Source organism: Dendrobates tinctorius, unplaced genomic scaffold (assembly GCF_039654945.1).
Source record: "Dendrobates tinctorius isolate UK_male_01 unplaced genomic scaffold, ASM3965494v1 ptg000409l, whole genome shotgun sequence".
In the NCBI taxonomy this organism is placed as follows: domain Eukaryota; kingdom Metazoa; phylum Chordata; class Amphibia; order Anura; family Dendrobatidae; genus Dendrobates; species Dendrobates tinctorius.
Window position 1 is genome coordinate 434,150 of NW_027362073.1, and position 267,127 is coordinate 701,276.

Below are 267,127 nucleotides of genomic sequence, written 5' to 3' on the forward strand. Positions count from 1 at the left end.
TTCGCTGCCCACTTCCCTACATCTATCATCATCAAATACAACATCTTCTCTATTACAACTGCCCTGGGACAAAGCTCTGCCTGTGGAGAGCTGTACCAACTCTGCTGCATTACCATCTGTCACAGAGGACCTGCACTGCAGCACTCGTCACCTCTGACCAGAAACCACAGGTGGCGTCACAAACACTTTATCACAAACTTTATTATAAACTTTATCATCCCTTGTAAAAATTCCCCTTTTATTGGATGCCCAGGGCTACAGACTGGGTCCCTACTGCCGTGACACTGCCCCTTTACGGCCCGGTGTGAGTTGCCCCACTGCCCTGGCGAGCGATCCATATTCACCTTCTGGCGTTTTCACCATTTTTCATCATCAGTCCCGCTGCACCATCTTGTGAGCACAACTTCTGACTGGCCAGAAGTAAGAAGCTGCAACAAAAAACATACTGATAGGGAATTTAGATTGTGAGCCCCATCAGGGACAGTGATGAAAATATGTGCAAACTGTAAAGCGCTGCGGAATATGTTAGCGCTTTACAGATTATTATTATTATTAACAAAAAGCTCTCAATCCAAGTCTATTAGAGCCAGAACAAGGCCTGAACACAGTTCTTATAGACTTCATCTGGTCATGGTGTTGCGGTATTTGTTCCTTGTATGTAGTATTATTCTGTCAACACGTTGTGGTAATATGTGGTCTGGACATGGTGTGGCCTCACTTCTCCCTTGTATGTGGTAGTATTCAATCACTATGTGGTGGTAACATGTGGACTGGTCACGGTGTAGTGGTATTTTTCCCCTGTATGTGATATTATTTGGCCAGTATATGGTGGTAATTTGTGGTCTGGTCAAGGTATGGCTGTATTTTTTCCTTGTATGTGGTATTCAGTCACTCTGTAGTAGTAATATGTGCTCTGGTCATGCTGTGGAGGTATTTGTTCCTTTTATGTGGAATTATTGGTCTTGGTATAGGGGATTGTGTTGTGTATGGCGGTCACTTGTATTCTCTGATATCAATAAGGGGAATATTCTTAATTTCCAATACAGATTAAATACTTTTTTTTGGTTAGCATTATAAATCAGTATTTGTAAGCCAAAAACAGGAGTGGGTGATAAATACAGAAGTGGTGACGTGTTTCTATTATACTTTTCCTCTGATTGTTCCACTCCTGGTTTTGGCCAAAACAAAAGCTGCTGGCTATGTATGTGATCTGGGATTACAGGGAACTGTAAATGTGTGATTGGTGAGGATGTGGTGCAGAAATTGAGTTTTTCCAAGAGCTGGTGGTGGGACTGGGGAAGGTTCAAGGGGTGGAGGCGGAGCTGGGTGGAGGCTGGGCGGAGTCTCAAGGGAGCCCAAAAATTTTGGCAGTATGGGCCCTGAAATTCCTAGTGGCAGCCCTGGATAGGAGCACTTGGAGCAGTGAACCATAAGTTAGAAGAATGGCTTCAACAGATCCCAGGAGCAGCATCTGAGCTCTCTGTCCATATTCTACAACAGGGCTGCATTATACTATATGAGGGCTGCGTTATATTCTATGAAGTGGCTACATTATATTCTATGATGGGGCTGCATTCTAATATATGAGGGGGCTACTTTGTGTTCTATGAGGGGGCTACCCCAACCCCTGCTACATAATTAAGACGTGTACTACCTTATATTATAGCCTGATATTAGCGAGTTTTTCCTCACAATTGGTCGTCTTGTATTTATTACTATGCAGCTACATAGTGGGCCCCAAGAATCATTTTCTCTGGTGGGCCCAAGGTGCTCCAGTCCGACACTGCCTGCGCCTCTCCCCCAAAACTCTGCCCACTCTTCAAAAAAGCTGGTGCTGGCCAAGATTTTTGTACGTATGGAAAAAATCAAAGTCTATCAAAACTGAAAAATCGGTACTATGTGTAATGTTTTATGTTCCGAAAAAGGATAATAAAATGTAAATTTTATTAATTGCAAAAAAAAATATTTGCACAAAGTGCACCAACTTTCTAACCTTTCCTTAAGTAAAATGCCCATGTTCTTTTATCAGAGCTGTAATCTTGTGTAACCGTCTGCCCAGATATCATTAACTCCTTCATTTTCTGTACTAGTTCTGCACTGCGGGAACTGTATTTGTGCCAGCCGCAGTACGGCGCTGCCATTTTCTGGACACTGCGCAACATCGTGCGGAGATCAAGTTCCGATGGCTGCGTTCCCTAACAGCAGACCATCCCAGCACGTCACCCCGGGGGGCTGCACCACCCCCAGCATCGGCGATCGCTGCAATTGGCTGGTTAATTCTGACCAGAAAATCACAGCAATGTGACAATAAAGTTAATAAAAAAAACCCATGTGACATGCTGTGACCAATCACAGCAGTCACAATGGGTGGGGTTATCGCCACATCACCTCACCTGATTAACCCCTATGGCGCTGATTGGCTAGAAACTATTGTTCACCCAATCAGCGCCAAAGGAGTTAATCTAAAATAGGGATCACTACCCTGCACGCCATCTTTACCTTAGATTTGGCACGCAGAGCAGTTCTCCAGCCCCTCTGTGTCACCTGAGAGAAAGTTTCATTGGTGGTCAGTGTGATCTCCCCGGCGATTTCCTGCTTCTGTGCTGCGATCTGCCTGCTGTGTGACTCATCTGTGATCACAGCAGTAGCACCTACCCCACCCCTTTCCCAGTCCCCCATCCCTGTTCCAGTAAACCCCCCCTCCCCTCCCAATTGAATTTTTAGAGCACTTTCTTGCACTCTTTTTCGTGTTCGCGGCGTTCTGCGCAGAGCATTTGTGCTCTTCCTATGTCCGCATTGCTCTGAGCAGTATCACTGCTGATCAGAGACTACACCACAGGACTTTTTCTTTCTTTAGCTAGTTAGCATAGCGGACGTCGCAGTCTAAGCGACAGCCAATTTTTTTTTGTAACAAAATAATAATAGTAGTTAGTACAGTGTAGTTTTAGACAGAATAGCGTAGCCGGTGTCACAGTGTAACTGACGACCGATTGGTTTTTTAGAAAAAAAAATAATAGTAGTTAGTAAAGTCTAGTTTTAGACGTAGTGTAGTTGGCGTCACAGTGTTAGTGACGACCAGTCTTGTTTTAGAGAAAAAAAATAGTACAGCGTAGTTTAGTTGTAGTGAGGTAGCATGTTAGTATAGCCGGCACCACAGCGTTTGTGACGACCGATCATCTTATAGAAGAAAAAAAAAATGTACAGAGTAGTTCTAGGTAGGGAGGTTGCGCTTTTTTTTTTTTTTGCATAAAAAAATCTGCTATCACCGGGTAATTTCTAGTCCATTAGGGGAGCGTAATGTTAGTGGCGTGCGCTTTTCTTTTGTAAAAAAAATTATTAGTTGCGTCTGCTAAGTTTTAGCGATTGCATTAGGGTAGTGTACGTCGCACTGTTGGTGGCATTCGCTTTTCTTTTGTAAAAAAGAATTAGTTGCATCATCTAAGTTTTAGCGACTGCATTAGGGGAGCGCACATCACATTGTTGGTTGTGTTCTTTTTTTCTTTTGCAAAAAAAGAAAAAGAATTAGTTGCATAGCGTAAATTTATACTTTTTTCATACAAACTTATTTTTTTACATCTGATTTTTCTTTTACATTTCCTCCTACTTTTTTTTTCTCTCTGTTTTGTTATAATAAATAGTATCCTATACACAAGCCCCACACATTAAACATGTAAAAGCACCACTTACATACACATCCTCGGGGTTTCTAAAAATAAAAAAATGGCCCATTCGTCAAGAAGGCGTTATTCACCAGAGGAGGCTTACGGCATCCTTGCATCCGACACGGATTCAGCCAGTGAGGAAGATTCCACATTCCTCTATTTCTCCTCTTCATCTACAGTACTTAGGAAGGACCCTCAGCAAGGCACCCTAGGACCCAGGCAACTGCAGCAATTGATTCCATATGGATTGCACCCCCCCTGAAAACTATCAGCCCGTCATTCCGGATTTCAGCAGCAGCTCAGAAATCCAGTTTGACACCACTGGCTTCACTGAAATTGACTTCTTCAAATTCTTTTTCACTGATGAAATAACAATTTTTCACCCAAAATTCCACATCATCATTCACCAGATGGACCCCCATAAATACAGCAGAGATGCTGCATGTGGGCATAATCCAAAAGCCAAAGCTTCGGCAATACTGGAGTACTGATATTCTCTACAGTAAACCGGTATTCCACGTGGTCATGACAAGGACACAATTTGAAGGGTTCCAAAAATGTTTGCATTATAGTAATAATGCGCATTGTCCTCCCCGAGATGATCCAAACTTTGATTGTCTATATAAAATTTGGCCAGTGGTTGACCATTTCAGCAGAAAATTTGCTGAGGCGTACATACCCCAGAGGGACATCGCTATTGAAGAATCTCTGGTTCACTTCAAAGGGAGGCTAAAATTCCGACAATACCTGCCCAGTAAGAGGTCCATGTACGGAATAAATCTGTACAAACTGTGCGAGAGTACCTCAAGGTATACCCACAGATTTAGTGTCTTTGAGGGGAAAGACACCCAGGTTAACCCCCCTGAAGGCCCACCCATCCTGCGAGGGGTGAATGGGAAAATTGTGTGGGAATTGCTGCACCCACTACTGGATAAGGGTTATCCCCTCTACATTGATAACTTTTACACCAGCATCCCGCTCTTCAAGACACTCTCGGCCTGAGGTACAGCTGCATGTGGCACCGTGCAAAAAAAATCAGCGAGGCCTCTCTAAGCCGCTAATAAGGCAAACATTGAGAAAAGGTTAAAGCAGAGTCCAATGCAATGACAACATGCTGGTGGTCAAGGACAAAACGGATGTCCTTATCCTGACCACCATACACCATGACAACAGATCCATTGTCACTGTTCGCGGGATCGCAACACACCTCCCAAAGCCAGATTGTGTCTTGGATTACAATCGGTACATGTAGATCTCTAATATGAGGTCCACCAACCATAGAGTGTCATGCGAAAAGCCTAAATATGGTACAAAAAATTGGCTGTGCACATTGTACAGGTGGCACTGTTCAATGCTTTGTGTTGTACCGATCTGCAGGCAATATGGGGACCTTCCTTAAGTTTCAGGAAGAAGTCATCAAGGCCCTAATGCTTGGCCGTAAGAGAGGTGAGAGTCCCAGTACTTATGAATCTGATAGTGTTTGTATTGACCCAGGTCAACATTTCCCAGAACAGGTTCCACAAACAGCGAGGACAACACAATCACAAAAGCGGTGCAAAGTATGCACCAAGAGGGGGATCCGAAAGGACACAACTTAATATTGTGAAAGCTGCCCTGAGAAACCTGGCCTTTGCATTAAAGATTGTTACAAATCGTACCACCCGTCCACAAATTAATAAAATTAGTTTATACCCTGTTGACACAACAAACTTATATAATCTGATGTACCGCACACATCTTACACATAACACCATATTATAAATTCATACACCAGTAAAACTAAAAGCATTATAATCAATACTGTAAAACTATGCCTCTGGATAAATTCCTTCAGGGCTGTAGTTTCCAAAATGGGGTTACTTATGGAGGATTTCCACTGTTTAAGCACATCAGGGGCTGTGTAAATGCAATATGACATCCACAGACCATTCCATCAAAGTCTGCAATCCAAAATGTCACCCATTCCATTCCGAGCCCTGCAAAAAGTGTTTTTTCCCAACATATGGGGTGATACATACTCGGCAGCAACATTTTCTGTCTATTTTCTCCTATTACCCTTTGGGAAAATAAAAAAAATGTGGCTAAAAGACCATTTTTGTAAAAAAAGTGTTTTTATGTTTTTTTCATGACTGAACGTTATAAATTTTCTGTGAGGCACTTGGAGGTTCAAGGTGCTCAACACATATCTAAATAAATTCCGTGGGAAGTCTAGCTTCCAAAATGGGGTCACGTGTGGGAGATTTCCACTGTTTAGGCACATCAGGGGCTCTGCAAACGCAACATGACGTCCGCAAGTCATTCCATCAAAGTCTGCAATCCAAAACATCATTCCTTCCATTCTGAGCCCTGCTGTGTGCCCAAACAGTGGTTTTATTCAGAGTGGTATACCTGTCAGAAACCTCATCTATCTGTGGGCTCCAAATTGTGTCATTTGAGGCCTCCATTCAACTAGTTTTGCTGTCTGTAACCCGAGTTCTATACACTATTTTGCGTTAAAATAAACAAATAAAGGCCACATATTAAACAATGTGGTATCTCTGTCAGATGCCACATCTATCTGTGGGCTACAAATTGTGGCATTTGAGTCCTCCATTCAACTGTTTGTTAAGCACCCGTTACACACTGCGATATCGCTAGCAATATCGCTGTAAAGTCACCGATTTTGTGACGTTGCAAGTGATACTTACCTCCGACTGGCTCCCCCGCTGGTTATCGCTGATCACGCGAGAAGCTGCTGGACCATTCCTCATCAGTCACTTCCTGCGGAGCTTCCTGCTGTGACGACGAGCGACGCGTGGAGCCGGGCGGGAGGACGCAGGATCGCCACGTCTGACAGGTAAGTAGCGACCCCCGTCCCCAGCGATGTCGCTGGTGAGATCTGCCTGTGTGGCAGCTCACTAGCGACCACCTAGCGATGCACCAGCGATCCTGACTGCGTCATATCGCTGGTCAGGATCGCTGGTGCATCGCTAGGTGTAACGGTACCCTTACCCTAGTTCTATACACTAATTTGCGTTAAAAAACAAAAAATACAGGCCACATATTGAACAGTGTGGTATCTCCGCTAGATGCCTCATCTATCTGTGGGCTCCAAATTGTTGCATTTGAGACCTCCATTCAACTGTTTTGGCTGTCTGTTACCCTATTTCCATACACTATTTTGCATTAAAAAACAAAAAATACAGGCCACATATTAACCAGCGTGGTATCTCCGTAAGAGATGCCTCATCTATCAGTGGCCTACAAATTGTGGCATTTGAGGCCTCTATTCAACTTTTATTTTGCTGTCACTGACCTGAGTTCTATACACTATTTTGCATTAAAAAAAACAAACAATAGAGGGCACATATTGAACAGTGTGGTATCCCCTGTCAGATGCCTCATCTATTTGTGGGCTACAAATTGTGGCATTTGAGACCTCCATTCAACTGTTTTGGCTGTCCGTTACCCTAGTTCTATACTCTATTTTGCGTAAAAAAAAAAAATTACAGGCCACATATTGAACAGTGTGGTATCTCTGTCAGACGCCTCATCTATATGTGGGCTACAAATTGTGACATTTGAGGCCTCCATTCAACTCTTTTTGCTGTCTGTGACCCAAGTTTTATACCTTATTTTGCTTTAAAATAAAAAATACAGGCCCCATATTGTACAGTGTGATATCTCCATCTGACTACTCATCTATCTGACGGCTACAAATTGTGACATTTGAGACTTCCATTCAACTGTCTTGGCTGTGTTTCCCTAGTTCTATACACTATTTTGCATTAAAAAACAAAAATTTAAAACCTGTGAGAATCATGTGGGAATAGTGGATGAGGGCAGGTATATCTCGCCCAGATTCCTTTCCTATGTGGCCTAGTCTGGTCAGTATCGCACCTGCTTACTAATGGATAATGGGAGGTGGATATAAAAGGATGCAAGGTGGTTGTGTGAGTGTCTCAGCCTGGGAACACAGAGAGCCTGTCTGTGTGAGAGACACACACGTGAGTGAAAGCAGTGCCCACTGCAACTGTGGTTTGGCTGGACGGGAGAAGCCCGCCAGTTGGTAGTTAGGTTGTCCATTGTTTAGTTAGTGCCGGACAGGCAAGGATTTGTTTTATGTTTTATTTCCTTTTGCATTGCTTTCACCGTTAATAAACCTGACCCAGGGTCAGTTATACACGAATCCCAGCTCTGCGCCTGAGTTTCATGCTGAATACACGTGACCTTTGACCCCAGCAAAGGCGATCCCGGAGTGTTTTATCACATTGTGGTGGAGAACGCGGGCATCACGTTGCAAGCATGAGCATGGAGGATGTGGTGAAAGCGCTGGTACAGTCCACCGCCGTCCAGCAAGAAGCTAATCGGGTGATGATGGCCCAGCTGAAGGAGTTGGTGGACATGACAGCTACCGATCGTTCACTTCTCCAGCAGGTGGCGCAGCGCCTGGCAAGCCTACAGGAGGTTAACCTGGAAGCCGAGTCGAGAGTGATTCACGTGAGTCGGTACTGGCAGAAGATGACGACCGAAGATGACGTCGAGGCATACCTGACCACGTTTGAACGGACGGCGGTGCGAGAAAAATGGCCGAAGGCACGATGGGCCGGCCTGATTGCCCCGTTTCTTTCCGGTGAGGCCCAAAAGGCTTATTATGACTTAGAGCCTGAAGCCGCGCAGGACTTTGACAAATTGAAAGCCGAGATCTTGGCCCGGCTGGGAGTGACGACCGCTGTCCGTGCACAGAGAGTGCATCAATGGACTTATCAGCCGGATAAACCACCGCGGTCCCAGATGTTCGACCTGATCCACGTGACGAAGAAGTGGCTACAACCCGAGGTGCTGACAGCGCCAGAGATAATCCAGAGAGTCGTCATGGACAAGTACCTGAGAGCTCTACCGCCAGCCCTGAGGAAGTGGGTAAGCCATGGAAATCCTACGACGGCAGATCAACTGGTGGATCTGGTTGAACGTTACTCCGTGGCGGAAGGACTCCGAGACGACACTACCCCACCTCGTTCTTCATCATCTCCACGTGGAATCGGTAAGACTGTTCCAGGGAGTAGGGGAGATGGAAAAATCCCTAAGACAGTGGGGGAGGAAAACGGGACTGCCCGCACTGCGAGGCCGAGAGTAACGAACTATGGTCTAAGCAAGGGGCCCGTTAGGTGTTTCCGCTGCCAAGAGATAGGACATATTGCTGCGAACTGTCCGGTCACTACTGAACCCATGCAGTGCGACGTCACAGACTCTAAAAACCGCATGTCTATGGTTGCACGGGTAGTGAGTGTGAATGCCGGTCAAAAGGATGTGGAAAAACACTTGTGTGATTTAACTGTTGATGGCAAAAATGTGGTAGCATTGTTAGACTCGGGAAGTGTGGTGACTCTGGTGAAGGCCAGTCTGGTGTCAGCCCCGACTGGACCATCAGACAAATTTTCTGTAACGTGTGTGCATGGAGACACCTGTTCGTACCTCACCACGGTCATATGCATTACTACTTCCTATGGGTCTGTGCAACATAAAGTGGGACTCGTCCCGGCGTTATTGCATGATGTTATCCTGGGCCGGGATTTTCCCCACTTCTGGCAATTGTGGGAGAATCAGTTGATGCCCTCGGGTAATAGTGTACATGATTCTTCTCCCAGGGAGCGTGTGGGTCCCGAACCCCTGGAAGAGGTCTCCCCGGAAGACTCGGGGGAAGAGTCTGTGGGAAATGACCTGCAGTTCCCGTTTTCAGTCATGGCGGGTGATAATGAGGAGACCGGGGAAGAGGAGGAGGCCGACAGCCGTCCACCTCCCCGTTTGCCGGATTTAGAAGTTCAGAAAGATGACTTCCAAAGCGAGCAAATAAAGGATCCTACCCTTTCTCAGGCTAGGACAAATGTAAAAGTGATAAATGGGGTACCCGTAGAACCTGGCTCTAGGCTGGCATATCCTTACATGGTTCTGGAGAATGATTTACTCTATCAGATAGAGAAAAAGGGGGAAGATATGGTGCAACTATTAGTCGTGCCAAAACCCTACCGGCGGCAGGTGCTGGACCTGGCCCACGGACATGTGATGGGAGGTCACCTGGGAGTCCAAAAAACCACCGAAAGGATATTACACTGTTTTGTTTGGCCAGGCATGCATCACGATATTCGTGTATATTGCGAGTCTTGTCCTGACTGCCAAGCCTCTGCACCTAAGCCCCGGTTCTGTAGCCCTTTGGTACCCCAGTCTTCCACGGGATTCTCGCCTTTCGAGTTATTGTACGCCCGACGTCCTCGCGGACTGTTAGACGTTGCAAAAGAAACCTGGGAGGGTCAGGTCACTCCGTTTAAAACAGTGATAGATCACGTCACACAAATGCAGGACCGTATTGCGGCTGTTATGCCTATCGTCAAAGAACACATGATACAGGCTCAAGGAGCCCAAAAAAGAATCTATGATAGGGGCGCCAAGATCCGTACGTTTGCACCCGGAGATAGGGTGTTGATCCTGGTCCCCACGGTGGACAGTAAGTTCCTGGCAAAGTGGCAGGGCCCCTTTGAGATCAAGGAAAGAGTTGGAGAAGTAAACTACAAAGTATACCAGGCAGGTAAACGGAAACCTGAACAGATTTATCATGTAAATCTGATAAAGCCCTGGAAGGATCGGTCTGCCTTGTCAGCGGAGCTGGCCCGTCCTGTCTGCTCGCATACCGTACCGGAGGTACGGGTTGCAGAGACTCTCTCGGAGCGGCAAAAGACGGAGGTCAGGCAGTTTCTACTTCACAACCAAAAGTTTTTCTCAGAAAAACCCGGGCAGACTATGCTAATGAAACATGACATCGTAACGGAACCTGGTGTCACAGTTCACGTAAAGCCCTACCGAATCCCGGAAGCGCGCCGTGAAGCAGTTTCCCGGGAAGTGAAGGCAATGTTAGAGTTAGGAGTCATTGAGGAATCGCACAGTGCGTGGTCCAGCCCGATTGTGCTAATTCCTAAACCGGACGGCACCATCCGGTTCTGCAATGACTTCAGGAAACTGAATGCGGTCTCAAAATTTGATGCCTATCCTATGCCCCGGGTCGACGAGTTAATAGATCGGTTAGGAAAAGCCCGGTATATTACGACCCTAGATCTAACAAAGGGGTATTGGCAGATCCCTCTGGCTGAGGCTGCCAGAGAAAAGACGGCATTTGCTACGCCGGAAGGTTTATTTCAGTATGTGTATATGCCATTTGGACTGCACGGGGCACCGGCGACCTTCCAGAAACTGATGGATCGAGTCTTGAGGCCACATAGGCAGTACGCTTCGGCCTATTTGGATGACATTGTCATTTACAGCTTGGACTGGGAGACTCATCTCCAAAAAGTACAAGCTGTGATTGACGACCTGTGGGAGGCAGGTCTAACCGCGAACCCCAAGAAATGTCACATCGGGCTAGAAGAAGCCCGGTATTTGGGGTATGTAATTGGGAGGGGTGTTGTTAAACCCCAGGTTGATAAGATTCAGGCGGTTCAGGACTGGCCACAACCTGTCAACAAGAAGCAGGTGCAAGCCTTCCTGGGGATCGCCGGTTATTATCGCCGGTTCATACCCAATTTTGCAGCCATCGCTACACCCCTGACGAATCTTACAAAAGGGAAAGACTCCGTCATGATTAAATGGAGTTTAGCGGCTGAAGAAGCCTTCCATAGCCTAAAACGGGCACTTTGCTCTCAGCCCGTACTGGTGACTCCGGACTTCCGCAGTGAGTTTGTGGTACAAACGGATGCCTCTGATACCGGTATCGGGGCTGTACTCTCACAAGTGAGGGACGGAGTGGAACACCCAGTCCTCTATCTCAGCAGGAAGCTGAATAAACACGAGCAAAGGTATGCAGTCGTAGAAAAAGAGTGCCTCGCCATTAAGTGGGCTCTAGAGGCCCTCAAATATTACCTGGTGGGCCGAAAGTTCAGGCTGATCACTGACCATGCCCCTCTCAAGTGGATGCACTTGAACAAGGAACGGAATAGCCGGGTGACCCGGTGGTTCCTTGCCCTGCAGGCCTACACTTTTACGGTGGAGCACCGCCCAGGGGTACAGATGGGAAATGCAGATGCCCTGTCCCGAGTGCACTGTTTGGCGGGTGTCATTGCTCGACCGGAGTGGTCTGAGCAGAAGGGGGGGATATGTGAGAATCATGTGGGAATAGTGGATGAGGGCAGGTATATCTCGCCCAGATTCCTTTCCTATGTGGCCTAGTCTGGTCAGTATCGCACCTGCTTACTAATGGATAATGGGAGGTGGATATAAAAGGATGCAAGGTGGTTGTGTGAGTGTCTCAGCCTGGGAACACAGAGAGCCTGTCTGTGTGAGAGACACACACGTGAGTGAAAGCAGTGCCCACTGCAACTGTGGTTTGGCTGGACGGGAGAAGCCCGCCAGTTGGTAGTTAGGTTGTCCATTGTTTAGTTAGTGCCGGACAGGCAAGGATTTGTTTTATGTTTTATTTCCTTTTGCATTGCTTTCACCGTTAATAAACCTGACCCAGGGTCAGTTATACACGAATCCAAGCTCTGCGCCTGAGTTTCATGCTGAATGCATGTGACCTTTGACCCCAGCAAAGGCAACGGAGTGTTTTATCACACACCTAATACAGCCACAGTACTCTGCTGCCATCTAGCGACTACCCAAAGTAACTGCATAACAAATTCAGTATTGTAGTTGTTCTAGCCATAAGTATTTCAAACAAATTTTACTTTTAAACGCATAGCCTACTACTGATGTGAACTTTATACCTGCTACTTCCAGAGGTCAACGCTACGCAGTGATTGTAGCATTTTTATAACCGCGCCTGCCCATACGGGCTTGGATAGATAACGGATAAAGCCCCCCTATCTATTGGGGCTCACCTTCCGTATGGTGGTTGACATCGGCCCTAACTGGGACATATTGGTGCCTATTTGCTATTTAATCCTATCTACTGTTATGTAAGTTGTTTCAGCTAAACCCCAGCTGTGGTATCCCCTTCTGTTACATGCTTATCTTGTGATTATACACCCTTTGTCATCACCCATGGATAAATTTGTGAACCCTACTAGCTCTATATCTGTGAAAACCAGAGCTCAGGTTACTAAATCTCATCCTAAAACATCGAACTCTAATTCCACCATGTCCGGTGAATCTCTGCAAGCCATCGCCACTTCTATCATGACGAAACTCATGCCGGTGATTGACGCCAGACTTCAGTCTTTCCAATCCTCACTGGAAACAATCACATCCCAGCTAACTGACCACACTAATAAAATCTCAGCGGCAGTGCAGCGGATTTCCGATTTGGAGGATACTGTACAATCTTATGCTGCTCACAGGTAAAGGACAGAGATCATGCAATAGAGCAGCTCCAGAAAAAACTTGATGACTTGGAGAATCGGAGTCGTCTAAATAATCTCTGGATCATTGGCGTCCCTGAGTCAGTGAAAGACCTTCATAACTTCACTTCCTACTGGCTCCCACAGGCACTCAATTTGCCGGACCTGCCTAGCTCCATGGTAGTGGAGCTCGCACACAGGACTGGACCTGAACGTTCCCATCCTAAAGCTCGCCCATGCCCTGCTATTTTCAAGCTGCTCAATTACCAGGAAAAAATACAACTGCTTCGGGCATTTAGAGCTGCTTCCTAGCTAAAATATGAAGGTCACTCCCTTCTTATATTTCAGGACTTTTCCGCTTTGGTTGTGGCCAAGCGCTGGGCTTTTTCACCAGTCTGTATACCCTGCACGCCTTCCGGTAGTGCTTCAAGGAAAACCAGTATATTTTGATGATCCTGATACAGCCATGGGGGAAATGGAGCGTTCCTCCCGGGCACCTTCTCCTGTTACTTAACTTTGATTTCTGGTCAAATGTTTTATTATCCTTGAATACTGGGACTTGGGTGGTGATGTGATCTTATTCTACTAATGTGCACAATGTTTGTTGTTATTTGGTAAAATTCCTTCCTAGGGGTTGCTATTAGCCGGGATAATTTAACATGATGATTAGTATTCTGGTTTACATGTTATTTTTCAGTTTGTTTGGGGATTGGGGTTGGGGGGTGGGATTTACTTCCTCAGGCACACTCTGTACTCTATCTGTGAGGGCTGGCGGAATGCACCAAATAATCAAATGATAGTAAGGTGCGTTCACAGCCCGGGGTCCACCGTGCAGAGGTGGTAAACTGCTGCTTAGTAATGGCGGATGTATATAGCGGTATACAAAAAGTCACACGCGGGTTAACATCACCCGGGGTCAACAGGAGCAGACTCTGTTACGTCACAGAGCCGCAGTACCGCGGAACATAAATTCTGGAGCCTGTTAAAACACACAGCACTTGGCAAGAGAGCGCTCAGTATATGGTCACAGAACTCAGCCCCAAGGACACGAGGTCTGAGTCCCTCTAGACAAACTGAGCGTGAAGCAATGGCCGGGGGACCACCACAATGCAGGGAGACTACGGTACACAAGATGAGGTGCAAGCAACAAAAGGTTAATATATTTACAGGCACGGAATGCAGTGTTAGGAAAGTGTAAACAGGGGTATGCAAAGACATAAAACAATTTACAAAAGTGATATTCTCTAGCTGGGCCGTACAAATGGCACCAACTATTACAGATCAGTGTATTTTACAAAAGGCAAAACAATACAATAAAGTACAGTATGCTGCTACTCTAACTATAATATATCTGGCCGCTGCTACTCCGGCCACACGGCTCTGTCTATTGCAGCCTATCCTAAGCCCTAAACATGTGCGCACATGGGGTTAACACTCACAGTAGTTGGTATCTCAGGCCATTCCCGGGGACCCCTGAAGCTTTGCAAGATGGTGCGCACTTATTCCTGGAAGCTCTGTTTTCCTTGTGTGCAAGTTCAATGATGCTCCTAGGAACGATGGATTCTTCCTCTGGGTTCCTTTCTTGTCCTTTCTTCGTGGCTTCTCACAAGACAGGAAAGACACCTTTTCATCCCCAGAATAGATTACAAAGTCACACTTGCAGACTAAATGTTCTTTTCCTCACAGCTCACACAGGCACACCAGCTTCCTGCAGAAATCTCAGGTCACTTCTACACACAGAAAACCAGCCCCTCCCCTCTGCAGTCTGGCAGATGAAACTAAACAGCCTTTACAGCAGGGAAGTGCAGAATGTCCCACTGGGGCAGCTTGTCTCTACTGTCCATAGCACTGCAACCCCCTTACATGCCTCCCTACTTAAAGATGGTCGTCCTCAACCATCACAGCATCAAGGTCGCAGTGGAATAGAGACACTTGCAATGCGGAACAGCACCTATAGGGGAGAAAACACAAGTGGAGAAACAGACAGAGAACACTGTTCTATGTATCGCGCTGGTGGAACCCCTGCAGTAGACCTCTGGGATCTCCAGATGTCTTTACTATCCTCCAGAGGAATACTTCCTGTACCTGTTCCTGTACCACGTGCCACGCCAGAGAGGCAACGGGAGATTAGGGAGGTTAATAAGTGGCTCAGGAATTGGTGTAGGAAGGAGGGGTTTGGGTTCCTGCAGAACTGGGCCGACTTCTCAGTTGGCTACAGGTTCTACGCTAGGGACGGGCTGCACCTCAATGGGGAGGGTGCAGCTGTGCTGGGGGAGAAAATGGCTAGAAGGTTGGAGGAGTGTTTAAACTAGGGACGGGGGGGGAGGGTATTCCTTTTATAGGAGGGGAAGACAGTGCAGATAGAGACCTGGGCACAAATAATGACATTGGGGGTGGAGGTGGCATGGGGGGTGGGGTTAGAACAGTTAATAATTTAAGAAAGAATAGAGGTACAGAGAGATACATAAAGTGCATGTATACTAATGCCAGAAGTCTCGCCAACAAAATGGAGAAATTGGAGTTAATGTTGTTGGAACATAATTATGACATGGTGGGGATATCTGAGACATGGCTGGATGAGAGCCATGACTGGGATGTTAATTTACAGGGCTATAGTCTGTTCAGAAATGACCGTACAAATAAGCGAGGGGGAGGCGTGTGTTTATATGTAAAATCATCCTTAAAACCCATCCTTCGTGATAATATATATGAATCTAATGAAAATGTAGAGTCCCTGTGGGTAGAGATAAGGGGAGGGGGGAAAAATAATAAATTACTGATAGGGGTTTGTTATAAATCTCCAAAAATAATGGAAGCTACAGAGAATATCCTCATTAAGCAAATAGATGAAGCAGCGACTCAAGGAGAAGTCATTATTATGGGGGACTTCAACTACCCTGAAATACATTGGGGAACCGAAACCTGCAGTTCCAGCAAGGGTAATAGGTTTCTGACAACGATGAGAGACAATTACCTTTCACAACTAGTTCAGGACCCAACAAGAGGGGGGGCACTGCTAGACCTAATATTAACCAACAGGCCAGACCGCATATCAAATGTAAGGGTTGAAGGTCACTTGGGTAATAGTGATCACAAATTAATAAGTTTTCATGTATCCTTTAATAAGATGTGTAGTAGAGGGGTTACAAGGACACTAAACTTCAGGAAGGCAAATTTCCAACGGATGAGAGATGATCTTGGTGCAATTAACTGGGACGATATCCTGAGACATAAAAATACACAAAGAAAATGGGAGACGTTTATTAGCATCCTGAATAGGACCTGTGCACAATATATACCGTATGGGAATAAACATGCGAGAAATAGGAGGAAACCACTATGGCTAAATAGAGCTGTAAGGGGCGCAATAAGAGATAAAAATAAAGCATTTAGAGAATTAAAGCAAGTAGGTAGTGATGAGGCATTAAATAAATACAGAAGATTAAATAAATTCTGTAAAAAGCAAATCAAGACAGCAAAGATTGAGACAGAGAGACTCATTGCCAGAGAAAGTAAAAATAATCCCAAAATATTCTTTTACTACATAAATAGTAAGAAGCTAAAAAATGATAGTGTTGGTCACCTTAAAAATAGTCTGGGTGAAATGGTGGATGAGGATGAGGAAAAAGCCAATATGCTAAATGACTTTTTTCAACAGTATTTACACAAGAAAATCCCATGACGGATAACATGATCAGGGATAAAAATTCTCCATTAAATGTCACCTGCTTAACCCAGCAGGAAGTACGGCGGCGTCTACAAATCACTAAAATTGACAAATCCCCGGGCCCGGATGGGATACACCCCCGAGTACTGCAGGAATTAAGCACAGTCATAGATAGACCACTATTTTTAATCTTTAAAGATTCCATAATAACAGGGTCTGTACCACAGGACTGGCGTATAGCAAATGTGGTGCCAATATTCAAAAAGGGGACAAAAACTGAACTTGGAAATTATAGACCAGTAAGTTTAACCTCAACTGTGGGTAAAATCCTGGAGGGTTTTCTAAGAGATACTATACTGGAGAATCTGGAGAAGAATAACCTTATGACCCAATATCAACATAGGTTTACAAGAGACCGTTCCTGTCAGACTAATCTGATAAGCTTTTATGAAGAGGTAAGTTCCGGACTGGACCAAGGGAATGCAGTGGACGTGGTGTACATGGACTTTTCAAAAGCTTTTGATACGGTGCCACACAAAAGGTTGATACATAAAATGAGAACAATGGGGATAGGGGAAAATATGTGTAGGTGGGTTAAGAGCTGGCTCAGGGATAGGAAACAAAGGGTGGTTATTAATGGAGCACACTCGGACTGGGTCACGGTTAGCAGTGGGGTACCACAGGGGTCAGTTTTGGGCCCGCTTCTTTTTAACATATTTATTAATGACCTTGTAGGGGGCATAGAGAGTAGAATTTCAATATTTGCAGATGACACTAAACTCTGCAGGGTAATTAATACAGAGGAGGACAATTTTATATTACAGGAGGATTTATGTAAACTAGAAGCTTGGGCTGATAAATGGCAAATGAGCTTTAATGGGGATAAATGTAAGGTCATGCACTTGGGTAGAACAAACAAGTTGTATAATTATGTGCTTAATTGTAAAACACTGGGCAAAACAGTCACTGAAAAAGACCTGGGTGTATGGGTGGACGACAAACTCACATTTAGTGGCCAGAGTCAAGCAGCTGCTGCAAAGGCAAATAAAATAATGGGATGCATTAAAAGAGGCATAGATTCTCATGAGGAGAACATAATTTTACCTCTATATAAGTCACTAGTGCGACCACACTTAGAATACTGTGTACAGTTCTGGTCTCCGGTGTATAAGAAAGACATAGCTGAACTGGAGCGGGTGCAGAGAAGAGCGACCAAGGTTATTAGGGAACTAGGGGGTCTGCAATACCAAGACAGGCTATTACACTTGGGGTTATTTAGTTTGGAGAATCGAAGGCTTAGGGGTGATCTTATTACAATGTATAAATATATGTGGGGACAATACAAAGACCTTTCTAATGATCTTTTTACTCTTAGACCTGTGACGGGGACAAGGGGGCATCCTCTACGTCTGGAGGAAAGAAGGTTTAAGCATACTCACAGACGCGGATTCTTTACTGTAAGAGCAGTGAGACTATGGAACTCTCTGCCATATGATGTTGTAATGAGTGATTCACTACTAAAATTTAAGAAGGGACTGGATGCCTTTCTTGAAAAGTATAATATTACAGGGTATATACACTAGTCTCCTTAATATTGCGTTGATCCAGGGAGCTAGTCTGATTGCCGTATGTGGAGTCGGGAAGGAATTTTTTTCCCCAATGTGAAGCTTACTGTTGCCACATGGGTTTTTTTTGCCTTCCTCTGGATCAACATGTTAGGGCAAGTTAGGATAGGATATGGGTTGAACTAGATGGACTTAAAGTCTCCCTTCAACCTTAATAACTATGTTACTATGTTACTATGTTACTTGCCGCAGGAGTTGTAGTAGGCTCTTGTCTGGACTCATCGTCACGTGGCGGCAGTGGTACCTCCAGAAGATTACCATCTCTGTCCAGCTGAGGGCCCCCCACGGTGTCAGAGCAGATCCACCATTCATCATTTATTTCATCAGCAGGCAAGGCAGGTTCAGGAGGTGGAGCATCACCCTCAAGCGGCACTGGTACAGGACAGGCCTCGGACCTGCACTTTGTAAACCAGACCATCAGCAAACACTCGCCAGATGACTTTGTAAGGCAGCGCTTCCCATCTCTCGCTTAGTTTACCCTTGGGGCATTTCTCTCTAACTAATACTCGGTCCCCGGGCCAGAGCGGTATCTCTTGAATCGGTTTACGGCCCGTATGTTCATTCTCCTGTACCTGCTGACCCACCAACCGCCGTATTGTTTGCAGTCGTTTCCAATGTTCTTTCACCCATGAAGTGACATTTTGCTCTATCAGCTCCTCTGGCTGTTCCAACTTCAATTCAATGATCTCTCGTCCAGCTCTTTCAAACAGCAGCAGATAGGGGGTGTAAACCGTGGTGGAATGGAGCCGATTCTTGTAGGTCAAGACCAACTCTGGCAGGAAATCTGGCCAGCATGCCTTCTTGTCCTCTTCCAATGTCCTCAGCATTTGAAGATTTGAAGTAAGGTCCGGTTGAAGCGTTCACATGCTCCTTTGCCTTGAGGATGGTTAGGGGTGGTCCGGGACCGCTCGATGCCATACAAACGGTACAGTTCTTCCATCAACTTGCCTTGGATACATGCACCTTGGTCAGAGTGGATGCTCTTTGGGCACCCATACACTCGGATGAAGTCTTGACAGATGGCCCGTGCCGCCGACTTGGCAGTCTGATCTCTAGTTGGGGTGACTACCGCGAACTTGGAGAAATAGTCGGTCATCATCAAACAGTACTGTTGCCCCCGGGCTGAGTGTCCCACGAGGAGATAGTCGATCATCAGGACTTCTAGTGTCTCCTTAGTATGTATGGTCTGGATGGGTGCCCTTTGCTCAGTACTCATAATGAGGTTGCATACTTGACATTGCCGGCAAACCGGGGGCAGTACACTTGCCGCTGTAATCACTGGTAGGTCTTTGTGGATCCGAAGTGGGCTTTGAATTTGTGGGCATCTTTAGCCACTTCTTGGGCCATTCCTCCTGGGATGACCACCTGCCACCTTACTTCAGTATCTTTCGGCTGCTGCCTCTTGTGATATAGCACTAATTCTCGCACCTCCAGCCTATCCCACTGGTGTAAGACACTCTTCATCTAAGCGTCCAGCCTCTCTCTTGTTTGTCTGGCTTCTGCTTCTGCGCTACCCAGCATTTCATCTGTCTCAGCCCTCCATCTTCAACTTGAACATTTCCCCACTTTTCATTGGTTCTCCCCAGAGATCGGAGTAGTGTGCAGGCCTCCCTACTTGACTGGACCGCAACCACTGGGGTCTTGAACTTACGGAAGTCTGGGGTTTCTTCTTCTTCGAGTTGTTCATTGAGATCCCCCCACTGGAGTTTCCACGTCACTCGTGACAGGCCATCGGTAGAGTTGAGCGAAACCGATCGGCCAGATTCATAAGTCGCCGACTTATGCCAAAGTCAGGTTTCGCCGACCGAAACCCGACCATAGCATGAAGTCGACCATGCGGTCGGCAAAACGAGCGCCAAAGTTGGATTTCCCAGAATGCTTGCAGGTGCCTTTTTTTCAGCCAATGAGCAAGGACGTACACTGTGGGCAACGAGATGACATGTGCAGCATCCACCACCATCGTAGAGAAGGGCATTGCAGTGATTGGCTTGCTTAAGGGGCGTCATGGTGTCTATAAAAGCCCTGACCGCCTACTTTCATTTTACTTCTGCCAAATTTAACAGTAGGGAGAGGTTGCTGTTTATCAGTAGGGAGAGAGAGAGTTAGGACTGATAGCAATTGTGCTGTACAGTTAGTGTGCAGTGACATGGGAGGATTTTCTTGTGTGCAGCAGTGCTGGTTATTAGGCTGCCTGATAGCTGTATTGCTGTGTGTACACTGCTGTGCAGACTGCTTTTTACACAGCACTAATACTTTTATTCTTTTTTTCTGCACAGTTACCGACATTTCATTTTTTCCCAAACCATCTAGTATAGTGCTGTACGCTCTTCACACACTACCGTGTACTGGCTGGTATCACGGACAAATACATGCTGACTATCTGTGTGTGACTCCAGAAATAAATACGGAGATTTAAATTTTCCCCTACACCATATACAACTGTATGCTCCTCATACAGTACCGTATATCTGCTGTTTGTATTACAGTCAAATACATACTGAGTGAGCGTTTGTGTGTGACTCAGGAAATATATACGGAGATTTAAATTTTTCCCTACACTGTATACAGCTGTACGCTTCTGATACAGTATCCTATATCTGCTGTTTGTATTACAGTGAAATCCATACTGAGGAAACGTCTGTGTGTGACTCCGTAAATAAATACGGAGATTTAAATTTTCCCCTACACCGTATACAGCTTTATGCTCATCATACAGTACCGTATATCTGCTGTTTGTATTACGGTCAAATCCATACTGAGTGAGAGTCTCTGTGTGACTCTGGAAATAAATATGGAGATTTAAATTTTCCCCTAAACCGTATACATTGTACGCTCCTCATATAGTACCATATATCTGGTGGTATTTTTGGTACATTTTCCCAAACATGATGAAGTTTGGTGGAAGAGGCCACGGACGTGCGCAGGGGGGACTAGCTGGTACTGATGGTGGTGGTGGTGGTGCATCTGCTGGTAGTGCTGAAAGCACAACAGCACCTAAGGCAGAAGGTGTTGAGCCTGCGTCATCATCTGGCTTCAGAAGGCCTGGAAGGCTCCCTTTTCTGGAAGTAGGTAAAACAGCTTTGAAAGCCAGAGCATTAGGAACAGGTTTTGGCTTACATTGCCGAAACAGCCTCCAGCTTTATCGCCTCCTCTACTGAAGTTTCAAAAACTGCAAGCACTGAGTCATCAGTGCAGGCTCCTGGTCAGGAACAACACCTTTCCTTGAGTCCTTCACCCCCACCAAAAGTGAAAGATGCGGCAGGCAACACTTCAGATTACTCCCTGGAGCTCTTTTCACATACCATGCCTAAGGGCCCCGTCACACATAGCGACTCACCAGCGATCCCGACAACGATATCAACGTGTAAGGATCGCTGGTAAGTCGCTACATGAACGCTAGTGACCTGTCAAACAGACAGCTTCACCAGTGATCAGTACCAGCGACGCCGACCGTGCGGCATCACTGTGTACTTTAATTACCAGCGCGCTGATACAGGGAGCTGGTAACTAAGGTACACATCGGGTTTCTAAGAGGCGTGCGTCACTTAGAAACCCGATGTGTACCTTGGTTACTAGCTCACTGCATCAGCACGCTGGTAACTAAGGTACACATCGGGTTTCTAAGCACTGCCCGATGCTTAGAAACCCTGCGTTTACCTTAGTTACCAGCTGATCGCTGGTCTCCCGCCTGTCACACGCAGCGATGCGTGCTGGCCAGCGGGAGACCAGCGATCAAAAAAAGTCCAGGGCTTTCCAACAACGATCAGCGATACCGGCAGGGAGGCCGGTCGCTGATAGGTGTTACACACAGTGATCTTGCTGTGAGATCGCTGTTGCGTCACAAAACTTGTGACTCAACAGCGATCTCGCTAGCGAGATCGCTATGTGTGACGGGGGCATAAGTTATCAAGTGAAATCCTGAATTCCCCAGTCCAAGATGAATATGACATGGAGTGCACTGATGCACAGCCAGTGCTACAGTATATGATTCTGCTGGTACATTCACCCAGATCACTGCATTGGCCTCTACTGAGCCAGATTCTGACCCAGATAAACTCATACTATACCACCATACACGGTGACACAGAGGAAGGTGCAGATGAAATTGAAGAGGAGGTGATGGATGACTCGGTTGTTGACCCGGATTGGCATCCATTGGGGGAAGAGGGTGCCGCTGGCAATAAGTCAGCAGAGGAGGAGGATCTGCAGCAGGCATCGACATCGCAGCTGCGGTTATCTGGCAGGCCCGTAGCTGTCCAAAAACGTGTTAAAAAACAAGAGTTGCAGGACAGCTTGGTCAGATGGTCAAATTAGCACAGCGTGCAAGCCCTGAAAATTTTTCCCATAGTAGGAAGAGTGCAGTGTGGCACTTTTTTGACCAAAATCCTATTGATGAGGCAAAGGTTATCTGTAAGAAGTGCGGAAGGACCTTTAGCCGAGGGAAAAATCTCTGAAATTTGAATACCAGTTGCATGCTTAGACATGTAAACACTATGCACTTGCAAGCGTGGATGGACTACAAAACCTCATGTAGCACAAGTGCACCTGCTCCAACTGAAGGTAGCCAGCAATGCTACATCATTTCGCCCACTGTAAGCTCACCGGTTAGCACACCACCAGCAAGAAATGTTGAGGTGTCGTCGCAAGGCCAAAGCAGTCAGGGAATCACAATGTTTTTCCAACAAAAGACTGCATCTAGGCCATCACCACCACTACCAACCCCCTCTCAGTCCACCATGTCCACCGCTAGTTCCACCATATGCAGCTCTCAAGTCCAGCTCACCCTAGCAGAGACTCTGAGTAGGACAAGAAAGTACTCATCCGCGTACACTGGCTTTGAACGCCTACATTGCCAAGCTGATCTCATTAGAGATGATGCCCTTCCGTTTGATTGAAAGCGCAGCATTCCGAGAGCTCATGGCCTACGGTGTCCGACGCTATGACCTACCCAGTCGGCACTTCTTTTCTCGAAAAGCCATCCCTGCCCTCCACCTGCATGTGAAAGACCGCATTGTCCATGCACTCAAACAATCAGTGAGTGGAAAGGTGCACCTCACAACAGATGCATGGGCCAGTAGGCATGGCCAGGGTCGTTACGTGTCCATCAATGTGCACTGGGTGAATGTGGTGGATGCAGGGTCCACAGGGGACAGCGGTGGTGGGACAATGCTGCCTAGCCCACGATATAGGCAACAGTTGGCTGTAGGCGTTCGACCCTCCGCCTCCTCCTCCTCCAGAAGCGAAAGCTCGTTGACAGAGCGCAGCCGCACGAGCACTCCATCCGCAGCTGCCAGTGTTGCACATGAGGTGTCCTACTGTCGAACAGCTAGTGGTAAGCGTCAGGAGGCTGTTTTAAAGATGATGTCTTTAGGCGACAACAGACACACCGCTGAGGTACTGTCTGACTGCTTGCAGCGAGAAACTGAGTCATGGCTGGGCAGTCTACATCTTGAGCCAGGCAAGGTAATCAGTGATAACAGACGTAATTTTTTGGCGGCCATAGCCCTGGCAAAACTCAGACACATACCTTGCCTGGCTCACACCTTGAACCTGGTGGTGCAGTGCTTCCTAAATAATTATCCTGAGTTACCAGCTCTGCTCCATAAGGTACGAAGGCTGTGCTCGCACATCCGTCGCTCGCCTGTAGACTCCAGTCGTATGCAGAGGCTGCAGCGATCGCTCAACGTCCCCAAGCACCGCCTAATCATAGACGTTGCAACAAGGTGGAACTCCACCATGCACATGGTTGAGAGGCTGTGTGAACAGAGGCAGGCTGTAATGCATTTGTGGGAGGATACACGGGCAGGCAGTTTGAGGGAAGACATGGAGTTGTCGGGTGTGCAGTGGTCAAAGCTGAAAGACCTCTTTAAAGTCCTTCAGTGTTTTGAGGAATGCACATGGCTGGTAAGCGCAGATGACGCCATCATAAGCATGAGCATCCCACTTATGCGTCTGCTCATGCAAACGTTGACACACATTAAGGATCAGGCGTCTGCAGCAGAGGAGGAGGAGGAGGGAAGCCTTGATGACAGTCAGGCATTGTCTGCTCAGGGAACTGTCCTGGATGAGCTGGAGGAAGAAGAGGAAGAGGAGGAGGATGAGGGGAATGATTATTTTGGAGAGGAGGATGCTTCTCAGGGGGCAAAAGAAAATGTTGGCTTGCCAAGATCAGGTACAGGGTTTGTGCGCGACTGGAGGGATGTGGATTTGGCAGAAAGTGCTCCTCCACCCACCACTGGCAGTGCATCATTGACACCTGGAACATTGGCCCACATGTGTGATTATCTCTTGCGGATCCTAAAAAAGGACCCCCGCATTGCCAAAATTATGAAGGATGACGACTACTGGTTGGCCAGCATCCTCGATCCATGCTATAAAGGCAAATTACAGAACATCATGCCACAGGAGAACCTAGAGCTAATATTGGCGAACAAACAAGCAACTCTGGTAAACCGTTTGTTAGAGGCATTCCCAGCACACAGCAGCGGTGCAGGTTCCACCACGAGCCGTACTGGGCAACATGGAAGATATGTTCATGGTGCACACAGCTGAAGTAGCATTGGAGACAGGGGTTTCATGGCCATGTTGTGGACTGATTTCTCGAGTACCGCTCACATGACTGGTAATACTGAATCGATTGCAACAGACAGGAGACAGCAGTTGTCAACTATGGTTCAAAATTACCTCTCCTCCCCTATCGATGTTCTCCCTCACAGTTCATTCCCCTTTGACTACTGGGCATGTAAACTGGACACCTGGCCTGAATTGGCACAATATGCCTTACAGGAGATCGCTTGCCCTGCTGGTAGTGTACTATCAGAAAGAGTCTTCAGTGCTGCTGAATCAATCCTGATTATTAAAATGAACCATGCCTGGGTTTCAAAGGATTTTGTACCACCTTCCCCTGATGACAAATAGGTTGCCAGCAAAATGGCTCGCTTTGTCCTCCTCTTTCTCCAATTCCTCCATTTGCAGCTGCTGAACGTCCAGCCTACACCTCAACATATGCCAGTTTTTCCACCTCCCTAACTGGGCTGTACCCCCCCCACAACTTTAGCCAAATAACCCCCAGTTTTCAATGCGTTACTATTATTATAAAGTAAATTAAGGTTGACAAGCTTAAGTAATAAGAATTGATGTTGTTGCCATTGAAATGGGCACTGTAGGTCTGTTTACTGTCCTCCACTCACTGCCGACTTTTATTCCCCATTGACTTGCATTGGAGTCGGGTTTTGGTCGGAACTCTGACTTTTGCCGATAGTCAGCTGATTTCGCTCGACTTTTGGTAAAGTCGGGTGGTCCGAAACCCGACTCGACCCTCCCGGAGGCATAGTTGCTCATGTATAGCCATCGGCAATTGCATTTTCAGTAGCAGAGCGATAACGGATGGTAAAGTCAAACTTGGCCAGGAGAGCCACCCACCGTTGTTCTAAGGCCCCCAAATTAGCATTCTCAGGGTGGGCCAGGTGATTATTGTCCATTCGAACTTGTATCTTGGTCCCTGCCAGGAAGCCCGCAAACTTCTCTGTCATGGCCTACACGAGGGCCAGGAGCTCTAACCAGAAAGAGCTGTAATTATGGGGGTTTCTTTCACTGTCTCGCAGGGACCTACTGGCATACCCAATGACTCTCTCATGTCAATCCTGTATTTGGGAAAGTACTGCACCGAGTCCATGAAGGCTACCGTCTGTGTACAAAAGGAACGGTTGATCGAAATCTGCATAGGCCAAAATCGGGGCTGAAGTAAGACCATTCTTTATAGCCTGGAAGGCCTCATCTCGCTTATGGTCCCAGGGGATGCATTGGGTCCTCGGCACTCCGGCGGTCCCCCTCAGCAGTTCATTCAGAGGACCCACCACCTTTGCAAAATCTTTGACAAACCGTCGGTAGTACCCAGCGAGTCCAAGGAAGACCTGGAGTTCCCGCACGGTTCGAGGAACTCGCCACTTCTGGATAGCAGCCACTTTTTCTGGTGAAGGCAGAACTCCATCTTGTGATACTATGTGGCCCAGGTACTCGATCTCTCTCATGAAGAGGTGGCACTTCTTTGGCTTCACCTTCAGGTTATGAGCCCGCAGTCTTCTGAGTAACCTGTCCAAGCCGGGCAAGATGGTCTTCCAACGAGGCAGCGAACACAATGATGTCATCCAGGTAGATCAGGGTAGCCTCAAAGTTTAAGTCTCCCTGACACTTTTCCATCAGCCGTTGAAACGTGCCTGGAGCATTGGAGAGCCCGAAGGGCATCCGGTTAAACTCGAACAATCCCATAGGGAGGATGAAGGCAGTTTTTTCCTTGTCTTTCTCGGCCACAGCCACTTGCCAGTATCTGCTTGCTAGGTCCAAGGTGGAGAAGTACTTGGCTTTCCTCAACGCTGTCAAGGATTCCTCGATGCGGGGTAACAGATATGAGTCTCGCACAGTGCAGGCATTGAGTTTCCTGTAATCTACACAGAACCGGATGGTCCCATCCTTCTTTTTGACGAGCACCACCGGTGCTGCCCAAGTGCTCTGACTACTTTGCACTACTCCTGAATCCAGCATCTGCCTCAGTAATGTCTTCACCTCTTGGTACATCTTGAGTGGGATTTGCCGGTATCGTTCTCGAATTGGGTGAGTGTCCCCGGTCAGTATCTCGTATGTGATCGCTTCGGTACAGCCAAAATCTTTGGCGTGACGGGTGAATGTGGCCTGATTTTCCCACAGCATAGCTTCTATCGCCCACACACGCTCAGGGCCAATTGTCTTCACATCCACTTCCATGTAGTCAAGGATGATTTACCCATTCCACTCCGGGGATGGCTTCTCTTCGGGCCCTGCAGTGACTGCCAGGGTCCACCCTGCACCTTCAATCGGCAATAAAGACATCTCTTTCTGACTCACCACTTCGCCTTTGTGTAGGTACACCCGAGCCAGATCTGTCCCCCGTGGCAAGGTGACTTCCCCGGGGCCCACGTTCAAAGCTCTTATGGGGACGTGTCCTCGCTGGACCACAGCTATCGTACGAGCTATCATGACTTCTTGGTCCGCTGCTCCGCCTACCACAGGCTGAACTATCACCTCCAGACCATCAAGGTTGCGATGAGTCCCCACTGGAAGGTGTAATATACTTTCTCGCTCGGGAGGCAGGATTACAGACTCCTTCCCAGGGGCCCTGATGACCCCTACCACCTGATAAGATGACACACTTCTGCGTCCCACAGATGCGGATCAATCGCTGAGGGGCTTCTTGAGTTAGCTTGTGTGTGGCAGCCTTCTTCCAATAACTTGGTCTCCATTTGGTGAACATTATCTGATCAAATTCTCGTAGGATATTCATTCCCAGTACTACAGGCATATCTTCTTGATGGGCTCAGGGACTAGCAGGATCCCTTTCTTTCCTACTTCTTGCCCACTGATTCGAATATTCATCCGCAGAACCCCTGTGACCGGGAGCGGCTGTTGATTGGCAGCAAACAACCGGATCAATGTCTCCTTCTCTGGCTTAGCCAGGGCCTGAAAATGCTGTTTGAAATATGATTCTGGCATTGTTGTCACTTGTGAACCGGTATCTAGCAAGCAATCCACTGGAACGCCCTCAAATTCAGCACACAGGATGGGACTCCCAGCAATCAGGTGTTCATTATGATAAGAAGCGGCCTCTCTTCTTGCTTCCCTCACAGAGTTCCGCGTTACTGCGGGGGTTGGTAGTTTAACGGCGGCTGTTGCTGGCTTTGAGCATAATTCCGACAGTCCCTGGCAAGGTGCCCTTGTCCTCCACATTCCCAGCATTGGATGCCTCCTCTTCACCGAGGGGCACCCCGAGCCTGTCTTCATGCCTCTGATGCCTGGCGGGGGGAGCTTGCACCCACTGACCCCTTAAAGGTCGGGCCGAAAGATGGTTATATGAGTGCGTTGAGACAGACTGTTGTTCTCCCATTCTTTGCTCCATTTGAGTTAGTTTGTCTTGCATACTGACAAGAGACTGCTACAAGTCGTGCACTCCCTGGACCAGCGCCTTCTGATGATTTGGGTCTCCTCTGGTATTGGCACCCTGGACACGCATCACACCAGATGCGTAACTGTTTTCCTTGCTTCGGGCCACTGCTTCTGCCAGGACTTGACAGAATAAAAGAGTCGGATTTACACAGACCCGTTCTGACAGTGCTCTCCTCAAGGATGTGTTGGGCAGTCCCAGAACGAATTGTTCCCGGAGTATCCGGTCTTTGGAGCCCATGCCACCGAGCCCATCCGTCTCTTTCCTTTGCACCTCTGCCAACACTCGCATACTGAGAGACTGAGAGATCCCTTCTTCTTCCTGCTGCAGTCTAAAGAAAAATTTGGCACGGAGGTGTCCCGCGCTAGCAGTCTCGCCGTAGATCTCTTCCAGGAATTTCACTAGCTCTTTCAGGGTACTATGGGTGAGTTCCGGCTGTAGACAGACGTTTTTACGGGCCCCTCCCTCCAAGGCAGTCAAAGCAATGTCCACCTCAAGATCTGTGCTGATGTTATAAATCTTCAGGGTGCTTTGAAGCCGGGACACCCAATCAGACAGGGGCATATTATTGCCATCAAATTTTGGAAGCACACTAAATATGGTGCCCATAGGGAGTGTCCTTGCAGGGGTTCCACCAATGCCCACAGCATCCCCACTAATACTAGCATTCTCTCCGTTGCCGCCTTCTGCCTGCATCTTGGTGATAGTCACCCTGCCCGCAGCGCCACTTGAAGCGATGGCTGGGGGATCACCACAATGCAGGGAGACTACGGTACATAAGATGAGGTGCAAGCAACAAAGGGTTAATTTATTTACTGGCAAGGAATGCAGTTAGGAAAGTGTAAACAGGGGTATGTAATGACATAAAACAATTTACAAAAGTGATATTCCTTAGCTGGGCCGTACAAATGGCACGGAGCACCAACTATTACAGATCAGTGTATTTTGCAAAAGGCAAAACACTTCAATAAAGTACAGTATGCTGCTACTCTAACTATAATATATCTGGCCGCTGCTACTCCGGCCGCATGGCTACCGTGCTCTGTCTATTGCAGCCTATCCTAAGCCCTAAACATATGCACACATGGGGTTAACACTCACAGTAGTTGGTATCTTAGTCCATTCCTGGGGTCCCCTGAAGCTCTGCAAGATGGTGCGCACTTCTTCCTGGAAGCTCTGTTTTCCTTGTGTGCAAGTTCAATGATGCTCTTAGGAACGATGGATTCCTCCTCTGGGTTCCTTTCTTGTCCTTTCTTCGTGGCTTCTCATGGCAAGACAGGAAAGACACCTTTTAATCCCCAGAATAGTTTGCAAAGTCACACTTGCAGACTAAATGTTCTTTTCCTCACAGCTCACGCAGGCACACCTGCTTTCTGTAGAAATCTCAGGTCACTTCTACACACAGAAAAGCAACCCCTCCTGTTATGACTGGGTCACCGAGGAGGAAAAAACCTAAACATGCTAAGCCCAGAAGAACCAGAGAGGTTGGTAACTATGCAGATTACAGATCCCTGATCCTAACCACACAACTAGCAGCAGCCGTGGAGCGTACCTACGATGAACCTAGACGCCTTGTCACGGCTGGAGGACTAAATAAGCCTAAAGCAAGAAAAGGGGAAAGCTAACTGCCCCAGAGCAGACCCCAAAGGAATAGACAGCCCCCACACATGTAATGATGGTGAAACAAGATGAAAACACAAACACAGGCAGGAAAATAGGATGAACAAACTAACTAGAAAGGAGAGGAAAGGAAAGACACTGTCTGCAATCTGCCCAAAACCCAACAAAATAATGTCCAACACTTCTGATAACAAAATTAACCCTGAAGTCACTAGACGTCTCCCACTATATCAGCACTCAGAAATATTCTGGGACAGAGCAAAAAGAGGCCAATCTAATAAGGGACAAAAAGCAAATTGGCAAATACAGATAAATAAGAGTGGAAATTCAGTATAGCCCCAGCCGGGGTTGGCTGACACACAAAAAACTGAATAGAACAACAAAGTCAAGTGTGAACATTAGCAAAGAAACTTAGCTTTAGATGACTGGAACAGAGCTGAGAACCAAGACCTGACAAGCAGAAGGAATCACCAGCACCAGAGTAGGGCGTCGGCTGTCTTAAATCCAATCTGAGATTCCTGAGGTCCAATCTGCATCCTCATTATCAGGTGGCAGATCTCTACTGAATAAATCAGCCTCACTACCTCCTGTTACCACCAGAGGGAGCCTGGAAGGAGAACTCACAACTGGTAAACCAGAAAATTAACTCACAACACCCTCCCCTCTGTAGTCTGGCAGATGAAACCAAACAGCCTTTATGGCAGGGAAGCGCAGACTGTCCCACTGCTCTAACCAAGGGGCTTCTATCTCTACTGTCCATAGCACTGCCACCCCCTTACAAGCGCGCGGCGTTGCACCTGCGGGCGCCATAAATGAACGCTGACTACCGAGGAGTGCAGACTATGAGCACTGTGGCGTACAGACAAAGCCACCGGTGGATGCTGATGCCAGTCTCTGACTCTGCCTCTACCTGGACCTCAGCCTGGGTGCTAGCAGGCTAGGCTACACAACACATGCGTACCAAGGGTAGAGGTTTCATAATGAGTCATTCACCAGAGACATTCATACATGCATACAACACTCACTCCACATGGTCTAATCTTTTTCTATATTAGCGCACGGCCATGCGGTCGTGCGATCCTTTTATAGACGCAGCCTTCCGGGACCTTCCAGATGGCCCAATCTGAGCTGCAATAGGACCTGTGCATGTAACCTCCAACCTCCAATGAGAGGTCGCCCCACGGGCATGCTCAGTAGGAGAAAAGGAGGACTTAGTCCCAGGAGCATCTGCTCGCCGCTGACTCATGCATGGTACAATAGCTGAGCCAGGAGTAGCAACCAGACACCTAACATTAGCCTGGGCAAGACACTGGCACTGACGTCTCTGCTGAGTAGGAACCTCTGTGGCCGTAGAGGAATGGGAGACCGCAGAGGACATAGCTTGAGATTCCCCCTGTGCAGTGGGAGAAGTGTAAGGGGGAGAAGTACAGGAAGAGCCGAGGGAGAGTTGCCTCCTCTGCTCCGTGCCTTGAATGATTGAGCAGGGCAGCAAGTTCCCCGTGGGACACAAAAGCAGCCTGTTCAGCAGCCAGGAACCTGAAGGGAGGAGAGCTGAGAGCGGGAAAAGCGCGTGGACTTTCCTCAGAGGAGCGCAGACATCAGATAGGGGAGGATGCTGACACAGACCGGGAGAGGGAGAGATCTCCGGTACAACCACCAGAGTCAGAGAAACCGCGGACAAAGACTGCAGACCATGAGTACGTGAAGCTGGGTACTGCAGTGTCAGGAAGGTTGCGCACTCACCCCTGTGATAAGACGCTTCCCTGCAAAGAGACTGCGCTCTGTGCTAAGACTTTTTCCTGCAAAGAGCCTGCATTCTGTGCTGAGACTTTTCCTTGCAAAGAGACTGCACCCAGTGACAGAGCTGTGACCTGCTTAGAGAGACTGAACCACGTACGAAGTTCCGATTAAACCTTGCGTTAATGCAGAGCCCCTGATTCCGGTGGTAAAGCACCGCTGCGGAGTTGGAAAGAAGTACCTGGAGCATAGGGGATATTGTGTGTTATACTGTGGATCTGCTGGACATTGGAGAAGGAACTGTCCTTCTTGCCCTTCTTCAGTGAAGCCATCAGGAAAACGACTGAGTCTGGGTAACAATCGAGGAGGTTGCCCAGACTCCCAGGTACCCTTTTCCTCACTTACTAAAATTCTGCTTCCGGTGGAACTGGAACTTACAGGCGGTCCAGTTGTGACCACCGCCTTTGTTGACTGTGGTTCTTCTACTAATCTGATCGATGCCAAAGTTGTGACTTTTCATAAGTTAGGGACAGTCAGGTTAAAAGATCCTGTTAAAATCGTGGCAATTGATTCTTCTCCTATCACCCAGGAGGGAATTTATTTCATGACTGATACCTTTTCTCTGAAAGTGGGTTCCACTCACATGGAAAAATTAAGGTGTTTTGTTATAAATAATCTGCTGGCTGGACTGGTACTGGGTATGCCTTGGCTTCAACGTCACAATCCTACTATTGACTGGGTCATGGGGGAGATCATTCAGTGGGGTTGCATGGCTAACGGTCTATGTTGTAACTTGACAACTCTTGTCACCCCAGTAAAATCTGTGTCAGTGTCGTCTGTCGATCTGGAAGGTATTCCGGCGTACCTGAAAGATTTTGAAGACATATTTTCTGAAAGTGAGGCTGAGGCGCTACCACCACATAGACCCTTTGATTGTGCCATTAATCTGGTCCCTGGAGCCAAGTTACCCAAGGCTCGCCTGTTCAATTTGTCCGGGCCCGAACGTCTAGCCATGAAGGAGTACATTACCGAGAGTCTCCGCAAAGGGCATATTAGGCCTTCTGTTTCACCTGTGGCAGCGGGCTTCTTTTTTGCTAAGAAAAAAGATGGTGGTTTGCGGCCGTGCCTCGACTTTCGGGAATTAAACAAATTTACTGTGAAAAATACATACCCTCTCCCCCTAATTCCTGATCTATGTAACCAACTCACCGGGGCCAAGTGGTTCTCTAAACTGGATTAACGTGGGGCGTATAACCTTATAAGAGTCCGGAAAGGGGACGAATGGAAAACAGCATTCCTGACGACTGAAGGGCTGTTCGAAAACTTGGTTATGCCCTTTAGTCTCACCAATGCTCCTGCTGTTTTTCAGAATTTTATTAATGCAATTTTCTCTGATTTAATTGGTCGTTTTGTGGTTATCTATTTGGATAACATTCTGGTGTACTCGGTGGACAGTCAATCTCACTTGCACCATTTGCGGATGGTTCTCGTGAGACTGAGGGAGAATCATTTGTATGCCAAGTTGGAAAAATGCTCATTTTTCATGCAAGAAGTATCCTTTCTGGGGTTGATTGTGTCAGGGGAGGGGTTCTGCATGGATCCTAAGAAGGTCCAGGCTGTTACGGAGTGGGTGCAGCCTCATGACTTGAAAGGGTTGCAGCGATTTTTGGGCTTTGCCAACTTTTATAGGAAATTTATTAAGGGCTTCTCGCAGGTGGTAAAGCCTCTAATGGACCTCACTCTCAAGGGAGCTGATGTAAAAAATTGGTCTGTAGCTGCAAAAAATTCTTTCATGACATTAAAAAAGAAGTGCTTTTCTGCAGCCCCATGTCGGCAATAGAGAGTTGTTGGCGGTAAAATTGGCTTTTGAAGAATGGAGGCATTTCCTGGACGGGGCTGTTCATCCCATTACAGTCATCACTGATCACAAAAATTTGGCCTATATCGAGTCTGCCAAGAGATTGACCCCCAGACAGGCTCGATGGGCGCTTTTTTTTTCTTGATTTCAGTTTACCATCACATTCCGCCCGGGATCTAAAAACATCAAGGCTGATGCCTTATCCTGAAGTTTTGATTCGGTGTCCCCTCCAGAACCTCCCTCCTCCATTCTTCAGCCAGGAGTAGTGGTGGCCGAAATCTCATCTGAGTTACAGAGAGGGATTTTGGGGGCCCAGGCTCTGGCTCCTGGTGGTAAACCCCCTGGTAAATTGTTTGTACCGGAACGTTTCCGTCTCAGACTTATGCAGGAATTTCACGATTCTATGTTGAGTGCTCATCCTCGGATTGCCGCTACCCGGGGGGCAATTGCGAGGGATTTCTGGTGGCCCTCTATGGTAACAGATATTAAAAAGTTTGTGACTGCTTGTGGGTTGTGCGCTCATTCTAAAAGTTCTCAGGTCCGGCCGGGCGGGGAATTGGTGCCTTTGCCAATTCCGGATAGACCATGGACACATTTGTCCATGGATTTTATCACAAATCTTCCTCCTTCCAGTGGCAACTCAGTGATATGGGTGGTGGTGGATAGGTTTTCAAAACAAGCTCACTTTTACCTCTCCCCGCGTTACCATCTGCTGAAACCCTGGCCCGCTTATTTATGCAGCATATAATTAGGTTGCATGGAGTGCCTATGAATGTGGTGTCAGACAGAGGGGTACAGTTTGTAGCCAGGTTCTGGAGGGCTTTTTGCAAAAACTGGGGATTTCATTGTCCTTCTCCTCTGCCTACCACCCAGAGTCTAATGGACAGACGGAGCGCACGGACCAATCGTTGGAGCAGATTCTGAGATGCTTGGCCTCTTCCAGGCAGGAGGACTGGTGTGAGGTATTGCCCATGGCAGAGTTTGCATTCAACGGTCGTGTGAGTCAATCTACTGGGAAGTCTCCCTTTCAGGTCAACTATGGGTTTAACCCACATTTTGGAGAGTTTTCCCGCATGGATTCAGGTTGCCATGGCGCTGATGATGTGACACAACATCTTAGAATTCTTTGGAGGGAGTTTCAGAGGAATATTTCCAAGGCCCAGGAAAACTATAAGCGGTTTGCTGACAGGAGGAGGGAGCCAGGTCCAGCATTTGCAGTAGGGGAGAATTTGTGGCTATCCACCCGCAATATCAAGCTTAAGATACCATCTATAAAGCTGGGCCCCAAGTTTATTGGCCCATACAAAGTTGTGGAGGTTGTTAACCCAGTAGCCTACCGACTGCAGCTGCCCACCTCCTTTAAAATTTCTGATGTCTTCCACAGGTCCCTGTTAAAGCCTGTGGGGACGGTGAGAGAGGATCCCTCATCAAATGCTCCGCCAGTGCTGGTAGAGGGGCAGCTGGAGTATGAAGTCGGGCGCATTGTTGACTCCCGGTGGGTGCGTCGGAGACTCCAGTATTTGATACACTGGAAGGGGTACTCTCTGGAGGATCGGTCATGGGTTCCAGCCATTTCAGTGCATGCCGATCGTCTGGTGCGGGCTTTCCACGCCAGATACCCAGACAAGCCTGGGGGTCCAGTGGCCCCTCATTAAGAGGGTGGTACTGTCATGGGGTTCTTGCCCTGCACTCACAGGGTTAAGTGTTCGTGGCCTCTTTCTGGATCTGGGAGGGGTATTTATACTCACTCTTTACCAGGGTTCTCTGTCAGCTATACTGTTGTTCTGGTGTGTCTGACCCCTGGTGTGCGTGTATTCTGCGTTGCTTGTTTGCTTCCCGTGTATGACCCGGCCTGTTCCCTCACTCTGTACTCCGCTCTCGCTTTGGTACTATTGTCTTCTCCGGTTCTGACCTCCTGGCTTGGCTATCGTTACTCCGTTACAGTTTGTCCCTATTGTACCGTCTATTGCCCGTTCTGGTTTTCTGACCTATTGCTACGTCCTGACTATCCATTCTGTCTAACCCTTTGGTACTGTATTGCTATCTTGTGCTTTGACCCTGGCTTCATCTGGTTTCTGTCTCTGTCTATGCCCCTTGGTAACATTGTCCTGTAGTTACCTTTCTAGGAGTTTCCCTGCAGCTCCTAGATCTGTGGAGCTTAGGCTGTCACGTCACCGCTTCCTTCTGCCATGCCACCACTCCCTGTGCCCCGTCAGACTCACCAGATTGCAGCTTCCCGGCGCGTCCCCGTCTGTTCCCTTGCTCTGATGACAGCGCTTGCTTCCTCCCGGGCACGCGCTCCCCGCAGCTCTCTCCATGCACGAGCACTTCCTCCTCTCTGAGCCGGTCACTCTTCCTGGTCCTCTCTATGGTCAGAAGGACCCTGACCGAGGAGCTCCTCCCCATGCTCCCATATCAGGCCGTCGCTCCCTAGTGACGCTGCCTGATCGTCACTTGCCTTCCCTTGTGATTCTGGCCCCTCTTGCTGGCGTTCGCCGCCGCTACCTCCACGTCTCGTCCCCTGGCTTGCTCTCTCACATTTGTTACCTGTTCTCTTCTATGTTCCAGTGTTCCTGCCTTGCCAGCCCACAGCTCCAGTCTCCTGTGCTCCCGTCGCTCTACCCTGGTCCAGTCTCCTGGTTCCTGCCGCTCTACCCTGGTCCAGTCTTCTGGGTTCCTGCCGCTCTACCCTGGTCCAGTCTCCTGTGTTCCTGCCGCTCTACCCTGGTCCAGTCTCCTGTGTTCCTGCCGCTCTACCCTGGTCCAGTCTCCTGTGTTCCTGCCGTTCTACCCAGTCCAGTCTCTTGTGTTCCTGCCGTTCTACCCCGGTCCAGTCTTCTGTGCTTCTGCCCTAGGTACCAGCTGCCGCGGTAATAGTTTCCCCTGGGCCTGTCCCTAACACTCCCTGGTCCACCTGGTCCGCTCGCCCAGGGGAGGTTCGTTGCCGTGGTCCAGTGGGTTCACCTTCAGGGTTCCTAACAGTACGATCAGGCCATGAATCCCGCTGGCGCCTCAGCAGCCACCCAGAAGGAACTGGCAACTCGACGAGACAACCAGGCCCGCATTATGACTTTCTTAAAGTCAATGGAATCCCAGTTATTGGCACTACAGCCCTCTGATACCGGTAGTGCCTCTCAGCTGGCCAGTCTCCAGCAGGAACTGGTCCAGCAACGCGATACTCAAGGCCATATTTTAAATTATATGGCCTCGGTGGACAATTAACTCCTCTCTCTCCAGTCTGCCGCGGCTGCCCCCGTTCAGGCACCGCTTCCACACCCACCGCCCTGCTTAGCTAAGCCTCCGCGGTATGGCGGAGACCCCCGATTGTGCAGGGGGTTCCTTAACCAGTGCCAATTGCACTTTGAGTTGCTACCTCAGCAATATCCCACGGATCGTGCCAAGGTGGCTTTTATGGTATCCCCTCTGGGAGCGAGACGATCCGGTGGTTCCTTAGCTTTCCACGTTCCTCGAGACCTTTCCCAAGGTCTTTGACGAATCGGGACGACTGGCATCAACTACGGAGTCCCTCTTTAACCTCCGCCAGGGTACTCTCTCGGTGGGCCAATATGCCATTAAGTTTCGCACCCTGGCCTCTGAGCTCGGGTGGAATAACGAGGCTTTGGTGGGAGCATTTTGGCGGGCCTTGTCTGCTCGTATCAAGGACGAGCTGGAGGGTCGGGATACTCCCACGTCCCTGGAGGATCTCATTTCCCTGGCGACTCGCATTGACCTACGATTCCAGGAGCGCTCCCGCGAGTCTGCCAGGGAGAGAAGACTTCCTCGTGTTTCTCTAGCAACCCGCAGCCCCTCCGGTCCGCGATTCGGCTCTACCTCCGCTGTCCCGGCGTCGGAACCTATGCAGGTAGTTCGCCTCAAACCGGCAGAGCAGCGCCGCCAGGAGAGGTTCGACAAGGGACTCTGTCTGTACTGCGGCAGTTCCTCCCATCTTCTGCGCTCCTGTCCAGTGAGGCCGGGAAATGCCTCCGCCTAGGACAGGTAAGAGAGGCCTCCCTAGGTGTTAGTGATACCTCTCCCCCCTTGACCCTTTCTGTCCTATTGAATCTTGGTTCCTCCCGCGTCTCTGAGCTGGCCTATATTGATTCAGGGGCTGCCGGGAATTTCATCAAGCTCGAGGCGGTCAAAAAGTTGCGGATACCTGTCAGATCCTTGGAGTCTCCTCAGCAGTTAGCTTCTGTCGAAGGCGCTCCCCTGCAGGAGGTCGTTACCCTGATCACCGAAGAGGTGGAATTACAAGTCGGAGCCCTACATCAGGAGAAGATAGCCTTCTTGGTATTGCCCTCGCTATCCCACACGCTCCTCTTAGGTCTTCCATGGTTAAGGACCCATGAGCCCGTCCTCGATTGGCGATCTGGGGACATTCTTCGTTGGGGTCAGTCGTGCCACTCTTCGTGTCTTCTTCCCGTTCAGCCAATCAAGTCGTCTAGGATTCCAGCGGCGCCTATTGGTCCTTCGCGGACGTTTTCAACAAAAAGGAGGCAGAGTGCCTGCCCCCACATCGTCGTTATGACTGCCCCATCGATCTCGTGCCAGGTTCTATACCACCCCGGGGCCGAATTTATCCCTTGAATCCTCTCGAATCTCGAGCCATGTCTGAGTACGTCCAGGAAAATCTGGCTAGAGGCTTTATCCGGAAGTCTTCCTCACCAGCAGGCGCGGGCTTCTTTTTCGCGAAGAAGAAGGATGGGGCTCTTCGCCCGTGCATCGACTACCGGAGCCTCAATGATATCACTATCAAGAACAAGTACCCGCTTCCCCTTATTCCTGAGCTGTTCCATCGATTGCGGGGGGCACGAATTTTCACCAAACTGGATCTCCGTGGGGCCTACAATCTCATCCGCATTCGCCCTGGTGAGGAATGGAAGATCGCGTTCAACACCAGGGATGGCCACTACGAGTATTTGGTCATGCCCTTCGGCTTGTGCAATGCTCCCGCAGTGTTCCAGGAATTCGTGAATGATATTTTCCGAGATCTCCTGTACTTTTGTGTGGTAGTGTATCTGGACGACATTCTTGTCTTTTCCTCGGATTTGGCTACCCATAGGAAGAGTGTTCGTCTAGTTCTCTCACGCCTGAGGGAGAATCGCTTGTATGCGAAACTGGAGAAATGCTCCTTTGAACAAACCTCTCTTCCATTCCTGGGGTACATTGTTTCTGATTCAGGCTTAAGCATGGATCCAGAGAAAGTGTCAGCCGTGCTCAACTGGCCGCAACCTCATGGAGTCAAGGCAATTCAACGATTCCTGGGTTTTGCCAATTACTACCGGCAAATCATCCCTCATTTTTCGTCCTTGACCGCACCCATCTCCTCTCTGATTCGTAAGGGGACCAACCCGCATGTTTGGACCTCAGAGGCCGAAGAATCCTTCCTTGCCCTGAAGCCTTTGCTTCTGCTCCAGTTCTTCACCGCCCGGAGACTAACAAACCTTTTATTTTGGAGGTGGATGCTTCTGCCATCGGGGTCGGAGCCGTACTCTCCCAGAGATCCCCATCCGGGCAACTGGTCACCTGCGGCTTCTTCTCAAAGACGTTCTCCTCTCCGGAATGCAATTATTCCATTGGTGACAGGGAGCTTTTGGCCATCAAGATGGCGTTGCAGGAATAGCGGTACCTTTTGGAAGGAGCTATGCATCCTTTTAAGATCTACACGGACCATAAGAACTTGGCTTACATCCGATCGGCACAGAGACTAAATCCACGACAAGCAAGATGGTCTTTGTTTTTCGCTCGGTTCGATTTTGAATTGCACTTTTGCCCGGGTAGTAAGAACCTCAAGGCTGATGCGTTGTCCAGATCCTTTCTTGCGACCGATGCCGAGGAAGACCCTACGCACATCCTGGATCCCTCCAAGATGATCACAGTGGCACCCCTCTGGTTGTCTACCCTACCACTGGGTAAGACCTTCGTCCCAGTGACCAACCGGAAACGAGTCCTGCATTGAGGTCATGCTTCCAAGATTGCAGGCCATGTTGGGTTGAAAAAGATCCTTCGTCTGGTCTCACGCTACTATTGGTGGCCTACTCTTCCCCAAGATGTTCGTGGCTTTTTAGCCTTGTATCCATCCTGTGCCAAAAACAAGGTTCCCAGGCAATTACCTTCTGGACTCTTGCACCCGCTTCCAGTTCCTTCGGCCCCCTGGCAGTACATTGCTATGGACTTTATCACTGACCTACCTCGCTCTTCTGGATGTACTGTCATTTTGGTCGTTGTGGATAGATTCTCCAAGATGGCCCATTTCATCCCCCTGTCTGGACTCACTTCGGCTCCTGAATTGGAGAAGATTTTTATCCACCATATTTTTCGTCTCCATGGCTTCCCTCAACGTATTGTTTCTGATAGAGGAGTCCAGTTCACCTCCTGATTTTGGAAAGCGCTCTGCAAGTTTATGAACATCACGCTGGATTTGTCCTCCGCTTATCACCCTCAGACCAACGGTCAAGCAGAGCGTACTAATCAAATTTTGGTTAATTACCTCCGTCACTTCTCCAACGCTCACCAGAACGACTGGTCTGACTTGCTTCCATGGGCCGAATTTGCATATAACAACCATGCCAACAAATCTTCTGCCAAGTCTCCCTTCTTTATCGTCTACGGGCTACATCCAGGCATGCCTCTACCAGTTCCTCCTGTCTCTGGTGTGCCGGCCGGTGATCTTCTGTCTGGGGAGTTCTCCAGGATCTGGCAGGAGACCAAAACCGCTCTCGAACAAGCGCAGGTTCAGATGAAGAGACACACAGACAAAAGGCGCTTGGACCCACCTCTCTATCATCCTGGCGACAGAGTGTGGTTATCCTCCAAGTTAATTCGCCTTAGGATTCCTTCGCACAAATTGGGTCCCCGGTATGTTGGACCCTTCGAGGTCTTGTCTCGCATCAACGACGTCTCTTACAAGTTAAAGCTCCCTGCCTCGCTTCGCATCCCCAATTTGTTTCATGTTTCTCTTCTGAAACCTGTGGTACTCAACCAATTCTATGCCACTACCACCCGCACCCCCCAGCTTGTTTCCGCCGATGATGTCTTTGAGGTTAAAGACATTCTCGCCATGAAAAGGCTAAGGGGAAAGACCTTGTTTCTGGTCGATTGGAAAGGTTTTGGCCCTGAGGAGAGATCCTGGGAGCCTCGGGAGAACATTCAAGCTCCCCGGATTTTGACAAGATTTCTCTCCAGCCTTGGGAGGGGGGCGCGTAAGGAGGGGGGTACTGTCACGTCACCGCTTCCTTCTGCCATGCCACCGCTCCCTGTGCCCCATCAGACTCACCAGATTGCAGCTTCCAGGCGTGTCCCCGTCTGTTCTCCTGCTCTGACGACAGCGCTTGCTTCCTCCCGGGCGTGCGCTCCCCGCAGCTCTCTCCATGCACGAGCACTTCCTCCTCTCTGAGCCATTCACTCTTCCTGGTCCTCTCTATGGTCAGGAGGACCCTGACTCGGGAGCTCCTCCCCATGCTCCCATATCAGGCCGTCGCTCCCTAGTGACACTGCCTGATCGTCACTTACCTTCCCTTGTGATTCTGGCCCCTCTTGCTGGCGTTCGCCGCCGCTACCTCCACATCTCGTCCCCTGGCTTGCTCTCTCACATTTGTTACCTGTTCTCTTCTATGTTCCAGTGTTCCTGCCTTGCCAGCCCACAGCTCCAGTCTCCTGTGCTCCCGTCGCTCTACCCTGGTCCAGTCTCCTGGTTCCTGCCGCTCTACCCTGGTCCAGTCTCCTGGGTTCCTGCCGCTCTACCCCGGTCCAGTCTCCTGTGTTCCTGCCGCTCTACCCCGGTCCAGTCTCCTGTGTTCCTGCCGCTCTACCCCGGTCCAGTCTCCTGTGTTCCTGCCATTCTACCCTGGTCCAGTCTCTTGTGTTCCTGTCGTTCTACCCCGGTCCAGTTTTCTGTGCTTCTGCCCTAGGTACCAGCTGCCGCGGTAATAGTTTCCCCTGGGCCTGTCCCTAACACTCCCTGTATAGGGGGTGGTCCACCTGGTCCGCTCACCCAGGGGAGGTTCTTTGCTGTGGTCCAGTGGGTTCACCTTCAGGGTTCCTAACATAGGCCACGCCCCCAGCAGTCATGTGCTTCAGGTCCTGATACACTGAAGCACGCATCGTCCCCGCTGCTGCCCCGCTCCACAGGTATCTTTGAGCACTGTCTTTGTACTCAGGATACTCAGGACACCCGCACTGGCTCAGTGAGCAAGTGCAGTGCGGGGCTCCTGACAGCCCCGTGGTGTCCCCAGCGGAGCCGACCATCCCCACGGCCTCCGTTAAACTAGGTGGCTCCGAGCATGAGGGACACCGCCCAGAGCGTGAAGAGCAGAGGAGGAGTGAAAAGAGTCCCACCAGCCTTGTTTCCACGTGTCCCCTGGTCTGGGCCGAAATCAATGGAAGAGCTGTGCAGTGCCTGATAGACACCGGATCGCAAGTGACCACCATGCCCGAAAAATTATTTTGCAGACACTTCACGGAGGCGCTGCGGCCTGAATGGGGCCCAGTCATCAAGCTTACGGCGACCAATCACTTACCCATCTTGGTCGCAGTTGTGGTATGGCTGAACATAGAAGTCTGTGGTAAAGATGTGGGGAGAAAAGGAGTAGTGTTGGTAGATGGAGAAGCCACTAAGGATCATACCGTAACCCTGGGTGTTATGAATGAGTCACCGTAGGAGGCAAAAACAGAAATGCTAGCTAAGTCCAGAAAACCAGAGAAGTTGGCAGCTATCGGATTGCAGACCCCTGAACCTATCAACAACAACTAGCAGTCGCCGTGGGGGGTTCCTACGATGCCCTAGACCCCTCGATCACAGCCGGAGAACTGCCTAGCCTAAAGACAGAAAGGGAAATCTAAACTGCCCCAGAGCAGACCCCAAAGCAATAGGCAGCCCCCAACATATAATGACGGTGAAGCAAGAAGAAAAAACACTAACACAGATAGAAAGATAGACTGAGCAAATGATGGGGCCCAAGCTAACTAGACAGGACAGGATAGGAAAGCAGCTGTCTGCAATCCGCGAAAAAACCCTATGAAAATAAGAGCCAACAGACTGACAGGGAAAAAGGCCCTGAAGACGATAGGCTTCAAAAAGACTATGTCAGTACTCAGGTATTTTCTGAAGACAGAGCAACCGACAAAAAAGGAATTCAGCTCACCCCAGCAGGGAATGGCAGAATCCAGAAAAGCAAGGCAAACTAAAACCAAAACACAAATGCAAAAAGGCAAAGCAGAAAACTTAGCTTTTGAGGAGCAGGAATCAGACTGGTCTCCTAGAATTCCACAGAGAAATCACCAGCGGGGAGGAAGGGCGTCAGCTGCCTTATATCCAGTCAGAGATCCCCGTTGCCCAGTCATCCTCTCCCAGCTCAGGTGCTTGGTAATCAGACTCACTACCTTCCTTCACCAGAAGAGGGAGTTCATCAGACCTCAATGGTGAAGGGGAAAATGAACTCATAACACCTGGGCATGAATGTGCTTAAAGACCTCGGGAGTATTCTTCTCAATGAGTCCCCAGACCAATTCCTATGACAATGGAGTGACCAGACCCCACAAAAGAGGGTCTTTCAATAGCTGATACGGACAGCCCAGGTCCGTGAAATATGCAGCAGCGGGAAAAAACTAGGCAAGATCATCACCCCCTCTTCTTTGAATCGAGTGTTGCCCCCTGGACAGACCGTGCTTCCCCTGTCTGTCCAAGTGGGTAACCCTATAGAGGGAGTGGAGGTACAAGAGCAACCCAGCCAAGCTGATCAATTGCCGTCAGGGATATTGGTCGCACGGACCTTGGCCACTGTGCGGGATGGCACCGTTCTCGTGCGCTGCGTGAATCTGGGAGAGACTGACATGACTCTGTCCCCCAGGGGTGAAGTGGCCCACATTCTAGGCGTACCGAACCAGCTGTTCCCTCCGAAACAGTACAGCTGACTGCAAAGCCAGAAGACCCATGGCTGGTTGGCTGGTGACTGTAAAGGCAGAGACCACCCCAGATCCCAGGTTGCTGCAAGAAGGCCAACGGATTCTAGAGCACATGCGGGCGGAACACTCAGAACTGCCTTCTCATCAAGTTCCTCGGGTGGAAGCCTTGTTAGGCCAGGAGGTGTTCGCAAAAGATGAAGATGATTTTGGGTGTACGACGGTCATCACCCACGAGATACCCACTGGGGATATGGCACTAATACAGGAGCGGTATCGCCAGATACCCTCACAAATGGAGGTAAGGATAAGGAGGTAAAGGGAATGCTGTCACAGATGTTGAAGGGAGTGATCCGTGAGAGCCAGAGCCCGTGGGCTGCCCCCATCGTCTTAGTGTGAAAGAAACATGGAACCTTACGCTTCTGTGTAGATTACCGCCGGCTCAACGTCTGTACCGTGCGAGACTCGTATCCACTGCCATGGATAGAAGAGTCCCTGTCAGCACTGGGAAATGCCCGGTATTTTTCCACACTAGACCCTGGCCAGTGTATACTGGCATGTACCCATGTCTGAACAAGATTGGGCCCAGACAGCTTTCATTCTTCCGATGGGATTATATGAATTTGACTGCATGCCCTTCAGGTTAGCCAACGCCCCGGGAACGTTTCAGTGTCTCATGGAGAGATGTCGGGGAGACATGAACTTTGAAGCCACTATGATTTATCTAGACGATATCATCATCTTTGCTCCCACCATTGAAGAACATCTTCAAAGACTGGAGCAAGTTCTGAGTCGGCTACAAAAGTACGGGTTGAAGGTGAAACCCCAGAAGTGCCATTTCTTCCGGACTCAGATTTACTATCTGGGGCATGTTGTCTCTGCTGAAGGAGTAAGGCCCTCTCAGGAGAAAATCGCTGCGGTGCAGGAGTGGCCGACCCACAAAAACCGTGAAGGATGTGCGAGCATTCCTGGGACTCACAGGATACTTCCGGCGCTTTGTAAAAGACTTTTACCCGCATCGCAAATCCCCTCCTGGAATTATTGAAAGGAGTACCCTCATGTGCGAAGAACAGGAACATACACTGGGGAGAGCACCAGGAGAAAGCATTTCAGGCCCTGAAGAAAGCCCTGACAGAGGTCGCTGTGTTGGTCTATGCTGACTTTACACAGCCGTTTTATCTTACATACCGATGGAAGTTTACAAGGACTTGGGGCAGTACTTTCGCAGATGCAGGATGGAAAGGATCGTGTCATTGCATACGCCAGTCACTCCTTACATGACTCGGAAAGAAATCCGGAAAATTACAGCTCATTCAAGCTGGAGTTGTTGGCGCTGGTGTGGGCAATGACTGAGAAGTTTGCAGAGTATCTGGCCAGCTCGAAAGTTCCCGTGCGTTCGGATGACAATCCGTTGGCTAACCTCGAAACAGCAAAGCTAGGGGCCCTAGAGCAACGTTGGGTAGCACGAATAGCAAAATTTCAGTACAGGATCTCCTACAGGAGGGGAGTGGAGAATACTCATGCTGATGCCCTTTCTCGAGTAAACTACCTTAAGCTAGCGCCCAGTCGGGATGAAGAGTTGGAGGCTGTAGAAGTTCCAGAGTTTGGAGGGACTGCCAGGATGATGGCAGCGATGCGGGAAACAGTTCAAGAAAGAACACAGGAGAGTTTGTTGGAGCAACCCCGTAATGAGTGGGTCCGAATGCAGCAGGAAGACCGAGAGATAGCTCAGCTGAGGCGGTGGCTCGTATCCGGACAAGTGCCTAGCCAGAGTGAGAGGATATGTCCCCTGAGATGTTACAGATGCTGCGTCAGTCGGAACGGCTACAGTTGCGGGATGGTATCCTGTACAGGAAAGTGTACCTACAACCTGAACTTAATTTCATTTGGCAGACGATCATCCTCTCGTCCTTGGTAGAACAGGTGGCTAAGGAGGCGCATGAGAAAGGAGCACACTTCGAGCAAGAAAAAACATTCCAGTGGCTGCAACGTTTATTCTACCACCCCCACTTGAGGAACATCGTGGAGAGAGTATGCCAGCAGTGCCGGAATTGTGAACTAGTCAAGTCGCCGAAACAGAGAGCTCCCACAGAGACAGTGAGATCCTCTGGCCCCATAGAACAATTGGCCATAAACTACTTGACTATTGGACCAGCGCATCAGGGCTACGAGCATTAACTAGTGGTGATCAACCACTTTTCCAAATTTGCCGTAGTCACGCCCACTCGGGACCAGACTGCTGAGTCTGCGGCCTATGCCATCTGCAACACTTCATCCAGATGTACGGGTGTCCCAAGGGAATCCATTCTGATCAAGGGGCCTGCTTCCTTGGGAAGGTGATGGAAGAGTTGCATCAGCTGTACAAAATTGATAAGTCCCGGACCACACCTTACCATCCACAGGGGAATGGGGCTTGTGAGAGATTTAACCGCACCCTGATTCAGATGCTGAGTACACTGGAAGAGGCGCAGAAAGCGTGCTGGACTGAGTCTGTCCCCGAATTGGTGTGGGCATACAACAACTGTAAACACAGTACCACAGGATTCACGCCCTATTCACTATTCTTCTGCCGGCCCGGGAAGGGACTGACAGAATTGGCACTGGAGCCTGAGGAAGACTACCTGCGGACGGGGTGTACTCCTGGGTTCGAGAACATCGTCGTCGGCTGCGGACCATTCAATGGCTGGTGCAAAACTGACTCCGTGAATTGAAGCACCCTCAGGTCACTCCTCAAGAAGGGACAGCCCTACGACCGAGTCTTAGTAAGGGAGAAGCGCCCTCAAAAGTTGGAGTTCTGGTGGGAGAGTAGGCCGTACAGGGTGAAGGGACAGCTCGGTGGAAGGGGTCCTGTCTATGAGATTCAACCAGAAACAGGTGAAGAGCTTCCCATCCGTACAATGCATCGGAATATGCTGCATCCCTGCTTGTCTCGGGACGCTCGAGTGGTACCATCTGCCCCGGTGCCCCCGGCAGCTGAAACAGTGATCGCTGCTGATGACGAAGATGAGGGAGACTCTCAACCCCTTCTGGGGAACCCGGAAACAGGGCTGGTACCTGAAGCTACAGAAGTAACATAGGAGACCTCGACTTCCACTTCCAAAAGCAGCCTGTTCAGCAGCCAGGAACAGGAAGGGAGGTGTCACGTCGCTTTCAGACACAGGGACTGCTGTTCCTGCTTCGGTCACTGGGAGGCACAGGACTGTCACGTTGCCGTCAGACTCGGGGACAGCTGTTGCTGCCTCGGCCACTAGGAGGCGCCGTGGTTTGCCCGTGGGTGGTGGTGACAGAGAAGGGGCCCCTGCGCAGGCATCTGGTGGGTGCAGGCTCCGCTCCTCTATCAGTCATGAAGGGGTTGGTACATCACCATCTGGCCTGGTCCTGAGGGTGGTCCAAATTACGTCATCACACTGTGAGCCTGTGAGGGATAGCCTGATCCCTCAAATACCTTGGGGCCTGTCTTGGTTTCCCCAGTGTGCTAATGTGTTATTTGCTATTGCTGACTCTGACCTTAGCCTGGATTTTAACTCTGATACTGCATGCTGATTTTGTACCTCTGTTGCCCTCCTGGTTTAAGACTCTGACCTTGGCCTGGATTTTAACTCTGATACTGTCTGCCAATTTTGTACCTCTGCCACCCGCCTGGTTTAGACCTGGACTCCTGACTACTCCTTCGGTTCCGTTAATTTATCCCTTTCTGGCAACCGTCCTGCTCTAGTCCACTGCTCTTATACAGACAGCTACCTCCTGGGCTCTGCTGTAATTCCAGATCCCTGTATAGGGGTAAAGGGTCTCGGGGTACTGTCTCAATTGCAGTCCAGACTCGCACCAGACGGTCATCACAGGAGGAGAGCTGAGAGCGGTAAAAGCGTGCGGGTTTTCCTCAGAGCAGCGCAGACATCAGACAGGGGAGGATGCTGACACAGACCGGGAGAGGGAGAGATCTCTGGTACAACCACCAGAGTCAGAGAGACCGCAGACAAAGACTGCAGACCGTGAGTATGTGAAGCTGGGTACTGCAGTATCAGGAAGGTTGCACACTCACCCCTGTGATAAGACACTTCCCTGCAAAGAGACTGCGCTGTTGTGAATTCACTTTCTGGCCAACCTCTGGTTGCCAGTGAAGGTAGTGGAGCTGGTTGTATTGACAGAGGAGTTGCGAGTTCTGTTTCCGGGCTCCCTCTGGTAGTTACAGGAGGTAATGGAGCTGATCTAATTAACAGAGGCCTGCCACCTGATAATGAGGAGGACGATTGGACATCTGGAGATTTTGACTGGATTTAAGACAGCTGACTCCCTCTATCCCTGCTGGTGATTTTTCCTGCCTTCTGAAGTCTTAATTTCCAGTTCAGTCCCTGCATGCTCAAGCTAAGTGTTCTTTGCTATTGTTCACATTTGATTTGGTTTTGTCTATTCAGTTTTGTGCGGTCAGCCAGCCCCGGCTGGGGCTGTGCTGAATTTCCATCCCTATGTTACTGCTTGTGCAAGTTTATTTTTGTCCCTTATTAGATTGGCCTCTTTTTGCTCTGCTTTCAGAATATGCCAGAGTGCTGATATAGTGGGCGAAGTCTAGTGATTTCAGTGTTTTTTCTATCAGACGTGTTGGACATTTTTGGCAGGGTTTTTTGCGTGATTGCAGACAGAGTCTTTCCTTCCCTGTCCTGTCTAGTTAGTGTGGACCCCATCATTTGCTCAGCCTATTTTCCTACCTGTGTTTGTGCTTTCATCTTGTCTCACAGACAATATATGTTTGGGGGCTATCTATTCCTTTGGGGTCTGCTCTAGGGCAGATTTCCCCTTTCTTGCTTTAGGCTTATTTAGTTCTTTGCCTTTTTTCGGGTTGAGTCGGGTTTCATGAAACCCGACTTTCGCAAAAGTCGGTTGAACGAAATCGGCCGACTATAGGGAAAAGTCAGGGTCCTACTGAAACACGAAACCCAATGCAAGTCCATGTGGAAGCAAAGTGGGCAGGGAGTGGAGGACAGTAAACACACCTACAGTGCCATTTCAATGCCAAAAACATCAATTCTTATTACTGAAGCTTGTCAACCTTAATTTACTTCCTAATAATAGTTACGCATTGAAAACTGGGGGTTATTTGGCTAAAGTTGTGGGGGGGTTGGGCTGGCTCCAGGTTTTCGTGTGCCCTGGGCCAAAGAGTGTCAGTGCGCCCCTTTAACACATACTGTGATGGGGTATACGACAGAGCAAGAAGGGACAACAGGCCGAGGGACGATCCAACGAGATTTATTAAGGCAGGGAGCATACAACATCAAATATCCATAATGTCCTTGGAGTCCATGAGAAGTCCACAATAAGTCCACACAATGGAAACAAATCCGGGCACCTCACGATAGTCCTTGTGCCAGATGCGATAACAATAATCCTTGCAATAGTCCACAGGATTCCACACAATCCCACGGACGTCACCAGCTGGCCTCAACTCAGTTCGTGACTCCTTCCACCTCCGCACTCAAATCCCAACAGATCTTAAAACAAGAATGTATTGTCAGGGCTCCTAGGATCAGCCCATGTGAAGGGGGTAGGGGTCACACCTACTATTCAATGGTTTGGTCCATCAGAAGATTCTAGAAATGTAAGGGCTCCACTTAAGGGCATGTCACACTAAGAGATATCGCTAGCAATATCGCTATAACTAGTGACGTTATAGCGATATTGCTAGCGATATCTCTGTGTCTGATACTTACCTACGACCGGCTCCCCCGCTGGTTATCACTGATCGCGCGAGAACGTTCAGGACTGTTTCTCGTTGTCAGCTTCCTTCAGCGCTTCCTGCTGTGAGGACGAGCGACGCGTGGAGCCGGGCGGGAGGACGCAGGACCGCCTGGTGTGACAGGTAAGTAGCGATCCCCGTCCCCAGCGATGTCGCTAGTGAGATCTGCCTATGTGGCAGCTCACTAGCGACCACGTAGCGATGTACCAGCGATCCTGACCGCATCATATCGCTGGTGGGGATCGCTGGTACATCGCTAAGTGTGACAGTACCTTAAGTCTACAGGATGTGTATTGTAGGTTATCTTCTGCTTAGGAAAACAATAGCCAAAGTTCCACTTAGCTGTTGACACAAGCATAAATTAGATTATGGTCCAGGTACACACAAGAAATTGCAAAGTATTGGGGGAAGGAGACATGGTTAATTTACAGCAAATACAACCAGAGAAAAGTTAAATGACATATTATACAAAATACAGGACAGGGCAAAACTACAAATCATGACAATCCCTTCCCCTCCCAATTTGTGTGCATACTAGGGACCTCTACAGGTCTCTTGTTAAGTACACACAGGCATGGCTGACCAGACTCAGGGCTCCTCCTGCCTGGACAGTCCATCTGCATTTTGGTGTTGGCTGCCTCTTCTATACTGTATTACCATATTATAGGGTTGCAGAGCCAGGCTCCATCGTAGTAAGCGTCCATTGTCTCCAGAGACTCGGTTCAGCCAGGTGAGGGGATTGTGATCAGTAATGACAGTGAATTCTCGTCCATACAGATACAGCCTTAGTTTCCTAAGTGCCCACACATTCATTCTTTTTCAACAGTTGCATAGGCCACTTCTCGGTCCAGCAGTTTCCTGCTAGGGTAGGCAATGGGGTGTTCGTCCGCAGCTGCATTCACCTGGCTGAGGACAGCTCCCAGTCCATAAGCAGAGGCGTCCGTCTGCACAATGAATCTCCTCTTGTAATCTGGAGCAGCCAGAACAGGGTAGCAGACCAGGGCGTCCTTCAGCCGGTTAAAAGCCTCATCACAGGCTGGAGTCTAGATCACCAGCCAGGGCATCGTTTTCTTGGTCAGAGGCTTGGCCACAGTGCTGAAATGAGAAACAAATTTTCGGTAATAACTGGCAGTGCCCAAAAAAGCCATAACTTGTTTCTTAGTTTGGGGTACAGGCCAGTCTCTAATAGCCTGGATTTTGGCAGGTTCAGGACGGAGCTTCCCTCCTCCTACTCTATGCCCTAGGTACTGGACTTCACCCATCCCCATTTGGCATTTATCGGGTCGAATGGTTAGGCCGGCTGCAAGAAATCAGGTCAAGAATAATGGCTACTTGATTCAGATGTTCCTCCCACGTCTGGCTGAAGATGGCGATATCATCCAAGTAGGCACAAGCAAAGTGACCACATCCCCGGAGGATCTGGTCCACCATTCTCTGAAAGGTTGCCGGGCATTCTTCATTCCAAAAGGCATGCTTAGAAATTCATACAGACCAAAGGGGGTTATAAAAGCCGGCCGTTCTCTCCCTTCCTCCGTGAGAGGGATTTGCCAGTATCCCTTACTGAGATCCAAGGTAGTGACATATCGGGACCCAGCCAGTCGGTCTAGAAGTTCGTCAATATGGGGCATTGGTTAAGGATCGCTGACGGTATGGTCGTTTAGTCGTCGATAGTCCACACAAAGCCGAGTACTCCCATCCTTCTTGGATACTAACACCACAGGAGAGGCCCAAGGGCTATGGGAGACCTGGATTACCCCAAGCTGTAACATCTCCTCCAGTTCGTGCTGCATGGTGTTTCGAACAGATTCAGGTACCCGGTAAGGAGCCTGTTGTATGGGACGGATACCCTGAGTGTCCACATGATGTTGGGTGACGGTGGTTCAACCTGGTTGGGATGAGAAAGCAGGAATCCAGGTGATCGCCCAGAGGAACCTGTTCCACAGTGGATGGGGCTCTCGCTGCTTCCACGAGATCAGGTAGGGAGTCCTCATCCTCTTGACCGTCTTCTGAAGCTAGCCGACAGCTTGCTATCATTGGAAGGTTCCGGTCATGGTACTCCTTAATCATATTCACATGGACAGTCTTTTGTCTTAGCCCCTGATCATCTAAAGCAAGAAGATAATTGGTATCATTTAGTTTTCTGAAAACCCGGAAGGGACCCTCCCATGTTGTCTGCAGTTTATTCTGCCGATGGGGAACAATCATTAAGACCTGTTGTCCTTCCACAAACTCCCGATAGCGTGCTTTACGGTCATACCATGTCTTCTGTCTGGTTTGAGCCAAACACACATGACTCTGGGCTAAACTAGCGAGTTGAGCCAGGGTTTCTCGCAGCTTTAGGACATAAGGGACAACAGGGGCTCCTGTATCTTCAACTTGTCCCTCCCAATATTCTTTTAGCAGGGTTAAGGGTCCTCGGACCTTTCATCCATAGAGTAGTTCAAAGGGGGAAAACCCGGTGGACTCCTGGGGAACTTCCCGATAGGCAAACAAGAGATGGGGTAGGTACTTCTGCCAGTTTGAATCTCTGTCAGTGAAGGCCCTCAGCATATTCTTCAGAGTGCCATTGAATCGTTCACAAAGTCCATTTGTTTGGGGATGATACGGGTAGTTCGGATCGCTCGTACTCCACAGGTGCGCCACAGACACTGGAACAGCTCTGACATGAACTGGGAGCCTTGGTCTGACAAGATCTCACTGGGGAATCCTACTCTGGTGAAAATGGTAACCAGGGCCTCGGCCACCTTGGCTGCAGAAATACTTGACAAGGCCACAGCTTCTGGATATCGGGTGGCATAGTCCACAACAGTGAGAATGTACTGCTTTCCAGATTTACTTGGTTTAGCCAGAGGTCCAATGATATCGACAGCTACTCTTTGAAAGGGTTCTTCTATTATAGGGAGCGGTTGCAGGGGTGCCTTTGGGTGATCTCCGGGTCGCCCTCTACGCTGACATATGTCGCAAGTTCGGCAGAAATGCGCTACGGCTTGGGAAATCCCAGGCCAATAGAAAGATTGAGTCAATCGTCTCAGTGCGGGTTTTGCCTTGATGGCCAGCAGTAGGGATGTCATGAGCAAGGTGTAATAGGGGAATTCTGTATTTCTGAGGAACAATCAGCTGTTTGCTATAAGTCCAGGGCTTATCTAGGGAGTCAGCATTGGTAACCCGATACAGAAGTTCATTTTCTCTGATAATTCTTTCCCCGTTCTCCCCCAACTGCCCTATCTCAGCTCGAGCTCTAAAACTAGCTAGGGTGGGGTCAGTATCTACCTCTTGTCTAAACTGAACTTTATCCCAAGTAACACTCACATTGTCCCCACAAGAAGAATCACCCACCGGCTGTGACGGCAGTTCTGGTGGCCTCATTTCCATGGATGGGTTGTACACGTCCACATTTGCTGCTCTCTTTGCCCGACTTCTGGTTACCGCACCGACAAAGTGGCAATGAAGATTTCCCACATCATTTCCTAGAAGAACGTCTGCAGGGAGGCCACTCATCACACCGACCACGCATTGTTTTGCCCCAAAACCATAATCCAGGGTCACACTCACTCTTGGAATATATCTCTGGGTACCTCCAGCCAATTCAATGGCAATTCCTGGTCCCTTTTGAATTGCTTCTGGTTGAATTACTCGGGGATCGGCTATGGTGAGAAAAGCCCCAGTGTCACGGAAGCCAACAACTTTTTGGCCATCCAGCACGACCTCCTGTAGATGTTTGTGCTGAAGATCAGAAGAACAGGTGGCTGGGGCTCGCACCCCCATAGACTCCGGGTAGGGGAGCCAGGATATCAGAGTCACTTGGCAAGTCATCAGGGACTGAATCCAGCTCTTCTCCTGGTGAGGGTGTCTGTAGATAATGAACAGGCAAAGGCGGTCTGTAGCTGTCCTGCCTCCGAACACCTGGACATTGGAATGGCAGATGCCCAGGCTGCCCACATCTATAACATCTACACTCTGGGATTCTTCCTCCACGTCGTAGTCCCGAAGGTGGAGCAGGAGTAATGTGAGGCACAGTCACACGAAGGTCACCATGAGTTGATGGTCTAGTGGGATGGTGAATATTGGAGGCCGATGGACCAGGGGCCGCCAGCGTTGGGGGGCTGGTAGTTTTTTTCTCACTGAGTAGTAGTTTTTTCCACTGAGGCTTGATGGTGAGAGCCTCATCAGCTAGAGCTGCAGCTTCCTCCACAGTGGCTGGTCTCCTTTAACGCACCCATTCCCGGATCTCAGAGGGGCACTTGAAGTAAAACTGCTCTTTTAGGATGACTTGGAGGAAGGTCTCCCAAGTTAAGGCCTCCTCTCCCTCCAGCCAGCGATGACATATTTGTTTGAGTCTGTGGGCATACATCTTGAAGGACACTTCCTCATCACAGGCTAAAGTACGGAACTGGGTCCTGTAAGTGTCTTGGGTCACAGCATAATGTTCTAGAATAGTATGTTTAATCTCCGCATACTCACAGTTCCACCGAGGGTCCATAGCTCTATAGGCTGCGGCAGCTCTACCCTCTAAGAGCCCCACCAGATGTCGGACTCGCTCCCTTTCCGGGACTTCCATTAATCGATACTGATGCTCAAAGTCCTGGAAGAAGTCCTCAATGTCACCTGAAGCCTCATTAAACAGCTTGAAGTCTTTGCGGGACACTCTGGGGAGTTCCCTCATGGTGGGTGCTGGGGTTACAGTCTGTCTGGAGCTTCTAGTTGCTTCCACAGAGAGCTGCCTCTCCAGCAATGCCCTCTCTTGAGCTCTATGAATGGCCTCCCTCTTATCTTCTATGGTAGCCTCTTCTCCCAGCAATGCCAACTCCTCCTCGTACCACACAACCCACTGACTTTTTTGGGTATTTACCTCCGGCTGCAGTCTTTCCTCCATTTGCTGTGTGGATCCTTCCTCAGTGTCATCTTGCTGGCGAACTCCTTCCAAAGCCTCAATCAGCTGCTCCTTGGAGAGTCCCTTGTAGCTGACTCCCAGTTCACGGGCCTTTATTTGTAGGTTCACCGCAGTCCAGTTCTTGTACTCTGCGGTGCTGGTTCCAGATGTTGATGGGCCGTTGTCCTCCATTCCTTCTGCTCTGATCCCACTGCTGCCAACCAGTTTGTGACAGGGTATACAACAGAGCAAGATGGGACAACAGGCCGAGGGACGATCCAACGAGATTTATTAAGGCAGGGAGCATACAACATCAAATATCCATAATGTCCTTGGAGTCCATGAGAAGTCCACAATAAGTCCACACAATGGAAACAAACCCGGGCACCTCACGATAGTCCTTGTGCCAGACGCGATAACAATAATCCTTGCAATAGTCCACAGGATTCCACACAATCCCACTCAAATCACAACTGATCTTAAAACAAGAATGTATTGTCAGGGCTCCTAGGATCAGCCCATCTGAAGGGGGGTAGGGGTCACACCTACTATTCAATGGTTTGGTCCATCAGAAGATTCTAGAAATGTAAGGGCTCCACTTAGTCTACAGGATGTGTATTGTAGGTTATCTTCTGCTTAGGAAAACAATAGCCAAAGTTCCACTTAGCTGTTGACACAAGCCTAAATTAGATTATGGTCCAGGTACATCACAAGACATTGCAAAGTATTGGGGGAAGGAGACATGGTTAATTTACAGCAAATACAACCAGAGAAAAGTTAAATGACATATTATACAAAATACAGGACAGGGCAAAACTACAAATCATGACACATACCACAACTCATGATGCTCCGATACGCCACAGAAATATAGGTATAGTACAATGACAAATACTTCACTGCTTACATGACATGACTGACCTATTTTAAATTGTACAATAGCGCAAAAACAGGACAGTATATTACTCCATACAGTGCTATGGCCACCACATTGTGCACCATACAGAATAATGATCCCCATATATTTCTCCATACCGAATAATTAGTCAGATATAATGTTCCATACAGTATATGATGAGCTCCACATAAATCTACAGCATATGATGGTCCCCATGGACAATGCTCCAGTGTGTTATGGGCCCAAGTAATGCTCCATATATAATGGGCCCCATTTGTAATGCTCCAGTGTATAATGGGCCCCTTAGATGCTGCTCCAGTGTCTGATCTGCCCCATTTACATTGCTCAGTACATGATGGGCCTCATGGATGATGCTCCAGTGTATGGTGGGCTCTAATAATGCGCCATATATAATGGGCCCCATTTGTAATGCTCCAGTGTATAATGGGCCCCTTAGATGCTGCTCCAGTGTCTGATCTGCCCCATTTACGTTGCTCCAGTACATGATGGGCCTCATGGATGATGCTCCAGTGTATGATGGGCTCTAATAATGCTCCATATATAATGGGCCCCATTTGTAATGCTCCAGTGTATAATGGGCCCCTTAGATGCTGCTCCAGTGTCTGATCTGCCCCATTTGCAATGATCCAGTACATGATGGACCTCATGGATGATGCTCCAGTGTATGATGGGCTCTAATAATGCTCCATATATAATGGGCCCATTTGTAATGCTGGGTGGTGGTAGATAGGTTTTCTATACAGGCCCATTTCATTCCCTTGGCAGCATTACCCTCAGCAGAAACATTGTCAAGGTTGTTTGTGCAGCATGTGGTCCGATTGCATGGGGTACCCCTGAATGTTGTGTCTGACAGCGATGTGCAGTTTGTGACCAAATTTTGAAGGGCGTTCTGTATGAAATTGGGCATCTCACTCTCCTTCTCGTCGGCATATCACCCGGAGAGTAATGGTCAGACAGAACGCACCAATCAATCAATTCTCAGGTGTCTGACCTCCGCCAGACAGGAGGATTGGTGTGATGCGTTACCGTTGGCAGAATTTGCTTTTAACAATCGGGTGAGTCAGTCCACCAACATGTCCCCATTCCTGATTAACTATGGGTTTAATCCGCATTTTGGGGAGTTTTCACGGGTGGATTCTGGTTGTCCAGGGGCAGAAGGGTCCGTTCAACGGTTAAAAAACCTATGGGCTGAAGTCCGGCGTAATATCTTTCGGGCCCAGGGGAGATACAAATATTTTGCTGATAAAAAGAGAACTTCGGGAGACATGTTTCAGCTGGGAGAGAAGGTCTGACTCTCCACACGTAACATCAACTTAAAGGTACCATCAGCTAAGTTGGGACCAAACTTCATTGGTCCATACAAGATTATGGAGATGGTCAACCCAGTGGCATATAGGTTGCGTCTCCCCGCCTCTTTAAAAATATCCAATGTGTTCCATAAATCTCTGTTGAAACCTGCAGGGTCTGTCAAAGAGGACTCTGAATCTGTTGTTCCTCCAGTGCTGGTGGAGGGTCAATTGGAGTATGAGGTCGGACATATTGTGGACTCTCTGCGGGTGCGCCGCTCTTTGCAGTACCTGGTCCACTGATAGGGATATGGACCAGAGGAGCGCTCATGGGTCCCTGCTCGCTCTGTACATGCAGATCGACTGGTTCGGGCTTTTCATGCCAAGTACCCGGGGAAGCCTGGGGGTCCAGAGGCCCCCCGTTGAGAGGGAGGTACTGTCATGATCCCAGTGCAGGTTTTTGAGCTGCACGTCAGGGGTTAATGTCTGGAGCTCAGTGCAGGTTTTGACCTGCACACAAGGGGTTAATGATGGTGGCCTCTTTCTGGTTCTGGGAGAGCTTCTTAAACCCCTGGGAAGCTTCAATCACTGCCAGTTATACTTCTGCCTTTGGCCTAGTGTGCTGACCCCTGTGTGCCTGTGCCTGTTTGTTGTTATAGCTTGTTTATATGGTTCTGACCCGGTTCTGTTTCCCGTTGTGAGTTTGCCTGTTGATTCTGTACTGCGTTATTATCTCTGTGTATGACTCATTGCCTGTGACCTGACTACTCTCTGCTTGCCCCCTTTGGTACCTTGCAGCTATCTCTGTGTTTGACTCATTGGCTATGTTCTGACTATCCTCCCTGTCTATGCCTCTTGGTAACTTTGTCTCGCAGTTACCCTGCTAGGAGTTCTCTTGCAGCTCCTAGCTCTCTGGAGTTTAGGCCACTCCCCCAGCAGTCACGTGCTTCCGGTCCTGTGGCTCTGAAGTACGCATCTACCCGGCTGCTGCCCGCTCCACAGGTATCGTTGACCACAGTTCGCTTTACTCAGGACACGCGCACTGGCTCAGTGAGCAAGTTCAGTGCGGTGTTCCTGACAAATATTTCCAGAATCCGTCCCTTCCTCATCCCTCAATCTACTAAAACTCTTGTACATGCCTTTTGTTTACACGTTTGACCTGGCTTCTGAGTTTGGGCTCCCTCTGGTGGTTACTGCTGGTAATGGAGCTGGTTTAGCTGACAGAAGTCAATCACCTGAGCAGGATGATTGGAGGTCAGGTGTTACAGACTGGGGAGATTTAAGTGAACAACCTTCCCTCAGCTCTTGCCCGCGATTTGGTTTGCTTCCTGAGCATATTTTGAAGTCTGCTTGTCTCCTGCTCCATTCTGCATCTTTCAGATAAGTTGTCTTCTTAAATCTTTTTTTGCATTGGATCCATTATTGTTTGTCTCTGATTTTTGCTTAGCTGGTGTGAGTTCAGCCTGGTTCCCTGATGGGACCTGTGCTGGACTTTGTTCCATATGCCACAGCGTATGTTAGTCTTTTTAGTAACCAGTTCACACCAGAGTTCTGATTTAGAGGGGGGAAAGGTCATGTAGCCTCAGTATTTTTGCATATCACACGTGTTGGATTTTTCTTAGGGTTTTTTGCGTGATTGTAGACAGTATCCTTTCCTGTCCTATCTAGACAGTTTGGGCCCTATCATTTGCTTACTCTATTCTCTGCCTGTGTTTTGTGCTTCATCTTGTCTCACCGGCAATATATGTTCAGGGGCTATCTATTCCTTTGGGGTTCTATGGGGCAGTTTAGCTTTCTCATTTCTCTCTTAAGGCTTAGTTAATTCTGTGGCTGTGCCGAGGCGTCTAGGGCATCGTAGGTATGTCCCATGGCTAATTGTGTTGTCAGTTTAGGTGTCTGCAATCCACTAAGCTACCAACCTCTCTGGTTCCCTAGTCTATTCCCCCATTTTCCTCCTCGGTTACCTAATCATAACACATACCCTCATTATCTCTCACCTTGACTACTGCAACACTCTCCTCTGTGGCCTCCCTGCTAACTTTCTTGCACCACTCCAGTCTGTCCTCAACTCTGCTGCCCGACTAATCCACCTCTCTCCTCGCTACTCCCCTGTCTCTCCCCTCTGCAAATCCCTCCACTGGCTCCCAATTCACCAACGAATCCAGTTCAAACAACTAACACTGACCTACAAAGCCTATATCTCTGAACTAATCTCCCAATATCTTCCCTCATGTAATCTTCGATCCTCCCAAGATCTCCTACTCACCTTCACACTTATTCGCTCCTCACACAACCGCCTCCAAAATTTCTCCCGAATATCTCCTATCCTCTGGAATTCTATGCCTCAACACATCCGATTATCCAGCACCCTCGGATCCTTCAAATGGAACCTGAAAACCTATCTTTTCAGGAAAGCTTACAGCCTGCAATAACCATTCTGCCGCCTCACCACCTCCCGAGCCGCCGCCTCAAAACTACCAGAGTTGCTGCACCCCCGACCTTCTGTCTCTTCCCCACTATCCCATAGAATAATTTTGCAAGGACAGGGTCCTCTCCCCTCTGTACCAGTCTGTCATTGTAAATTTGTTTACTGTTAACAATATCTATAACTTTGTATGTAACCCCCCTTCTCATGTAAAGCACCATGGAATTTATGGCGCTATATAAATAAATAATAATAATAATTTTACACTGACCTTACAATCCTTGGAGAGATGAGTTGTGGATGAGCAGCACTTGTAGCAGATACCGTTCTCTTTCAGGAAACTTCTGCGATCTGGCATAAATTTTCTCCTGAAAGCTCTGCATTTCAGGAGAGGATGAGGCTTCTGATGAAGCGGGCACTGCTTGTCAGGTTCTTGCACCATTGTCTCTGATTGGGAGCAGCCAGCAGACCTGTAATTGGAACTTGGAGAAGAAACATAAGTCTTGTGCACTGCCACAGACGTTCTGCGTGTATTTGCAGCTGGTGGCGGTGCAGCATATGACATTGCAAAGTCAAAGCTGGGATCATTTCTGGTTGTCGCTTGGTCGTGTATAAAGTCTACAAAAACGGAGAAGGGAGGGAATGAAACACTGTGTTTGTATTTGTACATGGAACCATGTGTGAGCCACCTCTCCTGTAGATTGTAGGGCAACTTTAGGACTATAGGGTTAACACCTTTGGCTGTGTCAAGGAATGTAAGCCCTTGCAGGTCACCTTCACCTTTGGCAACTAGGACTTCCTTTAGCAGGTCACTTAGTTCTCTAAGTTTCTCGAGACCTTTCTTAGATATTTTAGGAAAGTCATTGATTCTTTTGAACAAGGCTCTCTGTATTACCTCTGATGAGCCGTAACACTCATCCAGCCTCTTCCAGATCTCTTTGAGGCCAATTTGAGAGTGGTTTATATTAATGTCTCTGATCCTTACTGCGTGTTTGACTGACTCTTTTCCTAGGTATTTGACTAAGAGGTCAGTTGTGAGTTCATTTTCCCCTTCATTACTGAGGCCCGAGGAACTCCCTCTTCTGGTAAAGAAAGGTAGTGAGCCTGATTGTCAAACACCTGAGGCTGATGATTGTGACTGGCTGAGTGGAGTTACGGACTGGATATAATGCTGCCGACGCCCTTCTGCCCTGCGGGTGATTTCTCTGTGGGATCCTTGGAGACCAGTCTGAATTCCTGCTCCTCCAAAGCTAAGTTTGCTGCTCGGCCTTTTGCTTTTGTGCTTTGACTTTGTTTTTGCTTTGTTTTTCTGGATTTCTGCCATTCCCTGCTGGGGTGTGCTGAATTCATTTAGCTCTGTCTTCTGAAAATACCTGAGTGCTGATTCAGTTTTTGAAGCCTAGCTGCTTCAGGGCCTTTTTCATATCAGCTGGTTGGCTTATGTCTTTGATAGGGTTTTGGCAGATTGCAGACAGCAGCCTTCCTGTCCTTTCCTATCTAGGTAGTTTTGGGGACCCGTCTTTGCTCAGTCTATCTTTCTGTCTGTGTTAGTATTTTCATCTTGCTTCACCGTCATTATATGTTGGGGGCTGCCTATTGCTTTGGGGTCTGCTCTGGGGCAGTTTAGATTTCCCCTTTCTTTCTTTAGGCCTATGTATTTCTCCGGCTGTGATCGAGGGGTCTAGGGCATCGTAGGAACCCCCCACGGCTACTGCTAGTTGTGTTGATAGGTTCAGGGGTCTGCAATCTGATAGTTGCCAACTTCTCTGGTTTTCTGGACTTAGCTTGTATTTCTGCTTTTGCCTCCTACGGTGACTCATTCATAACAGAATCACCAGCCATACCGCAGATTCTAGGGTACTCAATAGCAGGAAAGAATTGTAAAAAAAAAAAAAAAAAGTGTGTATATTTTTTCCTCTATCTCTGAGGCCGTAGGGGGAATTTTTTTTTTTTTTTTTTCTCTCAATGGAGATAAAGCAATTGTCTGATCGTGTGGAGCAGCTCGCTGCGGAAGTGCGGGGAATTTCCGCCTACCTTGCTCATTCACATGCTGCTGAACCAAAGATTCCTACACCTGATGTATTTTTTGGGGATCGGTCTAAATTTTTGAATTTCAAAAATAATTGTAAATTATTTTTTGCCTTGAAGCCTAACTCGTCAGGGAGCTCCGCGCAGCAGGTTAAAATTGTCATCTCTTTGCTGCGTGGCGATCCCCAGGATTGGGCGTTTTCTTTGAAACCAGATGATCCTATTCTGACTAATGTGAATGCATTTTTTCAGGCCTTGGGGTTGTTGTATGACGAACCTAATGCCATTGATCAGGCTGAAAAGACCCTGCTGGCATTGAGCCAGGGTCGTGATTCTGCAGAATTGTACTGTCAAAAATTCCGAAAGTGGGCAGTACTTACTACCTGGAATGATAATGCCTTGGCTGCTCTCTTTCGGAAGGGGTTGTCAGAAGCCGTAAAAGATACTATGGTGGGATTTCCTGTTCCCTCTGGTCTTGACGATTCTATGTCATTAGCCATTCAGGTTGATCGGCGTTTGCGCGAACGCAAAGCTGCACGAGAGGTGTTGCCACCTGTTGAACAAATGTCTGAACCTATGCAATGTGATAGAGTTTTTTCCAGAGAGCAGCGTCAGGAGTTCAGAAGGCGTAATAAGTTGTGTTTTTTCTGTGGAGATGCCTCGCATATTATTTCTGTCTGTCCCAAACGAGAGAAACGCTTTGCACACACGTTTTCTGTTGGGGGTGTTCAACCTAAGTTTCTTCTGGCTATTACTCTGATCTGCTCCCTGTCCACATTTTCCGCCAAGGCGTTTGTGGATTCGGGAGCAGCCCTAAACCTAATGGACTTGGATTTTGCTAAACGTTGTGGATTTCCGATGACACCTCTGCAGACGCCTATCCCTTTGAGGGGAATTGATGCTACTCCTTTGGCTAAAAATAAACCCCAGTTTTGGACCCAGGTGGTAATGCGGGTCGCCCCAGACCATCAAGAAAATTGCAGATTTCTGGTGTTGCATAATCTGCATGATACTGTTGTTCTGGGGTTTCCCTGGTTACAGATTCATAATCCAGTTTTGGATTGGAAATCTGTGTCTGTGGTGAGTTGGGGTTGTCGGTGTGCCTTTAGTGAGGCTCCGATGTTTTCCACCTCTCCTCAGTCGCATGATGTTCCTGATTATTTGGCGGACTTTTATGATGTATTTAGTGAGAATGAGTCTGCGTCTCTGCCTCCTCATAGGAGTTATGACTGTGCAATTGAACTGAGCCCGGGGTTTAAATTTCCCAAGGGTTGGCTCTTCAATTTATCTGTACCCGAGCACGAGGCTATGCGATCCTATATTAAGGAGGCGTTGGAGAAGGGTCATATTAGACCATCCTCGTCGCCCTTGGGTGCCGGTTTTTTTTTTGTAGCCAAAAAGGATGGATCATTAAGACCTTGTATTGATTATCGTGCCCTCAACAAAATTACTGTTAAACATCAGTATCCGTTACCCCTGATTTCTGATCTATTCTCCAGAGTTAAAGGTGCTTGCTGGTTTACCAAGCTTGACCTCAGGGGGGCGTATAATCTTATTCACATTAAGCATGGGGATGAATGGAAGACGGCGTTTAATACTCCGGAGGGACATTTTGAGTACCTGGTGATGCCTTTTGGGCTCACTAATGCCCCTTCTGTCTTCCAGTGCTTCATGAACGATATTTTCCGAGATTTTGTCGATAAATTTTTGATTATCTATCTGGATGATATTTTGATCTTCTCCAAGGATTGGGATTCTCATGTGGAACATATTCGGACTGTGTTCCAGATCTTGAGGGAGAATTCCCTGTATGTCAAGGGATCTAAATGCCTTTTTGGAGTACAGAGGATTTCTTTTTTGGGATTTATTTTGTCCCCGTCAACTATTGAAATGGACCCGGCCAAGGTACAGGCCATTCACGATTGGGTTCAGCCCACTTCTTTGAAGGCCCTCCAGAAGTTTTTGGGTTTTGCTAATTTTTATCGGAAATTTATATCAAAATTTTCTAGTATTGCCAAGCCATTGACTGATTTGACTAAAAAGGGTGCTGATGTGTGAAATTGGTCTCCGGAGGCTGTTTCTTCCTTTCAGGAGTTGAAGCGAAGATTCACCTACGCCCCGGTTTTGCGGCAACCTGATGTCTCACTTCCATTCCAGGTAGAGGTGGATGCTTCTGAGATTGGTGCAGGAGCTGTTTTGTCCCAAAAGGATCCTGTAACATCTAAAATGAATCCCTGTGCTTTCTTTTCCCGAAAGTTCTCTCCATCTGAACGTAACTATGATGTGGGGAATAGGGAACTGTTGGCCATGAAATGGGCATTTGAGGAGTGGAGACATTGGTTGGAGGGAGCTAAGCATCAAGTCGTGGTCCTCACTGACCACAAGAATTTGATTTACCTAGAGTCGGCTAAGCGCTTGAACCCTAGACAGGCTAGGTGGGCCTTGTTTTTTACACGTTTTGATTTTGTGGTTTCTTTTCTTCCTGGAACAAAGAATGTCAAGGCAGATGCCCTCTCTAGGAGCTTCCTTGCTGATTCTCCTGTGGTGACCAAGCCTGCTACCATCTTAGGCGAAGGGGTAGTTCTTTCTGCCATCTCGCCCGATTTGAGACGTGCTCTGGAAGAGTTCCAGGAGGACAAACCTGAGCATTGTCCCAGTGGAAAGTTGTATGTTCCTGACCAGTGGAAGAAGAGAGTGATGTCTGAAGTTCATTGCTCTGCTTTGGCTGGTCATCCAGGTATTTTGGGTACTAGAGATCTGGTGAGTCGGTTTTTTTGGTGGCCCTCCTTGTCTCGTGATGTCAGGAATTTTGTGCAGTCCTGTCGGACGTGCTCCCGGTCTAAATCGTGTTCTCGCTCTAGTGGGTTGATGATGCCTTTGCCTGTCCCCAAGAGGCCATGGACCCATATTTCAATGGATTTCATCTCTGATATGCCTGTCTCTCAGAGGATGACTGTTATTTGGGTGATTTGTGATAGGTTCTCTAAGATGGTTCATCTTGTACCACTCCCTAAGTTGCCGTCTTCCTCTGAGTTGGTGCCCCTGTTTTTCCAACAGGTGGTTCGTTTGCACGGGATTCCTGAGAACATTGTATCTGACAGAGGAGTGAAGTTTGTGTCTAGATTTTGGAGAACTTTCTGTTCCAGGCTGGGAATTCAGTTGTTCTTCTCCTCTGCTTTTCACCCTCAGACCAATGGGCAGACAAAGAAAACAAACCAGACCTTGGAGTCATATTTGAGATGTTTTATTTCTGCTGATCAGGATGATTGGGTTTCATTTTTGCCCTTGGCCAAATTTGCTTTGAATAATAGAGCTAGTTCTGCCACTTTGATGTCACCTTTTTTTTGTAACTTTGGGTTTCATCCTCGATTTTCTTCAGGGCAGGTGGAGCCCTCTGCCTGCCCAGGTGTTGACACTGTGGTGGAGAGAATGCACCAGATCTGGGACCAAGTGGTGGATAAGTTGTCTCTCTCCCAGGAGAAGGCCCAGCGGTTTTCCAACCGACATAGGACCATTGGTCCCCAGTTTAAGGTTGGTGATATGGTGTGGTTATCATCAAAAAATATTGCTATGAAGGTGGCTTCTCCAAAGTTTAAGCCTAGATTTATTGGACCTTACAAGATTGTGGAGATTATTAATCCGGTCTCTTTTCATTTGGCTCTTCCTGTCACATTTAAAATCCATAATGTGTTCCATAAATCTTTGTTGAAGAGGTTTGTTGAACCTGTTGTTCCGGGGGTGGCACCTCCAGACCCTGTATTGGTTGAAGGTAACATGGAGTATGAGGTAGAGAAAGTACTGGATTCCCATCTGGCTAGACGGAGACTCCAGTATTTGGTTAAGTGGAAGGGTTATGGTCAGGAGGATAATTCCTGGGTCTCCGCCTCTGATATTCATGCCAAACGATTGGTGCGTGCCTTTCATCGGGCTCACCCTGATCGCCCTGGTGGCATAGTTGAGGGTTCGGTGACCCCTCCTCAAGGGGGAGGTACTGTTGTGAGTTCATTTTCCCCTTCATTACTGAGGCCCGTGGAACTCCCTCTTCTGGTAAAGAAAGGTAGTGAGCCTGATTGTCAAACACCTGAGGCTGATGATTGTGACTGGCTGAGTGGAGTTACGGACTGGATATAATGCTGCCGACGCCCTTCTGCCCTGCGGGTGATTTCTCTGTGGGATCCTTGGAGACCAGTCTGAATTCCTGCTCCTCCAAAGTTTGCTGCTCGGCCTTTTGCTTTTGTGCTTTGACTTTGTTTTTCTGGATTTCTGCCATTCCCTGCTGGGGTGTGCTGAATTCATTTAGCTCTGTCTTCTGAAAATACCTGAGTGCTGATTCAGTTTTTGAAGCCTAGCTGCTTCAGGGCCTTTTTCATATCAGCTGGTTGGCTTATGTCTTTGATAGGGTTTTGGCAGATTGCAGACAGCAGCCTTCCTGTCCTTTCCTATCTAGGTAGTCTTGGGGCCCCATCTTTGCTCAGTCTATCTTTCTGTCTGTGTTAGTATTTTCATCTTGCTTCACCGTCATTATATGTTGGGGGCTGCCTATTGCTTTGGGGTCTGCTCTGGGGCAGTTTAGATTTCCCCTTTCTTTCTTTAGGCCTATGTATTTCTCCGGCTGTGATCGAGGGGTCTAGGGCATCGTAGGAACCCCCCACGGCTACTGCTAGTTGTGTTGATAGGTTCAGGGGTCTGCAATCTGATAGTTGCCAACTTCTCTGGTTTTCTGGACTTAGCTTGTATTTCTGCTTTTGCCTCCTACGGTGACTCATTCATAACAGAGGTCTATCTCTTCCCTGTGTTGTAGCCCCAAGTCTCTAGTGACATTTTGGAAGGAAGCTTTCCAAGCTCTGTAACCTTCAGCGTGGTCAGTGAATTTCATGAGTCCCTTGGCAACCAGATCACGTCGTGTGAAGAACTTAGCAAATTCTGTTGTGAATCGGTTGTCAGCAGAGTATACTGGTGATGGGTCACCCTGATAGTGATGTGAGGTGCGTTCATACCTGTTAGTATCCTCAGGGTGGCGCCAGCTGGTGTCATATTGCTTTGGTCTGACGTGCGGTGTGTCAGCTAGGTGATTCATGTTGGTTACCTGGTGAGGGGCGGTAGTCATTAGCAGATTTGTTTTTCTCCATGTTTTCCTGGAGCTGAGCCTCATGATGACTCTTACTCACTGTGTCGTGTTCTTGGTTATAGTTTGGATCAGGAAGTTCATTAACATACTGAGATGTGCGTTGTGGCGAATCTTGCAGTGGCAACTTCAGACTTGACGTACTGCTTCAGCTATGCGGCTCAGGGTTGTGCGTGGCTTCTAGCGATTCTGCTTCAGCTAGGGCTGCGGCAGCTTCTCTTTTTACTGCTAGGATCTCTAAGGCGGCATCCAATCGTGCCTTCTCTAACTGCGTCTTTCTCTCTTGCTCATCTCTCTCTAAGCATGACTTCTCTATCTCTATGCGTGACTTCTCTCTCTCTATACAAGACTTTCTCTCTTGGTCTTCTAAGCGTGCTTCCTCTAATTTAAGTTCCATCTCTTCTACAGCAAAGCTTGCTCGCATTTTGGCGGCTTCAGCATTTGCGCAGGCAATGGCGACCGCTTGCTCGCATTTTGGCGGCTTCAGCATTTGCGCAGGCAATGGCGACCGCGCTGCTAATGGATACAGTCTTTGAGGAGATGGAAGTAACAGATTTTGTCCTGTGTGATTTGAGAGACATGGTGTCTTGGGGGGATGCTTGGCTGTGCAGAGATTGCTGTCACTGTATTATGTCTCTGTGTAGCTGGTGACTTAAATCTCACTAGGTGGATGGCTGCAGTTTCACTAGTTCCTGCAAGCTGGATGGAAGGCTGTCTTTTCCCTGAGTTCCACTAGCTGGATGGCCGCTGTTTCACTGGCCCCTGCAGGATGGAAGACTCTTCTCTCTGAATTCCCAGTAGCTGGATAGCCGCCGTTTCACTGTTCTGTCCTCACTAGATGAAGCTGAATTCATGTAGCTTATACAGGCAGCTAAACCGCTATACCGAGGTCCAATAAGGAGACTGTAGGTTGAATCTGTGCTTTATTGAACGTGATGGTATATTGGCACGGTGAAACTACAAACAAAAACATATATATATACAATCAATACTGGGTTAATCAGGGATTCATCTAATATATAAAGCTCAAAGTGTGTATGTGTGTGTATGTTTGTATGTCCGGGATAGGCATCCGCACCGTCGCAGCTACAGCCACAAAATTTGGCACAGTCACACGTCTGGACCCCGAGAGCGTCCTAAGCTATGTTGTGAGGCGAAATTTTAACCCCGCGCGTTCGAATTCACCAAACAATTTTGCCCCTATCTACATACTGGGGAAAAAGTGTGTGCGCATCAAGACCCGCCCCTCATTGTGATGTCATAATGCCCTTATTTGCATACTGGGGAAGCAGTGTGTGCGCGCCAAGCCCCGCCCCTCATTATGATTTCACAATGGTTATCATGGCGACGCTGATGTCATCATAGGTTGCAAGCCCTCATTATGATGTCATAATGGTTGACTATGGGATGGAGGATGTATGACGGGTATATGGGCACCGGACTATGGGATGGAGGATATGTATGATGGGTATATGGGAACGGGACTATGGGATGGAGGATGTGTGATGGGTATATGGGAACGGCACTATGGGATGAATGATATGTATATGGGCACGGGACTATGGGATGGAGGATATGTATGATGGGCATATGGGCACGGGCCTATGGGATTGTGGATATGTATGATGGGTATATGGGCACGGGACTATGGGATGGAGGATAATTATAATTTTCTATAACTAACCACAGTTAGTTACTATGCCCGGGCTGCGCCGGGCTCTTCAGCTATCTAATACATAAAGCACAAGTGTGTGTATGTATGTATGTTTCTATGTGTGTATGTCCGGGATTGGCATCCGCACCGTTGCAGCTACAGCCACAAAATTTGTCACAGTCACACGTCTGGACCCCGAGAGTGTCCTAAGCTATGTTGTGAGGTGAAATTTTAACCCCGCGCGTTCCAATTCACCAAACAATTTTGCCCCTATCTACAAAATGGGGAAAAAGTGTGTGTGTGTATCAAGCCCCGCCCCTCATTATGATGTCATAATGGTTGTCATGGCGACACTGATGTCATCATAGGTTGCAAGCCCCGCCGCTCATTATGATGTCATAATGGTTGACTATGGGATGGAGGATGTGTGACAGGTATATGGGCACTGGACTATGGGATGGAGGATATGTATGATGGGTATATGGGCACGGGACTATGGGATGGAGGATATGTATGATGGGTATATGGGCACTCGACTATGGGATGGAGGATATGTATGATGGGTATATGGGGACGGGCCTATGGGATGGTGGATATGTATGATGGGTATATGGGCACGGGACTATGGGATGGAGGATAATTATAATTTGTTATAACTAACCACATTTAGTTACTATGCCCAGGCAGCGCCGGGCTCTTCAGCTAGTATATACATAATACATCATCTGCACTAATATCTAACCAGGGGAGAACCAACTAACCAGGCTAATATGAGACAGGAATTAGATGTGGGATGCATAAATACATACCAGCGATGCTATCACAAGGGGAGAAGAGAAATAAGATTCTTCCTGAATGCAGGCAGAAGGAAAATGGAGAACCAGAAGGAAATGGGGGCTGAACTAACCATAATACTTTGCAAGGGCTACCAGGATGCTGTCATGGAATGCCTAGGTTACTTTAGTCAAAAACCCCGGGACCCCTGTGATGTCCCTCAGACTATGGGAACCCCGTCTGTCCCTCTACCCAGGGTTTACACTGAAGGTGTGCCTGCCTGAGCCTCCACCCTGTCCCTGTCTCCTGTCCAGCCCTAAGCTGAACCCACCACCCTCCACCCAGTGAGGGGACCAGACACCAGACCCCACAAATACGTATGGACAGGGGTAAAAGAAACGCCACACAGTTAATACACAAGGGAATACAATAATGTGCAAGGGCAACCAAATATATATATATAACAGATTGGAGAAAGAATCACTGAGGGATATACTGCACCAGATATCAGACGCTCCAACACCACCACTGCTGACCGGTATTGCTAGCACTAGGCTAAAGCTATAGTCGGCGACGCCCATAGTCAGGACGAACTATTTAAAGACCAAGGGCGTGGCCCAGCCCTAAGCCAGCATGACAACCTGGTTAACCCTATCCCGACTGGAACAGAATACCCAACAGGGTATTACCGCTGTCTGCCGGACACCCTGGTGTGAACAGTGTCCGACATGACAGTACCCCGCCTTCTACGAGGGACCTCCGGAACCTCACCATGTCGAGGACCTGGCTTGTCCGGATGGCGACGATGGAACATAGTAACCAGTCGATCAGCATGAATGTCAGAGGCCAGCACCCATGTCCTCTCCTCAGGACCATAGCCACGCCAGTGGACCAGGTACTGTAGAGTGCGACGCACAACCCTAGAGTCCACCACTTTGGACACCTCAAATTCCAACGCGCCATCCACCAAGACGGGAGGTGGTGGCCCGGGAGAACCATCCACCAAACCCACGACCTTCTTTAGCAATGCTTTGTGAAATACATTATGAATCTTATACACAGCCGGCAACTCCAAACGAAATGCCACGGGGTTGATCACTGCTGAGATTCTAAATGGGCCAATGAACCTGGGACCCAAATTAAGTGATGGTATCTTGAGCTTAATGTTCCTAGTAGATAACCACACCCAATCACCCACACACAGGTCCGGACCTGGCACACGTCTGCAGTCAGCCACCTGTTTGTACCTGGAACCCACCTTCAACAAGCGCTGCTTGACTCTCCTCCAAACAGACGACAATTGAGCTCCCAACTGGTCCTCCTCAGGGACGCCAACTGAGCACCCCTGACGCAAGGTGCAAAATTGAGGATGTTGACCATACACACAAAAAAAAGGAGATTCCCCAGACGATTCCTGGCAATGGTTGTTTATAGCGAATTCTGCCAGAGGAAGAAACGCTGACCACTCTTCCTGATTGTCGGAAATAAAGCAGCGCAAGTATTGCTCCAGGTTTTGGTTCATCCGCTCAGTCTGTCCATTCAACAGAGGGTGGAAAGCCGATGGATGAGAATTTGATTCCAAGGCGAGAACAAAAAGCTCTCCAAAACTTTGCCACAAACTGCGTACCTCGATCAGACACAATGTCAGATGGGACACCATGAAGTCTGACCACCTTGCGAATAAATATCTGAGCAAGAGTCTTAGCATTGGGCAAAGACGGTAAAGCAACAAAATGTGACATTTTGGAGAACCTATCAACAATTACCAAAACGACCGAGTTCCCTGCCGAGGCGGGCAAGTCAGTAATAAAATCCATGGAAATCTCAGTCCATGGCTTACTGGGCACCCCGAGAGGCTGCAAGCTACCAGCGGGACGGGAACGAGGAGTCTTGGCCCGTGCGCACGTGGTACAGGCAGCCACATATGAGGCCACATCCTGCCGGATTTTAGGCCACCAAAAACGACGCGATACCAGTTCCAGAGTGCTCTTAACCCCTGGATGACCTGCCAGTACCGTGTCGTGATGTTCGCCCAACACTCTAAAGCGTAGATGTAGCGGCACAAAAGATTTATTAGCAGGCAACCCCGGCGGTACCACCTCCTGAGCCTCCGCAATCTCTGCCTCAATCTCTGTCGTGATGGCAGATACCACCACACCCTCTTGGAGAATAGGCACCGGCTCTTCACATAACTCTCCACCAGGAAAACACCTGGATAAAGCGTCTGCCTTAACATTCTTCGACCCAGGGCGATAGGTAACAATGAAGTTGAACCGGGTGAAGAATAATGCCCAGCAAGCCTGTCTGGAGGACAGGCGCTTAGCAGATTCTAAATAAAGCAAATTCTTATGGTCGGTTATCACAGTAATCTGATGAACAGCCCCCTCCAAGAAGTGTCGCCACTCCTCAAATGCCAATTTGATGGCCAATAGTTCCCTGTTGCCAATATCATAATTACGCTCCGCAGGCGACAGCTTCTTGGAGAAGAAGGCACACGGATGCAACTTGGCCCAAGAAGGGCCCTGAGACAGTACAGCCCCCACTCCAACCTCCGACGCATCCACCTCCACGACAAACGGTAAGGAGACATCGGGCTGCACCAGAATGGGCGCTGAGGCAAAACTATTCTTGAGGAATTCAAACGCCTGTACCGCAGGCTCAGACCAGTCAGAAAAGTCGGTACCCTTCTTAGTCATGTCAGTCAGTGGTTTGGCAATCAGAGAAGTTCTTAATAAATTTCCTATAGTCTTTGGAGAAGCCAAGAAATCGCTGAAGCGCCTTAAGATTATCAGGTCGATCCCAATGTAGAACCGCCTGCACCTTTGCGGTGTCCATCTTAAAACCGGAGGCGGAGATTATATAACCCAAGAACGGTAGCTCCTGTACGAAAAACACACATTTTTCAAGCTTGACATAGAGCCTGTTCTCTCTGAGCAACTGTAGAACCTGTCTAACATGCTCTATATGTGTATCATGGTCACGAGAGAAAATGAGGATGTCGTCAAGATAAATTATAACGAACCTCCCCAACAACTGAGAGAAGACATCATTAATGAAGTGTTGAAAGACCGCCGGTGCCATAGTCAACCGAAACGGCATTACCAAACTCTCAAAGTGACCCTCAGGGGTATTGAACGCTGTCTTCCACTCATCCCCCTGACGGACTCTTATAAGATTGTACGCCCCCCTGAGGTCCAGTTTGGAGAACCACCTGGCACCAACCACTTGGTTGAATAAATCGGGTATAAGTGGCATAGGGTAAGGATCACGGACCGTAATCTGGTTGAGTTCTCTGAAATCCAGACACGGGCGTAAACCGCCATCCTTCTTTTTAACAACGAAGAAGCCAGCAGCCAGAGGAGAAGAGGAAGGTCTAATATGACCCTTGCTCAGGCTATCCGCAATGTATTTCTTGAGAGCTAGCCTCTCGGGACCTGAGATATTAAACATTCTAGCTTTAGGTAACTTGGCCCCTGGTTTCAACCTAATAGCACAGTCATAGGGGCGATGCGGTGGTAGTTCCGAACAACCCTTCTCAGAAAATACATCCGCATAATCCAGCAACGGCTCCGGGATACTGGGAGTCAAAGCGGAAATACATGTAGCCAGGCACCTCTCCTGACACTCCCTGCTCCACTGAATTATGTCCTGGGTCTTCCAATCAATAACAGGATTATGCATTGATAACCATGGAAAGCCCAGAACCATCTGAGCCGGTAAGTTACTAAGCACCTTACAAGTTACCCGCTCTGAGTGTAATACTCCGATGTGGAGTTGTATATCCAACACACACTCTGTGATCTCCCCTTGAGACAACGGGGAAGCATTGATGGTAACCACCCGGATGGGGTTCGACAATTTCTCCACCGGAAATCCCGCTGTATGCGCGAACTTCTCATCAATGAGATTGGCAGCTGAGCCACTATCAATAAATACTGTAATAGAGAGCATTTGCCCCCCAAGTACCACCCTAGCAGGGAGCATACACTGGGAAACCATGACGGAGGATACACAAAGGCTCAGACTAGACTCCTCCAAACCCTCTGAGCCTATCAGTTTTCCGCCGGCGCGCCCTTCTTAGGTACCAGGGGGCAAGCATTAATAAAAAGTCCTCCTTTGCCACAAAAAAAACAGAGCCCCTGCCTTCTGTGCCAAGGACGTTTAGGCTTGTTACTCGGTGACTGTGCTATACCAGCGATCTGCATGTGTTCCACGGATTCACCCGCGGCAACCTCACCGACCACTCCCCCACCTCCCGGAGGCAACGAAACCAGCGCCCCCTGACGGAGACGTCGGTCTATGCGTACTACAAGTGCCATCGCAGCCTCCAGAGAGGCGGGAGTCTCGTACATTAGGAGAGTCTGTTTAACCCTTCCAGAAACCCCATGCAAAAATTGACTTCTAAGCGCAGGGTCATTCCACTGCGTGTCCACCGCCCAGCGCCGGAATTCCGTGCAGTAATCCTCAGCTGGTCGATCACCTTGTAGCAGTGAGCGTATCTTAGACTCTGCTAAGTTTAATCTATCCGGATCGTCATAGATCAAACCCAGAGCAGAGAAAAAAAAAATCTACAGATTCAAATGCCGGTGAGTCTGAAGGGAGTGAAAAGGCCCAGGCCTGTGGGTCACCACTCAGCAAAGAAATCACCAAGCCCACGCGTTGAGCCTCATTACCTGAGGAATGAGGACGCATACGGAAATACAATTTGCATGATTCACGAAACACCGTGAACTTACCACGATCACCAGCAAATCGTTCAGGAAGGGGAAACTTGGGCTCAGCTGCCCTGGCTGCAGCCTCAGCAGGTACTGCAGGAGCTGACAGGCCTTGTTGCTGGACCGCCCCCCTGAGTTCAGTGACCTGTATGGATAGAGCCTCCAGCTGCTTTGTTAGGGAAAGTATAGGATCCATAGTAAGTAACCCCTATATTCCCTATCTATACCTTTTTTTTTTTTTTTTTTTTCTCTCTCTCACTTTATTACTTGGGCCGACTATAATGTCATGGAATGCCTAGGTTACTTTAGGCAAAAACCCCGGGACCCCTGTGATGTCCCTCAGACTAGGGGAACCCTGTCTGTCCCTCTACCCAGGGTTTACACTGAAGGTGTGCCTGCCTGAGCCTCCACCCTGTCCCTGTCTCCTGTCCAGCCCTAAGCTGAACCCACCACCCTCCACCCAGTGAGGGGACCAGACACCAGACCCCACAAATACGTATGGACAGGGGTAAAAGAAACACCACACAGTTAATACACAAGGGAATACAATAATGTGCAACGGCAACCAAATATATATATAACAGATTGGAGAAAGAACCACTGAGGGATATACTGCACCAGATATCAGACGCTCCAATACCACCACTGCTGACCGGTATTGCTAGCACTAGGCTAAAGCTATAGTCGGCGACGCCCATAGTCAGGACGAACTATTTAAAGACCAAGGGCGTGGCCCAGCCCTAAGCCAGCATGACAACCTGGTTAACCCTATCCCGACTGGAACAGAATACCCAACAGGGTATTACCGCTGTCTGCCGGACACCCTGGTGTGAACAGTATCCGACATGACAGATGCATTGCAACCTTACCAGAATGCACTGCAGCGGAGGGAAAAGTAAGCAAAGTGAAAGTAAAATAACACTGTGGTTATGACTCTGATCACTAGATGGAGCCAAAAAACACTGTAAACATTAACAAGCAGATAATCAGGATTATGAATCAGATGCCGGAGACAGAACAGAGATTCTCATGCCCTAAAGGCGAGTCTGGAGGGGGGATCTGCATGTGGTGCTCCGATTAGGTGTTCATAATACAGACTGATCTGACCGCTAGTTTGCATAATGAATGAATAGACAAAGACCACTTCTGCAGGCAGGTGCCATCCGTGGCACCTGCTCTGCAGCATTATCGCATGTTTAGTGTGGCAATAATACATTTTCTTGATTGTTATCCAGCCAAGGGAAAACTAAAAAACAATTTGAAAATGGTGCCCACCGCGCCTGCACAGTAGCAGCTATCGTTGTCTTTAGCTGTGATCTGATAGCTGCTACTGCACAAGCGCCGACAGCCCCTGCACAGTCGCAGCTATTGTATCACAGCTATAAACACTTATTTTCAAATTTTTTTTTTTTTCCTTAGCTGGATAACAATCAAGAAAATGTATTATTGCCACACTAAACATAAGATTATGTGCAGGCGCTGTCGGCACCATCTTGGAGGAAGATTTTTTTTTCTTTCCTGTAAGATGGCGCCGACAGCGCTTGTGCAGTAGCAGCTATCGGATCACAGCTAAAGACAACGATAGCTGCTACTGTGCAGGCGCGGTGGGCACCATTTTCAAATTGTTTTTATCTTTTCCCTTAGCTGGATAACAATCAAGAAAATGTATTATTGCCACATTAAACATGCGATAATGCTGCAGAGCAGGTGCCATGGATGGCACCTGCCTACAGGAGTGTTTTTTGTCTCTTTCTTTAGTATGTTAGGTATTCATTATGCAAACTAGCGGTCAGATCAGTGACCTGTCAGCAGTCTGCATTATGAATACCTAATCGGAGCACCACATGCAGATCCCCCCTCCAGACCCACCTTAAGGCGTGAGAATCTCATGAACACAAAACTGAAAATAAAGATTAAACTACGACCACAAGACATATTTCATCAACCAAGGTATCATTGCAGTCAGTATAATGGCGCCAACCTGACAGTGTCTGTAGGTTACTGTGCACAATCCTGCTGACAGGTTTCATTTAAAGTGTCTAGGGGAGCATGAATGCCAAATACGGCTCTGTGAGGAGCAGTGGTCTTTTATACATAGGATTGTGGTGGATGGGCAGTAAAAGGTTGCCTTGTTTGGTCAACCTTATTTTTGAAATGTGCGGCAATGTCTTCTTCAGAGAAGAGGGAGGTTGGAGTGGGCAATGGAGAGTGGAGGAGGGAGTTAAGTGCTGCTTGGAGTTCAGGGATAATACAAGGGTTGTGAAATAGCCCTGTTTAGCAGGGGTGAGGGACGTTTTGAATGTAAACGTTGCTGTTTTGAATGCAATGATGTCTTCTTGAAAGTGAGTCTTCTTCCAACACCCCTCCGCAAATGTGAGCGCTTGCTGAATAATGTCCGATACAGCCCTCGTGACGAAATAATGTCAAAATAATATATATAAAAAAAAGCTTCTACTTACCTAAGCCTGGTTCCTGGTGATCGTGACATCCAACGTTCCTCGTGTGCAGTTTCCAACAGAGCACAGACCAGAAAAAGCCTTCGTTCTTCTGATGGAGTTCCCGGTGGAAGATGGGGCTGATCCAAGCTCGTCTCCGCCCAGGCGATGTACACAGCTATTGTATTCACATCTAATACTGTAGATGCAAATACTTTTGATTACGGGCAGGGAGCGACGGCAGGGGTGCAACATAGTCATTCAGCAATGTCATGGAGGCAAGATATAATGCCCTAATCTGGGCCTACCTATCCTCCCAGCCCTTGCAGAACATATGATAATTGGGGCACAAAATAGAGCAGCATGCATCAGATAACACGAGCTAGCTCAGGTCTCAATGCTGAAAATGTTTATAAGGCCACGTTCACTCATCAATATGTGGAAGCCAACACCAGGAGTGAGTGAGAAAAGCTGAAGTAAGGACGTGTTTCTATGTGAACGTGGCCTCATGCTCAGAGTATTCCACATCCCTATTTTCTGAACATGGCCTCATGCTCACAGTATTCCATATCCCGATTGTGTGAACGTGGCCTCATGCTCACAGTATTCCACATCCCGATTGTGTGAACGTGGCCTCATGCTCACAGTGTTCCACATCCCGATTGTGTGAACATGGCCTCATGCTCACAGTGTTCCACATCCCGATTGTGTGAACGTGGCCTCATGCTCAGTGTTGCACATCCTGATTGTGTGAACGTGGCCTCATGCTCACAGTGTTCCACATCCCGATTGTGTGAACATGGCCTCATGCTCACAGTGTTTCACATCCTGATTGTGTGAACGTGGCCTCATGCTCACAGTGTTTCACATCCTGATTGTGTGAACGTGGCCTCATGCTCACAGTATTCCACATCCCGATTGTGTGAAAGTGGCCTCATGCTCACAGTATTCCACATCCTGATTGTGTAAACGTGGCCTCATGCTCACAGTGTTTCACATCCTGATTGTGTGAACGTGGCCTCATGCTCACAGTGTTTCACATCCTGATTGTGTGAACGTGGCCTCATGCTCACAGTATTCCACATCCTGATTGTGTGAACTTGGCCTCATGCTCACAGTGTTCCACATCCTGATTGTGTGAACGTGGGCTCATGCTCACAGTGTTCCACATCCTGATTGTATGAACGTGGCCTCATGCTCATGGTGTTCCACATCCTGATTGTGTGAACGTGGCCTCATGCTCAGTGTTCTACATCCTGATTGTGTGAACTTGGCCTCATGCTCACAGTATTGCACATCCTGATAGTGTGAACGTGGCCTCAGGCTCAGTGTTTCACATCCTGATTGTGTGAACGTGGCCTCATGCTCAGTATTCCACATCTCGATTGTGTGAGCATGGCCTCATGCTCACAGTATTCAACATCTTGATTGTGTGAACATGGCCTCAGGCTCAGTGTTTCACATCCTGATTGTGTGAACGTGGCCTCATGCTCAGTATTCCACATCTCGATTGTGTGAGCGTGGCCTCATGCTCACAGTATTCCACATCTTGATTGTGTGAACGTGGCCTCAGGCTCAGTGTTTCACATCCTGATTGTGTGAACGTGGCCTCATGCTCAGTATTCCACATCTCGATTGTGTGAGCGTGGCCTCATGCTCACAGTATTCCACATCCCGATTGTGTGAATGTGGCCTCATGCTTAGTGTTTCACATCCTGATTGTGAGAACGTGGCCTCATGCCCACAGTATTGCACATCCTGATTGTGTGAACATGGCCTCATGCTCACAGTATTCCACATCCCGATTGTGTTAACGTGGCCTCAATGCTCAGTATTCCACATCTCGATTGTGTGAGCGTGGCCTCATGCTCACAGTATTCCACATCTTGATTGTGTGAACGTGGCCTCAGGCTCAGTGTTTCACATCCTGATTGTGTGAACGTGGCCTCATGCTCAGTATTCCACATCTCGATTGTGTGAGCGTGGCCTCATGCTCACAGTATTCCACATCTTGATTGTGTGAACGTGGCCTCAGGCTCAGTGTTTCACATCCTGATTGTGTGAACGTGGCCTCATGCTCAGTATTCCACATCTCGATTGTGTGAGCGTGGCCTCATGCTCACAGTATTCCACATCTTGATTGTGTGAACGTGGCCTCAGGCTCAGTGTTTCACATCCTGATTGTGTGAACGTGGCCTCATGCTCAGTATTCCACATCTCGATTGTGTGAGCGTGGCCTCATGCTCACAGTATTCCACATCCCGATTGTGTGAATGTGGCCTTATGCTTAGTGTTTCACATCCTGATTGTGAGAACGTGGCCTCATGCCCACAGTATTGCACATCCTGATTGTGTGAACATGGCCTCATGCTCACAGTATTCCACATCCCGATTGTGTTAACGTGGCCTCAATGCTCAGTATTCCACATCCTAATTGTGTGGCCTCAATGCTCAGTGTGTTCCACATCCTGATTGTGTGAACGTGGCCTCATGCACAGTGTTTCACATCCTGTTTGTGTGAACGTGGCCTCATGCCCACAGTATTGCACATCCTGATTGTGTGAACATGGCCTCATGCTCACAGTATTCCACATCCCGATTGTGTTAACGTGGCCTCAATGCTCAGTATTCCACATCCTGATTGTGTGGCCTCAATGCTCAGTGTGTTCCACATCCTGATTGTGTGAACGTGGCCTCATGCTCAGTGTTTCACATCCTGTTTGTGTGAACGTGGCCTCATGCCCACAGTATTGCACATCCTGATTGTGTGAACATGGCCTCATGCTCACAGTATTCCACATCCCGATTGTGTTAACGTGGCCTCAATGCTCAGTATTCCACATCCTGATTGTGTGGCCTCAATGCTCAGTGTGTTCCACATCCTGATTGTGTGAACGTGGCCTCACTATTCTACTGTCACAATGACAGGTGACCCTGGGCGCACAGCATTCTGGGACAATAGTTCGCGAGCGAAGCGCTGCGCGACCGTATGGAGAGATGAACGTATCCGTCATCCGGGACACCCAATCCTGGAAACCGGGCATCTGTTACGTGTGGCGCTATGTCCTTACGGGAACTGTAGTTTATTAGCGCAAAAGAAGAACGTTCTTCGCACTTCCGAAAACTACATCTCCCGTGCTGCTCTTGTCCTCTTGTCCTATTTGGGCGTGGCTGCGTTCGCATTCACAGCCGTTTTCTGTGAGCGTAGGTGTGCTGTAATTCTCAGTCGCCTTGCAGGAGGCGGAGTGAGAGAGAGATTAGCTAGCTCTGGGAGGCGAGCTCGGCGCCAGGACGGAAGGTGCGTTGTTGTCACTAGTGCGGGAGGAAAGCACCGCGGCGGACGCGGCCTACTCCAGCTTGGTTTCTGGTGGGCGGCTGATGTGTAGGAATGTGGTGGGAGACACATGATCAAGCTATGTTGGTTGCTCGGGCTTGTGCTTTGCAGGCTTCGGCGTCCCGTCTCTTGGTGTTCCACCGTTCGGAGCCGTGACTGCGCTTGTTCTTGGCTCTTCGCCCAGACACACATCCGGCAACAACTTGTTCCCCTGCCCGTGGCAGATGCAGCATGTTACCAACGTGCTGCTACCTGAAGCGGGCACACGGAGACCCCGGAGCTGGGCCACAAGAACACTTTTTGTTTTCTTAAGACCTCTGTTTTCTGCAGTTGCACATGTGTCTGCCTCCATGCAGCACAGACTTGTGTCAATGTGTATCTAGTGCCATTTCTGCTTTATATGTCAGGCCAGTCCAGAGGACCCCCCCCCCCCTTCCCTGGCAGCAGAAGCAGTGTTACACCTGCTCTCTGAATGGAGGAATCCTTCCTCAAAGCCATTATTAGGGTCCGTGCATACGCTGCGGATCCGCTGCAGATTGGCTAATGATTTACAGTACAATGTTATTCAATGGGAAAAACCGCTGTGCCCATGCTGTGGAAAATTCCATGTGGAAACACTGCTTCTCCCCCCCCCCCCCCCAGAGCATGTCATCTTTTTGTGCGGATTTCGCAGCGTTTTTACACCCATTCCATTGCAGGAATCTGCAGGTGTCGAAACGCAGGCAAAATCTGCACAAAATCCGCCGGTAAAATGCAGTCATTTTCACCTGCAGATTCTGCCCAGAAAATTCTACACCGGAATCCGCAGCGTGTGCATATACCCTAAGGGTATGTCTCCAGGTTCCATACATGCCGTGCTTTGGACCCAGCTCCGGCTTATGTACACACGGTGATTCTGCATGTGTTAAGTGAAACACCGCATCGTATCCATAGACTGTGTTATTTATCTTGCAGAGACTCAGCGTGTCCACAAGATAAACAGACATGCTGCTGTGGCTAGAAAGACACGCCGCATGTCCGGATATGCGGGGCCGCCGGATGTGGCCCTGCACACATAGTGGAGATGGGATTTCATAAAATCCCCTCCTCTATGCTGTAACATCTGGACGCTGTGGCTGTACACAGCGTTCAATCCGCAGCAAATCCTGACTGTGGAAACATACCATGACAGCAGCAGATGGGGTATAGCGGGGGTGGGCAATTAATTTTGCCATTGGGCCGCATTAATAATTGGGATGGTGTCAGAGGGCCAGACTAATATAATTAACTCAGTTGTATCCAATACTATATATGTATATAGTATAAGAGGAAAAAAATAGGCAGCACTCAAATTAAATGTGAAAAAAGTGGATACTTTACTGATCCTCAGATGGCAACGTTTCAACGGTGACCCGTGTTTGGCAAGATTTAATATATAGTATACATATGCTATCTTTTCTTAAACAGTATGTTAAACAATGCAAAGATTTACAGTAAATTTGTGGGATATTACAAAGCTTGTCCTGACGGCTGCATCCCTGCCTGTGTGGAGCTTTGTAAAAAATCCTTGCTGCCTTTGCAGTTTTGATAGCAAGTCTTCAGATGCCCGTGCCCGCTCTGCCTCTGTCAAGTTCTTGTATGTCTCCGCATGTTTAGTCTCGTAATGGCGACTCAAATTGTAATCTTTAAACACAGCTATGTGCTCTCCACAAACTAAGCACACAGCTTTACCTTTTGGATTCAGCAAATAAATAATTAGAAGTTCATTCTTTGTTAGATTGCTGCAGAATGCAGAGTTTTTTTCTATTAGCCGACATAGTTAAGGGCTATAACAGCTAACCTTGCCTAATTCTTCCAATGGGAGTCCCTGCCCAAGTTTCAGAAGAACGTGGCTGCTGCAGGAGACAGGGGAGAAAGCAAGTGGTATCTGTGTACCCCTCCTGTACTGCTCACAGGGGCTTTATTAGTCGCTTACCACTCTACCCAGAGTCCCAGACCCTGGCCTAACGTGAACACCCAGTCCATACCCAGTCTAAAGTAATTGATGCTAGTCTTACGTTGCACCACAGTGTCACTCGTCTGCTTGCAGCAGTATGGATCACACCACGCCTCCATGCCCGCACGTTTTAGCACAGAGTTGGAGGCGTGGTGTGATGTATACTGCTGCAAGCAGACGCCACCAACTGCATCTACGCAGTCCTTTGTCAGACCACGCCCCCCTCCAGCCTTGACCAGTCAGTGCCGCAGGTCTGGTGTGTGGTCGGTGCGCTGGAGGCAATGTTTCTGCGCCGCTCACAGGAGGTCGGGGTCCGCTCCGCTCACCGCCGCGTCTGCTGGGACTCCTCTGCTTCCTGCTTTCCTCATGAATGATTCTTGAGGAAAGCAGGAACCGGAGAAGTCCCTGACCCCTCCGCGGGCTGGTAACAGGCAGTGGGCGGGTCGGATGCGGCCCCGGGGCCGCCCCTTGCCCAGGTCTGGGGTATAGTGTCTGTGGTATCAGTAGTACGACCGATCTGCCTGTTCCTGATGCTTTACTTGAGAAATTACAATCGTGATGGAACTGTGAACTGAGCCTTCAATGGGTTTTCAGCAGGGCTGTGGAGTTGGTATAAAATGCACCAAATCCTTTAATATATAAGGTGTGTGTGTGTATGTTTGGGATTGGCCTCTGCACCATTGTAGCTACAGCCACAAAATTTTGCACAGTCACACGTCTGGACCCCAAGAGCGTCATAGGCTATGTTGTGAGGTGAAATTTTAACCCCGCGCGTTCCAATTCACCAAACAATTTTATCATTGGTATCATCCTTCTGTAAAGCTGGAAATAACTCAATTTATTACCGTGCCAACACAGACCACCCTCTGACACAGAATGCCCAGTATCACACAGGATAGGATTAGATACACAGCTCAGCAGACAGTCACACAGGAGAGGATTAGACACATGGCTCAGTAGACAGTATCACACAGGAGAGGATTAGTTACACTGCTGAGCAGATTTGTTTTTTTGATTTTAAACGCCTCCAGTTTTCAGTTCAATTGCTATTTGCAATGTCTATTAACAATGCTCAGGGACAGTCCTTGAAAGTAGTAGGGATCGATTTGCAGTCTCCATGCTTTTTCTCATGGTCAACTTTACGTGGTCTGTTCAAGAGTTGGAACTGCCAAAATCTGTTCTTTGCACCGAATGGAAAAAACTAAAATGTTTATCAAAAGGCTCTTGAATGAGTTGAAAATAAAATACTATCAATACTTGGGTAATCGTTTAGTTAATTTGTGTTGCAAATCTGTATTGTTGAATATATGATGTGAAATGTTTTTATGTGCAATATAATCCTATAAAGAGAGCACGGCACTCAGGAATAGTTTGGTTGTTGGTGCTCAAGTCGGGTATCCAACCCATCAATCAAAAATGACATATCTTGGCGCTCAATATGTGAAATATTCAGACACTTTTATTTTGTGCATCCAGACAGAAAGGTTTAAACGTTTTCGGTCCAGCATAGGACCTTCATCAGAAAAATCTCGTTGACTGAAATATACATACAAAAAAAACCAGAAACAAGGCGTTAATTGCTGTCCGCATCATCACAGAAATACATACTAACAAAAGACATGACAAAAATATATGTTCCAACTTCATCAAAAATTCAAAGGAGAGAGAGATGGCTAGTAGAGGTACTATCCAAGGGTGCTTTGCTGAGTCAGGCGATGGTAACTCCAAAAGTGCTGTGCTGGTCGTTAAGGAAGAGGGATCCTGTAAGTGAGTATTGTTGAGCATAGAAGGAATTACAACAGATAATAACTTGTAATAGTATGCTGCGCCCTTGTGCTTTGAAGGATACAGGTATAGCGATATCTCATACATGTGCTATCTAGTGCTTCCAAGATGGCTAGGAATAGAAGTCACACCAATACCTGAAATAAATAAATCCTTGCAATAGTAGCCAAAAGAAGGACAAAGTAGAGAGTCTAAAAGCAAAATGGAGGTTCTAATTAAATGCAATAGATGTGACACAATGTATATGGCAGTCATATAGCAGCACAGAACCATGTGTGGTCATATAGACTGAAAAAAAGGTCTAAGATGGAATACCTGGATGGCCAGTGGAAATGTTAAATGGCTGGCGTCTGGAAAGTGTATGTGGACTGAGCCGTCCAAAATTAGAACAGGCAGCTGCAAAATAAATGGCCTATCAACCAGTGAAATATAAGAGGTAGACAAGGAATAGGTTGAAGGAAGATAAATATACCTGTACAGCGTAGGGCTTCAGAAAAGGGACCTCTAGGGTCACTAAAATAAGGAGTGAAGACAGCGCTGATAGCAGTGGGTATACAACCTCTAGAATTGAATTGCGCTCTGGTGAAGCCCTGGTCTGTGGTCTGGCTGCCCTGTGTGGAAGACGCTGTGAGGAGTGAGCACTTCCGGGTTTAAGTGCAGACCTGGACTGCATCACTGCGGTCACATGACCGGAGAGAAATGATCTTACACAGTAGGGCAGGGGAGAAAAATTAACACCAGCTGTGCTGTTGAGTAAGCTGCACAGGATGGGAGAAAAAAAAAAAAAAAACACCTTATGTTGTGGGCTGAACAATAGGGCCAGGGGGAGTGTCTGAATATTTCACATATTGAGTGCCAAGATTTTTGTCATTTTTCATTTATGTGCAATATAATCATTATAATTTGTTATAACTAACCACAGTTGGTTACTATGCCCAGGCAACGCTGGGCTCTTCAGCTAGTATATAATAAATTGGCTCCGTAGCTCAATGCAGAATGTGCTGTAAAGTTTTTCATAAGAATTTGTGAAAGTTATGAAATGTCCTATAAATGTCTGTTCTATTCCTGATCTAAGAATCTCTGTTTTTAGTTGAGATGAATCTGTGCTGCACTTTCTGTGCGTGCTTGGTAGTAATGCTTCTCCTGTGCTGTGTGGTTGGAGATTGATGAGTTGAAGGTTTGGCTTACTGGTTCCACAGCCCTGCTTTTGAGCATAAAGGTCTGTAGTCATTCTGTATGAATAAAATTGCAAACTTTTTTTTTTAATATACCTCTGCTGTACGCCAGGTGTAAACATTGAGCAGTATAGCTGCTGCTGACAGATACTGTAGGTCTCTCATTTAGGCTGGGTTCACACGTAGCGGAACTATCGCAGAAATTACTGCGAGAATTCCAAATTCCATTCCGCGGGAAAATCGCATTTTAAATTCCCGAGATTTTCCCGCGGAAAAATTAACTTTTTACAAGCGTTATTAGCTTGCAGAATTGCTAGCTTTTTCCAAGCGATCTGTAGCATCGCTTGGAGAACTGATTGACAGGTTGGTCACACTCGTCAAACATAGTGTGACCAACTTTTTACTATTGAGGCTGCCTATGCGGCATCAATAGTAAAGATAGGATGTAAAAAATAATTTAAAAAAAATAAATTAAAAAATATTATTCTCGCCTTCCGATGTCCTGCACAGCCTTCCCGCCTCTCTCCACGCTCCCGGTCCCAGTAATCCTTTGCGACAATTACCGCGATGACGTCAGTTCTCGCGGGATCGTGACGTCTCGTAGTCATTCGCAATGACCGCGAGAACGGACGTCATCGCTCGCAAAGGATTACTGGGACCGGGAGCGTGGAGAGAGGCGGGAAGGCTGTGCGGGACGTCGGAAGGTGAGAATAACAATATTTTTTTAATTTTAAATTCTATTTTTTACAGGGATATGGTACCCAAAGCCTGGAGGACAGTTTCTTCTCCGGACCGTGGGTACCATCCACAAATGTTCTGCTTACTTTTCGCATGGTGTGCACAGCCACATGCGGAAAGTAAGCAGGACAATGCATTCCTATGGGTGCGGGATCGCCTCGATTCCGCTAAATTAATGAGCATGCTGTGTTTTTTTTACCGCAAAGCGGCGATTCCGCCGCGGTAAAAACCGCAGCATTAGCACAGCATTGCGGAATCCCATAGGGATGCATGGGATGCTTATTTTTCGTGGTTAAAACCGCCGCGGAAACGCGAAAAAACCGACGTGTGAACTCAGCCTTAGACTAGGAGACGATCTGCAGTACCCAGCAGAGGCCATTGTTTACGTCTGGCTGCTTATGGAGCTAAATGCTGATCAGTGCGGTTCCTGGGTCTTGGTGCCTGACCCATCTAATATTGATGTCTTATCCTATTGACTGCTAATGAGTATCTTGTGGGTAGATACATTGGTGGCTGGATAGTGCTATATTGGTGAAGGCCTTCTTTATAGTCCATGAATACTAATAAATTAGCTGCAGCGGTCACATGCTATAAACAGGAAGTTTCTGCTACAGCATTCGCTCCCTGCAGATGCATGAGACAGACTAGGATCAGCAGTGGATAAATAAAGCTTAGGCCGGTTTCACACGTCAATGGCTCCGGTACGTGTAGTAAGTTTCCTCAAGTACAGGAGACACTGACACACGTAGACACATTAAAATGAATGTGCCTCTGCACATGTCAGAGTGTTTTCAAGGACACGGTACTTGTGAAAACCACGGAGACATGAGTGTTTGTGGGAGCACATGGTCCGCCAAAGTGCTGAACACGTGCACATGGAGAACATTCACACTGTCCTCTGTGTCCACGGACGGCCGCCGGGGAGGAAGCGCTACTGTAAGCGCTGTTCCCCGGCGGCTGGTGCTGACCGCGGCTGTGATTCTTTTCTCCTGCTCTGACGGCAACAGCGAGCAGGAGAGAAGAATGAATCAAAACCCGACGTGGGGACCCTCTCTGTTTATGAACCAACCAGACAAAACTTACTGCTGGGGGCTGCAGCCCTCATCTGTCAGCTTCATCAAGGTTGGTCAAGAATAGAGTGCCGCCCCCCCCCCCCCCCATTCTTATTTAAGTAAATTAAAGAATGGTATTTCCCCTATTTTTGACAACCAACCTGATTAAAGCTCACAGCTGAGGGCTGATATTCTCAGGTTGATAAGGGGCCATTGATCTTTGCCCCCCCCCCCCTCCCCAGCATAAAAACAGGAGCCCCAGCTGCCCAGAAAAGGAGCATCTATTAGATGCACCTACTCTGGAGCTTTGCCTGTTTCTTCCCACTGCCCTGTAGTGGTGGCAAGTGGGGTAATAAGGGGTTAATTCCACCTTTCTATTGTAAGGTGACATTAAGCCTGGCTTAGTAATGGAGAGATGTCAATGAGACACCTATCTTTTACTAATCCTAGAGTTATTCAAGGGTTAAATAAACACAATAAGAATAAAGTATTTTAAAGAAAAAATATAACATACATTGTTTAAATCTTTATTATACTCCTAATTCCAAAAAATCATTGTACTTCTGTAAAAGTATATAATAAACCATCAATATACATTACCTGTCAGGCGATCAGTTACGTCCCATGGCATAATCCATCTGGGGGGCTGGGGTTAATCAGTTTACAGCCAGAGTGCTGCTAATACAGCACTAATGGAAGCAGCCGGCGGTGACGTCACAGAGCCTGTGCGTGCTGCTTCCATACATTCCCCAGTAGTTTAAAGTCGAAGCGGCTGTATTAGCAGCGCTCGGCCTTTACACTGATTAGCCCCCCGAGGTGGATAACGCCGTGGGACGTGACTGAGCGCCGGACCGTATTTTTCGCTTTGTAAGATGCACTTTTTTCCCCCCAAATTTGGGGGGGAAAATAGGGGTGCATCTTACAATGCAAACATACGTTTTTTGGGCTGCCGCTGCGGGTGTCCGTTACTTGCCGTCACCGCACTAGGTCCTCCGGGTGCTGCTGCTGCCGCCGCCGCGCTGTGTCCCCCGGTGCCTGCCGCCGCCACCGGGCTCTGTCCCGTGCTGCGTGGGGGGCTCTGCCGTTCCATCCATGCCTGCGCGGTGGCTTGCTTCCTGGAAAATGGCCGCCGCGCAGATGGAGATCTCGGCACTGAAATCTCGGGAGATGAGATTTCGGCGCCGAGATCTCATCTCCCGAGATTTCGGCGCCGAGATCTCATCTCCCGAGATTTCGGCGCCGAGATCTCATCTCCCGAGATTTCGGCGCCGAGATCTCATCTCCCGAGATTTCGGCGCCGAGATCTCATCTCCCGAGATTTCGGCGCCGAGATCTCATCTCCCGAGATTTCGGCGCCGAGATCTCATCTCCCGAGATTTCGGCGCCGAGATCTCATCTCCCGAGATTTCGGCGCCGAGATCTCCATCTGCGCTTGCGCGGCGGCCATTTTCCAGGAACCAAGCCACCGCGCAGGCATGGATGGAACGGCAGAGCCCCCCCCACGCAGCACGGGACAGAGCCCGGTGGCGGCGGCGGACACCGGGGGACACAGCGCGGCGGCAGCAGCAGCACCCGAGGGACCCAGCGCGGTGGCGACAGCACCCCGGGGACACAGTGGGCGACAGCAACCCGGTGTGACGTCTGCCTGCGGTCTGGACTGCAGCCAGACAGCACCCCGAGAAACACTGAGACCCTTTACCCCTATACAGGGATCTGGATTTATAGCAGAGCCCAGGAGGCGCTGTCTGAATAGGAGCAATGACCAGAGCAGGACGGTCGCCAGAAAGGTGTTCCAATACAGGACACAGAGGCAATGATATCCGAGACTAAACCAGTCAGGCAGAAATGGTATAAAAACAGTAGACAGTAGCAGAGTCAGATTCCAGGTCGAAGCCAGAGTCATAAACCGGGAGGGCAGCAGAGGTACAGAATCGTTAGGCAAAAGCAGAGTCAGAATCCAGGCCAAAGTAAGAGTCATAAACCAGGAGGGCAGCAGAGGTACAAAGTCGTTAGGCAGAAGCAGAGTCAGAATCCAGGCCGAAGTCAGTGTCATAAACCAGGAGAGTCGCAGAGGTACAGAATCGTTAGGCAGAAGCAAAGTCAGAAGTCCAGGCAAAAGTCAGAGTCAGTAAAACAGCAATTCACACAGTAACACGCAGGGGAACCAAGAATATATCCGGCGGCCTGCAAGAGCAGTTCCAAGGTATTTGAGGGATCAGGTCATCCCTTACAGGCCCGTGGCCTGATGATGTCATCCGGACCGCCCCCAGGACCAGGCTGGATGGTAATGCACCAGCCCCTTCATGACTGACCGAGGAGCGAAGCCTGCGTCCAGCGGACGCCTGCGCAGGAGCCTCATGACTATCGCCGCCACCACTCGGGGTTGAAGCACAACGCCTCCCAGAGACCAAGGCCGAGACTGCAGGCCACGGGTCAGACGGTGATAGGACAGTCCGGCGCCTCCTAGTGGTCGAGGCCGGAACAGCAGGCCCTGAGTCTGACGGTGATGTGATAGTCCGGCGCCTCCTACTGGCCGAGGCCGGGACAGCAGGCCCTGAGTCTGGCGGTGATGTGATAGTCCGGCGCCTCCTACTGGCCGAGGCCGGGACAGCAGGCCCTGAGTCTGGCGGTGATGTGATAGTCCGGCGCCTCCTACTAGCCGAGGCCGGGACAGCAGGCCCTGAGTCTGGCGGTGCCGTGACACCCGGGGACAGACCGGTAAGCAATAAGACGCCTGGATTATAAGAAGCACCACCATTTTATTAAACGTTTTTTCCTATTTTTGTCCTCAAAATTTGGGGTGCGTCTTATAATCCAGAGCGTCTTATAAAGCGATAAATACTCTTGTTTTGTCTTACACTTTTTTTTTTAAAAAGGAGGACGATGGCGTCGTTTTGGATTTAGGAGTATAATAAAGCTTTAACCCCTTAAGCCCCAAGGGTGGTTTGCACGTTAATGACCAGGCTAATTTTTACAATTCTGACCACTGTCCCTTTATGAGGTAATAACTCTGAAACGCTTCCATGGATCCCGGTGATTCTGACATTCTTTTCTCGTGACATATTGTACTCCATGTTAGTGGTAAAATTTCATTCAAATAACTTGCGTTTATTTGTGAAAAAAAAACGGAAATTTGGCGAAAATTTCGCAATTTTCCTACTTTGAATTTTTATGCCCTTAAATCACAGATACGGCACACAAAAAACTTGATAAGTAACATTTCCCACATGTTTACTTTACATCACCACAATTTTGAAACCAAAATTTTTTTTTGTTAGGAAGTTATAAAGGTTAAAAATTGACCAGCGATTTCTCATTTTTGCAACACCATTTTATTTTTACGGACCACATCACATTTGAAGCCACTTTGAGGGGTCTATAGTGATAGAAAATACCCAAAAGTGACACCATTCTAAAAACTGCACCCCTTAAGGTGCTCAAAACCACATTCAAGAAGTTTATTAACCCTTTAGGTGCATCACAGGAATTTTTTGAATATTTAAAAAAAAATGAACATTTAACTTTTTTTCACTAAAAAAATACTTCAGGTTCAATTTTTTTTATTTTACCAAGGGTAACAGGAGAAATTGGACTGCAAAGATTATTGTGCAATTTGTCCTGAGTACACTGATACCTGATATGTGGGGGGGAACCACTGTTTCGGCGCATGGCAGACCTCAGCAGGGAAGGAGCGCCGTTTGACTTTTTCAATGCAAAATTGGCTGGAATTCAGATCGGACGCCATGTCGCGTTTGGAGAGCCCCTGATGTACCTAAACAGTGGAAACCCCCAAGTGACCCCATTTTGGAAACTAGACCCCCCCAAGGAACTTATCTAGATATGTGGTGAGAACTTTGAACCCACAAGGGCTTCACAGAAGTTTATAACGTACAGCGGTACAATTAAAAAATCATATTTTTTCCACAAAAATGATCTTTTCACCCTCAATTCTTATTTTTCCATGGGTAACAGGACCCTAAAAGATATTGTGCAATTTGTCCTGAGTGCGCTGATACCCCACATGTGGGGATAAACCACTATTTGGGCGCATGGCAGAGCTCGGAAGGGAAGCAGCGCCATTTGATGTTTTTGGCTGGAATTGAGATCGGACACCATGTTGCGATGGGAAAACCCCTGATGTACAAAACAGTGGAAACCCCCAACAAATGACACCATTTTGGAAACTAGACCCCCCCAAGGAACTTATCTAGATGTGTGGTGAGCACTATGAACCCCCCCAGTGCTTCACAGAAGTTTATAACGCCCGGGCGTGAAAATAAAAAAATCATTTTTTTTCCACAAAAATGATATTTTTGCCCCCAATTTTTTATTTTCCTAAGGGTAACAGGAGAAATTGGACCCCAAAAGTTGTTTTGCAATTTGTCCTGAGTATGCTGATACCCTATATGTGGGGGTAAAACACTGTTTGGGCGCATGGCAGAGCTTGGAAGGGAAGGAGCACCATTTGACTTTTTCAACGCAGAATTGGCTGGAATTGAGATCAGACGCCGTGTTGCATTTGGAGAGCCCCTGATGTGCCCAAACAGTGGATACCCCCCAATTATAACGCCAACCCTAACCCCAACACACCCCTAGCCCTAACCCTAATGGGAAAATGGAAATAAATACATTTTCTTTTAGTTTTATTATTTTTCCCTAACTAAGGGGGTGATAACGGGGGGTTTGATTTACTGTTTATGGCGGTTTTTATGTTTGGCGGCTGTCGCACGCTAAAAGACGCTTTTTATTGTAAAAATAGTTTTTGCATCACCACATATTGAGAGCTATAATTTGTCTGTATTTTGACCCACCGAGTCATGTGAGGTCTTATTCTTTTGCGGGATGAGTTGACGTTTTTATTGATACCATTTTCGGGCACGTGACATTTTTTTGATCGGTTTTTACTCCGATTTTTGGGACGCAGAATGAACAAAAACCAGCGTTTCATGAATTTCTTTTGGGGGGGTGCGTTTACACCGTTCCGCGTGTGGTAAAATTGATAAAGCGGTTTTATTCTTCGGGTCGGTACGGTTACAGCGATACCTCATCTAGGTAGTTTTTTTATGTTTTGTCGGTTTTTTGCAATGAAAACAATTTTATATAAAAAATAATTACTTTTGCATCGCTTTATTCTGCGAGCTATAACATTTTTTTATTTTTTTGCGGATGATGCTGTATGGCGGCTCGTTTTTTGCGGGACAAGATGACGTTTTCAGCGGTACCATGGATATTTATATGCGTCTTTTTGATTGCGCGTTATTGCACTTTTTGTTCGGTGGTATGATAATAAATCATTATTTTTTGCTTCGTTTTATATTTTTATTTTTTAAGGGGTTTGCTAAAGGGGTTAACTAATGGGACAGTTTTATAGGGCGGGTCGCTACGGACGCGGCGATACCAAACATGTGTACTTTTTTTTTTTTTTTTTTTCAAATGAATTTATTGGGGAATATTTTTTTTTTTCTTTACTAATTTATTTAGCAAATTTTTTTTTTTTTTTTAATTATTTTTACACTTTATTTTTTTTTTTCTTTATTACATAGTCCCAGGTCCTGTGACAGATCGCTGATCTTTCACATCATAGATCACTGTGACAGATCAGCAATCTGTCACAGTCAGTTCTGCAGACTTCCTCATGCCTGCGCTTTGCAGGCAATAAGGAAGTCAGCTCCCTACAGGCCCCCGTCGCCATCTTGGATCCGGGGGCCTGTAGGGAAGGAGTCCCACGCAGCAGCGCTGCATATTGCGCTGCCGTGGGGGGCTCAGGGAAGCACTTAGGGAGCCCCCTCCCTGCCGATGCTTCCCTTTAACCCCTGGTACACCGCGATCGTGTTTGATCGCGGTGTACAAGGGGTTAACGTGTAGGCGGCGGTCCGTGACCGCCCCTGACACATTGTGGCGGGTGTCAGCTGTGATAATCGGCTGACACCCGGCTGCGATCAGCGGCGCTCACCACGTGGGCGCCGCTGATCGCATTAGACGTACTATCCCGTCCTTGGGAATTAAGTCCCAGGGCACATGGACAGGATAGTATGTCTAATGGCAGAAAGGGGTTAAACAATGTGTGTAGTGTATTCTTTCATTAAAAGTCTTTGTTATTGTGGGTGTGTTTATTTAACCCTTACTAAAGGATTAGTAAGGGAGAAGTGTCTTATTGACACCTCTCCATTACTAATCTGGGCTTAATGTCATCTTACAATAGTGATCCCACTTGCCACAGCTACAGGGCAGGGGGAAGAACCTGACAAAGCTCCAGAATAGGCGCATCTAATAGATGTCTCTTTTCTGGGCAGCTGAGGGCTGCTCTTTTTTTAGGCTGGGGGGGCAAGATCAGTGGCTCCCTGCCAGCCTGAAAATAGCAGCCCCCAGCTGTTTGTTTTGCTGGGTTGGTTCACATGGGGTTTTTTGCCTTCCTCTGGATCAACATGTTAGGGCAGGTTGGGATAGGATATGGGTTGAACTAGATGGACTTAAAGTCTCCCTTCAACCTTAATAACTATGTTACTATGTATGTTACAAACTGAGGGGGACCCCACGTCGGGTTTTCATTCATTATTCTCTCCTGCTTGCTGTTGCCGACAGAGCAGGAGAGATGAATGACAGCCGCGTTCAACACCAGCTGCCGGTGAACAGCGCTTACTGTAGCGCGTCTTCTCCCACGGCCGTCTGTTTGGTCCTGATGTGGCACACGGTTGCCACACGGTGGTACTACGTATCCACACGGACAGCTCCTGTACTGTTTTTTCCAGGACGTCCTTCCTGACAGCACCAGGGAGGATGTCCCTCGCCTCCTTGCAGGGACAGGAAGAGCACACAAGAGGTTAAAAACAGTCTCCACCTACATTCCCTCAGTGTTTCTTCCTGTCCCTGCACGGAGGGACGCACAACATGATTCATCTTACTGGAGGGGTGTAGGGGAACGGGCGGCCCAGCCAAACCTTCCTCCTTTGAAGCGACCTCGGCACTGAAACCCTCCTGGGTGGGGGTCCCTCAGCTGCAGAGACCAGGAGAGGGACGAGCCCCCTGGGTAGAGCTGCCTCCTCCCGCAGCAGAGGCTCTCGGGTCTGACGCCGGCAGCAGCGCGGGGACCGGAAGTCGCGTGGAGGGAGACTGCGGCGCACTTCCGGTGATGTCAGAGCGCCGGAAATACAGACCGCCGGCGGGCACTCTGAAGGAGCAGAGCGCGGCAACAGCGAGACAGGCAGAGGCTCACAGCACAGAATGGAGAACCAGGGCAGAGTCGACCCGGATGGGTTAAGTGCGCTCAGTGCTAACCGACCGACCGAGACCCTGAGTGCCAGATCAGAGCCTGACTGTCCCTCTCTTGCACTATGCAGGAAAAGGCACAACCGACAGCGCCCACTCCCACGACCAAGCAGATGGAGAAAGGCCCAGGGAAGCCCAATAAGTGTCCCATATGCAGGGTTAAGCTCCCCAGCAAGCACAAGAAGTTGTTGTGCGACACCTGTACAGCCAAAGTAATGAAGGGCGAACAGCCGTCTCTCCTATCGGAGATGAGATCGCTGATTCGAAAGGAGGTCCAGGCTTCCATGGCCACCCTTTCCCAGCCACAACCAGCCAGTCCAGGCCCCAGTGCCAAGCGAACCAGACAGGAGACGGAGCCTAGCTCAGCGGAAGGTTCCTACTCCTCGGAGTCGGATCAGGAAGAAGGTGAGGTGTGCGCTAATGAATTGGAGTATGGGAAAAGATACCTCTTTTCCTCGGACGATACGGACAACCTGATACAGGCGGTCAGAGACACAATACAGATTAAGGAGGTCAAGAAACCTCAGTCCAGCAGACAGGACATGATGTTCGGGGGCCTTAGGGTGCAGAGGAAATTAGTATTCCATGTGCGAGCTATGGTCCTGGAGGAATGGGAGGAAGCGGAAAAGCGTCTCGTGATGTACTGGGACTTTAAAAGACTTCTCCCCTTCGACGCCAAGGACATTAAAGAGTGGGAGGAAGTTCCCAAAATTGATGTCCCTGTAGCAGAAGTGGCCAAGAAAACGGTGATCCTTTTCGAGGACGCTTCTAGCCTGAAGGATCCCATGGATAGGAAGGTGGATAACCTACTAAGGCGGGCCTGGGAAACGTCAGCAGCCTTAATTAAAACAAACGTAGCAGCTACTTTGGTAGCAAGATCTATGTTTTTATGGTTGGGGCAGTTAGAGGAACACTTGACTAATAAAACCCCAAGGGAGGAAACTATAGATTCACTCCCGATCATGAAGTCAGCCACAGCTTTCCTAGCCGATGCATCGGCAGAATGTATTAGATTTTCTGCCCAGAATGACTCTTTGTCAAATTCGGCTCACAGAGCCATTTGGTTAAAGACCTGGACAGGTGACGGAGCCTCTAAAAACAAGCTCTTTGCCCTTCCCTTCTCCGGGTTAAAAGTCTTTGGCCCAGCATTAGACGATATATTAGAAAAAGCATCCGATTATAAAGAAGGGGTTCCCAGAGGAAAAGAAACCTAGGGACCAGCCCTTTTGTAGACGCCCGGGGGATATAGAAGACAGCAGTACTATAGATACCAGGGGAGCTCTCAGAGGGGTTCCTATGGTAGCACCCACTCTAGAGTTGGAAGATCTAGAGCCCCCCCCTTCTCGATCTCTTACTAGATCCAGAAGAACATGACGACTATACCCACATAGGGGGTCGACTCAGAGAATTCAGTTCCCAGTGGTCTCAGTGGGTACTGAGAACAATATCAGAGGGTTACCAAATAGAATTTTCATCCCCTCCCCCCGAAAGGTCCATTTCTCCCTGCAGAATAAGACGACTCCCAGATGTGGGTCGACGTGACAGACCTGGCAAACTCCGGCGTGATAATTCCGGTTCTTTGGGCAGAAATTGGGGCGAGCCACTATTCTTCCCTATTTGCCAATGCGAAACCATCCGGGGAATCCCGTACCATTATAAACCTGAAACCCTTAAATTCCTGGGTCACTTACAGAAGATTTCGAATGGAGTCAATCAGATCCACAGTCCATCTGATAGACAAGAATTCCCTGATGTGTACCCTGGATCTGAGAAGTGCCTACTATCAGGTACCAATTCACCCAATGTCACAGATTCCTGAGGTTTGCAGTAAGACTTCAGAATCGGACCTGCCACTTTCAATTCCAGTGTCTTCTGTTTGGTCTGGCTTCGAGTCTTTACGAAGCTAATCGCGGAGGTGGTAGCGTTCCTAAGAAATCCGGTAATAATCATCATTCCATATCTGGATGACTTCCTCCTGGTGGTGAAATCAACAGAGGAACTGCGGCGGCACAAGGAGAAGACAATAGAGGTTCTCGAGTTCCTGGGCTTGATCATAAAGAAAAATCGGACCTGGTCCCAGGGAAAAAAAGGAAAATTTTTTTTGAGTACTACTGGACTCCAGAAGCAGAACTTCCTTCTTACCGCCAGAAAAACAGACGAAGATACGAGACAGCATGAAGGAGCTTCAAAAAGGCTGCGTTTCCATCAGAGTAGCAATGCGTGCTCTGGGCCTCATGACATCCTGCATCCCTTGTGTCCGATGGGCACATTTCCATTCAAGAACCCCTCAAAAAGAAGTACTTGCCGCCTGGGATCGTCACCAGGCCTCCCTAGACAGGAAGATATCCTTGTCTCCAGCAGTAAGAAGATCCTTTGTGTGGTGGATGCAGCAAGAAACCCTAAGGAAAGGTGTCCCCTGGATCACCTCCCCATGCGTCGTAATTACTACAGATGCCAGCAAATGGGGCTGGGGGGCACATTTAGGCTGTGCCCACGTAGCGTTTAAAGCCAAACACTGAAAACCGGACTCCTTCCCAGAAATTGCGCGTTTTTTTCCTGCGCAATTTTACCGCGATTATGTTCGCGATTTTGCTGCGATTTTTCGCGTGTGATATTCAAGCACTTTCCAAGCGATTTGAAGCATCGCTTGGAAAGTGACAGATTATTCACACTCGTCAAACATAGTGTTTGACAAGTGTGACCAGGTTTTTACTATTGAGGCCGCCTATGCGGCATCAATAGTAAAAGAGAGAATGTAAAAAAAAAAGAAATCGAGGTATATTTACCTTCCGACGTCCTGCGCTGCCATCCCGGGTCTCAGCGTTCCCAGTAATGCCTTGCGAGACCTGTGATGACGTTGGTCTCGCGTTGCTATAGCGATCTCACGAGACCGCTAGAGTCAAGCAAGACTACGTCATCACAGGACCTTGCCGCAAGGCATTATTGGGAACGCTGTGGCCCGGGAAGGCAGCGCGGGACGTCGGAAAGTAAATATACCTCTTTTTTTTTTTTTTTTTCTTCAGGGGTATGGTACCCAGGGCCTGGAGGACAGTCTCCTCTCCTCCACACAGTTGGTACCAACCGCACATGAGACGCTTAACTTCGCGCATGTTGGGCATAGCCACATGCGGGAAATAAGCGATTCTCATGCATTCCTATGGGTGCGGAATCGCGGCAATTCTTTGCGATTCTGCACAAAAGAATGAGCATACTGCGTTTTTTTTTTTTTCCCCCCGCGATGTGATTCCGCCACGGAAAACAGCGCAGCATTAGCACAGCATGTGCGGAATGCATGGGGTGCGTTCTGTACAAGATTTTTAAACGTTTTCGCGCCAAAAATCGCATCAAAAACGCTTAAAAATCGCATCGTGGGCGCACAGCCTAAGAAGGCAGAATTCTTCTAGGGGAATGGCCGCCAAACATGCCGTCCACCATTGTTTCTTATGTTTAGAGACTCTATAGCGACGGGGTCTGTTCCACAGGACTGGCGCTTATCAAATGTGCTACCAATATTCAAAAAGGGCTCTAAAAGTGAACCTGGAAATTATAGGTCAGTAAGTCTAACCTCTATTGTTGGTAAAATATGTGAAGGGTTTCTGAGGGATGTTCTGGATTATCTTAATGAGAATAACTGCTTAACGCCATATCAGCATAGGTTTATGAGGAATCGCTCCTGTCAAACCAATCTAATCTCTTTTTATGAAGAGGTAAGCTATAGACTGGACCAAGGTGAGTCATTGGATGTGGTATATCTTGATTTTTCCAAAGCGTTTGATACCGTGCCACACAAGAGGTTGGTACACAAAATGAGAATGCTGGGTCTAGGGGAAAATGTGTGTAAATGGGTAAGTAACTGGCTTAGTGATAGAAAGCAGAGGGTGGTTATAAATGGTATATTCTCTAACTGGGTCGCTGTGACCAGTGGGGTACCGCAGGGGTCAGTTTTGGGACCTATTCAACATATTTATTATCGATCTGGTAGAAGGTTTGCACAGTAAAATATCGATATTTGCAGATGTAAAGCAGTCAATACAAGAGAAGATAGTTTTCTGCTACAGATGGATCTGGATAAGTTGGGAACGTGGGCCGAAAGGTGGCAGATGCAGTTTAACAATGATAAATGTAAGGTTATACACATGGGAAGACGGAATCAATATCACCATTACACACTGAACGGTAAATCACTGGGTAAATCTGACATGGAGAAGGACTTGGGGATCCTAGTTAATGATAAACTTACCTGGAGCAGCCAGTGCCAAGCCGTGGCTGCCAAGGCAAACAGGATCATGGGGTGCATTAAGGTCTGGATACACATGATGAGAGCATTATATTGCCTATTGTACAAATCTCTGGTTAGACCGCACATGGAGTACTGTGTACAGTTTTGGGCACCGGTGCTTGGGAAGGATATAATGGAACTAGAGCGGGTACAAAGGAGGGCAACAAAATTAATAAAGGGGATGGGGGAACTACAATACCCAGAGATTAGCAAAATTAAGATTTAGTCTAGAAAAAAGACTGAGGGGCGATCTAATAACCATGTATAAGTATATAAGGGGACAATACAAATATCTCTCCAAGGATCTGTTGATACCAAGGAAGGTGACAGTCACAAGGGGGCGTTCTCTGCGTCTGGAGGAGAAAAGGTTTTTCCACCAACATAGAAGAGGATTCTTTAGGCTGTGAGCACATGCTGTGGATTCTGCTGTGGTTCCGCAGCGGATTTAGCTGCGGTGTACAGTACCATTCAAATGAATGGAAAAAAAACCCGCTGTGTAGACGGTGCAGGTTTTTCCACGTGGTTTTCTTGCGGTTTTGAAACCGCTGAAAGAATTGATATGTCAATTCTTTCTGCGGAATCCGTGGCGGTTTCCCATCTCCACCAATGTGGAGATGGTGAAACCGCAGGGCTAATCCGCAGGTCTTTTGACCTGCGGATTTATCTGCGTATTTTGCAAAATCCGCACGGATGAATCTGCATCGAATTCCGCAGCGTGTGCACACAGCCTTAGGCTGTGTGCACACGCTGCGGATTTTGCTGCGGTTCTGGCCGCTTCCGACCCGCAGCAGTTTTTGCTGCGGTGTACAGTACCATGATTCCCTATGGGAATCAAAAACCGCAATGCAGATGGTGCGGAATTTTCCACGCGGATTATCTGCGGTTTTCAATCCGCAGAAAGAAATGACATGTCAATTCTTTCTGCGGATTCCCCTGCGGTTTGCCATCTCCTCCATTGAGGAGATGAAAAACCGCAGGGCAATCCGCAGGTAAAACCGCAGGTATTTTGACCTGCGGTTTCACCTGCGGATTTTACAAAATCCGCGCGGATGAATCCGCACCTAATCCGCAGCGTGTGCACACAGCCTTACAGTTAGGGCAGAGAGAATCTGGAATTCCCTGCCTGAGGAGGTGGTGATGGCGAACTCAGTCGAAGGGTTCAAGAGAGGCCTGGATGTCTTCCTGGAGCATAACAATATTGTATCTTACAGTTATTGTTAGGTCCTTTAGAAGGATGTAGATCTGGGGATTTATTCTGACAGAAATTTATAGGCTGAACTGGATGGACTAATGTCTTTTTTTTCGGCCTTACTAGCCATGTTGCTATGTTACTATGTTTATTTATTTTTTTGGGTCCTCGTATTTTAATAGCCAGTAAAAGCTATGCAGACAGCTGCAGGCTGATATTAATAGCCTGGGAAGATCCATGGGTATTACCGCCTTCCCAGGCTACAAATATTGGCCCCCGGCTGTCTGCTTTCCCCCTCTAGCGCAGAAAATTGCGCGGGAGCCCACGCCATTTTTTTTTCCTTAATTTATATAGCTATATAGATACCTATGGCTAAATCTATAGATAGATAACACATCTTTTGCTTACAAAACCGAATAAAAAGCGCACATGCGTTTTCTGCCAAAAGCAGCAGATATTGTGCGTGACAACATCCACGGCAGAATCCGCAACTTTTGCACACAACCTAAGAATCACCAGGATCCATGGAAACGTTCCAGAGTTATGACCTCATAAATGGACAGTGGTCAGAATTGTAGTGATTGGCCTGGTCATTAACGTGCAAACCACCCTTGGGGGTGAAGGGGTAAAAAGCATACTGGCTGTACTAAAAAAGATATAAAAGCACTGTGTGAAAGCACAGCGCCCATTGAATCTAAAATGGCAGAATATGCCAGCTCTCCTAATACGTCAACTCTGCTCTGGAAGATGAAGTTTCCCTTCTGAAAGCTAAAGTATATGACCTGGAAGACAGGTCCAGGTGCAATAATGTGAGATTGAGGGGCAGTCCTGAGTCAATAAAAGATGTAGACTTAGAAAAGTGTTAAAATGATCTTTTAACCCCTTTACCCCCCCCCCCCCCAAGGGTGGTTTGCATATTAATGACCAGGCCAGTTTTTATAATTCTAACCACTGTCCCTTTGTGAGGTAATAACTCTGGAACGCTTCCATAGATCCCGGTGATTCTGACATTATATATTTTTTTTTTTTTTTTTCTCGTGTCATATTGCACTTCTTGATAGTGGTAAAATTTCTTTGATATTACTTGCGTTTATTAGAAAACAATGGAAATTTGGCAAAAATGTTGAAATTCGCATTTTTGCAATGAATTTTCATGCCCTTAAATCAGATATGGCACACAAAAAACTTAAGTAACATTTACCACATGTCTACTTTAAATGAGCACAGTTTTGGAATTATTATTATTATTTTTTTTTTTTTTTTTTTTTTTTTTTTTTTAGGAAGTTATAAGGGTTAAAATAACCAGCGATTAATTATTTTTACTACTTTTTTTTTTTTTTTTCGTCATCACATTTGAAGTCACTTTGAGTCTATATGATAGAAAATACCCAAAAGTTAGACCATTCTAAGAACTGCACCCCTCAAGATGTTCAAAACCACATTCAAGAAGTTAATTAACCCTTCAGGTGCTTCACAGGAATTTTTGGAATGTTTAAAAAAAATAAAAAACATTCCTAACTCTTTGCACAAAAAAATTACTTCAGGTCCAAATTTTTTTTTTAATATACCAAGGGTAACAGGAGAAATTGGACACCAAAAGTTGTTGTGCAATTTGTCCTAAGTAGGCTGATACCCCATTTGTGGGAGAAAACTACCATATGGGCACACGTGGGTGCTCATATCGGGGCTCTGAAACGAAGTAGTGACGTTTTGGAATGTAGACATTGATGGAATGGTCTGCGGGTGTCATGTCGCGTTTGGAGTGTCCCTGATATGCCTAAACAGTGGAACCCCCCCAATGAACTTATCTAGATGTGTGGTTAGAGCTCTGAACCCCTAAGTGCTTCACAGAAGTTTATTACTTAGAGCTATAAAAATCATATATTTTTTTCACAAAAATAATATTTTTGCCCCCAATTTCTTTTCCCAAGGGTAACAGGAGAAATTAAACCCCAAAAGTTGTGCAATTTGTCCTGAGTCTTCTGATACCCCATATGTGGGGGTAAACCACGGTTTGGGTGCATGGCAGAGCTTGGAAGGGAAGGAGCACCATTTGACTTCTTCAACTCAGAATTGGCTGGAATCGAGATCAGACGCCTTGACGCATTTGGAGCGCCCCTGATGTGCCTAAACAGTGGAAACCCCCCGATTCTAACTCCAACCCTAACCCCAACACACCCCTAGCCCTAACACACCCCTAGCCCTAATGGGAAAATGGAAGTAAACACATTTTTTAATTTTTTTTTGTTTTTAAGGGGTTAACTAAAAAGGTTAACTAGTGGGATAGTTTTTTTATAGGGCGGGTTGTTCGACGTGGCGATACTGAATGTGTACTCTCAATTTTCTTTACATAAAATGAATTTATTGGGGAATATTTTTTCTTTTTTTACATTTTTTTTACTTTTTTTTTTTTTTTTTTTTTTTACATTACTGTAAAGTCAGATCCCTGCGCAATGCTTCCCTATGCCCCATATCACTGCGATCATGTTTGATCGCAGTGTGCCAGGGGTTAATGTCAGGGCTGTTGAGTCGGTATAAAATGGACTGGGTCCGACTCCTAAATTATATAATAAATTGGGTACAGTAGTTCAATGCGGTATGTGCTGAATATTTTTTCTTAGGAATTTTCCGGAAAGTTATGAAATGTCCTATAAATGGCTGTTCTATTCCTGATCTAAGGCTACATTCACACACAGCGTTTTTGCTCTGTTTTTTGAGGATACGTTTTTCAGGTGCAAAAGCAGATCAGCTTTTTGAAAAACCGCATCACCTGAAATGTTTTTGAGCTCATAATGTTTTCAATAGCAAAAGCAGATTAGAAAAACGCTACACAAACTGACATGCTCATTCAGCCCAAAAACGGATCCCCACAAAACGATGTCTGAATGTCAAATCTTGAAACACATTGACTTTGCTGGGATGCCCAGAGTCGCTGCAATTTACTGCAAAAAACGGATCCGCAAAAACGTGCTGTGTGAATCATGGCCGTAGCCAGCGAGGGGCAGGGGGGGCAGCTGCCCGCCCCCCCCCCCCCTAGAAGCAGGGGCACGCACCTATCAAAGCTCGCTTGTATGCTATAGTGCTCCCATCCTGCACCAGCTCCAGACTGCAGGGGGCAATCTCCCCTTCTCTGTTCTGTCTTCTGCCATCTTCACCAGCGAGAGGAGGGGGTGCCTGCCCTGCACAGGATCCGATTCCTGGGCCTCGAGCTGGATAAAGTTGTCCCCACGCTGCAGCTGGCAATAAGAGAGTCTGCAAGAGGGACATGCTGGAAATCTGATTGGAAAGTGAAGATATTGGTTATTGCCGCCAGAACCCCTAAAATTGATTCCATCTTGAAGAGACGTGCTGGGAAAGGGGCAATTGTTGATAAAGCCACTCGGTGGGGCAGCACTTATTTTAAAGGGGTTGTCCAGGCTTTTCTCATAATTTCAGTGCATATCTGGGCTGCAGAATGCTGACAATAAGTAATTTACCTTCTGTGGCCAGTTTGCAGGGTTTCCAAGATATCACTCTCTTGCTTCTAAGAAAAACGTCCGGGGGGGGGGGTGTTCTGGCATTGAAATGAGAACTGGTCGTTTCCTCCTACTCTACTAAATACATGCCCTCTATAGCAACAAACCCACCATCCATAGCAACTGGACCTCCCCGACCACATGAACAAGACTATCCCTCCTCACAGTAACAAATCCTCCCCCTCTAGCAGCCTCAGTGCAGAGAGCAGAACCACCCAGCTGCTCCTCCCCCAGACACATGCTGAACAGTGATCTATGGAAAGTGAAACTATTGAGGAGGAAACAACCAGTTCTCATTTCAATGCCAGAACACCCCCCCCCCCCCCCCCCCCCCCCGGACGTTTTTCTTAGAAGCAAGAGAGAAAACCCTGCAAACTGGCCACAGAAGGTAAATTACTTATTGTCAACATTCTGCAGCCCAGATATGCACTGAGATTATGTGAAAAACCCGGACAACCCCTTTAATGATTGAGCAATTGCTTGAACTAAGACCGTTTCTTATAGATATGGCGAACCCTCAGGTAACCCTAAATGAAGGTCAATGGACACACGTGGCTGAATTGAAGGAATTGCTTAATCACCCATTTACCGTGACTAAAAAATTACAAGCTGAGGATTTAACTCCTGGCATTTTCATAAGGGAGTGGAAGAACTTGCTATTTTGCCTGTCCCAAAGAGGAAGTTTTATCGCAGATGGCATTTCTGCTTCAATGAAATGGAGAGAGTCAGTTATTGGAAAATAAAATTTTTCTGGCAGCTGTTTATGTGGACCCAAGTCATTGTATACTGCTTGATGATCAACAGCTTACTAAAGGAAAAGAACAAGAACCTCTGACTGCAGGAGAACTGCCAGGTGCAAGAAGACTTGGGTCCTGACAGTGCTACTGCTGCCATATCTTCATCCTCATCAGATCAGTTTGACTTTGACAAGTATTTGGATGACTTTGAGCAGGCAAAGCTTTGCCGCAAGGAGAAAGATTTCACTCCGTCTCCTATAGCAAGCAAGTTGACCATATTTCACCAAAATGTTTCACTTGCTCTCAAAGAAATAGAAAAATTCAACCGTTCATCAAAACTGACTGTGCACGAGGCAATTCCTTTATACCCGGAAATTGTTAGAGATGTTGCCATGTGGTTACGGCTTTGCCTCCAACCCAAGTTAGTGTAGAGAGGTTGTTCTCTAGCCTTAAAATTATTAGTTCAGATGTGAGGTCATCTATGAAGGATCATCTGCTGGAGGCAATTCTATTTCTTAGAACAAATTCATAGACTGCACAAATGTTATTTAGTATGTTTTTTTTTTTTTTTTTTGAGAACTGTTTTACTGCTTAAATAGTTCATTACATAGTGGTGTGTAATCGATATTACACTTAAAATTTACTAGTGTTTTTTTTGTGTTCGAAAGTTGTATTCCAATAAATATATATGTTCTATCTAAATATCTTGATTATTGTATCATAAAATTGATTAAATGACGTTCACATTGTACTACTATACATTTTTCACTTAAGCAATATATGTGGGAGTCGGTGTAAGGGAACTTGATGAGTCTGAGTCGCAGGTTTGACTGGCCGACTCCACAGCCCTGGTTAATGTGGCGGGAGTGGTCTGTGACTGCTCCTGGCACATAGTGCGGGGTGTCAGCTGTGATAATCAGCTGACACCCAGCCGCGATTACCTGCGCTCCCCTCGTGAGCGCGGCTGATCGCTGATGACTAGTGTTGAGCATTCCGATACCGCAAGTATCGGGTATCGGCCGATACTTGCTGTATCGGAATTCCGATACCGACTTCCGATATTTTTTCAATATCGGAATTCGGCATCGGAATCGGAATTCAAAGTTGATTGACAGACTGACGTCATCATGATGCGCGCTGTGTGCGCATCATGATGCGCCGTCATTTCGGGCCTGCCGGGGGTCTCTGCCGGCCTGCCGGGGGTCTCTGCCGGCCTGCCGGGGGGCTGTGTGGACTGCCCGGGGTCTGTACCGGCCTGCCGGGGGGCTGTGCCGGCCTGCCGGTGGTCTGTGCACCCTGTGGGGGTCTGTACCGGCCTGCCGGGGGGCTGTGCCGGCCTGCCGGTGGTCTGTGCACCCTGTGGGGGTCTGTGCCGGCCTGCCGGGGGGCTGTGCTGATGTCCGGGGGTCTGTGCAAGCATCGTCCGATGGGACTACAAGTCCCATCGGGCGATGCCTGCTACCATGACAGTGATTGACACATTAGCCAATGATGGGACAGTAGTAGTCCCATCATCCGGCTAATGTGTTAAATGTTAAAAAAAAAAAAAAAAAAAAAATACTACATGCTACATACATGCTACATACATGCTACATGCATGCTACATGCATGCTACATGCATGCCACATGCATGCCACATGCATGCCACATGCATGCCACATGCATGCCACATGCATGCCACATGCATGCCACATGCATGCCACATGCATGCTACATGCATGCTACATACATACATATATACTACATACATGCTACATACATGCTACATACATGCTACATACATGCTACATACATGCTACATACATGCTACATACATGCTACATACATGCTACATACATGCTACATATATGCTACATACATACATATATACTACATATATACTACATACATGCATGCTACATGCATGCTACATGCATGCTACATGCATGCTACATGCATGCTACATGCATGCCACATGCATGCCACATGCATGCTACATGCATGCTACATGCATGCTACATACATACATATATGCTACATATATGCTACATACATGCTACATACATGCTACATACATGCTACATACATGCTACATACATGCTACATACATGCTACATACATGCTACATATATGCTACATATATGCTACATACATACATATATACTACATATATACTACATACATGCATGCTACATGCATGCTACATGCATGCTACATGCATGCTACATGCATGCTACATGCATGCTACATGCATGCTACATGCATGCTACATGCATGCTACATGCATGCTACATGCATGCTACATGCATGCTACATGCATGCTACATACATGCTACATACATGCTACATACATGCTACATACATGCTACATATATACTACATACATGCATGCTACATGCATGCTACATGCATGCTACATGCATGCTACATGCATGCTACATGCATGCTACATACATGCTACATACATGCTACATGCATGCTACATGCATGCTACATATATGCTACATACATATATACTACATATATACTACATACATACTACATACATGCATGCTACATGCATGCCACATACATACTACATGCTACATGCATGCTACATGCATGCTACATGCATGCTACATGCATGCTACATGCATGCTACATGCATGCTACATGCATGCTACATGCATGCCACATACATACTACATACATACTACATACATACATACTACATGCTACATACATACTACATATATACTACATGCATGCTACATACATACTACATGCTACATACATACCACATACATACTACATACATGCTACATATATACTACATGCATGCTACATACATACTACATGCTACATACATACTACATACATACTACATGCTACATACATACCACATATATACTACATACAATACATTCATACAATACATTCATACAATACATACATAGACATACAGTACATATAACATAGAGTAACATACTTACCAATACTTGTCACATTGTTCCCCGAAGCCATTGTCGTCTACGGAATAAATATTAACATAACAAACCACAAAAATACTCACCCACGATCCGAAGCAGTCCACGAGTGTGTCCCACGACGATCTTGGGTAGAGAACTGCAGCATCAGATGATGCTGCCGTTCTCTACTGGCTGCAGGAATCCAATGACGGAAGGTAGGTATCCTTCCGCACTGTATTCCTCCGCCACTTAAAAAAAAAAAAAGTCCCTAGTCTCACTTTATGCCATTGCTGCGTGGGAAATTCCCACACAGCAATGGCATAAAGTGAGACTAGGGACTTTTTTTTTTTTTAAGTGGCGGAGGAATACAGTGCGGAAGGATACCTACCTTCCGTCATTGGATTCCTGCAGCCCGTAGAGAACGGCAGCAACAGCTGATGCTGCAGTTCTCTACCCAAGATCGTCGTGGGACACACTCGTGGACTGCTTCGGATCGTGGGTGAGTATTTTTGTGGTTTGTTATGTTAATATTTATTCCGGAAAAGACAATGGCTTCGGGGAACAATGTGACAAGTATTGGTAAGTATGTTACTCTATGTTATATGTACTGTATGTCTATGTATGTATTGTATGAATGTATTGTATATATGTGGTATGTATGTAGTATGTATGTAGTATGTATGTAGCATGCATGTAGCATGCAGTATGTATGTAGCATGCATGTAGTATATATGTAGTATGTATGTGGTATGTATGTAGTATGTATGTAGCATGCATGTAGTATATATGTAGCATGCATGTAGTATATATGTAGTATGTATGTAGCATGTAGTATGTATGTAGCATGTATGTAGCATGTATGTAGCATGCATGTAGCATGTAGTATGTATGTAGCATGTAGTATGTATGTAGTATGTATGTAGTATGTATGTAGTATGTATGTAGCATGTAGTATGTATGTAGTATGTATGTAGCATGTAGTATGTATGTAGCATGTAGTATGTATGTAGCATGTAGTATGTATGTAGCATGTAGTATGTATGTAGCATGTAGTATGTATGTAGCATGTAGTATGTATGTAGCATGTAGTATGTATGTAGCATGTAGTATGTATGTAGCATGTAGTATGTATGTAGCATGTAGTATGTATGTAGCATGTAGTATGCATGTAGCATGTAGTATGCATGTAGTATGCATGTAGCATGTAGTATGCATGTAGCATGTAGTATGCATGTAGCATGTAGTATGCATGTAGCATGTAGCATGCATGTAGCATGCATGTAGCATGTAGCATGCATGTAGCATGTAGCATGCATGTAGCATGCAGCATGCATGTAGCATGCATGTAGTATGTATGTAGTATGTATATGGTATGTATGTAGCATGTAGTATGTATGTAGCATGCATGTAGCATGTAGTATGTATGTAGCATGCATGTAGTATATATGTAGTATGTAGCATGCATGTAGTATATATGTAGTATGTAGCATGTAGCATGCATGTAGTATGTATGTAGTATATATGTAGCATGCATGTAGCATGTATGTAGTATGTAGTATGAATGTAGCATGTATGTAGTATGCATGTTGTATGTATGTAGCATGTAATTTTTTTTTTTTTTTTTTTACATTTAACACATTAGCCGGATGATGGGACTACTACTGTCCCATCATTGGCTAATGTGTCAATCACTGTCATGGTAGCAGGCATCGCCCGATGGGACTTGTAGTCCCATCGGACGATGCCTGCACAGCCCCCCGGCAGGCCGGCACAGCCCCCCGGCAGGCCGGCACAGCCCCCCGGCAGGCCGGCACAGCCCCCCGGCAGGCCGGCACAGACCACCGGAGCCTGCACAGCCCCCCTGGCAGGCCGGCACAGCCCCCCGAAAGGCCCGTACAGACCCCAGAGAGGCTGTTTTTCTTATTCCGATACCGGAAGTCCCATAGACTTGAATGGGACTTCCGGTATCGGAATCGGCGATACCGATACTTTTTTTAAAGATCGGCCGATACCATCCGATACGATACTTTGAAGTATCGGACGGTATCGCTCAACTCTACTGATGACATAATATCCCGTCCATGGGCGTTAAGGCCCAGGGCACATGGACGGTATAGTACTTCAAATGTCGGGAAGGGGTTATGCGCCAAACTGGTCAGGTTTGCGGTGCTCCATTTGTCTTGCATGGCCAGAGTACAATCTTATTTAAAATGATCTTTCTGCCAAAGATTTTACTTTTTTCCCCTTGAGAATATGTAGATCCTCAATTCAAAAACTCCAGTCTCACAGGGAAATTCATTTGGGCAAAAAGGAAGGCCAGAGTTGCTTAAAACTGTTTCACAGTTATAAGCAGGAGGGGCTGCAAACTTCTATTGTTCTAGCATACCATAAGTGACATACATTAGTAACATAGTTTTGAAGGCTGAAGGAAGACCTTATATCCATCTAGTTCAGCCTATTTTTAGTGCAGCTGTTCTACATTGTTGAGCCTGGGTAAGGCAAAAAACCCAGAGTAGAAGCTAATTTTCTCCATAGGGAAAAAAATTCCTTAACCTAAGCTGGATCAACCATCTACCTATAATATGTTATTCGTAACCTTCTATACTGTTACTCACAAGATAAGCATCCATTCCTTTCTTAAATTCATTCAGTGAGTTGGCCATCACCACTTCCTCAGGAAGAGAATTCCAGAGCCTCACTGCTCTTACCGTGAAGAAGCCTCTTATATGCTGGTGCAGAAATTGTCTTTCCTCCAAACGAAGAGAATGCCCCTTTGTTCTTGTCACAGTCCTTGGTACAAACAGTTCATTGGAGAGATCTCTGTATTGCCCTCTGATATACTTGTACATATATATTAAGTCTCCCATAAGTCTTCTCTTTTCTAGAGTAAATAGACCTCATTTTGATAACCTTTCTGGGTATTGTAGTGAACCAACTCCATTTATCATTTTAGTAGCCCGCCTTTGAACCCTTTCAAGTTCAGTAATATCATTCTTGATAACCGGCGTCCAAAATTGCACACAATACTCCAAGTGTGGTCTGACGAGTGACTTGTACAGAGGGAGAGTTATGTTTTCATCTCGTGTCCCCAGACCTCTTCTAATGCATCCCATGACCCTATTTGCTTTGGTGGCAGCTGCCTTACACTGGGCGCTCCAATTTAGCTTCTTATTGACTAAGATGCCCAAGTCTTTTTCCATGTCTGATTTCCCCAGCAGTTTCCCATTTAGTAAGTAATTGTAGCATCTGTTTCTCCTTCCCATGTGCATAACCTTACACTTATCTGTGTTACACCTCATTTGCCATTTTTCAGCCCAATTCTCCAATTTACTCAAATTTGTCTGTAGTTGCAAACTGTCCTCCTTTGTGTTAACTACCTTACATAGTTTTGTATCATCTGCAAATACTGATATTTTACTGTGTAAGCCATCCACTAGATCATTAAATATATTAAATAGTAGGGGGGCCCAATACAGAACCTTGTGGTACCCCTCTAGTAACCCTGGCCCAATCTGAGTATGCACCATTAATAACCACTCTTTGTTTTCTATCACTAAGGCCTCTTTCACACTTCAGTTTTTTGCATCAGTCATAATTCTCCAAAAAGGGGGAGGGGAGAGAGAGAGAGAGAGAGAGAATATTTTTTCTTTTGTCCGGCACCCAGAAAGAATTTCGGGTTAAAACAGTGTCTGGAGGATCCGCCAGAGAAAAAAACGTTGCAAGCTCCGTTTTGAAATCTTTGAGGATGGTGACGGACAGCAACTTTTGGCGGATCCGCAAAAAAACCGGATGCAACGGACGGCAATCCGTCACAATCCGCCAATAATGGAAGTCAATGGGGAAAAAAAAACGGATCCTCAAAAAAAAATTGCAGCTCCGTTTTTTTCAAAACCTGGCGGATTGTGACTGATTGTAAAAAACTGAAGTGTGAAAGAGGCCTAAGCCAGCTACCTACCCATCTACACACATTTTCCCCTTGCCCAAGCTTTCTCATCTTACTTGCCAATCTTTTATGTGGGACAGTGTCAAATGCTTTAGAGAAGTCGAGATAAATGACATCTAATGATTCTCCTTGGTCCATTTTGAGAGCTTACATCCTCATAGAAGCTGATCAGATTAGTTTGACAGGAGCGATCCTTCATAATTCCATGTTGATATGGAGTTAAACATTTATTAACATTGAGATATTCCATAATGGTATCCCTTAGAAACCCTTCAAAAATTTAACCCACAACAGATGTTAAGCTTACCGGCCTATAGTTTTCAGGTTCCCTTTTACACCCCTTTTTGAATATTGGTACCACATTTGCTTGCCACCAATCAAAAGGAACAGACCCTGTTTCTATAGAGTCTTTATATATAAGGAATAGAGGCCTGTCTATCACATTAGATAACTCCCTTAATACCCGAGGGTGAATGCCATGAGGGCCTGGTGATTTGTCAATTTTATTTTGTTTAATTTTTTTTTTTTTTTAAATTCTTTATTTTCAAGTTTAAACCACACCGTAAGACAGAACACCGTTTTACAAATACAGATGGTTAATTATTGCTTAGACGTCGGTCCAAGGTGTTGAAAAAATAAAAAAAAAAGGGGGGTGAAATGAAGGGGGGGGGAAGGGAAAAGTGGGTGGGGAAAAAAGGAAGAAGGGAAGGGAAAAGAGGGATACATAATATCTAACAATAACATCAACCCAAAGCAGTCGTCGGCATCGACACTAGCAATAAATGAGTGTGTTATGAAAATAGAGTAGGTGAACAGTTCTATAAGTAACCTTGGAACCAGCTACCCCAAAATAAAGGCCATCAGGTCTAAATAAGACTCATGTATTATCCGATCTCTCACTTCGAGAATTATCCCCCAGATATCTAGTCCACGGGGCCCAGGTCAACATATAAGATTTGTGATTGAAGATCTCCCAGCTAGACAGCTCCTCCAGACGAGAAATCTGATTTATCTTACCATGCCACTCCTCCAATGTGGGGGGGGCGACATCTTTCCAATGTACAGCTATCAGTTGTTTTGCAGCACTTGGCATCAATGGGAGTAGGCCATGTTTTTTTGGTAAGAAATTCTTTGATGGGCACGAAAGAAGAACCTCCGTAGCCCTGAGATTGGTCTTTATTAAGTGCAATTTCTTGAGAACTAGCTCGACACTGACTCAATTTGGGACAATCCCAGAATATGTGTGTATGATGTCCTCCAGAGTTGAGGCATCTCCAACAAGCATCATATCAGCAAGACCCCTCTGAAAGAGCTTCGCGGGAGTCCAATGCCACCTGGTCAATATTTTATAAGAATTTTCTTGCAATAGAACACACATGGAGAATCCCCGTGCACTAGATAGCATTCTAGATACTTGTTTCTCTGTGAACGTAGTATTAAGTTCCATTTCCCAGGAGTAAATAAATGAGGGCTTAAAATGTATTCCCGGAGAGATCAGATGTGAGTAAATACGAGACAAGATTTTTAGCCGTGGAAGCGAGAGTTTGATCATGATATCTAACCAGGACCAGTTCGATTTGGTCAGGAATTTCTTCCTAAATTGCAGTAGCGTACGTCGAATGTGCTGGCACTGAAGAAAATTAGTTGGTTGACTCATTGCATTTAATGGCCAAACTCCTCCCTGTAATATTTTATTACCGTAAAAGCTATTCAATGTATCTCTAGGGAGGGTAGACCATAGATTATAAGGATCCTGAAAATCAAAATCCAATAAAAACGGTATTGAGCTAATCGGCGTTAATGTCGAAGGAAAAGTGTCTTCCTGTAAATCCCCCAACATCGATCTTTTGATACGTTATGTAGTGGAAGTTATCTCGTCCAGTCTAAGAGTAGCCGGTGGTTTAGCCCTAGTCCAGAGATGAGGCAAACCCCTCGGGCCCAGTAAAGCCAGGTCGACACAAGCTCCCTCCCCACCCTCAGTGCAAGACACCACCTTTAACCATCTGCCAAGGTGGATAGCTTTATAATATAATAGAGGGTCTGGAACTCCCAATCCACCAGAGGCGACTGGGTAAGTAAGAAGCCTATAAGGCAACCTAGCCGGTTTAGATTTCCAGATAAATTTTCCTATTAGTGACTTTAATGACCCGAAAAAGGTCAGGGGTATCTGAATCAGTACCATGTTCATGGCATACAAAATGATAGGCATGATATATGCCTTAAACACATTGATGCGACCCAACCAAGATAAAGTGGGTAGGTTATATTTATGCATCAGATTGGTAACTTTCTTCAATAAGGGCATGAAATTACTTTGAAATAAGTTAGTTGGGTCCCTAGTTATGAATATTCCTAAATATTTAATAGAGCCATTTGCCCAAGAGAAGGGAGTCTGCGTACGTAGAATGGAAAGATGGGAATGAGGGAGAGTGATATTTAACGCTTCCGATTTGGCTAGGTTAATTTTAAAATTGGAAAGGAAGCCAAACTGTTGAAAAATTCGGAGGATGATCGGGAATGCCTGAGATGGGTTGGATATGAGGAAAAGCAAATCATCTGCGAAAGCTAGCATTTTAAATGTCACCGGGCCCACCGACAACCCCTCTATGCGTTGTTCTTGTCTAATGCTTTGTATCAAAGTTTCTATAACTAAAATGAACAGAGATGGGGACAGAGGGCATCCATGCCTAGTCCCATTGTGAATCTCCAAACTTTTTGATAGGGTGCCATTTATCCTAACCCTGGCCGTCGGTTGGGAGTAGAGAGAGAGGACTGCTGATATATATTGAGGAGGGAAGCCGAATTTAATAAACACCTGCTCCATGAATCTCCAGCACACTCTGTCAAAAGCCTTCTCGGCATCCGTTGACAAGAGTACCAAGGGGACCTGCCGGGTTTTGGCAAACATTATAGACTGTATGACCCTAGTGGAGTTATCTTTCCCTTCCCTACCCCTCACAAAGCCCGCCTGATCCGCATGAATCAATTCGGGTAAAAAGTTGCTTATTCTACCCGCTAGTATTTTAGCCCACAGTTTTATGTCCGCATTAAGTAATGAGATTGGTCTATAGCTGGCGCACAAGTTGGGGTCCTTACCTTCCTTCGGAAGAACCGTAGTATATGCCTCCAGTGATTGCTTAGGGGGAAGCTGGCCTTTCAAATAGGAATTAAACAAGGTCACCAATTGAGGTAAGAAAGATTTTAGAAACTTTTTATAATATATAATGGGGAGACCATCCGGGCCTGGGGCCTTTCCATTTGGAATGGTGGAAAGAGTATCAAAAATTTCTTTAGGGGTAACCGGGGCAGTTAGCAAAGTTTGGCCTTCCGGGGTTATTTTAGGTAAAACTAGTGGAGTCAGGAACTCTCATTTTTTTTTCTATAGCTTTTATTGGATCTTGCATACTATCTGGTATACTTAGATTATATAAGCTGTCATAAAAGGATCTAAACTCCTCAGCAATGTCAGCGGTCTTGAAAATTGAGGAGCCATCCACAGTTTTGAGTTGCCTAATAAACGTCCTTTCCTGCTGTTTTTTAAGCAATGAAGACATAAGTTTACTGCTTTTATTGCCATGGAGATAGAACCTCTGTTTACATCTCATATAGGTTTTGGCCGATTGGATATTTAAAAGATTTTTTAGCGAATTTCTTAGGTCTGTCAGTTCAGTTAGTATCTTAATTACTTGAAATCTCTTATGCAATCTTTCCAAGGAATTAATTTGGTGTAAAATAGACACAACCTGTTTTGTCCTTTCTTTTTTGAGATGGGAACTCAAAGCTATAAATTCTCCCCTCATTACCGCTTTATGTGATTCCCACACCACAGGTATGGGTGGGCAGAGTGCAAATTTGTCTGAAAAAAGAATTCAAGAGTGTCGGTCAACTTCGTAATGTGGGAATCTGAATCTAATAATGTCTCATTAAGCGACCATGACCTGGCTGGTCGCGGAAGGGTTTCTATGCCTATGTCGAGAAAAATAGGAGCATGGTCCGATAGTGAGATAGCGTCTATGGTCGCATTTTTGACTAATGAGAGGTTGGTTGTATCAATATATAGTCAATTCTATGATAGCTACCACACGGATGGGAATAAAAGGTGTAGTCTCTACCCGAAGGAGAGAATGTCCTCCAGGGGTCTATCAAGTGTAATTCTTGGAAAGAAAGGTGTAGTTTTCTCAGTGCCTTTTGAGGAAGGGTCGACTTGCCCGTGGAAGTATCCAAAGATGGATTAAGTGGTACATTAAAATCTCCCCCCATCAGCAATAAACCCTCAGTAAATAGTTTTAAGGTATTCATTGTCCTGCACAGCCATCCAATCTGATTCTTGTTTGGGGCATATAAGTTACATAGGGTAACTTTGGTATTGGCAATAAGGCCCTTCAATATAATATACCTTCCTTCGGAATCTGAAAGGCAATCGTGTAAGACAAAAGGAACATTTTTTTAATAGCAATACTCACTCCTCTAGATGCCGACCCACCTGTACTATGATACCAGGTCGGGTAACGAGATCTGGACATGTCTGGTACTCTCCCCGCTTTAAAATGTGTCTCCTGTAGGAAGATCACACTAGCCTTTTTTGCATGCAGAAGGTTCAATACCTGATTTCTCTTGCACGGGGAGCGAAGCCCCTTTACATTATACGAAGCCACTACTATAGTGGCAAAATTTTCCTTGTCACCCATAGTAAATTAGATATAGCAAAAGAAAAAATAAATGATAGTGTCCCATGCCGACAGACCACAAAAAATACAAAATGCAAGGTAAAATAACAGTAACCAATAGATAACAATAACCAGCTACCTGCCAGCGGCAGGAGCAGGGGGTCCAACATGCCCCCCATGACAGAGCAGGGAATCACATCCCCAACACACGAGTAGCACATGTTAGCTTATACGGCAGTTAAATGAAAGCATCAACACCCAGGCAGGTGCCGATCAAGGCAAACTAATGCGATCCAAAACATTGCAAAGTTAAACCAAAACTACTGGGTCCAAATGCAAGAAAATACGACTAGACCGAATGAAACAAAAATCAGGGGGGCATCTCTTTTCTTGCCCCAGATTTCCCTCGCTTAGGGGGCATGCGTCTCTTCACTGAGGCCCAATCCCCCTGACCTCCTGTATAAGCGTTGATAGGAGGAGGTGTGCGAAGATCCATATCCAAAGGTAACCATGAGGGAATATCAATAGAAGCAATGTCAAGTGTCCCATATTTTGCTTAAATCTTCGGGACTTCTCACTGTGTTACTTGTTTGCCATCCCCATTTACCGATATTCCAAACGGAAACAGCCATTTATAGAGAATTTTACGCAAGCGTAGTATTTCCAATAAGGGTCTCAGGATTCTTCTCTTTGCAAGGGTCGACGGCACAATGTCCTGGTAGAGTTGGATAGCAGATCCTTCGTAGGCGAGATTTTTAACCCCTTCACGACCCATGACGCCTACGTAGGCGTCATGAAAAGTCGTGCCCAAACGACCTATGACGCCTACGTAGGCGTCATGCTATAAATAGCCCCCCTGCGGGTCGGGTGACCGGGGTCACTGAAAGGTCACCCAACCCGCACACAAAGGACACTCTACAGTTAATCCCTGGGGGTGTGGCTTAGCCCCCACGTGCCTACGATCGCTCTGATTGGCTGTTAAAAGTGAAACAGCCAATCGGAGCGATTTGTAATATTTCACCAATGAAATTTGGTGAAATATTACAATCCAGCCATGGCCGATGCTGCAATAGCATCGGACATGGCTGGACACTGACCCCCGACCCCCCCACACACCGACTGGCGGGGCCGATCGGCCCCCGCCACCGATGGACGGCGGCGATCGTTCGCCGCCGTCATCATCTGCTCCCCCTCCCCTGTCTATCGCTCCCTCCCACCTTCCGATGCCCCCAGGACCTCCGATCGTGCTCCCGGTGTCCCGCCGTGGCTCCCGGCGTCCGGATCATGGGCGCCGCCATCTTGCAAAATGGCGGGCGCAGTGCGCCTGCCATTGTCCAAGATGGCGGCGCCCATGCATTTGCCGGTTGCCCGTTCATTTTTCATTTTGATCACTGTGATACACTCTCACAGTGATCAAAATGAAAAAAATGTAAATACACCCCCCTCTTATCACCCCCATAGCCAGGTGCAAATAATAAAATAAAAAAAATATTTTTTTTTCCATTTAGGGTTCGAATTAGGGTTAGGGTTGGAATTAGGGTTAGGGTTGGAATAAGGGTTACAGATAGGGTTAGGGTTAGAAATAGGGTTAGGGCTAGAATTAGGGTTAGGGTTGGAATTAGGGTTAAAATTAGGGTTAGGGTTAAAATTAGGGTTAAAATTAGGGTTAAAATTAGGGTTAGGGCTGGAATTAGGGTTAGGGCTGGAATTAGGGTTAGGGCTGGAATTAGGGTTAGGGCTGGAATTAGGGTTAGGGCTGGAATTAGGGTTAGGGCTGGAATTAGGGTTAGGGCTGGAATTAGGGTTAGGGCTGGAATTAGGGTTAGGGCTGGAATTAGGGTTAGGGCTGGAATTAGGGTTAGGGCTGGAATTAGGGTTAGGGCTGGAATTAGGGTTAGGGCTGGAATTAGGGTTAGGGCTGGAATTAGGGTTAGGGCTGGAATTAGGGTTAGGGCTGGAATTAGGGTTAGGGCTGGAATTAGGGTTGGGTGGGTTGGGATTAGGGTTGGGTGGGTTGGGATTAGGGTTGGGTGGGTTGGGATTAGGGTTGGGTGGGTTGGGATTAGGGTTAGGCTTGTAGTTAGGGTTAGAGTTGGGATTAGGGTTAGGGGTGTGTTGGCGTTAGGGCTGTGGTTAGGGTTATTATTAGGGTGGGATTTTGGTTAGGGGTGTGTTGGAGTTAGGGTTGGAGTTAGAATTGAGGGGTTTCCACTGTTTAGGCACATCACGGGGTCTCCGAGCGCGACATGGCGCCACGATTTATTCCAGCCAATTTTGCGTTCAAAATGTCAAACAGCACTCTCTCTATTCCGAGCCCCGACGTGTGCCCAAACAGTGGTTTACCCACACATATGGGGTATCAGCGTACTCAGGAAAAATTGCACAACAACTTTGGGAGTCTAATTTCTCCTGTTACCCTTGGGAAAATAAAAAATTGGGGGCTAAAAAAATGATTTTTGTGAAAAAAAAATGTTTTTTTTTTTTCACGGCTCTGAGTTATAAACTTCGGGGAAGCACTTGGGGGTTCAAAGTGCTCATCAAACATCTAGATAAGTTCCTTGGGGGGTCTAGTTTCCAAAATGGGGTCACTTGTGGGGGGTTTCCACTGTTTAGGCACATCAGGGGCTCTGCAAACGTAACATGACGCCCGCAGATCATTCCATCAAGTCGGTATTTCAAAACGTCACTACTTCCCTTCCGAGCCCCGATGTGTGCCCAAACAGTGGTCCCCCCACATATGGGGTACCAGCGTACTCAGGACAAACTGTACAACAACTTTTGGGGTCGAATTTATCCTGTTAACCTTGTGAAAATAAAAAATTGCGGGCTAAAAAATCATTTTTTGAGGAAAAAGATTTTTTTATTTTCACGGTTCTGCGTTATAAACTTCTGTGAAGCACTTGGGGGTTCAAAGTTCTCACCACACATCTAGATAAGTTCCTTGGGGGTCTAGTTTCCAAAATGGGATCACTTGTGGGGGGGTTTCCACTGTTTAGGCACATCAGGGGCTCTGCAAACGTAACATGACGCCCGCAGACGATTCCATCAAGTCGGTATTTCAAAACATCACTACTTCCCTTCTGAGCCCCGACGTGTGCCCAAACAGTGGTCCCTCCCCACATATTGGGTACCAGCGTACTCAGGACAAACTGGACAACAACTTTTGGGGGTCCAATTTCTCCTGTTACTATTGTGAAAATAAAAAATAGCGGGCTAAAAAAATCATTTTTTGAGGAAAAAAAATATTTTTATTTTCACAGCTCTGCGTTATACACTTCTGTAAAGCACCTGGGGGTTTAAAGTGCTCACTATGCATCTAGATAACTTCCTTAGGGGGTCTAGTTTCCAAAATGGGGTGATATGTGGGGGAGCTCCAAAGTGTAGGCAGACAGGGCCTCTCCAAACACGACATGGTGTCCGCTAACGATTGGAGCTAATTTTCCATTCAGAAAGTCAAATGGCGCTCCTTCCCTTCTGAGCCCTGCCGTGCGCCCAAACAGTGGTTCCCTCCCACATATGGGGTGCCACCGTACTCAGGACAAACTGAACAGCAACTTTAGGGGACCAATTTATCCTGTTACCCTTATGAAAATAAAAAATAGCGGGCTAAAAAATCATTTTTGAGGAAAAAAAATGATTTTTTATTTTCATGGCTCTGCGTTTATAAACTTCTGTGAAGCACTTGGGGGTTCAAAGTGCTCACTACACATCTAGATAAGCTCCTTGGAGGGTCTAGTTTCCAAAATGGGGTCACTTGTGGGGGGTTTCTACTGTTTAGGCACATCAGGGGCTCTGCAAACGCAACATGATGCCCGCAGAACATCCCATCAGTCTGCATTCCAAAATTGCGCTCCTTCCCTTCTGAGCTCTCCCATGCGCCCAAACAGTGGTTTCCCCTGACATATGTGGTATCGGTGTACTCAGGACAAATTACACAACAACTTTTGTGGTCCAATTTCTCCTGTTAGCCTTGTGAAAATAAAAAATAGCGGGCTAAAAAATCATTTTTGAGGAAAAAAAATTATTTTTTTATTTTCACTTTTCTGCGTCATAAACTTCTGTGAAGCACTTGTGGGTTCAAAGTCCTCACCACACATCTAGAAAAGTTCCTTGGGTGGTCTAGTTTCCAAAATGGGGTCACTTGTGGGGGAGCTCTAATGTTTAGGCACACAGGGGCTCTCCAAACACGACATGGTGTCCACTAACGATTGGAGCTAATTTTCCATTCAAAAAGTCAAATGGTGCTCCTTCCCTTCGGGACCCTGCCGTGTGCCCAAACAGTGGTTTATGACCACATATGAGGTATCTGTGCACTCAGGAGAAATTGCCCAACAAATTTTAGGATCCATTTTATCCCACTGCCCATGTGAAAATGAAAAAACTGAGGCTAAAAGAAAATTTTTGTGAAAAGTCTTTTTTTTTTTTTTTATGGATCAATTTGTGAAGCACCTGGCGGTTCAAAGTGCTCACTATGCATCTAAATAAGTTCCTTGGAGAGTCTAGTTTCCAAAATGGGGTCACTTGTGGGAGAGCTCCAATGTTTAGGCGCACAGGGACTCTCCAAACGCGACATGGCAACCGCTAAATATTCCAGCATATTTTACATTCAAAAAGTCAAATGACGCTCCTTCCCTTCTGAGCCCTGCCGTGCGCCCAAACAGTGGTTTATGACCACATATGAGGTATCGGTGTACTCAGGAGAAATTGCCCAACAAATTTTAGGATCCATTTTATCCTGTTGCCCATGTGAAAATGAAAAAATTGATGCTAAAAGAAATTTTTTATTGGAAAAATTAAAATGTTCATTTTTTCCTTCCACATTGCTTTAGTAGCTGTGAAGCACCTGAAGGGTTAATAATCTTCTTGAATATAGTTTTGAGTAGCTTGAGGGGTGCAGTTTTTAGAATGGTGTCACTTTGGGGTGTTTTCTGCCATATAGACCCCTCAAAGTGACTTCAAATGTGAGGTGGTCCCTAAAAAAATGGTTTTGTAAATTTTGTTGTAAAAATGAGAAATCGCTGGTCAACTTTTAACCCTTATAACTTCCCAACAAAAAAAAATTTTGTTTCCAAAATTGTGCTGATGTAAAGTAGACATGTGGGAAATGTTATTTATTAACTATTTTGTGTCACATAACTCTCTGGTTTAACGGAATAAAAATTAAAAATGTGAAAATTGCGAAATTTTCAAAATTTGCGCCAAATTTCCGTTTTTTTCACAAATAAATGAAAACATTATTGACCTATGTTTACCACTAACATGAAGACAAATATGTCACGAAAAAACAATTTCAGAATCGCTAGGATCCGTTGAAGCGTTCCTGAGTTATTACCTCATAAAGGGACACTGGTCAATATTGCCAAAAATGGCCAGGTCATTAAGGTCAAAATAGGCTGGGTCATGAAGGGGTTAACATCCCTTGAAGCAGACAAAATAACATTGGTATCCACATAACTCAACAAGCCACAGATCACATCCCTCGGGGGTTCAGAGGGCTTAGGCTTGTGTCTGAGCGATCTATGGACCCTCTCAATTACAATTTGGTCGCATTTTTCTTGCGGGATTAGGAGAGCAAAGATTTCTTTTGTGGATTTTTCCAGTATTTCTGCAGAGACACTTTCAGGCAATCCTTTAATCCTTATATTTTTTTCTGCGACTTCTATTCTCTTGATCTTCCAAGGCCAGAAGAGAGTTATTAAGCTGTGCTCTGTGGTAGTCCAAATGGTCCCTCATGGCATTAGAGTGGCTAATGAGAGAGGACTGAGATGATTCAAGGGACTCCACTCTGTTACCAATATGTGACAGATCTGCTCTCATACCAGATATCTCTGTAACCCAAGGTTTTAATGCTTGGGTCAGAAGTTTTTTAAATACTGATCTAGAGAACTTCCCAGAGTCTGAGTGGGTAATGTCGCTGCCTGAGACATCTTCACTTGAGTCCGAGTCCTCGACCCGTTCCTCTACCTCAGCATTTGTATGTAGCTTTTTTGGTGTGGGCCTAGTCGACCCAGGTTTATTTTTCAAAAATTTCTCCATTTCGCTTTGCCTGCCTTGATGTACACTAGTATCCAGCAGTCTTGCACGCTCTTTATTAGATTTGACCATAATGTTGAATTAAAACGTGCATTTAAATCACTCCTCGTGCATTCAGGGAAAGTCTATTAATGCATGTTCATAGGTGAAGATACCCTCCTGCGTCTTAAGAGGTGGAGCGCTGGCATTAGTAAATAAGGCCCTGATATGGTGCCCTATATATAGAGATTTTCACTGCTGTGGTATGGGATCAGGCCTGTCTTAGCGTCTCTGGAAAGGGGGAGCAGTACCCCCCAAACCCCCAGTCACTATATACAGCAGGAGCGCCAGTCCCAGTCACCAGGAGCACCCAGCACTGCGGCCACCCTCTGATCACCAGCCAGGCTCCTGCGACCAGCTCACCTCCCTCTCCTCCGGTAAGCAGACCTTCTCCTTCCTTTCTGTAACGGTCAGCGGTCTCTTCTCCAGCCTAGGTCGCGGCCCTCCACCCCCTCCAACGGCTCTCCGCAGTCTTCTGACCCACGCAGCTCGGGAAGAAGCAGGAAGACGCAACCAAGATGGCTCCTGTCCACCTCCGGCGCCAAGGCCCGTTCCCCGCCACCGCGCTCCTCTCAGAGAGCCGCGGTTCCCTCCACGCAGTCCTCCACCACTCTCTCCTGGTCCAGCTCTCTCCGGGGGGCACACAGACACCCCGGTTGGGGTCAGACTAGGGCTCACTTCGCGGCTGGCGGCGGGAGCAACAGCACAACACGTCCTCCCCACAAGCGATCCAGACCACGCCCCCGGTGATTTGTCAATTTTAATCTTACTAAGGCGGTTCTGCACTTCTTCCTGGGTTAGGCAGGTGATACTTAATGGGGAGTTTACATTATCACTCTGCATTTTCCCTGGCAAATCCTTTTCCTGTGTGAACACTGTTGAGAAAAAAGTATTTAAAACATGCTTTTCCCACATCTCTCTGATTTCACCCTCATTGTTCTTTAAAATTGATGGTGTCAGCCCTTTAATCTTTTTACTGTTTATATAATTAAAGAATAGTTTGGGGTTTGTTTTACTTTCCTTAGCAATGAGTGTCTCAGTTTCCACTTTTGCTAAATGTACTTGTTTTTTACACATTTTATTTTTTTCTCTAACTCTTTAATGCTTCATTACCTTCTTGTTTTAGCTTCTTAAATGCCTTGTTCTTGTTATTTATTAGGTTGCCATTTTGGAGGGTAATAAGGAATTGGTGGTCTCAAATCTACCCACAGATTGCTTCAAATTGAAAACTGCTTTGCATGGCAGGGATCTACTAAGAGGTCCTTGGAGTTACTATCCCCTACTCACTCAATTTGCTCCGGTTCTCCCAAGTATGTCATTATTTTCTCTCTGGAGGAATTGCGTGAAGACCATAGATAGAAGACCAGGGGAAGAGTCTTGAGGAGATCATTTGCATATTTCCAGTGCCTTCTGGGATAAGTGAAGAGTTTTGGCTCATCTTTCATCGTTTTTAAGAAATCCTCAATATGGAAGAGGCCAGGAGCCATTTGGTGAGCTGCATTTCTTGCTACATGTTCAGACTTACCAGTGTAAAAGCCAAACTTCACATGCCACAAATGCAAGCTTGTGTCCCTGTTGGAGGAAAAGTTGCAAAATCTCGAAGAGAGGTTAGCTACGTTGAAGATCATTAAGGAAGGTGAAGAGTTCTTAGACAGAGCAGAATTATCTTTTCATGTTACAGAAAGAAGAAATTCGAAGTGCACCTGAAGAAACAGAGGAATGGAGACATGTGACCCAGAGAAGCAGGAGGATCAGGAGGCAGTCAGCACCCATACTTCTCAGGAACCAGTACCAGGCTCTCATGCAGGAAAACTAAGAAATACATCAGGATAAGACTTTGCCCACAAACAGCAACCTTGTACACCTTCAGAGTCCTCCTGGATGGAGAGAGAAAAATGTTGTGAAGAAGAAACGGAGAGTGATGGTCATGGGGGATTCCCTGTTGAGAGGAACAGAGGCCGCTATCTGTAGACCGGTTATAACTTTAATAGAAATGTGCTGTCTTCCAGGTGCAAAAATTAAACATGTCTGACAGGATATCAGGACTCTTCAGACCTACAGATGACTACCCATTCCTGCTACTACATGTGGGGACAAATGACACCGCAAGAAATGACCTGGAAACCATCTGCAGAGACTTTGAAGACTTAAGCAAGAAAGTGAAAGAACTGGGAGCACAGGTGGTCTTCTCTTCCATCCTCCCAGTGGATGGCCATGGAACAAGGAGGTGGAATAAGATTCTGCAGGTGAACAACTGGCTACGTCGATGGTGCCGTCAGCAAGGATTTGGATTTCTGGATCATGGAGTGTATTACCTAAACGATGGACTACTTGCTAGAGGTGGGGTGCACCTTACGAAGACTGGAAAACATATATTTGGAAGCCGCCTTGCTACGCTTGTAAGGAGAGCTTTAAACTAGAACATGGGGAGGGAAGCAAAAGACCAGAAAAAGCCATACACCTGACAAATGCTATTGAGAACTCTGCTATTAGAAGTGGAAAGGAAGAACAAAGAGAAAAGAATCTAAATAATAAAAATATTGGAGAAAGAGAAACCAATCACAAACTAAAATGTTTCTATACTAATGCACAAAGCATGGGCAACAAACAAGGAGAATTGGTACTACTAACACAGGAAAACATATATGATGTCATTGGAATCACTGAAACTTGGTGGGACAAGACTAGAAGGATACAACTTATTTGCTAGAAACAGACTTGATAAACAAGGAGGGGGTGTCGCATTGTATGTTAGAAACGCGTATATCTGCACAGAGACTGAAGCTTCAGAGACTGGGAGTTCTGTGGAAACTGGGTAAGAACACAAGGACAGAACAATGGAAAGGACACCATTGTAGGCATTTACTACAGGCCGCCTGTGCAAGCTGAAGATATGGATGAACTCTTTATGCATCAAATGGCCAAGTTCTCCAAAAAATATGACACAGTTGTCATGGGAGATTTCAACTATCCTGACATTTGTTGGGAATCTCTCTCAGGCAAAACTAACAGGTCAAGGAAATTCTTATCCTCTCTTGCTGACAACTTTATCTTCCAAAAGGTAGGGGAGAAAACAAGGGGAACTGCTACCTTGGTTCTAATCCTTATAAACAGGGAGGAAATGGTTGAGGAGGTAAAAGTGGCTGGGACCCTAGGAGGTAGCGACCATGCTATTTTAGAATTTTGGATAACTAGAGGAGGAAGACCTGTGAAGACTCAGACGTCAAGGTTTGATTTCAGAAAGGCAGATTTTAAGGGATTCAGAAAGCGAATTGGAGGGATCCAAGGATGGGAAATCTTGAAAAATGAAATTCTCAAAGCACAGTTGTTAACAATTCCGAAAAGAGGGAAGAATAGGAAGCATTTAAGGAAACCAGGATGGATGAACACAGAACTTAAGCACATGCTAAAAAGGAAGAAAAAAATGTTTATAAAATGGAAAGAGGGAGGCATATCTAAAGAAGAATATAATGCTGTCTGCAGAACCTGCAGGGCACAAATCAGATTAGCTAAAGCTGAAAATGAATTGAGGCTTGCAAGAGATGTCAAAAGCAATAATAAAGGATTTTGGGGATATGTCAAAAGTAAAAGAAAAGTAAAAGATGCTATAGGATTTTTACAGGATGAAAATGATGAAATGGTAAGACAGGATGTTGAGAAGGCCGAACTTTTAAATTCCTATTTTGCATCTGTTTTCTCTCAGAAAGGAAATGTAACATCAACTGTTCTTCACTGTCCTATTAAGGGAATAGAAGAATCCATGATATCTATAAACAGAAAGATAGTGAGGAAACATTTAGCCTAACCTAAATGAATTCAAGTCTCCAGGTCCAGATGAATTACACCCCAGAGTACTGAAGGAGATGGCAGAAGAAATTTTTGAACCCCTCTCCATAATCTTTGAAAATTCTTGGAGAACAGGAGAAGTCCCAGAAGACTGGAGAAGAGCAAATGTTGTTCCTATCTTCAAAAAGGGGAAAGTGGTGGACCCAGGCAACTATAGGCCGGTGAGTCTGACTTCTATACCAGGAAAGATCTTTCAACAAATTATTAAACAACATGTATGTCAGTACCTGGATAAGAATGAAGTGATTAAACAGAGTCAGCATGGGTTTGTAACTAATAAGTCATGTCAGACTAACTTAATTTCCTTCTATGATGGTATCACTGATTGGGTGGATCAAGGAAATGCTGTAGATATAGTATATCTTGACTTCAGCAAAGCATTTGACAAAGTATCTCATACAATCCTTATTGAAAAAATGACTAGGTATGGAATGGACAAGGCAACTGTTAGGTGGATTCATAACTGGCTTAGTGATCCGACGCAAAACCCAAAGAGAGGTCGTAAATGGCTGCACATCCAGTTGGAAGAATGTCTCAAGTGGGGTACCACAGGGCTCTGTCCTGGGCCCTGTATTGTTCAACATCTTTATCAATGATTTAGATGAAGGAATTCAGGGTAAACTGATTAAGTTTGCTGATGACACAAAGCTAGGAGGGATAGCTAATACTATAGAAGAGAGAGCGGATTCAAAAAGATATAAATATACTGGAGCAGTGGGCAAGCAACTAAGAGAATGGTTTTTAACAGGGAAAAATGCAAAGTACTACATCTGGGCAATAAAAATGAAAAGGCATATACAGAATGGGAGGAATAGGGCTAAGCAACAGCACATGTGAAAGACTTGGGTATACTAATAAATCACAGACTGAAAATGAGTCAACAGTGTGATGCAGCAGCAAAAAAGGCAATTCTAGGATGTATTAACAGAAGCATACAGTCTAGATCACGTGAAGTCATTATAATATTTATTATTTCTACTCCTCTTTGGTCAGACCTCATCTGGAATATTGTGTGCAGTTTTGGGCACCATATTTTAAAAAAGACGTCAACAAACTAGAGCAAGTTCAGAAAAGAGCGACCAGAATGGTGACCGGTCTGCAAACCCTGTCTTATGAGGAAAGGTTGCAGGATTTGGGAATGTTTAGTTTGCAAAAGAGAAGACTGAGAGGAGACTTAATAGCTGTCTACAAATATCTAAAGGGCTGTCACATTGTAGAAGGATCAACTTTATTCTCATTTGTTCAAGGAAAGACTAGAAGCAATGGGATGAAACTGAATGGGAGGAGACTCAGATTAGATATTAGAAAAAACTTTTTGACAGAGTGATCAATGAGTGGAACAGGCTGCAACGAGAGGTGGTGAGTTCTCCTTCAATGGAAGTCTTCAAACAGAGGCTGGACAGACATCTGACTGGGATGATTTAGCCAATCCTTCTTTGAGCAGGGGGTTGGACCAGATGGCCCAGGAGGTCCCTTCCAACTCTACGATTCTACGATATTCCTCCCTTTACGGCTATCTCCATTAGAGTTTGGAGGCTCATGTTCCATTTCTCAATCTTTGCAGATGGGTGGACCTGGGTCTCTCCTAACTAGCAGATATTTTCTAAAACAAAAGCCTTACGTCTTTAGAGTCCTCTAAAAAAAAAAAAAAAAAAAAATGTAACTTAAAATTATGTAAATTAACTATCAATACCTCCAGATCAGTAATTTCCTTGGTCCTCTTCATATGTTTGCTGGGAGGCCGGGCTGGTCCCTCTTTGGGAGATGACTTGACAGATCCGACAAGTTCTCTAAAGGCCTCTCCGTTATTTATAAAATTTTTAATTGCAATCATGCAGAGCAGTAGCCGTATATGGGAGATAGGAACAGGGTTTTTGGCCTCTTTTTTTTGGCTTTGCAGTGGCAAGAGGCTAATAACTGGTTGCTTAAATTGATGTGCTGCATAAATCACTTAGAGCAATTGAAAGATTCATATGAGATGGTACTTGACTCCTGATTGGCACATGGGGCTCAAAATATATCTCCCTTATGCTAGAAAAAGTGTGGTTCTGCAGGCTCAATGGCACATAATTGGTGGTTCTGTTCTTTAGTCCGGAGCTTTTGGGATCGCGTTTTCGAGCTAGTATCTGAAGTGACCAAGGTTAAAATTCTGCCTACCCCTGCTTTAGCAGTTCATAATAGTGGCATTGAGATAATCCCCTTGGATTGAAAGAGTAGTGGCTCATATTCTCGCTGCGGCGAAGCAGCGTATTGCAGCTGGGTGGAAGTCGCCCTCTTCTCCATCCTTAGTCTTTTGTGTGACAAAACAAATATCCATTTCCACCATGAATACTATCTTGCCTCCGACAGCTTCTCCAGATCCATAATCAATAAATCATGGAGTTTGTGGACCCATTATAATTATGCCACTCCTTTCCCAATTGGCTAATGAGCTCTTTCCCTTTTTTTTGGAGGGTTCTGTAAGCTTTTGGAAAGTTTTCCATTATCTGTACTTAAGGTTATAAGACTAATTTTCTGCTGTGAGTCAGCAGCTAAAACCATCTTTCCCGTCCTTACCCTTTAACGCTTTCTTTTTTTTGGGGGGGGGGGGGGGGGAACCGATCCAGTCTTTAAGTGATTTTAAGGGCCCTGTATATTGGAAAACCCCAAAAGTGATACCATTTTAAAAACGGCACCTCTCGACATATTGAAAACTGCTGTCAGATAACTTATTAAACCTTCAGGTAATTTTCAGGATTGAATGCAAAGTGACATGACAGGAATGAAAGTATATTTTTACCACCTAAATGCCAGTAACTTCTGAACAGGCTGCTATAGCTGGCAGACTCTAAAGGCCCCTTTACATTTAGCGATGCACCAGCGATCCCGACCACGATACGACCTGGTCAGGATCGCTAGTGCATTGCTAAATGGTCGCTAGTGAGCTGCCAAACAGGCAGATCTCACCAGCGACATAGCAGCGGTCGCTCTTACCTTTCAGACGCGGCGAGAGTGTCCGTCTTCCGCCTGCGTCCATGGCTCGCTCGTCGGCGCCAGCAGAAGCCGACGACGAGAAATGGACCAGGCCGATCTCGCGCAATCAGCGATAACCTGCGGGGGAGTCGGTCGGAGGTGAGTATCACATGTAGCGATATCGCTGCTGCATCACAAAATCGGTGACGCTTTAGCGATATCGCTAGCGATATCTCTGTGTAAAGGGCCCTTAAGGCTGCTATTTGGCCATGAATTGCCGTAGCAAGCATGAGGAACATACTAGCATGATCTTGGGGTGGGAGCTTCCACAGTCTGTTAATTATTTATAGGATGTAGTCTCTATTGACAGCAGTACTTAAGGGGATAAACTAGATATGGATGGTGCCAGCACTGATCATGGCTGATACTTCAAGTTACCAGCTATAGTGTTCAGTCGACTGCTGATCGATTTTTCTCCTGTTTGGAGATGCTATTTTATCTCAGGTCAGTAAAAAGACGTATTGGCTGTCATTAAGGTATTAAACCTGGTGACACTTAGCCTTTAAAGTAAATTTCACAGCTCATACTTCCAGTGTGTATCTGGTGCTGGCTGTATGATCTCGTCCTGTTAAGTTTGACTCTGAAATGCTGCTGTATTTCAGAGAAAAAAATACTTTAAAAGTTGTCAGGTGGGTCCCAAGTGAATTCTCCTTGCCTGATGACAGTGACTATGCTCATGTAGGCAGACCTGTCACTCTAGAGCAGTTGGTGGGGGAAGCCACCATGGACGTGGTGGCTTTTAAAGTGTTTTACCAGGACGTCCCTCCTGACCGCACCCTGGACGTCCTTCTCCTCCTTACAGGGACAGGAAAGCACATGAGAGGTTAAAAGGTCCCACCCTGCTCCACTTCACTCAGTGTTATTCCTGTCCCTGCATGGAGGGACGCATGAGAGGCAGAGCAGCTTACTGGAGGGATCAGGGGGACTGGGCCAATATTCTTCCCCCTGTCAAGTGGCCCAGAGCTGAAACTCTCCGGTGTGGAGTCCTCTGCCCCAAAGATCAGTGAGTGGATGGGCTCCTGGGTTGAGCCGCTCCTCCCAGAGGGAGACTTTCGATTTGGATGCCAGATGGCGGGCCTTGCTTCCGGAAGCGGTGGCGGGGAGATGACGTCGCTCTTCCGGTGATGTTAGAGGCGCCGGATATTGACGTGCGTTACAAGCCATGGAACGCGGAGACAGGCAGCAGACCGGCTTCCTTGGTCTCGCGGGGAAAGGACGTCACACTTCTGGCGATATCACGGGCGCCGGACTAAGTCAGTGGTGTGCGTTCCAGGAGTGGAACGCGGGGAAAAGTGCGTGACAGGCCGCAGATGGATTCCTAGATCCTGCAGCAGACAGAAGGGTCAGCGCTATGGAGGCAGACATCACGGAGGATGGAGGGGTTAGTGCTCTATGCGCAGAGCACCCTCACCACTGCCAGCCCTGCAGTGCTCATTTAGTCCTCTTTACCCATCCCGTGCCAGAGTACTTAGCCTGACTAATCCCCATCTTGTACCAGTCAGGATAAGGGAACCCAGCTGCACCACTCTCCATGGCCAAAAAGTCCAGCAAAGCTTCCGCAAAGTCCAACAGATGCCCTGTATGTCACGTGAAGCTTGCTGACACCTACGGCAGAACACTCTGCCAGCCCTGCACAGGGTCATAAGGGAAGAACGGCCATCTCTCCTCTCTGAACTGATATCTCTGATATGGGAGGAAGTTCAAGCCTCTATATCCAATCTCTCACGTTGGCAACCCCCTCAGTCCAGGTCCGTGCCAGAAGAGGCCTAGGTGGGAGATTGAGCAAAGGGAGATGGAACAGAGCTCATACGAGGAGTCCGATTCGCTGGGCTCAGACTTGGAGAAAGAGGGCAAACTTTCATTAGAAAGCCAGGAAAGAGGCAGGAAGTATATTCCAGGCAAGGACACTGATGAGCTAGTACAGGCCGTAAGAAATAAGATGCAGATGGAGGAGGTCCCCAAGCCGCAGTCCAGACAGGATCTAATCTTTGGCCTTTCATCACAAAGGCAGATGGTATTTCCTATAAGTGAACATATTAGTGCCATGGTACTAGAAGAATGGAAGGATGCGGAGCATCGGCTAGTACTGTCCCGGGACTTTAAAAGTCGCCTACCCTATGATCCAGAGGATGTCAGGGTGTGGGAGGAGATACCCAAGATTGACGTCCCAGTGGTCAAGGTTGCCAAAAAGACTTCCATCCCATTCGAGGACTCATTAAGCCTGCAAGATCCGATGGACAGAGGCGGACATTCTCCTGAAACAGGCTTGGGAATCATCCGCGGCCCTAATCAGGACAAACATAGCGGCTACCTCGGTGGACAGGACTATATTCCTATGGATGGGTCAATTGGAAGTACACCTGTCCAATAAGACTCCTAGGGCAGATATCCTTTCCTCCCTTCCCCTTATGAAATCTGCCACAGCTTTTATGGCCGTCACATTAGGCGAATCTGTAAGGTTTGCCGCCAGAAACAGCACTCTGTCTAATGCAACCCGTAGAGCTGTCTGGCTGAAATCTTGGTCAGGGGATAATGCCTTTAAGACCAAGCTGTGCTCCATCCCCCTTTCAGGGCTTAGTGTTTGGGCCAGCGTTGGATAACATCCTTGAGCTGGCGTCTGACAAGAGTTCCCGGAGGATAGGCCTAGCAGGACCCAGTCCTTTCGGAGAGGGTTTTCCACCCAGAGACCATCTGACTACAGAGGTCAGGGAAGGTCTAGTAGAGGAGCTTACAGGAGATACTATAGCCAGAGTGGAAATAGCAGGGGCTCCCTATTTGGATCGGGCTCTAAGTCCAAGAGACAATGACACCATTTGTATCGGTGGGAGGCTCCGACACTTTGCGAGAGACTTGTGCCAGATTACCCAAAACCAGTGGGTCCTCAGAACCATAGCATAAAGATTTAACATAGAGCTCACCTCTCCCCGTCACCAAAGATACATCTCTCATACCATAGTGACAGCAGACGCCGCCATGTTGACAGATCTGGAGGATGTGGTCAGCTCGGCGGTCATAGTCCCGGTTCCCCCAGCAGAAGTGGGCAGGGGTCACTACTCCCTGTTCTCCATTATAAAACCGTCAGAGGCCCACACAATAATCTAAAACCCATAAACTCCTGGGTGAGGTACAAGAGGTTCAGGATGGAGTCGATGCGGTCAGCAGTCCATCTTATAGACAATGATTCAGTGATGTGCACTTTCGACCAGAAGAGTGCCTATTACCAGGTCCATCCAGCATCCCAGGAGCTGTTGAGACTCGCAGTAGAGTTGCCAAACCGAACCTGCCATTTCCAGTTCCAGTGCCTCCCCCTTCGGTCTGGCCTTGGCTCCTCGAATTTTCACAAAGCTGGTATCAGAGGTAAAGGCCTACCAAAGGGGCCAAGGAATCATGATCATACCATACCTGGACTACTTTCTCATGGTAGTAAGATCGGCAGAAGTGCTGGCCCAGCACAGAGACCGGAAATCTGAGTGATGGAATTTCTTGGCTGGGCCATAAACCAGCAGAAGTCAGACCTAATACCAGAATCCAGGAAGGTCTTCCTAGGGGTACTTCTAGACTCCAGTCGCAGAATATCCTTCTTGCCAAAAGAGAAGCAGGAGACGTACCGGGCAGAGTCGGAGAACTACTGAAGCATCTCTCCACCATAAGGTCAGCTTTGAAGGTACTGGGCCTGATGATGGCTTGCATCCCCTGCATCAGGTGGGCACAGTTCCACGCAGGACCCTTACAGAGAGAAATCCTGTCAATATGGGACCCTCGTCAGGCCTCACTAGACAGAACGATGCGTCTATCTCCGGTTGTAAGAAGGTCGCTTCTCTGGTGGACTCAGCTCAAGAACCTGCAGGTGGGTGTACTATGGATCACTTCTCACGTGGTAGTCACCATGTACGCCAGTACTTGGGGATGGGGAGCCCACCTAAAGGGATAATTCTTCAAGGCAGATGGCTGGAGGACATCAGCGGCAGATCCTCCAATTACAGAGCTGTACGCAGTATGGGAGGCCCTAAGACGAAACCGGACAAGGCTGAAGAACCAACACGTCAATAGTCAGAAAATGTAACAACGGTCTCGTTCCTGAGGCATCAGGGAGGTCCCAGACATCGGGCACTACAAGACCTGGCAGGAAGAATATTCTTCTTGGCAGAGAACACGGTTGCCTCCATAACTGTAGTACACCTCAAAGGTTCCCAGAACTGTGTAGGTGACTACCTGAGCAGACAGAGGATCTGCCCAACCAAGTGGAAGCTGAACCAGGAGATATTCCAGTACCTGTCTTCGCAACCAGAAAGAACTCAAAGGTACCCAGGTTCTACTCTGAGAATCCTTTGGACGTACCAGAAGGGGTCGATGCTCTGAGTCAGAGATGGCATGAACCCCTCATGCGCCTTTCCACTGTTGGCACTCATCCCAGCCGTTCTCTGGAAGATCTAGGAAGATTGGGCAAAGGTGATCGTGATCGTCACATACTGGCCGAAGAGAAGCTGGTTCCCTCTGCTAGGGACCATGGCGGTAAAAAATCCAGTCAAGCTTCCCCTGAGATTATCCACCAGGGTCCAGTCTACCTTTCAGCCTGGATCCTGAAAGGGACATCTTGAAGTCTAAGGGCTTGTCGGATCAGGTCTTAGCTACTATCCAGGCCAGCAGGAAGCTGGTTACATCAGCAGTTTTTCTCAAAATCTGGAAGAGGTTCTGCCTGGAAGGTGGCAGGTCTGACTTCGTAGCAGGTGTCGCTGACATCCCAGGATCCTAGACTTCCTTCAAGCAGGGTTCAATAACGGCATTCATACCCAAGGTAGCCTTCGGCCAGGACCAAAATCAAGGGATCATGTTACCTTCCTTTTGTGAGAACCCTTCAAATGAATGAGCGGGCCCTCCACTCTCTGGATGTTAGACGTGCAGTTATAGACTACTTAGAGGCCACTCGTAGCTGGCATATAGACCCTAACTTGTTGATCCTTTTGGGGGGGGGGAAACAAAGGGAAAGGAGCCTCTAAAGCATCCATCACAAGATGGATTACCACGGTAATTTCCAACACCTACCAAGCTCAAGGCGTTTGCCCTCCAGAAGGTCTAAAGGCCCACTCTACCAGGGCTGTATCAGCTTCTTGGGCTGAGAGAGCAGGCGCCTCGGTAGAGCAGATCTGCAGGGTCGCAACCTGGGCCAGGGTAGACACGTTTTGTAGATGCTACAAACTAGACGTACTATTTGGCCAGCAGACCGCTTTCGGTAGAAAGGTTCTCCAAGCAGTAATCCCACCCTGAGGATTCTCCATGGTGCTGTCAGGAGGGACGTTCTGGAAAATAGGTATTGGATCTACCAATAATTGTTTCCAGGAGTCCATCCTGACAGCATGGTTAGTTCCCCCTCCCCCCTAGTCATGATGTCATTTGCTGTAATATGATATCGTCAATAAAAATGTTGTTTGCATTATCCATGATGTGGTACTTGTTAAAACACTGTGGGAAGTGGGATCTTTTAACCTCTCATCTCATGTGCTTTCCTGTCCCTGTAAGGAGGAGGAGGACGTCCAGGGTGCTGTCAGGATGGACTCCTGGAAACCTAATTAACGGTAGGTCGAATACCTATTTTCTCAGAAATACTACAGAATTTCATAGTCAAACACGCATGGCTGAGATCTTGCAGTCGTTATCTGATACATGCAAAGGCGGTCACTGTTAACTTGGGCCCCCCTACTTTTATGGTGACAAAGCTATCTGGATCTCCTTTATGTATATTGCTGTCCCTTATTATATAGTGCCCTCTTATGTACAGCACCATCCCTTACATATCGGATTATAAAGAGCCCTGTCTGTATTACATGCTGTCCTGTCTTGTTAGACATATAATGCAGTGATGGCTGATGGAGCATGGGAAAGTTGCTTTTCTAATGGAGATGCTGATAGACTGGTCGTCTGGTCATCCGCTGATCTATCAGCAGTCATTTTATATCTAACAAGAGAAAGGACTATGTAATAAAAGAAACAAATTACAAGAATACACTATGTAAGAGACAGCACTGTACATAACAGAAGAGGAAGCTATATAATAAGGGACGGCACAATATATAACTAGAAAATGGTATGTAATAACTGTGTATATGTATATATATTAGCTGAAGAGCCCAGTGTTGCCTTGGCATAGTAACCAACTGTGGTTAGTTATAACAAATTATAATGATTATATTGCACATAAAAACATTTCACATCATATATTCAACACTACAGATTTGCAACACAAATTAAACGATTACCCAAGTATTGATAGTATTTTATTTTCAACTCATTCAAGAGCCTTTTGATAAACAACATTTTTGGTTTTTCCTTTCGGTGCAAAGATGAACAGATTTTTGGCAGTTCCAACTCTTGAACAGACCACGTAAAGTTGACCATGAGAAAAGCATGGAGACCGCAAATCGATCCCTACTACTTTCAAGGACTGTCCCTGAGCATTGTTAATAGACATTGCAAATAGCAGTTGAACTGGAAACTGGAGGCGTGGTGACTTTTGTGTTTTGACTTTTATGTGGCAAGGTTGGTGTATGTGCTGAGGGTGGTGTGTGTTGAAGCACGTGGTAGTGTGGCGCATTTTGTGAGTTAATATCCCCGTGTGTGGTGAGTATCCCATGTCAGGGCCCCACCTTAGCAACTGTACGGTATATACTCTTTGGTGCCATCGCTCTCATTCTTTAAGTCCCCCTTGTTCACATCTGGCAGCTGTCAATTTGCCTCGAACACTTTTCCTTTCACTTTTTCCCCATTAAGTAGATAGGGGCAAAATTGTTTGGTGAATTGGAACGTGCAGGGTTAAAATTTCACCTCACAACATAGCCTATGATGCTCTCGGGGTCCAGACGTGTGACTGTGCAAAATTTTGTGGCTGTAGCTGCGACAGTGCAGATGCCAATCCCGGACATACACACATTGAGCTTTATATACTGTGTGTGTATATGTGTGTATGTGTATATATATATATATATTATATACAGTTGGGTCCATATATATTTGGACAGACAACATTTTTCTAATTTTGTTTCTAGACATTACCACAATTTTAAACAAAACAATTCAGATGCAGTTGAAGTTCATACTTTCAGCTTTCATTTGAGGGTATCCACATTAAAATTGGACAGAGGGTTTAGGAGTTTCAGCTCCTTAACATGTGCCACCCTGTTTTTAAAGGGACCAAAAGTAATTGGACAGATTAAGTAATTGTAAATATGTTCATTTCTAGTACTTGGTTGACAACCCTTAGTTGGCAATGACTGCCTGAAGTCTTGAACTCATGGACATCACCAGACGCTGTTTCCTCCTTTTTGTTGCTCTGCCAGGCCTTCACTGCGGTGGTTTTCAGTTGCTTTTTGTTTGTGGGCCTTTCTGTCTGAAGTTTAGCCTTTAACAAGTGAAATTCATGCTCAATTGGGTTGAGATCAGGTGACTGACTTGGCCATTCAAGAATATTCCACTTCTTTGCTTTAATAAGCTCCTTGGTTGCTTTGGCTTTATGTTTTGGGTCATTGTCCATCTGTAGTATGAAACGACGACCAATCAGTTTGGCTGGATCTGAGCACACAGTATGACTCTGAATACCTCAGAATTCATTCGGCTGCTTCGTCCTGTGTCACATTGTCAATAAACACTAGTGACCCAGTGCCACTGGTAGCCATGCATGCCCAAGCCATCACACTGCCTCCTCCGTGTTTTGCAGATGATGTGGTATGCTTTGGATCATGAGCTGTACCACGCCTTCGCCATACTTTTCTCTTTCCATCATTCTGGTAGAGGTTGATCTTGGTTTCATCTGTCCAAAGAATGTTCTTCCAGAACTGTGCTGGATTTTTTACATGTTTTTTTTAGCAAAGTCCAGTCTAGCCTTTTGATTCTTGATGCTTATGAGTGGCTTGCACCGTGCAGTGAACCCTCTGTATTTACTTTCTTGCAGTCTTCTCTTTATGGTAGATTTGGATATTGATACGCCTACCTCCTGGAGACTGTTCACTTGATTGGCTGTTGTGAAGGGGTTTCTCTTCACCATGGAGATTATTCTGCGATCATCCACCACTGTTGTCTTCCGTGGGATCCCAGGTCTTTTTGCATTGATGACTTCACCAGTGCTTTCTTTCTCAGGATGTACCAAACTGTAGATTTTGCCACTCCTAATGTTGTAGCAATCTGTCGGATGTTTTTTTTTCTGTTTTCGCAACTTAAGGTTGGCTTGTTTCACCTGCATGGAGAGCTCCTTTGACCGCATGTTTCCTTCACAGCAAAACCTTCCAAATGCAAGCACCAAACCTCAAATCAACTCCAGGCCTTTTATCTGCTTAATTGAGAATGACATAACGAAGGGATTGCCCCCACCTGTCCATGAAATATCCCTGGAGTCAATTGTCCAATTACTTTTTTGGTCGCTTTAAAAACAGGGTGGCGTATGTTAAGGAGCTGAAACTCCTAAACCCTTCATCCAATTTTAATGTGGATACCCTTAAATGAAAGCTGAATGTGTGTGTGTGTGTATGTGTATATATATATATATATATATATATATATATATATACACACACACACTAAGGATGGTGTTATACATAAGTGAGTACACTATGTACTAAGGGACTGTGCTGTACATAAGCGATACCGTCTTCCTCCACCCCCCCTGTTACGAAGTCCATTATAAATCCCGCACTCCCCTTATTGCCCTCTTCACCACCCCCGTCATTGCCCTCTTTACCACCCTGCATGTTGCTCTGCAGCGCTACGCACACCACACCTCTCACCTCTGCATGCTCTCTCGCAGCTGCAGCATCACTGTTGCCAGCAGCGTCCTCTCTGAATGATGACGTCATCCAGCTGCGCTGCTGTGAGACAGGAAGCGCAGGCAGGACGTATCGCTGCAGCTCCTCTCCGCTGCCACTTTCTCATGTAGGCAGCAGAGCTGCAGGGTTCGCTCCTTTCCTGCCACACATGAGGGCAATCTGGCCAGGGGCCCCCCGGAGCCTCAGGTCTGGATAAAAAGGCCAGATTGCCCTCATTATCTGTCCTGCAGGGGCCCACCCACCTCCAGAACCTGGTGAAGCCGCATCGGCTGAACATGCGTTTATGTTCGCCCCTAGATACATGCTTCCCACAGATTTGGCAGCATGTACCATTGACAAGTTTTCTTTAACCCCTTTCTGACATCTGACATACTATCCCGTCCATGGGACCCAGGCCCCTATGCCCATGGACGGGATAGTACGTCATAGCGATCAGTGGCGCTCACAGGGTGAGCATCGCTGATCGCGGCCGGGTGTCAGCTGATTATCGCAGCTGACACGCGGCACTGTGTGTCAGGGGAGGTCATGGACCGCCCCCGACACGTTAACCCCTGGCACACTGCGATCAAACACGTTCGCAGTGTATCGGGGGTTTAGGGAAGCATCGGACGGGAGGGGGCTCCCTCTGTGCTTCCCAGCGATCTGTGATGTGACAGAGCAGCGTTCTGTCACATGACAGTTATGTCCCCCCTGGGACAGTATAATAAAGTTTAAAAAAAAAAAGTGTAAAAATTTATAAAAAAAAATTGCTAAATTAAAAAAAAAAAAAATTCCCTAATTTTTTTTTGAAAATTTAAAAAAAAAAAAAAAAAAGCAACAAAACAATAAAAGTAAACATTTAGTATCGCGGCGTCCGTAACAACCCCCGCCCTATAAAACTGTCCCATTAGTTAACCCCTTTAGCGAACCCCTTAAAAAATAAAAATAAAAAAAGCAAAAAATGCTTATCATACCGCCGAACAAACAGTGCAATAACGCGTGATCAAAAAGACGGATATAAATAACCATGGTACCGCTGAAAACTTCTTGTCCCGCAAAAACGAGCCGCCATACAGCGTCATCAGTGAAAAAATTAGTTATAGCTTGCAGAATAAAGCAATTCAAAAAATTTTTTTTACATAAAATTGTTTTTATTGCATAAAAGCGCCAAAACATAAAGACATAAATGAGGTATCGCTCTAATCGTACTGACCCGAAGAATAAAACCACCTTATCAATTTTACCACACGCGGAACGGTGTAAACGCACCCCCCCCCCCAAAAGAAATTCTTGAAATGCTTTTTTTTGTTAATTCTGCGTCCCAAAAATCGGAATAAAAAGTGATCAAAAAATGTCACGTTCCCGAAAATGGTACCAATAAAAACGTCAATTCGTCCCGCAAAAAATAAGCCCTCACATGACTCGGTGGATCAAAATATGGAAAAATTTGTAGCTCTCAAATTGTGGTGATGCAAAAACTTTTTACAATAAAAAGCGTCTTTTAGCGTATGACAGCTGCCAAACATAAAAACCCACCATAAGTAGTAAATCAAACCCCCCCTTTATTACTCCCTTAGTTAGGGGAAAAATAATAAAATTAAAGTTTTTATTTCCATTTTCCTGTTAGGGCTGAGATTAGGGTTAGAGGTGTGTTGGGGTTAGGGTTGGAGTTAGAATTGGGGGGGTTTCCACTGTTTGGGCACATCAGGTGCTCTCCAAATGCAACATGGCGTCTGATCTCATTTCCAGCCAATTCTGCATTGAAAAAGTCAAATGGTGCGCCTTCCCTTCCAAGCTCTGCCCAAACAGTGTTTTACCGCCATATATGGGGTATCAGCCTACTCCGGACAAATTGGAAAACAACTTTTGGGGTCCAATTTCTCTTGTTACCCTTAGAAAAACCAAAAAATGGGGGCAAAATATTATTTTTGTGGAAAAAGATATTTATTTTCACGCCTGGGCCTTATAAACTTCTTCTGTGAAGCACTTGGGGGTTCAAAGTGCTCACTACACATCTAGATAAGTTCCTTGGGGGGGTCTAGTTTCCAAAATGGTGTCATTTGTGGGGGGTTTCCACTGTTTAGGTACATCAGGGGGTCTCCAAAGGCAACATGACACCTGCAGACCATTCAATCAAAGTCTGCATTCCAAAACGTCACTACTTCCCTTCCGAGCCCCGACGTGTACCCATACAGTAGTTTTCTCCCACATATGAGGTATCAGCGTACTCAGGACAAATTGGTCAACAACTTTTGGGGCCCAATTTCTCCTGTTGCCTTTGGGAAAATAAAAAAAAAAATTGGACTAAAATCATGTTTGTGGAAAAAAAATATTTTTTATTTTCACGCCCAGGCATTACAAACTTCTGTGAAGCCCTTGGGGGTTCAAAGTGCTCACCACACATCTAGATAAGTTCCTTGGGGGGTCTAGTTTCCAAAATGGTGTCACTTGTGGGGGGTTTCCACTGTTTAGGCACATCAGGGGCTTTCCAAATGCGGCATGGCGTCCAGTCCGAATTCCAGCCAAAAAAGTCAAATGACGCTGCTTCCCTTTCGAGCTCTGCCATGCGCCCAAATAGTAGTTTACCCCCACTCAGGACAAATTGCACAATAACTTTTAGGGTCCTGATACCCTTGGGAAAATAAAAATTGGGGGTGAAAAGAATTTTTGTGGAAAAAATGATTTTTATTAAATTGTACGGCTGTAGGTTATAAACTTCTGTGAAGCCCTTGTGCGTTCAAAGTTCTCACCACACATCTAGATAAGTTCTTTGGGGAGGTCTAGTTTCCAAAATGGGGTCACTTGTGGGGGGTTTAAACTGCTTAGGCACATCAGGGGCTCTCCAAACGTGACATGGTGTCCGATCTGAATTCCAGCCAATTTTGCATTGAAAAAGTCAAACGGCGCTCCTTCCATTCTGAGCTCTGCCATCCGCCGAAACAGTGTTTCCCCCCACATATCTGGTATCCGCTTACTCGGGAGAAATTGCACAATAACTTTTGCAGTCCAATTTCTCCTGTTACCCTTGGTAAAATGAAAAAAATTGGTCCGGAAGTAATTTTTTTGTGAAAAGTTAAATGTTAATTTTTTTTTATTTTTTTTAAACATTCACAAAATTCCTGTTAAGCACATGAAGGGTTAATAAACTTCTTGAATGTGGTTTTGAGCACCTTGAGGGTTGCAGATTTTAGAATGGTGTCACTTTTGAGTATTTTCTATCATATAGACCCCTCAAAATGACTTCAAATGTGATGTGGTCCATAAAAATAAAATGGTGTTGCAAAAATGAGAAATCGTTGGTCAAATTTTAAGGGTATGTGCACACGCTACGGATTCCGCTGCGTTTCCGCAGCGGTTTTGGCCGCTGCGGACCCGCAGCAGTTTTAGCTGCGGTGTACAGTACCATTCAAATGAATGGTAAAAAAAAAAGCGCTGTGTAGACGTTGCGGAAAAATCCGTGCGGATTTGCTGCGGTTTTGAAACCGCAGAAAGAAGTGACATGTCAATTCTTTCTGCGGAATCCGCAGCGGGTTCCTCATCTCCACCATTGTGGAGATGGTGAATCCGCAGGACCAAACCGCAGGCAAAACTGCAGATAATCCGCAGGTCTTTTGACCTGCGGTTTTTGCAAAATCCGCGCGGATTCCGCAGCGTCTGCACACACCCTAACCCTTATAACATCCTAACAAAAAAAAATTTTTGTTCCAAAATTATGCTGATGTAAAGTAGACGTAGGAAATGTTACTTAAGTTTTTTTTTTGTGTGCCATATTTCTGATTTAAGGGCATAAAAATTTCAAAGTTGAAAAACTGTGAAATTTTCGCCAAATTTTACTTTTTTTCACAAATAAACGCAAGTTATTTGAATGAAATTTTACCACTAACATGAAGTACAATATGTCACGAGAAAACAATGTCAGAATCACCGGGATCCATGGGAAGCGTTCCAGAGTTATTACCTCATAAAGGGACAGTCGTCAGAATTGTAAAAATTGGCCCGGTCATGAATGTGCAAACCACCCTTGGGGGTAAAGGGGTTAACCCTTTCACTATTATTTGACTTTCATGTAATCAAATGTAGTGTCCCTGCTTTTAATGTGAACTTGCCTCGCACACCTAGCCCACTTCTTTATCTGTTCTTAATGGCTGATTTTCTTAGCCATCAAGTGCCTCTAACAGCCGCCGGCGTGCTGATGCTCCACCTGCTGCTAACTGGTTAAATCCCGCTGTTAATCACAAACAGCAGGATTTTACGCCGGCCGGAAGTGCGTCATCTATCTCGGGATGGGGTGTCATGACAGCCAGGGGGCTGCAGAAGACAGCTGTCTGTCATTGCGATACTTATAGGAACAATGCTATTCAGTTGTGTGAAAGTCTTTACCCCTTTCTGATTTTCTATTCTTTTGCATGTTTGTCAATGAAATGTTTCAGATCCCCAAACAAATTTAAATATTAGTCAAAGCATAATTACACACAAAATACAGTTTTTAAATGAAGGTCTTTTATTAAGGGAAAATTGTCTTCTATCAGTCTGGAAAAGATTATAAAGCCATTTCTAAAGCTTTGGGACTCCAGCTAACCACAGTGAAGTTAATTATCCACAAATGTCAAAAACATGGAACAGTGGTGAGCCTTCCCAGGACTGGCCAACCAAAATTACCCCAAGAGTGCAGCTACCACTCATCCAAAGGGTCACAAAACACAAGATCAAAAGAACTGCAGGCCTCACTTGCCTCAGGCTATGTGCGCGCATTAAGTATTTGATGCATTTTTTCCGCGCATAAATGGTCCAAGAATGCAATTAAATACTTATGCAAGCTTATTCAATAACAATCCTGAAGTGTTTTGCACACAAGTAAATTTCTGCGCGTATTTGCAATGCATTTTTTATCTGCAGCATATCAATTCCTTTTGTGTTTGAAGCATTGAATGCGCAGAATTAAAATGCATGCATAACACAGCGTATTTTGCCACAGCGTTTTTGCTGCCGAGAGATGCAGAAACCTTGCAGAAATTTCTGCAAGCAGATACACAATGTGCACACACAGCCTTGCGGTCAATGTTTGTGACTCCACCAAATGTGGTGGTCTGGGGCTGTTTACCTGCTTCAGGAATTGGAAGATTTGATGTCTGAAATGGAACCCTGAATTCTGCTGTCTACCACACAATCCTGAAGGAGAATGTCCAGCCATCTGTTTGTGACCTCAAGCTGAAGCACACATGGGTTATGCAGCAGAAAACACACCAGCAAGTCCACCTCTGAATTGCTTTAGAAAAACAAAATTAAGTCTTTGAAGTGCCCTGATCAAAGTGATGACCTCAATCCGATTGAGATAATGTGTCAAAAAAGATGATTCATGCTCGGAAACCCTCCAATATGGCTGATTTACAACAATTTTGCAAAGATAAGTGGGCCAAAATTGCTCCAGTTTTGCAAAAGACTCAGTTATCACAAACAATTTCAGTTATTGCTATGGGTGGCCCAAACAGCTATTAGGTTTAGGGGGCAATCCCTTTTTCACTCAAGGACTTGTAGGTTTGGATTTCTTTCCTTTAAATCCCCTTAGTGACAGAGCCAATTTTCAGCTTAATGACCAGGCTAACTTTTACAATTCTGAGCACTGTCACTTAATGAGGTTATAACTCTTGAACACTTTAACCCCTTCACCCCCAAGGGTGGTTTGCACTTTCATGACTGGACCAATTTTTACAATTCTGACCACTGTCCCTTTGAGGTAATAACTCTGAAATGCTTCCATGGATCCCGGTGATTCTGACACTGTTTTCTCGTGACATATTGTACTTCATGTTAGTGGTGAAATTCCATTCAAATAACTTGCGTTTATTTGTGAAAAAAAGTAAATTTGGTGAAAATTTCTGTTTTTCTAACTTTGAATTTTTATGCCCTTAAATCACAGAGATGCGGCACACAAAAAACTTGATAAGTAACATTTCCCACATGTTTACTTTACATCAGCACAATTTTGGAACCAAAATTTTTTTTTTTGTTAGGAAGTTATAAGGGTTAAAAATTGACCAGCGATTTCTCATTTTTGCAACACCATTTTATTTTTTCTGACCACATCACATTTGAAGCCACTTTGAGGGGTCTATAGGATAGAAAATACCCAAAAGTGACACCATTCTAAAAACTGCACCCCTTAAGGTGCTCAAAACCACATTCAAGAAGTTTATTAACCCTTTAGGTGCGTCACAGGAATTTTTTTGAATATTTTAAAAAATGAACATTTAACTTTTTTTCACTAAAAAAAAAACTTCAGGTTAAATTTTTTTTTTTTTACCAAGGGTAACATGAGAAATTGGACTGCAAAAGTTATTGTGCAATTTGTCCTGAGTACACTGATACCTGATATGTGGGGGGGAACCACTGTTTCGGCGCATGGCAGAGCTCAGAAGGGAAGGAGCGCAGTTTGACTTTCTCAATGCAAAATTGGCTGGAATTCAGATCGGATGCCATGTCACGTTTGGAGAGCCCCTGATGTACCTAAACAGTGGAAACCCCCCCACAAGTGACCCCATTTTGGAAGCTAGACCCCCCCCCCCCCAAGGAACTTGTCTAGATATGTGGTGAGAACTTTGAACCCACAAGGGCTTCACAGAAGTTTATAACGTGTAGCGGTACAATTAAAACATATTTTTTTCCACAAAAATGATCTTTTAACCCTCAATTCTTACTTTTCCAAGAGTAACAGGACCCTAAAAGTTGTTGTGCAATTTGTCCTGAGTACGGTGATACCCCACATGTGGGGGTATACCACTATTTGGGCGCATGGCAGAGCTCGGAAGGGAAGCAGCGCCATTTGACGTTTTTGGCTGGAATTGAGATCGGACACCATGTCGCGTTTGGAAAGCCCCTGATGTACCAAAACAGTCGATACCCCCCACAAATGACACCATTTTGGAAACTAGACCCCCCCCCCCCAAGGAACTTATCTAGATGTGTGGTGAGTACTTTGACCCCTCCAGTGCGTCACAGAAGTTTATAATTCCCAGGCATGAAAATAAAAAAATCGTATTTTTTCCACAAACAAGATCAATTAGTCCCCAATTTTTTTTATTTTCCCAAGGGTAACAGGAGAAATTGGGCCCCAAAAGTTGTTGTCCAATTTGTCTTGAGTACACTGATACCCCATATGTGGGAGAAAACTATTGTATGGGCACACGTCGGGGCTCGGAAGGGAAGTAGTGATGTTTTGGAATGCAGACTTAGATGGAATGGTCTGCGGGTGTCATGTGCGTTTGGAGAGCCCCTGATGTACCTAAACTATTGAAACTCCCCACAAGTGACCCCATTTTGGACACTAGACCCCCCACGGAACTTATCTAGATGTGTAGTGAGCAATTTAAACCCCCAAGTGCTACACAGAAGTTTATAACGCCTGGGCGTGAAAATAAAAAATCATTTTTTTCCACAAATATTTCTGCCCACAATTTATTTTCCTAACGGTAACAGGAGAAATTGGACCCCAAAAGTTGTCTTGCAATTTGTCCTGAGTAGGCTGATACCCTACATGTGGGGGTAAAACACTGGGCGCATGGCAGAGCTTGGAAGGGAAGGAGCACCATTTGACTTTTTCAACTCCGAATTGGCTGGAATTGAGCTCAGACGCCGTGTTGCATTTGGAGAGCACCCGATGTGCCCAAACAGTGGAAACCCTCAATTCTAACGCCAACACACCCCTAGCCCTAGCCCTAACCCTAATGGGAAAATGGACATAAATTTTATTTTTTCCCTTACTAAGGGGGTGATAATGGGGGTTTTGATTTACTATTTATGGCGGGTTTTTATGTTTGGCAGCTGTCATACGCTAAAAGACGCTTTTTATTGCAAAAATAGTTTTTGCATCACCACATATTGAGAGCTATAGTTATTCTGTATTTTGACCCACCGAGTCATGTGAGGTCTTATTTTTTGCGTGACGGTTTGACGTTTTTATTGGTACCATTTTCGGGCACGTGACATTTTTTGATCGCTTTTTATTCTGATTTTTGGGACGCAGAATGAACAAAAACCAGCGTTTCATGAATTTCTTTTGGGGGGGGGGGTGCGTTTACACCGTTCCGCGTGCGGTAAAATTGAAAAAGCGGTTTTATTCTTCGGGTCAGTACGGTTACAGCGATACCTCATTTTAGGTCGTTTTTTTATATTTTGTCGGTTCTATGCAATGAAAGCTATTTTATATAAATATGTTTGCATCGCTTTATTCTTCGAGCTATAACTTTTATATTTTTTTCGCTGATGATGCTGTGTGGCGGCTCGTTTTTTGCGGGACAAGATGACGTTTTCAGGGTACCATGGATATTTATGTGTCTTTTTGATCGTGCGTTATTGCACTTTTTGTTTGGCGGTATGATAATAAATCATTATTTTTTTTGCTTCGTTTTTTATTGTTTTTGTTTAAGGGGTTCACTAAAGGGGTTAACTAATGGGACAGTTCTATAGGGCAGGTCGTTATGGACACGGCGATACCTAATGTGTACTTTTTATTGTGTTTTTGGTTTGTTTTTTGTTTCCAAAAAAATGGATTTATTGGGGGAATTTTTTTTCTTTTTCTAATTGGCGATTTTTAAAAAAAATTATTTTAACACTTTTTTTTTTTTCTTTATTACATTGTCCCAGGTGGGACATCACTGTCTGTGACAGATCAGCGATCTGTCACAGGCACTGCTGCAGACTTCCTCATGCCTGCGCTTTGTAGGCACTGAGGAAGCCGGCTCCCTGCAGGCCCCCGTCGCCATCTTGGATTCGGGGTCTGCAGAGAAGGAGCCCCCCGCAGCAGCGCTGCACATTGCAGACATACTATCCCGTCCATGGGCATAGGGGCCCGGGTCCCATGGACGGGATAGTACGTCTGATGTCAGGAAGGGGTTAACGGATCCCGCTGAGCTTGAGATTTTTTTTTTGACATATTGTACTTCATGTTAGTGGTAAAATTTCTTCTATATAAGAAATAGAAACCAGGAGGGCACCACTCAATATCAATTGGGGATACGCCTGTAATCGGTAAAGAACTGAAAATTGGTAGAAAATGCTACTGATCATGCAAAGACAGGGATCACCACATCAAATACAAATTTTATTGATTGCAGAAAGACAACACCATATAAAAACAATTAAGTCATAAAATGACACATGTAAAGCACACTAGGCCCATAATAGAGCCAACAAGACCCACCCTATACCATGAGAGCTAATGAGTGGGCTCAAACATATTACACCGTAACCATGCAGTCATATCCCTGTAATATCAGAGAAATATGTCACCAAGCAAATCCTGATGGTAAATCCAAATGTCTGAATGAAGACCAATATTGGCACAAAAGTAACAAATGAGCCATATAAGATAAACGACCATTGGATGCCTACAGGAAAAGCCTGGGAAGGATTAAACAAGTTTTACAACAGCATGACTAACATGATAAACGCTCATGCCACGGGAGAGCCACACACATGATCAAATATAAGGTGCAACCAATAGTGCAGGAAAAATACAACAACCTGTGAACTGGAAAATAGCCATTATAAAGCCAATGAGGCTGAAAAGGTAAAAATCACAGAGATTGTATCCTGCCAGTGTTACCACAAGATGGTAGCGCTCACATGGGGGGAGCTTGTGGAGTGCCCGATGCGTGTCGCCACCGCAAGGTGGCTTCGTCAGGGGCTGGAGAGTCAATCTAACATGTCATATAAATATGTTCATTCATCAAGAGTAATAAGTTGCAGCTGCGGCAGTATACCTGTTTAAGCTGCGTTAAAGATGGAGGTGCAGTCACGCCGAGGATAGAGGTGTGATCTGCAGCTCGCAGTCATTACCTGGTTAAGGGTGTATGACTTATCGAAACTCCTACTGCGCGGACGCAAGAGGTAGTACCACAATACAAAGAAATTAACCTTGCAATAATGTCCCGACAGGGAGACCGGGAGCTGCGGACACACCAAAGATGGAGGTGTGGACAAAAGCTCATGATCGCTTCCTGTTTATCACTGTGTGACATATAAAACCTACTGCACAGGCGCCAAGGAGTCATTGCCCCAATAGCAATAAGGAAGCGCTGCAATACTGCACGGCATATCAAGTCACAAATGCGCAGGCGTAGAACCGGCGATTTCCACAATACTAAAACAAAGCATTTTCAGAAATCATATGTTAAGTATATAATTGCAAATGCGCAAGCCAGACTATGAAAATCACTAAGTGCCCAATACCCAGTGCGCAATCGCAGATGAAACTATCACTCTAATAACAAGGGCAACAACTAATGCCCAGCTATCATGACATGATCATTCATATAGATGGCGCAATCAAAACAAATAACACTGTTAGATGAAATTTACATGCTGAAGTGATCATAAATATTCAATGCTTCAAATTTAATGAAAGAACATATTGAATAAATGTTCCATATACATTTAGGGAGGCTCAAAATAGAGCCTAGGACATAATATGCCATCATGTCACTCTTAGTGCTTTTTTATGTACAGCCATGCAACGACAAAAGAAGCGGCATATAGTGCTGGCGAGAACAGTAGTATGCATAATGGTGGTGAACAAATCACAAAAATAACAGATGTTAACAACACCTTGGTAAATTGCCAGACAGGCATAAAAAAAGGTAATCCCGCCCTAAATTCATGTCAGATAGGTGTTGCACAATAGTGACACATTCAATAACCCAGGCTATCACAATATGTAATTGGATTCACCACCTGATTCTAAAGAAAGTATAGGGTGAAAATTACATAGCTAGTTTATTTACGGTTGCTGTACAAAGCGGAGTCCAACTGGGTGGTCGAATAAGGACCCCTGTTGGTAGTAATATACAGTACTCAAAAATGGTTGCGCCCACACTGAAAATCATCTGAGGGATAAACCACACAAGTGTAACTCCACAAACTCCACCCCACTTTCTTCTATATGACTTGAGTTTATTTATGAAAAAAATAGAAATATGGCAAATTTTTAAAATTTTGCAATTTTCAAACTTTTAAATTTTATGCCCTTAAATCAGAGATGCAAAACTATAAGCCGCGGAGACACCATCACATGTTTCTCAACGCAAGCAATGACTAGCCAGGTCTTTCACCGGGAAGGAACAACCAAGGGAAGGGCAGTCTCCAATGACGGAAACCACCTATGCCAAAACATGGTATCCATCCACAGACAGCTGTTTCGGGGTATTGCCCCTCATCAGTGTGGAGTAGGAAACTGGCTAGTAGGAGCAATGCCTAGTGGAAGACTATGAAAAATGAGGATGATTGACCTCATGGAGATCAACATCCGACACTGCGGACACCATCACATGTTTCTCAACGCAAGCAATGACTAGCCAGGTCTTTCACCGGGAAGGAACAACCAAGGGAAGGGCAGTCTCCAATGAAGGAAACCACCTATGCCAAAACATGGTATCCATCCACAGACAGCTCTCCATGAGGTCAATCATTCTCATTTTTCATAGTCTTCCACTAGGCATTGCTCCTACTAGCCAGTTTCCTACTCCACACTGATGAGGGGCAATACCCCGAAACAGCTGTCTGTGGATGGATACCATGTTTTGGCATAGGTGGTTTCCTTCATTGGAGACTGCCCTTCCCTTGGTTGTTCCTTCCCGGTGAAAGACCTGGCTAGTCATTGCTTGCGTTGAGAAACATGTGATGGTGTCTCCGCGGCTTATATATTTGCATGTTTTACATATTTCCCATAAGGGATGGGGGCAGTGCTCTAGAATCACTGCGTTGAGAAACACGTGATGGTGTCTCCGCAGTGTCGGATGTTGATCTCCGTGAGGTCAATCATCTCTGATTTAAGAAAAATGAGGATGTCACACAAAATACTTAATAAATAACATTTCCCACATGTCTACTTTACATCAGTACAATTTTGGAAACCATTTTTTTGTTAGGGAGTTATAAGGGATAAAAGTTGACCAGCAATTTCTCATTTTTACAACAAAATTTACAAAACCATCTGTTTTAGGGACCACCTCACATTTGAAGTTACTTTGAGGGGTCAATATGACAAAATACCCAAGAGACACCATTCTAATGCTAGGTTCACATTTGCGGTTGAGTCTGCAGCATATCGTCCGTAAACTCATGCAAAATCGTACAGTATGTAAACGCATAAAAACAGCGTATTTTAGCCGCATCGTCTAACTCAAGACGGCAAAAAAACGCTGCATTTGTACGCGTTTGCATGCGTTTACGTTCATGTGCATGCTTCCCATATGGAAATTTTTCCAGGAGATTTTCTGTAACACAAGCCATGCCCAATGTGCGTGTCTCTTGGGATTTCGGTATATAGACCCTTATAGAGCTGAAATCGCGGATTTTGATCCTGTATCCTGCTTCAAGATGGATATTCGCAAGGATAGTTTCTATTTTAAATTGGATTTGGATATCAAATTGTTTCTTGCCTTTGCTTGTGAGCAAGAAAGGAAAAGAGACTGAGAAGATGGCGTCAGCGCTTTTGGCAACACCCCATTCTTGAAGTGCAAGAGAGCTGTGGAGCCTACCACTCCTCATTATTCAGTGAGCTCCGTGAAAACCCGGATAAATATTTTGATTATACGAGGATGTCTGAAGAGCTTCTGGGATTTGCTGGGTCGTGTACAAGGAGCCATCACAGCAGGCAGGACACCCAGCTCTGTAGAGCTATTCCAGCTGAGGAACGTCTGCTGGTGACACTAAGGTGCGTAATATTTAAAACTAAACGTCTGTCATAATTATTATTCTGCAATGTCCTTATCTTTTTTTTTTTTTTTTTTCATAGCCCCTGTTGTAAATATTATCCATAATATTTTTTTTCTTTCTCTGTTTGGCAGATTCCTTGCCATCGGAGAGAGCCTATCATCGCTCCATTTCCAGTTCCAGATGGCTTTTCCACCCTTTCTGGGATAGTTTCAGGCACCTAACGGTCTTTGTAGGCCGTTCATCAAGAATTTATCCCCTTTCCCACCATGGAATTATGGCATGAAAATGCAGAAAAATTCTGGGATTTGTGTAATTTCCCCAACTGTTTGGGAGCAGTGGATGGGAAACATATTAAGATTACTAAACCGACTCGAAGTGGATCCGAGTACTTTAATTATAAAAAATATTTTTCTGTAGTGCTGATGGCCATTGCTGCTGCAGACTGTAGATTTATTGCCGTGAACATTGGTTCTTTTGGCCGTGGAAGTGACTCCCAGACATGGGCCAGCGGTTGTATGGGATAAATTTTTGTTTCCCCTTGCCACGACCTCTTCCCCAACACTCAAGGACCTTCAATGCCATTTGTTGTGGTTGATGAGGCCTTTCAGATGTGTGGAAACCTACTCAAGCCATACTCCAGTCGGGACTTAAACCAAACAAAAAGGATTTTTAATTACCGACTGACCAGGGCACGAACAACTGTTGCATGTGCCTTTTGGTATTCTTGTCTCTAAATGGCGCATTTTAGGGACAGCAATTAATCTCAAAATTGAGACGGTCGATGAGTTGGTCAAGGCGTTCTCCACAACTACATAATGACCAAAGAGTGACCAACCTTCGAACTTAAAGAATCTGTTCGTAACCCGTTGCCCAAATGAGGGATACATTCGCGGACTACTTTGTTTCTCAGATTGGACGTGTGGCATGGCAAGGTGCAATGGTTTAGAAAAACGTTGAAATGTTATGGCATTTTCATTTTAACAAGTAGTTTAAATGTTTTATGTAAATAAAATTTTAGTACAACACCTGTTTACTTTATGTCCCCATGCTTTACACTTTGCCTGTTTGTCAGTGCTATGGTTGGTAACTTCTCATGAGCGCCATCGTCTCTTCAGTCTGCATTAATCTATAGTCCAATAGATTAATGCACACTGAAGAGATGGAGGAAATCCACCTCATCTTTACTCACCTGCCCTTGTACAGTATCAGAACTACTGCACTCAGGATGCACAAAACAGAGCATCCTCAGTGCAATAGTACTGACACCTGGGCAGGTGAGTATTGCAGACCCCTGACCCTTAATGTTTACTTTTTTTTTTATTTTTTTATTTTTTTCGGGGGGTGGGGGTGGATTTTCAGTCGTCTTTGTTCTTTTGCCACCTCATAGATCCATGACAGACACAATAAAGAAAAGTAAGAGAAGATTGTGTTTCATGGAGCTATGAGGTGTTTGTGTGTACGGCGACTTGTGTATTGACGGCGCATGGTGTATGTTGCCGGCGGCGAAAGAGACAAAGAGCAAGTAGTGATAGGGGGCAAAGATAACAATTTACAAAAAAAAATATTTTTTACTTACAGAGGGGGAAATCTTACAGACCAGGGGGGTGTGGAGATGGGAGGATTGGCTCGGGGTGGACGCTGAAGGGGTTCCAGGGGAAGGGGATGTGTGGGATCTTGGAGATCAAGGACCGATGTTGACACATTAGGAGTGGAAACATTGGCGGGAGAGACACATTAGAAGGGAGTGACAAATTGGATTTAACAGACACATTAGGAGGTGAGGGTGGTGGAGGGAGCACAACTGTCCTTTCCTGCCTTTGTTCCCTTTTCCTCCTTTTTTTATACTTCCCATGTGTTTGCTGGCTACTTCTCCTTGGAAGGGTGGGAGTGGTGGGTTCAGAAGGCGTGGTGGCGGTGGACGAACGTGCAGGCCACTGATTCTGCGTGCTGGTGGATGGCCGTGAAGGAGCAGGAACCTGTGTGCTGGTGGCAGTGGACTGCTGTGCAGGTGCATTTCTGTGTGATGGTGGCAGTGGGAATCCATGCAGGTGTAAGGGGGTGACTAGGCGTGTCACGTGCCTCCCCACTGTGAACGCTGTATATACGTATTACCCTATGTCAATGTTTACCTGTATTTAGATAGGGACAGTTAGCAGCATAGGTAGGCCTAATATGTAGTGTACAATGGAGGTATGTAGTGCTCGGGACACTAGGGGGCACTCTAGAATACAATTCGGAGATGGCAATAGGTCAAGGTACAGAACCAATAGGGTGGTTAAGGAATGAAGTTCAGGAAGTGAAAGGGAACAAGTGCAGTTGGGAATGGTGTAAGAGGTTTGGGAAGAAGTGTGTTTCGGTTAGGACTGAAGAAGAAAGGCATCTGGGACGAACCTTTTCATAGTGTATCGGGTGACCTCCTGCAACGTTCAGGGACCTACAGTTCATACAGTAGTTGCAAGCAGCAACTGGATATTCGCTCAGGATAAGGAATATGAACGGGGAGCACTTGGAGGCAGCTAGCCGGAGGATTCAGGAAGCTTCGGGCTTGGACACCAGGATGCTGAAGCAGAAGGGACATAACAGGGAGAGCATAGATGAGATGCTAATAGACTGTAACTATTCTGAAGAAGCCTGAAATTAGTCAAGTTTAATTGAAAAAGAACCTGGACTCTGAGCCTGTTTGTGTGTGTGTGCGCGCATCCAAAGAACTGAGGTACTGCAGTGTGAAGATCCCTGACCGGCAGGTGGGTGCAGCACCGCGCACACACAGCACATGGGAACAAGGACATGCTGATTTTTTAGTAACGGAGCATCCAGGGTGTGGAAGAGTTAAAGCCCCTCATTACAGCTGTCACCCGGCCGCCCGTTACACGTGAGCAGGACTCTGCGTGATAGTGGCGGTGGGAATCCATGCAGGAGCAGGACTCTGCGTGATGGTGGCAGTGGGAATCCGTGCAGGAGCAGAACTCTGCGTGATGGTGGAGGTGGGAATCCGTGCAGGAGCAGGACTCTGCGTGCTGGTGGGAATCCGTGCAGGAGCAGAACTCTGCATGGTGGTGGTGCTGTAGTGGAGTGTGGCAGGACTGGGCATGGTGGTGGCCATAGAGGGGTATGCAGCAGAACTCGGTAGCGATGTTAACTGGTGGCACAGTTAGAAAGGTTATATGTGCCTGTGAGTATAACAGTCTGCTGCATAGCTTGCACGTAAGCAGCATTGCAGGCCTTCATCACATTTAGCTGAAGTTCAGGTGTAAGGTTTTCCGCCATGCCCCGTTCTATGGCCGTAAAAAAAATGAGCTGGTCTCTAGATGTCAGATTCCAGACGGTCAAGGCGCTGGTGGACAGACTGGAAAAGGGTCAATATGATTTAAACCACTATCCAGTCTATCTACCATTATCTTAGGCCATCCTGGAAAACCGAGCTCAAGTGTATAAACTCGGGCATGAGTTTCCTATCTGAGGCCTTTTTCCGCTGTTAGGAAGACCAAACATAAAGAGGCGGAGGAGGCCTGGGACAAGGGAAGACCTGCAGGACCAGCCGCCTGTACTCCAGCCTGTGACGCTGGCCTACTTGCCGCATCGCTGGTGAATGGCTGGGACTGCTCCGAGGCTGTTCGCTGAAGGACCGCTCCAGAGGATGACCCAGGTTTGAGGGTGCTGCTCCATGTTCTGTGAAAAGAAAAGAAAAACATTACTACCACAAAAAACTATTGTACAAGCGCCAACTCCTGTGAACTAGAAAAATTCAGTTTAGGGAACACAACACAATGGGATACAACACAAAAAATACGTTCTTTGTGCAAGGACAGACCTCAGGAAAGCCAGCATTTGGTGGTATTTATATTTACGGATCCTTGCTGCATCACCACCACTGCGAACCTGGTTCTCCTGACTGAGGTCCTTGTTGAAGCGAACCTTCATTGAAAGCCAAAGGGTTCTGACTTAACTGTGAAGAGGGATAAAAAAGGGTTAAACAATGCACTGTAGGCCATGATCACACAACCATGCGATAAACTCCGTATGCGTTTATAGGCGGCAAACTGCCGCCACCAAAATTGCAACATCTTGCGTTGGCCGCACAAGCCGAACGCATGCGTTGTCAAACGTGTCCGAATGCATATGAACGCATAAAACGTTAAAGATAGGAAAACGCGACGCATGCGGATGTATACGGCCGAAACGCTGCGGACAAAACCGCAAATGTGAATCCAGCCTAAAAACTGCAACCCTCAAGGTGCTCAAAACCACATTCAAGTTTATTAACCCTTTACGTGCTTCACAGGAACTGAAGTAATGTGGAAGGAAAAAAATAACTATTTTACTTCATTTACACTTAGTTTTCCCAAGTGTAAAAAGAGAAAATGAACCACAAAATTTGTGCAATTTCTCCTGAATACGCCGATACCCCATATGTGAAGGTAAACCACTGTTTGGGCGCACGACAGGGCTTGGAAGGGAAGGATTGCCGTTTGACTTTTTTTTTTTTTTTTTTTTTTTTTTTTTTTTATTCATTTATTAAACATCAGAGTACAAAGAATGTACAACATACACAATGGCTTATGATAACAGCCATTATACATAGCACACATGTTTCCGTCCATAGTAAAATATAATTCAAAGAAATTGCATACTCTTATAGGTAAACAAGGTAATATGTACATTTCTTTCCAAGCATATGTAAAGGATAATTGTTTATGTATTTCCCCACATGTATATCAATCCAATTTCACAAACCTTGTCATATCATGCAACAGTAGGAACTAACTAAAACTCCTAAACTACAACTACCACTACGTCAACTAATACCCACTATTTCCGCAGCCTAGTTTCCTGTATCATATTGTGTTGCATGTGATGTCTCAGTCTTGCAAATTGAGGGGAGAGGAATTCCACCTCTCCCAGATCTTTTCAAATTTACCCGGGCATCCCCTGTTTTGTTATAACGTGCGCTCGTATGGAACAATTGAATTCACCAAGTTGATCCAAAATCTAAGGGAAGGACCTCAGTGCCAGCACCTTCCGTGCCATAAACAGTGTCTCGCGCAAGAAGACCCCAGCATAGCGATCCCATATCTCCTCCTCCCACACCCCAAACAAGCAGACCAATGGCTCTAGAGGGACAGGGGTCTGCACCAGGGATGTCAGTACTGTAGTCACCTCTTTCCAGTAGTGTAGGATAGTTGGACATTGCCACACCATATGAATAAAATCCGTATCTGGCGAGTGACATCGCATACATTCTGATGATTGAAGCAGACCCATCCTAAAGAGTCGCACCGGAGTCGAATATGATTGATTTATTATATATAATTGTATCATTTTGTTATTAATAGATGGCGATTACTCCAATCGGAGACTCCAGAATCTCCTCCCACTTCTCTCCTTGCGTATTAGGGATGAGTCGTTCCCACTTCATCTTAATAGAGCTTATGGCCGATTCTGCCCCTACTGACAGCATGTATGTGTACAAAGAGGATATGAGACCCTGGGGACCCTGCGAATTAATGATTCCTATCAGAGGTAAAGATGAAATAGTACGGTCCACACCCCTATCCCTCATATGTGATTGAAGAGCCGATCTCGGCTGCAGATAGCGATAAAATTGAGATCTTGGAATATCTTGTGTGACCTGTAATAGTTCAAAAAAACTTTAAGGTCCCCTGGTCATACAAGTCTCCCACTGAAGAAACGCCACGCTGAGTCCAAAAAACGGCGGATGGGTGATTCAGTAGCTCCGGAAAATAGTTATTACTCCACAGGGGCATTTCAGCTATAACATCTTTAAACCCTATTACCTTCTTAATTTGTCTCCATATTAATCGTGCCAGCAGGAGCAGGGGTAACAGACGTGGAACATTAGTTTTTTCCAACTCAAGGAAACCTAACGGGCAATCCGCTTGTGCAGCGTGTGAAGCAGGTGGCTTTCAGAATTAGGGAGGCAATTACCCGGCATCCAATTATTTAAAGCTTTAGCCTGCTCAGCTAAGTACTATAGGAAAAAAATCTGGCAACGCTGCCCCACCTCCCTTCTTTGGTCTTTGTAAAGTGGACAATTTAAGTTTGGGCCTAGTTTTCCCCCAAATAAAGAACGTGACCAAAGAATTAAGATTGACAAAAAAGGACTTGGACACCGCTACCGCACTGTGCTGAAGCGAATAGCTAAATTTAGGGAGTAATATCATTTTAATCAGATTAATACGTCCAGCCACAGATAATGGGAGCCTACTCCAGGACGCAAATTTAGCTTTAACTAGTTCCAACAACGGGTGGACATTAAGTTGTAGATCAAGCGTACAATCATGGCCAAAAGTTTTGAGAATGACACAAATATTAATTTTTACATAGTCTACTGCTTCATTTTTTCTAATGGCAATTTGCATATACTCCAGAATGTTATCAAGAGTGATCAGCTTAACAGCAATTGCTTGCAAAGTCAATATTTGCCTAGAAAATGAACTTTATCCCGCAAAACACATTTCAACATCATTGCAGCCCTGCCTTAAAAGGACCAGCTAACATCGTTTCAGTGATTGCTCCATTAACACAGATGTGGGTGTTGATGAGGACAGGGCTGGAGATCAATCTGTCATGATTAAGTAAGAATGACACCACTGGACACTTTAAAAGGAGGCTGGTGCTTGGCATCATTGTTTCTCTTCTGTTAACCATGGTTATCTCTAAAGAAACACATGCAGTCATCATTGCACTGCACAAAAATGGCCTAACAGGGAAGAGTATCGCAGCTAGAAAGATTGCACTTCAGTCAACAATCTATCGCATCATCAAGAACTTCAAGGAGAGAGGTTCCCTTGTTGCCAAAAAGGCTCCAGGGCACCCAAGAAAGACCAGCAAGCGCCAGGACCGTCTCTTAAAAGTGTTTCAGCTGCGGATCGGGCTACCAGCAGTGCAGAGCTTGCTCAGGAATGGCAGCAGGCAGGTGTGAGTGCATCTGCACGCACTGTGAGGTGGAGACTCTTGGAGCAAGGCCTGGTCTCAAGGAGGGCAGCAAAGAAGCCACTTCTCTCCAGGAAAAACATCATGGACAGACTGATATTTTGCAAGAGGTACAGGGAGTGGACTGCTGAGGACTGGGGTAAAGTCATTTTCTCTGATGAATCCCCTTTTCGATTGTTTGGGACATCTGGAAAACGGCTTATTCGGAGAAGACCAGGTGAGCGCTACCACCAGTCTTGTCTCATGCCAACTGTCAATCATCCTGAAACCATTCATGTGTGGGGTTGCTTCTCAGCCAAGGGAATGGGCTCTCTCTCAGTCTTGCCTAAAAACACAGCCATGACTAAAAAGAATGGTACCAGAATGTCCTCCAAGAGCAACTTCTCCCAACTGTCCAAGAGCAGTTTGGAGATTAACAATGCCTTTTTCAACATGATGGAGCACCTTGCCATAAAGCAAAGGTGATAACTAAATGGCTCAGGGAACAAAACATAGAGATTTTGGGACCATGGCCTGGAAACTCCCCAGATCTTAATCCCATTGAGAACTTGTGGTCAATCATCAAGAGACGGGTGGCCAAACAAAAACCTTCAAATTCAGACAAAATAAAAGCATTGATTTTGCAAGAATGGACTGCTATCAGTCAGGATTTGATCCAGAAGATTGAGAGCATGCCAGGGAGAATTGCTGAGGTCCTGAAGAAGGGTCAACACTGCAAATATTGACTTGCTGCATTAACTCATTCTAACTGTCAATATAACCTTTTGCTGCTCATAATATGATTGCAATTATATTTCTGTATGTGATAAAAACATCTGACAAACACACATAAAAATCAGAGGCCAGCAGATCATGTGAAAATATAATATTTGTGTCATTCTCAAAACTTTTGGCCATGACTGTACTATTGTTAGAGATGTGGATACCCAAATATTTAAAACTAGATACAATAGACAGTGAGGAGAGAGCCTCCAGCTGGGTCATGGGGAAAGGGGTAGCAGGACAGATTTTTCCCAATTTATATGTAAACCTGAATATTTACTGAATCTATAAGGGATATCACCTGTGGCAAAGTTTCCTCCACATCATTCAAGAATATCACCATGTCATCGGCATATAGGCCTATGGTATCTACCCGACCTGCTATATCTATTCCTCGGATATTAGGGAAGGACCTTATGCGTATTGCTAATGCCTCAAGCGCAAGGGCGAGGAGGGCCGGGGAAAGAGGGCAACCCTGATGGGTTCCCCTATGCAACGTGAAAGACTCAGATATAGAATTATTTATTATAATACGGGCCTTAGGTTTCATATATAATATTTTGATCCATGTTATAAATCTACTGCCAAAGCCTTACCTCTGCAAACATGCGGAGGGGAAAGGCCATTCAAGAGAGTCAAAAGCCTTGGCAGCATCTAACTATGCCAATGCCCATTTGTTATCTGGCTCACGGGAGCTATATTGGACTATTGACTGGACTCTTCTGATGTTAATGGAAGTGCTTTTACCAGGCATAAAACCCGTTTGATCTGGATGTATGAGATTCAGTATAATTGAATTCAGTCCGGTAGCTAGAATCTTGGTGAAAATTTTATAGTCCACATTTACTAGCGAAATGGGACGATAGGATCCACATTCTAAAGGGACCTTCCCCCTCCTTCCGAAGCACTATATTAGCCCCATAAAAGGACTCAGGCATAGAATTCCCTTCCCATATTCCCCGAAATATCTTCACCAAAAGTGGCGTCAATATATCCCGATACTTCCTATATAGTTCAATAGGGAACCCATCGGATCCAGGGGCCTTCCCAGAGGCCATATCTTCTATAGCATTATCTATCTCCTCTGCGGTGAACACAGTGTCCATAAGGGCCCGTTGCTCAATCCAATGCGGGGAATGATATATCTGACAAATAGTCTAGACATCCCAAAGTGTCAGTCACTTTTAGATTCATATAGTGACCTGTAGTAGTCCTGAAAACAACCAAGAATCTCCTCGGTCGAAGACACCAGTGTACCTTCCACCCTACGAATCTGTAATATTGTATTAGAGGTGTTATGTTGGCGCACCAGATAGGCCAAGAATTTGCGCGTCTGGTTCCCCAATTCAAAATAGGATTGTCGGGGGGGGGGGGGGGGGTGGTGAAGAATTTGCGCTTAGATTTAGTATCCACATGTTGAGTATATAGCCTTTGGGCAGCCAGCCACTCAGTCCTGTTCCCGCTAGTTTGGTTAGATACATATGTTGCCTCTGCGTCTTTCAGTCGTTGCTCCACCTCGTCATCCTTTCTTGCAGTTACCCACTTAATATAAGAGATTGTGGAGGACAAACAGCCCCTCAGGTATGCCTTAAGGGCATCCGAAAATTAATTAATATCTTGAGGTTCCGGGTGGGACGCGATGAAGCAATTCAACTGATCAATCGTTCTGTCAGGAGACCCTATTAATTTTAACCAGAAAGGATTCAACTTTCAAGCTATCCCACTGTTTACTTGCCCATATTTGAGTTTAAGAATGACCGGACTATGGTCTGAGATCCCCCTACTGCCATGCTCTATATCAGCCACCCTCATTGCCAGACCGCTAGAACCAGATATATAGTCTATGCGTGATAGAGCGCGTTTAGTGGATGAGTGGCAAGTGTATTCCCTTAACTCAGGGTGACGCACCCTCCGCAAATCCAACCACCCGCCACCCCCCATAAATGATAAGAGTTGTCGGTGGAGAGGACCCCCCCAGTCGCTTCATCATCCAACCTCAATTTATCAAGGCGGTTGTTCATGACCATATTAAAGTCTCCCATACAAATAACATCTGCGTCTGGGTAGTTAAGGGCAAAACTCATTGCCTTCTGCAGAATGGATATATGAGCCGGGGGAGGATTATAAATACATAAGACCACATTTCCTGGTGTTTATCAATGCATGGACAAAAATAAAACGACCCTCAGAATCCCTCCGAGTCTCCCTCGCTTCCCATCTAACCTCTTTATGTACTTACAGCGATACCCCTCTCGAGTAGCTGGTATGGAATGTATGGGCAGACCATTGTACCCAGGGATTCTGCATGCACCGCGCTGTATCTCTAGTCAGGTGCGTCTCCACCAAGGCCACAATGTGAGGATGGTACTGTCTGACCTGTGAGAAGACCTTGATCTTTTTACGAGGAGTTTTTATTCCCCTCACGTTCCATATGTCATACATATTAACTCCGACCCCATATTTTACTCCACTGAACATGGTGCATAGTATTTCCCAGGCAAAATCTAAGGACATCACCTAGAGACTAAAATTGTTGTCGACTGCGATTTATAACCTAAAAAAATACCAAAAACCACTATGGAAAAAGTGAATAAACAGCAAACAACGTGGGAGCAGAGTTCTGTACTCCCATCACGGAACAAACAAGGGGATACCATCACTGAGCCCAGTGTCCGGTATTGTTGATAACCTGGATGTCTTCAAGGAAAGCTCCAATCCGCCGATTAATAGAAAAATACCAACTAGCATAGATGAGTTAGGATTCTTTTTCAGCAGACCCTCCATGGGATCGCAGCCACTCCGCCGCCTCCGCTGGATCCATAAAAAACAAAGTAGAACCCCCGTAGACCACCCGGAGCCGGGCTGGGTAAATCGAGTACACCACATTTCTCTCCTGCAGATGTCTTTTGACCTCTGTGAACTGTGCCTGCTGCTTCTGGAGTTCCCTTGAAAAATCTGTAAAAATCGAGATCGTAGCATTGTCAAACTTGATAGGACTCCTCTGCTGCGCCAGACGTAGAGCCACGTCTCTATCCCTGCAGTTGAGGAGGCACGCCAGAAAGGGTCTAGGTGGGGCTCAAGGAGGAAGAGGCCTAGTAGGGACTCTGTGAGCCCTTTCCACCGCGAAGATCGTGGAGAACTCATCGCCCAAAGTGGTTTTAAGTCATTCTTCCAGGAACTGCTCCGGGTGCTGTCTCTCCGATCGCTCTGGCAGGCCGATATTTCAGATATTGTTCCGACGCATCCTATTTTCCAGGTCATCTGCTTTCTGCCTCCACGTGTTCATGGAGCCCGCCACTTTTGTTAGTTTAGCTTCCATGGGTGTTATGGTGTCCTCTACCTGGAATACCCGCGTCTCCACTTCCGTAATGTGGCCCTTCATGGCTTGCATAGCTTGTCGGAGGCGTCCCACCTCGGTGTATACATCCTCTATTTTCCCAGACAGAGATGTCCTGGTTAGGGTGATGGCCTGCATAAGTTGTTCAGACGCCTGCTTAAGGGTTAATTCCTCCTGCTCACTCTCCTCCCCACCCTCAGACGGGCGGCTTTTACGCTGAGCTTGTGAGGAATTATTTTTATTAGATCTTGAGCCCTCAGCATGGTCTAATCTGGCATATTCCTTTAGCCTTTCGGCCGCTGTTCCAGATCCCTTGGAGCGGCTCATTATAGCACAATAGGGCACAGCTGGGCACTAGAAACAGTGCACTCAAGGCCCCCCTGAGTCAGGGCTACAGATGGGTATAATGATCAAATGGTGGCTGCAGGATCTCAGTAGCAGCGCAGACCCGCAGCGTCACTCAGGAAGGCAGTGTCCAGCTCCAGGCGGCAGACAAGGGCCACTATAGCCCAGGGAGAGACCCACAGGGATAACAGCCAGAAAAGAGATCAAGGTCCCTATATTGATGGTGCTGGCAGGGCAGGCAATATGACAGAGGGGAATGCGGGGCCCAATCTTCTAGGGCACACATCGCCTGCTCCCCTCAATCAGTCTAAATGTGCTCTCACCGTCCTGCTGCTCCTCCAGCGCTGCAGCGAGGGAGCCCGGTGACGCGTCTCTTACAGGCTGAGCGCGCTGTGCAGGCCCCGCCGGCCGCCCGGATCTCTGCAGCCGTGGGCTCTTAAAAATCCAGCCCTGCTCTCCCGTGGGGGTCCAGGAGTGCCCCCATGTCCGGAGGGGTCAGAGGACGGGCAAACACGCTGCAGGGGTAAGGGTCTGCCGGTTGGATGTATACAGGATGGCTGGAGCTCCCGAGAAACATGTCCTCACTGGCCGCTACATAGCCACGCCCCCTGCCATTTGACGTTTTGAACGCAAAATTGACAGGAATCAATGGTGTTGTCATGTCGCGTTTGGTACCCCCTGATGTGCCTAAACGGTGCAAAACCCACAATTCTAACTCCATCCCTAACCATAACCTTAGCCACAAACCTGATCCCAACCCTAACCATAACCCTAACCACACCCCTATCCCTAATCCTAGCCCTAACTTTAGCCCAACTCACTTTAGCCTAACTCTAACCCTAATGGAAAAATGAAAATCTATTTAGTCCATTATTTTTCCTTAACTAAGGGGGTTAGAAAGGGGGGAGGTTATTTACCAATTTGTTAATCACTGATAGGGTCTATCACAGTGACTAAAATGAACAAATAGTAAAAATCTTCCTATTGTTGCCAGGTTCCAGCCGGCAGATGTCAGCGGGCGCACTGCGCATGCATCCGCCATTTTCTTATGGGAAGATGAAATTAAATGACAACTTTGGACTTTTTTTTTTTTTTTTTTACTGGTCGCAGTTATACGGTTAATAACGGCGATCTCGACCCTGGGATCGGTGAAAACCGACCCAGTCATGCGCTCTGTTGTCTCAGCTACCCCTGGCAGCTGAGACCCCTGAGAAATTCTGTCTCTGGGGGGTGCTATACACTTTTTCCACAGCGCCGTGAATTCTCGGCGCTGTGGCTTGAATACCCTTAGCCATCGCCGTTAAAAGGTGTATTGGTGGTCGATAAGGGCTTAATAATAAAGACCTTCATTTAAAAACTTAATTTTGTGTTTACTTCTGTTATCTTTGGCTAACTATTGTTTGGTGGTCTGAAACATTTTAATGTGACAAATATGCATAATGGGAAATCAGGAAGTGGGCAAATACTTTTTCACACAACTATACATGGTCATACAGCACGGCAGTCAGATGATTTCAGTTTCAAGTCTCCTAAGGGGACTATTGTAAACAGTAAACCTTTTTCTTTATAGAACAAGTTCAAGTTATCCCCTTTTGCCCCATTAAAAATAAACCAATACACACATTTGTTATCACTAAGATCGGACACTTCTGAACTATCAGAATATAAAATAAGTTAATCTGATCAATAAACAGCGTAACAATAAAGAAGAAAAACAAATGTCAGATTTGCGTGTTTTTTTTTTTTTTTTGGCTACTGCAACATTGCAATAAAAGGTGATCAAAACATCTTATCTAACCCAAATGGTATAAATAAAAGCATCAGCTCAGGCTGCAAAATATTAGTACCAACATCCCAAAATGGAAATGCTATGGATCTTGGGAAGTGTTGACAAACAACTTTTATTTTTTTACATTTTTTTAACACTAAAATAAATTAACTGCTTGTTTGCCTACTTGTATTGACTTGGAGAATCATACTGACAATTCAGTTTTTCCAGATTGTGAACATGAAAAGTAAAAAAAAATTGTGGAATTGCATCTTTTTTGCAATTTTTCACTGCAGAATTTCAGTTCGCTATATGATAAAATGAATGGTGTCGTTGAAAAGTACAACTCCCTCAAGAAAACAATACCTCATACAGCTATATGGTCAGAAAAATAAGATATGACTCTTGGCAGAAGGGGAGCAAAAAACAAATTGTCGGGTAGTTAAGGGGTTAACTAAACAAGTTGCAGAAATGTTAAATCATGAAAACAAGCAATGGAGCTGGGGAGCAAACAGTGCTAATTAGAGTTTATTTGTATACTTGTATCCTGAAGATGGTTTGATCTCGAAACTCGTAGGTTTTATACCGCAAACTAAAATGGTTTTATCAATATTGACCCCTCAAATCCATTTGTGGGACATCATCAGCAGTGCAGGAAAAGCCACATAGCTCCCTACTATCATGAAAACCAACATTTACTCTTGTATACACTACCGTTCAAAAGTTTAGGGTCACTTAGAAATTTCCTTATTTTTGAAAGAAAAACATTTTTTTTTTTTTTCCAATGAAGCTAACATTAAATGGTTCAGAAATACACTCTATACATTGCTAATGTGGTCAATGACTATTCTAGCTGCAAATGTGTGGTTTGTAATGCAATATCTTAGGTGTATAGAGGCCCGTTTCCAACAACCATCACTCCAGTGTTCTTATGGTACTTAGTGATTGCTAACTTTGTAAGAAGGCTAATGGATGGTTAGAATACCCTTGAAAACCCTTATGCAAGTATGTTAGAACAGCTGAAAACAGTTTGGGTGATTAGAGAAGCTATAAACCTGACCTAACTTTCAGCTAGTTGAGAATATAAAGCATTACGTTTGTTGGTTCCATTAAACCAGGGGTGGGGAACCTCAGGCCCCAGGGCCATTTACGGCCCTCAATGACCTTTTATCAGGCTCCCGAGCAGATTCTCAGGGAGGGAGCTCTATTTTGATTGCCACAATCTCATTAATTTCTTCTTGCTCTGTTAGCACACACACGCAGTGTTAACTACTGAACATTGAAGGGCATGCAATGAAAGATTAAATCATGAAACCAGTGTCAGTCAGGATGTACTTTGTGGGCAGAGTTTGTACGGCCCCCGAAGGATGGTATAAATATCCAAATGGCCCTTGGCAGAAAAAAGATTCCCCACCCTGATTAAACTCTCAAAATGGCCAGAAGAAAAGCACTTTCATGTGAAACTCGACAGTCTATTCTTGTTCTTAGAAATGAAGGCTATTCCATGCGAGAAATTGCCAAAAAACTGAAGATTTCCTACAATGGTGTGTAGTACTCCCTTCAGAAGAGAGCACAAACAGGATCTAACCAGAGTAGAAAGAGAAGTGGGAGGCCCCGCTGCACAACTGAGCAACAAGACAAGTACATTAGAGTCTGTAGTTTGAGAAATCGACACCTCACAGGTCCTCAACTGGCAGCTTCATTAAATAGTACAAGCAAAACGCCAGTGTCAACGTCTACAGTGAAGAGGCAACTCCAGGATGCTGGCCTTCAGAGCTGAGTGGCAAAGAAAAAGCCATATCTGAGACTGGGTAATAAAAGGAAAAGATTAATATGGGCAAAAGAACACAGGCATTGGACAGAGGAAGACTGGAAAAAAGTGTTTATGGACAGACGAATCCAAGTTTGAGGTGTTTGGATCACACAGAAGAACGTTTGTGAGACGCAGGGAAACTGAAAAGATGGTGGAAGAGTGCCTGACTCCATCTGTCAACCATGGTGGAGGTAATGTGATGGTCTAGGGTTGCTTTGGTGCTGGTAAAGTAGGAGATTTGTACAAGGTAAAAGGGATTTTGAATAAGGAAGGCGTAGCCATGCCATACCCTGTGGACAGCGCTTGATTGAAGCCAGTTTCATCCTACAACAGGATAATGATCCAAAGCACACCTCCAAATTATGCAAGAACTATTTTGGGAAGAAGCAGGCAGCTGGTATTCTATCTGTAATGGAGTGGCCAGTGCAGTCACCAGATCACAACCCCATTGAGCTGTTGTGGGAGCAGCTTGACCGTATGGTACGCAAAAAGTGCCCATCAAGCCAAACAAATTTATGGGAGGGGCTTCTGGAAGCATGGGGTGAAATTTCTCCAGATTACCTCAGCAAATTAACTGCTAGAATGCCAATGGTCTGCAATGCTGTAATTGCTGCAAGGGAGTATTCTTGGACCAAAGCAAAGTTTGAAGGAGAAAATTTCAAATAAAATTCTTTTTTTCGAACCTTGTGAATGTCTGGACTAGATTTTTAAATTAATTTGGCAACTCATTTAATAAAAGTATGAGTTTTCATGGAAAGCACAATTGTCTGGGTGACCCTAAAGTTTTGAACGGTAGTGTGTATATCCTGCGTTCCATTCCAGTGACTATGTTGCCTGGGTTCCAGACGGTCTTTATTCCGTTTTCTTACAATGATGACGTGTCAATGGCTGACTAAGGCCTCTTTCACACTTCAGTTTTTTACAATCAGTCACAATCCGCCAGGATTTGAAAAAAACGGATCTGCAATTTTTTTTTTGAGGATCCGTTTTTTTTCCCCATTGACTTGCATTATTGGCGGATTGTGACGGATTGCCGTCCGTTGCATCCGTTTTTTTTGCGGATCCGCCAAAAGTTGCTGTCCGTCACCTTCCTCAAAGATTTCAAAATGGAGCTTGCAACGTTTTTTTCTCTGGCGGATCCTCCAGACACTGTTTTAACCCGAAATTCTTTCTGGGTGCCGGACAAAAAAAATCTTTCTCTCTTTCTCGGCTGCGATTCCTTTAAAAATCTTCATTTGTCGGATCCGTCAAAAAAACGGACGGGTGGCATCCGTTGTCATCAGTTCTACAACGGTCCCGCCATCCGTCCTTTTGGCGGATTATAACTGATGCAAAAAACTGAAGTGTGAAAGAGGCCTTACTGGAATTGCTGCTGAGGTGTATGATTGGCTGCAGACCTGATCTTTATGTGCAGCACATCATCGCTGCAGGTAAGGCTACTTTCACACTAGCGTCGTGCGACGGCCATCACCCTGCGTCGGGGCGACGTACTGTCGCACGTTGTGCACAACGGGGGCAGCAGATGCAGTTTTTCCAACGCATCCGCTGCCCCATTGTAATGTCTGGGGAGGAGGGGGTGGAGTTTCGGCCGCGCATGCGCGGTCGAAAGTGACTGAGACGACGCACAAAAAACGTTACATGTAACGTTTTTGTGTGCGTCGCGGCGGCCAAAACACGACGCATCCTTCGCACGACGGATGCGATGTGTGCTCATACGTCGCAATGCGTCGCTAACACAAGTCTATGGAGAAAAAACGCATCCTGCGGGCAACTTTGCAGGATGCGTTTTTTCTCCAAAACGACGCATTGCGACGTACGTCGGCCGACGCTAGTGTGAAAGTACCCTAAATGGAGTGTGTAGGACCATCAGATCATGAGCGCTAGTGATTTAATAGGTAATAGTATCCATACATATTGTAGATAACTTAATTTTGAACTACATGTTGAATTTAGGGCTCAGCAAAACAATGTAATTTATAGGAGCCAAGAAAATATAGTATATCCAGGTTCTCTTTTCCAGTCTGCAAAGGAACATAAATTTATATTTGACAATCACTTCGAAGATGTTATCCCATATGCTTTATTTTAATCCTCTGTGGGGAAAAAACTCAATTGGTTGTTGCATTTACTTTTTTTTTTTTTTTCTTAGCCGGGGGACCCAAAAAATGGTCCCTTTCTAGGCTATTAAGATCTGCCCTCACTCACTGGCTTTCCCCCTCTGGCGGAGAAAATTGCACGGGAGCCCACACAATTTTTTTTTTTTTTTTTTTTTTCCCCGAATATTGCCTTAAATTTAACCCCTAGAGTTTCCAAAGAAACGGATGAAAAAGCTGATGCGACAGTTCTGTTTTTTCACTGGATCCAGCGCATCAATTTTTCACAATCTGCGACGGACCTGTCGAGCCGACGGATTGTGACTGACGTAAAAAAAAAACTGAGGTGTGAAAGTAGCCTTGGTGTAATTGTAGCACAGCAGGTCAAAGTTAAAAATAAAGACTTTGACTGGATGAAACTCATGAATCATGCTCATCATTTTGTTGAATTTTTCTTTATGCCAGTCAGTGCATGCCACAAGACAAGTGACTTTTAAAGAAAACCTGTCCCCTGTTTTGGCCGCCATAAGATACAACCACCACCTTTCAGGGATTAGGTACAGCATTCTATAATGCTGTAGATAAACCCCTGCTCCGACCTGAAAAATAAGTTTTATTATGTTCACCCAAGGGGTTCGTCTGGTCTGATGGGTGTCTCAGGTCTGGGTCTAGCGCCTCCCATATTTTTGCGATGCCGCCCTCCTGCTTGCTTCATCCCTCCCCCAGCATTGTGTTCTTGCACAGGCATACTTCTCTGCCCAGTTGAGGGCAGAGGAAAGTAGTGCACGGCACAGGCTCCTGGACTGGTCAGAGACCCAGAGCCTGCGCACTGCAGGGCAGAGAAGTACGCCTGCATAGGAGCGCAATGCTGGAGAGCGATGCAAAAGCAGGAGGAGTGGCATCGCAGCAAGAAGATGGGTGTCCCCGGACCTGTGACACCCATCGGAGCGGACCGCCCCCCCCAGTTGAGTATAAAAAACTTAGGCATTTTTTTTTCACATTTGCGTATCTGTGCGCAGTGTTTGATACACACAGATCCGCATGCGTACATATCTTTAATGTGGTGTGTGCAGGAATATGCGTTTGCTTGCGGATGTGTTCAGTACACGTGCGTCGTTTCACAGTGTGCGGCGAAAGCAACATGCATTTTTTGAGGCGTCAATTATGCGCAGCCATACGCATGCGGATGAAGTGTGTCGAAACAATGCATTACTGTCTATGGGAATGCATTAGTACGCAAGGACATGCGTACGCATCCGTTCAATACGTACATCTGTACAAGGGTCTAAATACAGAATTTCCATGAGACGCGCCCATTGGACGTGGCTTGTGTCAAGGAAATTCTGGAATAGCATTGTCCTATCGAACGCATGCGCATAAATAACTCATTTTTTGGCATCATGCGTAAGCTGATGTGGATAATAACGCTGCGCTAGCATGCGTTTTGGCATGTTTGCACATGCAGATACGCTGCGCACATATAACCAAATGTGAACGTAGCCTTATTTTTCTTCTCTTGTAGGTCGAATAGGGGATTATCTACAGCTTTATAGAATGCTGTAGATAAGCCCTGAAATGCGGTGGCCGCATCTTATGGCGTCCAAAACAGGTGACAGGTTCCCTTTAAACAAGCCCTCATGTTGAATCGGCCTAAAATGTATAGGTGAAATTGTGTGAAAAAAATAATTTTTTTTTCTGTCCCATAGTTATTCAAGACATGGATGTGCCTGGTGTTAGAAGCTAGCCTGAAGGATTGTGTAGACTGGTGGTGGAGGGCAGAAGATACCTGTGGATCATTGTGATACCCTTCACACGGGCCTCTTGCCTGTGGGCTGTGTAACTTCCTTGTCTATAGACACAAGATTTGTGAAGGGACATGAAACCTTGAAGTGTCTGAAAGCTTTTTGCTATGTCCTCCAGTATGACTGTTCTTAATCAGTTACAGAAGGGAGAGGATTGTAGTGTAACAGGAAGCAACCTAAATAAAAGCTTTTTCTTTACACAAGTCTCTCGGCGAAAGGTGGTTTTACCATAGATTCAAGTTGCTCTGCTCCCTTAGTTAACTTTTTTGTTTTTGCTTCTTATCTGGATTACTACATAGACTCGATGTGATTAAGGTTTCCAAGGCTATATCCCTGTAATCTCTAATATCCTCATCCATAAATGCATGCCTCCAGTGCTATAAATTGTAGTGGTGAATGCATATTGGAAACCATGTGATGTGTGGAGAGGAGAATGTACTAGGCCCTTTGAAGTTAAGCTGTCTATTTTGCCACTCATATGACTGCCAATGGAAAAAGACATTGTAAGCAAAATATAAGGAACTGCCTGTGGAGTTCTCTACACTCAGTCTCAGTTGGGCTGCTTTCCTCCTTAACCATATGCCTATGCTAACTGGTTGACAAGCATCTGAAAACCCATATAGTGGATAGGAATTTAGAGGGACCTTCTGGCATAAAGGCCCTGGCAACTAATCAGCAAAATGGTGATCAGAAAATTGGAAATAAGCTAAGTTTGACTCTATGCTGAGTGTTTGGTTCCTTGTCTGGAATAACGTTATTTTGTTGGATTGCCTTCATCGCCCGCCAGGATTTTATACATTCATATTTGCAGACACAGCTCTCCAATTGATGACTCCAGGAGGTGGGCCTTTTGAAGGAGTGTGGTTATAGTGAAAATAACACTCACTGAACATCCCCCATGGAGTCTCCTGGCAAGAAGAAAACTGTCGTAACGCGAAAATGGGAAGTTTTTCCCGGGAGGAACAAGTTCTTCTGCAATGGTAGGATTATGATGGCCAGGCAAACTGGAGTCTTCTACCTCACCCTGATCTTGATCCTGGTCACCAGTGGGCTCTTCTTTGCTTTTGAGTAAGTTCTTTTTATTTCACTGAAATGTTTTCCTTGTCTGATTTTTCCCCTTATCACTTAACACATAATGTTCTACAATATTGAGCAGAGCTGCACAGGTAAGAGAGAGCTTTGTGAACTAAAGCATCCAGTTATGGGTAACATTAGGGAGTGATTTTGAGGCCCAATGATTTAACCACCACTTTTACTGAATGATCATTATTAGGGCCCTGTTCTTATGTGGGAAGACACTTTTGTTTTCTGTAGGTGTCTGCACCAAAATATTTAATATTAATCTCTGCTTTTTGGTGCAGATTCAGCTTGTTTTTTTCTTTTTTTTTTTTTTCCCCTCAAATGCATTTGTAATGTAAAAATGATGTGACAGTTAACACATTTTTTTTTCTGTCTCTAGAAATCACTTAAGTAAAAGTGGGCACGAGTTTTCATGAAGTTAAAAATGCAAATAGCCTAAGAGAGAGGACTTGAACTCCAGTGCCAACTATTGGAAGTAAAGGGGGAGACAGGGCGCTTCCAATGCGTAGGTCTGTATGGAAAGTAGATGAGTGCACAGCAAGTGTTAGGCTCACCTGATAGGGTTGTGAGAGTCACAACACCTATAATCGCATAAAACAGCTGCAGCAGTCTGCACGAGGTCCAAGGACTTGGTACAAAGAGAAGGCTGGTAGTGCAATAAGAGACTGCGCTGCTGTGGTAGAATTCAAGGTATCTTTATTGCCAATGCGTTTCCTGAGCCAGTCCCAGCTCACTTCATCAGGGCATGTTCTGATGAAGTGAGCTGGGACTGGCTCAGGAAACGCGTTGGCAATAAAGATATCTTGAATTCTACCACAGCAGCGCAGTCTCTTATTGCACTACCAGCCTTCTCTTTGAACTATTGGAAGTAGAAATTCTTAAAGTCAATATCGATCCTTTTAAAGGGAACCTGTCACCAGGTTTGGCCGATAAGAGTTAAGGCCATCACCTTTCAGGGCTTAATTACAGCATTGTATAATGCTATAGTTAATTCCCCAATCGTACATACAAGAGAAGAAAAATAACTTTTCCCATTATACTCACCTGAGGGGCGGTCCAGTCCGATGGGTCCCATCTTCTTGCGATGCCACCCTCCTGCTTGCTTTGACTTCTCCTGCGCAAGCGTACTTATCTGCCCTGTAGAACTTTGCTCTGCATGCCACAGGGCAGTTAAGTGCACCTGCGAAGGAGCGCGATGCTGGGGACCCATGAAGCAAGGAGGAGGGCGGCATCAAAAGAAAGGAGGTACTAGAACGCCCCGCAGGTGAGTATAATAAAACTTATCGGACCTGCAAGAGAAGAAAAATAAGTTTTATTATACTCTCCTGCGGGGCATTCCAGTGCCTCCTATCTTCTTTCGATGCCGCCCTCCTGCTTGCTTCATGGGTCCCCAGCATCGCGCTCCTTCGCAGGTGTACTTATCTGCCCTGTTGAGTGCAGAGCAAAGTAGTGCAGTGGGCAGGTGGCGCTGGGAAAGGTCAGAGAGACCTAGCGCCTGCGCACTGCAGTACTTTGCTCTGCACTCAACAGGGCTGATAAGTACACCTGCGAAGGAGCGCGATGCTGGGAATCCATGAAGCAAGCAGGAGATTGGCAAGAAGATTGGACCCATTGGACTGGACCGCCCCGCAGGTGAGTATAATAAAACTTTTCTTCTCTTTCAGGTCCGATCAGGGGCTTTCAGTGGGTACGGAAAGTCTTCAAACCCCTTTTACATTTTTCACTCTTTTGAATTTATCAAATGGCTGCAATGAACCAGTTCATTTTTTTTCTCATTACTGTACACTCTGCACCCCATCTTGACAGAAAAAAAAACAAATGTAGAAATTTTTTCAAATTTTATTAAAAAAAATAAACTGAAATCACATGGTCATAAGTATTCAGACCCTTTGCTCAGACACTCATATTTAAATCGTATGCTGTCCATTTCCTTTTCATCCTCCTTAAGATGGTTCTACTCCTTTATTGGAGTTCAGTTGTGTTTAAATAAACTGATAGGATTTGATTTTTAAAGGCACACACCTGTCTATATAAGACCTCACAGTGGATTTCAGACCAATAGAGAATCATGAGGTCAAATGAATTGGCCAAGGAGCTGAGAGACAGAATTGTGGAAAGCCACAGATCTGGCCAAGGTTACAAAAAATCTGCATTACTCAAGGTTCCTAAGAGCACAGTGGCCTCCATAATCCTTAAATGAAAGACGTTTGGGACCACCAGAAGTCTTCCTAGACTTGGTCGTCCAGCCAAACTGGGCAGTTGTGGGAAAAGACGCTTGGTCAGCGAGGTTAAGAACCCCAAGATCACTCTGGCTGAGTTCCACAGATGCAGAAGGTAGATGGGAGAAAGTTCCACAAAGTCAACTATCACTGTAGCCTTCCACCAGTCCGGCCTTTTATGGCAGAGTGGCCCGACGGAAGCCTCTACTCAGTGAGAAATAAGATTCTCTGGTCTGATGAGATGAAGATGGAATTTTTTGGTGATTCTAAGCAGTATGTTTGGAGAAAACAAGGCACTGATCATCACCTGCCCAATACAGTCCCAACAGTGAAACATGGTGTAGACAGCATCATGCTATGGGGGTGTTTATCAGCTGCAGGGACAGGATGAGTTGTTGCAATTGAAGGACCACATGAATACGGCCAAGTACCGAGAGATCCTGCTCTTTACCTCAGACTTGGCTGAAGGTTCACCTTCCAACAAGTCAATGACCCTAAGCACACAGCTACAATAACAAAGGAATGGCTTCAGAATTGTGACCGTTCTTGACTGGCTCAGCCAGAGCCCTGACCTAAACCCAATTGAGCATCTCTGGAGAGACCTGAAAATGGCTGTCCACAAACGTTCACCATCCATCCTGACGGAATTGGAGAGGATCTTCAAGGAAGAATGGCTGAGGATCCCCAAATCCAGGAATGAAAAACTTGTTGCATCATTCCCAAGAAGACTCATGGCTGTACTAGCTCAAAAGGGTGCTTCTAGTCAACACTGAGCAAAGGGTCTGAATACTTATGACCATGTGATATTTCAGTTTTTCTGTTGTAATAAATTTGCAAAAATTTCTACATTTGTTTTTTTTCAGTCACGATGGGTTGCAGAGTGTGCATTAATGAGAAAAATAAATGACCTTTTTTTATTTTACCAAATGGCTACAATGAAGCAAAGGGAAAAATTTTAAATGGGTCTGAATACTTTCCCTACCTACTGTATCTACAGCATTATACAATGCTGTAAGTAAGCCCTGAAAGGCGGTGGCTGTAACTCATATCGGCCAAACCTGGTGACAGGTTCGCTTTAACACCTTCACCCCAAAGCCTGACCAGACCAATTTTTTTTTTTTTTTTCCTTTTTGACGTGTCACTTTGAGGCAGTAATTATGGAATGCTTCAACGGATCCAATTTCTGAGACTTTCCTGAGGTATAGATCTAGATAAATGTGTGTCCTATAGATTTTTTTTTTTTTTTTTTTTCTGTTATGAAGTTAGTCAAGTTATCCAGCGATTTTTCTCATTTACAATAAAATTTTACAGAACGATTTTTTTATTACTGACCACATCACATTTGACGTAACTGAGGGGCCAACATGACAGAAAACCCCCAAAAGTGACACCATTCTCAAAACTGCTCAAAACTGCATTCAAGTTTATTTAACCCTTCAGGGGCTTCATGGAATGTGGAAGGAAAAATTAATTAACTTTTGCAAAAGTTTTACTTTAGACCCAATTTTTTTTATTTTCGGAAGGTCAACAGGAATAAAGGGACCCCAAAATTTGTTAATGGAATTTCTTCTGAGCATGTAGATACCCCATATGTGGGAGCAAACCACTGTTTGGGCACATGGCAGTGCTCGGAAGGGAAGATATACTGGAATAATTGGCGGATGCCATGTCGCATTTGGAGAGACGCTGTTGTGCCTAAACAGTGGAAACCCCCACAAGTGACCCCATTCTAGTAATTGGACTCTTTAGGAAACATCGCTAGATGTGTGGTGAGCATCTTAACCCCCTCCTCCTGCCCCAATTTTATTTTCACAAGGGTATTATAAGCAAATAGACATCCAAAAAATGTGTTAAATTTCTCCTGAGTATGCTAATAACCAATATGTGGTAGAAAACTAATTTTGAGGCGCAATGCTAATCGCGTAAGATATGAAGCGCCATATTAGAGTAAAGATTTTGCTGAACTGGTTTGAGGGTCAAATTTCACATGGGTAGAGCCTTTGAGGTACCAAAAATCAGCCCCCCCACCTCTATAAGAGACCCTATTTCCAGTTCACCACTTGACAGCACCATGGAGGACGTCCTTCTTATTCACATTGGGACAGGAAACAAGGAGAGGTTACATGGACCCTCCCCTTACCACCAAGTTTCTCCTGTCCCATGGAAGATGGGAACGACGAGAGGAGCTCCTATCCCTGACCATACCAGGCAGATGGGCTAGGATTGGGGCGCCCAGCCTTTCCCTTCCTGCCGCCAAGTGATCTGCGGATGACACCCCCCTCAGGGTCCCTCAGGGTAGTGCTGCTCCTGAGGATTGAGCCGCTTCCCCCTGCCTGGAGGCTCTTGGCTCAGGATGCTCTGCCTCCAGGCTTCCTCCCTGTGGTGGCAGGCATTCCAGCGGGGCACTCCCGGCCACATCCTCCAGGTGCTTCTGGGTCACGGTCGGCATCCGTACGCCGCTTCTATCATGTAGCAGCCCCAGGGCGGTCTTCCAGCTGCCTCCTCCCCGCAGTCGCAGGCGGCGTGCGTTCCAGCAGGCCTAATGCACTCTTCCGGTGGCGTCCCCCCTGTACTTCCAGGTCGTGGCCGGCATCAGCACACAGCGGCACCAGCCTTGCCTTTACAGACCGGCCAGAGGATTTCCGGGTCAGCGTTCCAGGAGGCCGGCTCTTCAGGAGGGTATTGTATAAATAGGGTCATTTGCGTTGTGCAGCCTGCCCTACTGTCATACAGGGACTGTTTCTGTTAGTTAGAATGGAGGATCGCACTAGATCGGAGGTTGGATCAGAGGTTGGCTCAGAGCAAAGCCAGGGGCACGTGAGTAAGCTTCTAAAAGCATTACCACACTTAACCCCTTCCCTACACTTATAAACACATAGCGGTACTCTGTGTACTTTAGGGGGTGAAACCTACTGTGACAGCTGCTAAAAAGGATAGCAAGAAATCGGGGAAGAATAAGCAATGCCCCATCTGTACGGCCAAGCTGCCCAAGACCTGGCAGAAGCACCTCTGTGAGGCCTGTACGGCGAAAATTGTCAGAGCGGAACAAGCCTAGTTAATGGCCATCACAAGGTCCATCATAAGGCAGGAGGTCCAGGCTTCTATTTCGGGCCTGAGATCTGCAGACCACACAGTCGGAACCTCAGGTTTCTCGGAAGAGACAGAGGGAATCTGACATATCCTCAGAAGACTATGTATCAGATGGTTCTGACCAGGAAGAGGGGGAAGCGGTACCTCTTTTCATCCGAGGACACAGATGAACAACTCTGAGCAGTGCGTGATACGATGCAAGTGGAGGAAACCCCGAAAACTTGCTCTATTCAGGAAGAGATGTTTGGCAGTCTATGTTCTCAGATGAGTAGAGTGTTCCCGGTTAATGCCCACATCCGCTCTATGATCCTGGAGGAATGGAAGACACCGAAAAGAGACTAGTGATCCCGAGAGATTTCAGACTGCATATACCTTTTGATGCCAAAGATGTCAAGACCTGGGAGGATGTTCCCAAAATAGACGTTCCCATGGCCAAGGTGGCGAAAAGGACTTTAAGTTCGTTTGAGGACTCCTCCAGCCTGAAGGAGCCTATGGATCGAAAAGCTGATGAACTTCTGAAGAGAACCTGGGAGATTTCAGCAGCCATATTACGGGCACACATGGCTGCCACATCAGTGGCCTGCTCTATGCACCTATGGGTGGAAGACTTGGAAGAGCATTTAAGAGCCTAGATTCCCAGAGACACTATTCTTAAATGCCTGCTTCTCCTAAAGCTAGTGACTGGTTTCATGTCTGACTCATCGGCTGAGTCAGTACGATTCGCAGCCAGGAACGGGTCATTATCCAACGCAGCTAAAAGGGCTATTTGGCTAAAGACCTAGTCTGGGGACACCCAATCTAAGAATAAGCTTTGTGCTATCCCCTTCTCAGGGGGTAAAGTGTTTGGGCCCATTCTAGATGACATTCTACAAAAAGCCTCAGATAAAAAAGGGTTCCCGGAAGAAAGGCCAAAGTACCAGCCCTTTCATAGGACTGCGGCCTAGTCAGAAGTCAGACTACAAGGGAAAGGGGAAGACAGATGGCGTTACCCCAAAGGAGGGAGATGTAGAGATTCCATCTTTTCAGGCTGTCTCCCGTAGAAAATGACGCCTGTTATGAATGAGTCACCGAGGAGGAAAAAACAAAAAGCAAGCTAAGCCCAGAAAACCGGAGAGGTGGGTAACTAGCGGATTGCAGACCCCTGATCCTATGCACACAACTAGCAGTAGCCATGGAGCGTGCCTACGGTGGTCCTAGACGCCTCGTCACAGCCGGAGAACTAAATAAGCCTAAAGAAAGAAAATCTAAACTGCCCCAGAGCAGACCCCAAAGCAATAGACAGCCCCCAACATGTATTGTCGGTGAAACAAGATGAAAACAAAACAGATAGAAAGACAGGCTGAGCATACGATGGGGCCCTCACTAACTAGAAAGGACAGGAAAGAAAAGCTCCTGTCTGCAATCACGCAAAAAACCCTGCCAAAAAATGTCCAACACGTCTGATAGAAAAAGGCCCTGAAGTCCCTAGACTTCAATTCCCTATATCCGCACTCAGGTATATTCTGAAGACAGAGCAAAAGAGATCCGCTGATCAGAGACAAAATGGGGATTCAGCCCAGTCCCAGCCAGGGCTGGCTGAACACAAAAACGAAGTAAACCAGACAAAAACTCATATGAACAATAGCAGAGAAAACTTAGCTTTAAGAAGGCAGGAACCAAACTGGAAACCAGAAGCCACAGTCAGGAGAAATCACCAGCAAGAAACTAGGGAGTCGGCTGCCTTAAATCCAATCAAACTCCTGATGTCCAATCGCAGTCCTCTTCCTCAGGTGGCCGGTCTCTGCCATTTAGATCAGCTTTATTACCTCCCTTCACCAACAGAGGGAGTCCAGATAGAGAACTCACTACTCTGTCAGCACAGCCAGCTCCATAACCCTCACCAGAAGCCAGAGGCAAACCCGAAAATGAGCTAACAGACGCCATCAGAATGTGGGGTTGGCTAAGTGGGTTCCTGGGAGTATAGGAAAAAGTAGCTCAGAATCCATGGGTATTGCAGGGTTACAAGATAGAGTTCTCCCTTCTACCTCCAGAAAGGTTCTTGATAACCAACCACTGCCTTCCCTTAACCTCCTTAATGTGGTCGGACATTCAGGACCTCCTGAGAATTGGGGCTATAGTCCTGGTTCCTGCTCAGGAGAGGGGCAGAGGCCATTGCTCAAGCCTCTTCCGTGTGTGTGTGTGTGTGTGTGTGTGTGTGTGTGTGTTTTAAAAAAAAAAAAAAAAAACCTTCAGGAGAAACCCGGACAATAATAAATCTCAAGCCTCTAAACAAATACATCCGGTACAAGAGATTCAAGATGGGAGTCCATAAGGTCCATGATACCCCTAATAGACAGGGATATGGTGATGTGCACTTTGGATATGAATAGTGCATACTATCACGTCCCGATTCACAAGTCCTACCAGAAATATCTGAGGTTTGCCCTGAGAGTTCCGGTAAAGGTCCGTCACTTCCAGTTTTGGTGCCTTCCCTTCGGCCTTGCCTCAGCCCCCAGGGTGTTTACCAAACTAATGGAAGAAGTGGTCGCCTATCTGAGAAATCACAACATCACAATTATACCTTATTTAGATGACTGCTTAATAGAGGCCAATTCCAAAGTAGAGCTCCAATTGTCAGACGTCAATCTCCACGCTGCAGAATCTAGGATGGGTAATAAACTGGGAGAAGTCAAACTTGGTCCCAGAGCAGAGGACAAGATTTTTGGAGGTCTTGCTAGACTCCCACCCATTTAAGAACATCCTTTTTACCAGAAGACAGAGGGGGATAGTAGAAAGGATTCACCACTTCACAAAAAAAGCTGCTCTATCAGGGAAGCAATGAAGATTCTGGATCTGGTGACATCTTTCATCCTCCGTGTGAGATGGAGTCAGTTCCACTCTCAGGAACTGCAGAGGGCGGTCCTCTCAACATGGGACAGAAGCCAGTTCTCACTAGATAAAGGAATGCCCCTATCCCCGCTGGTGAATTCCCTGCGTTGGACTGTCCTGGGAAACATTCAGGTTGGCGTTCTGTGGATTCTCTCACCGTGTGTCATAATCGCCACTGATGCAAGTTGACTAGGCTGGGGCGGTCACGTGGAAGGGAGATACTTCCAAGGAGATTGGAACCCAGCGATAAGAGCCGTCATCAAACTTCAGAGAATTATATGCAGTATCAAAGTGCTTCTCCAAGTTCGGTCCCTGGTCAAAGACAAGCACGTAAAGATCTTATCGGACAACAGAATGGCGGTAGCATTTCTGCCACGCCAGGGAGGTCCAAGACATCCGGCGCTTCAGCGGTTGGCAAAGCGGATCTTCACATGAGCAGAAAACCCATCCTAGCCATCTCGACAGGACACCTAGAGGTAGCCAACAACCAGGTTGCAGATTTTCTGCCACCTAGGGAGGTCCAAGGCATCCTGCACTTCAGCGGCTGGCAAAGCGGATCTTCACATGAGCAGAAAACCCATCCTATCCATCTCGACAGGACACCTAGAGGCAGCCAACAACCAGGTGGCAGATTTTGAGCAGGAAGTTCCCGCCACAGAATGGATATGGAACTATGAGTTCAGCAGATTGTGCCAACGCTCGGGAAAACCATACTTGGATCTGTTCGCTACCAGAGACAATACAAAAGTCGGGACATTTTTCACCCTAGCTCCTCTGGATGAGTCAGCAGGGCTCGATGTTCTATCCCAGTCATGGGAAGAGGGCCTCATACGCATTCCCACCTCTCTCCCTCTGATCCCGAGAATCCTCAGGAAGATACATGACGAAAGGGCAATGGTTATCTTAGTAGTGACCTTCTGGCCAAAGAGGTCCTAGTTTCCTCTGCTGAGAATGATGTCGAGAGAAGACCCCATCCTACTGCCAGTGAGGGAAGATCTGCTCCACCAGGACCCAGTCCTCCATCCCAAACCGCGAGCTCTCCAACATGCAGCCTGGATCCTGAACGGGTGTTCCTGAGGTCCAGAGATCTATCCGATGAGGTGATCTCCATGCTTCAAGCAAATAGGAAACCAGTGACCTTCGCCATTTATATCAAGATTTGGAAACTATTCTGCAGTTATTGTGGGGAAGCGTCAATAGATAGGGCCCATCCAAACATCCCTAAAATTCTTGACTTCCTACAGGCGGGATTTAAAAAAGGCCTTAGACCCAGTACCCTGAGAGTGCAGAGATCTGCCCTTAGTGTATTCTTTGACTCGGCTTTGTTCTTACACTCCTGGATAGCTAGGTTCTCTAAAGCTGTACAGAGGCTGAAGTCTTTGATACGGAGATCGGTGCCACCATGGGTCTTTAATCTGGTCCTTAATACTCTGTATAAGCGCCCATATGAGCTATCAGAGGACATGGAGATCAAAAGGCTTTCTCTGAAAACTGCATTCTTAGTGGCTATTACATCGGCAAAGGGGCTAGTGGAACTGCAAGCCCTATCCATCCAGGACCCGTACCTGCAAGTGTTTGAAGATAGTTTCGTTTTGAGTCTCGACCCAGCTTTCCTCCCTAAAGTTGTTTCAAACTGAAATATAAATCAGGAAGTTGTTGTTCCCTCATTCTACCAGCACTCTACAAACCCGAAAGAGATCCTATCATAACCTAGATGTTAAGACTGTTCTCAAATACCTAAAAGCAACAGGGGGTTGGAGGCAGGACAGAAATGTGTTTGTACAGTACGGGGGTCCAAACAGGCAGGAAGGCAGCAAAATCCACAATTGCCCGGTGGATTAGATCCACGATAAGTCTAGCCTATGAAGCTCAAGGGAGATCTCTTCTGGATGTTCTCAAAGCCCATTCTTCATGAGCTATGGCCACCTCATGGTAAGAAAGGGGGGTTGGGGGCGTCAGCAGACCAAATCTGCAGAGCCGCAACTTGGTCTAACCTTAGCACCTTTTCTAAGCTTTATAAATTGGACAGTCTCAGGGCAATTATCCTTCGGTAGGAAGGTTCCTCACGCAGTAGTCCTGCCCTAGACTGTCATTCTTGGGTACTTCTCCATGGTGCTGAACTGGAAAATGGTAATTAGACCTACCGGTAATCGTATTTCCAGGAATCCATCCTGACAGCACTACTAGTTCCCTCCCTACTGCAAATATTTTATAATAATGTGATGTAACGTTTATATAAGATTGTTTTAATAAAATTTCTTTTGCATCCATCCAGATATGGTACTTTGAGAAAACACTGAAGGGTGGTAAGGGGAGGGTTCTTTTAACCTCTCGCTTCCTGTCCCAGTGAGGATAAGGATGTCCTCCATGGTGCGGTCAGGATGGATTCCCCGAAATACAATTACCGGTAGGTCTAATTACCGTTTTTACAAACTACACCTCTCAATTAAATTTGGGGTGCGGTGATCATACTGACACCATGGGTGTGTCACAATTTATACCATTGGGCAGTGAAGAGAAATTTACATTTTAACCACCAAACTTTTGTTTGGGTAGAAAATGGCACCAAAATTTGTGCCATAATTTCTGCTGAATGTTGAAATGCCTCATTTTCCCAGACTCCATATACAGAGCCCCTAAGTGCTAGAAAAACAGAATCCCCCAAGTGACTCCATTTTGGAAATTTTACCCCTTAGGGACTTTAGCTATAGGTATAGTGGCTATTTTGACTCCATAGGTATTTTCCAGAAACAGACAGCAGGGGATGTTGCTGAGTGAAAATTGCAAACTGACGTAGTGCCCACCTCATGCTTCTGGAGACATACTATGGAAATGCCAAACGTGGACGCTAAATGTGGTTTAGACACAATGGGGCTCAGAAGGTGGGGGGGCCCATTTGGGTTTGGGAGCACAGCTTGCTGATTTCTTGTGGGGACGGGGATCTTTTTCAATTTTCCAAGAACCTTTGTACTACCAGTAACATGGAAGCCCTTTATATTTTCAATGACAGATGATGGACCTGAGTGGTGACTTGCTTTTTTTGTGGATTGAGTTGATTCTTTTATTGGAAAAACTTTAACGTAACGTTTGGGATCACATTTATCCGGCGCTCTGTGCTAAAGCAATTACGTCATGGGTTTACATATAAATCTCCATATGACATGCTTCAGATGAAACCGCCCCCTCAGCTAGCCCAGGGATCCATTCACAATGAGGCAGCAAAGTTGGTCTGCACTCCGTCTGGCCTCTGTTAAACAGTCTCCTTTTCAGAAGTGCACAAAACTGAACAATGGCACTTTTGTGCACTCCTAATAAAAATACTAACACTGCTGGATCACAGGCCAGACGGCATCCAGTGTATCCATCTGCCTTATTATAGGGAATCTTCCATCAGGTGTTCTGTCTGAATCATGTATTTTCGGAGATTTACATGGAAATGCCAGAGTAAGCACTCGGCGTAGAGTGCAGGATAAATGTAGGCCGAGCCTTTGGGAGGCAGAATGAACAAATCAACAGCAGTTGAATAATTTTAATATCTACTATATAATCGTCTAATTCTGTCTGTAACGGAAATCCTGCGTCGCTGATTGGTTGCGCCCTTCCGGGAGCGACCAATCAGAGAGACAGAATTAGACGATTATATAGTAGCTGCCCGTCATCTGAGGCTTGGCGGATTCAAATCTTGCGCGGCACCGCTCATTGGCTCAGCTGGCGGGGGATTACATACTTGCATACCTGACCGGGAGGAGTGTTGCCGCGGCGCTTTTCTCACCGGTGACCGGGGCAGGAGTGCGGTGTCGGAATCGCGCAAGTGCATAGCGCTATCGGCGCCATTTTACTGAAGACACATTTGCAGTGTGCCTTCAGCAATAAGGCGCCGGACAGCGCGGTATGGGCATGCCCGTACTTCGGCGTCACACTCTTGCCCCGGCTGACCGTGACAGCGCTGGAGCACAGGGAAGAAAGGTGAGTCTAAATGTTGTTGTTTTTTTTTTTTTTTTTTTTTTTTTTTTTTTTTGTATCTGTGCAGTTTAATAGGGGTGAGAGGTAGCATGCATACCAGGATATATATATATATATATTATATTATATTATATATTATATGATATATTATATGATATATTATATATTATATTATATGATATATTATATATTATATTATATGATATATTATATATTATATTATATGATATATTATATATTATATTATATTATATTATTTTTTTTCACTCTGTTTCTCATTCGGTAGAAGTGACCAACAACAGACTTTGTTCTTCAGGTTGGTGCGATTTACAGCAATACCAGATTTACATAGTTTTGGAACTTAAACTAAATATAATCTATTTTATTGAGAATTGTTTTTGCATCGCTTTATTCTGAGCTATAACTTGTAAGCCATGCAATGCTCCTCTGGAAAATTAAATACGCAAATTAGATTACTGATGCTTCCACTAGGTAGCTCTAAAGTTCAAGTCCTCTTAGGCTGGTTTCACATTAGTGTTTTTTAGCGCAGCGCGTCCATGCGCCCCTATGTTTAACATGGGGCGCATGGTCTAGTGTTTGCATGTGTTTGTATACGTTTTTTTGTAGTGTGCGCCTAGGCGCCCCGGATGCAACCTGTTGCATTTTTGGTCCGTCCAACCTGTCAAAACGCTTGCGCACGGAATGCGCCAAAACAATCACATTACAGTCTATGGGAACGCAGGTGTGCGCATGGACATGCGCACGCCTGCGTTTAAAATCTAATGCGTTTTAAGAGTTAACATGGCTACAATAATATAGGGTGGGTTGTTATGGACGCGGCAATACTAAATGTGTACTTTTATTATTTATTTATTTTTTTTCCAGAAGATGAATTTTAGGGAATGTTTTTTTTTAAAATTTATATAGGGATTTTTTTATAAATAATTTTTACACGTATTTTTTTTTTTTCTCTTCTTTACTTTTTTATTGTCCCAGTGGGGGACATCACTATATAGTGTCAGATCGCTGATCTGACAGTGTGCTCAGCACTCTGTCAGATCAGCGGTCTGACAGGCGCTGCTGCAGGCTTTCTCATAGCCAGCTCTCAGCAGGCACTGATAAAGACGCCTCCCATGCAGGGAAGGAGAGCCTCCGAGCAGCGCAGCACATCGCGCTGCTCGGGGGGTCTCAGGGAAGCACGCAGGGAGCCCCCCCTCCCTGAGTGCTCTCCTATGCCCCCGGTACACTGCTATCATGTTTGATCACAGTGTGCCAGGGGTTAATGTGCCAGGGGTGGTCCGTGACTGCCCCTGGCACATAGTGCCCGGGTGTCAGCAGTGATAATCAGCTGACACCCGGCCGTGATCAGCGGCGCTCCCCCAGGGGGCGCCGCTGATCGCAATGACTTACTATCACGTCCCCGGTCATACGGGCCCGGGTATCGTGAACGTTATAGTACGTGAAATGTCAGGAGCTAAGAGTATGTGCACATGTTTGCGGATTGCTGTGCGGAATTTTCTGCGTAGAATCTGTAACTTTTGGCAGAATCCGCAGGTCAAAATCCACGTTTTTTTTTTAATGCGGATTTCGTGCGGATTTGGCCTGCGTTTTTACACCTGCAGATTCCTTTAATGGAATGGGTGTAAAACACTGGAATCTGCACAAAGAATTGACATGCTGCGGAAAATTAACCACTGCGTTTCCATGCGGTTGTTTCCGCAGCATGTGCACAGCGTTTTTTTTTTTTTTTTTTTTTCCATTGAATAACTTTGTATTGTAAATCATTAGCCAATCTGCAGCGGATCCGCAGCAGCAAATTCCCTGTGACTCCGCAGGAAATCTGTGTGCACATACCCTAATAAGTGGTGCCACATGATCGCTCAACACTGGAAGAGCTGCTGGCGCTCGAACTAACGAGATGTTACAAGGGCACGCTGGAAGGTGAGTAGGATGTCTTCTAGAAGCCAGCGGCTGCAGCTGTCGCTGTGCGGCGCTATAAGAGAAATGAATATTCATTTTGTCTCTAGCAGCGGCACAGGCTTTAGCCACAGCCGCTGGCTACTGCCTCTATGAACCGCTGCTCCGCCACTCCCTCTTCATCAGGCATTGACCAATACAAATTCTGAAGAATCACATATTTATGCACAACACAGCACAGAAAAAATGCAATAGATAAGACATGTGATGTGAAGCAGAGCTATCATTATGGGGGAGTGATCGACAGTTATGGCCATAAATATTGGGCCAGTTCATAGATAAGGAGTGAACGTTTTATTGTCCTCTGATTGGGGTCTGATGTGTTGTGATGCCCCCACAAGGTCTTAGGAGCAAATTCCTTAATTGATGTACAAAGACATAAATCCACGCAAAATATTTATTCCTTCATTGAGTGTGTCAAAGGTCGTCATGAGCTTGTACTCCCAGACTTTTCTGTGTCTCTGAGATGAGAAGTTACCTTTCAATACCAGTAATTTCATGTCCATGGTGCTGTGATCAGGCATTAAAAAATATTCTGCCACAAGTAGATCCATACTTTTTTCTCATTGTGGGACGATGAGAATTTATCCTTATTCTGTTTTTGCCCTGTCTCCCCCACATACAGACACCAGTTGGACATTTGGTACACATAATTAAATACACCACATTAGATGTGATGCAGCTTAACCCCTTCATGACCCAGCCTATTTTGACCTTAATGACCTGGCCATTTTTTGCAATTCTGACCAGTGTCCCTTTATGAGGTAATAACTCAGGAACACTTCAACGCATCTAGCGATTCTGAGATTGTTTTTTCGTGACATATTGGGCTTCATGTTAGTGGTAAATTTAGGTTGATAACTTTTCCATTTTTTTTTTTCACAAATAAACACAAATTTGGTGAACATTTTGAATATTTCGCAATTTTCAAATTTTGAATTTTTATTCTGTTAAACCAAAGAGATATGTTACACAAACCAGTTAATAAATAACATTTCCCACATGTCGACTTTACATCAGCACAACTTTGGAAACAAAACTTTGTTTTGTTAGGAAGTTATAGGGGTTAAAAGTTGACCAGCGACTTCTCATTTTTACAACGAAATTTACAAAACCATTTTTTTTTTTTTTTAGGGACCACCTCACATTTGAAGTCACTGAGTGGTCTATATGTCAGAAAATACCCAAAAGTGACACCATTCTAAAAACTGCACCCCACAAGCTACTCAAAACAACATTCAAGAAGATTAATAACCCTTCAGGTGCTTCACAGAAACTAAAGCAACATGGAAGGAAAAAATGGACTTTTTAACTCTTCCAACAAAAATTTTCTTTTCGCATCAATTTTTTTATTTTCACATGGGTAACAGGATAAAGTGGATTCTAAAATTTGCTGGCCAATTTCTCCTGAGTACAACGATACCTCATATGTGGTCATAAACCACTGTTTTACGACAGGGCTCAGAAGGGAAGGAGCGCCATTTGACTTTGAATGGAAAATATGCTGGAATATTTAGTGGTTGCCATGTCAGGTTTGAGGAGTCCCTGTGTGCCTAAACATTGGAGCTCCCCCACAAGTGACCCCATTTTGGAAACTAGACCCTTCAAGGAACTTATCTAGATGCATAGTGAGCACTTTAACCCCCCCAGGTGCTTCACAAACTGATCCGTAAAAAAAAGTACTTTTTTCACAAAAATTTTTCTTTTAGCCTCAGTTGTTTTCATTTTCACATAAGCCACAGGGTAAAATGGATCCTAAAATTTGTTGGGCAATTTCTCCTGAGTACACGGATACCTCATATGTGGTCATAAACCACTGTTTGGGTGCACGGCAGGGCTCAGAAGGGAAGGAGCACCATTTGACTTTTTGAATGGAAAATATGTTGGAATATTTAGCGGTTGTCATGTCACGTTTGGAGAGTCCCTGTGTGCCTAAACATTGGAGCTCCCCCACAAGTGACCCCATTTTGGAAACTAGACCCTCCAAGGATCTTATCTAGATGTGTGGTGAGCACTTTGAACCCCAAAGTGCTTCACAGAAGATTAGAGCACAGACCAGAGAAAATAAAAAAATCATTTTTTTCCACAAAAATTATTTTTTTCCACAAAAATTATTTTTTAGCTAGCTAATTTTTATTTTCTCAAGGGAAACAGGATAAATTGGACTCCAAAAGTTGTTGTCCAGTTTGTCCTGAGTACGCTGGTACCCCATATGTGGGGCTGAACCACTGTTTGGGCACATGTCGAGGCTCGGAAGGGAAGTAGTGACATTTTGAAATGCCAACTTGATGGAATGGTCTGCGGGCGACATGTTGTGTTTGCAGAGCCTCTGATGTGCCTAAACAGTAGAAGCCCCCCACAAGTGACCTCATTTTGGAAACTAGACCGCTCAAGGAACTTATCTAGATGTGTGGTGAGCACTTTGAACCCCCAAGTGCTTCACAGAATTTTATAACGCCCAGGCGTGAAAATAAAAAAACATTTTTTTCCCAAAAAAATAATTTTTTAGCCCCCAATTTATTTTCCCAAGGGTAAAAGAAGAAACCCCCAATGTTTGCAATTTTTCCTGAGTATGCTGATACCCCTTATGTGGGGGTAAACCACTGTTTGGGCTCACGTCGGGGCTCGGAATGGAGGGAACACTGTTTGACTTTTTGAACGCAAAATTGGCTGGAATAAATGGTGGCGCCATGTCGCTTTTAGAGACCCCCCTGCCCAAACAGTGGAACCCCCTCAATTCTAGCTCCAATCCTAACCCCAACACACCCCTAACCCTAATCACAACCCTAATCATAACCCTAACCACAACCTTAACCCCAACACACCCCTAATCCCAACTCTAACCCTAACCACAAACCTCACCCTAATTCCAACCCTAACCCTAGTTACAACCCCAACCCTAACCCTAATTCCAGCCCTAACCCTAGCCCTAACCCTAAATGGAAAAATAAAAATATTTTCTTTTATTTTATTATATGTGCCTGGTGATAAGGGGGGTGGTGATTTACTTTTATTTTGATCACTGTGAGTTTATCACAGTCATCAAAATGAATGAATCTGCCGGCCGGCATATTCCAGCACTATGCATGCGCCCGCCATTTTCTAAGATGGCGGCGCCCATGCAGGAGTGACGGCGGGACACTGGGAGCCAGAGTGTGACATAGCAGGTACCGGGGAGGGTGAGGGGGGGGGATCGGACTGCGGGGGGGGAACGAAGGGGAGGGGGCAGATCGTGACACCAACGTCCGATCGCTGCCGTCAGTCCGTGGTGGGGGCCTATCGCCCCAGCCAGTGTGTGGGGGGGGGGGGCGTCAGGTTAGGGTCTCCAGCCATGTCCGATGCTGCTGCAGCATCGGTCATGGTTGGATTGTAATATTTCATCAAATTTAATTGATGAAATATTACTATCGCTCTGATTTGGCTGCTTCACATTTAACAGCCAATCAGAACGAACATAGCCACGTGGGGGCTAAGCCACGCCCCCTGTGGTGAAGCACATCTTCATGTGTGTGCGGGTCGGGTGACCTTTCAGTGACCCCGGTCACCCGACACGCAGGAGGGTGATATATACTGTGACGCCTACGTAGGCGTCATGGGTCGTTTAGGCACGGCTTTTCATGACGCCTACGTAGGAGTCATGGGTCGGGAAGGGGATAACCCTGATGTTAATTGGGGATCTTTATCTTGTCCGGTGGTCATTATAAATGGACAAGTTTTTGTTTTTTCTGGTTGCAAGGAAAGGTTCCTGCAGCTGTTGGGGAGGACAGGGAGCTTCTGACAATGATTCTTCTTAGATTTGCGGGCTGCCTAAAACACAGTAGTAGTGGGTCTGGAAAAATGGATTGTAATCGGGCATTTTTTTGTAGTAAAGGTTGTAATTTCCGTGCATAAATGATTCTTCAGAATTTGTATTTCTCTAATGAAGAGACCTGAGTAGGCTCGAGTTAGCCATTAAAAGTTATCAACCACTGAGGACTCTCTATTCTGAATATCTACTGGCAAACACTGTACAGAGATATACGGTACATCTTTCCTGTATCAAAATGAGAGATCCATGTTTTTCTTGCATTAATAAGATGTTCAGGACTATGGGCTAGACACTTCAGATCAGCCTCCAAATTTTATTTTAACTAAAAGGGAGCATTATTAGTGTGGTGTGTAATGGCCGCCCTCCTGATCTTACTGCAGAGCTGTGTGATTATAACTGACACATCTGCACGATTCTCTCATCTTATCTCTGGCAGACAGGGCTGCAATACAGCAGAGCTGAGAGATGCTGCGAGTATTTTTGTAAGACAAAGTTCAGTTCTGCGCTCTGGAGGCAGTTTCTCATGTAGATCAGTGTCTTGCCCATAAATCTTAACAGCTCATTAAACTTTAGGAAAAACATGGATTTGTCTAGAATAAGATATCTGTATCCGATCAGATAGTTATTGCTTTATTCTGCTTTCTATGAACTGCATGCCTATATAGACAGGTGAGGTATAGGTATAGTGGAAAGGGGCGATTATTTGTAGTTTTTTCCTACGATATCTACTCATATTGTAGAATTGTAGGTGTGCTTTGTACACTTTATACTTGTTTGTTTTTTTGTTTAATTCCTTGCAACTTATTTAGTGCTGTTGATCCATTGTCTCACTAATCAGACTTCAGGCGAATGTGGATACTCAGCGCAGACATATTGTAACAATTTCTATTATTATTTACAACGGTGTGGTGTGTTGTCCTGTCGTGCGGCGGGTATCCATAAAGGAACACTAGCGCCCCCAAATACACATTTTTTGCATTTTCTCGTTTTACACCACTTTTTGGGTGGCAGCAGTGCAGCGACATATATTTTGTAACCATGAGTGATGTATGGTTAGATAGAAAAAGACTAAATAATATCACTAAATTTTTTCATTTAGCCCCCAGACATAACTCTAGATCTAATGAAGATGTCAGTGGGGTGATTGAATCACTAAGAAGTTTAGAACAACATTTATTGAAAGAAATGCGTGATTTGTGGTAAGTAGCAACTCTGGAACGCTACCTATCCTATAATTGCATCCCAAAAGGTCTCACAGTATATAAAGCATTATCTGGAGATATTGGAGACCCAAATACTATAATAGAATGGGATGCAATGTTTAGAGAGTTTTCTAAAAGGGCTGTCTCCTTTATAATGGAAAAAAGAAGAAAACAGATAATAGAAACTAGGGGTCATATAACTGAGTTATTCACTAAAATAATACCATATCAGATGCATCCTGAAATTATTCAATTATCCACAAATATACGAAAAAGGCTCAATTTAAAGGAAAAGGAAATTATGGAAAGGAAAGAAAAAATTTGGGCGAGATGCAATATCGATTCACAGAATGGAGGGTCCACACCCTGTATAATCAAACAGAACACTCTCTATAAATTTAGAGAATGGAAGTTCCCAGTTTAAAGTAGTAGATATGGTAGAAGGGAGTCCGACTCCATTTGTTGCTTTGGAACTGGAATTTTCTGTATATCCGGGTTCTGACTGACAATCATACTAACAATCTTTCTATGGATTTGGGTTATAATAATCAAACAGATTGCCCAGAATGTAATAAGATAGGAATGTAGTAATACTACTTTATCCACTACTCCAATTTTAACTCAAAATAGATTTCAACCATTGGATGATCTAGAAAATCTTCCTTCTACCAGTGGGATAAGGAAAAACAACTGTCATGGTCACGTGTGTCTGGACGCAGATGATACCGCAAGGCGGACCCATAACACACGTGACCCTGGATACAGCGCCTCCAGTGGCTAATTTAAATAATATGTGCAGATGGATACACCGCCTCCACCTGGCGAATTTAGGTATTACACGTTAATATAAATTCTGGAAACTCTGCCTCCAGTACGGCGAATTTAAATAATAAGGGGGACCTGGGAAACATTAACAATGGTGGGCCCTGCGATAGGGAATAGGGAAGTGGAGACCTCCTGAGCTCCCCTGAGCCAGTGTCCCTGCACTCCTTACTTTCCCTATACAGGCTCCGCACCTGTCGCCGCACGTGAACCTTAAACCCTTGCTCGCCCTGACCCTAAACCCTCACTAGGGAATTGGGCGGTGCGGAGACTAATCCCACCACTGCACTAATAACACACATGAGGGAAAGAGACAATACAGGGGGACACCACTTAGCTTTATGCTCTGTGCTTATGCTCCTGCAACAGAGCCCTCCACCTGCGTGCGTCTTCTCCTCCACCCGGATCCATCACCATAACAGGATCCTTCACCATAGTGCAGCCTTGGAGCAGAGTCCACCACCAGTTGCTGCTGCTTAGTAACAGTCCCAAGGATGAGTTCAGCTTCTGCCACGAAGTCAAGCATGCTTGAGTCCAGCTCAGCAGCCAAGTCCCACATGGTGAGTGCCACTCTCCATAGTAGCCACTCCACCAGTCCATGCAGACACTTCCCGCTGACACCATCACTGCGACCCCACCACGCCATGCCAGCCCTTCGTCCAGACACCATAGCTGACACACGTCCCCCATGGCTAAGCTGCGCAGGACTCCTCCTCAGCTCCGTCCTTCCACCAGGCTCTCACAAACTCAGAATCAATGAATGAATCAATATCACCAGCAGTGATTACACACCCTGAGACTCATTTATAGAGCCCCACACCTGAATAATAATTATGTGCGCATTAAACCTAAGGTGCGATACCACTAACCACCACCGGGGACAGTAAAGTCACTTTGGCAACTTGCCAAAAGGAAAAAAAAGTTCACTCTGTGCTTTTAAAACTGTCAGATCACTTCAGATCATGACAGTACCCCCTCCTTAATGAGGGGCCTCTGGACCCTCAAGACCACTCCTCATTAGGGAAACACCTACAGCGGGGACGCCCAGATCCTGAGTTCACCCCACCACTACCTGAATTCAGGTTTATGACAAACACACCGCTGGTATTGGCAATAAAGTTCATTTTGGAGGCACCACTCATCTCCACAGCACCGACCTGGGGAACGAGTTTACGTATGTGTATGTTTGTTTGTTATGAGCTGATCAGGCTCCACAACACACTTCCACAAGATGTTTTTTGGTGGCACCCATACACGCTCGTTCACACACAGGTCCGGACCTGAACGTTTATTGCACACATTCGTTCGTCATATATTTGGTAAACTCCTTCTGGACATGACAACAGAGGAGTCCCCCTGCTGTCACCACACTCACTCTCCCGCCATTCACCAAGGGACACCACCCTCCAACCCTTTCACCATGAGGTGTGCGCCTCCCAGGGTTGGTTAATGGCGAGAGTTGCGATTTGTCCCTACTCCACCGCAGCGCAACGGCTGCACACACCTGGAGGAGAAGGGGACAGGAATATGGAGGAAATATACACTCGCTGGTCGCCTCCACACGACCAGGAGGGGCGACTTCTTCGATGGTATTTGAAGATTTGGCTTGAGCCCCGCGGACTATCACACCAGTCTGCTCACTACAGGGACGTACCGTTTCACCTCAGGGAACCCCAGACAGCACCATGGGGATCACCAACTCCACCCACCTGTCTGGTTACGTCCACCTGTATGAACAAGTCCCGCTCCCCAGCAGCGACTCAAGGGGCTTTTGCCAAAGCCGCCATTTTGATTTCCTGGTTACCTGAGCAGAAGCCCCAGACCCTGATAACTGCTGCTGCAGCGGCTATAACACCTTCCCGCTCCCCACTCACCTCAGTGAGGCCCGGCAGCAATTACTCAGCGGTCTCCACATGGCCAAAGCTCGCCAGAGAAAAAAAAAATGTAGGGCTGGTGATAATGTCACGGTCAACGTGTGTCTGGACGCAGATGTTATCGCAAGGTGGACCCATAACACACGTGACCCTGGATACACCGCCTCCAGTGGGGCGAATTTAAATAATAAACACGTGCAGCTGGATACACCGCCTGCAACTGGCGAATTTCAATAATACACGTATATATAATAGTCTGGAAACCCCGCCTCCAGTAAGGCGAATTTAAATAATAAAGGGGAACCTGGGTAACACTAACAAAGGTGGGCCCTGCGATGGGGAATAGGGAAGTGGAGACCTCCTGAGCTCCCCTGAGCCAGTGTCCCTGCACTCCTTACGTTCCCTATACAGGCTCCGCACCTGTCGCCGCACGTGAACCTTAAACCCTTGCTCGCCCTGACCCTAAACCCTCATTAGGGAATTGGGCGGTGCGGAGACTAATCCCACCACTGCACTAATAACACACATGAGGGAAAGAGACAATACAGGGGGACACCACTTAGCTTTATGCTCTGTGCTTATGCTCCTGCAACAAAGCCCTCCACCTGCGTGCGTCTTCTCCTCCACCCGGATCCATCACCATAACAGGATCCTTCACCATAGTGCAGCCTTGGAGCAGAGTCCACCACCAGTTGCTGCTGTTTAGTAACAGTCCCAAGGATGAGTTCAGCTTCTGCCACGAAGTCAAGCATGCTTGAGTCCAGCTCAGCAGCCAAGTCCCACATGGTGAGTGCCACTCTCCATAGTAGCCACTCCACCAGTCCATGCAGACACTACCCGCTGACACCATCACTGCGACCCCACCACGCCATGCCAGCCCTTCGTCCAGACACCATAGCTGACACACGTCCCCCCTGGCTAAGCTGCACAGGACTCCTCCTCAGCTCCATCCTTCCACCAGGCTCTCACAAACTCAGAATCAATGAATGAATCAATATCACCAGCAGTGATTACACACCCTGAGACTCATTTATAGAGCCCCACACCTGATTAATAATTTTGTGCGCATTAAACCTAAGGTGCGATACCACTAACCACCACCGGGGACAGTAAAGTCACTTTGGCAACTTGCCAAAAGGAAAACAAGTTCACTCTGTGCTTTTAAAACTGTCAGATCACTTCAGATCATGACAACAACAATTATGGTAGACAAACTAGGCAAACAAGGAGACAATCAATAAATGCCCCTATAAGAAATATTGATAGCCCCCCCCAAAGAGCAGAGACAAAAATCTAAAGAACAAGACGAGCTCCCTTTTTTCACTTGGCTCAAAAAAAGCATGCAGGAGGGGCTGTAGGGGGGGGGGGGCAATTCGCCAAAAAAGAACAGTTTCCAGAAAAGAAATAATTGATGACTAACAAAAGATTTTAATCTCAGTAAATATGAATTAAATAAGAATGAAATTAGCTTACTGAACAAAGGATTGAAATATGCTCCTGCCGCAAAATTTGATACATTTCAGGCTTTTATTGGCATCAAATTATTTGAGACGTCTTGCTGTCAGAAAACATTTCATTAAAAATGAGAAACCTATTATTGTGAACCATAAATCTCCTGATTCAATGATTAGTCCATATTATCACACAACTTTACGTACTAAATCTAACTTTATCCCTCAGAACGAATATTCAGAATCCTTTGAAGCCTTCCAGAAAAATGTCATTAATGACATTAGGAAGGTTAGTAACAAAAGATGTACTAATTTTAGATACAATTTGAGTTTCAATGAACGGAAAGCTCTGAAGGAATTACAAGATAATAAAGATTTAGTTATTCGTCGTGCTGACAAGGGGGGGCCGTATATTAGTTTTAAATTCTTTGGACTACAAAAAAGAATGTCTGCGTCTATTGAATGATAGACAGACATATAAAAAATTAGAGACCGACCCGTCCGATAATTATGGAAAGGAGATGAAGATTCTCATCAAAAAGGGGTTCGACTTGGGAATTTTAAACAAACAGGAATTTGATTTCATTGATACCCCATATCCACCATGTTTTTATTATTTACCAAAAATACATAAGAATCCAAATAACCCTCCGGGGAGACCAATTATTTCTGGGATTCAATGTTTGACGGCAAATATGTAGACTGTCATCTACAAGGAGTGGTTACACTATTACCCTCTTATTTAAAAGATGTCAAGCAAATTTTACAGGTTTTAAATAAGATACAGTGGCAGGAACTCTTTATTATGGGAACACTGGATATAACTTCGCTTTATACAGTTATCCAACATAAAAAAGGTCAAGAAGCAGCCACATTTTTTAAATAGGTTCACTACGTTACCTCAAGATCAAATTTAGTTTATATCTGAATGGGATTTTTTTAACGCACAACTACTTCCAATGTGAGGCGGACTACTACTCCCAGAAATGGGGACTGCCATGGGAACCAGGTTCGCACCCAGTTATGCTAATCTCTACGTTGGTAGAGCAAACCATCTACGTTGGTGGGGTACTGCGTGCGAACCTGGTCCTATGGCGCCGCTTCATAGATCATGTATTTTTTTATATGGTCTGCTGGTTCAGAATCTGTTATGGAATTTTTAATGTATATTAATAAAAATGATTTATTTTTTTAAATTTTACGGGAACCACTAGTACAGAATCTATTAATTATCTAGATTTAAAATTTTTTATTGACAATGGATCTATTCATACATGTACATACCATAAACCTACGGATTGTAATAATTATATTTCCCTAGACAGTTGCCATTTACCACATTGGCTTATTAATGTCCCTAAAAGTCAATTTATTAGGGCCCACAGGAACTGTTCTAGGGATCAGGACTACCAAACTGAAACAGAGCTTTTAACTATGAAATTTAAAAATAGGGGTTATGATGAAGGATTCCTGATTGAGGAAAGAAGCAAAATATTATAAAGATCAAGAGACCCTAATTTGGGATAAAAATGAAAAAAATGATCAAAATGTTGACTTACTGAATAATAACCAGAGGGATCTCTCTATTATAACCCAATATAATTCTAATACACATATTCTCCGTAATATTGTAAGGAAATATTGGGGAATATTAAGAGGATAAAGTAATTAGTGAGTTATTACCTATGTACCCAAAATTTATTTATAGGAAGGCAAAAAAATTTGGGGTACCTTGTAGCGCCATCTATACCTAATCAGCACAATACGAGATTAACAAATGTGGGCTTCCTCAATGAACTGGGTTTTTATCCATGTCGTAAATGTAAAACTTGTAAAACCCTAAAGACAATAAAACAATATACGGTGTCAAATGTCAATATAGAAATTACCAGCCGTGATCATATTTCATGCAATACAGCAGGTGTGATCTATGCACTTAAATGTCCATGCGGAAAACTGTATGTGGGGAGAACAAAACGCCCACTCAATGTACGCATAAATGAACATCTGAGAAATATACGACGTAAGTTTATTGGTCATCCATTGTGAAAACATTATTTGGAGTATCATGGAGGATCTGTTTCTGGCACCACAATAACTGATTTACAAAGGTTTAAGAAGGATTGGATGAGAGGAGATTTTATTAAGAAAATGTCCTGTGCTGAAAGCCAATGGATTTTTAATTTGGACTCTAATCCCAAGGGGACTTAATTCAGTAGTTGAGCTTTTTGCTTTCAATTAGAAATAAGGTAGTGCTTAAGAGGTTAATACAGATAGCCTTGAACCGCAGGCTTAAATAGATGACCACTCCTAATACGGACCATCCCTGATGAAGGAAGCTGTGTACTTCCGAAACCGGTAGGAAGGAACTGGGCCGTAGTATTCACTAGATCCCTCCACGTGACTTTTCACGTCACGAAGGTCCTGCAGCTACCTAACAGCTGACGGCACAATGCTATGTACTGTACTGTGCTGTGAAGAACGCTGGTGCACCGTGGGAACAGTGAGCAATTCAAGAGACTATCACCGGCCAGGACAGTTCTCTATTTAACAATTACTGGAAGTGACATACCTTGTTCTACTTATTAGCAACTTTATTTTACGTGCGGGAAGGTCCGTTTTATACTGATCTTCTAAGTAATGGAACAACGACTGCTGAACCTGGAAGATGTGATTGCAGCCTCTCCTTTGCTCTGTGAACTTAGTTCCATGATAGACACATTCAAGGTATAATGGAAAGGGGCGATTATTTGTAGTTTTTTTCCTACGATATCTACTCATATTGTAGAATTGTACAGCTTTGTACAGCAGTGTACAGCTTTGTACACTGTATACTTGTTTATTTTTTGTTTAATTCCTTGCAACTTATTTAGTACTGTGTTGATCCATTGTCTCACTAATAGTCAGACTTCAGGCGAGTGTGGATACTCAGCGCAGACATATTGTAACAATTATGATAAATTCTGTTTAAAACATCTTGAACATGATGATAAAACTGGTAACGCCTATGAGTCTTTAATCCATTGATGGGTAATGTAGAATTTAACCTATTATACATTATGGTACCATTAGTTTGAATACTTGTATGTAGTAATTAACGTTACAAAAATTTTTACATAACTAGCTGAAGAGCCCTGCACTGCCCGGGCATAGTAACGAACTGTGTTTAGTTATAACAAATTATAATTATCCTCCATCCTATATTCCCGTGCCCATATACCCATCATACACATCCTCCATCCCATAGTCCCTTGCCCATATACCCATCATACATATTCTTCATCCCATAGTCCCATGCCCATTTACCCATCATACATATCTTCCATCCCATAGTCCAGTTCCCATATACCCATCATACATATTCGCCATCCCATAGTCAACCATTATGACATTATAATAAGCGGCGGGGCTTGCAACCTATGAATCATCGTCGTCATGGCAACCATTGACGACATAATGATGGGCGGGGCTTGATACGCACACACTTTTTCCCCAGTATGTAGATAGGGGCAAAATTGTTTGGTGAATTGGAACGCGTGGGGTTAAAATTTCGCCTCACAACGTAGCCTATGACGCTCTCGGGGTCCAGACGTGACTGCCAAATTTTATGGCTGTAGCTGCGACGGTGCGGATGCCTATCCTGGACACACCACACACACACTCATATATGTACAGTTGTACACACACACCCACATTGAGCTTTATATAGTAGACTAGCTGAAGAGCGCGGTGCTGCCCGGGCATAGTAACTAACTGTGGTTAGTTATAGCAAATTATAATTTTTACCCTTCGCCACGACAGCACCACTTGGAGAGAGGGATCCGCCCATAGGAACAGGAAACCTACAGAGATAAGAGGGCGGTCCGCCTCTCCTCAGTTGGTTTCCTGTTCCTATCGGAACCGCAGGATTCTCCTACAGACTCTTACCTGGGCCAGGGAACCGCCTGTGCAGTCTCTGTGGGAACGGCAGGGGTTCCAGATGCAGCGACGAGGGAGTGCTGTGAATCGGCTCCCTCCTCGGCTGGGCTGCAGCAGCACGGGCAGAAAACGCTGGTACCGGGTGAGGCCGACCGGGGTTCCCCTGCAGATTTACACACACCGGGATTCGGGGATGATCCATCCCGGTCTGTGTGGGAGCGCGAACCAGAGGGGGAGTGGTATCCTCCAGCGTTCAGGAGAGCTTCAGCGTCCAGGAAGAGACGCACATGCAGCGCAGGCAGGAAATGGTAAGGAGGAACTTCCGGGTTACCGGAGGTTCCTCAGCGCCGAGCGCACGCGCGGCTGCAGGGACATGAAAAGGCGCTCCCCGCCCCCTCCTGTAAGAGAGGGGAAAAAAAAAAAGGGAAACAGTTTAATTATCAGAGCGGCCGGCGGCTGTATCCAGGCCGGGCGCAGACAAATTGGCGGCGCCTCGGAAAGCAGGCGCACCTGGGGGGAGGGTACCGGCGTATTGAAGGAGCATATAAGGCGTTGGGGATATGATTACTGCGTGCAAACATGTCTTCAAGACAGGACTCGCATCCCCAGGCAGATGATCCAGCGGCAGCCAAGGATCGCTCTCACCGAGGTTCCTCGGATAGAAGCCACGCTAACAAGCCTCCTTCCCAGCCTCCTGAGCCGGTACCTACAGCTTCTCTGGGTGAGTGGACGACTCTCTGCCTACAAAGCTGATAAATGTCTCTCTCTCTCTCTCTCTCTCTCTCTCTCCCACACTACATCTCTGCCTTAGGCTAAGAGAAGGGAAAGAATAAAGAATGTGCCCTCTGTACACGTCCCCTGCCGGACTGTTACACGAAAAGGCTGTGCAAAAAATGTATTAATGAAACAGCAAAACAAGCTTCAGCCGTGGACATAAGGGCCATAATAAGGGAAGAATTACAGGCCCTAACCCAAGCTAGTAGCACACCTATAAGTACGGAGATTAGCAAACCAACCACGGTCAGCGTAGACTCTGAGGACAAGGCAATAGCCTCCGATAGTTCTGACGCATCTATATCATCATCTTCCTCAGATATGGAGGGGCGTTCGTGCTTTCCTTTAGAAAACATGGACAATTTGGTTAAATCCGTGAGGAATACCATGGGCTGCACAGAAACAAAGGAGCCGCAAACAACACAGGAAATTATGTTTGCAGGGCTAACAGATAGGAAAAGGAGAGTTTTTCCTGTTATACCAGCTATTAAAGCTCTGGTTAAGAAAGAATGGGAGAAACAGGACCAGAGAGGATATCTCCCCTCCGCCTCAAAAAGAAGGTACCCCTTAAGCGACGAGGAGTTAGCAGCATGGTCTAAAGTGCCGAAAGTGGACGCGGCGGTCGCTTCCGCCTCAAAACAAACGGCCTTACCAGTGGAGGACGCAGGAGTTCTAAAAGATCCACTTGACCGAAAAGCTGATGCCTCGCTAAAAAGGGCATGGGAGGCAGCTACGGGCACGTTCAAACCGGCAATAGCTAGTACTTGCTCAGCTCGCTCTATGATGGTCTGGATTGATCAGCTGGACCAACAAATAGAGCAAAAAATCTCCAGAGACAAGCTACGGGCTGCTATACCACTGATCCGTGGTGCGGCTGCATACATAGCAGATGCTTCTGCGGATTCCTTACGGATGGTAGCCAGAACAGCAGGCCTGCTTAATAACGCCAGGCGTAGCCTATGGCTTAAAAGCTGGAGAGGTGACACCCAATCCAAGGCAAAGCTTTGTGCCATACCTTGTGAGGGTGAGTTTTTGTTTGGGTAAACTTTAGATGAAATCTTTACCAAGGCTAAGGAAAGGAAAAAAGGATTCCCTAACCCCTCTCTCCCGTTTTATAGGAGGGCGTTTAGGAGACGACCATTTGGCAAAGGAAGACCAGCGGAAAATCTAAATCGCTGGGCTACAAAGGAGGAAAAGGGCAAGGGTGCCATGTTTAGAGGATCCTCCTTCCGCAGAGACAAAAACTAATTCCTCCAGTAGGGGGAAGATTAAAATTTTTTTCTGCAAGAATGGGAGAAAAGCACAGCCAGCCCCTGGGTTTTGGGCATTATTAGGGAGGGGTTAAAAATAGTTTCACCACGTACCCCATAGCTCAGTGATCATAACATCTCTCAGCTCGCCAATCCAGCAGCGGGCCCTAGAGACTGAGATTCTGAGTCTCCTGAATAAAAAAGTATTGATCCATGTGCCTGAGGGACAGGAAGGGAGGGGGTTTTACTCCCCTCTCTTTTTGGTACCTAAGCCGGATGGCTCGTTGAGGACTATAATCAACCTGAAAAAACTAAACTCATATATAATAAATCATAAATTTAAAATGGAGTCCATCAGATCTACGATTAAGCTCCTCTTCCCCAATTGTATGATGGCAGGCTTAGATCTGAAAGATGCTTATTATCTTCTCCCAATCCTTTGCAGATTTCAAAAATACCTCAGAGTGGTGGTCTCCCTCGATGGCACCATACAGCATTTCCAGTTTACATCCATGCCATTCGGCCTTTCCATTGCACCACGAGTTTTCACAAAGGTGATGCTGGAAGTGATGGCCTTCTTACGCCAGAAGGACACATTAATAATACCCTATCTGGATGACTTCTTAATAGGAAACTCAACTCAACAATGTAATGGACGAGTTGCTGACGCAATCTTATCTCTGCAGGCTCTAGGTTGGATAATAAATTTCAAGAAGTCCAGAATCGAGCCACAATCCGTCCAGTCCTTCCTGGGTCTTCAGCTAGACTCCATAAAACAAAAATGCCTATTGCCACAGGTAAAAATTGAGACAATTAAAAATAAGGTCAAGTTAGCAATAGATAGGCCGTATATATCTTTAAGAGATGCAATGTCTCTCCTGGGGTCCCTCACTTCCTGCATCCCGGCAGTTCAGTGGGCTCAATTCCATACGAGGGAACTACAACATCAAATTCTCGTAGAGGAAAGCCATGACCGAGGGAATTTGACAAGCAAAATTACTTTATCCCAAACGGTCCTAATCTCCCTTACATGGTGGCTAGAGGAGGATAATCTATCGGGAGGCGTACCATGGGTGATAACACCTTCCCGTATAATTACTACCGACTCCAGCCCCACAGGATGGGGAGCCCATATGGGAGGCAACTTTGGCCAAGGCTTGTGGGATATAAGTGAGCATCAGGATTCCTCAAACTTGAAAGAGCTAAAGGCGGTTGGTCATGCTTTATATTATTTCTTTCCACAGTTACAAGGGGAAAACGTGAGGATCCTGTCAGACAACACTACAGTGGTCGCATATCTGAACAGACAAGGCGGAACTCGATCAGTCGCCTTAATGTCTTCCGCAAGAAAGATCTTGTCCTTAGCCGAAAAACATTTTTTGTCTCTCTCAGCCCTCCATATAAGGGGAAGAGACAATTTGGAAGCAGATTATCTCAGTCGCCATACACTACGACAAGGAGAGTGGTGCCTGAACCAGCAGATATTCTCACGCATCGTGTCACTATGGGGGCTGCCCCAAATAGATCTCTTCGCCACCAGGATAAACAGGCTGGTGCGAAGGTTCGCCTCTTTAAACGTGGTAGACAATCCAGAAATTCTGGATGCCCTTCAAGCCCCATGGCAGTTAAAACTGGCATATGCATTTCCCCCAATCATACTGCTACCACAGGTGATCAGGAAGATAAAGGCAGAGGAAGCACGAATAATTTTAATAGCGCCATTCTGGCCCAGGAGGCCATGGTTTTCATGCCTGCAGGCAATGTCAGTGACAGACCCTTGGGTGCTTTCTTCAACCCCGAAGCTCCTCTCGCAAGGGCCATTCTTCCATCCTCAAGTGGACAATCTCCACTTGACGGCCTGGAACTTGAAAGGGAAATGTTGAGAGCCAGGGGATTCTCGGAAGGATTAGTCAGTACTCTTCTGCAGAGTCGGAAATTGGCTACGACAAAAATTTACACCAGGGTATGGAGGAAATTCCTAGAGTTTCACACAGGGCCCGATTCTAGAGAAATTCCGATAACACCAGTCCTAGAATTTCTACAGAAAGTCCTAAATCTTTCACTATCGGTTAACACACTAAAGGTTCACGTGTCGGCTCTAGGGGCCCTCTATGGTTACAACGTGGCAGGCAATAGATGGATAGCCAGATTCATCTCGGCCTGTGAGCGAAGCGAACCGGTGCACATACCCAGAGTTCCTCCTTGGGACTTGAATCCTGTACTGGAGGCCCTAACACGTCCTCCCTTGGAGCCATTAGATTCAATATCCCTTAAACACCTATCTCTCAAAACAGTACTACTAGTTGCACTAACCTCAGCCAGAAGAGTTAGCGACATACAAGCACTTTCAATAGAACCCCCTTTTTTGTTGACATTCCAGGATCAACTAATATTAAAACCAGACCCCTCATACTTACCAAAAGTAGCAGGGAAGTTTCATAGGTCACAAGAGATCCATCTCCCTTCATTTTTTTAGTAACCCTTCTACTCCAGAGGAAGAAAAGTTCCATACACTAGACGTTAGAAGAGCAGTTTTACAATACATTGAGAGGTCTAGCAGCTGGAGGAAGAGTAGGGCTCTATTTATTTCCTTTCAGGGCCAAAAGAAGGGATATGAGGTCACAAGGGGTACCTTGTCTCGGTGGATTAGAGACGCGATCAGTCTGGCATACTCTGAGAGCAATGAAGAACCTCCGGAGGGTATCAGAGCGCATTCCGCCAGAGCTATGGCTTCCTCTTGGGCAGAGAGGGGAGACGTCGCAATCGAGTCTACACTCACTGGCCACTTTATTAGGTACACCTGTCCAACTGTGTGTTAAGACTTAATTTCTAATCAGCCAATCACATGGCGGCAACTCAGTGCATTTAGGCATGTAGACATGGTCAAGACAATCTCCTGCAGTTCAAACCGAGCATCAGTATGGGGAAGAAAGGTGATTTGAGTGCCTTTGAACGTGGCATGATTGTTGGTGCCAGAAGGGCTGGTCTGAGAATTTCAGAAACTGCTGATCTACTGGGATTTTCACGCACAACCATCTCTAGGGTTTACAGAGAATGGTCCGAAAAAGAAAAAAAATCCAGTGAGCGGCAGTTCTGTGGCCGGAAATGCCTTGTTGATGCCAGAGGTCTGAGGAGAATGGGCAGACTGGTTCGAGCTGATAGAAAGGCAACAGTGACTCAAATTGCCACCCGTTACAACCAAGGTAGGCAGAAGAGCATCTCTGAACGCACAGTGCGTCGAACTTTGAGGCAGATGGGCTACAGCAGCAGAAGACCACACTGGGTACCACTCCGCTCAGCAAAGAACAGGAAACTGAGGCTACAATTTGCACAAGCTCATCGAAATTGGACAGTAGAAGATTGGAAAAACGTTGCCTGGTCTGATGAGTCTCGATTTCTGCTGCGACATTCGGATGGTAGGGTCAGAATTTGGCGTAAACAACATGAAAGCATGGATCCATCCAGCCTTGTATCAACGGTTCAGGCTGGTGGTGGTGGTGTCATGGTGTGGGGAATTTTTTCTTGGCACTCTTTGGGCCCCTTGGTACCAATTGAGCATCGTTGCAACGCCACAGCCTACCTGAGTATTGTTGCTGACCATGTCCATCCCTTTATGACCACAATGTACCCAACATCTGATGGCTACTTTCAGCAGGATAATGCGCCATGTCATAAAGCTCGAATCATCTCAGATTGGTTTCTTGAACATGACAATGAGTTCACTGTACTCAAATGGCCTCCTCAGTCACCAGATCTCAATCCAATAGAGCATCTTTGGGATGTGGTGGAACGGGAGATTCGCATCAGGGATGTGCAGCCGACAAATCTGCGCCAACTGCGTGATGCCATCATGTCAATATGGTCCAAAATCTCTGAGGAATGCTTCCAGCACCTTGTTGAATCTCTGCCATGAAGAATTGAGGCAGTTCTGAAGGCAAAAGGGGGTCCAACCCGTTACTAGCATGGTGTACCTAATAAAGTGGCCAGTGAGTGTATATGTAAGGCGGCAACCTGGTCTACACCCTCTACCTTTTATAATCACTATAGACTTGATTTATCATGCTCATCTGACCTAGCCTTTGGTAGAGCGGTCCTCGGCACGGTGGTCCCTCCCAGGTGAAGGTCTCTGAAAGTCTCTCCAAGTGGGTGCTGTCGTGGCGAAGGGTAAAAAGCCGGATTACTTACCGGTAATGCTCTTTTAATGAGTCCAAGACAGCACCCGTTCACTAACCCTCCCTAGAAGTTAACATAATGTATATACACCTTCTTAGCTGTAAAAATAGAATGATCTTATGGAGTAATATAATGGCCTAATAATTGGCGGTCCTCCGGGTACTCTGAAATCCAACTGAGGAGGAGAGGCGGACCGCCCTCTTTTATCTCTGTAGGTTTCCTGTTCCTATGAGCGGATCCCTCTCTCCAAGTGGGTGCTGTCGTGGACTCATTAAAAGAGCATTACCGGTAAGTAATCCTGCTTATCCTCCATCCCATAGTCCCGTGCCCATATACCCGTAATACATATCCTCCGTCCCATGCCCATATACCCATCACACATCCTCCATCTCATAGTCCCATGCCCATATACCCATCATACATATTTGCCATCCCATAGTAGAGTGCCCATATACCCATCACACATCCTTCATCTCATAGTCCCGTGCCCATATACCCATCATACATATCCGCCATCCCATAGTCCCGTGCCCATATACCCGTCATACATATCCTCCATCCCATAGTCCAGTGCCCATATACCAATCACACATCCTCCATCCCATAGTCAACCATTATGACATCATAATGAGCGACGAGGCTTGCAACCTATGTCAGCGTCGCCATGGCAACCATTGACATCATAATGAGGGGTGGGGCTTGATGCACACACTTTTTCCCCATTATGTAGATGGGGGCAAAATTTTTTGGTAAATTGGAACGCACGGGGTTAAAATTTTGCCTCACAACATAGCCTAGGACACTCTCGGGGTCCAGACGTGTGCCAAATTTTATGGCTGTAGCTGCTACGGTGCGGATGCCTGTCCCGGACATACATACATACATACATACTGTACATACATACATACATACATAAACCCACATTGAGCTTTATATAATAGACTAGCTGAAGAGCCCGGCGCTGCCTGGCATAGTAACTAACTGTGGTTAGTTATAGCAAATTATAATTATCCTCCATCCCATAGTCCCATGCCCATATACCCATCATACTTATCCACCATCCCATAGGCCCGTGCCCATATACCCATCATACATATCCTCATAGCCTCCATCCCATAGTCGAGTGCCCATATACCCATCACACATCCTCCATCCCATAGTGCCATGCCCATATACACATCATACATATCCGCCATCCCATAGTCCCGTTCCCATATAACAGTCATACATATCCTCCATCCCGTTTTCCAGTGCCCATATACCCATCACACATCCTCCATCCCATAGCCAACCATTATGACATCATAATGAGCGGCGGGGCTTGCAACCTATGATGAATCAGCATCGCCATGGCAACCACTGACAACATAATGAGGGGCAGGGCTTGATACACACACACACTTTCCCCATTATGTAGATAGGGGCAAAATTGTTGAATTGGAACGCGCGGGGTTAAAACTTCGCCTCACAACATACAATGTACGTACGTTGTACAAGTAATAGTAATGTTTTGCATTAATTTTAATCTGCATCATGTGAATGGATACATCCCATGTTCTATATAATCTTCTCTCTCGCTCTCTCTGTGTACCTCTCAATGGTGGTGGTCTTTGTTGTCCTTTCTCATTCTCGGGTGCTCCACCAGAGGCCTGGGAGTTTGAGGGTTCACCGCAGGATCTTAGTTGTTCCCAGTATTGTGGTTTTCTGGCAGAGAGCTCAGATGTTGCTCCTGGGACCTGTTGTTCTTCCAAAAATGAGTGCATCAAGCTACATCAACTCCACATAGCCCCAAACACTCAGCATAGCCACACTCACTCCACACACAAAGCCCCGTGTAAGCACTGGACTATGAGATGGAGGATATGTATGATGGGTATATGGGCACAGAACTAGGGGATGGAGGATGTGTGATGGGAATATGGGCACAGGACTATGGAATGGAGGATATGTATGATGGGTATACGGGCACTGGACTATGGGATGGAGGATAATCATTATAATTTGTTATAACTAACCACAGTTACTTTCCTCGGGCAACACCGAGCTCTTCAGCCAGTCATTCTATAATGTTGCTAAAATATTTAATTTTTATATTGACCATATAAAACATACTATTCCACTGTATAGAAAACCTAGCATATGCCAAGTTTTGTAATTGTATGTAATCTTTTTGTAACCTGAATTGCTATATAAGTATCCAAACAATTGCTACCGTGTTCTATTCTAATGGATTAAATCCTAGATCACCCAGTTTGTCAATGTTAAAGACTCTCATGTGATACTACTTTCGTTATTGTATTGAGGGCATTTTTAGATCCATTTGTCAGTTTTTAGATCTCTACGATTACCATATTTTTCGAACTATAAGACGATGCAGAACATAGCACACCTTGGTTTTAGAGGCGGCAATTAGTACAAAATTGACCAATTTTTTTTTGCTTCAAATTTTTTTTTTTTCTAAACTTCTGTTCTGGTGTATATATATGTCCCCAAACCAGGCATATATACAGTAGTCCCCCCTCATCCCTATCCTGGTATGCATGGCCCCCCCCCAAAAAAAAAAACACAAATCCCCCGTACAAACAACTTTACTTGCCTTACCTGTCCTCTCTCGCAGCATCCTGTTCTGATGCCAGCAGATGATTCCAGATTGTAAGCTGTGCATGGCAGTGACGTCATGTGCTGCTTACACACTGAGGGCAGCTGCCGGAATACTCGCTGTACTTATCGCCTGGAACTATGGACGTATGGAGCAGTGATTATTCGTCTTTTTAATAGTAGGTACACTGTTGGTCGCAGCCATCAGCTTCCTGCAGCAGGCGATCGTGTGCCCACTATTGAAGAGGATAATTATTCACTGCTCTCCACAGCCATGGGTGTGGGAGCAGTGAATATTCTCTCGCAATGGGCACACGTGATCGCAGTCGCCCCGGGAAGCCGGCAACTGCGGCTAACTGTGCGCTATTAAAGAGAAATGAATATTCACTGCTCTCCACGCTCATAGTCCCTCCCACCTCTTGGCGTAGGCTTCAGAGCATAGAGGTGGGAGGGATTATGGGTGTGGGGGGCATTTCTCTTTAATATAGAGCACAGGAGTTAATCGCACCAGCCTCCTGTGACCTGCTCGTCCGTAGCTGCCGCTCGCCCGTCTCCCCATCTACAGCATGTACATCTGGACTATAAGACGCACCCCCTATTCTCCTCCAAATTTTTGGAAGAAAAAAGCTTCTTGGGCTGTGTGCACACAATGCGTTTTTTTTTTCCACGAGGAATTGGCATAAAAATGCTATGGCATCCTTATGCCAGCAAAGTCAATGAGAATACTGAAATGCTGTGCACAAAAGTATTTTTCCTTTCAGGATTTGCTGTGCGTTTAAATCCGTAGTATATCAGTTTTTGCCTGCGTTTTCGACACCTTACATGTGTTTTTTCCCTCTGCATTCAAGAAAACGCAGTGGAATTTTCCACAGCGTTTTTGCTGCCAAGAGATGCAGAAACCTTGCAGATATTTCCTGCAAGAAATAACTCAACGTGCGCACATACCCTTATAGTCTGAAAAATACCGTAAGTTGTTTCAACTTGAAACGTGTTGGCCAAACTTCTGTGTTTTTTTTTTTTTTTTCCTTCTTTAATAGATTCGTAATAAAAATTATTGGATTTTAAACCACCTTGAGCTGGACTTCTATCATTCAACTTTATCAAGTACTAGCTGAAGAGCCCGGCACTGCCCGGGCATAGTAACTAAGTACGGTTAGTTATAACAAATTGTAATGAAAAAAAAATAAAAAATGTGTATATGTGTGTGTGTATGTACAGTGCCAACAAGTAGTATTCAACCCCCTGCAGATTTAGCAGGTTTGATAAGATGCAAATAAGTTAGAGCCTTCAAACTTCACACAAGAGCAGGATTTATTAACAGATGCATAAATCTTACAAACCAAAAAGTTATGTTGCTCAGTTAAATTTTAATAAATTTGAAACATAAAAGTGTGGGTCAATTATTATTCAACCCCTAGGTTTAATATTTTGTGGAATAACCCTTGTTTGCAATTACAGCTAGTAATCGTCTTTTATAAGACCTGATCAGGCCGGCACAGGTCTCTGGAGTTATCTTGGCCCACTCCTCCATGCAGATCTTCTCCAAGTTATCTAGGTTCTTTGGGTGTCTCATGTGGACTTTAATCTTGAGCTCCTTCCACAAGTTTTCAATTGGGTTAAGGTCAGGAGACTGACTAGGCCACTCCAACACCTTGATTTTTTGCCTCTTGAACCAGGCCTTGGTTTTCTTGGCTGTGTGCTTTGGGTCGTTGTCTTGTTGGAAGATGAAATGATGACCCATCTTAAGATCCTTGATGGAGGAGCGGAGGTTCTTGGCCAAAATCTCCAGGTAGGCCATGCTATCCATCTTCCCATGGATGTGGACCAGATGGCTAGGCCCCTTGGCTGAGAAACCGCCCCAAAGCATGATGCTGCCACCACCATGCTTGACTGTAGGGATGGTATTCTTGGGGTCATATGCAGTGCCATCCAGTCTCCAAACGTCACGTGTGTGGTTGGCACCAAAGATCTCGATCTTGGTCTCATCAGACCAGAGAACCTTGAACCAGTCTGTCTCAGAGTCCTCCAAGTGATCATGAGCAAACTGTAGACGAGCCTTGACATGACGCTTTGAAAGTAAAGGTACCTTACGGGCTCGTCTGGAACGGAGACCATTGCGGTGGAGTACGTTACTTATGGTATTGACTGAAACCAATGTCCCCACTGCCATGAGATCTTCCCGGCGCTCCTTCCTTGTTGTCCTTGGGTTAGCCTTGACTCTTCGGACAAGCCTGGCTTCGGCACGGGAGGAAACTTTCAAAGGCTGTCCAGGCCGTGGAAGGCTAACAGTAGTTCCATAAGCCTTCCACTTCCGTATGATGCTCCCAACAGTGGAGACAGGTAGGCCCAACTCCTTGGAAAGGGTTTTGTACCCATAGCCAGCCTTGTGACCCTCCATGATCTTGTCTCAGATGGCCTTGGAATGCTCCTTTGTCTTTCCCATGTTGACCATGTATGAGTGCTGTTCACAAGTTTGGGGAGGGTCTTAAATAGTCAGAAAAGGCTGGAAAAAGAGATAATTAATCCAAACATGTGAAGCTCATTGTTCTTTGTGCCTGAAATACTTCTTAATACTTTAGGGGAACCAAACAGAATTCTGGTGGTTTGAGGGGTTGAATAATAAATGACCCTCTGAATAAACTTTTCACAATTTAAAAAAAAATTAAACAAAGAAATAACATTCTTTTTTGCTGCAGTGCATTTCACACTTCCAGGCTGATCTACAGTCCAAATGTCACAATGTCAAGTTAATTCCGAATGTGTAAACCTGCTAAATCTGCAGGGGGTTGAATACTACTTGTAGGCACTGTATGTATGTGTGTGTGTGTATATATATATATATATATATATATATATATATATATATATATATATATATATATATATATATAAAATCTCCAACAATGTAGACCAGCTCACTCCTGTGAACCACCCGGAACCTCAGCTGACCTGGTTAACTCCGTTGTGCCCAGATCTGGATGTAGGAGTCCATCCATACAAATGTGAACAACGACAAAGCAAAGTCCAGCAATAACGTGAGCAATCCAGGATGCTGTTAAAAAATTCTGGACCGTGAAGAAGGCGGGTTCTACCGCTGAAACGCGTAGTCCTATCTGCACTACTTTCCTGCGTTATTGCTGTTACGAACTGCTTGGACCATTGCATTTTAATGGATTTATGAATAAAAAAGAAAAAAATTTTTAACAGCATTCTGGATTGCTCACGTTATTGCTGGACTTAGCTTTAATATATATATATATATATATATATATATATATATATATATATATATATATATGTAAAAGACAAAGCAGTGTAGAGCCCCGCCCACTCTGCATAGCCACATTCACTATAATATGCCACATCATCCTGTCGGCCAGAGCTACCGGCCTACTACCCCTAATATCCCACATCATCCCGTCAGCCAGGGCCATCAGACAACTACCCCTAATATCCCACATCATGCAGCCACAGATGCTGGAATACTACCACTAATATCCCACAACGTCCCGTCAGCCAGAGCCATCGGACTACTACCACTAATATCCCACATCATCCCGTCAGCCAGAGCCACCGGACTACTACCACTAATATCCCACATCATCCCGTCAGCCAGTGCCACCGGACTACTACCACTATTATCCCACATCATCCCATCAGCCAGAGCCACAAGACTACTACCACTAATATCCCACATAATCAGGTCAGCCTGGGGTCAGAACCAGAGCGCTGAGTGGAACGGTCCTAACTTCCATACCAATGATTCCTTTAAGAGACCCTGGGTGCAGAACCACATAGCTGAGTGGGACGGTCCTAACTTCCATTCCAGGGATCCCTTTTAGACTATGTGCACACACTGCGGAATCACCTGCGGGTTTTTCCCCGCGGAACCGCAGGAAAAACCGCAGGTTAAGTGACCTGCGGTTTCACACCTCTACTATGTTAAAGGTGTGAAACCGCAGCGGAATCCACAGAAACAATTGACATACTGCGGTTTATAAACCGCAGCAAAACCGCACGGAAAAACTGCAGCGTGAGCACTGGGGTTTGAAAACCCATAGGGGTTACATAGGGTACCATGTCTGCGGAACCGCAGCGTGTGCACATAGCCTAAGAGGGAAGATGTGCTTATGGGATGGAGGATGTGTGATGTGGATATGGGCAGGGAGGGAGGATTCATTTGTCATGTGCTCTCTGCTCCTTTCAGGGGGCAGACAATGGCTGGGAGCTTAAGTTCCTGGGGATGCTAGATTTCTCCCACCATGTCAGTGTCTGCTGAGGTGTTGTTAAGTAGGAAAACTGCTGCTCATAGCAACAAATCACCGCTCAACTACTTTTAACCAGATCTGGTGAAATGAGATGTGTTGTGAATGAGTCACCGAAGGAGGAAAAAACAAAAATACAAGCTAAGTCCAGAAAACCGGAGAGGTTGGAGATATGGGATTGCAGACCCCTGATCGTATTCACACAACTAACAGTAGCCGTGGGGGGTTCCTACGGAGCCCTAGACCCCTCGTTCACAGCCGGAGAACTAAATAAGCCTAAAGAAAGAAAGGTGAAATCTAAACTGCCCCAGAGCAGACCCCAAAGCAATAGACAGCCCCCAACATGTATTGTCGGTGAAAAGCAGATGAAAACACAAACACAGACAGAAAGAGAGGTTGAGCAAACGATGGGGCCCAACTAACTAAATAGGAAAGGACAGAAAAGATGCTGGCTGCAATCCGCAAAAATTCTGCCAAAATAATGTCCAACACGTCTGATAGAAAAAAGGCCCTGAAGTCACTAGACTTCAAAATCACTATATCAGCACTCAGGTATATTCTGAAGACTGAGCCAAAGATCAACTTGACCAGAGACAAAAATGGAGCTCAGCCTGAGCCAACAAGGGCAGGCAGAACACAAACACTAAGTAAACAGACACAATCTCATGGAAAAATAAGAGGGCAAAACTTAGCTTTCAGAAGACAGGTACTGAACTGGTTTGCAAGAGCTCAGAGCAGAAAGGATCACCAGCAACCCTGCAGGGCATCAGCTGCCTTATATCCACTCAGTGATTCCGGGTGTCCAATCACGCTCTGCCTGTTCAGATGACAGGTTTTTCCCATCCCAATCAATTTCACTACCTCTCTTCACCAGCAGAGGGAGTTCATCAGACATCAACGGTGAAGGGGAAAATGAACTCACAACAGTACCTCCCCCTTGAGGAGGGGTCACCAAACCCTCATCCACGCCACCAGGGTGATCAGGATGGGCCCGATGAAAAGCATGAACCAATCTTTTGGCATGAAAATCGGATGCAGGGACCCAAGAATTATCCTCCTGGCCATAACCCTTCCATTTAACCAAATACTGGAGTCTCCGTCTAGCCAGGCGAGAATCCAGTATCTTCTCAACCTCATATTCCACATTACCTTCCACCAAAACAGGGTCAGGAGGTGCCACCACAGGGACTACTGGCTCAACAAACCTCTTTAACAGAGACTTATGAAACACGTTATGGATCTTAAATGTAACAGGAAGAGCCAATCGAAAAGAGACAGGATTAAGAATCTCCAAAATCTTGTAAGGTCCAATAAATCTAGGTTTAAACTTTGGAGAAGCCACCTTCATAGAGATATTCTTTGACAACCAAACCAAATCACCCACCTTAAACTGGGGACCAATAGTCCTATGACGGTTGGAAAACCGCTGGGCCTTTTCCTGGGAGAGAGACAACCTATCCACCACTTGGTCCCAGATCTGGTGCATTCTCTCCACCACAGTGTCAAAACCTGGGCAGGCAGAAGACTCCACCTGCCCTGAAGAGAATAGAGGATGAAACCCAAAGTTGCAAAAAAAGGTGACATCAAAGTGGCAGAACTAGCTCTATTATTTAAAGCAAATTCGGCCAAGGGCAAAAATGAAACCCAATCATCCTGATCAGCAGAAATAAAACATCTCAAATACAAATCCAAAGTCTGGTTTGTTCTCTCCGTCTGCCCATTGGTCTGAGGGTGAAATGCAGAGGAGAAGGACAACTGAATTCCCAGCTTGGAACAGAAAGTCCTCCAAAATCTAGAAACAAACTGAACTCCTCTGTCAGATACAATGTTCTCAGAAATCCAGTGCAAGCGAACCACCTGTTGCAAAAACAAGGGCACCAACTGTGAGGAAGATGGCAAATTAGGGAGTGGTACAAGATGGACCATCTTAGAGAATCTATCACAAATCACCCAAATAAGTCATTCTCTGAGAGACAGGCATATCAGAGATAAAATCCATTGAAATATGGGTCCATGGCCTCCTGGGCACCGGCAAAGGCATCAACAACCCACTAGAGCGAGAACAAGGTTTAGACCGGGAGCAAGTCCCACAGGACTGCACAAAACTCCTGACATCACGAGACAAGGCAGGCCACCAAAAAGACCGACTCACCAAATCTCTAGTACCAAAAATACCTGGATGACCAGCCAGTGCAGAGCAATGAACTTCAGACATTACTCTCTTCCTCCACTGGTCAGGAACATAAAATTTTCCAATGGGGCAACGCTCAGGTTTGTCCTCCTGAAACTCTTCCAGAGCACGTCTCAAATCGGGCGAGATGGCAGAAAGAACTACCCGCTCACCTAAGATGGTAGCAGGCTTGGTCACAACAGGAGAATCAGCAAAGAAACTCCTAGAGAAGGCGTTTGCCTTGACATTCTTAGTGCCCGGAATAAAAGAGACCACAAAATCAAAACGTGTGAAAAACAAAGCCCACCTCGCCTGTCTAGGATTCAAGCGTTTGGCTGACTCCAGGTAAATCAAATTCTTGTGGTCAGTAAGGACCACGACTTGATGTTTAGCTCCCTCCAACCAATGTCTCCACTCCTCAAATGCCCATTTCATGGCTAACAGTTCCCGATTCCCCACATCATAGTTAAGTTCAGATGGAGAGAACTTTCGGGAAAAGAAAGCACAGGGATTCATTTTAGATGTTACCGGATCTTTTTGGGACAAAACAGCTCCTGCACCTATCTCAGAAGCGTCCACCTCTACCTGAAACGGGAGTGAGACATCAGGTTGCCGGAAAACCGGAGCAGAAGTGAACCTTCGCTTCAGCTTCTGAAAGGAAGAAACAGCCAACGGAGACCAATTCAGCACATCAGCACCTTTCTTGGTCAAATCAGTCAATGGTTTGGCAATACCAGAGAAATTAGCTATAAATTTATGATAAAAATTAGCAAAACCCAAAAACTTCTGGAGGGCCTTCAAAGAAGTGGGCTGAACCCAATCATAAATGGGCTGTACCTTAGCCGGGTCCATTTCAATAGTTGACGGAGACAAAATAAATCCCAAAAATGAAATCCTCTGTACCCCAAAAAGGCATTTCGATCCCTTAACTTACAGGGAATTCTCCCTCAAAATCCGGAACACAGTCCGAACATGTTCCACATGAGAGTCCCAATCCTTGGAAAAGATCAAAATATCATCCAGATAGATGATCAAAAATTTATCCACAACGTCTCGGAAAATATCATTCATAATGCAATGGAAGACAGAAGGGGCATTAGTGAGCCCACCACCACCATTAGTGAGGCATCACCAGGTACTCAAAATGTCCTTCCGGAGTATTAAACGCCGTCTTCCATTCATCCCCATGCTTAATGCGAATTATATTATACCCCCCCTGAGGTCAAGCTTGGTAAACCAGCAAGCACCCTTAACTCTAGAGAATAGATCAGAAATCAGGGGTAACGGATACTGATATTTAACAGTAATTTTGTTGAGGGAACAATAGTCAATACAAGACCTTAATGAACCATCCTTCTTGGCCACGAAAAAAAAACCCAGCACCTAAGGTTGAAGAGGATGGTGTTATGATTGAGTCCCCGTAGGAGGCAGACACAAAAATAGAAGCTACGTCCAGAAAACCAGAGAAGTTGGCAACTATCAGATTGCAGACCCCTGAACCTATCAACACAACTAGCAGTAGCCGTGGGGGGTTCCTACGATGCCCTAGACCCCTCAATCACAGCCGGAGCGCTAAATAGCCTAAAGACAGAAAAGGAAATCTAACTGCCCCAGAGCAGACCCCAAAGTAAAAGGCAGCCCCCAACATATAATGACGGGGTGAAGCAAGATGAAAAAACACTCACACAGATAGAAAGGCTGAGCAAACGATGGGGCCCAAGCTAGCTAAACAGAACAGGAAAGGAAGGTTGCTGACTGCAATCTGCCAAAACCCTATCAAAGACCTAAGCCAACAAGCTGATATGAAAAAGACCCTGAAGCAGCTAGGCTTCAAAAACTAAATCAGCACTCAGGTATTTTCAGAAGACAGAGCTAAAGGAATTCAGCACACCCCAGCAGGGAATGGCAGAAATCCAGAAAAACAAAGCAAAAACAAAGTCAAAGCACAAATGCAAAAGGCCGAGCAGAAAACTTAGCTTTAGAGGAGCAGGAATTCAGACTGGTCTCCAAGGATCCCACAGAGAAATCACCCGCAGGGCAGAAGGGCGTCGGCAGCCTTATATCCAGTCAGTAACTCCACTCAGCCAGTCATCATCATCAGACTCAGGTGTTTGATAATCAGGCTCACTACCTTTCTTTACCAGAAGAGGGAGTTCCTCGGGCCTCAGTAGTGAAGGGGAAAATGAACTCACAACAGATGGTCTAATATGACCCTTCTCCAATGACTCTTTAATATAGGATTGCAAAGCCTCGTGCTCGGGTACAGATAAATTGAAAAGTCGACCCTTGGGAAACTTACACCCAGGGCTCAGCTCAATTGCACAGTCATAACTCCTATGAGGAGGCAAAGATGCAGACTCATTCTCACTAAATACATCATAAAAATCAGCCAAATATGTTGTGAGTTCATTTTCCCCTTCATTACTGAGGCCCGAGGAACTCCCTCTTCTGGTAAAAGAAGGTAGTGAGCCTGATTGTCAAACACCTGAGGCTGATGATTGTGACTGGCTGAGTGGAGTTATGGACTGGATATAATGCTGCCGACGCCCTTCTGCCCTGCGGTGATTTCTCTGTGGGATCCTTGGAGACCAGTCTGAATTCCTGCTCCTCCAAAGCTAAGTTTGCTGCTCGGCCTTTTGCTTTTGTGCATTGACTTTGTTTTTGCTTTGTTTTTCTGGATTTCTGCCATTCCCTGCTGGGGTGTGCTGAATTCATTTAGCTCTGTCTTCTGAAATTACCTGAGTGCTGATTCAGTTTTTGAAGCCTAGCTGCTTCAGGGCCTTTATTCATATCAGCTGGTTGGCTTATGTCTTTGATAGGGTTTTGGCAGATTGCAGACAGCAGCCTTCCTGTCCTTTGCTTTCTAGGTAGTTTTGGGGCCCCGTCTTTGCTCAGTCTTTCTGTCTGTGTTAGTATTTTCATCTTGCTTCACCGTCATTATATGTTGGGGGCTGCCTATTGCTTTGGGGTCTGCTCTGGGGCAGTTTAGATTTCCCCTTTCTTACTTTGAAATCCTTGAACAGCCGGTCGAGGGTGCATACTGCTGTGCAAGATGTGAGCACGTTGTGCATTTGGAAGCCCAGATACTGGATCTAAATGTGCAGCTGGCAACACTGAGATCCATAGACAATATGGAAAGGAGTCTTCTGCTCACTGAGCAGACGCTCAATGGGATAGATGAGGGGGGGGGGGTGCTAGGTTGGAGCTGCAGGACAATGAAGCAGCTAGCTGGGTGACAGTTAGAAGGTGGGGTAGAGGGAAGAGCACCAGGGAGGCTAGTCCTGATCTGTCACACCCCAATAAGTTTGCTAAGTTGGCAGATGAGGGGAGTGTTAGTGCAGGAGTAGCACTGCTGCAGCAAGGCATGTCCTCTGAAAGCCGGAGGAGTGTCTGCTCCAGTAAGGGGGGAAATAGGAGAGCAGGGCAGGCCAGACAGGTTCTGGTAGTGGGAGACTCAATTATTAGGGTAACAGGGCAATCTGTCTCAAAGACAGGGATCGTCAAACGGTGTGCTGCCTACCTGGCGCTCGAGTCCAACACATCGCTGATTGGGTTGACAGATTACTGGGAGGGGCTGGAGAGGATCCAGCGGTCATGGTGCACATTGGCACAAATGACAAAGTTAGAGGTAGGTGGAAGGTCCTTAAAGATGATTTCAGGGAATTAGGCTGTAAGCTTAAAGCAAGGACCTCCAAGGTGGTATTTTCGGAAATACTTCCTGTACCACGTGCCACGCCAGAGAGGCAACGGGAGATTAGGGAGGTTAATAAGTGGCTCAGGAATTGGTGTAGGAAGGAGGGGTTTGGGTTCCTGCAGAACTGGGCCGACTTCTCGGTTGGCTACAGGTTCTACGCTAGGGACGGGCTGCACCTCAATGGGGAGGGTGCAGCTGTGCTGGGGGAGAAAATGGCTAGAAGGTTGGAGTGTTTAAACTAGGGACGGGGGGGAGGGTATTCCTTTTATAGGATGGGAAGACAGTGCAGATAGAGACCTGGGCACAAATAATGACATTGGGGGTGGAGGTGGCATGGGGGGTGGGGTTAGAACAGTTAATAATTTAAGAAAGAATAGAGGTCCAGAGAGATGCATAAAGTGCATGTATACTAATGCCAGAAGTCTCGCCAACAAAATGGAGGAATTGGAGTTAATGTTGTTGGAACATAATTATGACATGGTGGGGATATCTGAGACATGGCTGGATGAGAGCCATGACTGGGCTGTTAATTTACAGGGCTATAGTCTGTTCAGAAATGACCGAACAAATAAGCGAGGGGGAGGCGTGTGTTTTATATGTAAAATCATCCTTAAAACCCATCCTTCGTGATAATATATATGAATCTAATGAAAATGTAGAGTCCCTGTGGGTAGAGATAAGGGGAGGGGGGAAAAATAATAAATTACTGATAGGGGTTTGTTATAAATCTCCAAAAATAAAGGAAGCTACAGAGAATATCCTCATAAAGCAAATAGATGAAGCAACGACTCAAGGAGAAGTCATTGTTATGGGAGACTTCAACTACCCTGAAATACATTGGGGAACCGAAACCTGCAGTTCCAGCAAGGGTAATAGGTTTCTGACAACGATGAGAGACAATTACCTTTCACAACTGGTTCAGGACCCAACAAGAGGGGGGGCACTGCTAGACCTAATATTAACCAACAGGCCAGACCGCATATCAAATGTAAGGGTTGAGGGTCACTTGGGTAATAGTGATCACAAATTAATAAGTTTTCATGTATCCTTTAATAAGATGTGTAGTAGAGGGGTTACAAGGACACTAAACTTCAGGAAGGCAAATTTCCAACGGATGAGAGATCTTGGTGCAATTAACTGGGACGATATCCTGAGACATAAAAATACACAAAGAAAATGGGAGACGTTTATTAGCATCCTGAATAGGACCCGTGCACAATATATACCGTATGGGAATAAACATGCGAGAAATAGGAGGAAACCACTATGGCTAAATAGAGCTGTAAGGGGCGCAATAAGAGATAAAAATAAAGCATTTAGAGAATTAAAGCAAGTAGGTAGTGATGAGGCATTAAATAAATTCTGTAAAAAGCAAATCAAGACAGCAAAGATTGAGACAGAGAGACTCATTGCCAGAGAAAGTAAAAATAATCCCAAAATATTCTTTAACTACATAAATAGTAAGAAGCTAAAAAATGATAGTGTTGGTCCCCTTAAAAATAGTCTGGGTGAAATGGTGGATGAGGATGAGGAAAAAGCCAATATGCTAAATGACTTTTTTTCAACAGTATTTACACAAGAAAATCCCATGACGGATAACATGATCAGGGATAAAAATTCTCCATTAAATGTTACCTGCTTAACCCAGCAGGAAGTACGGCGGCGTCTACAAATCACTAAAATTGACAAATCCCCGGGCCCGGATGGGATACACCCCCCGAGTACTGCAGGAATTAAGCACAGTCATAGACCATTATTTTTAATCTTTAAAGATTCCATAATAACAGGGTCTGTACCACAGGACTGGCGTATAGCAAATGTGGTGCCAATATTCAAAAAGGGGACAAAAACTGAACTTGGAAATTATAGGCCAGTAAGTTTAACCTCAACTGTCGGTAAAATCCTGGAGGGTTTTCTAAGAGATACTATACTGGAGTATCTGGAGAAGAATAACCTTATGACTAGAGTTGAGCGATACCAGCCGATACTTGAAAATATCGGATCGGAATGGATCGGCCGATCTTAAAAAAAAGTATCGGTATCGCCGATTCCGATACCGGGAACCAATGCAAGTCAATGGGGCCAAAATATCGGAATTAAAAAAAACCCTTTCTTTCCTTGTAGGTTAATTCTACATGAAGAAAAACAACTAAGAATAATGTAGAATGTATTGTGGGAGGTGGAGGAGACATTAAAGCCATAGAGGTTTAGCCCAATCAAATGTAATAGCAGGAATTAAACTTTTTTTTTAAAGATGTTAGGAGTTACAAAGATATTGACTATGTTAGCCTCATTTATATTTTGCCAGACATGTATGTCTTCTTCTTTCTTCTTTCTTCTTCTTTCTTATTCTTCTTCCTTTTTTTTACCTTCTTCTTCTTCTTCTTCTTCTTCTTATTCCTTTTTTTACATTCTTCTTCTTCTTCTTCCTTTTTTTACATTCTTCTACTTCCTTTTTTTACATTCTTCTTCTTCTTCTTCTTCTTCCTTTTTATACATTCTTCTTCTTATTCCTTTTTTTACATTCTTCTTCTTCTTCTTCTTCCTTTTTTTACATTCTTCTTCTTCTTATTCCTTTTTTTACATTCTTCTTCTTCTTATTCCTTTTTTTACATTCTTCTTCTTCTTATTCCTTTTTTTACATTCTTCTTCTTCCTTTTTTAACTCTTCTTCTTCTTCTTCTTCTTCTTCTTCTTCTTCTTCTTCTTCTTCTTCTTCTTCTTCTTCTTCTTCTTCTTCTTCTTCTTCTTCTTCTTCTTCTTCTTCTTCTTCTTCTTCCTTTTCTTACATTCTTCATATTCTTCTTATTCAACAATTATTATTCTACATATTCAACTTCTTCATCTTCTTCCTATTCTTCTTCATCATATTCTTGTTTGTGTCAGGCATTCCTGTAGTTGTTATCTAGAAAAGTTAGTTTACACCTTCCGTTCTGCCTGTCACAAAAGATTTACAACAGGATTTGTCCGCGTTCAGTTTGGCCTGCAGAAGCAGGCCTTTTCCAGGGGCACCACGAGGAGGAACGGACTCACCCCCATACACTGCTTAGTCTTCTTCTGCTTATAAATACGATAATATCATTTGCTCAGAGTATTAGTCTTATGCTTAATGTTCTTCTGCTTTGTTTTTTTTATGCTTCTTTGTCTTCTCTCTCTTGTTGTTCTGCATCTTGGTGGTTGTCTTCCTGTTCTTTGTCCTCTTGAACCAGCTGACGGTACTGGCACCCGGAGGGGCAGCAGAAGGAATAAGAGCCAATGGCACAACCGAGGACCAGCTGACGGTGCTGGAACCCGGTTACTAAGCAGCAGGTACCTGTGCTACAAAGCACTACCAAGGACCAGCAGACGTTGCCGGAACTCGGATACCGAGATGGAGGCACCTAGGCCAAAGGCTCTGACGAGAACCAGCTGACGGTGCTGGAACCCGGAGGGGTAGCTTAAGCTGCAAGAGCAAATGGAAATAGCGAGGACCAGCTGACAGTGCTGGCACCCGGAGGGGCAGCAGAAGGAATAAGAGCCAATGGCACAACCGAGGACCAGCTGACGGTGCTGGAACCCGGTTACTAAGCAGGAGGTACCTGTGCTACAAAGCACTACCAAGGACCAGCAGACGTTGCCGGAACTCGGATACCGAGATGGAGGCACCTAGGCCAAAGGCTCTGACGAGAACCAGCTGACGGTGCTGGAACCCGGAGGGGTAGCATAAGCTGCAAGAGCAAATGGAAATGGCGAGGACCAGCTGACAGTGCTGGCACCCGGAGGGGCAGCAGAAGGAATAAGAGCCAATGGCACAACCGAGGACCAGCTGACGGTGCTGGAACCCGGTTACTATGCAGGAGGTACCTGTGATACAAAGCACTACCAAGGACCAGCAGACGTTGCCGGAACTCGGATACCGAGATGGAGGCACCTAGGCCAAAGGCTCTGACGAGAACCAGCTGACGGTGCTGGAACCCGGAGGGGTATCAGAAGTTACCCCTGAAAAGCAAAGTTGGCCTGCCGCAAGCTGGCCGCAGTTACCGAATCACACAGTCCTACAGGGGGTGCTTGTCCTACTGGCACTATGGAACAAGCCTTTCTTACCAGAACCCGCAGTCCACATAGGAAGCACCTAAACTGCTGGCACCCTAGCCTCGGCTAACCCAACCGCAACACGACATGGCAACTTGGGGTGGCAAACTGACATTGACACTTCCCGGAAACAGCAGGCAGGGCTGGAACCAAGCTAGGCAGGAGGGAGTACCCGTGCCAAAGTCAGTTATGAGCAGCAACTGGCGATGTTGGAGCCCAGGATAAGCACTTAGCAGGCTGAGGCCTGATGTGCTGTCAATTGGGAGGCAGCAGGACAGATTGCCATCAAAACAGCAGGGGAACAGCTGACGTTACTGAACCCCACAAACACAGGAGCTAGTGTTTTACTCTGTGAAGACGGCACTTCCGAGCAACAACTGGCTGTGTTGAAGCCCAGGGACAAGCACGGAGCAGGCTGAGGCTGCATTGAAGAAATTTTAAGATCGGTTGTAGACTACTAATTTGAACCAAGCTCCACTTAGGCCTGTGGCTTCACTGATTTTCGTATTTCCCCTGTCCTCCAACCCCGCCAGTTACAGCTCCGAAGTGGCGTCTGCACAATCCACACTTGTTCCTGTGTTACAGGTGTTCAGTCCGGTCAGTTAATCCCCTGATGTGTGTCCGGCACAATCCAATGGGAATGTGGACAGAGCAGGCGACATTGCCGGACACACATCAGGGGATTAACTGACCGGACTGAACACCTGTAACACAGGAACAAGTGTGGATTGTGCAGACGCCACTTCGGAGCTGTAACTGGCAGGGTTGGAGGACAGGGGAAATACGAGAGACAGTGGAGCCACAGGCCTAATTGGAGCACGGTTAAAAATCAGTAGTGGTACGACTGTGTAGGCAGCAGGAGACTTTGCCATCTACACAGCAGGGGATCAGCTGACGTTACTGAACCCCACTGAGACACGGGAGCAAGTGTCTCTTTCCGTGTGGACGGCACTTCCGAACTACAACTGGCTGTGTTGAAGCCCAGGAAATAGGAGGGTGTAGGCAGAGGCCTACTGTATTTTGAATGAGGTGACAGCAGGAGAGACTGCCATCCACACAGCAGGGGATCAGCTGACATTACTGAACCCCACTGAGACACGGGAGCAAGTATCTCTTTCCGTGTGGACGGCACTTCCGAACTACAACTGGCTGTGTTGAAGCCCAGGAAATAGGAGGGTGTAGGCAGAGGCCTACTGTATTTTGAATGAGGTGACAGCAGGAGAGACTGCCATCCACACAGCAGGGGATCAGCTGACATTACTGAACCCCACTGAGACACGGGAGCAAGTATCTCTTTCCGTGTGGACGGCACTTCCGAACTACAACTGGCTGTGTTGAAGCCCAGGAAATAGGAGGGTGTAGGCAGAGGCCTACTGTATTTTGAATGAGGTGACAGCAGGAGAGACTGCCAACCACACAGCAGGGGATCAGCTGACATTACTGAACCCCACTGAGACACGGGAGCAAGTATCTCTTTCCGTGTGGACGGCACTTCCGAACTACAACTGGCTGTGTTGAAGCCCAGGAAATAGGAGGGTGTAGGCAGAGGCCTACTGTATTTTGAATGAGGTGACAGCAGGAGAGACTGCCATCCACACAGCAGGGGATCAGCTGACATTACTGAACCCCACTGAGACACGGGAGCAAGTATCTCTTTCCGTGTGGACGGCACTTCCGAACTACAACTGGCTGTGTTGAAGCCCAGGAAATAGGAGGGTGTAGGCAGAGGCCTACTGTATTTTGAATGAGGTGACAGCAGGAGAGACTGCCATCCACACAGCAGGGGATCAGCTGACGTTACTGAACCCCACTGAGACACGGGAGCAAGTGTCTCTTTCCGTGTGGACGGCACTTCCGAGCTACAACTGGCTGTGTTGAAGCCCAGGAAATAGGAGGGTGTAGGCAGAGGCCTACTGTATTTTGAATGAGGTGACAGCAGGAGAGACTGCCATCCACACAGCAGGGGATCAGCTGACATTACTGAACCCCACTGAGACACGGGAGCAAGTATCTCTTTCCGTGTGGACGGCACTTCCGAACTACAACTGGCTGAGTTGAAGCCCAGGAAATAGGAGGGTGTAGTCAGAGGCCTACTGTCTTTGTAATGCGGAGACAGCAGGAGAGACTGCCATCTCCACAGCAGGGGATCAGCTGGCAATGATGAACCCCACTAACACTTGAACGAATGTGTTTGGCTCTGTGGAGACGACACTTCTGAACACCAACTGACGCTGTTGGAGCCCAGGATTAGGCGAGGAGCAGGCTGGGGCCTACTGGATTTTGGCAGGTGAAGGCAGCAGGAGACTTGCCATCTCCACAGCAGGGGAACAGCTGGCAGTGCTGAAACCCACTAACACTTGAACGAATGTGTTTGGCTCTGTGGAGATGACACTTCTGAACACCAACTGACGCTGTTGGAGCCCAGGATTACGCATGCCGCATGCAGAGGCCAATGGGCAGCGGTTTTTATGGAGGTTGTGGACTACTACTGATTCTAACCATGCTCCACTTAGGCCTCTGGCTCCACTGTCTCTACTATTTACCCTGGCCTCCAACCCCGCCAGCTACATCTCTGAAGTGGCGTCAGCACAATCTACACTTGTTCCTGTGTTACTGGTGCTCAGTCCCGTCAGTTGATCCCCTGATGTTTGTCCGGCTCTGTCCTCATTCCCACTACTGGTTATGGGAATGTGGACAGAGCAGGAGACCTTGCCGGACACACATCAGGGGATAAACTGATGGGACTGAGCCACAGGAACACAGGAACAAGTGTAGATTGTGCTGACGCCACTTCAGAGATGTAGATGGCGGGGTTGGAGGTCAGGGGAAATAGTAGAGACAGTGGAGCCAGAGACCTAAGTTGGGCACGGTTAAAAATCAGTAGTGGTTTGAATGTTGATGGAGCTGGTGACTCTGCCGTCCACACAGCAGGGGATCAGCTGGCATTACTGAACCCCACTAACACAGGAGCTAGTGTGTTTCTCTGTGCAGACGACACATCTGAGCGACAACTGGCTGTGTTGAAGCACAGGGATTATAGTTCAGGTGGTAGAAAAATGAACACACCAGCAGACCTGGATACAGTTGCCAACCACTAATTTAGTCTGTAAGAGGAATGGCAAAGTCTTTGGAGATCCAGGCCTTGTTCATTTTCAGAAAAGTCAGCCGGTCAACATTATCGGAAGATAGTCGCGTGCGACGGTCTGTTAGTACACCACCTGCGGCACTAAAGACACGTTCCGATAATACACTGGCAGCAGGGCAAGCCAGCACCTCCAATGCATACTGGCTAAGCTCTGGCCATGTATCCAGCTTAGAGACCCAAAACTTGAAGGGGGAAGAGCCATCTGGGAGTACAGCGACAGGGCAAGACATGTAGTCTGACACCATCTGACGGAAGCGTTGCCTCCTGCTGACTCGAGGCGTCGCTGATGGTGTAGACAATTGTGGTGGACACACAAAACTTTGCCACATTTGGGCCATAGTGGTCTTGCCTTGTGCTGCGGCACTGCCTCTGCTCCCTCTTTGTGCAGAGTTTCCTCCACTGCCTCGACGCACAGAGCTGCTTTGTAAAGCACTAGCAACAATGCTGTCGGGTGGAATGGAAAACATTATGGACTGCACCAGTGACTCTTCGTACTCCCGCATTTTACGCTCCCGGTTCAACGTTGGTATGAGCCTTTGTACGCTGTCCCGGTAGCGAGGATCTAGGAGGGTGTACACCCAATAATCAGCCGAGACGAGAATGTGGGCGATGCGGCGGTCGTTTCTCAGGCACTGCAGCATGAAATCAACCATGTGCTGCAGACTCCCAACTGCCAAAGAACCGCTGTCCCCTGTTTGAGGCGTGACCTCGGCCTGCTCTGCATCACCCCACCCTCGCTGTACATACTGAGTAGAGGTTTGTGTACCTCCCTCCTCTGGAGAGATGTCTTCCTCCTCCATCGACTCCTCCTCATCCTCCTCACAAAGTGTCCCCTGCCTAGGCCTTTGTGAGGAAACACGTAGCGCAGACTGTCCAGAAGCAGATGGCATTTGGGACTCCTCATCCTCCACCTCTTCTGAAACCTCATCCCTTAGTGCTTGCAGTGTTTGTTGAAGCAGGCAGATAAGGGTGACAGTCATGCTGACTAGTGCATCATCTGCACTCGCCATCCGCGTGGATTCATCGAAGGCACGCAAAACGAGGCAGATGTCCTTCATAGAGGCCCACTCAATGGTGCTGAAGTGTGAACGGCGCACAGTGCGACTTGTTTGCGCCTGATGCAGCTGGTACTCCATGACTGCTGCCTGCTGCTCACACAACCGCTCCAACATATGTAACGTTGAATTCCACCGGGTGGGTAGGTCACATATGATGCGATGTTCCGGAAGGCCAAATCGTCGCTGCAGAGCAGCGAGGCGCGATCTTGCCGTGCTGGAACGTCGCAAGTGAGCGCACTCTATGCGGACCTTGTGCAACAGTGCAGCAAGATCCGGATAGTCCCTCAGAAAGCTCTGCACGACCAAGTTAAGAACATGTGCCAGACATGGGATGTGTGTGAGGTTGCCTAGGCCAAGAGCTGCCACCAGATTTCGGCCATTGTCACACACTACCAAGCCCGGCTGGAGATTCGCTGGCCCAAACCACACATCGCTCTCCAGCTTGATAGCATTCCAGAGCTCCTGCGCTGTGTGGCTTCGATTCCCCAAAGAAATTAATTTGAGTACAGCCTGTTGACGTTTGGCCACGGCTGTGCTCATATCGGTCGTAACAGGCTCCTGCTCTGCTGTTTCTGAGGAACTTGAGTAGGAGGAGGAGTCTATGTGTACAGACTGGAGTCCTGCAATCCGTGGCGTTGGAAGAACACGTACAGCGCCACTCTCCAGATCCGTACCCGGCTCCACAACATTGACCCAGTGGGCAGTGAGGGAAAGGTATCGTCCCTGTCCATGGTTACTGGTCCACGCATCGGTGGTCAGGTGGACCTTGCTACTAACGGCGTTTAGTAGCGCATGTTTTATTTTGCCCTCAACATGTTTCTGCAGGGCAGGGACGGCTCGCCTGCTGAAATAAAAGCGGCTGGGCACGTTGTATTGGGGGACTGCCAATGCCATTAAGTCCCGGAAGGTGTCAGTGTCCACCAGCCTGAATGACAGCATTTCAACTGCCAGAAGTTTGGCAATGCCAGCATTCAGAGACTGTGCTCGGGGATGGTTTGCCGAGTAAGGGCGCCTTTTATCCCATGCCTGTGCTACCGATGGCTGTGATGGATGGGAACGTGCTGCTATGGGTGTAATCTGACAGGGTCTCCGGACAACAGTGGCAGAGGTTCTTCCTTGGCGATCCTGTGAGGAAGCCGAACCAGCAGTGTGTGAGCTGGAGGAAGAGGGCCCAACACGAACTGAAGAGGTGGTAGGTGGTGCTGTACGTTGGCCTACGTCTTCAGGGTGTCTCTGCAACTCCAACTCGTGCTTGGTGCGCACATGTTTCCACATATTTGTGGTATTGAGGTTGCTGACATTTCTCCCTCTTTTGACTCTCTGATGACACAGCTTGCATTTGACAAAGCAAATGTCATCTGCAACTGTGTCAAAAAAGGACCACGCACTGCAACTCTTGTGAGCGCCCGGTTTGCCTTTGGAAGGAGGAATGCTCCTAACGGGTGCCGAAGTGGAGGGTACAGGCAACCAAGTCTTCCCCCTCCCTCTGCCTCCTGTTTTGGCCGGTAGGGGAATCTCTTCCTCCGAGCTGCTCCCACCACCTTCCTGTTGCTCACGCCATGATGGGTCAAGGACCTCATCATCTTCCCTCCCCTCTTCAAACAGCTGCTTCTCCGGGGTTGTCTCGCCAGCACCGTACGCACCAGAAAGTGGCAACTGAGTCTCGTCATCATCTGATGCGTACTGAGGTGTGCTGACCATAGGCACTGGCCCACTCGCCTCTTCAGATTCAGAGGGACAAAGAAGTTGCGCATCACTGCATACTCCCTCTTCTTCACATTCAGGAATGCTGCTTGGCTGGCCCCCTCTTTCCAAGCCAACAGATTCCGAGAACAGAAGTAGAGACTGTGATGGCTCCTGTCCATGTCTCTCTGACTGCCTGGGCACTTTGGCAGGTGGTGAAGAGACAGATGGTTGCTCTTCGGTGCTCTGACCCTGAGAGGATGCGGAAGTAATTGAAGTCGATGCGTTAGCTGCCATCCATCCGACAACGGCTTCAATTTGTTCCTCCCGCAGCAGTGGGGTACGTTGAGGTCCTACAAAGCTGCGCATAAAGGACTGTTGCCTGCTAAAACTGGGGGATGCTGATCCACTGGTGCCCGCAGCAGGCCCAGAATCCCCACGTCCTCTACCTGTAGAATCCCCACGTCCTCTCCCTGCAGAATCCCCACGTCCTCTCCCTGCTGAAACTCCACGCCCACGCCCACGCCCCCGCGCCTTACTCCCTGCCTTCTTCATCTTGCAAGACTGCTTAAGATAGGCAAAAAAGTACAAAGGGGGGCCTTAGTGTGCTTATTCCTGAACAGCTGGTTACAGGTACAAGAAACACTAATTTTATGAAGTGTGTGTGTGTGGACTAGACTTTAATAGGAGCTGATGTGGCCTACACAAGTTCCAAATGTAGTGTTTGGTGAACTTTTTTTGTGGTTTCTTTGTTGGAAACAAACTCAAAGTATGTGAACAAAGAATTGAAACTGATAGTATCACCAACTTTTTGGAGCTATTACAATGCAGGCAGGTAACCTACAATGCAAAAGATGAGGCTCCAAAAAAATTGGGTAATACTAATCTGGCTGCGCCGGCAGGGCACAAGCCAGAAAAAAAGGCTCCTCTATCTACTCCTATATAGTGTTTGCAACCAACCAATGTTGATGGATACGGATGGATGCACACTAATAGGAGAAGAAAAAATGAGCTGCACTCAAAGACAAATATGTGTGAGGCAGTGACGCACGTTGAGCGTCCTACAACCAGACGTAGCTGCAGGACACTCTACTCAGCGTGAGCTGCACTCACACACAGTCAGAGACCTCTCAGACAGCCGTCAACAGTGCAGCTAAGTGGGCACTGGCACTGACAGGCTGCAGAAAGGCTCCGCTGTGTACTCCTATATAGTGTTTGCAACCACCGTAGATGGAGACGGATGGATGCACACTAATAGAAGAAAAAATGAGCTGCACTCAAATAAAAATGTGTGAGGCACTGACGCACGCTGAGCGTCCTACAGCCAGACGTAGCTGCAGGACACACTACTCAGCGTGAGCTGCACTCACACACAGTCAGAGACCTCTCAGACAGCCGTGAACAGTGCAGCAAAGTGGACACTAGCACTGAAAGGCTGCAGAAAGGCTCCGCTGTCTACTACTAGTGTTTGCAACCAACGTATATGGATACGGATGGAAGCACACTAGATTGAAATTATGTAAAAAATGCAGCTCAAAAAATAAGATGTATGAGGCAGCAGTGATCACACTGGGTGGCCTACAGCCTGACGTGGCTGCAGGACCAACTCCACAGCGTGAGCTGCACTCGCACAGCCCTTGCAGACAGCTGTGAACACTGCTGCTAGGGCAAAGAAGGCTACAGTGGTGGTTTATGTAGCCTGGGTAAAGCACTAGATGTTTGGTGGAATCGCTATTTCTAACTGTCCCTCACAGTCTTCTACAGCAGCCTGTCCCTAACTGAATTCACAGCAGAGTGACCAGAAATGGCGGCTGCGGTGGCTTTTATAGTGCATCATGACATCATTTCGGCAGCCAATCACAGCCATGCCAATAGTTAACATGCCTACATGCCTAACAGGATGTGCCCACACTTCGGAGGATTCCCATTGGCTTAATCAAAGCAAGCAGGCTCATAGCATGATGGGAACTTCCGATTCCGGAATCCGATATGACAAAAGTATCGGAACTAAGTATCGGAATTCCGATACCGCTAATATCGGCCGATACCCGATACTTGCGGTATCGGAATGCTCAACACTACTTATGACCCAATATCAACATGGGTTTACAAGAGACCATTCCTGTCAGACTAATCTGATAAGCTTTTATGAAGAGGTAAGTTCTGGACTGGACCAAGGGAATGCAGTGGACGTGGTGTACATGGACTTTTCAAAAGCTTTTGATACGGTGCCACACAAAAGGTTGATACATAAAATGAGAACAATGGGGATAGGGGAAAATGTGTAGGTGGGTTAAGAGCTGGCTCAGGGATAGGAAACAAAGGGTGGTTATTAATGGAGCACACTCGGACTGGGTCACGGTTAGCAGTGGGGTACCACAGGGGTCAGTTTTGGGCCCGCTTCTTTTTAACATATTTATTAATGACCTTGTATGGGGCATAGAGAGTAGAATTTCAATATTTGCAGATGACACTAAACTCTGCAGGGTAATTAATACAGAGGAGGACAATTTTATATTACAGGAGGATTTATGTAAACTAGAAGCTTGGGCTGATAAATGGCAAATGAGCTTTAATGGGGATAAATGTAAGGTCATGCACATGGGTAGAACGAACAAGTTGTATAATTATGTGCTTAATTGTAAAACACTGGGCAAAACAGTCACTGAAAAAGACCTGGGTGTATGGGTGGATGACAAACTCACATTTAGTGGCCAGAGTCAAGCAGCTGCTGCAAAGGCAAATAAAATAATGGGATGCATTAAAAGAGGCATAGATACTCATGAGGAGAACATAATTTTACCTCTATATAAGTCACTAGTGCGACCACACTTAGAATACTGTTTACAGTTCTGGTCTCCGGTGTATAAGAAAGACATAGCTGAACTGGAGCGGGTGCAGAGAAGAGCGACCAAGGTTATTAGGGAACTAGGGGGTCTGCAATACCAAGACAGGTTATTACACTTGGGGTTATTTAGTTTGGAGAATCGAAGGCTTAGGGGTGATCTTATTACAATGTATAAATATATGTGGGGACAATACAAAGACCTTTCTAATGATCTTTTTACTCTTAGACCTGTGACGGGGACAAGGGGGCATCCTCTACGTCTGGAGGAAAGAAGGTTTAAGCATACTCACAGATGCGGATTCTTTACTGTAAGAGCAGTGAGACTATGGAACTCTCTGCCATATGATGTTGTAATGAGTGATTCACTACTAAAATTTAAGAAGGGACTGGATGCCTTTCTTGAAAAGTATAATATTACAGGGTATATACACTAGTCTCCTTAATATTGCGTTGATCCAGGGAGCTAGTCTGATTGCCGTATGTGGAGTCGGGAAGGAATTTTTTCCCCCAATGTGAAGCTTACTGTTGCCACATGGGTTTTTTTTGCCTTCCTCTGGATCAACATGTTAGGGCAAGTTAGGATAGGATATGGGTTGAACTAGATGGACTTAAAGTCTCCCTTCAACCTTAATAACTATGTTACTATGTTTAGGCCTATGTATTTCTCCGGCTGTGATCGAGGGGTCTAGGGCATCGTAGGAACCCCTCACGGCTACTGCTAGTTGTGTTGATAGGTTCAGGGGTCTGCAATCTGATAGTTGCCAACTTCTCTGGGTTTCTGGACTTAGCTTGTATTTCTGCTTTTGCCTCCTACGGTGACTCATTCATAACACAAATAGTCAGGAACATCATGCGACTGGGTAGAGGTGGAGAAAACAGGAGCGTCACTAAGGGCACACCGACAACCCCAACTCACCACAGACAGATTTCCAATCCAAAACTGGATTATGGATTTGCAACCAGGGAAACCCCAGAACAATGGTATCATGCAAATTATGCAACACCAAAAATCTGCAATTTTCTTGATGGTCTGGGGCGACCCGCATTACCACCTGGGTCCAAAACTGAGGTTTATTCTTCGCCAAAGGAGTAGCATCAATACCCCTCAAAGGGATCGGCGTCCGCAGAGGTGTCTTCGGAAATCCACAACGTTGAGCAAAATCCAAGTCCATCAGGTTCAGAGCTGCTCCCGAATCCACGAAAGCCTTAGCGGAAAATGTGGACAGGGAGCAGATCAGAGTAATTGCCAAAAGAAACTTAGGTTGAACACCACCCACAGCAAATGTGTGTGCAAAACGTTTCTCTCGTTTAGGGCAGACAGAAATAATATGCAAGGAATCTCCACAGAAAAAAATACAGCTTATTACGCCTTCTGAACTCCTGACGTTGCGCCCTAGACAAAACTCTGTCAGACATTTGTTCAACAGGTGGCAACACCTCTCGTGCAGTTTTGTGTTCGCGCAAACGCCGATCAACCTGAATGGCTAATGACATAGAATCATCAAGACCAGAGGGAACAGGAAATCCCACCATAGTATCTTTTACGGTTTCTGACAAACCCTTCCGAAAGAGAGCTGCCAAGGCACCATCATTCCAAGTAGTAAGGACCGCCCACTTTCTGAATTTTTGACAGTACAACTCTGCAGAATCCTGACCCTGGCTCAATGCTAACAGGGCCTTTTCAGCCTGATCAATAGCATTAGGTTCATCATACAACAGCCCTAAGGCTTGAAAAAATGCGTTCACATTAGCTAGAATAGGATCATCAGGTTTCAAAGAAAACGCCCAATCCTGAGGATCGCCGTGCAGCAAAGGGATGACCATTTTAACCTGCTTTGCGGAGCTCCCTGATGAGTTAGGCTTCAAGGCAAAAAATAATTTACAATTTTTCTTAAAGTTCAAAAATTTAGACAGATCCCCAAAAAACACATCAGGAGTAGGGATCTTTGGTTCAGCAACATGAGAATGAGCAAGATAGGTGGAAATTCCCCGCACTTCAGCAGTGAGCTGCTCCACACGATCAGACAATTGCTCCACTGAGAAGAAAAAAAATTCCCCCTACGGCCTCAAAGACAGAGGAAAAAATATACCCAAAAAAAAAAATATTCTGACACTTTTTTTTTTTTTTTTTTTTATACAATTCTTTCCTGCTATTGGGTAGCCTAGAATCTGCGGTATGGCTGGTGATTCTGTTATGAATGAGCCACCGAAGGAGGAAAAAATAAAAATACAAGCTAAGTCCAGAAAACCGGAGAGGTTGGAGCTATCTGATTGCAGACCCCTGATCCTATTCACACAACTAACAGTAGCTGTGGGGGGTTCCTACGGAGCCCTAGACCCTTCGTTCTCAGCTGGATAACTAAATAAGCCTAAAGAAAGAAAGGGGAAATCTAAACTGCCCCAGAGCAGACCCCAAAGCAATAGACAGCCCCCAACATGTATTGTCGGTGAAAAGCAGATGAAAACAAACACAGACAGGTTGAGCAAACGATGGGGCCCAACTAATTAAATAGGAAAGGACAGAAAAGATGCTGGCTGCAATCCGCAAAAATTCTGCCAAAATAATGTCCAACACGTCTGATAGAAAAAAGGCCCTGAAGTCACTAGACTTCAAAATCACTATATCAGCACTCAGGTATATTCTGAAGACTGAGCAAAAGATCAACTTGACAAGAGACAAAAATGGAGCTCAGCCTGAACCAACAAGGGTAGGCAGAACACTAATAATAATAATAATAATAATAATAATAATAATCTTTATATAGCGCCAACATATTCCGCAGCGCTTTACAGTTGAACAGTTTCAAACACAACAGTCATAAGTAACAACGTTAACAATACAATAATTAAAGCGAAATAGGACGACCCTGCTCGTGGGAGCTTACAGTCTACAATGAGATGGGGGAGATACAAAGCACAGGTTTGTATTTACAATGATGGTCCGGCCATCTTCAGGGGGTGGGGGTTAGATGGAGATAGTGAAGAAACAAACACTAAGTAAACAAACGCAATCTCATGGAAAAATAAGAGAGCAAAACTTAGCTTTCAGAAGACAGGTACTGAACTGGTTTGCAAGAGCTCAGAGCAGAAAGGATCACTAGCAACCCTGCAGGGCATCAGCTGCCTTATGTCCACTCAGTGATTCCGGTTGTCCAATCACGCTCCACCTGTTCAGATGACAGGTTTTTCCCATCCCAATCAATTTCACTACCTCTCTTCACCAGCAGAGGGAGTTCATCAGACATCAACGGTGAAGGGGAAAATGAACTCACAACAGAGATGCTTAGTGATTTGGTTGCTATGAGCAACAGTTTTCCTTGTAACCAATCACAGCTCAGCTTCTTTTGAACAGCTCTGGTGAAATGAAAGATGGTTTGTGATTGGTTGGTGATAGCTATACATACATACATACATACATACACACACACACACACACACACACATATATATATATATATATATATATATATATATATATATATATATATATATATATGTATATATATATATATATATACACACTCACTGGCCACTTTATTAGGTACACCATGCTAGTAACGGGTTGGACCCCCTTTTGCCTTCAGAACTGCCTCAATTCTTCGTGGCAGAGATTCAACAAGGTGCTGGAAGCATTCCTCCGAGATTTTGGACCATATTGACATGATGGCATCACACAGTTGGCGCAGATTTGTCGGCTGCACATCCCTGATGCGAATCTCCCGTTCCACCACATCCCAAAGATGCTCTATTGGATTGAGATCTGGTGACTGAGGAGGCCATCTGAGTACAGTGAACTCATTGTCATGTTCAAGAAACCAATCTGAGATGATTCGAGCTTTATGACATGGCGCATTATCCTGCTGAAAGTAGCCATCAGATGTTGGGTACATTGTGGTCATAAAGGGATGGACATGGTCAGCAACAATACTCAGGTAGGCTGTGGCGTTGCAACGATGCTCAATTGGTACCAAGGGGCCCAAAGAGTGCCAAGAAAAAATTCCCCACACCATGACACCACCACCACCAGCCTGAACCGTTGATACAAGGCAGGATGGATCCATGCTTTCATGTTGTTTACGCCAAATTCTGACCCTACCATCCGAATGTCGCAGCAGAAATCGAGACTCATCAGACCAGGCAACGTTTTTCCAATCTTCTACTGTCCAATTTCGATGAGCTTGTGCAAATTGTAGCCTCAGTTTCCTGTTCTTAGCTGAGCGGAGTGGTACCCAGTGTGGTCTTCTGCTGCTGTAGCCCATCTGCCTCAAAGTTCGACGCACTGTGCGTTCAGAGATGCTCTTCTGCCTACCTTGGTTGTAACGGGTGGCAATTTGAGTCACTGTTGCCTTTCTATCAGCTCGAACCAGTCTGCCCATTCTCCTCTGACCTCTGGCATCAACAAGGCATTTCCGGCCACAGAACTGCCGCTCACTGGATTTTTTTTTCTTTTTCGGACCATTCTCTGTAAACCCTAGAGATGGTTGTGCGTGAAAATCCCAGTAGATCAGCAGTTTCTGAAATTCTCAGACCAGCCCTTCTGGCACCAACAATCATGCCACGTTCAAAGGCACTCAAATCACCTTTCTTCCCCATACTGATGCTCGGTTTGAACTGCAGGAGATTGTCTTGACCATGTCTACATGCCTAAATGCACTGAGTTGCCGCCATGTGATTGGCTGATTAGAAATTAAGTCTTAACACACAGTTGGACAGGTGTACCTAATAAAGTGGCCAGTGAGTGTGTGTGTATATATATATATATATATATATATATATATATATATATATATATATATATATATATAATATAGATAGAGATGTCTCGAGTCTCCCCAGTTTCATTTGCTCCTGCACTTATCTTTTGCAGGCAGACTCTAACAATACCATTCATTGCTTGTTTTCCATGCGGCTGGTAGGTGACTTCAACAGGCAAGCGGTGATATTCCATACTTCCATACAGAAGCATTGTAGAGTATTAAATCATCGATCAGGGCGGGCGGTCAAAGGTGATGTGAAAAAAAGAAAAATATTAATCCAATAAATTTATGTAAAAGGTCATGCTACGGTATTTGGTATTGCTGCGTTCCGAACAACCCAACTAATATAACTGTAGTAGTGGTCACCGTAAAAAAAAAACTGATTATTCAAAAAAAAAAAAAAAAAAAAAAAAAAAGACTCTTTATCATTCCGCCAAGTGGAATAAAACTCTCTCAAAGAAATAAATGTAAATAAAAATAGTATTGCTGAAAACCTCATCTTGTCCTGTAAAGTTAAAAGCCAACCATGCAGCTCAAGCAGCAGAAAAATAAGTTAGTTACCAGAAAAAACGATGCAAAAGTTTTTCTAAAAAATGGTTCTTGTGTAGAAGCACCAAAACAGTGTAATCATACTCACACGAATAAAGCTGTTTTATGAATTTTTGCAACACGCAGAACTGCATAAAAACCCGCAAAAAAACAATTTCTGAATTGCTGTTTTTTTTTTTTTTTGTTCATTCTACCTCCCAAAAATCGAAAGCAATTAAAAAAAAATAAAAAAAAAAAAAAATGTTATTTGCCCAAAAATGGTACGAATAAAAACGTCAACTCGTCCCGCAAAAACCCCTCACATAACGGTCAGCAGGAATATCGAGAAATTGTAGTTACCTAACTTCTGGATGCCGAATAAAGTGTCTTTTAGTGTGTGACAGCAGCCAGACATAAAATATATATTAATCTTGTATTGCTGTAATCACACTGACCCAAAGAGTGGTCATATGTTCACTTATACCACACGAATGGCTTAAACCTAAATAAAACAAATTCACCTGCTGATATGGTCCCCGCCCCCCTCCTTGTTCTGCCTCCAAAGATGGCAGTAAGGCTCATCTCACATTTATCGTGTGCTCTACACTAGGCTCTTACATCGGGGTGTCCTTGTAAATCTTTGAAAATGCGTGATTCAGATTGAACCTCCCCCAGCAGAAAATTCCCTATAATGCAGAAGATGAAGTCACTGTGGCCACAGTCTGATCTGTGATCTGACAGGGTCAGTCTTTTTAGGCGCTCATAAAAACAGTCCTTTTCAGAAGTGTGCAGAACTGTGGCGGACTGAACAGAGGCAAGGCAGTCCAGAGTAACTCTGCTGCCTCAATATAGTGAGTGGCTCTCTGGGGCTTCATCTGAATCATATCGGTGTTTCCATCTAAAACTCCGAGTGAAATACCGTAATTGGTCAGCGTAGAGCCCCGAATAAATGTGATCCCAAATGTTATGTAAAATGTTCCCAACAAAAGCTTCAATTCAATCCACAAAAAAGCAAGGTTTGTCTGTTATGTTAATGGAAATATTGGGGGCTTTTACATTACTGGTGGTACAAGGGCACTGAAAAAGCATTATGGCTCCTCGCCGCCTCCCCCCACCACCATCACCCCCACCCCATTAGAAATTCAGCAAATTATGCTCTCCCAAATGTCCCCTGAGCCCCAGTGTGCCTAAACCACATTATGTCCACATATTTTAGCTCCGGTGACATGCCCCTCTAAATTAGGCGGGCTATCTCCAGAAGCATGAGCTGGACACTATAATGTACTGGCCATTACAATAGTAGTTTGCAATTTCGACTCTGCAAAATCCACTGCTGCTTATTTCTGGAAAACGCCCATGGAGTAAAAAATCTTCGCTACACCTGTAGATAGATTCCCAAAGTGGGTATAATTTTCAAAATGGAGTCACTTGGGGCATTCTGCTTTTCTAGCACTTAGAATAGTTCGCAGACTTCGTATACAGAGTCACAAAGAAAATCTGAGCTCCAGGAGGCAAAAAGTGCTTCGTCCTTCCTTAGTCTCGCCTTGTGGTCTAAGCAGTACTGTACAACCAGATATGGGGTATTTCTATATTCCTCAGAAACTGTGGGACAGATTTTGGTAAATGTGTGTTTTTTTTTACCCATTTCCCAGTGTGAAAATGTAAAATCTGTGGCTAAAGCTAAATTTTGGTGGTAAAAATGTAATATCTTCCCTGCCTAATGGTATAAAATTCTGTGACCCACCTGCTGTGTCAATATGATCACTGCACCCTTAGATGAATTCATTACGAGGTGTACTGTAGTTTGTAAATGGGGTCACTTATGTGGGGTTCTGCTGCATGCCTTGGCACCCTCAAACCAGCCCTGCAAAATCTCAACACCCAAATAAGTACTTTACTATTAAATGTTGAAAAAAAGCTGGAACAACTTTCTTTACCTGTTTCAGAGTGGAAATGATGAAACTTTGTTATGATTGCAAACGGAATCCTGCGTGTATAGCAGGGAGTCTTGTTGCTGCACTGTGTGGGGATCCTCCATCCTAGGATCCTGTTCTTATATCTATTCTTGCGGGAAATCCTGTCTGTACTTAGATCCATGTGAGATGAGCGATGCTCTCTTGGGGGGGGGGGGAGGGGTGAGTGGGGGGGCGAGTGTTGGCTTGACCAGTACGTTTCTGCTGTTGCGACCGCCTTCATTAGGGCTTACACCTGCCATGTTTGGCAGTCTTTATGTATGCAAGTACCTTATTTCTTCGTTTCAGAATCCAATTTTTTGATAATTGTATGCATTCTAAAAACTGCTGGTTCCAATGTAAAGATCCAACTGCTTTCTGTCCTTGACATCAGCTTTATGAAGTCTCCCCCTTGCCAATATTTTTCCCTTCTCCACACCCTGCACCCTAAAAAACTTCCCATTGTGTTTCCATAATGTAATTACATGGGGTGCCCTGTGAACTGCCTCTTAATATTATAGCTACTGTGTATGTTCTAATATAAAGTTTTTCACATTTTATTTTTTTTTTTTTTTTGTGCTGCAAACCCCCTCCTTGTTAATAGAGTGCGGGTCCAGAAGATGGAGGGAGAGCGCAGTTGGTCAGAGGAGGCAGGAGCTGGCTGATGCGGCTAAAGCCTGTGCCTGCGGCTAAAGAGAAATGAATATTCACTGCACTGGCAGGCGGGGGTCCGGGTTTGGGTACCAGAACAGAACTTCTTGCAGCTGGCCGAACCCGTACATCCAAGTGTCCACCTATCTCTATATGTAAAGCTTTGTGGAATTAACGGCGCTTTTATAAGTGAGTAAAATAAATAAATGTGTTACACTAAAAGGTGTGATATACTGTATAAAATGCCCACACCAAAAACATATAGAAAAGAAAAAACATGAACTATGATTAAGATTGAAAGAGCATACCGTTGTGCTCAAAAGTTTACATACCCCGGCAAAATTTTTGCTTTCTTGGCCTTTTTTCAGTGAGAATATGAATAACACCAAACTTTTTTTTTTCCACTCATGGTAAGTGGTTGGGTAATGACAACTGAAAACATCCAAATGACCCTGATCAAAAGTTAACATACCCCATTTCTTAATACCATATATTGCCCTCTCTAACATCAATAAGAGCTTGAAGTCTTTTGTAGTAGTTGTGGATGAGGTTTTTTTTTTTTTTTGTTTTTTTTTTGTCACATGGTAAAGCTGCCCACTCTACTTGGCAAAAAGCCTCCAGTTCCTGTAAATTCCTATTCTGTCTATCAAGAACTGCGTGCTTGAGATCTCTCCAGAGTGGCTCAATGATATTGAGGTCAGGAGACTGAGATGGTCAGTCCAGAACCTTCACTTTGTTCTACTCTTGCTAATGACATGTCGACTTGGCCTTGTGTTTTGGATCATTATCATGTTTGAATGTTCAACGCATCATTTGCGGCACTGTAATGTGCATGATAGCACGGCAAACACCGCTTCTGATCGGCGGGGAAATCATCCCCGCTGGTTAGAGAGCCGCGGTTCCCATGCTGTCAAAAGACAGCGTGAGCACTCAGCTGTGATCTGAAGTATAAAGCTTACCTCCAGTCACTGTCAGCTGATGGGGCTCCTGATCCCATCATCCGACACCTGCAACCATTAATTACAATGAGAGCAGGAGTGGCTAGTTTTGCTAATCAGCCAGACAAAACTCACAGTTGGGGACTGCAGCCCTCAGCTTCAGCTAGTTATCAAGGCTAGTTATCAAGAATAGAGAGGTCCCCATGCTGTGATTTTTCTATTTTTAACCAAATAATTTTAAAAAATGGGGCCGGGTCCTGCCCATTTTCAACAACCAACCTTGCTAAAGCAGACAGCTGGGGGCTGGTAAGAGGCCATGGATATTGCCCCCCCAGCCTAAAAATAGCCTGCAGCTGCCCAGAAAAGGCACATCTATTAGATGCGCTAATTCTGGTGCATTGCCCAGCTCTTCCTACTTGCCATGTAGCAGTGGCAAATGGGGTTCATATTTGTGGGGTTGAGGTCACCTGACAATACAAAGGTGACATCAAGCCCATGGGTGTAAGACGCCTATCCCTTACTAATCCTATATTTGTATGGTAAATAAAGACAGAATAAAGTCCTTTATTTGAAATAAGACTAAACAGTTTTCCATTTTTATTTAAATGCCTAATTCCAGCGAAGCCTTAATTCCAGCAAAGCCCTCATTCTCCTGTAAGAAAACTAAAATAAAAAAACAATACCTGGAGGATAAACCGTTTTCAACCTGGACGGTGATGTGACTGTCCAGGCTGAAAACCACTGGTGATTGAACTGCTGCAAGTGCAGCCTCAGAGACTGGTGGTCGTCGAGGTTATTGGTGGTCAATGAGGCTCCTTTCCCAGCTGGGCTGACCTCGGTGACATCCCCGCTGCGCTGGGATGACAGTGACAGTGCGAAAAACACCGGTGTTGTGGCAGCTGAACCCGAACAGTAACGCAGACTTCCTGGTGAGGTCAGCGTTCGGTGTCCGTGCCCGGATAATAGGTGTTCGGTATGGACGCCGAACTTTACTGTTCGGGTTCGCACATCTCTATTTACACACTCTTGCTACTGTTCCCATTGGTGCTCACAATCTAAATTCCCTATCAGTATGTCTTCGGAATGTGGGAGGAAACCGAAGAACCCCGAGGAAACCCACGCAAACTCTAGGAGAACATACAAACTCCTTGCAGATGTTGTCCTTGGTGGGATTTGAACCTAGGACCCCAGTGCTGTAAGGCTGCAGTGCTAACCACTGAGCCACCGTGCTGCCCACGTTATATGCACTTTTATTATTGTGGATATTTTTCTTTCCTGAAGTTTCAAAGGTAATTATTGGGTCATGATTTCCCTTCGCCTTACACATTGTTCATTTTTTACATGGAAAGAAACCATTTTTTCCCCCCTCAAATTACTTTTCTTTTTTCTCACTAATGTTGGTGCTATTCTGCTCTCTAAATTATGGGCTTTCATAAATATGAAGCTCTGTTTAGATGGAATAAGGTCCCCCCCTTTTTTTTTTTTTTTCCTTGTAGTAGAGACCAGGGTTTTTTCTACAACTTTTTTTTTATTATTATTTTTTTTAATTTATATTCCTGCTTATATTGCGTTATAACTGGCACACTACATGTAATACTAAGTCCTGCTGTTTTTCTGTTATTGGTGAACAATACATTTTTTCGTGCTATACTTTTTTTTTTTTTTACCGTTCTTATTTCCCTCAACTTAGGCTAGGTTCACATTGCGTTAAAGCAGTCCGTTCAATGCATAGTGTTGACGGACTGCGTTAACGCTATTATCTGCGCTAGCGGTGACGGACCCCCGAACGCCGCAGCCTGCGTCTGAGGGTCCGTCACAGAATGACGGGACATCGCTAGCGCATGTTCTATGGCATGCGCAAGCGATGCTCTCCTAACAGAAGTGAATGGCGGCGTTAACAGATTGCATTAAACTGCGTTATGCCGCGGTGTAGCGCAATCCGTTAAACGGACTGCCTGAATGCAATGTGAACCCAGCCTTTGATATACTGATGTTGAGAGCGGACAGCAGATGGATCTTTACATTGAACGGTTTCAAATCAGCAGGTCTTGTTAGTTAGAGAATTACTGTATTTGCTTTCTAAAAATGAACATCACATAATAAGGAAAAAAAATAATTGAATTCTTTTAAAGTACTCGCCATTATTAAGACTGCCAGACATGGTAGGTGTTACTCCTGATGAAGGAGGTTGCAACTGCAGAAATGTACTGGACAAACCAACATTTTTTTTTTTTTTCCCTGAGAGAGAGCCCGTATTGCTTTAGTGATGTCACACATCTACAAGGCGGCAGCTTTTTTTTTTTAAGCGGATGTTGTAGAGCAGTGACCCTTGGACACCGCTCATAATACACGGATCAAATACAGGATCTCCTACAAGTACGAAGAGGATTCCCTGCAAGCACAGACATGAGAAAATGATCTTAGGACAGAGGATCCCCCTCAAAGCACAGTGGTACAAGAAGACTCCCTTTTGGCAACCAGAACGAAGCTTCATTATTTCCATTCTGAAACTGGTATGAAAAGCTGTTCCAGCTATCCTTTTCAACATTTCATATCGGAACACTTATTTCAGCAATCATTCCAGCATCCCTTTTTAGCGCATCTCTAATCTTCATCAACATATTGTATTCAGTTCACTGGTCACCAAGGAAGAGGGTAGTTTTTGATTATGCTTCTGTAATGGGAATACAAATGCTGCTTACTAAATTAGAATATCAAACATTTAATTCAGTTCAATATAAAGTGAAACTCCGTTATTACAAATAGCGTGAAATTAGAAAACTTTAGAACAGCAGCCTGAAAAATGATTTTAAAATCCGAAATGCTGGGCCACTAAAATGTATGTTCAGTAAATACACTCAATACTTGGTCAGGGCTCCTTTTTGCATGAATATGGCATGGCGGGGATCAGCCTGTGCCACTGCTGAGGTGTTATGGAAGCCCAGGTTGCTTTGATAGCAGCCTTCAGCTTGTCTGCATTGTTGGGTCTGGTGTCAAAAGGAAGATGAGACAATACCCCATAGATTTTCTATGGGGTTAAGGTCAGGTGTATTTGCTGGCCTATCGAGCACAGTGATACCGTTTTTAAACCAGGTATTAGTACTTTTGGCAGTGTGGATAGGTGCCAAGTCTTCCTGGAGAATAAAATGTCCATCTCCAAAAAGCTTGTTTGCGGAGGGAAGCATGAAGTGCTCTAAATTTTCACAGTAGATGGCTGCATTGACTTTGGTCTTGATAAAACACAGTGGGCCTAAACCAGCAGATGGCATGGCTCCCCAAACCATCATTGATTGCAGCTACTTCACACTAGACCTTAAGTAGCTTGAATTGTGTGCGCCTCTACTCTTCCTCCAGACTCTGGGATCTTGATTTCCAAATGAATTGCACAGTTTGCTTTCCTCTGAGAACATATTGGACCACTGAGCAGCAGTCCATTTTTTTTGTCGTCCAGGTAAGACGCTTCTGGCATTGTTTATTGGTCATGAGTGGTTTAACACAAGGAATATGACACTTGTATGCTTGGATACAGCACTCTGCTAAAGAAGCTTGCTATTCACAATGACCTTTTGTTGCTTACCTTCCTTGTGGAGTGTCAGTGACTGCCTTCTGGACATCTGTCAAGTCATCTGTCTTCCCCATGATTGTGGAGCCTACTGAAACATACTAAGGGACTTTTTTTAAATGCTTAGGAAGCCTTTGCAGGTGTTTTTTAATCTAATTTACTGAGATCACTTTTGGGTTTTCATTGGCTGTAGGCCATGATCAACATTAACAGAAATAAACACTTGAAATAGATACACTGGTAATGACGCTGTAGAATGAGTTTCAATTTTTATATTGAAGAACTGAAGTTAACTTTTTGATATTCTAATTCAGTGAGAAGCACTTGTACAGTGGGGGAAATAAGTATTTGATCCCTTGCTGATTTTGTAAGTTTTCCCACTGACAGACATGACCAGTCTATAATTTTAATGGTAGGTTAGTTTTAACATTGAGAGATAGAATATCAAAAATAAAATCAAGGAAATCATAGTATAAATTTATTTGTATTTTGCAGTGAGGAAAAAAAGTATTTGATCCCTCTGGCAAACAAGACTTAGTGGCAAAACCCTTGTTGGCAAGCATAGCAGTCAGATTTTTTTGTAGTTGATGAAGAGGTTTGTGCAGATGTCAGGAGGAATTTTGGTCTACTCCTCTTTGCAGATCATCTCTAAATCATTAATATTTTGGGGCTGTTGTTTGGCAACTCGGAGCTTCAACTTCCTCCATAAGTTTTCTATGGGATTAAGGTCTGGAAACTGGCTCGGCCACTCCATGATCTTAATGTGCTTATGGTGTTCTGGTGTGGGGATGGTGTTGTTTGGGTCAGGCTGCATTTATTTCCGCTAACACTGTAAGTTGAGTCAATGCCGAAGAGCTTAATTTTTGTCTCATCTGACCACAGCACCTTCTCTCAATCACAGAATCATCCAGGTGTTCATTGGCAAACTTCAGACGGGCCAGCACATGTGCCTTCTTGAGCAGGGGGACCTTGCGGGCACTGCAGGATTTTAAAACTTTACGGCGTAATGTGTTGGCAATGGTTTTCTTGGTGACTGGTCCCAGCTGCCTTGAGATCATTAAAGATAATCTGTCACCTCATTTTTGCCCTATGAGATGCGGCCACCATCATCATTGGCTTATCTACAGCATTCTGTAATGCTGTAGATAAGCCCCCGATGTAACCTGAAAGATAAGAAAAACGAGAAATTACAGTATATACTCAGAAAAAATAAGTCCAGCGCTGTAAGTCCATAAAATCCATTTTTCTTTTGTTCTATCACTTCCAGTAGGATAAAAGCAATTAAGTCATAGTCCAGAACATTAAAATCAAACGCGTTTCAACGCAAAACCGTGTGTCTTAATCATTGACAGAGATCTAATGGCAGACTGAACATTATAGACTAGTTCACAGTTCAATCCCACCCACCAGATCCAACTACCTGATAGGGACAGCTGTGTAGAGAAACCTGATAGACAATTGACCCCTTACAGGCTGGGATCATATATGACATCAGATAGGTTTTTTTTTTTTTTTCATTCATAGTGATAAATCAGATCCTGTCTAATATTGATGCCATGTGGGACCCTGGTGTTTAGCTGATAAATCCACCATGTTTCCCGGCTTATCAGTTTTCTTTTCTCTGGCTGGAATTTGAACCCTTTCTACACCTGACACCTCAAAAGCAGACACATACCCTCTATGACTATTAATAAAATGTTTTGAAATTGCTGAACTTTTATTAATGATTTTTGCTGGTGGCATCTGAGAGGTGACGTCTTATCCCGATCTTCAGTGGTCCTCCTGTGCAGCTGACATACTGGAGGTCACACACAGCGCAGCGCACAGTGTACACTACATTACTTGTGTTGCAGTTTATATATGAATTAATCATATACTCTATTTTTATTTGCACAAGAGGCAAAAGTTTTAGTATTTTTCATATACTTGCAACAGGTGCAGACATTGTGGCTGCATTTGTATGACCCTCTAGTGCTGAGCCAATTGTCCTTTTTGTTATCGCTGAGATAGAGGCTGGGGGACAGAATATCTCCCAGAGTGTAGACTTTTTTTGGCAATAAATTTCACAGGATTTGTCAGGATTTTTTCCCAATTTTTTGTCCTGATATAATATAGGTAATCTTTTTTTAATGATGTTAGTAATATTTTTGAAGTATGGGCTGTACATAGTTGTAAAAACGACTCCATTTTTATTACCTGCATGATTAGGTCTATATTTGTGACAGTTTTTTCTTTTTCCTGTTTCTTTCAGCATCTCTGCTCTGTCCTTGTTACGGATTATGTCCTCAGCCCTATCTAGCATCCACTTGGAGTAACCCCTTCCTGTCAGTCTGACACGTGTCTCATATTTCATTTTTTCAAAAGTTTCATGTAAAGATGAATTCCTTTTGAACCTATACTGCTCTCCAAAGGGAACATTTTTAATGACATTCTTTTGGTGACAGGACTGTGCCAATAGGGTGGAGTTTGTGGCTGTACTTTTACGGTGGGGGGACACTAGGATTTTATTTGTGGAATCAAAACTGAGCGTCACATCCAGAAAATTAATGGAGCTGGTTCCAATTGAATGGGTAAATCTCAGATTCATTCCATTGTCATTACAATGTTGAATAAATTCTGTCGCGGATTCCACCGTCTCATCCCACACCAGGAGGAGGTCATCCATATAACGACCCATCAACCTGATGTGAGCGGAAAGGGGATCCGCGCCAGAAAAAAGAAAATCCTGCTCCCAGGTTGCCAAATATGAATTTGCCAGCCATGGCGAGAACCCTGCACCCATCTGTGCTCCACGTACCTGCAAATAAAAATTTTTGTTGAGTGAAAAATTGTACTTAAGTAGGAACTCTACTCCCATCACTATAAGCTCTTCAATTGAATTGATTTTTTATAGTTAAAGTGACTGGAAGTTACTATAGTTACTGGAAGTGATGGAATAAAAGAAAAATGGATTTTATGGACTTACAGCGCTGAACTTATTTTTTCTAAGTTCTGAAAACATGCCGCACAGCGGGATCCGTGCGCTCCAGGAGGAGGTGAGCGGACACTAAACTTTTTTGTATATTTTTGAGTTTTTTGTCTAGTCTAGCTCCCCCTCCAGAAGTCCATCTCCCATCAGATAAATCTCATTATTTTGGGAGTAAATAAATCCAATTTGCATACGTTAATTTTCCATACATGTTACAAAGAAAAAATGTCACAAGTCCAAGTGATTTCAGATGGGACAGATGCTACCACCTCTGAACTGGATGATGACCATTACTATGCTAGAAATCTAAGCGCATCTGCTATTTCTTCAAACAGTAGATCTGAATCTACACCTGACACCCAAGAAATAGACAAACTTATGAAACTGGGAAAAACAGAGGGTAAAGGAGCTCCGTATTTGGTGGGACTGTGTCACTCTAAAATTCTATCTTGATCAGGACATGATCCCTAGGGGATTGAGGATCAAAAAATCGTCCACCACTCAATTTTCTGAGGAGTTTGAGGAAAAAATGGTTTAATACCCTCAGCGAATGCTCCTTTAAACTGATAGACCTCATTATAGCAGAGGAGGAATCCTTGCTATCAGCCATTAAACTTGAGATCCAAGAGACCAAACATGCATTACAGCAGTACAAGTCTCTTGAAAAATTTCATCAATGATCTGATAATATTAAAACCAACCTGGCAAAGTTGGAAGACCAGATCACTAATATTAAAAAATCCAAATATCAAAGAGACTGTAATGACTATAACTGCAATGAGGTGTATTCCTGGTCTAGTGAGCGTCGCCAGAGAAATAAAAAAATCAATCCTCAAACAGAGTGGAGATAAATCTAATGGCAGACAACGCAGAGTGGTATTTTCCGTCAAGGATACATCACACACTTCACGTGAGAACTCTGAAGACAATGATACGGATGATTCATTTGGTCCTTTTGAAAGGAAATTAAGTGGATCTACATCACATCGTATGGAGAATCAGCAAATTACATCACAGAGAAGAACTGATGTACAATATTCAGCTTAAAAAAACGGCGGAGGAGCAGGAGATCTGGGAAAAGACACAGGAAGGTATTCCTTGAGGAAAAAACAGGGGAAAACACAGTTATAAACCTTTCCAGTTATACTGTGTCAGAAATGCAGCAAAAAATCCTCTCCAAAGGACTCTCCTTTTCTCCAACCAAAGAACTAGATGTGTACCATACACTCCTGGACCTAAATAAATATGTCATAAGTTGAGGATCCAAGAAAAGCACTTCTGAGCATCCGCGCTGCTTTAGTGATAAGAATTCTTCAGAAATCCATATAAATCTTTCAAGTTCTTTATTATATATACTACAGAAACTACGCGTTTCGAAGTGACAAACCGCACCTCTTCAGGTTACAGTACAGAGTTGTGATCGGTCTATACAAATGACAGCTTTATATGCTGTGTGGGCGTAACCCCCCCGTTGTGAGAAAAGGGCGTCAACCTGCACATGCTGCACATAAAGATATTTGAAAAAGACAAGCAAAGTGACATATATAGAAAAACATATATTCCGGATAGTGATAGTATTGTGTATCCTAGTCAGACAATCAATACAATAACATGGACTTTTATAATTAAAAAGAAATATATGAAATATGTAGAACACAAAAAAAAGGGAACAAGAGAGGATAAGAACCAGTTTCATTGTGGTGAGTTTGAGACAAATGTCTGGCGGTTTCACCACTGAGCTATCATGAGTGATGAGCTACCAGTGGTGAGGAGTAGTGGAGAGTAATTACTCATTTGATATAACTAGTGAAGATAGAGAGTGCAAAAAGTTTCCTTTCACCAATAGTAGTGATAAATGGGAGTGTATAAAAGGAGCTATATTTGGAGAAATTATGTATTTTAAACCGATGTATTTTTTTTTTTTTTTGCCATTCACATGGCAGATCTATGAAAGAACTAGAAGCATATTGCCACAATTCCCAGTGTGCAAATATGCAAGTGAAAAATATAAAACCAAAGTGTTTAACCCCTTCACCCCCAAGGGTGGTTTGCACGTTCATGACCGGGCCAATTTTTACAATTCTGACCACTGTCCCTTTGTGAGGTCATAACTCTGGAACGCTTCCATGGATCCCGGTGATTCTGACACTGTTTTCTCGTGACATATTGTACTTCATGTTACTGGTAAAATTTCATTCAAATAACTTCCGTTTTTTTCACAAATAAACGCAAGTTTGGCAAAAATTTTGAAAATTTCGCAATTTTCCAACTTTGAATTTTTATGCCCTTAAATCACAGAGATACGGCACACAAAAAACTTGATAACTAACATTTCCTACATGTTTACTTTACATCAGCACAATTTTGGAACCAAAATTTTTTTTTTTGTTAGGAAGTTATAAGGGTTAAAAGTTGACCAGCGATTTCTCATTTTTACAACACCATTTTATTTTAAGGACCACATCACATTTGAAGCCACTTTGAGGGGTCTATAGGATAGAAAATACCCAAAAGTGACACCATTCTAAAAACTGCACCCCTTAAGGTGCGCAAAACCACATTCAAGAAGTTTATTAACCGTTTAGGTGCGTCACAGGCATTTTTTTGAATATTTAAAAAAAAATGAACATCTAACTTTTTCACAAAAAAAGTACTTCAGGTTCCTTTTTTTTTTATTTTACTAAGGGTAACAGGAGAAACTGGACTGCAAAAGTTATTGTGCAATTTGTCCTGAGTACGTTGATACCTGATTCGTGGGGGGGAACGACTGTTTCGGCGCATGGCAGAGCTCAGAATGGAAGGAGCGCCGTTTGACTTTTTCAATGCAAAATTGGCTGGAATTCAGATCGGACGCCATGTCACGTTTGGAGAGTCCCTGATGTACCTAAACAGTGGAAACCCCCTACAAGTGACCCCATTTTGGAAACTAGACCCCCCAAGGAACTTATCTAGATATGTGGTGCCAACTTTGAACCCACAAGGGCTTTACAGAAGTTTATAACGTACAGCGGTACAATTAAAAAATCATATTTTTTCCACAAAAATGATCTTTTCACCCCAATTTTTATTTTCCCAAGGGTAACAGGACCCTAAAAGTTATTGTGCAATTTGTCCTGAGTATGCTGATACCCCACATGTGGGGGTAAACCACTATTTGGGCGCATGGCAGAGCTCGGAAGGGAAGCAGCGCCATTTGACGTTTTTGGCTGGAATTGAGATCGGACACCATGTCGCGATTGGAAAAGCCCTGATGTACCTAAACAGTGGAAACCCCCCACAAATGACCCCATTTTGAAAACTAGACCCCCTAAGGAACTTATTTAGATGTGAGGTGAGCACTTTGAACCCCCAAGGGCTTCACAGAAGTTTATAATGCCAGGGCATGAAAATAAAATAATCATATTTTTTCCACAAACATGATCAATTAGTCCCCAATTTTTTTTATTTTCCCAAGGGTAACAGGAGAAATTGAACCCCAAAAGTTGTTGTCCAATTTGTCCTGAGTACGCTAACATCCCATATGTGGGAGAAAACTACTGTATGGACACACGTCGGGGCTCGGAAGTGAGGCAGTGCCATTTTGGAATGCAGACTTTGATGGAATGGTCTGCGGGTGTCATGTTGCCTTTGGAGAGCCCCTAATGTACCTAAACAGTGGAAACACCCACAAATGACCCCATTTTGGAAATGAGAACCCCTAAGGAACTTATTTAGATGTGAGGTGAGCACTTTGAACCCCCAAGGGCTTCACAGAAGTTTATAATGCCAGGGCATGAAAATAAAAGTATTAAGTTACGTACCGGTAACGGTGTTTTTCGGAGGCCCATGACAGCACCACGAGAGAGGGGATCCGCCCTATAGGAACAGGAAACCTACAGATACAAAAGGGCGGCACCTCTCCCACGCATCAGTTGGATTACAGAGCTTGAGAGGCTACCATGGTTAGTACACAACATATGATATATACAACCTATCTACCCTATTTAACAGAATTATTTCATACTATCTCCCACATAAGGTGATTCTATGAACAATCTTCTAAGGAATGCACCCCTATATGTGAACAAGGGAGGGAACTAAGGGTGCTGTCATGGGCCTCCGAAAAATACCGTTACCGGTACGTAACTTAATACTTTATTCGGACTCCCATGACAGCACCTCGAGAGAATTACAGAGATGTAAACTAACTTAGGGAGGGACTACAGCCTGCAGCACCCTTAGCCCGAAGGTGAGGTCTGAGGAGGCACCCATGTCTAACCGATAGTGGTTAAAAAAGGTGGAAGGAGATGACCAGGTGGCCGCCTTACATATTTGATCAATTGATACTCCAGATCTCTCCGCCCAGGATGATGCCATGGCCCGAGTGGAATGTGCCCTCAGGTTCTGTGGAGCCGGACCGCCACCTGCTGTGTAGGCAAGAGAGAGAGCCTCCCTAATCCACCTTGCTAATGTGCGTTTTGATACTCTGTATCCTTTCCTGGAACCTTGGAAGGATAGGAATAATGCGTTCTCCTTCCAAGGATCCGTGGCTGCTAAATATGTCAGTAAGCATCTTCTAATATCTAACGCCTTGAGTTTCTGCTCTTTAGGGTTGGTTGGGTTAGGGAGGAATGAAGGCAGAACTATCTCCTGTGTCCTGTGGAATTGTGTTGCTACCTTGGGAAGGTATGCTGGATCTGGCCTTAGGATTACTCTATCCTGTAAGAACTCTGTGTAAGGAGGCAATCTGGAAAGTGCCTGTATATCGCTCACCCTACGCGCGGATGTTATTGCTACCAGGAATGCTGTCTTAAGAGATATAATCTTTAGTGAGGCGGAATCTAAAGGTTCAAACGGACTTTCTGTCATGGCTGTAAGGACTAAGTTTAAGTCCCACGGTACGCATCTGTCTTTGTGTATAGGTCTCGATCTGGCCGCTGCTCTGATGAACCTTGCTACCCAATAATCTTTTGCAATATCAGCTGCAAACAGGGCCCCTAAGGCTGAAACTTGTACTTTTAGCGTACTTGTGGAGAGACCCAATTCGAACCCTTTCTGGAGAAATTCCAGAATATGTTTCGTGGGAATTCCATCTCTGATGTCAAAGTGAACGGTGGACAGGAAGCGTTTCCAGGTCCTAGCATAGATATTAGTGGTGGTTAATTTTCTGCTTCTTAGGAGGGTGTCAATTAAGTTCTTGGAGAACCCTCTATTTTTTAATAGTGACCTTTCAAATACCACGCCGTCAAATGAAGTCCCGCTACTTGTGGGTGGCTGACTGGCCCCTGGTAGAGGAGATCCGGAAGGTTCGGCAGTACCCAGGGATCGCCTACCGACATGGTCCTCAACCACGCGAACCAGGTCCTCCTGGGCCAAAAGGGGGCAATCAGTATGACTCTTGCCTGATCCTCTCTGATCTTCCTGACTACCAGAGGAAGAAGATTCAATGGTGGGAAGGCGTATGCCAGAGAAAAGTCCCATCTTATCAGTAGGGCATCCACCGCCAGGGGATTTTCCCTGGGGTTCAGAGAGCAGAACAATCTTTCTTTTCTGTTTTTTCTGGTGGCAAAGAGGTCTACCTCTGGCTGGCCCCATCTGCGGACAATCTGGCGGTAAATATCTTTGTTCAAAGCCCATTCTCCTTGTCTTAGAGCCTTGCGGCTTAAAAAGTCTGCTCTTACATGGTACTTTCCGCTGATGTGGAGCGCGGTCAAAGATAGACAATTTCTCTCTGCTATCTGGAGGAGCCGTTCTGTTATCTGCATCAGAGCGCTGGAGCGGGTTCCACCTTGGTGGTTGACATATGCTACCGCTACCTGGTTGTCCGAGTGTATCCTCACATGATGGCCCTGCAGGTAGATAATGAGTTTCTTGACTGCCCGCTCTATCGCCAATAGTTCTCTCTGGTTGGATGAGATTTCAGAATTAGAATCCCACTGGCCCTGTACCACTATGTCCCCCATATGGGCTCCCCAACCGAAGGAACTTGCATCTGTGGTTATAATACGGGTTATCTGTGTTATCCAGGGCACCCCTGACGCTAGGTTCTCGCTCTCAAGCCACCATCTCAGTGATGTAACAGTTGAGGGGCTTAGACACATCCGACCCTGTAAGGAGCCTCCAAGGGCCCTGCTATTAATCAAGACGTCGTTTTGAAGGGTTCTGGTATGGAACTGTGCCCACCTTACTGCTGGGATGCATGAAGTTAGAGAACCTAACAGGGACATGGCCTGTCTGAGGGTCATAGATGGATTATCCATTGCCCGAAGAACCTGCTCCTGTATCTTTTGTAATTTATCTAGTGGTAGCAGGCACCGCTGAGTGTCTGAATTTAGTATCATCCCTAAAAATTTCTGTATTTTTAAGGGCTGGAGTCGGGATTTCTCGTAGTTTAAAATCCATCCCAGGTTTTCTAACCTGGATCTAGCTTTTTCTATCTGGGATTTACAATGACCCACCGATTTTCCTACAATCAAGAAATCGTCTAAATATGGAATGATTAAGACGTCAACCTCTCGTAAGTGAGCCATAACTTCGGCCACTAACTTTGTAAAAACCCTGGGTGCTGCTGAGAGACCAAAGGGAAGGGCTCTATACTGAAAATGACGTACTGTGCCCTCTACTGAAACTGCCTCCCTCAGGAACTGCTGGAAGTCTGTATGGATAGGTACATGATAGTACGCGTCTTTCAAATCTATGACTGCCATAAAACAACCTTTAAACAATATTTTTATTGTTGTATTAATTGACTCCATTTTGAATGTATGATTAATCAAAAACTCGTTATGGGAACGAAGGTTTATAATCGTTCTGAATGTGTTATCAGGTTTCTGGATTAGAAACAGGGGAGAGTAAAACCCTCTTCCCCTTTCAGCCTCTGGAACCTCTACCAGGACATTTTTCTGACATAGGCTCAAGACTTCCGCTTCTAAAGCCGCTTGTTCGAGATGAGAAGATCTTAAGGGGGTCAGTTTAAAGGTGTCCCGCGGGATCTGGGTAAATTCCAACCTAAGCCTGGTGGATATTACCTTACGCGCCCAGTCACTATTCGTAATCTGTGACCATGCCGGGAAGAAGGATGACAGTCTACCCCCCACGGGAACCGCTAGTCATTGATTTGGTTTCTTTTGATCTCTCGACGAGCGTGTAAACATATAGCCGTACCTCGTCTCCTTCTGTCTTCCCATCTGGGTCGATCTCTAACAGGCGAAGAGTTGCGCCTTCTCCCCTGGCCAAATCTCCTACAAAATGGGCGACGGTAGGACGCTGATGAAAGGTTTGGGAATCTTTTCTTGTCGTCCCCCGCCTTTTCAAGCAGCTCGTCTAGGACAGTTCCAAACAAATATTCGCCCTCACATGGAATCGCACAGAGCTTTGCTCTGGACTGGATGTCTCCCTGCCAGCACTTTAGCCACAGGGCTCTGCGAGCTGCGTTAGAGAGACCTGCTGCTCTGGCGGCCATTCTCACTGCATCCGCTGAGGCATCTGCCAGGAAGGCTGCTCCCTCTTGGATGGTCGGTAGGGCCCCAAGAATTGTCTGTCTTGATGTACCCTGTTTTAGTTGTGACTCCAACTGGTCCAACCAGACCATCATGGACCTGGCCGTGCACGTTGAAGCCACTGCTGGTCTTAAGGACCCAGCCGCCATCTCCCAGGTGTTTTTCAGGAAAGTATCAGCTTTCCTGTCTAAGGGATCTTTAAGGGATCCCATGTCCTCAAAGGGGAGCGAGGATTTTTTTGATGCCTTCGCAATGGCAGCGTCTAATTTGGGGGCTCTGTCCCAAGAACTTACTGCCGGATCGTCGAAGGGGTATCTCCTTTTGAGGGCTGGTGGTAGCGACCCTCTTTTGTCCGGTTTTTTCCACTCTCTGTGGATCAAATCCTGTATCTTTTGATTTAACGGAAAGACTCTCCGCTTCCTCTGTTCCAGCCCACAAAACATGACATCCTGCATGGATAAATGGGGCTTAGGCTCCTCTACCTCCATTGTCCCTCTGACTGCTTTGACCAGCTTGTCTACTCGGTCAAGAGGCAGACAAAATCGCCCCGAGTCCTCTTCTCCTGAGGAGGACGAGGGAGATGAAGCCTGGGAGTCTCTGCTTTTTCTCCACTCTACCGAGGAATCAGACTCCGCCGGGACCTCGCCCCTTAGACTTTGCGGCTGAGACAAGGACTTTAGGGTTTCCCTCATTTCTACCCTGACAATGTCTCTCAAACTCGCCGCTACTGCGGGCGACTCTTCTGCCACCGTCTGCTGAATACAGGGGGGGCACAATCTTTTGAGGCACGCGTCCGGTAATGGGCATGCACAGAGTGCGCATTCCTTATGCTTATTTTTACTTGTAGCTTTTTTTCCCTAGAAAAAGAGAAACACAGAAGGGGGGTCCCGTCACTGAGTGAACTTTCACGAAGATCACTTACCAGTGCCACAATCAAGTACCGGAGAACGAGGGGGATTTCTTTCGGTCGATGCTCCTGTCTGCCTGGAGGAGCTCTTACGAGTGGACTGGTCACTTCGTCCCGCATTACTGTCACGGGACCCTTTCTTTTTCTGTTTGACCTGCCGAAGGTCATCCAGGGGCGGCAGTGATGTTTGCCGCTGCTGCCCTTGCTTCTGCCGCTGCTGCTGCTGCTCTCGATCGCTTTCCATTACCTCTGCTGCTGCTGCACACTGCTGCATGTAGTAATGTGGCCAAGGCAAGGTACCCTGCCCGGGTCCCGCCTAAATACCCCTCCTCCGGTCAGCAGTATCCAGGCCGCGCCCCTCCCCCCCCCCCTTAACGGAGCTCCCTACCCCAGCTGGCGCCCGACCGCGCGCCATCGGTGTTTCCGATGGGCGCCGCCATCTTGGAATCGTCACGCATGCGCAGTGGCGCGCTGACCCGGAAGCGCCTCCTCCGCCCACCCCCTGACGTCACCGCTACCCCGGAAACGCCGGAAGCCCCGCGGGACGCCCGGGAGCTCCGGAGCAGCGCCCGGTCGCAGCCCCCTGCACAGCGCTGCCAACATATCTGCGCCGCCGGAGCCGGGAATCCCCGGGGGGGTATACTTACCGGCGGCGGCTTAATTCCGGAGAAGGACATCCTCCGGACGCCGCTCCCTGCTGTCCACGCCACCGCCGTGACACCCATCCTGGGCCACCGTGGCGCCTTCCAGGAGATCCGAACCAGGCCGAGGTAGGAGACCCCCTCGCTACCGGTGTCGGCTGGCCGGCCTGGGATCCAATTCTTCTGTAGGATCCCGTCCCCTCAGGAACAGGAAACCAACTGATGCGTGGGAGAGGTGCTGCCCTTTTGTATCTGTAGGTTTCCTGTTCCTATAGGGCGGATCCCCTCTCTCGTGGTGCTGTCATGGGAGTCCGAATAAATAATCGTATTTTTTCCACAAACATGATCATTTAGTCCCCAATTTTTTTATTTTCCCAAGGGTAACAGGAGAAATTGGACCCCAAAAGTTGTTGTCCAATTTGTCATGAGTACGCTAACACCCCATATGTGGGACAAAACTACTGTATGGACACACGTCGGGGCTCGGAAGTGAGGCAGTGCTATTTTGGAATGCAGACTTTGATGGAATGGTCTGCGGGTGTCATGTGCGTTTGGAGAGCCCCTGATGTACCTAAACTATTTAAACTCCCCACAAGTGACCCCATTTTGGACACTAGACCCCCCCCACGGAACTTATCTAGATGTGTGGTGAGCACTTTGAACCCCCAAGTGCTTCACAGAAGTTTATAACGCTCGGACGTGAAAATAAAAAAATAATTTTTTTCCACAAAAATGATATTTTTGCCCCCAATTTTTTATTTTCCCAAGTGTAACAGGAGAAATTGGACCCCAAAAATTGTTTTGCAATTTGTCCTGAGTAGGCTGATACCCTACATGTGGGGGTAAAACACTGTTTGGGCGCATGGCAGAGCTTGGAAGGGAAGGAGCACCATATGACTTTTTCAACTCAGAATTGGCTGGAATTGAGATCAGACGCAATGTTGCATTTGGAGAGCCCCTGATGTGCCCAGACAGTGGAAACCCCCAATTCTAACTCCAACCCGAACCCTAATCTCAGCCCTAACCCTAATGGAAAAATGGAAATAAATACATTTTTTTACTTTTATTATTTTTCCCTAACTAAGGGGGTGATAACGGGGGGGTTTGATTTACTATTAATGGCGGTTTTTATGTTTGGCAGCTGTCATACGCTAAAAGACGCTTTTTATTGTAAAAATAGTTTTTGCATCACCACATATTGAGAGCTATAATTTTTCCGTATTTTGACCCACCGAGTCATGTGAGGTCTTATTTTTTGCAGGACAAGTTGACGTTTTTATCGGTACCATTTTCGGGCACGTGACATTTTTTGATCGCTTTTTATTCCGATTTTTGGGACGCAGAAAGAACAAAAACCAGCGTTTCATGAATTTCTTTTGGGGGGGTGCGTTTACACCGTTCCGCGTGCGGTAAAATTGATAAAGCGGTTTTATTCTTCGGGTCAGTACGGTTACAGCGATACCTCATTTAGGTCGTTATTTTATGTTTTGTCGGTTTTATGCAATGAAAACTATTTTATATAAAAAATAATTATTTTTGCATCGCTTTATTCTGCGCGCTATAACTTTTTTTTATTTTTTCGCTGATGATGCTGTGTGGCGGCTCGTTTTTTGCGGGACAAGATGACGTTTTCAGCGGTACCATGGATATTTATATGCGTCTTTTTGATCGCGCGTTATTACACTTTTTGTTTGGCGGTATGATAATAAATCATTATTTTTTGCTTCGTTTTTTATTTTTATTTTTTAAGGGGTTCGCTAAAGGGGTTAACTAATGGGACAGTTTTATAGGGCGGGTCGTTACGGACGCGGCGATACCTAATATGTGTACTTTTATTATTTTGTTGTTTTTTTTTTTATTTTCAAAAAATGAATTTATTGGGGAATATTTTTTTCTTTACTAATTTATTTGGCGATTTTTTTTTTTTTTTTTTACTTTATTACATAGTCCCAGGTGGGACATCACTGTCCTGTGACAGATCGCTGGCATTGAAGAAGACTTCCTCTTGCCTGCGCTTTGCAGGCACTGAGGAAGCCAGCTTCCTGCAGGCCCCCGAAGGCCCCCGTCGCCATCTTGGATTCGGGGGCCTGGAGGAAAGGAGTCCCCCGCAGCAGCGCTGCACATTGCGCTGCCGTGGGGGGCTCAAGGAAGCACGGAGGGAGCCCCCTCCCTGCCGATGCTTCCCTTTAACCCCCGGTACACCGCAATCTTGTTTGATCGCGGTGTGCAAGGGGTTAACGTGTCGGGGGCGGTCCGTGACTGCCCCTGACACATTGTGCCGGGTGTCAGCTGTGATAATCAGCTGACACCCGGCCGCGATCAGCGGCGCTCACCACGTGGGCGCCGCTGATCGCGGTAGACATACTATCCCGTCCATGGGCATAGGGGCCCGGGTCTCATGGACGGGATAGTACGTCTCATGTCAGGAAGGGGTTAATTAAAAATGTGTTTTAAAATTATTTAAACATTTTGTGGGGAAGTTTTTAAATCCCAAAAACCAACTGAATGAAAGGACTGATACAAATTAAAAACAAATGTATTTAAAAATGAGAATTAGCGGTGAACCCAACTGTAATATAATTATGTCCACCAGAGGGAGTAGTGCTGAGTGAACTAGAATGACCCAAGGGATCCCTGAGGTATATCCCGGCCAAGAGCGTAGTAGGGGAAAAAAAAAAATTAAGAAATGTATCTCACGTAACATATATTATTTTCTCATGAAACTTCTCAATTCAACAGATAAAATGTGAGAATAATTTAGTACACTTTAAAATTTTTTTTACAAATAAAGTAATATATTAAATATACAGAAAAATATGAAAAACATTCCTCAAGGTAAGTTTTATATAAAAATATCGCATATTTCATTTAAACCTTTTGGATTAATAGTATCGAGTCGATAAATCCAATAAATTTCTTTTCTACTAAGTTGTAGAAATCTATTTGGAGCATTTTCAGGTATATGGTCAATGGGAAAAAATGTTAGAGAAGAAAAATCATTTTTATGATGTAGGGCACAATGTAGGGGCATTGGTCATAAAAAAAACCCTTTTTAATTCAACATCAACGGGTGAAACTTTTACTATTAAAGCCAATCTCACTTGTGAATCAAGTTTTATTATATATTTAATACAATGTATTTGTGGAAAACAATACGTGGGACGAACTACTCAGTGTTTTCGATAAAGGATGAACTCCCACAGGCACAACGTGAGGATTGGCTATATGAAACATGGACTATCTAGACATTGTGCCCTACATCATAAAAATGATTTTTTATTGGATTTATCGACTCGATACTATTAATCCAAAAGGTTTAAATGAAATATGCGATATTTTTATATAACTCTTACCTTGAGGAATGTTTTTCATATTTTTCTGTATATTTAATATATTTTATTTTTAAAATTTTTTTAAAGTGTACTAAATTATCCTCACATTTTATCTGGTGAATTGAGAAGAAGTTTTATGAGAAAATAATATATGTTACGTGAGATACATTTCTTAATGTTTTTTTTTTTTTTTCCCTACTACGCTCTTGGCCGGGATATACCTCAGGGATCCCTTGGGTCATTCTAGTTCACTCAGCACTACTCCCTCTGGTGGACATAATTATATTACAGTTGGGTTCACCGCTAATTCTCATTTTTAAATACATTTGTTTTTAATTTGTATCAGTCTTTTCATTCAGTTGGTTTTTGGGATTTAAAAACCTCCCCACAAAATTATTTTTAAATAATTTTTTAAATAATTTTAAAACACATTTTTAATTAAACACTTTGGTTTTATATTTTTCACTCGCATATTTGCACACTGGGAATTGTGGCAATATGCTTCTAGTTCTTTCATAGATCTGCCATGTGAATGGCAACATAAAGAAAAAAAAAATACATTGGTTTAAAATAATTTCTCCAAATATACCGTATATACTCAAATATAAGCCGAGATTTTCAGCCCGTTTTTTTGGGCTGAAAGTCCCCCTCTCGGCTTATATTCGAGTCATATACACCGGGGGGTCGGAGGGGGGTCGGGGGTGTCAGGTCATACTTACCCGTCCTGACGCTGTCGCTTGAGTCCCCAGCTTCTCCGCGCTCTCTCTTCCTGCCTTCAGCGGTCACGTGGTACCGCTCATTAAAACTCATGAATATGCACATATTCATGAGTTTTAATGAGCGGTATCACAAGACCGCTGAATGCAGGAAGAGAGAGCGCGGAGAAGCTGGGGACTCAAGCGACAGCGTCAGGACGGGTAAGTATAGCGATACTCACCTGTCCTGCATCCATGGCTGCTTGCTGCTGTCTGTCATCGGTCAGTGACTTCAGACAGCAGAGGGCGCGGTGACATGATTAGTGCACGCCACGCCCCCTGCAGTCTGAACGTCACTGACCGATGACGTGGCAGAAAGCGGTGAGCAGCCATGGACGCAGGACAGGTGAGTATCTGACACCCAGCGACGGAGAGGTGAGTATGTCATTTTTTTTATTTTTACATGCAGCAGCAGCACATGGGGGAATAATCTTAGGAGCTTCTTATGGGGGCAGCATATGGGGGAACAATATGGAGCTTCTTATGGGGGCAGAATATGGGGGAACAATATGGAGCTTCTTATGGGGGCAGCATATGGGGGAATAATCTATGGAGCTTCTTATGGGGCAGTATATGGGGGAACAGTATATGGGGGAACAATCTATGGAGCTTCTTCTGGGGACACCATATGGGGGAATAATCTCTGGAGCATTTCCCACCCTAGGCTTATACTCAAGTCAATAAGTTTTCCCAGTTTTTTGTGGCAAAATTAGGGGGGTCGGCTTATACTCGGGTCGGCTTATACTCGAGTATATACGGTAGCTCCTTTTATACACTCCCATTTATCACTACTATTGGTGAAAGGAAACTTTTTGCACTCTCTATCTTCACTAGTTATATCAAATGAGTAATTACTCTCCACTACTCACCACTGGTAGCTCATCACTCATGATAGCTCAGTGGTGAAACCGCCAGACATTTGTCTCAAACTCACCACAATGAGCTCTTGTTCCCTTTTTTTTGTGTTCTACATATTTCATATATTTCTCTTTATTTAATTATAAAAGTCCATGTTATTGTATTGATTGTCTGAATAGGATACACAATACTATCACTATCCGGAATATATGTTTTTCTATATATGTCACTTTGCTTGTCTTTTTCAAATATCTTTATGTGCAGGTTGACGCCCTTTTCTCACAACGGGGGGTTACGCCCACACAGCATATAAAGCTGTCATTTGTATAGACCAATCACAACTCTGTACTGTAACCTGAAGAGGTGCGGTTTGTCACCTCGAAACTCGTAGTTTCTGTAGTACATATAATAAAGAACTTGAAAGATTTATATGGATTTCTGAAGAATTCTTACCACTAAAGCAGCACGGATGCTCAGAAGTGCTTTTCTTGGATCCTCAACTTATGATACCTAGTCATAGAATCATAGAGTTGGAAGGGACCTCCTGGGCCATCTGGTCCAACCCCCTGCTCAGAGCAGGATTTTTAAATCATCCCAGTCAGATGTCTGTCCAGCCTCTGTTTGAAGACTTCCATTGAAGGAGAACTCGCCATTTCTCGTGGCAGTGGACGCTGTCCACCTGCACGAGCTCTGCAGCAGCTATATGACTGCAACAAACGTTGAGAGTGGTTGTGTTTGAACACAACCCATAAAGGGTGAGTACTCCAGAGTACTTTTATATTTTAATTGATTTATACCAGGTGAAGCCCTATGTCTGCGCCCCCGCCCTTGTTTTCTCAAATAAATTTGACAGGAATTTGACACTGAAATGTCATTTTCTGGATGAGACCAGTGAAAATGATACAGAAAAGTCCATCATTAGTGATCAAACTACACCATTGTCTTCAATTCCCATGTTTGAAGAAGTATGTTGTCTGCAAAATCTCAAAACACTGGGTGCATAATCCCTGACTCAAGATGAAGATCTTAACAGACATTTTTGTGTGAAAAAGCCTTTTTACTATCCAATAAAATTAAGACCCCAGATTATAGACACATTCCAAGAAATTGTTGAACGGGATCTGATTAGCCTGAAGGAAAATGCTGACCAGGAGAAGATAAGACACAACCTCAGCAGAGGCGAGAAGCAGGCTCTGAAAGAGTTAAAGTCAAACACTAACCTAACCATCACAAGGGCAGACAAAGGAGGAGCTGTGGTTCTCCTGGACTCATGTCTTTATGAAAAGCTGAATCAGAACATGCTACAAAAAGAGGACATATACAAACCTCTGAGCAACAATCCTACACAAGTCTTCCAAAATAAATTAAAAACTCTCTTGTTGGAAGGTGTAGCATTGGGAGCAATCAGCCCGAAATTATCAGAAGATTTGTATGTTGAATGCCCTATTCCAATCCTACACTCCCTTCCCAAAATTCATAAGGAAGTTTTTTCTCCTCCTTTGAGACCGATTGTGGCTGGGATAGGGAGTGTAGGAGAAAAATTAAGTGCCTGGAAAGATATGTACCTGCAGCCTCTAGTACTACAAATCCCAGGATACATAAGAGACTCTAAACATCTTATTTCATCACTTGATGGTCTCAAACTGTCTGAAAAGTGTATGTTTATTGCCTGTGACGTTGAGGCCCTGCTCCATGACCTGTATTTAAGGATTCTATCCAATCACTTGAATAAATTTAGTAACTATAAAATATCAATTCAAGAGTTTATAGTGATGGGAGTAGAGTTCCTACGTAAGTACAATTATTTTTCATTCAACAAAAATTTTTATTTGCAGGTTCGTGGAGCACCAATGGGTGCAGGTTTCTCGCCGTCGCTTGCAAATTTATATTTGGCAGCCTGGGAGCAGGATTTTGTTCTTTCTGGCGCGGATCCCCTTTCCGCTCACAACAGGTGGATGGGTCGTTATATGGATGACCTCCTCCTGGTGTGGGACGGGACGGTGGAATCTGCGTCATAATTTATTCAACATTGTAATGACAAAGGAATGAATCTGAGATTTACCCATTCATTAAGAACCAGCTCTATTAATTTTCTGGATGTGACGCTCAGTTTGGATTCCACAAATAAAATCCTAGTGTCCCCCTACCGTAAAAGTACAGCCACAAACTCCACTCTATTGGCACAGTCCTGTCACGAAAAGAATGTCATTAAAAATGTCCCCCTTGGAGAGCTATATAGGTTCAAAAGGAATTCATCTTTACATGAAACTTTTGAAAAAGTGAAAGATGAGACACGTGTCAGACTGACAGGAAGGGGTTACTCCAAGTGGATGCTAGATAGGGCTGAGGACATAATCCGTAACAAGGGCAGAGCAGAGATGCTGAAAGAAACAGGAAAAAGAAAAAACTGTCACAAATATAGATCTAATCATGCAGGTAATAAAAATGGAGTCGTTTTTACAACTATGTACAGCCCATACTTCAAAAATATTACTAACATCATTAAAAAAAGATTACCTATATTATATCAGGACAAAAAACTGGAGAAAATCCTGACAAATCCTGTGAAATTTATTGCCAAAAAAACCTCCACTCGGGGAGATATTCTGTCCCCCAGCCTCTATCTCAGTGATAATAGCAAAAAGGACAATTGGCTCAGCACTAGAGGGTCATACAAATGTGGCCACAATGTCTGCACCTGTTGCAAGAATATGAAAAATACTAAAACTTTTGCCTCTTATGCAAATAAAAAATAGTATATGATCAATTCATATATAAACTGCAACACCAGTAATTTGGTGTGCACTGTGCGCTGCGCTGTGTGTGACCTCCAGTATGTCAGCTGCACAGGAGGACCACTGAAGATCGGGATAAGACGTCACCTCTCAGATGCCACCAGCAAAATCATTAATAAAAGTTCAGCAATTTCAAAACATTTTATTAATAGTCATGGAGGGAATGTGTCCACTTTTGAGGTGTCAGGTATAGAAAGGGTTCAAATTCCAGCCAGAGGTGGCGATATTAAAAGAAAACTGATAAGCCGGGAAACATGGTGGATCAGCTAAACACCAGGGTCCCACATGGCATCAATATTAGACAGGATCTGATTTATCACTATGAATGAAAAAAAAAAAAAAATACCTATCTGATGTCATATATGATCCCAGCCTGTAAGGGGATTAGATCTCTGTCAATGATTAAGACGCGTGGTTTTGCGTTGAAACGTGTTTGATTTTAATGTTCTGGACTATGACGTAATTGCATTTATCCTAATGAAAGCGATGGAATAAAAGAAAAATGGATTTTATGGACTTAGAGCGCTGGACTTATTTTTTCTAAGTTCTGAAAACTTGCCGCACAGCAAGATCCGTGTAGTCCAGGAGGAGGTGAGCAGACACTAAACTTTTTTGTAAATTATATACTCACCCCGGCGTCCGGTCCAATAGATGTCGCGATCCGGGTCCGGCTCCTCCCCTCTTCTAGCGAGGACGCAGTCTTCCTTGCTTCTGCCGCGGCTCATGCGCAGGCCTACTTACTCTGCCCTGTTGAGGGCAGAATAAAGTACTGCAATGCGTAGGTGCCGGACCTCTCTGACCTTTCCCTGTGCCTGCGCACTGCAGTACTCTGCCCTCAACAGGGCAGATAATGTACGACTGCTAAAGCCAGCTGCGGGCTGATATTCATAGCCTGGTAAGATCCATGGGTATTAACCCCTTCCTAGGTTATAAACATTGGCCCCCAGTTGCTGACTTTCTATCTCTGGCGCAGAAAATTGCATGGGAGCGCACGCCATTATTTTTTAAATTAACCAGATATTGCATTTAAGGCTGGGGTCACACTTGCGGAAAACTCGCATGAGTCTCAATACCCGACTCTCGGGACCGGAGAGAGCGGCTGCATGTATTTCTATGCAGCTGAACGCTCTGGTCCGAGTACCGGCGGCAGTGCCGGGTACTGAGGTGCGAGACTCGGGCGAGTTTCTCGCAAGTGTGGCCATGGTGTGTGTCTTTATTTAAAGGGAATCTGTCACCCAATTTTTTTTTACTATTAGCTGCCGGCACCGCCGTCGGGCTTATCTACAGCATTCTGTAATGCTGTAGATAAGCCCCCGATGTAACCTGAAAGATGAGAACAAAGAGTTAAATTATACTCACCCAGGGGCAGTCCAGTTATGGTCCGATGGGTGTCGCGGTCCCGTCCGGCGCCTCCCATCTTCTAATGGTGACGTCCTCTATGCTGCCTGTCGTGTGTCCTGAGCAGGCGCACTGCTCTGTCCTGATGAGGGCAGACCAGAGTCCTGCAGTGCGCAGGAGCTCTGCCCTCAACAGGACAGAGCAGTGCGCCTGTGCAAGAGCCACGACAGGCAGCAAAGAAGAGGATGTCAAGATGGGAGGCGCCTGACCGGACCGCGACACCCATCGGACCAAAATCGGACCTGGACCGCCCCTGGGTGAGTATAATCTAACGTGTTTTTCTTCTTTCAGGTTACATTAGAATGCTCTAGATAAGCCCCTGATGGTGGTGTCGGCAGCTGATGGTCAAAAAATGGGGCGACAGATTCCCTTCAACTCTTTATGTACCATTTTATTATGTTTATTACTAAACATCGGGCTTGATATTTTTCTATCTGTAGATAGATGGATAGATATATCGATATAGCTACCTATAGATGTATCTATAGGGATCTTATGTATGTATAGGTGGATGGATGTACAGTATCTATAGGGATCTTATCATCTGTCTATAGGGATCTTATCTATCTATAGGGATCTTATCTTCTATATCTGTGTGTAAAAAATTATTATTCAGTGAAGTACATAGAGGTTGGACAAGGAAGTGACATCACAACTTTTTTTTGTTATACCGTATATATTTGAATATAACCCGACCCGAGTATAAGCCGAGGCACCTAATTTTGCCACGGAAAACTGGGTAAGCATATTGACTAGAGTATAAGTCGGGTATGCATTGTCCCCTGATCCCTGTCCTTGTATGTGTGGCTCCCCCTGTTGTATGCATGGCTCCACCGTCCCTCCCCCCGCTGTATGCATGGCTCCACCGTCCCTCCCCCTGTTGTATGCATGATTCCCCCGTCCTCCCCATGTTGTATGCACGGCTCCCCTCATCATACCCCATCCTGGCGCGGTCTCTGCACTTCCCTGCTTCTCCGATGGTCTACGGTACCGGCAGCTTGTTCCTGTGTTCAGCGGTCACGTGGTACCGCTCATTAAAATAATGAATATACACACGTCTATGGGAGTGGAGTCGCCTGCATATTCTTTACTTTAATGAGCGGTACCTCGTGACCGATGAACACAGGAACAAGCTGCTGGCATCGGAGAAGCAGCGAAGTGCAGAGACCGCACCAGGAGGGCGTGAGTATGATTTGACAGCCGCCGGCTCCTGCCGCTCCCCCGCCGACCCCCTGGGGCAATGACTTAAGTATAAGCTGAGAGGGGCACTTTCAGCCTAAAAAAATTGGCTGAAAATCTCGGCTTATACTCGAGTGTATACAGTATATCTTTATTTAGCTTACAAAAGCACATACAAATCCGCTTGAAAATCCACGTAAAAAAAGTGCGGATTTTTAACTGCGTTTTCTGTCGAGATGCAGAATCTGCGCAGAAAATTCCACAGGCAAATCCGCAATGTGTGCACATAACCTTAATGGTTGGTAGGGGATCAAATACTTATTTCTCACTGCAACATGCAACTTATTTCTCACTGCAACCTACCATCATAGCTCCCAACTGTCCCGTTCTCCACAGGACTGTCCAGTTTTTGCCCCTTCCACCTGCTGTCCCGCATGCCCCCCATGCACGGACCCCATCCTCGCCCTCCCAGAGACCCACCGCACCGCAGCCCCTCACAGCCTGCAACAACGTCGCTAGGCTGTGTTCTCTTCTATGCGCACAGGACCTGTGATGATGTCACAGAACAGGAGGAGTCAAGGGCCTCAGTGTATGCGGGACTCTGCTGTGCTGGTTGTCACGGTACTGGATGAGGGAAGTTTGTGTGGGGTCAGGAGAGGTTTACAGGGTGGATGTAGCAGAGTGTGTGTGTGCGAGGTGTACGAAGCAGGGCCGCGTGTGTATGAGGTGTATGGTGGGGAGCATTCATACCTCCCAACCGTTCCGGATCCAGCAGGACAGTCCCGATTTTGAGTCTGCCCCGGCTGGGAGGTTACTTTTCCCGCGTACAGGGCAGAGCCCCGAGGAGCACTAAAATTCGCACGTGACGTTCCATCGGAAGTGACGTGCTGGAAGCTGACAGGAAATGAGTTAATTTCGGGAGGAGATTGTGACGTAACCATGGAGGCACTTCAGGGAATGCTTCAGGTCCATCACCGTGTCCTCCTCCGACAGCGCGGACAGCGGGATTGCCTTGGACTCGGGGATGTTGGCCATGTGAGTTGATCATATGTCCTGCATCGGGAGGCTCAGGTTGGCCCTACAATGTGAGCCGGGCTAATATAGTATCTTTATAGAATCTTTATTTCTTTATCTCTTCTTTCCCCTCTTTCTGTCTCTGTTCTTCCTTTCTTTCTGTTATCTTACTTTCCCCTGTCTCTCCATTCTTTATTTCCTCTATCTCTGTTCTTTCTTTCTCTTTTTTTCTCTCTGTTCGTTCTTACTTACCCCTCTTTCTCTCTAATCTTTCTCTCCGTTCTTCCTTTCTTTTCCTCTGCTCTTTCTCTTAGTTCTTTCACTCTCTGTTCGTTCTTTTTCCCCTTTCTGTTCTTCCTCTCCCTCTCTCTCTCCCTCTCTCTCTCCCTCTCTCTCTCTCTCTCCCTCTCTCTCTCTCTCTCTCTCTCTCTCTCTCTCTCCTTTCTTCCTTCCTTTCTTTCTCTGTTTTTTTCTTTCCACTTTCTTATTTCTCGGCTTCTTTTTCCCCTCTTTCCCCCCTTTCTTTCTGTTCTTTCCCCCCTTTCTTTTTCTCTCCCTCTGTTCTTTCTTTCCCCTCTCTTTTTTCTATCTGTACTTTTTTTCTGTCCACTTTCTTTCTCTGTTCTTTCTTTCTTTCTTTCTTTCTTTCTTTCCTTCCTCTTTCTTTCTTTCTTTCTTTCTTTCTTTCCTTCCTCTTTCTTTCTTGCTTTCTTTCTTTCCTTCCACTTTCTTTCTTTCTTTCTTCTTTCTTTCTTCTTTCTTCTTCTTCTTTCTTTCTTTCTTTCTTTCTTTCTTTCTTTCTTTCTTTCTTTCCTTCCTCTTTCTTTCTTTCTTTCTTTCTTTCTTTCTTTCTTTCTTTCCTTCCTCTTTCTTTCTTTCTTTCTTTCTTTCTTTCCTTCCTCTTTCTTTCTTTCTTTCTTTCTTCTTTCCTTCCTCTTTCTTTCTTTCTTTCTTTCTTTCTTTCTTTCCTTCCTCTTCTTTCTTTCTTTCTTTCTTTCTTTCTTCTTTCCTTCCTCTTTCTTTCTTTATTTCTTTCTTTCTTTCCTTCCTCTTTCTTTCTTTCTTTCTTTCTTTCTTTCTTTCTTTCTTTCTTTCCTTCATCTTTCTTTCTTTCTTTCCTTCCTCTTTCTTTCTTTCTTTCTTTCTTTCTTTCTTTCTTTCCTTCCTCTTTCTTTCTTTCTTTCTTTCCTTCCTCTTTCTTCTTTCTTTCTTTCTTTCCTTCCTCTTTCTTTCTTTCTTTCTTTCTTTCTTTCTTTCCTTCCTCTTTCTTTCTCTCTTTCTTTCTTTCTTTCCTTCCTCTTTCTTTCTTTCTTTCTTTCTTTCTTTCCTTCCTCTTTCTTTCTTCTTTCTTTCTTTCTTTCTTTCTTTCCTTCCTCTTTCTTTCTTTCTTTCCTTCCTCTTTCTTTCTTTCTTTCTTTCTTTCTTTCTTTCTTTCCTCTTTCTTTCTTCCTTCTTTCTTCTTTCCTTCCTCCTTCTTTCTTTCTTTCCTTCCTCTTTCTTTCTTCTTTCCTTCCTCCTTCTTTCTTTCTTTCTTTCCTCCTCTTTCTTTCTTTCTTCCTTCCTCTTTCTTTCTTTCTTTCCTCCTCTTCTTTCTTTCTTTCCTTCCTCTTTCTTTCTTTCTTTCCTTCCTCTTTCTTTCTTTCTTCCTTCTCTTTCTTTCTTTCTTTCCTTCCTCTTTCTTTCTTTCTTTCCTTCCTCTTTCTTTCTTTCTTTCCTTCCTCTTTCTTCTTTCTTTCCTTCCTCTTCTTTCTTTCCTCCTCTTCTTTTCCTTCCTCTTCTTTCTTTCCTTCCTCTTTCTTTCTTTCTTCCTCTCTCTTCTTTTCTTTCTTCTTTCTTTCTTTCTTCTTTCTTTCTTTCCTTCCTCTTTCTTTCTTTCTTTCCTTCCTCTTTCTTTCTTTCTTTCTTTCCTTCCTCTTTCTTTCTTTCTTTCTTTCTTTCCTTCCTCTTTCTTTCTTTCCTTCCTCTTTCTTTCTTTCTTTCCTTCCTCTTTCTTTCTTTCTTTCCTTCCTCTTTCTTTCTTTCTTTCCTTCCTCTTTCTTTCTTTCTTTCTTTCCTTCCTCTTTCTTTCTTTCTTTCTTTCTTTCTTTCCTTCCTCTTTCTTTCTTTCCTTCCTCTTTCTTTCTTTCCTTCCTCTTTCTTTCTTTCCTTCCTCTTTCTTTCTTCTTTCCTTCCTCTTTCTTTCTTTCCTTCCTCTTTCTTTCTTTCTTTCCTTCCTCTTTCTTTCTTTCCTTCCTCTTTCTTTCTTTCTTTCTTTCCTTCCTCTTCTTTCTTTCCTTCCTCTTTCTTTCTTTTTTTCCTTCCTCTTTCTTTCTTTCCTTCCTCTTTCTTTCTTTTTTTCCTTCCTCTTTCTTTCTTTCCTTCCTCTTTCTTTCTTTCTTTCTTTCCTTCCTCTTTCTTTCTTTCTTTCTTTCTTTCTTTCTTTCCTTCCTCTTTCTTTCTTTCTTTCTTTCTTTCTTTCCTTCCTCTTTCTTTCTTTCTTTCTTTCCTTCCTCTTTCTTTCTTTCCTTCCTCTTTCTTTCTTTCTTTCCTTCCTTCCTCTTTCTTTCTTTCTTTCTTTCTTTCCTTCCTCTTTCTTTCTTTCTTTCCTCCTCTCTTTCTTTCTTTCCTTCCTCTTTCTTTCTTTCCTCTTTCTTTCTTTCTTTCCTTCCTCTTTATCTCTTTCTTTCTTTCCTTCCTCTTTCTTTCTTTCCTTCCTCTTTCTTTCTTTCCTTCCTCTTTCTTTCTTTCTTTCCTTCCTCTTTCTTTCTTTCTTTCCTTCCTCTTTCTTTCTTTCTTTCTTTCTTTCCTTCCTCTTTCTTTCTTTCTTTCTTTACTTCCTCTTTCTTTCTTTCTTTACTTCCTCTTCTTTCTTTCTTTCCTCACTTTCTTCTTTCTTTCTTTCTTCTTTCCTTCCTCTTTCTTTCTTTCTTTCTTTCTTTCCTTCCTCTTTCTTTCTTTCTTTCCTTCCTCTCTTTCTTTCTTTCCTTCCTCTTTCTTTCTTTCTTTCCTTGCTCTTTCTTTCCTTCCTCTTTCTTTCTTTCTTTCTTTCTTTCTTTCTTTCTTTATGTCCTTCCTCTTTCTTTCTTTCTTTCCTTCCTCTTTCTTTCTTTCTTTCTTTCTTTCTTTCTTTCTTTCTTTCTTTCCTTCCTCTTTCTTTCTTTCTTTCTTTCCTTCCTCTTTCTTTCTTTCTTTCTTTCTTTCCTTCCTCTTTCTTTCTTTCTTTCTTTCTTTCCTCTTTCTTTCTTTCTTTCTTTCTTTCTTTCCTTCCTCTTTCTTTCTTTCTTTCTTTCTTTCCTTCCTCTTTCTTTCTTTCCTTCCTCTTTCTTTCTTTCCTTCCTCTTTCTTTCTTTCTTTCCTTCCTCTTTCTTTCTTTCTTTCCTTCCTCTTTCTTTCTTTCCTTCCTCTTTCTTTCTTTCTTTCCTTCCTCTTTCTTTCTTTCTTTCCTTCCTCTTTCTTTCTTTCTTTCCTTCCTCTTTCTTTCTTTCTTTCCTTCCTCTTTCTTTCTTTCCTTCCTTCTTTCTTTCTTTCTTTCCTTCCTCTTTCTTTCTTTCTTTCTTTCTTTCTTTCCTTCCTCTTTCTTTCTTTCTTTCTTTCTTTCTTTCTTTCCTTCCTCTTTCTTTCTTTCTTTCTTTCTTTCTTTCCTTCCTCTTTCTTTCTTTCTTTCTTTCTTTCCTTCCTCTTTCTTTCTTTCTTTCTTTCCTTCCTCTTTCTTTCTTTCTTTCCTTCCTTCCTCTTTCTTTCTTTCTTTCTTTCCTTCCTCTTTCTTTCTTTCTTTCTTTCCTTCCTCTTTCTTTCTTTCTTTCCTTCCTCTTTCTTTCTTTCTTTCTTTCCTTCCTCTTTCTTTCTTTCTTTCTTTCCTTCCTCTTTCTTTCTTTCTTTCCTTCCTCTTTCTTTCTTTCTTTCCTTCCTCTTTCTTTCTTTCTTTCTTTCCTTCCTCTTTCTTTCTTTCTTTCCTTCCTCTTTCTTTCTTTCTTTCCTCTTTCTTTCTTTCTTTCTTTCTTTCTTTCTTTCCTTCCTCTTTCTTTCTTTCCTTCCTTCCTCTTTCTTTCTTTCTTTCTTTCTTTCCTTCCTCTTTCTTTCTTTCTTTCCTTCCTCTTTCTTTCTTTCTTTCCTTCCTCTTTCTTTCTTTCTTTCCTTCCTCTTTCTTTCTTTCTTTCTTTCTTTCCTTCCTCTTTCTTTCTTTCTTTCCTTCCTCTTTCTTTCTTTCTTTCTTTCTTTCCTTCCTCTTTCTTTCTTCCTCTTT

At 45.6% G+C, this 267,127-nt stretch overlaps 1 protein-coding gene and 1 long non-coding RNA gene across 6 annotated transcripts; one reads left to right on the forward strand and one right to left on the reverse strand.

The window, feature by feature from the left end:
- Nucleotides 1–78,438: 78,438 nt before the first annotated feature.
- On the forward strand, nucleotides 78,439–243,587 carry LOC141076464 (uncharacterized). 5 transcript variants are annotated; one of them, XM_073563931.1, is made up of 3 exons: nucleotides 78,439–78,604; nucleotides 167,097–168,260; nucleotides 187,297–205,325. In XM_073563931.1, the coding sequence occupies exon 3, from the start codon at nucleotides 198,993–198,995 to the stop codon at nucleotides 199,962–199,964; it is 972 nt and encodes a 323-aa protein (XP_073420032.1). In that variant the 5' UTR covers nucleotides 78,439–78,604; nucleotides 167,097–168,260; nucleotides 187,297–198,992; the 3' UTR covers nucleotides 199,965–205,325. The 5 variants fall into 5 exon arrangements, 1 of the variants encoding a protein (XP_073420032.1); XR_012227496.1 differs by lacking the exon at nucleotides 187,297–205,325 and adding an exon at nucleotides 241,832–243,587 and having other exon boundaries at nucleotides 78,447–78,604; XR_012227494.1 differs by lacking the exon at nucleotides 187,297–205,325 and adding an exon at nucleotides 235,034–235,302 and having other exon boundaries at nucleotides 78,447–78,604.
- Nucleotides 82,057–83,056, reverse strand: LOC141076465 (uncharacterized). Its single transcript, XR_012227497.1, has 2 exons — nucleotides 82,465–83,056; nucleotides 82,057–82,348 (listed from the first exon to the last, which is right to left on the reverse strand). It is a non-coding gene; the product is annotated as an uncharacterized lncRNA (long non-coding RNA).
- Nucleotides 243,588–267,127: the final 23,540 nt, after the last annotated feature.

What these genes read in the sequence shown, in the direction of transcription:
- LOC141076464 (XM_073563931.1), top strand. Translation starts at nt 198,993, where the DNA reads ATGGGGGCTGCCCCAAATAGATCTCTTCGCCACCAGGATAAACAGGCT.